Genomic DNA, 243,793 nt, shown 5'->3' with positions numbered 1-243,793 from the left:
AAGTGGGCGGCACGGTGGCAGTGGTTAGCATTGCTGCCTCACAGCGCCCGAGACCTGGGTTCAATTCCCGACTCAGGTGACAGACTGTGTGGAGTTTGCACATTCTCCCTGTGTCTGCGTGGGTTTCCTCCGGGTACTCCGGTTTCCTCCCACAGTCCAAAGATGTGCAGGTCAGGTGAATTGGCCACGCTAAATTGCCCGTAGTGTTAGGTAAGGGGTAAATGTAGGGGTATGGCTGGGTTGCGCTTCGGCGGGTCAGTGTGGACTTGTTGGGCCGAAGGGCCTGTTTCCACACTGTAAGTAATCTAATCTAATCTAAGTCATCACCTCCAAAAATTCAAATTCTATTAGAAACGATTCACCCTGACAAAGCTGTGCTGAGTAACCTTAATTAATCCTTGCTTTTTCAAGTGGAGATTGATTCTGTCTCTCAAATATTTATCCAATAATTTCCCTTCCACTGATGCTAGACTCGCTGCCTGTAGTTCTTTAGTTTAGCCCTACCACCCTTCTTGAATAATGGTACCACATAACTCATTGTTTTACAATATGGAGCAAAATTCTATTTGCCATCCTTACTACCTGCTGTAATGGTGTATTAACTTTGTGATTCATGCACGATGATATCCAGATCCCTCTGCACCTAAAAGATTAACACATGCTTCATGCATTGTACTGAGTATTTAGAGAGAAATTGCATTAAGTCAAATTCCGATAACTTCACACCTGGAATTTTGTTATCAGCAATTTCTGCTGGCATAATAGGATGCCCATGAGAAACCGAACTTCTTGACTAGTAACTCTGGATTAGCCACACCCTCACACTTGTCAGTTAATATGCCAAACAATTGAAGTAGAGTTGGGCCAGAGTGAAAACTCATGGATAAACTTGCTGTGATTACAAAGTCATCTCATGTCCTCTATGAAATTGCACCAAGAATTGTATAATATGATAAAACTGGACAGCTTTACCATGATTTTACCAGATTTCTTTTTAAAAATTGAACATTTAATGGTGAAAAGTGAATCAAGAAACATGTCAATGGTATGGTCTGCACCAATCTAGATGCCACTGAAAAGCTGCAGTTTCATGTGACTGAAGTACGAGAAGCTACTTTGCACATTTTAAGTCATTACCCATGCAATATGAGGCTACAAAGCCACCTGGATGACCGCCTGATTTTGGAGCATGGATGAGGAAATTAGACAAGATGTAGCAATGGAAGAAAAGGAAGATTATCTATCTGGAGAGTTTGATGAATGTTTGATCTGCTGTTTCTTTAGCTGAAGTGTGGGATCTTGTGTTGTAACATGAAAATATGTTTGACCACATCAATGACAGGGCAGACTCTAAAAATGACAGACCATAAGTAGTAACCTTTGGGTTTTTCCGGAGCTAACTTCAACATTTTTCAATGCTTTTTACTGTACAAGGGCAAGTTGTGAACAAATTGAAAAATGAAGACATTTTTCACGTTTAGAGTCATGGAGTCCGACAGCATGGTGACAGGCCCTGTGGCCCAAACTGGTCCATGCCGACCAGAATGTCTCTCCAAGCTAACCCATTTCCCTGCACTTGGCCCATATGCTTTTAAACCTTTCTTATCCATGTACTTGTCCAAATGCCTTGTAAATGTTGTTAATGTACCTGCCTCAACTACTTCCGCTGGCATATGTGTACCACCCTCTGTGTAAAAAAGTTGCCCCTCAGATTCCCTTTTATTCTTTATCCTAACCTAAAACTGATGCCCTCTAGTCCTTGATTCCCCAAGCTGGGATAAATGTGTCACTTTTTCATTTGTAGGTAGATCAGGTTACTTAAGAACTTCTCAGCTTTCCAAAATTTTGCTTGATGTGAATTTGTGGGCAAGCTCCCAGCAATTCTACACTCAACTTTACTGTAAATCACATTGCAAATTCAATACTAAAAGCAGGAGAGAGCCACAGTTCCAATGTAGTAGGGTAAAGAATACAAATGCATACATTCAGCCAAATAATGCTCATTTGTCAAGTATTTTAATATTCTCCAATTTACCGTTACAATATACATATGCTAAATGCAGATTGCTCCCGTGTCAACTTAGCAGATCAAAGTTGCAGTCTTGGCTCACATTGGTTTCAACTTCAGTTTATACAATGTGTATCTGAGACTCCCAATGGTTTGATGTTAGAAAATTTGGTGTGTTCACCTACTCAGTCATGGAAGGACTTCTTAAGCTTTGTTATTCATGCAAATGTTTCATAAGGAACCGAAATAACAATCACCTTGTATTTTAATTTTAACAAGAACTAATTCTACAGCCTTCCTTGCGTGAGGCAAGACTGTGTTCCTGATGCTATGACATGATAATAAAGCAAAATTGCAACAAGAACTCCAGATGTTGCAGAATGTACACCGTTGCAAGGCTCATTAAATCAAGAGAAAGCTAGTTCTTTCTGTAAAATGGAAAGCTCTTCCAATCCAGAAACAAATACTAAAAACTGCTCCATGACATGCCAGACCATTTGTGAATGCGCTGGTAAAAATTTAAATTTGAGGCAAAATTCAAAATAAATGCGGCTTAATGTTAATTGAGTGGCTGCAGACAACCAAAATGAGTGGACTTTCAGGGGAATGCATAATTAGTAGGGCTTTTCTTGATAATTGAGGGGAATAAAACTAAACTAAAATATGGTTCAGAATGTAACCTTATATATTACTGAAGGGTGTGGAAAGAATCAGGGCAGTAGTGCCAATGATTGAGTATTCATAACGGACAAAATCAAAGGAATAAATTAGATTGGCAAATACCTCCCCTTAATTCTCATTATTTTCAAAGTACCAGCAAAAAACACAACATGTTATACAAAGAATATGTTGGGAGTTTATAGAACATAAACCACAAACATGGCATCAACTGCTACAATACTAAACATCACAGGTGGCGAATTTCAAATACAATTTATTTTCCCCAAGCAATTTTTTTGGTATATATTTTTAACATAAAAATACATCTCAATAGTTTTGTATTTACTTATTTAATATAATTTTTATGTACACTATTTAAATGTGGGAGATGCACATAAGGCCCAGTTCAAATGACTGTTTATTATATTTGCTAACATATACCTTCATAATTAAAATCAGTTTTACTGATCTTCCAATTCAAAACCATAATTTATGATTCTACACATCTTGGAACAATGTATTTAACTATAGACAATTATGAGAATGATTGCCATTTAATGGTGATTTCCACCAGCATTTTTAGGTTTTTCTTCAAAAGGATGATAAACTTGTCTTACACGTGCTAAAGGACAAAATAGCTCATCCGCTGGTGGTAAGTCTTCCCACTTGGTCCACTCCCAACCTAGAATAAAGACAGGCTCGTGTGAAATTTATGTTCTAAACAGGTACTTAATTGGATGGGAAAGACTTGGTGAAAGGTATTATGAAAGCCCAAGTTGTATGGTTTTCAGATCTGATGCTGAAACAGTGAAACAACTGAAACAAGATTCTTTATGTCCACGAATAAGCAGAAACTTAAGTTTCAAATTCAAATATCGCAATCTCTACACCCATTTATACGAATCCAATCTGGCCAATGTGAGTAGAAAATCTCTATAGATTGAAAATAATGGAGCAATATTTGCAATTTAAGAGTTATCAAGTCTCCAGTGGAAAAATGTACGTGATTCCATACCCCAGTTGTTGGATGAGTCATTCCGAAACCATCTTGATCCCAAAGAGTCACTCAAGATAATCATTACTTGGTGAAACGAGTAACTGACAAGATATTGGCAAAATACTGCATTTGCAGTTGAACTGACAGAAGTTGCTGCTTCAAACAAAATCATATCACATCCTATTTCACCACACTTTTTGCTGCATAAAACCCCCATGGTGTGATGCAATAAAAACAAAGTAGAACAACATTTAGGGCAATATTGCATTTAACTGATCATACATTCACCTTTGGAGTCAGTTTTATATGCCTAAATCCAAGCAATGTGTTTGTGCAACACATAAAATATTGGAAAAACGAACATACCCATGCTTCCCAAATATTTTCCCACTGTGACCTAGCTCGAGGCTTGAGTGGTGGCGGTAGAGGAGAAGACCCATGAGAGAACGGAGACAGGAGTCAACGCCCCAAAGAATCAGCTTGTGACTCAACCCTCACTTTGAGAATACCCAGAATAAATGAAAATTGACATTCAATTGTGTTACCATCACTGAATCCTCACTATCAACATCCTCGGGGTTATCATTGACCAGAAACCTAGCTGGACTCACCATATCAACGTAGTGGCTACAACAGCAGATCAGACCCGAGGAATACTATAGTGAGTAACTCACCTGATTCCCCAAAGCCTACTAGGCAAAATTCAAGAGTATGATGGTGATAACTCCCCACTTGCCTGGTGCAGGTCCAACAACACTCAAAGAGCTTGACACCATCCAGAATAAAGCAAACTGCTTGACTGGCTTCACCTCCATAAGCATCCATACCCTCCATAAACAACACACTCAGTAGAGCAGTGTGTACCATCTACAAGATGCACTGCAGAAGTTCACCGAAGATCCTTACACTGCATCTTCCAAACCCATGACCACTTCCATCTATAAGATCAAGGGCAGTAGATACATGGGAACACCACCACTTACAAGTTCCCCTACAAACCATTCATAATCCTGACTTACAAATATATTGCCATTCCTTTACTGTTGCTGGGTCAAAGTTCTGGAATTCCCTCCATAAGGGCATTGTGGGTTTACCTACAGCACATGACAGCACCGTTTCAAGAGGGCAGTTCACCACCATCTTCTGAAGGCTAAATAGGGATGAGCAATAAATAGTGGCCCAGTCAGTGTTGTCCATGTCCCATGAGGATTTTCTCTTTAAAAAAATGAAGCATTCAACTCAACTCCAAGTTCCAGACAGATTCATGTGCAAATCAGTGTGGGAAGAATCAAATTAAATATATCTTTATATCAGTACCAAAATATTTTCACAGTTTAATTTAAACTGCTTCCTTTGGCGAGTTTACAAATGAATCATTACTGCACAGAACGATTAATACAATGGGAGAAAATACTCCAGCAAAGTTTTCTGCTTGTTCTAAATTATGACATGCTTTAGAAATATGTTGGCGATTCACTGTAATGTTATAAGTAGCTTTAAAATTAATACTGAGGCTAGAATTGCTGTAAAGATGTGTTCTGGAGAATTACTTTTATCTTGAAGTCAGAAGTTAATACAGCGTATCATTATTCTTTGGCAGTGCCTCACAACAGAGAATGATTTCATTATAAAGCAGGTCGTATTTTTTTAAATGAAAGAAATGATAATGAGAGGCGATAAGATGGTCCAAGGCTGTGATTGGATTTACAATCTTGCTTTCGTTACTTGTAAAAACTCAAAACTTAATATTACAAATTTACCTTCATTTTTCTGAGGTTCTAGGTTCTTTGGCTCTGAATCATAATCTGTATTGACTTCTCCTTGCATGAAAATTGTGACGTAGTGGTAATTTTCTTCTAATTTGATACAATTGACAACTGCAGCAAAGCACATATTCTTCATGTGAAGCCCTGTCTCTTCCAGAACTTCCCGCTTAGCACAGTCTTCCCAGCTTTCTCTATTAAAAAGTTTAAAAATAAGTCATGTTGATACAAATTCTCAAACTTTCCAAACTTACAAATACTTTTTTAAAAAAAGTTCTTGCATGGTATGAACAAAGAGGCCCCAGGAATAATTTCAAATTTTCATTTACATTGAAAGATTTGCAGCACAGATGGAGGCCAATCAGCCCACACACATTAATTTTCTTTTGGTCAAACTGCACTATAAACTGTACTCGTTTCCTCTCTTGCCCCTGTAAGTCAAGAAAAATTAAACTGAAAGATATAGCATGTTGGTGTTCCAATATTTGTATTGATAATAAAAGCAAAATACAGTGGAGATTTGAAATGAAAACAAAGTGTTGCAGAAGTCCATTGTTAACATTTGTGAAGAGAGAAACAGTTAATAGCTCAAGTCCCAAATGGGTCTTCTTTGGAAGCACAGAGCTTCCCCAACCCTTAAGTTTATTTGCATCTATGACATTCTTCAATTGGTATTCTACTACTAGGAAATGTACTGAGATCACTTCATAATAGCTCCTGGGTCATTCTTGAGCTGACTGACGAATTTACAGTGCCATAATTAGGCAATGAATTCTATCCTCCTTGCCTCCCCATTCTTAATTATTCATTGCTAAATAAAAAAAAGTATGAATGGTTAAATCATTAAGATGCACAGCAACAGTACACACAGAGTGTGCAAACTCCCACAATTCTGTAATCCCGAATATAAATAGCAAAAGGATAATAAAAGGATGCCTGGAAGGAGATCTCTTGTGGTACGAAATGAACATTTTGCATCTATCATCTCCAGAACTAGGATGTAGTTATAGAGGACAGAACAAAAAGAGGGGGCGATGACAAGGTTGGCAATACTCAATACCATTCCAGAGGGGGCACGTTGGGGTGCTAAGGGATGGTAAATTGAGGTGACTGTGTGGACACAATCTCCCTTGCATGTGATTGCTGCGAGGGAAGATGAGCAAACGGTTAAGACCAACCATCAGAGTTTCAATCACCGATTCCAACGAGGTGTAGACGCCGCATTTTTTTTGGATGCGCCTTAAGTCAGAATACAATAAAGTGTCAATCATTTCTGAAAAGGAAACTAATCACGATACCGACATGAAAATAAAAACGGTGCACCCCCTCACGCCGCACATCGCGCACTCGTTACAAAGCGATCAGGCATTAATCGGAGGAGACTTGTACCCGAACTCCAGGTGGCCCCCGGGCAGCTGGTAAGTACCTGCTCCGACCGAGCCTTTCCTTATCCCGAGCAGGACGCAGCCCGGCCGCTCCCGGCAAGTCACCACAACCCCCACTCCAACTGCCGGCCGGCGGAGCGGAGGACGTTCGGAGCCGGCCATTTCCAGTCAGCGTCGAAGCTACTTGACAACCGCCGCTGCCGGAACGCGCGAGGTGGGTTCGTGCGTGTGCGTCTGCGCCTACGCGCGCGCGGCCACCGAAGGCGCGGTGGCTGGGAAGGCGCGAGACTCAGCGTCGCTCGCGCGAATCGACCGTTCGGCCCAACGAGCCCCCTCCTAGCCACTCAATCCAATCACTGTGGTCTCCCAGACCTTGTCGAACTCAAGATCACTTTTTCTTTTTGTGTTGAATGCAACCCAGGATCTAATAAAATAAAATATGGAATGCGTTTTATTTGTGCTTTATAAAACTGTATATTTATAATTTGCATTTTGTCTGCTGGTCACCCCGTAGTGGTTGTAACCAGATCAGCCAGGTGGACTCAGTTCCCTACCAGGGTGCACTGGTTGGTAGATATAAACAGGAGTACCAGAAGTTCTGGTCACTCTGATAGCTGGCTCTGAGGGAACTGGATCAGTGTTGCTGACTCTCCATGTGTAAATGAAGGGTGACTTGCAGTTATTTCAGTGGCGATAAGGGAAGACACTTTCTGAGGGAAATTCACTTGCAGGCTTGGAAGTCTCCCAGGAGGAAGCACAGCCTGGGCTCATTCCCAGCTGAAAATAGTCCACTTCCCCAGGTGGGTTATCATTCTGACAGGGTCACAGCCTTGCCTACATCGTGCCCTTCAATGGCAGAACAACAGAACCTTTGCCCAACCAAATCTGGGAGACTTGCCAGGTTCAGAAGACTCCCAGGAGGGAGCACCACTTGAATTCACTCCCTTCAGAAAACTGGTCACTTCCCCAGTGAGAAATTGTCAAAACTGGATCATGATCTGGCCTGCAACAGGCCCCGACAGTGACCAGAAACCTCCACTTCTATCTAACTGGCCTGCTTCTGCATGTCTGGCATCATGTCATTACTTGGGAAGCTTGAATTGTTTCTTCCTACCATCAAAGACTCAGCCCAGTATGTGGAAAAAATGTGTTTTTTTTAAAAAAGTAATGACATTGGGGCAGAGGAAAAGCAATGAGTAATTCTCCTGAGAGCTTACGGACCTACAGCTCTTTTGGGTAATTCAAGCCTAACTTTCTGAGGCATCAGATTCTAAAACCTTTCAAGTGTTGATTGATTTAGCTAAGGAATACTACAACCCCGAGCCTCCTCTAATTCTGTGATGCTATTGGTTTTACATGGAAATTCGAGAACCAGGGGAAATCTGTATTGGGATTTTTGACCGTCTTATGATGACTGACAGAAACATATGACTTTGGTTTAACCTTTAATGTTATGCTGAGACACTGTTTGATCTGTGGGATTAATGATGCAACCATGCAAAATCACCTACTAGCTGAAGCCCAACAGTACTTCAAACAGGGACCACAACTACAAATTATCATTGGAAAATATGGCAAAAGGAGCATGTAAGTTGCAGGATATTCCAATGGAAGTGGACACCCTTGACAGACCGACTGAAGTTGGGGAACACCACTTCAGTGAAGGTAATTGCATAGCCTCACTCAGGACATATCCTGAACAGAAGGACTTTAGTTCAGTACCCAGCAAAACCCTAAAACAAAGTCAAACCTCGGCCAAACAGTTAAAATCTCTTTGGGATCCAGGTTGGCAAGTCATTATAGTTGCTGCCGGTATGTGGATCCGAGATAGCAAAGAACCCCATGTTGACTTTGAGGAAGTAAGGAGCAGGTTAGGCCGAGGAGGTCCAACAGATGTTATCTACCTGGAATTCAAGAAGGCCTTTGACAAGGTGCCACACAGGAGGCTACTGAGTTAGATAACGGCCCATGGTGTCAGAGGCTAGGTGTTAGCATAGATAGAAGCTTGGTTGTCTGGCAGAAAGCAGACAGTGTGGATAAAAGGGTCTTTCTCAGGATGGTAGCTGGTGACTATGGTGTTCCGCAATGCTCAGTGTTGGGACCGCAACTTTTCACTTTGTTCATTAACCATCTGGATGAAGGAACTGAGGGCATTCCAGTTATGTTTGCAGATGATACAAAGATAGGTAGAGGGACAGCACAGAGGAGGTGGGGAGACTGCAGAAGAATTTGGACAGGTTAGGAGAGTGGGCAAAGAAGTGACAGATGAAGTACTATATGGGAAAATGTGAGATCATGTGCTTTGGTAGTAAGAATACTCTATGTTCTAAATGGGGACTAAATTCAGAAGTCTGAAGTACAAAGAGACTTGGCTGTTCTAGTCCAAGATTCTCTCAAGGTAAACCTGCAAGTTGAGTCGGTAGTTAGGAAGGCAATCATGGCATTTGTTTTGAGAGGACTCAAATATAAATGTAGGGCTGTACTTCTGAGGTTCTATAAAGCTCTGGTCAGACCACATTTGGGGTATTGAGTGCAGTTTTGGGCTGAATATCCCAGGAAGGATATCCTGGCCCTGGGGAATGTTCAGAGGAGATTCATGAAAATGGTCCCTGGAATGCAAAGGGTGGCACGGTGGCACAGTGGTTAGCACTGCTGCCTCACAGCGCCAGGGACCTGGGTTCAATTCCCACCTCAGGCGACTGACTGTGTGGAGTTTGCACGTTCTCCCCGTGTCTGCGTGGGTTTCCTCCGGGTGCTCCGGTTTCCTCCCACAGTCCAAAGATGTGCGGGTCAGGTGAATTGGCCATGCTAAATTGCCCATAGTGTTAGGTAAGGGGTATATGTAGGGGTAGGGGTATGGGTGGGTTGCGCTTCGGCGGGTCGGTGTGGACTTGTTGGGCCGAAGGGCCTGTTTCCACACTGTAAGTAATCTAAAAAAACTTATGAGGAACGTTTTAGGACTCTAGGTTTATACTCAATGGTTTTAGAAGGATGAGAGGTGATCTAATTGAAACATATAGAATACAGAATGACTTGACAGAGTAGACGTTGGGAAGTTGTTTCCATTGGTAAGAGAGACTAGGACCTGAGGGCATAGCCTGAGAGTCAAGGGAAGACCTTTTAGAATGGAGATAAAGAGAAACTTCTTCAGCCAGAAGATGGTGAATTTATGGAATTCATTACCACAGGAGGCTGTGGAGGCCAGGTCATTGAATATATTTAAGAATGAGAGAGATAGATTCTTGAGTATGAAGGGGATCAAGGATTATGGGGAGAAAGTGGGAGAATAGAATTGAGAAACTTATCAGCCTTGATTGAATGGCCTAGTTTCTGCTCCTGTGTCTTATGACCCTAAATTGAGTAAGAGAACACATAGGCCAGTATCCAGGAGAGTGCACATCCTGGATAGTCCACCTGTATGTGTTTTGAAAAGTTAAATTGTTCAGAAAAATCAGAAGCAAACAAAATAAATGTCTGGTTAAATGGTAATTTTGCCTTAATGGAGGTTCATATTGATACAGCCATTTCAGCGATCACAGAACAAGTCTTTAACAAAATTTGATTTGGATTCCAACCTGTAAATTTGCACAAGACCTTGGCTAGAATGAGAAGCTATAACAAGGATCCTTCACGGATTAAGCGTACAACTTTGGTTCCGGTCTCTTATGAGAAACAGATGGTTCAGTTACCAATGATTGTAGTAAAAGGCTCGGGCCCAGGCTCAATCGTGCACAATTGGCTGAGTAAGATTTACCTAGATTTGCTCATCATTTTTCGAATAGAAAATGGCTGCCTGAGTATTTAGATACCCAGAGGATTTTCAGGCTGGTCGAGGGACTATCAAAAGAGCCAAGGCCACTTTGCATGTTGACCAGGAAGCCATTTCACAATTCTGCAAGACCTACCCAGTGCCATTTGCCTTTCTCACAAAAATAGAGGCAGAAATCAGAAGGCTGGAAAGTGAAGGAATCATCAAATCAGTCCAGTTTGCAGAATGGTCAGCACTACTTGATTGTGAAATCGCCTTTGTGGGGATTTTAAGCAAACACTGCCCACAGCTGGATCCCTTGCTTAGAGGATTTATACATAAATCTCGCAGGGAGGCTATCCTTCATGAAGCTGGACATCAGTCATGCATACTTGCAATTGTGGTTAGATGAGGATTCCCAGAAGTATGTTGTAATGAATACTCAGAAGGTTTTGTACCAACACATGAGGCTGTCATTTGGGATATCTTCAGCCTGTGCAATTTTTCAGTGGATGAAGGAGAACGTTTACCTACGTGTTGTGCTAATCACAGGCAAGACCAATAAGGAGCACTTAGAGAACTTGGACATAGTCCTTAGACATTTCTCCCAGGCGAGCGTATGCCTTGAAAGGGAAAGATGTGTGTTCCAGGCACTCCAAGTGACCTACTTGGGCTACAGAGTCAACAAGATTGGGTTACACTCGTTAGAAGACAAAGTGAGGGTGATCAAAATGCCCCACTATTCACATCAGTAGTGGAGCTGAGGACTTTCCTTGGGTTAGTGAACTGTTATGGAAAGTTCATAGATAACCTGGCTTCAATCCTGGCACCTGTGCATCAACTCTTAAAGGGTCAGCTTTGGGAATGGTTCCTGAGCCAAGTCATAATCTTTAGGGAAGTGAAGAAACAGCTATCTTCCTCTGGGTTGTTTGCACGCTGTGATCCAAAGCAAGGTCAGGTATTGACATGCAATGCCTCCCATAGGGTATTGGGGTAGCATTAGCTCATAGGTGGCCCAATAGGGAGAGGAAAGAGCAATAGTGTATGCATCCAAGACTTAGGTTAATATAGATCATAAATACGCCGAGATAGAGAAAGAAGGTTTGTCAGTCAAATTTGGAATCAGGAAGTTCCACCAATATCTTTTGTAATAATAACAGAGCACAAATGCCTGCTATGTCTACCTAAAGAAGACAAAGTTAAAAATTACACAACACCAGGTTATAGTCCAACAGGTTTAATTGGAAGCACACTAGCTTTCGGAGCGACGCTCCTTCATCAGGTCTTAGTGGAGGGCTCAATCCTAACGCACAGAATTTATAGCAAAAATTTACAGTGTGATGTAACTGAAATTATACATTGAAAATTTGATTGTCTGTTAAGTCTTTCATCTGTTAGAATACAGTGATAGTTTCACTTCTTTCATGTGTAAATCACAAAACCTTTTTTTTAAAAAGTAACATTCTCAGGTTAGTTGTTAACAACGGTGATAGCTAGACAATATGTTGAAGGTGTTGGCCCCCTGTGTTCTCTGTCTATGCCATTCATCCGTTGTCGTAGCCTTTGCCCGGAGGCAAAACCGAGCAAAGGCTACGACAATGGATGAATGGGCACTGCACAACAATCAACAGACAGGAGGGTTCCTTCCCAGTTGGGGAACTCTTCAGTGGTCCAGGACATTCAGGTCCAGACCTTCAGGTGACCATCTCCAAGGTGGACTACGGGACATGCAGCAGAGAAAAGTGGCCGAGCAGAGGCTGATAGCTAAGTTTGGTACCCATAAAGGGGGCCTCAACCGGGACCTTGGGTTCATGTCACATTACAGATGACCACCATTGCACTATATACACACACACAGATATTCCTACACACGTACACACAGGCATTCCTAAACACACATACACACGGACACACACCCTTACAGACACACACACATCCCACACTCTCACATGCACCCCCTCACAGACAATAGACAATAGGTGCAGGAGTAGGCCATTCAGCCCTTCGAGCCTGCATCGCTATTCAATATGATCATGGCTGATCATTCCTAATCAGTATCCGCTTCCTGCCTTATCTCCATAACCCTTGATTCCACTATCTTTGAGAGCTCTAGCCAACTCTTTGTTAAATGAATCCAGAGACTGGGCCTCCACTGCCCTCTGGGGCAGAGCATTCCACACAGCCACCACTCTCTGGGTGAAGAAGTTTCTCCTCATCTCTGTCCTAAATGGTCTATCCCGTATTTTTAAGCTGTATCCTCTGGTTCGACACTCACCCATCAGCGGAAACATGTTGCCTGCTGCCAGAGTGTCCAATCCTTTCATAATCTTATATGTCTCAATCATATTCCCTCTCAGTCTTCTAAACTCAAGGGTATACAAGCCCAGTCGCTCCAGTCTTTCAGTGTAAGGTAATCCCTCCATTCCAGGAATTGACCTTGTGAACCTACGCTGCACTCCCCCAATAGCCAGAATGTCTTTCCTCCAATTTGGAGACCAGAACTGCACACAGTACTCCAGGTGTGGTCTCATCAGGGCCCTGTACAGCTGCAGAAGCACCTCTTTGCTTCTATACTTAATCCCTTTTGTTATGAAGGCCAGCATGCTATTAGCCTTCTTCACTACCTGCTGTACCTGCATGCTTGCCTTCATTGACTGGTGTACAAGAACACCCAGATCTCTCAGTATTGCCCCTTTACCTAAGTTAATTCCATTGAAGTAGTAATCTGCCTTCCTGTTCTTGCCACCAAAGTGGATAACCATACATTTATCCACATTAAACTGCATCTGCCATGCATCTGCCCACTCACCTAACTTGTCCAGGTCACCCTGTAATCTCCTAACATCCTCATCACATTTCACCCTGCCACCCAGCTTTGTATTATCATCAAATTTGCTAATGTTATTGCTGATACCATCTTCTATATCATTAACATATATTGTAAAACTTAAGACACTCTGCACTCACCACACACACGTACACTTTCTCACACTCACAACCCCCAACCCAGACACACACACACACAGACCCACATGCACACATATATTTTGTGGGGTGACTTTGTACTTGCAGGGTTACATTGTACTTTGCTCAAAAACTGCATACATTCATGTAGAACTCTGAGCTCAAAAACTCCGTTATCTCACTTTTTAGATTAGAATCAATCTAAACATCATGGCATAGACAGAGAACACAGGGGACCAACACCTTCAATATATTGTCTAGCTATCCCCATTGTTAACAGCTAACCCGAGAATGCAATTTTTTAAAAAAAGGTGAAAGAAGTGAAACTATCACTGTATTCTACCAGATGAAAGGCTTAACAGACAATCAATTTTTCAATGTATAATTTCAGTTACATCACACTGTAAATTTTTGCTATAAATTCTGTGCGTTAGGATTGAGCCCTCCACTACCACCTGATGAACGAGTGTCACGCCGAAAGCTAGTGTGCTTCCAATTAAACCTGTTGGACTATAACCTGGGGTGTTGAGTGATTTTTAACTTTGTACATCCCAGTCCAGCACCGGTATCTCCAAATCATAAAGAAGGCAAAGCAGTGCTGCCCATAGCTTCAGGGCAAATTCAGCGGTGGGCTCTAATACTGAATGGGTATAAGTTGGAACACCATCTGGAAGACCAAGTGACAAATGTGGACACTTTCGGCCACCTCCTGCTAGCATATACACACTGGTAGTTCTGCCATTGGAAAAGTTTGTAATAGTTTTAAATTTTCTGGACATACTTCCAGTCACAGCTGGTAATATTAGACTTTGGATACAAAAAGATATGGTCCTGGCAAAACTGAAACAGTTGGTGGTGATGGGGAAACCAATGAGTTGTCACAACCAGAATTGAAATTTTTTTGGACCCAGAGAGACCAGATCACAGTAGAGGACGCGATATTATTATGAAGAGGAAGAGTGACTGTTCTGAGCAAAGGTCGTCAACAGATACTGGCTGAACCTCCACCAAGATCATCCAGGGGTTTCCAAAATGATGGTGTTAGTGAGAAGTCATGTCTGGTTACCAGAATTGGATGCAGACAAAGCCACTTTGATGAGGCAGTGCCCAGAGTTCCAACAAGGACAAAAGTTACTGCCAGCAGTTACACTACAGGCATGGGAATAGCTGGGCAAACCCTGGACTCAGTTACATGTCAACTATGCAGATCATTTCTTGGGCTCAAAGTTCTTAATCATTGTGGATGCTCAGTCTTAATGGTTGGACATGTACAAAGTTCATTCAAATATGGGGACAAAAACAGAAATACTGTGTGAATCCTTTGCAATACATGGATTACTGGAAGTGTTGGTCACAAATAACATGCCATCAATTAACAGCAGGGAATTTGAGTATTCCCTAAAGTTGAATGGTATTCATCATATAACGACAGCTCCATACCATCCATCATTCAATGGTCTGGCAGAAACAGCAGTCCAAACTTTGAAGGCAGTCTTAAAGAAACACCCTACAACTTCACTAGAAATCAAACTGTCCCAGTTCCTATTTGATTGTAGGACCACTGTCATGCAACTGCAGATAGCTCCAGCAGAGTTGCTAATAGGGAGAAGGCACTGACCAGGTTAAATATGATCTTCCTGGACCTGGAGGGAGGGTGAAATGGCATCAGAAATGCCAATGTCAGACACATGAGTCCAGTAAGCAAGACAGACAGATTACTTCAGTGAGCAGTTTGGTTTAGGAAACATGGGAATGGCCCTGCATGGGCAATAGGCATGGTGAATCCGAGGTTAGGTCTGGTGATGAATAAAGTTGGTGAAGTGGAATGGTCCTGAACAAGCATGTGAACTATATAAAAGCTGCAAAATCACAAACGGCACAGGAGCAAAATGTGTCCAGCTCGACTGCCTGAAGAGGAAAATTAATTTCTTCCGAGATGCTTCGGATGCAAGAGGCGAGCTACTGTGCAACCCGCATCAGAGGCAGAGGCAACCTGCTCTGGTGCTAAAACACTGCAGGAAAAGCTACAAAATAAAACAGCCTATGTCCTCACTCAGGCAGGGAGGGTTGTAGTAACTATAACAACGTCAGCCAGGTGAATGTCGTAGAATATGACTTCACTGATTTGGAATGTTTATCTGATCCAATCAGGGAGCCCTGGCTGACAGAATATATACAGGCGGGAGCCTGTGCCCCACAACCTGAGCCGCCTCCGAAATTTTAACTTTGTCCCGTTCAAGGACGTTAAAAGGTGTGTCCTATATCGACTGCTGCTGCACACCGTCCACCTCTTCTCCCTCATCCACCGCCCGGACACGCCCTGGCGTGCCCATTTGCCACCGGGCGGTGGGGATCCCCAGTGGAGGGCTCTCTACGCAGGAGTCCTCCCCCTTTCTCTCGGGGATCTGGGGTGGAGGGTGCTGCACGCAGCAGTCCCCTGCAACCGCAGATTGCGGTGGTTCACGGACTCCCAGCCCAACTGCTTGTTCTGTGGCGCTGTGGAGTCCGTGGACCATGTGTATGTTGGGTGTGGGCGTTTGCACTCCCTTTTTGATTTTCTGAAAAACCTTCTCCTCTGCTTTTGGTTGCACTTCAGTCCCACGCTCCTGATCTTCGGGCACCCGGTGCGGAGGAGGGAGGGCAGGTCTGAAGACCTCCTCGTGGGTCTGCTCCTGGGCCTGGCCAAACTGGCCATAAACAGGTCCAGGCAGCGGGCCGTGGAGGGGGTCGTTAGGGCCGACTGCCTGCCCCTCTTCCGCGGTTACGTTAGGGCCCGGGTGTCCTTGGAGAAGGAGCACGCGGTGTCCACCAACACCCTGGAGTTGTTCAGGGAGAGGTGGGCGCCGCAGGGAGTGGAGTGCATCATTTCCCCCTCCAACTCTATTTTGATTTAGTCCCTGCCCTCCCCTTCACTGTTTTGATCACACAGCATTGCCCTTTGATGGGAAGGGCACTGCTCGTCACAGGCCACTCGGGTGTAAAAGAGAAAAAAAAAAAAAAAAAAAAATATATACAGGCGGGAGCCTGTGCCCCACAACCTGAGCCGCCTCCGAAATTTTAACTTTGTCCCGTTCAAGGACGTTAAAAGGTGTGTCCTATATCGACTGCTGCTGCACACCGTCCACCTCTTCTCCCTCATCCACCGCCCGGACACGCCCTGGCGTGCCCATTTGCCACCGGGCGGTGGGGATCCCCAGTGGAGGGCTCTCTACGCAGGAGTCCTCCCCCTTTCTCTCGGGGATCTGGGGTGGAGGGTGCTGCACGCAGCAGTCCCCTGCAACCGCAGATTGCGGTGGTTCACGGACTCCCAGCCCAACTGCTTGTTCTGTGGCGCTGTGGAGTCCGTGGACCATGTGTATGTTGGGTGTGGGCGTTTGCACTCCCTTTTTGATTTTCTGAAAAACCTTCTCCTCTGCTTTTGGTTGCACTTCAGTCCCACGCTCCTGATCTTCGGGCACCCGGTGCGGAGGAGGGAGGGCAGGTCTGAAGACCTCCTCGTGGGTCTGCTCCTGGGCCTGGCCAAACTGGCCATAAACAGGTCCAGGCAGCGGGCCGTGGAGGGGGTCGTTAGGGCCGACTGCCTGCCCCTCTTCCGCGGTTACGTTAGGGCCCGGGTGTCCTTGGAGAAGGAGCACGCGGTGTCCACCAACACCCTGGAGTTGTTCAGGGAGAGGTGGGCGCCGCAGGGAGTGGAGTGCATCATTTCCCCCTCCAACTCTATTTTGATTTAGTCCCTGCCCTCCCCTTCACTGTTTTGATCACACAGCATTGCCCTTTCATGTGAAGGGCACTGCTCGTCACAGGCCACTCGGGTGTTTTCCTACTTTTCCTGGTGGTGGAAATTAAATAAAGATTTGTGCACTTTATGTCTCTCACTGTGTCTCACAGCTGCACACACACACACACACACCATGGGTGCTGGGAAAAAAATAAGCACTACCGCAGTTAGGCGGTAGTGTGGGGGTTAATTTAAAAAAAGAAAAAAAAAGAAAAAAAAAATATATACAGGAGTACAAAGTTAAAAATCACTTAACACCAGGTTATAGTCCAAAAGGTTTATTTGGAAGCTAGTGCTTTTGTATATCCCAGTCCAATACTGGCATCTTCAAATCAAATGCAGGAGTGTCATACATCCTGACACTCTTGGAGTTGACTCTGAAGAAGTTGGATCAGTGGCAAGGACTCTCCACCTTTAAAATAAAAGGTGACTTAGTGATGGGATACTGGCCTCTGGGGAGTCAACAGCCTAGAACAAAGTTAATTAAATACGCCAAACAACAGGAACTACAAATCTGAAGAAAATCTGGAGACTGAGACATCCTATTTCTGAAATGTCTAAACCTCTTTCTCTATTTGCCAGGCCTATTGATGACTTCCAGCATTTTCAGGTCACCAGCATCAGAACCATCCCAAAGTGGCACCAGGCCGAGCTGTCATTGTCATTGTCATTGAATCCCTCGCCTTGCCTCGGCCGCGGATTCTGATTGGTTGATTTGGGGCCCCAGGTCCTATTGGTCCCACGCCTGCGCATTCCCGACGTTGGAGATAGAGCTGACCATGGCGGCGGTGGGATGCTTCTTGTTTGCGGCTCGGCGAGGCTGCTGTTGCTGCCGCGGTGTTCGTGTCTGTCATCCCCGTGGAGGGGACACGGTGAGTCATGGGAAGTGAAAGTGGTGGATTAAAGGGAAGGAGGTGTTGATCTGTGGCTAGTTTGCCAGCTGATCGGCCCGGCCCGGAGCGGGAGGGGACGGTGAGCTGGGGAGGTCGGCGCTGGCGATTCAAACGGAGCTCGCGATCGTTCTGAAGAGGGTGCACGTGACAGCGCTGACCCTGCCCCAAGTGTCACCGTGACCCTCGGGGTTTCTGTGAGTGGCACGCGCAACCTTGTCCATCCCGTGTTCCCGCTTGCATTGCTACCCAGCCCAGCTGGTGCTCAGGTTCAGGTTTGCATGCTAGAAAGGTTTGCGGTGCTGACAGGCTTCCCAGAGCTGCTTGTGAAACTACAGTCAATGCCTCTCAGCCGGGGTGTGATTGCTTCACTCGTCTGCCCCAAATAAACTTGGCAAGTGGGTTTAAGCAAAGTGGCAATGACATTATTTACGATTTCAAAGTCCCGTAATTTACCCAAATTGACTATTCTGATATGCCAACTCTTAGCTTCCACCCTCTGAGCTTGAGTTTAGGCAAAATCTGATATCTGAACTTTCTCACTCCTTTGTTGATCAATCATAACCGTTTGCTGATGTGAATTGGCTTTTGTTTCACCACGAGCTTAATCATCTCAGTTTAGTGATGAAAATCCCTCAGTGGCCTTTCGATAATCTTACCCAGTGTACAACTCTTGAGAATTGTTCTTCTGAACTCATCTCTTCTGCATCCCCTATCTCCTCAATTGCTTTGCTGCACCATTACTGATTATTCCTTCGGTTGTGTAGGCCTGAAGATTTTGAATTCCTTTCCTAAACTTCTTACCTATTCAAGTCTCTTATCAAAGTTTTGATACGAATGAATATGTGAGAAATGTTTTCTCTTGTGGGGACGAATAACTGGAAGCCTGCAACATAATAGTCACTAAGAAATCCTATCATGAATTTATAAGAAACTACCTCACGTGGGATGGTGACAATGTGGCAGTCACAACTATATTGAATTATTGAAAAAAGTAGCACAAATGGTTGCAGGGAAAGTCAAACAAACATGAAGAGAGGATAGAATAGAATAAAATCCCTATAGTGTGGAAACAGGCCCTTCGGCCCAACAAATCCACACCCAGCCTCTGAAGAGCAACCCACCCAGACCCATTCCCCTACCCCATTATCCCACACTTACCCCTGACTAATGTACCTAACCCACACATCCTAGAACACTATGGGCAACTTAGCATGGCCAATTCACTTAACCTGCACATCTTTGAATCATGGGAGGAAACCCATGCAGACACTGGGAGAATATGCAAACTCCACACAGACAGTCGCCTGAGGCTGGACTCTAACCTGGGTGAGTGCTAACTGCTGAGCCACTGTGCTGCCCCAATAGAGAATTACAATGTAGATTTTGATGAGAAAAGATAGGAGTGGAGCATAAACACTGTTACAAACTGGGTGGGCCAAATGGATATCTTAAGTAAGGCAAAACAAAAAATTGTGGGTGCTGAAGATCTAAAGCAAAAACAAATTGCTGGAGAAACTTAGGCCTGAAAGAGTTTGAATATATTTTCCAGATATCAGAGCAAAATATTGTGACTATTAGAAATATGAAATCCAAAAATACTGGAACTACTTAGTCTGGCAGCATCTCTGGAGAAAAGTGGAGTGAGCAACCTAGATTGTGCATTCAGCACTAAATGAAGGCTGCTGAAGTCTAAGAAAGAAACTGGGAAAGATCCTGTGATCTCTGTGATGGGCTTGGTAGTTTATCATGGTACTTTAAATCTCCCCCTAGTCCCTCCTCCCTACCTTTTATCTCAGCCTGCTTGGCTCTCTCTCTCTTATTCCTGATGAAGGGCTTATGCTCGAAACGTCGAATTCTCTATTCCTGAGATGCTGCCTAACCTGCTGTGCTTTGACCAGCAACACATTTGCAGCACTTTAAATCTTGTGCCAAGTCATAGGGTTGGCTTTATGTGCAGTGGTGATGTTAGCAGGCAGGTAGGCAACTAATCAAGCTGAAGTATTCACATAGCAAATTGTGGATTTCTGCATACACCTGGACTTCTGAAGTTGTTTTCAGTTTAAATGGAATAATGATATGAACTTTGGATTTCACAATTATGACCAGAGTAAAGTTTAAAGAAAAATTTCAGGTTGGTCCCCAATCATCTGAACTCACATTTTGGCAAAACGTCATCACTCTGAAACTTGAAAGCTGCTTCACTCTCCACAGGTGCTACCAGACCTGAGTTTTCCTTGCATTAAAAAAAAATCAGTTCTAAATTCAAAACTTTGAATGAATTGCTATTCCTCAAAAGGTGTGCATGTAATATATCAATTTGTGATTTAACTTAACAGGAAAAATGACAACACCATATATTCCAAAGTTTTGTCTTCAAGATTTAATATTTTATATTTTTATTGTTACAAAGATGAAATTAGAGATTTATTTTTGCTGTCCAGTATTTGCTTGTATAATTCCAGTGCCATCCAGGATTAGGATTTATTTGCACATCAAAAGAATATCGCCAGGGTAGTTGAAAGATTGATAGATGGTCAACGTTTCCCTAGGTTATTAATGTTGAGTCCACTGCAGCCTTGTCAAAAGTGGTCTTCGATGTCCATCAGCTAGTTAATGATAGTACCTGATGAGGTTCTCTCTCTCTTTTTAAACTCTGAATAGCATGGCACATAATGGTGGCAGTTCTTCTTGCAAATGCTTTGTCTTGAAAGAACAACAGACGAGTTGTTAAATTTCTTTTTAATGCAAGTACTAGTTAGGCTAGACTGCTGCAATGACCTGCAAAGTCCTTTGGGCTTTTGGCTGTCCTCATTTAATGAAACATTGATCCAGTTATTAATATAATGCTGTCTTTATTCTTTTATGGGGTGTGGGAGCTGCAAGTAAGGCCGGCATTTGTTGCCCATCTGTCCATCTGTATAATTCCCTTTGATTTGAGTGGTTTGCTAGATGATTTCAGCAGGCAGTTAAGGATTAAGCACATTGCTGTGGGTCTCTGGCATTTTCCCTTTCCTAAAGAACTTTTTTGTGAATCAGATAGGTTTCCAGAGCATTCAGTAATTCTAATGGGCATTATTGAGACTATTTTTATATTTCACAATTATTGACTGAATTTTAAATTCCATGAGCTATCATAGAGTGACTTCAACCTGTCCCCCCAGAGCGTTAGCCTGGGCTTTTAGATTATTAGTTCCGTCTGCTACGACACCATCTCCCAATAATTTATCTTCAATTTGAATTTTTATTTTAAAATTTAATGCAAGTTATGATTGTTTGTTTTAAATTCTTTAGGTGTTTGGCAGGTCTTCTGGCTTACTTTCAGTCCATGGTATGCAAAACATTCAGCGACAGCAGAGAAACCTTTCCTTGCATGAGTACATAAGTATTGGATTGCTAAAGGATGCTGGCATCTCTGTACCCAGTGGGAAAGCTGTTTCTACACCAGATGAAGCATATTCTGCTGCCAAAGCAATTGGTATGATGGCAATGAAATTGAAATTGCTTTATTGCTTGTGAATTAAAACAATGAGAATTTTAGATTCATGTTTACCTCAAATGTGAATGAAGTCTGACAACAGCTGTAAGGTCAATATTGTGATGGAAAATGAATAATCTTGACAGGACTGTAGTTTGTGTTTTGGGGTGAGTTATCAGTAAATAACTGAAATTTAATGATAAATAAGCATTTCAGTTTGAGAAGATAGAGAAGTAAGAGAAGAAGACTATTACCTTAATCACAGCTTATCTTTGTTCCCAATCTTCCTATGATGCTTTCTTAACCTTTAGTTATCAGTTTTAGTGAAATCTAAATGCCAAAAATATTGGCATGCCCATTATCTGTAAAGATACTGCCTGACCTTTGTAGATCTTGCAATTTTCTTTTGATAAGGAATATCTGTTTCACAAGTTTCTTTATATGCTAAGTTCCAGATTACATCAAGTTTCTTTAAACTAGAGTGCAAGATAAACAATGTTATCATCAGACAAAAAAATGAAAAACTGCAGATGCTGGAAATCTGAAACAAAAACGGATTGTTGTAAAATCTCAGCAGGTCTGGCAGCATCTGTAGAGAGAAATCAAAGTTAACATTTTGGGCTCAGTGACCCTTAAGAACTGATGGTAGCTTGGAAAAAAACATTTTGTTAAACAGAAGATGGAGTGAGGGGAAGAGGAGAGAGTTAACAATAGATGAAGATAGAGCCCAAACAGAGCGAGAAACAATTAGACAGACAAAAGAGTGGTTAGAGTCATAGAGATGTACAGCATGGAAAAAGACTCTTTGGTCCATGCCGACCAGATATCCCAACCCAATCTAGTCCCACTTGCCAGCATCAGGCCCATATCCCTCCAAACCCTTCCTATTCATATACACATCCAGATGCCTTTTAAATGTTGCAATTGTACCAGCCTCCACCACATCCTCTGGCAGCTCATTCCACACACATACCACCCTCTGCGTGAAAAAGTTGCCCCTTAGGTCTCTTTTATATCTTTCCCCTCTCACCCTAAACCTATGCCCTCTAGTTCTGGACTCCTCGAGCCCAGGGAAAAGACCTTGTCTATTTATCCTATCCATGCCCCTCATGATTTTGTAAACCTCTATAAGGCCACCCCTCAGCCCCAGCCTGTTCAGCCTCTCCCTATACCTCAAATTCTCCAACCCTGACAACATCCTTGCAAATCCTTTCTGAACCCTTTCAAGTTTCACAACATCTTTCCGATAGGAAGGAGACCAGAATTGCACGCAATATTCCAACAGAGGCCTAACCAGTCTTGGGGCATGATTAGCTGCTAATGGGGACTATTTGTGGCTGACAATGTGTTTGTGTGGTAGACAAGGCCTGGTCTGTGGAGATGGAGGAAAGCAAGTGGAAGGGTGCTAACGTCCTAAAATTGTTGAACTCAATATTAAGTCCAAAAGGCTGCAGGTTTCCCAAGTGGAAAATGAGATATTGGTCTTCAAGCTTGTGCTGAGTTTTGCTGGAGCACTGCAGCCAGCCTGAGACAGAGATATTGGCCAGAAAACAAGGTAGTGTGAAGACATGGCGAGCAATTGGAGCATAAGTTTTCTGGGAATTGGTCACCAAATCTGCGCTTCATTTCCCTGATGTGGAGAAGATCACATAGACAGTGTTCTGCAAGATTACTTTGATGTGCTGTATTTCTGTGCCAAGCTTACTGAGGTGAATAAATAGCTAGTACCCTATTTTGCCAAGCAAATGGGCCAAAGGCCTTTGGATCTAAGACGTACTCTGTATACTTTAATATCCTGGAAAGGTAAAGTATCTCAGATTAAGTAAACCATTTCATGCTTTTACTACACACTGGCCACTTGAACAGTAGTTTCCAATAATAGGATGCTGCCATCAGTCCAAAACAATGCAATTAAACAACATAGTCTATGAATTTGAGTGCAGTGTGAGTGGCCTAACAGCTGTGCTAATAATCAATTTAATATAAATCAATCAAGCTTGTAACATAGTTCACTTTTTTCCATAGGAACAATATACTTTCATACGTAGGGATCTGTTCTATGCAAATAAAAGGCATATTTTTAAATCTTGCACTTCTTTTTGAACTGTGGAGTAGTTTGGAGAGTCTATAGTTCCCACTTTTTTTTTCTCAGTACCGTTTTCTCCCGTTGTATAAATTCCTGTGATAATTAGAAATTTAGCTTCCAAAGTTTGTCCTGATGAGCGGAAGAAGAAAATTTTTGGTGAACGTTTCTTTTCAGCAATATACAACAGTTTTCTTCTAACCCTTTTTTTATACATTATCAATGACTCCCAAACCAGAGGAAATGGAATTTCTCCACAAAAAGTTGAAATTCTTAACTTGATGTTCAAGCCAGTATTCTGCCCTTACCTAATATCTTGCCACCTCATTTTATGTTTACTGTTTGTGGAAGCCTGCTGGGCTAAAATTAGATGTGTAACATTTCAAGTGTAATCCATTGATTATAGAATGCTTTGGCATTTTTTTGAAGATGTGAGAAGTTATGATATGGATGAAAACTCTTGTCTGCTTTATTAGATTTTAGGTAAAATAGATCAGCTTTCTACTCCACAAGATGGTGACATCTTGAAAAATGTCTATATTACAGAGGAGGAAGTGCTGGATGTCCTGAAACACAACAGTGGATAAATCCCCAGGACCTGATCAGGTGTACCCTAGAACTCTGGGAAACGAGGGAAGTGATTGAAAGGTCCCCTTGCTGAGATATTTGTACCATCGATAGTCACAGGTGAGGTGCCAGAAGGCTGGAGGTTGGCTAACTTGGTGACACTATTTAAGAAGGGTGGTAAGGACAAGTCAGGGAACTATAGACCAGTGAGCCAGTGGAAAGCATAGGTTAAGGGTGAGAGGGGAAAGATATAAAAGAGACCTAAAGGGCAACCATTTCACGCAGAGGGTGATACGTATATTGAATGAGCTGCCAGAGGAAGTGGTAGAGGTTAGTATGATTCCAGCATTTAAGAGGCATCTGGTTGGGTATATGAATAGGAAGAGTTTGGAGGGATATAAACTGGCAGGTGGAACTCGATTTGGTTGGGATGTCTGGTCCGTATGGGCGAGTTGGACGGAGGGGTCTGTTTCTGTGCATGGCTTTATGCATGGGAAATCATGTCTCTCAAACTTGACTGAGTTTTTTGAAGAAATAACAAAGAGGATTGATGAGGGCAGAGAAGTAGATATGATCTATATGGACTTCAATAAGGTGTTTGACAAAGCTCCCCATGGAAGACTGGTTAGCAAGGTTAGATCTCATAGAATACATACAGAACTAGCAATTTGGATACAGAATTGGCTCAAAGGTAAAAGACAGAGGGTGGTGGTGGTTTGTTTTTTAGACTAGAGGCCTGTAACCAGTGGAGTGCCACAAGAATCGGTGCTGGGTCCATTACTTTTCTTCATTTATATGAATGATTTGGATGTGAGCATTAGAGGTATAGTTAGTAAGTTTGTAGATGACACCAAAATTGGAGGTGTAGTGGACAGTGAAGGTTACCTCCGATTACAACAGGATCTTGATCAGATGGGCCAATGGGCTGAGGAGTGGCAGTTGGAGTTTAATTCAGATAAATGTGAGGTGCTGCATTTTGGGAAAGCAAATCTTAGCAGGACGTATACACTTAATGGTAAAGTCCGAGGGAGTGTTGCTGAACAAAGAGACCTTGGAGTGCAGGTTCATAGCTCCTTGAAAGTGGGCTGTCAAGTATATAGGATAGTGAAGGAGGCATTTGGTATGCTTTCCTTTATTGGTCAGAGTGTTAAGTACAGAAGTTGGGAGGTCATATTGCAGCTGTACAGGACATTGGTTAGGCCACTGTTGGAATATTGTGTGCAATTCTGGTCTCCTTCCTATCAGAAAGATGTTGTGATATTTGAAAACGTTCAGTAAAGATTTACGAAGATCTTGCTAGGGTTGGAAGATTTGAGCTATAGGGAGAGGTTGAATAGGCTGGGGCTGTTTTCCCTGGAGCATTGGAGGCTGAGAGATGACTTTATAGAGATTTATAAAATCATGAGGGGCATGGATAGGATAAATAAACAAAGTTTTTTCCTTGGGGTCAGGGAGTCCAGGACCTGATCAGGTGTACCCTAGAACTCTGTGGGAAACAAGGGAAGTGATTGAAAGGTCCCCTTGCTGAGATATTTGTACCATCGATAGTCACAGGTGAGGTGCTAGAAGGCAGGAGGTTGGCTAACTTGGTGACACTGTTTAAGAAAGGTGGTAAGGACAAGCCAGGGAACTTTAGACCAGTGAGCCTGACATCTGTGGTGGACAAGTTGTTGGAGGGAATCCTGTATATTTGGAAAGGCAAGGAAAGGGAGTCCAGAAGTAGAGAGCATAGGTTAAGAGTGAGAGAGGAAAGATATAAAAGACCTAAGGGTCAACCTTTTCATGCAGAGGGTGATACGTATATTGAATAAGCTGCCAGAGGAAGTGGTGGAGGTTAGTGTGATTGCACCATTTAAGAGGCATCTGGTTGGGTATATGAATAGGAAGGGTTTGGAGGGATATAAGCTGGGTGCTAGCAGGTGGGACAAGATTGGGTTGGGATATCTGTCGGCATGGACGGGTTGGACCAAAGGATCTGTTTCCGTGCTGTACATCTCTATGATTCTGTGATTTGCAATGACCTCAGGCTGTGAAATATGCTGTGTTTTACAAATCCAACTGACCTGTATTATTTCCAACAGATTTCTGCTACTATGAAGTTATTTTTGTACACTTTTGAATATGCTAGGCTTATTATGAAGTTGAAATTTTATAATTTTGTGGATCTTTAAAATAAAAATTGACTTAAAGTGACAAGTAGAGGTTTTAGTGGGACTCTATCTGCAGTAATTCTCAATTTTGTGGCAAAATTTTGTTTTGATCACTCAAGATGCACAAGCAGTGCTCCCTCAAATATTCTTTTTGGTGCATGGATCTCAGAGGTCTGTGAGGCTGTGACCTCTGCAACTGAAAGTCAATGCGTTCACATGCCAACTGGCGTGGAACCTCCGAGCTGCTGTGCAGCCTAGAGGAACTATATATCAGATTCAATTTATAACTTCAGTCCTGCTATAGCTACTCAAATTAGGAGATCTGCTGTTCTGTATGTCATGACTAACTATGTAGCTTATATTGTGAGATCTCAGACTCTTCACAGGTGACTTCTCACCACCTGTGTTACTAAACATATGACAGTACTGCGATTGTCACACACCTTGCTGGTGTCTTGTTGCCTTTGTCCTACTTACTAGTTACAGTCATCAACATGCGATGTTCCCAGTCATGTTGAACTTGATGGGGTGTCACCCCTTCGTCCATATCATCTGATGCTATGGCCTCGCATTTAGTCTTACATGACTGTTTAGTCAAGAACCTGGAGTGTGCACACTAGTGGCCATAATCAGCTGCTTGGAATCATAAGTGGGATACTTGCTACCTCTAACCACTCTTTTCTTGATGTTAATGCATGGCTTGGCAGGGGATCAAGTGTAATAGGAGAAAATGAGGACTGCAGATGCTGGAGATCAGAGCTGAAAAATGTGTTGCTGGAAAAGCACAGCAGGTCAGGCAGCATCCAAAGATCAGGAGAATCGACGTTTCGGGCATGAGCCCTTCTTCAGGAGTGCGTAATAGACCATACAAATATTTCTCGTGTGAAATTTTAACTTCCTGGAGTTTTGTCAATCAATGTTATATAATGCAATTCTATGGCCATCACATTCTGAGGTGGGACTTGCACATTTACCTTCTGGCCCAGAGGTAGTGGCATTACTATTGGCCCACAAGACTCCAATCTGGAGTTTTATTTGATTTGTTTTCATAGATCAACCTTAGATACTTTGAATAATTATAATGGTATAATTATGATTTAATCTATGTAGCAATATAGTTTAAATTTTGGCATTTTGGGAGCCCACGTTTAGGTATTGCTTTTGACTAGAAATTATGAACAACTCCCAAGAAGCTCAGTTGGGGAAATTATTCTTGAAATAAGTTTTACTTGTGGGTGCAGGGTTATTTCTCTCCTGGCCTGCCTTTCATATGTGGCTTTCTGGGTTAGTTTAAGTAGTTACTACTTCAAATTTCATTTGTTCTTCGTTTGCAATGCATTGACATGAGGTGTAATTGTTATAGCTTGTTCAGTCTCTAATGGGCATATGGGTAGTTAATTCCAATGATTTGAGCCTAACTCACTGAGGGTTGCCAGCTCAATTGGTTGGATGTCTGGTTCAATTCCCACACCAGCTGAAGTTACCATGGAGATCTCTGTCTAAGCCTTCCTCTCCTCATGAGGCACCACCACTCTAATGAGAAAGCATCCCTATGGTCTTCTGGATCTATGGTGCCTTTTATTTATAAGCTTACTCACTGGCTTTAGTGTTTGCTGGCTTCTAAATATCTGTAAGTGTTTGAAAGAACAGCTTGTTCAGTTGATTCAGAGAAGGCTTCATTCCACATGGAATTGTGTGGCTATATTTTCAATTTGATTACTAGCCTGTCAGGTCTGAGAAAGTGATTAGCTGAAATTATTGCTTTATTTCCCAGATATAATGAGGTGTCGGTAGATTGGTCCATTGTTGTTGACATTTTGGAAGGTTATATTATGTTCTTCAGATGTTCAATGGTTAGAGTCTTCTGGGTTTTTAAACGTTTGACAGATGTCAGGTGAATAGATTGATTTGAAACAGATATGAAACTCTAGATTGAATATTCAGTTTAAGGATGCATGTTAATTCTCCTCTGGATGATGATAATGGATGGATTTTTAGTAGATTCTGACCCTGGTAAATTTTGGCCTGATAGAGATTTTGATGCTCAGTAGTCATTTGTTTCATAGCAAACTTTTTCCCCTTAAGGTTACAAAGAGATAAATAATGATCAGTTGGGTCAATGGGCTGAGGAGTTGCAGATGGAGTTTAATTTGGATAAATGTGAGCTATTGCATTTTGGTGAAACAGACAAGGGCAGGATTTATACAGTTAATCATACAGTTAATAGTGTTGTAGAAAAGAGATATCTAGAGGTTTAGGTTATTAATTCTTTGAAATTTGCATCACAGACAGACATGGTGGTTAAGAAGATGTTTAGCACAATTGTCATTTTTGCTCCGATCTTTGAGGAGGAGGAGTTGGGAAGTAAAGTTGAAATTGTACAGAATGTAGGCAAGGCCTCTTCTGGAGGACTCTGTGCAGTTCTTGTCACCCTGCTTTAGGGAGGATATTATTAAATTGGAGAGTGTTCAGAAAAGATTTACTGGAACGTTGCTGGAATTGGAGGACTTGAGTTATAAAAAAAACATAGGCTGGGACTTTTTTCACTGGAGCGTAGGAAGTTGAGGGGCAGCCTTAGAGGTTTATAAAATCACAATGAGTATAGATAAGGTGAATAGCAAGGGTCTTTTACCTAGGCTGTGGGATTTCAAAACTCCCTTTCTAAAGTGAGAGGAGAAAATTTTCAAAAGGATACGAGGGGCAACTTTTTTACGTAGAGTAATTCATGTGCAGACTGAACTCCAAGTGTAGTGGTGGATGCAGGTACAGTTACAACATTTAAAAGATATTTGGAAAAGTACATGAATAGGATAGGATTGGAAGGATATGGACTAAATGCAGGCAGATGGGTCTAGTTTCATTTGGGAAAATGGGTGCCATGGACAGGTTTGACTGACTGGTAACTGTTTGTATGTTGTATGACTCATGTAGACGTGACCTGTTAAGGTGCTAGCACATTTGGCAGAACAAATCGGAAGAGACTTTTGTAGGTGTCATGGCTGCACACCAAGCATGTCTAAAGGAGTTGTCTCAACTTGTAGCCTTGTTTTAATTGAATGTTTCAATTTAACAAGTAGAACAGTCTTGCTTTAAACAAGATTGAAAATGAGTTTATTTCATAATTAATTCTGAAAACTGCATAAGTTTAAAAATGACAAATTTATTAGCTAAAATACGTACGTTTTATCCTTAAAGCTATGTATAAAGATGAAAATTGTTAGTCTCAACAATTGATGTAGACTTGCTTGAACATTCTGTTTAAGTGAAATTGGTGAAAACTTGAACATGGATTCAGCAGCTGCATTGAATTTTGTAGTCACATAAATTAGAAATTGCCTTCATAGACTTTTCTTTTGTTCATGGGATGTGGGTTTTAATGGCCAGTCAGCATTTATTGCTGATTCCCAATTGCAGTTAAGAGTCAACAGCATTGCTGTGGAATTGGAACCATGTTTGGCCCAGACTAGGTAAGGATATTAGATTTCCTTCCCCAAAGGACATTAGTGAACCAAATGAGTTTTTATAACAATTGACAATGGTATGGTCATCACTATACTAACTTTTTATTGAATTTTATTAAATTTTGCCATCTGCCTTGGTGGAATTTCGAACCCGAAGCTTCATAACAACATTAGCCTGAGGTTGGTAATCCAGTGATATTACCATGATGTCACTAACTTCCAACAGGAGGACAATAGATCCTGCAATGAGTGGAGGCTCTTCTGTTTCTCTTTTACAATATTGTTAGTTGTCAGTAGCCTGGTTCAGCGCAGCAGTCCTGGATGCTGCTTCCATTCTCTCTCCAGTTGAGAAGTTCCATTCTCTCTTCAGTTGCTGTTTCAAGATATTTAGATGGATGTTGCCAGGGTTGGAGGATTTGAACTATGGGGAGAGATTGAATAGGCTGGGGCAGTTTTCCCTGGTGTGTCCGAGGCTGAGGGGTGACCTTATAGAGATTTATAAAATCATGAGGGGCATGGATAGGGTAAATAGGCAAAGACTTTTCCCTGGGGTCAGGGAATCCAGAATTAGAGGGCATAGATTTAGGGTGAAAGATATAAAAGAGACCTAAGGGGCAGCCTTTTCATGCAGAGGGTGATTATGAGTATGGAATGAGCTGCCAGAGGAAGTGTTGGAGGCTGGTACAATTACAACATTTAAAAGGCATCTGGATGTGTATAGGAATAGGAAGGGTTTGGAGGGATATGGGCCTGGTGCTGGCAGGTGGGACTAGATTGAGTTGGTATATCTGGTTGGTATGGATAAGTTGGACCGAAGGGTCTGTTTCCGTGCTGTACATCTCTGACTCTTGCCCTGTCCCGCCTCTGTATCATCTCTCATGTCCACTTTCTGCCCTTTCTTGCCACATAGCCTTCTCACAACAAAAAAGACCAATAACCCTGTGGCAGCTTTGATAGACTGCTATGCATCTGGACAAGGGTTAGCAATCTGGCATTGCCCCACACTTGTAATGTCACGGCACAACAATCATGAAGCCATGGTGCTCATGGCAAATGGGCAACATGGTTGACACTTGCTCATGCATACAACCTGATTCTCTCATCTGTCACAAAGCTGGTTCCTTTTTTCTAAAAGCTGTTCCTTTTCTCAAGGCTACTGTGTACTTGATCTTTTTCAGAGGGGTCGTAAATGGGCCGGCCTCTGATTTAGACTAGTTTGATATAAAGTTGAAAAGGATTTTGAGAGGCGTTTTGTTTATATGTAAACAGATGAGATTTGAGGCCAAAGTGATCATGTTTTAGAAGTGACGTGTATAATAGAAGGGGAGTGGTCAACTCTCTAGCTGGGCAGTTCAGCCCATAACTAGTTGGGAGTTCAACAGTAAGCTGTGTGGAAACTGCCTCCCCCCTTCTAACGTCAATCTGTAAACATCTGTTCCGTTTTTCCTTTACTGTGTTTTAAGGGAAATTGCTTAGTGGGACTGCTGCGTAGATTCGGAACAGCATAATTAAGTCTAGTTTGGATAGACTGAGTTCTGTAGGTGTTCTTTATTCTGTTCTTTGTGATTCATTGTGTAATTTTGTGAATAAATTTTTGTTTGATTTAAAATCTGGTAGTCAACCTCACCAACTTACTCTGGGTAATTTTCACTGTACATTTACTGAAATAAATTGTCAAGTTATGGTCTGGGCTGCTCGCTTAAGAATGTTTCGAGTGGCCTGGCCTAGTTCATAACACACCCTAGTTGCTGTGTAACCACCAGGCCACAGACATTACTTCTCCCTCGCTACATTTCTTCTAAGCAACCCTTAAGTCCCTGTCCCCATTGATTACTGCAACTGTTCCCCTCAGTTGAAGTGTCAATAACAAGGGCATGTAATTTTAAAGTGAAGGGCAGGAGGTTGAGAGGGGATTTGAAGAATATTTTCAGTGACCTGCTAAAGGTATTGTGCTGGCTGAATGACCACCACATGCCAACAAAAATTGGTTGCCCGCACTGTAATATCCGTCCTTCCAATCTACATCCACATCAATCACTGAATGTAAAATTTAATTCAGTACATGTTACTGTGATGCTTATGAGACAGAAGGTGACTCGGGTTTGTATGGCTTACACAGGACCAATGGAGGTTGCACTAATCGCGGTTTGCCTTCAGCCAGCACTAGCTTTTATAATATCGTTGCTGACAACTTCAATATTATTGATATGTCCAGATTCAATGTGTAAGCACCAATGGCACATAACTAATTGCCTTTAATGTGCATCTGACCCTAAGGCACCCTCTAACTGAATGCATATAGGCGATGCAATGACTGCAAATCTAATCTAGCTGCATGTTGCAAATGGCAGTTTCATGTTTTGGTAATTACAATGTTGTGATGTCCAGCCAGTGCATATCATGCGGTGTTGACCATCAAACTGACAGTTATTCTGCCCACTCTAGGTGCTGCTTCGGTCATTTACTAGTAGCATTTCACCTCGAGAGAAAGGAAAGTGAGGACTGGCAACATCAATTGCGCTGGATGCTGTCAGCACCAGACCCTGTCTGCTCACTAAGTACATTCCCAGGATCTTCATGTCCTCTATTACCTCGCAATACCATTCAACCCATTTAACACATTCCCCAATGTGGAGACCCACCACCTTGAACTTAATATTAAAGTGTCCTGCCTGCTCCCTGGACTCCAGTATAATGCCTTGCTGATGCCCACCTAAGGAGGCCATGGTGGTGGTCGCAGTTCATAACCTACCCATCCTTCCATAGCTTTCCTTGCCCTCCAAAGCTGTTCCAAATTCCCCCCGTTCAACTTGAGATATCCCCATCTCTGCCCTTATCCCCTGCAACTATAAGTGCCACTGCTTTACCCTCCCACCAACTTCGATTCCCCACCCCTTCTACCATTAGTCAATTGTAGACACGAATCAAACCCCATCCCTTCAGAAATATCGTTGGATTGACTTCTAGGAATGTATTCAACACTGAACTGCAACCGACTCTGATGGTAAGCCCAAGGATGACCCAATGCCCGGACTAATGATACGCAATTTTCCAGAAAGCTGTACAGACAGACCATATAACGTTGGCCAAATTGTCCTGGGACAGATCCACGGATTTTGAGCATCGCAAATGGGTGATTGGCTGCAATAGAACCAATAGACTGAATGTGGGTGTTGCCCATAACTGACGGTACTGGCACCCCAGATTGTGACTGCTTTCTTGACTGAGGACTAACCCGTACCTTTTTCTGCCACATTCATTTTGTGGAATGAATGTGCAGCATGTTTGCACTGTGCTATACAAAACATGAAGATGGCAATGTTCACTCCCACCACCTAGTAAAATCATTTCAAGCTTGGTAAGCAGCCTTCCTGTGTGAGTGCACCGAAAAAAACATGCTTAAGTCGAGCTGGCGCATGCAAAGCTGAGATGAAATCCTTCAGCTTAGGCTGAAGCACTAATGCGCTAATAGACATGCCAAGGTAAGGCAAAGCATGGATGGTGCAAGTAGGCAACAGGTGTAAAATGAGTGAGCATTAATACAGCAAAAAAGCAGCCTTGAGATGCAGCCTGGACCATTCTGTGAGCTAGATCCCTGTCCATATGTGTAAAGAGAAGCAGCTTTTTCAATGCTAGTTGCTGCTATGCACATCTACACCACTTGAGTGTTCTACAAGTGTATCAGGGAGGTGCCATGATGGTTGGTAGATGCTGGATGCCACTATCCATAGTTGATTTTCTCTGCAACTCCTGGTCATGGCTTGTGCCCCGATCAGTTGTCGCTCGGTGTCCCAGATGGTGCTTGTTCGGAGTACGTGCTGAATTGAATCTACCAGGTAAAGATTCTAGTTTTCTTGCTGAATTTTCCAGATATCAAGTTTGTTTGGTGAGTTTAGTAAGGTGGAAGGATGATTATTAATGAGGTGAGTTATAGTGTTAACAAGGTGTTTAACCAGCATAAATCCCTGTCAATTTTCATCTTGCTGCTGCTTAGTGAGAATCTTACCAGACCAATTGTGAAAAGCATAAAAGATAGACTGGAAATGATCTGATGTTGAACTGGGCCTCTCTGCACTTGTTGGCTGATTCTGTCTGCATCCTGTCATAGCCTACATTGCTCATACCTCTAGCTTATTCCATTCCGTTAGTTTGAAAGGCTGATTCTTTCTTTGCATAGTATGCTTGTGCCAAAAAGCTGCAAGTAAGTTATCTAGATGATTGACAAGTTCACACAGTAGTTCAGTCAACTTCATTCAAAATCCACTGCATCTATCACCTAGAATTTAATGTCATAGATGCACAACAATGAGGAAAACACTTTTCATTTTTCAGTAGTTTTGGAAATTAAATTTGCGGTAGGTTGGAACGGCAACTTTTAAAGAATGGAAACTTTAGCAGTTGTCACATTTCCCTGCATAACATCATTTTAACGATCAATCTGTTTAAAATACACTTAAAAATTGTGACCGGATTGACCTGTGGAAATTATTTTTTCATGAATCAGGGAAAGCTAAGCTAGCAGCTTTCAGAGCCTGTGATAATGACTCTTTGCTCCACACTCAGTGGGGTATAGGGGTATTTCTAAATTTAGTTCACAAGCTGAGAGTTGCTAACAAGGCCAGTATTTGTTGCTCAATTGTCATTGAATTTGGCAGATTCCTAGGCCATTTCAGAGGGCAGTTAAATGTTAACCATATTGCTGTCGGCCTAGAGTTAAATGTAGATGGATGGTTTCATCATAGGTTTTCTTACTCAAAGGACAGTGGTGAAACAGATTTGGTTTTCACAAGAATGAGTAATTTTGTGGTCACCATTACTGAAACTGGCTTTCAATTCTAGATTTTAATAATTGAACTTAATTTCCACCAGCTATTGTGGTGGGAGTTGTATTTGTATCCCCAGAACATTGGCCAGGGCTTATGACTTTAGAGTCTAGTGATATTGAAATGTAGGACATACGATTAGTATTCTTGGCTCTTGGAGCCTGCTGAAATTAAAACATAGGATTGTGGCTAATCTGGTCTTGTGTCCACTTTCCTGCCTGGACCTTATAAGCCTCGAGCCCCTTATCTACAATAAATCTAACACAGTCTTAAATAAATTTAATAACACAGTCTCCACTACCTTTTTGGGGAAGAGAATTCTAGGTACTAAAACCCCCCCAGAAGATTTCTGCTCATTTCAGTTTAAGAATAAGATTTCCCTTTTTAGTTTTGGTTCCCCTCACAAATGGAAACATCCAAAAGATATCACCCTATCCAGTCCCCTTGAGACCTTATATTTTGATAAGATCACATCTCATCTAAATTCCAATGGCTATGGGCCTAACCTGTTCAACCTTTTACATCCCATGATGATGAGTTGAGAAAATTGAACTACTTCTAAAGCAGGTTATTCAATTAAGGAGATTAAATCCTCGCACAGTGTCACAGATGTAATCTCACCAATATACACCTATATGAAAACTTCACTGATTTTGTGATGTTATGTCTGTGATTTACATCAATTATATCATTTATATTATAATTTGGATTTTGACCAAGAGAGTGATTTGGGGTTTGATATGTGCATGAGGCGTGATTTAATAATTAAAACTCTGTTTTTCTGTAACCTTCATTTTAAACTGGTGTATATCAGAATGGCTGGCTGTGGGCACTCCTGAAGCGAAAAGTTGAAGTTTGCTTGTATGTGAGAGTTTAGGATAAAAAAGAGCAAAGCATTGGTTTGCCTTTTGTTTAGAAGGATTAATAATTGTTTTGTTTCTAACTTGGGAAAACTCATAGAATTTAAAGCTTTGAGTCTCAGTTCACAGGAGACCTGACAGGTCAGATGTAAGAACTGTTTCTCCTGCAGGAAGCAGTTAATTCACAACAGTTAGGAAATAGGTTACCTCAGTGTAATTGTTTTGAAAATTCCAGACAAAGTGTTTGTTTGTTTGTTTAGAAGCAGTCATTCCTGTAATATTTTAAAACTTCTACATGGACTTCTGTGAATCATACTTAGCAGTGACTTCCAGAACCAGAACGGAGTGCTGCAATCTGTGTCAGCATGCTGGTCACTGTGAGCAAAATGTTGGAGTGGCTGCATGCACATGTAGCCTCAAGGGAACATCGCTTTGTACTCTGAAGAGGTTACTTGAAGCTAAGAAAGTTTAAACTTGGTTGAATTATCTCAAGGCTGACACAACTTTTTTTTTAAGTTAAACCTGTAGATGTAATAGAAAAGGGAGCTTACTTTGTAAAGTAATGGTGTTGAAAATAGAATGGTATTAAATTGAATAATATCTATGTAAATAACTTGGTTTGTTCTATTTTATCATTTATTATAAGAAGAACAAAACAGTGTCATTGCATGCTATGTTTCAATGAAAGACCATCAGGTTAAATTTTAGAAAAAGCACAATTTCATTGGATATTATATCAGACAGGAATTTGACTAGTCTGGTTGTAACCTCAGCTTGGGTCATAGCACTTTTTTTTTTCTTCTTTTTCTTTTATTCCTTTCATTTATATTTACAGCACCACTGCCACCATTGCTGAGAGCAATTTTTCCTCTGGCTCAACTTGGGAGCCAGTTTGGGGGGTGGGGAGTGTAGTTTTGGTGGAGGTTAGGGGATAGTGGTTTGAAGGTCATGCTGCATTGTTGGGAGAACTGTTTGTTGGTTGAGATTTGAAAGCAAGGTCTGACCTCCTTCCTCAGGTATACAAGGAAATAATCTATTACACTATTTTGAAGACCACTAAGGGAATTCTTCCCACTGTCCTGATCAATATAACTCTCAACCAATGTCAATAAAAATATATTATGTGAATATATTATATTATATTATTTTGGTATGTACAAACTGCTTAGTATGAAAGAAGTGACTATACTTCAATAAAACCTATTGAGATATAAAACCTTTTTGGATGTCCTGAGAGCATGAAAAGCTTTCTAACAATGTGATGTGCATGATGGTTTTTTTCATTATATGAGGTAGGCTTGCTAATTCATAATTGCCTGTTTCTCTTTACTGTTTTCCTATCTTTCAATATTATAAACAGCTGAGATTTGAATGCACATGTCTTGGATTGATGAATGTTTCAAGAATTGGAAGTTGATGTCGTCTTGGAAAGAAAATCCTGTCTTACTCAGTCGCCCCAACATTGAGCACAACTGGGGGAATTCGTCTTGTATGCTAGAGCTATGTTAATGCCATTTAAAGATTACCTTGAGAGAAGGTTGTTGTTTTGAATCTGAAGATTCCCTTTTGTGTTTACTATACACCATCAGCCCATGTTTACTGGCTGAGTTATTTTAAGAAATGCAGAAATTCTAGTTCGAACTCCCATTCTAGATAGCATCACTTTCCTCTCCATTTATGGGTTAAGGGATAAATAATTGAGCACAGAGGAACAATTCCCCTACTATTGAAATGCATGAACTAATTTAGTTATTTTCAGTGATGTTTGTAAATGGGGAAATATGGTGATAGGATAGTCCTTCTACTTTGGCAGAAACATTGCATTATCTACTATAGACTTCAAGTTATGTTTCATTTTCCTTTCACCTGTATGACTTGATTTTTTTTTCTGCTGTTTTTCTTGTTTAACGTAAGGTAGGAATCCAGTCAGCATTTGTTCAGTCATGATGCAGACAACAAATCCTCTGAGTTACAAGGTATTGATTTTAATTTAGGTTCTGCTAAACACTGCTTTGCTCTTTTTATTGTGATAAAATGTTTGGTAGGTGTATGACTAATGCCAACTGTTACCAAAATTATTTATGGAATACTATTTTTATTGGTAGGAAAACAAAACTGCTTACCCAAGAATCTTAAAATGCAAATTCTCCCGTTTTTCGGTTTTTTTTTGCCTTTTTCAGGTGGGTGTTCTTGAAGAAAAAATCCATGACACTATTTTGAATGGATTACCTGCATTTCAGTAGTGTATTTAAATTTATGTCACTGGCTGTAAGGCACCTTGGAAAGTCCTGAAGCTTTGATAGGTTCAGTGTAAATTGAAGTGTCGTATGATGCATTACTGTTGAAATAGTTCAGTAGCTCAATCAATTGAGAAAAAATGGATTATATCGCTCATTGGGTGTAGACTTAGACTCACCCAGTATGGAAACAGGCGCTTCAGCCTAACTCGTGTGTACCGGCCAGGTTTCCTAAACTGAGCTAATCCCATTTGCCTGCATCTGACCCATATCTCTCTAAACCTTTGTACCTGTACAAATGTCTTTTTAATATTGTAATTGTACCAGCCTCTACCACTTGCTCTGGCAACTTGTTCCATACATGCACCACCCTCTGTGTAATTTTGGATTCCCCTACCGTGGAGAAAATACATTGGCTATTCACCTTATCTATGCCCCTCATGATATTATAAACCTCTATAACGTCATCACTCAGCTTTCTATGCTCCAGGGAAAAAAGGTGCAGCCTAATCAGCCTCTCTTTATAAATCGAACCTTCCAGTCTCAGTAACATACTTGTAAATTTTTTTTGCACCCTTTCCAGTTTAACAATGTCCTTCCTAGAGCAGGGCTGCCAGAATTGTATGTAGAACTCCAATTGTGGCCTTACCAATCTCTTGTAGAGCCGTAACATGATGTCCCAGTTTCAGTACTTCATGCTCTGACCAATGAAAGCAAGGGTGCCAAAAGCCATTTCCTTCATCCTGTCTACCTGTGATGCCACTTTCAAGGAACTATGTACTTGCGCTCCTAGGTCTCTGTTCAATGAGACACTACCATTAACTGTGTAAGCCCTGCTGTTGTTTGTCTTACCTAAATGCAACATGAATTAAATTCCATCTGCTGTTTCTCAGCCCACCTCTTTATACTCCTGTACTGTCAAATATGTGATCTTTGTCAAATGTGCAATGTTTGTCTGCGGATACTGATTTTTGTTGTTACTTATTTTTTGGTACGGATAGGCGAATTTGGTATTTGTGATTGCGCGGATACAGAGAATTTATTGTATTTTCTCAATTTCCTGCTGACTATTATGCAACCTATAGTATAATCCCATCTAAGTGATCACCCCCTTTTTTTTTCTCGATTCTATCCATATAGCCCCACTGGACGATGCCTCAAAAATATCCTCTCTAAGTACTGCTCTGATTGTGCTGTAAATCAACAGTGATCTAGATAAGGTTTTGCCTTATTACTGATGTCACTTACCTGAGAAAGTTTAACATTCATCAAGGATAAAATCAACTGAATTTCTTGAATAGATTTCTTTCTTAGTTTGTCAGAAGTTTCAATGACATTTACAAAATTTTCATCTGTCTCCGTTTCCACGAATCAGTTGAGGTGTTCAAGCCTAAATGCAATTTAGTAATTTTGTCAAGTTCCCTCAAGTTGTATGTGACTAAACCCAAAACCATTATTTTATATTTGCATCAATCGATCTTTAACCTTGTAATTTATATAATTGCTCATTTTATTTACTTCATAAAGTTTACTTAATGGACTAATGTTTTAATATATAGGTAAGTACCCTTACGTCTTCAGTACTCTGATTTCATTTTGATTTTTGGAAAAGACATCTCAATGATTGTACCTTTTGTTCAGAGCAGTGTACAAATCTCCAGTCTCTATCACATTGGAATTTGAAAGAGTTAGGTAAGCAGTGCAAGATCATGGGAATGTGAATCGTAACACTTGCCAAAGTGTGTTTATCAAAACCTGGAAGTAGCATTGTAGCCCTAGTAAAACAAGAATCTAATATGTGGGAATGACGCTCTCTCTTTTGCAGGTGATATCCTGGTCATCATGTACACTGTGCTGTAGTGTTGTAAATAGATTAGATCTGACCTATACTTAATTTATTGCACTTTAGAGATCTCGGGAGTCTCAATCTGCTTTTGGAATACTGCATTCAATTCTGGTCTCCCAGTTATAGGAAAGATGTTGTTAAACTTGAAAAGATGCAGAAAAGATTTACAAGGATGTTGCTGGGGTTGGAGGGTTTGAGCTATATGGAGAGGCTGAATAGGCTGAGGGGTGGTCTTACAGACGTTTATAAAATTGAGGGGAATGGGTAGAGTGCATAGACAAGGTATTTTCCCCAGAGTGGGTGAGTCCAAAACTAGAGGGCATAGGTTTAAGTTGAGAGGGGAAAGATTTAAAAGGGATCCAAGAGGTAACTTTCACACAGCGGGTATTGGTAGTATGGAATGAGCTGTTAATGGAAGTGATAGAAGCTGGTTCAACAAAACATTTTTAAATGACATCTGGATGGATATATGAATAGGAAGGGTTTAGAAGGGTATGGGCCAAATGCTGGCAAATAGGAATGGATTTAATTAGGATATCTAGTTGGTATGGACAAGTTGGATAGAAGAGTCTGTTTCCATGCTGTGCAATTCTGACCATTTGGAGATTACAAATGGACTCTGTCTGCAGGGACATGACGTATCAGATTTCTAAGTAACATGAGGACACATACTCAGTCCTGATGACCACCTTCTGTGTGTAACTGCAGCAACCTGAGTGTAGATCCTCTGTGTGTGATCATCAAGTGTCATCACGTGTTGAGGATCTATCTGCCCTGATGTTGCAAAGAATGGGTCTGGCCACATTGTAGTGGAATGCCCTAATCAGGCCCATGCTGCAACATCTGTCCATCCTGGAGATATTTTAGAACATTCAAATATACAAAATTCCTACAGGAACAACAGGTATGGAATGACTGCTTCCGCTCACTACAGTATTTAGAACCAGTTTCAGAATAAGAGACGGATAATTTTTGGTAGAAATGAGGGTGATGTCTTTGGAATCCACCCCTCTATAGGGCAGTTGACACTCCATTGTTTAGTGTGTTCAGTACTGAGATCGATTTAAACTAAGAACATCAAAGATGATGGAAATTGTGTAGGAAAATTGTGTTTAAAGTCAAAAATCAAGCATGATGTAATTGATTAGCAGAGTGGAATCTACGTGCTGAATGTTCTACTTCTGCTCCTATTTCTTATGTTCCTAAAATGTGTTGTAACCACAAGCCTGTTTCTTATGTTTTAAAACGCATTGTAACCATAAGCACTAATCTGTATGTAAAGTCTTCAATGTTCTGCAAGTAAAGAAGCTGGTGGATCCTGTGAACGATTGTTTGGAAAGAACATGTACTGTACTGAATTTTCAATATTGGCATATATGAAACTACCTTGGAATTTTATACATTTTGAAAAGTGTTGGGGAAAAGAAAATTCACCAAAAATGTTGGGGAAAATATATCAATATCATAGTCATATAGCACAGAGGGAAACGATTGGTCCATAATGCCTTTGCCAGTTCATTGAAAGAACTATCTGATTAGTTGCAGTCCTTCCCCTATAGTCCAACCGTTTACTTACGTTTTGAAGTATCTAATCCCCTTTTAAAAGTTACCGTATATTATGAATAGTAGTAGATCTCATGTAAAAATCGACTGCCTATTTTGGCCAAACAAATCCGGAATTTTCCATATAACTCATGTAAAAGTCGATCCTAGTTCTTCACAGATAACTGATCAAACTTTGAGTCAGTGTGTCAGTCATTCAGTTCTGGCTTTCCAGTCTGCCAGTCATCCTGCTTCACTCCGGTCTGCTCCACTCACTGTCTTCAGAATTGCTGTAATTCATTTTTTTCTTTATTCATTTCGAGATCAGTTTTGTTTCTGCTAATGATACAGTATGAATTTTGACAGGCACAAATTTCAGCCAATCAAAAGTAGTATCCGTGTATTAGACGACTGCATAAATTTAACCTTAAAAAACAGTCCAAAGCATTTGACGAATAATCGAGTATATGTGGTACTATTGATAGGTTGTCATTACCACAGAATATAAAAGGAGTAAAGTTTACTTTCAGGGCTGCCTTGTCATTATTTACAAGTACAGGGTTTCTCCTTATTTCTAGAGTTGTTTAATGTAAATAACTGTATTTTTTAGTAAGCTACTGAAATATTTCTAATGAAAGGCATATGCCCGAAATGTTGTTTCTCCTGCACCTTTGATGCTGCCTGATCTGCTGTACTTTCCCAGCAACGCGCTCTTGACTCTGATCTCCAGCATCTGCAGCCCTCACTTTCTCCTGCTGAAATATTTTCCAAAGTTATGAAAACTGAGTTCTATAATGAAAGCAAATGTTAGAAATATACTAGATCCTGAATCGATGCTTTAAATTGTATAAAAATTTTCCAGCTGGATGCCTTTCATTGTTGAGTGCATTTGATTCAAGACCATTGTTCAGCTACCTAGAAAAGGAAAGACCCACTAATGTGGCAAGAACATAAGGTTTGGCATATCGTTTTAAGACATACTTAGAATTCTAAACTTTAAACGTGAGAATTTAATGTGATCAAAGCAATTGGTTTTAAAAAAGACTGGATGCTGGAAATCTGAAATAAAATCGGAATATGGTATAAATTCTAAGCAGGCCGAGGAACATCACTGTTTTAAGTAAAACAGTTACATTTTCAAACTAATGACCTTTCATCATCATGGAACTTAGTTTGCTTTTAATAGAACTCCTTTTATCTCACCATTTTAACAGCTGTTCTCATAAGCTGATCTTCGGACCAGATTGACCAGTGTCTGGGTAAATAGGGCACCCAACAGTTGTCATCATCTGAATCCCTGTTCAAAAAAATGTTAAAATAAAGACATCTTCAGCTTTGGCTTGGGCTACGATCAATGGATAGATTTATTCATTAAGCAGTGAGAGAAAATAGTCTCCATGTTAAGGAGCAGACTTTGAGGAATTACATACTCTGTAATCATCCCCCGAATTAGAAGAATTTTAATAAACTGTAATATGCTGCTGCTGCCATGTAAAAATGGACTAGAAGCATTAATCATAAGCTTTAGCCGGTAACATGCATTCAGAATCCTTTGAAGATGGACTGAACCAAAGGAAATTAATAAGTATTCTTCAATCAAGTAGAAATGCCAACAAAATATATACTTATTGAAACTCTCAGGGCACTTGTATTTGATTGAATGGCTCAGTGCTTTCTGGGAGAAACTTAGTTAGAAATATTTTGAGTGACTCTCAAAACAGCATATCATCTAAAAACAGTGCCAGTCTAATGACCACTTTCCAATTGCCAGTTATTTACCAGCACTTTGAACATAACGATTAAGGTTATCAGGATTGCAAACAAGGGTACTAAAGAAAGCACCATGTTTGGAAAATAAAAATAGTAAAAATTAAAACAGGAAAGGATGCAATTGTATGATTTGATTAGATTAGATTCCCTACAGCGTGGAAACAGGTCCTTCGGCCCAGCAAGTCCACACCGACCCTCCGAAGAGTAACCCACCCAAACCTATTTCCATCTGACTAATGCACCTAACAATGTGGGCAGTTTAGCATGACCAATTCACCTGACCTGCACATCTGAACTGTGGGAGGAAACTGGAGCACCCAGAGGAAACCCTCACAGACACTGGGAGAATATGCAAACTCCACACAGACAAGTCTCCCGAGGCTGGAATCGAGCACCAGTGCCTGGCACTGTGAGGCAGCAGTGCTAACCACTTAGCCACTGTGCTGCCCACTGTTAATGAAATGTACTGTGACTTTTAATTGACTTAATGATAATATGTCACTTAACTGTCAATGAGTGAAAAATTTGAAGTCCGTGTCTTAGCAGTATGCGCTTTGAACTTTTAGTGTTAACTGATATCCTAAACCAAGGATTCCCAATTTTATTGAAGATGATCAACTCATCAAATACTCTTGCCTGGTTTATTAATTTCTATACTCTTAAAGAGTTTGCTTTCATAAGGCAAGGCTTCCATAGAATGCTATAGAGTTTCTTGATCATAGGATCAGCTGAAAGATTTTAATTTTCTGAAACAGTGTAGCTATCCCTTGGCCATCACATCAGCACGTTATTCTTTTGAGCTCAACCTAACATCTGTTTTGACACAACTGAATGGAACTAAGAGCAGTTGTCTTCATGATCATGAAAATCTGGTGCTACTGATAAAGTTGAAGTTGAGAGGAAACACAAAAAGAGGTTTAAATGGTTATACGGTTTGGAGTTTGAGGTGCCAGATGAGCAGCAGCTAGCTTTGTCACATGGATGGATTTGCTTGGGAGAATCCTTTTGATGTGAGTTATGGACAAGGCGAAGCTAGTTGTTAGGGGTTTAAAAGGGATTGGGTGATTTAGAATTTATATTGCACTTTCCCAGAGCTGAGAAAGTAATCTTAATAACTGTTGCGGTTCTGTTCGCCAAGCTGGGAATTTGTGTTGCAGACGTTTCGTCCCCTGTCTAGGTGACATCCTCAGTGCTTGGGAGCCTCCTGTGAAGCGCTTCTGTGATATTTCCTCCGGCATTTATAGTAGTTTGTCTCTGTCGCTTCCGGTTGTCAGTTCCAGCTGTCCGTTGCAGTGGTTGGTATATTGGGTCCAGGTCGATTGTGCTTATTGATTTGAATCTGTGGATGAGTGCCATGCCTCTAGAAATTCCCTGGCTGTTCTCTGTTTGGCTTGTCCTATAATAGTAGTGTTGTCCCAGTCGAACTCCTGTTGCTTGTCATCTGCGTTTGTGGCTACTAAGGATAGCTGGTCGTGTGATTTCGTGGCTAGTTGATGTTCATGGATGCGGATCGTTAGCTGTCTTCCTGTTTGTCCTATGTAGCATTTTGTGCAGTCCTTGCATGGGATTTTGTAGACTACATTGGTTTTGCTCATGCTGGGTATTGGTCCTTTGTTCTGGTGACTTGTTGTCTGAGCGTGGCTGTTGGTTTGTGGCTGCAGTACACCAGAACTGCAAAAAGAGGAAGAAGGGCACCTATACTATGTATTTGCCAAAAACGGATACCCGCGCAATTTCATCAACAGATGCCTAAGAGAAAGACAACGGAACAAGGACGTGCCGCAATCCAAATGACTAGCCACACTACCATACATCAAAAGCATTTCCGAACTGGCAGCCAGACTACTGCGACCACTAGGACTCAGAACAGCACACAAACCAACAGCCACTCTCAGACAACAACTCACCAGAACAAAGGACCGATACCAAGCATGAGCAAAAACAATGTAGTGTACAAAATCCCATGCAAAGACTGCACAAAACGCTACATAGGACAAACAAACAGAAAGACAGCTAACGATCCGCATCCATGAACACCAACTAGCCACGAAATGACACGACCAGCTATCCTTAGTAGCCACACATGCAGATGACAAGCAACATGAATTCGACTGGGACAACACTACTATTATAGGACAAGCCAAACAGAACAGCCAGGGAATTCCTAGAAACATGGCACTCATCCACAGATTCAAATCAATAAGCACAATCGACCTGGACCCAATAGACCGACCACTGCAACGGACAGCTGGAACTGACAACTGGAAGCGGCAGAGACAAACCACTCTAAATGCCTGAGGAAATACCACAGAAGCGCTTCACAGGAGGCTCCCAAGCACTCAGGGTGTCAACACAAATTCCCAGCTCAGCGAACAGAACCACAACAACGAGCACCCGAGCTACAAATCTTCTCACAAACATTGAATCTTAATAACTGTTTTGGCCACATATTCATGAGAATATTTTTCTTGTAACAAGCTGCCTTTCTGCAAGGTGACACATGGGCTGGCTTCAGAAATACATTTGCTTGCAAAACATAGAACAGATGCAGAATGAGAACTGTATCTGTGACCTGAATGATGCTTTTGGGTGTGGTATTTTTCAATGACGTCTATTTTGCTGAAAGTGGGATGTATTCAATTAAAGCTGATATTTTATTGATATTCTAAACAAAAGCGTTCAGGCATCTTCATGATACATGTTGACATTTCCTTTTCCTTTTGTGACTGTACTGCAGAAGTTAGGAAATGTAGTCAGCTTTGTGGGGCTTTAAAATGTAGAAAATTCAATTGAACAGAGTAGAATTGGAATAACTTTAAATCTGTGATTTTTTTAAAAGATATTTTTATTAGAAATTTAATATTTTGACAGATTTACAAAAATAAACAGAACTTTCAAGCACAAACATTAATATAAAAATAGATCTTAAATATATAATCATCAAAATTCAAAGGAATGATACTAAAGAAGAAAGAAAAACAATGAAACTCAGTTAACTACTAATCTAATCCACAATTATCCAGAGTGTATAGTTGAGTCACTTACATCCTTCAAACAAGAGAAAATGTTCTCTAATACACTCATAACAGTATAATAAAAAGGAAACTATTTCCAAACAATAAGAACAAAAAAAAATAAAACCTGTTTGAATGGAGATCCTCCCCCTTGTTCTCAGGGGGCCTTACTTCCTTTCTAAAGGTCCACCATATCCTCTCCCAAACAGTGTCCCACCCTTGACCCGGGCGCTCCTTAATAGGATTTAGATATAATACCGAGCTAGAGTTAACAGTGAGCGCCCCACCCCCACCCCTCCCCACCCATACCTGAGTATATCTGATAGCATCAATGCCACGTACAAACACACACAACTATAAAATTACAACTCCAACAAATTACAGTTAAGTATAATAACATAAAATAGCAAGGGAAGACAACCCTGCTCCCAGAAGCAAAAGTAAAGTAGAGTAAAGTATCCATTTCTCCCCACGGAGTGTGGAAGAGGCAAGCCAACATAAATTGTCTCTTACGATTTATTTAAACGAGTCTAAAAGTTCCTTAGCCTCTTCTGGTGATCTAAAATTATACTCGGATCCTTCGTGGTTAAAGCATAACGTCGCTGGGTAGCGTAAGGTGTATTGAATATTTAAGTTCCTTAGACATTTCTTCACCTCATCAAACGCCTTCCTCCTTCGTGCCAAAGCCAGGGAGAAGTCCTGAAATAACATAATCTTGGATCCTTCATGAATCATAGCTTTAGGATCCTTTCCAAGCTTTCTGGAGGCGTCCAGGAGTATCTGCCTCTCCCTATAACTCTGCAGCCGGAACAGGACCGGGCGTGGGCGCTGGTTTGGGCCAGATCCGCGTACTGCGACCCGGTAGGCCCACTCCACCCTTACCCGGTCAGTTTCAGCCCCCAGGTTTAAAAGCTGGGGCAGCCATCGCTCCAGAAATACTACTAACTGTCCCTTCTCTTCTTGTTCAGGGAGGCCCAGAAGACGGATATTCTTTCTCCGATTTCTGTTGTCAATATCATCCATGTAGATTTCAAAGGCCCTGACTCTCTGCTCCAGAGCTCGCACCTGTTCTGCAGCTGTTTGTGCTGCAGCCTCGGAGGTCGTGGCCTTTAGCTCCGCCCCCTTCACTCGGCCCTGTAATTCCTCGAGATTCCTCGAGAGCCTCGCTGTGCTTTTGTAGCTTTTCTTCGAATGCATTCCATCTCTGTCTGGATTCTACAATGAAATTGACGAGTGTCATTTCCAGTCTGGCAATCATCTCTTCAAGGCCTGTTTTTACATCAGCTGCAGCCGGAGGAGGAGAGGAGGGTGGGGGAGGGGTCTTTGTTTTCTGAGAGCTGCGGGATCCCTTTGGTTTACTCATTATCCACTTAATATTAAACTGCTTAAATATAATAGTAAACAGCTAATTAAGGTTAGAAAATTTTTTTGGGTGGTTTGGTAAGTGTGGTGGGGGTGAGTAACTCACTTTACCCAGGTTTTGGGAAGAGCACTGTAAACTCAGACTTGCTGAGTCGCCGCCATCTTGGATCTCTAAATCTGTGATCTTAATGAATGTGTTACTGTCACTCTGGTTAATTTGAATTATGAAGATAGATAGTCTCATACTTAAAGAAGAGACAGACCAGTTATGTTTATGTCAGTTCACAGACTGTTCTTGCCCTCTCACCGTAAACTTATGCCCTCCAGCTCTGGACTCCTCCACCCCAGGGAAAAGATCTTGTCTATTTATCCTATCCATGCCCCTCATGATTTTATAAACCTCTGAGGTCATCCCTCAGTCACCAATGCTCCAGGGAAAACAGCCCGAGCCTATGCAGCCTCTCCCTATAGCTCGAATACTCGAACCCTGGCAACATCCTTTTAAATCTTTTATGAACCCTTTCAAGTTTCACAACATCCTTTCGATAGGAGGGGGGCATGTAATACAACTTTAAACAAAAATAGTACCCACAGACAAGAATTGTGTATTATCGATGTTGCTTTCAATTTAAGAAGATTTGAGAACCTGTTAATCATAAGTGCAAATGATGAGTATTACCTATGAAATTTACTTGAGCCCCTATAAATAGGCACAAATCTAAATTTGTTGGGGTTAGGAGGTGTATGCTTGTAATCTACAATTCGAAGTAGATATGATTACTTCACTAATCAGATTTTTGGATTTAAACACTTGGTGCTCATGTTTTTAAAGAACAAGTCAGCAAAAGTCCCCAAAACTCTGGAGAAAATTCATTCACACGGGGAAACATTCAGAGAAAAGTTGCAAGATACTAAACAATACATCAGCAGCACATGGAGGAGAGAAACAGCCTGTGATTGGAGGAACTGTGGAGTTGGATAAGTCAATGCTGAAGTTGAGATATTAGGAAAATATTTTGGAGGAAGTTATGAGAGAGGGAGTGGGAGGCAGGAGAATGATGTATGAAGGGATGTGGGGGAGGGATAATGAATGAACAAGGATGAAGCTGCAAAGGTGGAATTGATGAAAAAGGAGGAGACCACAAGAGGGGAAGCGGAAGTGTGAGGGAGTGTCGGGCAGGAGAGGTAAGGAGGAGGTTGCAAGTTGGAGACTGAGGTGGGAAGGTACTTGGGCGTTAGGATCAAGGAGCCTTCAGGATGGGGAAGTGGGTTGATATAGTTGATTTGGGACTTCGAGTTAACAAAATATTAAGATCAGCAATCGATAAAAGGTTTTTCTTCGCTGTGGATATTGGCAAATTTATGCAACAGCCTAGTAAGATCACAAAGCACTGTGAAGTGATTTTGGAGTTCAAATTAAAGGAAGAATGTTTCAACTTAAAAATAACGTAATACAAATTCTACTTTGCTGTTATTAAGAAATAAAAATAGAAAGTTTAAAATTGGGCTTGCCTCTTTCAAATACAAGAGATCACAGATACATTTGGTAGATGTATTTAGAGACTGAAGTGATTTTTTAAAAAAAATCCAGTCACAAATTAAGAGTATTCTGAGGTTTATAGCATATATCTATAGTGCATAAAAGTTCTGAAATTTTGTATGCCTTGATGTGTTTTGGCATAGCAAAGATGCTGTTGACACCAAATTGTATTTTTCTATCAATGTCTTTTGCTTTTAGAATGCGCAATTGAATTGAACTTTTACAGTGTAAGAATTAATGTGCTTCTATGAATGGCATCTTCAATATTAGGAGTTTTGCATTAATTTGGAAAATCAGTTTTATCAAACAGCACAGCAGGCAGCTAGTCTTTCAACACTGAGAGACTAATAAGCAGCAGAGGTGGAGGGTTTGAGATCTAAGGAGAGGCTGAATAGGTTGGGGCTTGGGAGGTTGAGGGATGGCCTTATAGAATCATGAGGGGCAGGGATAAGATACATAGACAAGATCTTTTCCCTGGGATGGAGGAGTCCAGAACTAGAGGGCATAGGTTTAGGGTGAGAGAGGAAAGACTTAAAAGGGACATAAGCTGCAACTTTTCATGCAGAAGATGGTTCATATATAGAATGAGCTGCAAGAGGATATGGTGGAGGCTAGTACAATTACAACATTTGAAAGGCATCTGGATGAGTATCTGAATAGGAAGGGTTCAGAGAGGTATGGGTAAATTGCTGGCAAATGGGACTAGATTAGGATAGAATATCTGTTCGGCATGGACAAGTTGAGCTGAAGGGTCTGTTTCCGTGCTGTACATCTCCATGACGCTAGCTAAAAGACCTGAGATACTCAGCAATTGTACAGTGAACAAATGAGTGGAGGATGGTTATATCTGAAAGTGTCAGTATTCTCTCCACAAGCCACCAAGCCTAAACCTTCTGGATATTTAAAAATCACCAACAGGTGCAGGAAATAATCAAGAAAGCTAATGGAATGCTGACCTTTATATCTAGACAACTGGAGTATGAGGATGCAGATGTTGTGCTGCGGTTATACAAAACCTTGGTGAGATACCACTTGGAGTATTGTGAGCAGGTCTAGGTACCATACCTTAAGAAAGAGAGATTGGCTTTGGAGGGAGTACAGTGTAGCTTTTCAAGAATGATACCTGGATTTCAGAAGTTATGTTATGAGGAGAGATTATACAATTTTAGGCCTGTTTTCTCTACAGTTTAGAAGTGATCTGATTAGGGTGATCAGATTGAAGTATTCAAGATATTAACAGAAAAAGACAAGATAGATAAAGATAACTATTTCCACTGGTTTGGGATCCTGGAACAAGGGAGCAATCTGAGGATTTGGACCCAACTATTCAGGAGAAATGTTAGGAAATACTTCCAGACCCAAACGGTGGTGAAAGTTTGGAACTTCCTTCCCCAAATGGCAATGTATGCTGATAATTTTAAATCTGAAACAGATCAATTTTCATCAAATGTATTAAGGGATATGTACTGACAACTTCTAGGATTGGCACTCCCTTATACATTCACTCCCATCAATGACTGTGTGCAATTTCCAAAATGTATTTCAACTACTCACCAAAACTACTTCAACAATGTCTCCTAAACCTGTGATTCTACCACCTAGAAAAATGTAGCAGCACGGAAGCAGCACCACCTATAATTTTCCCTCTGGGGAGATGCACCAGTTCAACTTCAAAAATGTTGCCTGCCTTCATCGCTGGGCCAAAATCTTGGAAGATCCCATGTGACAGCACTAGGGAAGTACCTTCATCTGATTAACCCTTTAAATTTTTGAACAGGTTATAACATTTATGATCATTCACTTCTGTGGAAATACTCATTCATCTAAGGAAAATTGTGGCTTGAGTTTCTGCTGTTGTTTCCCTCGCTGTCTTAGGACACATTGGCTTTAAGGATCCTTTTACTATTTTATATATTAGCCAAGTAAGCTATGACCTTCTCCTTTACTGTTATGTTAGCAGCACCCTCTTCTCTAGTGACGATGGATACAAAGTACTCACTTAGTATTTGTGCATTGCCCTGAACCTGTACAAGCAGATTTTTATGTCTATAACAGTTCCGCTCTTTGATTACTGTTTTACTGTTAATGTGCTTATTAAAAGCTTCATTTCCTGAAGCTACTAATCTCGACATATACTCTTTCTTTGTCATTCTAATTACAGTTTGTAAGTTCTCCTCTGTACTTCCTATGTTCGGTTTGGTTCGGTGTTAACCTTAAAATTGCTATTAGCCTTTGTTTTCTCTCTCATTTATACTGTCATTAGTTAGAATCTGTGGAAGTCTTTAATGCAGATGCTGAAGAAGCTGGGTTATTAAGCATCTTCATGACAGAGATAGACTTTTAATGAGTAAGGGAATCAAGGGTTCTGGGGAAAAGGTAGGAAAGTGCAGTTAAGCGTTAGCAGATCAGCCATGATCTCATTGAATGGTGGAGCAGACTCAATGGACTGAAGGCCTACACCTACTCCTGTGCCATAAGGTCATCCAGGGAGACTGAGTTTGGGTGCTCTTCCATTCTTTGTCATGGAAATGTTTTTACTTTTATCTAAATCATAGCCTCTTTGAAGACACAAATTGTTAAATTATAGAAACAGGAACGGGGGAGGTAATTGTGTCCTGCCAGCTAGTTGTTTCATTCAGTGAGATCATGGATGAAAACTAACTTAAGAGCCTTAATGCTGTTAATTAACAAAAAATGTACAGTTGCAGCATAACCTCTGTGTCCTGTTTTTAAGCAAAATTGCAATTGACTTTACTTTCCTGTCTGTATCAAGTACACCTCTTCAACTCTTCCTTTTTTTTTGTAAGTTCAATACCTGTATTTGTGTGTACATTTGTTGTTGTGTTTTTTGGTAATAAAACTCCACTTCCTTTTACTCAACCTTGCTATTGGCTGTTTTTCCTTTTTGATCCAGTTCGCTAAGTTTAATTGAATTATGTGCTTTTAAAAAGAAAAGAAAAAAATGATTTCTTGCAACTAACCAAGAGGTTTTAAAAGATAAGGGGAGTTGGTGTGACCCATCCTCACCCGGTTATAACTACATTAAGGAATCTGTCCACAAAGAGAGTTTATCAGGATTAGGATCATGCATTATAAAGAAGTTGTGGTTTGTGAGGTGATGTTGGATTGGTGCTTGGGTTTTGCAGTTTTCCAAGAAGAGGCATTAGATTACCTGATATCTCTGGAACTCCAGGTTGGTGCTGTTCATAGACTGTAATGACTGCTTGTTTCACTTATGTTGATGTATCCATTTGTATCCACGTCCTCCAGAAATAGTATAACTCTGTCTGTATTTTGTTTTAAAACTGTTAGGAAAGATCAGGCAAGCTTTTTACCCACTCTTGATGAATGATCGTTGTATGTTTTGATGTGTATTAGCACTCTCTGTTGAACATGCAAGTAGTTGATAAATACTGGCAAACTGCTGGAGGTCTGCACACTGTAATGTTTGTTCTGCACTACAGGTTCAAAGGATCTTGTTGTAAAAGCGCAAGTGTTGGCTGGTGGCAGAGGAAAAGGGATATTTGAAAATGGACTGAAAGGAGGAGTCAGAATTGTTTATTCGTAAGTATATTATAAGATAAACCATTTTTTAATCCCTCCCTGAAACACACGTTTTGGATGCTTATAAAATAATGTGTTTCTTCCTGCCATGAACACTGGAGGAATGATTGTACAAAATATATTTGATTGAAAACAATGAAGGCATGTCCAAGCCCATTTAAAGAATTTTGATTTCTGTAAAATCAGGAGTGGCCCAGTGCAACTGGAATATACTGATTGAGAGGCTGTGGTGTAACCAATGCATAATCTTCAAAGCAGTTTATTTCAAAATCTGTGTGCAGCTGATGATCTATCCAGACATTCATATAAAGTGATAATAATTACACTTAGGATATGCACTTACAATTGTATAATTTTAAATAAAGTCTGATGCTATTAGTTTGACTCAAACAATACTAAAATCTTGGCACTTTATTTGTCCTTTTTATTGAAATTAAGCACTATGCTGATAGCTTCATAAATTTAACAATTATAACTTGCCCCAATGTGATTGATTTCCTTGCTGCTATACGAACTACTTTATGTGTAGACATATTGAATACATAGTTCTATCACTCCTGACTTTGGTTGCATTGTTAATTCATAAACTTGCCTTTTACATTGATGCTATCTGTGTAATTACAGACCTTACTTATAATACCTTGGTTCACCATTGCTGTAAATTAAAATGACCATTCATAAGATTGACTATTGAAGTCTTTTGATAAGCAAAGTTCTCACTGCTTTCACCATTTTGAGTAGATTTGCAGCCACTAATTCCTATTGCTCGTATTAAACCAGATTGTTTGTGTGAGGGGAAATGGTAAATATGTTTATTACATAATAGCTAGTTACATTACATCTAAGGTACATGGTTGTCTCTTGTACAGGAATCATGGATTATGGGTAAAGGGCGGGAATATGGATGTGAGGAGTGTCAGATCTGCCTATTGAATGGTGGACGAGGCTCAAGAAGCTGAGTGGCCTACTCTTGTTCCTATTTCTTATGATTGTTCTATGATCTTGAGACATCACACTCAACTTAAGAATAAGTTCAATTTACAATTAGTAACATATTCTCTCACCATACTGGTAACAAGGACTGTACCAGAAACAGATGGGTTAAGACCCACTGGTTAGCTCCCCCAGGAATAATCCTTTATATCTTGATCAGCAGAACAAATCTTGTGATGTCAGCTAATCCCTTCAGATACTAACTGCCTTCTACAATGTGAAGCACCTTGATTCATTCCTCTTTACTCCAGCTTTTTAATCCAGTTGCAACACTGTTATTCTGAGAGTGCTGACTACCTTGTTGATCACAAATGTGAAAACTTTATAAAAACACATATATTAATGAATTACATTTACTTTGTCAGTTCAAGTTGGAACAACTTTTATTTATATTCAATCACTAATGCAGAAATTGTTTGGAAGTGCTTCCTAAGGCAAGGTATAAAAGAATGAAAAGGAATTACCTAAAACACAAACCAAATAATTTTGCCAAATGAGGTGCAAGGGAATTTAGGAAAATATTTCCAGAACATATTGCCTAATTGACTGAGGCATAACAAAGTGGAGTGAAGAAGGGTGAATAATTGAGCAAGAGTACAGAAATTCAGATCCTGCCATGAAGACTGCTAGAAATAGATTAAGTGGTCAAACTCCATTGTTAACTGTCCGTGGAAATGGGCTGTAGCCTTTGTCAAAAGTGAGGTCTGCAGATGCTGGAGATCAGAGCTGAAAATGTGTTGCTGGTTAAAGCACAGCAGGTCAGGCAGCATCCAAGGAACAGGAAATTCAACGTTTCGGGCCAGAGCCCTTCATCATTCCTGATGAAGGGCTCTGGCCCGAAACGTCAAATTTCTTGTTCCTTGGATGCTGCCTGACCTGCTGTGCTTTAACCAGCAACACATTTTCAGCTGTAGCCTTTGTCAACATGACAACAATTCAAAAGATAATCACTTACTATAATATCCTTTCGGACATCATCAGAGCACGAACAGCATATAAATGGAAATTATTTTCTAACATATGTTCCAGTTTGCACTCTGTTCCCCACCTCACTACTCCTGATCACCCAAACCAAATTCCCTTCTCTCTGCAGTCCAAACCTCAAACTACCCACAAGAAATGTCACACTGATTGTAATGGCAAGATACTCCATAAGAAGTCGGAGGCTGAGTCAGATTATTGGACCATATGCTTTCTAAGTCTGCATATTTAAAGACTTGTTTTTCCTGGTTAGATGGAATGTGTAGAATATACAATTTATAAAATGCCATTCAACCAAGCCAATGGCATTTGTGAGGCTCCAATACTAATTCTCTCTTTCTCCTCCACATGCCTTCTCCCTCAAAATATTTTAAATATCTTTAATAGTATTCCGTCTAAACACTATATGTCACCATGAAGTCTACTTTCAATTTTATTTACTTTACTTATCCATGGTGTCCCATTCTTGTTAATCTATTTTTCTACTCTACTAGAATATGTTTGTCTGAATTTTATTCAATCACTGCTTTAAATATTGGTGATTGTTGTTCAGCCTCTATCAATATCTTTCTCCGGTTTAACTCTTTAAGTCTATCCTCATTCCCTCATTATTGCTGTTTGTATACTGTTTATCCAGTATATGACATTCCTCTTCGAGGGATATAAATTGTGCAGTCATCTTAAACCTTCTGTGTTTATTACTTTCCAAATGTTTTCTTTTGCTGGCTTCTCATATCTGCTCCATTTTGTTTCCCAGCAACATTTCCTCTCATGTTTTTCAAATTAATTCATGGGATGTGGGCATTGCTGGCTAGGTCAGTATTTATTGCTCATCCCTAATTGTCCAGAGTGCGATTTAAGAGTCAACCACACTGCTGTGAATATTGGACATCTTGCATATGGTGTTGATTTTAGGGGTTCATGATCACAATTATCAAACATAGATAGTTGGTGGTTTGTAGCAATTTTCTGATAGTTTATTAATATTGTTAAGATGCAGCAGTTTAAATATGATACATCCATGTCAACAGTCTGCTTGTCCTCCATCTCAAATTGTTAGGGTTGTATACTTCTTTATCTAATTAACTAATGTATTAGTTTCATTAAGGTTGTGGGGGCAGCATCTTGCTCTCTAGCCAAGCTGTTAGGGATCTTTCTCTTCTACTTGTCCATCTCCCAGCTGAGGAAGCTCTTAGAGGACCATATGTCTGCCCCTGAGCATTTATTGCAATATCTTATTTCTAGGGCAAGAATTTTCTGAGTCAATCAATTGTCTAAATCCTACTGGACAGTAGCTACTCATAGATGATTTTTTTTTAATACTTGTGTAAGACCAGTTTCTAATGTGACACAGTTAAATGAGGTTTCTTGATACATGGGAAATAGCAAAAATGGAATGCTGAGTGAGCAGATGTTTGAAAGGAACCCCAATTTCCAACAATTGGGCTAGAAAAGAATCATAAAATTTCCATCGCCACCACCTATTTTCAGTTTGCTGCCATACTTTTGAGCAAGTAATAGTAGTACATTTGAAAAATTATAATCTAATGAAGCCTTGGTGTCATGAAGGGGAAATCATGCCTCATTAATTTATTAAGAGTTTTTTTGAGGAAGACCCAAATAGTGGCAAGAAAAGAACCAGTAGATGGATGATCTGATTGAGCACACTTTTTTTTTCTTCCACCCCCACCTAACTATTGACTCCTTTCTCAATCAAAAATCTAAGTCAGCCTTGAATATATTGAATAACTCAAACTCCATTGCTTTCAAAGGAAGATAATTCTACAGACTAACAGCCCTCTAAGCGAAAAAATAATCCCCTCGTCACAGTCTTAAGTGAGAAATGTTTGATTTTTAAACTGTGTTCCTAAGTTCTAGGCTTCCTTACAAGGGAAAATATCCTCTCATCATTCACTCTAAATCCTCTCAGGAAATTGTGTTTAAATAAAGTCATCTCTCATTCTTCTATGCTTTAATGACTAGCCCCAACCTCAAGTTAAGCTTAATCTCCGGAATCGATCATGTAAGCTAAATAGTTGAATGCCAAATAGGAAGCAGAATAAGAAAATGATAAGGGGAATGAAATAACTGCATAGAAGTGAGTATCCTGTCACTAAGTTACCCTTTATTTACACGTGCACAGTACACTGGCAGTAACCAGCTTGCTTGAAGTCAGGCCCTGAAATAAGGAGACTCTCTGAATCCTCTGTTTATATTCTGGATTAGAGTGGTGCTGGAAAAGCACAGCAGTTCAGGCAGCATCCGAGGAGCATCCTCTGTTTCCAGCATCTGCTGTCATTGTTTTTACCTCCTTTGTTTTTTTTTAAACAGGACCCAGGACTAATCCCTGTGGAACTCTGCTGGTCACAGGCCTTCCCTGTTTGTTCTTTTTTTTTGGTGTGTGTGTGTGCAGGTGTGAGACACAATGAGAGACACAAAGTGTACAAATCTTTATTTCAATCTCCAATACCAGGAAGATAGGAAAACACCCGGGTGGCCAGTGACAAGCAGTGCCCTTCACATCAAAGGGCAACGCTGTGTGATCAAAACAGTGAAGGGGAGGGCAGGGACTAAATTAAAATGGAGTTGGAGGGGGAGCCTCCTTTGTTTATATGTCAGCCAGGACTCCCTGATTGGCCCAGGTTAACAGCCCCAAACAAGACCTCAGTCAATAAGATTTACCTAGTTAAAATCACTAGAAAGGGACTACCATCTGCATCTGAGATTCCAAGTTCTGCTCTTTGCCTTCATGTAAATATCAAACCTCAGTTTCAGGTACATAAGGAGAAAAAAAATAGTGGCTTTATGTTCTGTATCTTTAAAAGTTAGCTTCTAATGGATTCAGTCTCATACTGAGTAGGTCTGATGATACCTCATTCATGTTTTCAGTTTCATTTTGTGAAATATTTCTGCAAGATTTGAAATAAAAAGTTCATTGGTTAACAACTTATTTGATTTTACAGTCCAGAGGAAGCCCGGGATATTTCTTCAAGAATGATTGGAAAGAAATTATTTACTAAACAGACAGGTGAGAAAGGAAGAATATGCAACCAAGTGTTCATTTGTGAGCGAAGGTACCCCAGAAGAGAGTATTACTTTGCAATAACACTGGAAAGAACATTTCAGGTGAGTAAAAAGACAAGATCAATGTGAAAAATTTGTTTTCCTGGGTGTGTAGTTCATTTTTGCGTACTGTTGATCAAACAAAAAAAACTCATTCTTGTTACATCCTTAAACTGTCATGACGAGTTCCTAAAATAAGTATCTTCGTAGAAACAGTTAAGTTTAAAGTCTTACGCATTTTGTTCATCATTGAAATATATTAGCATAGATTACGTAAAATTTATGCAATGCAAAATTTTTTTAAAAATGTCCATGTGACCCTTATTGGTAGTCTTAATTATATCAATATCCTCAAACAATAGGAATGGCAACACCTTGTATTTATATGGCACCTTTGCCATAGTAATGTGATCTAAGGTGTTTCAAAGGAGTGTAATTAGAATTGACTGAACCTTATAAGGAGCTTTTATACGCATGTCACTTAAAACTTAGTGAAAGGTGAAGATTTTAAGGAGCAGTGCAAAGGAGGAAGCAAAAGTCTGGGTGTTGTTATACATTAGCAGTCTCTTATTAAATCTATATTACTTTGATATTTGGATTGAAGAAGTATCCATCCTTCAAATAATACACTTGAGTCAAATTGAATCCCTATTTTACTAGGTGTACAGGTTGGGTGTGGGCCAAGATGTTTTTAAATGTTTTTTTTTGTAAATCCTTATTTAGGATGTATGTACCACATTTAATTTAGTATTTATTAATTACTGAACACAGGAAGAAATAGTAAAGCAAGACTCATACAACTTAGAAATAAGGGCTGGATCTAGAAAGATAAAAGTTTAAAAGTTATAAAAGAACACTGATCAGTCTCTGAATTGTTCATGAAGTGTAGATACTTTAACATTCTGGCTATTGCGGTCGATATTACTGGTTGTTGAATAGTCAATTTTGAAATTCTTGGCTTTGTAAGTTGGTTGAAACCCTCTTGATTGCTTTCAGCAGTGGCTGCTTGAGAAAGAGTATTTTTTTTTCTTGTTTTACTTGTTTTGTGTTTAAATGATTATTCTCAGGGTTATGACACTTCCAACATACTAGTCCACATTCTAGGATGCCATGCCACTTACATGGACAGACTAGCGCTGCAGTTGGTTTTTAACCCCTTTATCTTACATATTCCTGGAAGGACAACATTTTAATAATCTTCAAAAGGTGATTGCTGCTGAAAGCAGCAGCAGCAGCCCCCACAGTTATCTCTGCCTGTTACTTTTTCTATTCGTTTGAAGTTTCCTTGATACTCTACAGGCCTGACATTTTATGGGTTGCAGTCAGGACTTTGTCAGACATCAATTGAATTTGCATCTGCAATCTTTTTATTGCCAGAGCAGACTTAACTCCAAAATATGTTTTTTGAGAATAAAAATAAGCAATGTCCATGGTACATCAGGGTTCTAATCCATCATCGTGATACTATTTAGGAAAATTCATGTGCTATGAATCAAGATTGGAAAATTGGGATCCTGTCATTCAATCAGAAAAGTTTTATCTGTTGTCATAACCATTTTCAAAATTAAGATTTTAATGGCAGATTTTGAATGACTATAATCATTTCGTGTACTGTAAGTGAGGACATAGACATTAATTTCTCACTAAAATAATGAAGGGGAAAACTTGTAGGAAGTTTTCAGTTTATTGGTATGACAAGTGCCTGATGAGTCAGAGACAACATTTTTTAGCAGGGGATTGTAGTAGTCTGTAAGAGTGAGAGCATATGAAAGGTCAAAGAAGTGGGTAATGTTAGAATTTTTAAGTTTGTGCTAGCACAAACATAATGGGTCAAATGTTCAGTGGTTCTAAAGTCTTTGAGCTGGATTATTTTATTTTGTTGGGGAATTATGTATTTTATCCAGTTGCTTCTGTAACCATGTTGTTATATATATCAGTTTATGTATTTGATTTCACTGTTTAAAACTTAAATAACATGAAATGAGGAACTGGCAAGGGATCAATTCCTTGTGTGCTGGGTTCGAGTTCATATTTCAAGTCTGCAATAAGTGTGATTAGAAAACCCTGTTCATATTGGCATCATACAAGCTTGTGACTGCATTTCCTGCTCAGTCTCTTTGATTATTATGTTCCACTTGTTCTTTTCTAAAAGGTTGGTTGCAGTAGACCCCAGCATTGGATGCATTAAATTGGATTTTAAATATCATTCTTCAAAGTTTGTGAGAAGATTTGTAGCTTGGGTGCTCGTTGTTGTGGTTCTGTTCACCGAGCTGGGAATTTGTGTTGCAGACATTTTGTCCCCTGTCTAGGTGACATCTAGGATGTCACTTAGACGGGACGAAACGTCTGCAACACAAATTCCCAGCTCGGCAAACAGAACCACAACAAATATCGTTCTGCTATTATTACTGAAGCTTTCTGTATTGCTAAGGTTTTACTTTTTGTCCAGAGTTCAAAGAATGCCATTACAATCAGTGCGACATTTCTTGTGGGTAAGGGTAATTTGAGGTTTGGACTGCAGAGTGAGGGAATTTGGTTTGGGAGATCAGAGTAGGGAGGTAGGGAACAGGGTGTAAATTGGAGCATAGGTCGGAAAATAATTTCCATTTATATGCTGCTCATATTCTGAGGATTAGATTCCCTATGGTGTGGAAACAGGCCCTTTTGGCCCAACTAGTCCACACCGACCCTCTGAAGACTAACCCACTCAGACCCAATCCCCTCTGACTAATGCATCTAACACTATGGGCAATTGAGTATGGCCAATTCACCTGACCTGCAAATCTTTGGATTGTGGGAGGAAACTGGGGTACCCAGAGGAAACCCAAGCCGACATGGAGAATGTGCAAACTCCACACAAACAGTCGCCCGAGGCTGGAATCGAACCTGGGACCCTGGTGCTATGGGGCAGCAGTGCAACCACTAAGATACCATGCTGTTCGAAAGGATGTTATAGTAAGTGATTATCTTTTTGAATTGTAGTCATTGTTGTCATGTAGACAAAGGCCACAGCCTGTTCCCGCGAACAGTCAACACAAACCACCAGTTAATGACAGGATCTGAATTTCTGTTCTCTTTTTCAAATAATGCTAAAGGATCTTTTATGGTCAGCTGAATGGGAGCCTTAGTTTAATGTTGCAGCTGAGATTCAACACTGCTAACAATGCAACATTGAAATACTAGCCCAGCTGATGTGTTCAAATTCCTGAACTGGGATTTGAACCGACAGTTTTCCAATATGGAGTTCAAACTGTGACCATTGGGGTAAAGTAATGAGATGGGGGCCAGAAGAATATAATTTACAGGGCACAAGTCATGTTGAAAGAGATTGATCAGGTAAATTTAACAAGTGAGGATTCAAAATTTGAATCCTGGCTGTTGTCAGAAGCAACAAATATATGTAGGTTTTTATTAACAACAAAATGGCTTTTCAATTTACAATAACACAACAAAATGGCTGCAAGTTATGATTTGACTTTGTGAACCTGCCCTGCTGCTTTGCTGAATTAGCTGTAATAGAAGATAAGGCAAACAATGCAGTTTTCATAAAATGAATTATGAACCATTAATGACCACTCGAACTAACCTTGAACTGCTAGCATAAGATGACAATCTATGTAAAACAAGAACTGTTCCCCAGGAAATATCACTGGATTAGCCTGCTGTCGATCATGTTATCTTCTTACAGTTGATTGGTCTTTTCTTGTAATTAAGGCTTTACTGTCTTTTTAAAAAAACCTATTAAAACTGCTTTTTGTTCAATTATAACGGCTCAATTTTGCCATGGAGCACAGAAGCTTTAACCTCTGTTTCTGGACAGAATTGCGTCAGGCTGCCTTACTTTATTAAACAAATAACCTTGCTTTATACAGACCGCATTCCGTAGATTCTTTTGACCAATCTTGAAGCCGAGAGGTCCCGCTTGGGATCTCATATCTTCACAAGTGGAGATTTAGATTTGGTGCAGTGAAGTGTGTATTAGTTAGATTGAATTTGGGCTGAGTACTTTTGCTGAAAGAGAATATTTTTGTGTAAAATTTGATTCTTTTTCTAGAAAGATCTATACACAGGATGTGGGTATTGCTTGCAATGCCTGCGTTTACTGGACCTTCCTGATTGCCACCCCCTCCTATAGAGTTTCATAGTTGACTTCTTGAACTTTTGCAGTCTTTACATTATAGGTACACCCACAGTGCTGTTAGGTGTAGAATTCCAAGATTTCGAATCTGCAACTATGATCAAGCCACAATATATTTCCAAAATAGGATGGTGTGCAACCTGAAGGGAACCAGTAGATTGTGGTATTCTCAGGCACCTTATATCTTGATTCTTGCAGGCTAAAGAGGTTGTAGTTTTGAACAAAGCTATTGAAGAAACCTCAGTAAGTTACAACTTATGAATGTTACACATTGCAGACAAAGTGCACTAGTGATAGAGAGATTGAATATTTCAAGTGGTAGTTGGGAGGTGAAACAAGTGAGCTGTTTTTCTGGATGATGCCAAGCTTTTGATTGTTGGATCTGCACCCCTTCTTCAGTCAAGTGGAGAGTATTGACTGATACTTTATAGATGATGGGAAGTCATAGGCTGGGTTACTTTCTGTAGAATGCCCTGCCGTTGACTTGCTCTTGAGCCAACCGTGCCATTGGATCGCATTTTGCCAATTATCACTCAGAAGTGGCATTGTTGACACTGGGAGACCAAAATAAAGTTTAAGTTGGTGGAAGTTTTCCCACCATTTACCACTAGATAGCAGCACAGTACTTTAACCATGAAGTGTACAATTGGTGCTTGGAAATGTGAAGCAGTCTTCCTGCATGCATCATCCTGTGACATTACAAGCAACTTAACTCTTGATTACAGCAGTCATAAAGAGAGTCCACTAAAAGGGAGAAAAGATGATTAAAATTAAGATTGCTCTGGGGCTAATTCCAGGGTAATGCTATTTGAAGCTCTTTGTTCAGAGAGTAGTGACTTGTTTTCTGGTTCTGTTGAGGCAAATGTAAACAGTTTGATGTGATTAGAATTCGGTTGCCTGACCAAATTTTTCCTGACAAAAATTGCAGTTTGCACAACAGATTTTAGGATAACTTTGTTCTAGTTGGACTGTTAATTTGATGTTTAACATGTTCCTCACTAGTTGGCATGCTGTCTTCTACCCTCTGTTCCTTGTAAGAGTGAATAGTGCTCAAGTCAAGGTGGGTGGGAGAACCTTGAAAGAACATTAGGACATAGGAAATAGAAACAGGAGTAGGCCTTTAAGCCTCTAACATCTGCTGTCCCATTCATTTAGATCATGGCTGATTTTCTATCCCAACATCAGTTTCTGGCACTAATATCTGTATCCCTTAATGTCTTTATTATTGGAAGTCTATTAATCTGTAACTTGAATACATTCTATAACTGAGCTGTTACAGTTCTGAGAATTCAAAGATCACCCACTGTCTAAGTGAAGAAGGTTCTCCTCACTTCAGTATTAATAGGTTTACCTCTGACTTTGAGATTCTGTCCCCTGGTTCTAGACACCCCTACCCCTCACCCACCACCACTACCACCATTCTTTCTGTATCTCCTTGTCCATCCCTGTAAGAAGTTTTAGTATTTTAGTGAGATTTGGCTCTCATTCTTCGAAATTCAATAATAATTACCTTAATTCCTTAATTTCTCCTCATGAGACAATCTCAGGAATCAGTCTGTTGAATCTTTGTCAAACTCCCTCATGACAAAACTGTACACAATGCTCCAGGTGCAATCCCACCAGGTCTCTCTACAATTGAAGCAAGATCTCTTTGTATGTACTCGAACTTTCTTGCAATGAAGGCCAGCAAGCCATTTTCCTTCCTAGTTGCTTGCTGCACTTGCTGTCTACTTTCATTGACTGGTGTATAAGAACACCCACATTGCTTTGTACATCCACATTTCCTGATATGCCACAATTTAAATAATACTCGTCCTAGCTTTGATTTATGCCAATATGTACCCCCTGTCTGTTGGGCTTAAGTTTGCTCACCAAACTCTGATGAAAACCTTTATCAAAAAGCTTCTGAAAATCCAAATACACCATGTCTACTGGTTCTCCCTTATCTATCCTACTGGTTGTATCCTTAAAATATGTCCAGTGGATTTGTTAAGCATAGTTTGCCTTTCATAAACCCGTGATAGTTTCTAAATGTTCTGTTATCACGACTTTTACATTAGACTCTAAAATGTTCCCCAATACTGATGTTAGGTAGCTGGTGTTATTTGTTCCTATTTTTTAAATGTTACTTTACACTTGCTACCTCTAATCTGTAGGAACTGTTCAAGAGATATTTAAGAGTTTGGAAGGTGACCACCAATGGATCCAATAATTCCAGGTCCACTTCCTTTAGTATTTAGAGTCATAGAGATGTACAGCATGGAAACAGACCCTTCGGTCTCACCCGTCCATGCTGACCAGATATCCCAACACAATCTAGTCCCACCTGCCAGCACCCAGCCCATATCCCTCCAAACCCTTCCTATTCATATACCCATCCAAATGCCTCTTAAATGTTGCAATTGTACCAGCCTCCACCACTTCCTCTGGCAGCTCATTCCATACACGCACCACCCTCTGCATGAAAAAGTTGCCCCTAGGTGTCTTTTATATCTTTCCCTTCTCACCCACCTATGCCCTCTAGTTCTTGACTCCCTGACCCCAGGGAAAAGACTTTGTCTATTTATCCTATCTATGCCCCTCAAAATTTTGTAAACATCTATAAGGTCACCCCTCAGCCTCCGACGCTGCAGGGAAAACAGCCCCAGCCTGTTCAGCCTCTCCCTATAGCTCAAATCCCCCAACCCTGGCAACATCCTTGTAAATCTTTTCTGAACCCTTTCAAGTTTCACAATATCTTTCCGATAGGAAAGAGACCAGAATTGCACACAATATTCCAACAGTGGCCTAACCAATGTCCTGTACAGCGGCAACATGACCTCCCAACTTCTGTACTTAATACACTGACCAATAAAGGAAAGTATACCAAATGCTGCCTTCACTATCCTATCTACCTGCAACTCCACTTTCAAGGAGCTATGAACCTGCACTCCAAGGTCTCTTTGTTCAGCAACACTCCCTAGGACCTTACCATTAAGTGTATACGTCCTGCTAAGATTTGATTTCCAAAAATGCAGCACTCGCATTTATCTGAATTAAACTCTATCTGCCATTTCTCAGCCCATTGGCCCATCTGGCTGTAATCTGAGGTAACCCTCTTCACTGTTGGCTACACGTCCAATTTTGGTGTCATCAGCAAACTTACTAACTGTACCTCTTATGCTCTCATCCAAATCTATTTTGCTGAGTAGATTATCAGGCCTTATGACTTTTCAGTCTTTAAATCCATTAATTTTCCCAATACCATTTTCTTACTAATACTGATTGACTTTAATCCTGCTTGCTCACTAGACCTTGGTTCCCTAATATATCTGCACTTATCATTTAGTCTTTCCTTCCTCCCTCAGCTCTTCTCTAGCACACATTCCAATCTTTTTCTAACTGCCATCAGTTCTGAAGAAAGATCACTGGACCTGAAACATTAACTTAGCAGCATCTGTGGAGAAAAAGCAGAGTTTTTCCACTAATTTCTGATTTTGTTTGATTGCCAGCATCTGCAGTACTTTTTTTTAAATAGTCAAGAGACCCTGAATAAATTTAATCCATATTGCCAACGCTTGCTGTTTTTATGGTTTATCTTAAGAAGAAAGGTTTAGTTTGAGTCATCAGCAGTCCTATCCATTGCCCTCTTTAATGAAAAGAAGAAACTTAAAGTTAATTAAGTGTTTGTGAAAACAAATTTGGATCTTGATCTATTTTGATTGTTCACTCTTGAATTGAGTTGTGACAATACTTTGTACAGTCATTGGACCATAATTTGCTGGAGCAGGTCATCCAACAGGATCTGCCAGTTGTTCCAAACTAGGGGGCATATTTTCAAGATGAGTGGAGAGAGATTTAAAAAAAAAATCACGAGGGGCAAATTTTTTACACAAGATGATTTGCACATGGAACGAACTTCCCGAGGACGTGGTAGATGCAGGCACAGTTACAACATTTAAAAGACATTTAGATACGTACGTGAATAAGAAGGTTTTGGAGAGATATGGGCCAGGAGCATGCAGACAGGACTAATTTAGTTTGGGATTGTGTTCGGCATGGACTAATTGGCTCCATGACTATGACTAGATGTTAGACTTGCCATTACACATTGGGTTTTTTCACTTTTTTGCAAACTATTGAAAATGCAAGCTACTACTGGACGACTGGGAACAAAGAATGAACATGGCAAACAACACAGCATCGTGAGTCAAACAGCAAAACCAGAACTGAAAATTAGACGAGGCAAACTCAGTGTTAAAGAGAAGCAAAAACACAGATTGGTTGAATTCTGAAGCAGAAAAGAAAAAAGAAAGGAATATTTAAAAATAATCAGCTTCCTTGGCAGTGACAATTAGCTCTGAGTAATTTTGGTTGAGACTATTAATTTATAGTGTATTCTTGCTGGCACCCCCTGTTTAAAAAGTCATGGGCTGTGAAAGAAGTATTTTCAACAAAATGGCTGGCTAATTACTCTCCACTGATTTTTATGCATTCTTTTGTGTGTACAAATAGCACAAGGTACATCCGAAACCAAAGCATTATTATGCGTTCCATTTGAATAACCCACATAATCCATTATTGTCGCAATTGTTCCACTAAAACAACCACTAATTATACATGAATCTGGATAATCTTGTATGGAATAGAACTAATCCATAGTGTACTGCTGTATTCTTATGGTACTTTTATCTAAAAGATGATTTGAAATCTTGTCACTGCAGTTTAAGAATTCAAATTCACTTTTCTTTTCTAGAAATTAAAATGCTTGTGGCAGTAAAACTAATCAAGAAATTAATGGCTTGTGGCTATAAACCTAACAGATTCACAAATAACCTATAGAGAAGGAAAGCGCTTCACAGGAGGCTCCCAAGCACTGAGGATGTCACCTAGAAAGGGGACGAAACGTTTGCAACAAAAACTCCCAGCTCGGCGAACAGAACCACAACAATGAGCACCCAAGCTACAAATCTTCTCACAAACTTTGAAGAGAAGGAAATACCTTACAACATCGGAACAAAAGGAAGCCATTCAGCCCATTGTGTCCACTCTGCCATTCAGTGAAATCATGGCTGATCTGATAATTCTCAACTCCACTTTTCTGCCTTTTCCCTATACCCCTTGATTCCCTTACTGATTAAAAATCTGTCCATCTCAGCCTTGCCCCAGCTCTATCATTCTCTGTGGTAAAGGGGTTTACAGTTTCATTGAGAGAAGAAATTCCTCCTCATCTCTATTTCAAATGTGTGACCCTTTACTCTGAAGTTATTCCCTCTGGTCGTAGACTGTCCAACAAGAAGAAATAGCCTTTGTGCACCCTATCAAGACCCCAGATAATCTTGTATGTTTCAATAATGTCACTCTCTTCATCCTTCTCTATTCCAATGAGTACAGGCCCAATCTATTTAACCCCTCCTCATAAGACAGTCCCTCCATATCTGGTATCAGCGTAGTGAATCTCCTCTAGACTGCTTCAAATGTCAGTATATCTTTCCTGTTTGACTAGTGTCTTGTACAGTTTTAGCAATATCTCTACTTTTATATTCCATTCCCTTCTGAAATAAAGACTGACATTCTATTTGCCTTTCTTATTACCCACTGAACATGGATGTTAGTTGTTTTTGATTCATGATGGAGGATTTTTAAATCCTTCTGTTCAGTAACTTTCTGAAATTTTTTTCCATTTAAATACCATTAAGCTCCTGCATTCTTCCTGCCAAAGTGCAGAAGTTTGCATTTCGTCACACTGCATTTAGAATCAATAGAATCCATCTCCCAGGCTCGCTGTCAAGGAAAGGCCACCAGCATTCTCAAAGATCCATCCCACCCTGGTAATGCTTTTCTACCAATGGGGAGAAGGTACAAAAGCCTGAACACACACCAGCAGGCTTCAAAACAGTTTCTACCTTACTGTTGTTAGAACACTGAATGGACTCTCAAACTCTTAGTATTCACTTGTATTTGTGTTTTTGCTTTTGCCACTGTTTACCTATTATTTTCTTATCTATGCTACTTAACTGTGTAATCTGTCTGTATTTCTCGCAAGACAAAGCTTTTCACTGGGCCTTGGTACATGTGACAATAAGTTAAATTCAAATTCATTTTGTTACATTATATTCCATGTGCCAAGTTTTTGCCCTCTCGCTTGCCCGGTTTATCCCTCTGGAGACTCTTGTCCTCACTGCTCTGCTTCCCACCTTTGTTTTTTGTCATTCACAAAGCTGACTATAATACATTCAGTTTCCTCATCTAATTCGTTAATATATATTGTAAATAACTTTGACCTCCGTGTTGATCCCTAAAGTACAGCACGAGTTACAGATTGCCATTCTGAAAATATCCCTCTTATTTCCAACTTTCTATCTTCAATTAATTAGCCAATCCTCTCTCCGTGCTAATATACTACTTCAATGCCATGGATTCTTATCTTATTAAGTAGACGAATGGGTGGTACCTTATCAAATACCTTCTGAATATCCAAATCTATTACATTCACTTCTTCCTCTTCTTCTATCCGGCTTGTTTTTTTCTTAAAGAATTCTAGTAAATTTGTTCGGCATAATTTCTCCTACATGAAGCCATGCTGACTGTACTTGATCACTTCTGTATTTCCAAGTACTCTGCTATTACATCTTCCATAACATACTCCAGCATATTTCCAGTTACACACATTAGGCTAACTGGCCTATAGTTACCTGTTTTTGGTAACAATGAGACAATAACCACACCAACTGCAGTGGATCAAGACAACTGATCATTAGAGCAACTGGAAGTGGGCAATAAATGTGGGTCTTCACTGCTGCCCATGTCCCGATCTTCTCTTGAATGCTGCATAAAGGGAGTGAATAAATAAATCAATTTTGACCAGCAGTTAATTGCCAAACTCTTTGACTTTGGGGAAACCCGACACAATTGGCAGAATCTATGGAGAGAAAGCAGAGTCAACATTACAGATTCATTGACCCTTCTTCAGAATTCAATTCTGAAGGTTTACTCTGCTTTCTCTCCGCAGATGCTGCTAAACTTGAGTTTCTCCAGCTATTTGTTTTTGTTTCATATTTTCAACATTTGCAGTTCTTTATTTTTTTGTTTGACTTTGGATCATGCAGTGATGTATCTTGAGTGCTGCTTTGTGTCTAGCCCAAATGTACTTCTGTATTCTAAATCACTTCTAAAGTGATTGTTTGTGCAGTTGTTTTCACTTAGTGTTGATAATATCTTGTGTCAACTTTTTTTTCTCTTTTAGGGGCCAGTATTAATAGGCAGTTCAGAAGGCGGAGTTAATATTGAGGATGTAGCAGCTGAAAACCCTGAAGCAATTGTTAAGGAACCCATTGATATAATGGAAGGCATCAAAAAAGAGCAAGCTGTCAAGGTATTACACTGAGCTTCCAAATCTGAGAACTGAATTTATTTGAATTTTAGAACCATTAATTAGATGACAACACATTTCATTATACAGTGATCTTTCCAAAGAAAGACATTTCATTGGGAATTTCAAACTGTATATGTTGAGATAGATGCAAGCAGCTTCTCCTGCCACTGTTACCTATTACTTTGAAGTTTTATGGTGTAAATGGACTAGGTGCTTTGAAGGCCAGTCACTGTTTCCAATTTGCAAATGTTTGTGGTTTTGAGGTGCAATTTTGGATTAATATAATCAAATGTTTTTGAAATGTAGTCAGTATTATAATGATCTAAATTAGATTTATAAAAATCAGCCCAGTTTTAATGGTCTAATGTTGCTACTAAATCTCCAGGAACACTGTCAAGCAGAGTTGGTAACACAGCTCCAACAGTATCTTGAGTACTGCTGAGCTGCCAACAGCTCTCTACCCCATTTCAATTTGCTTGCCATTAGATCTCTCTCTCCTGAATTTCATTTGTCAGTAATCTGCCTCTGTAATAGGCACCTAACTCATTTACAGCTTACAAGGTAGAACATTCCAGAATTTGGATATTCTCCTTTACGGATAATTAACTAAGAAACCTAACAAACTGAAAATAATCTGAGCTTATATTTTGTTGGCAGGGCTGCAGAACGTAACAGCCCTCCACTGGTGGGTTACGGAATGCAGAGGAAGAGAGAGTGGGGAATGGATGGGGTGCTTTTTTTATGATCCTGTGAAATTATTTATTACTGATGTTGGCATCAAATTGCACCACCAGGTTAATGAAGAACTTGACATTGATGGTATTGTATTGGAGCAAAGAAACATGCTGTTCTGTTTCAAATGGCGGGGTGAATTTTTTTTATTAGTAATTTTAAATGTACCGTGTATACTTGAGTAATAGTCAAATTTTTTTGACAACTTTTTAAAGACTAGATTTATGGAGTCAACTATTATATGGATGCTATTTTTGAGGGGCTAAACTTCATGCCCGTCAAAATTCATACTGTGCCATTAGCAGACGGCCAACTGATCTCTAAACAAATAAAGAAAAGAAAACATTATAATAATTCTGAAAACCCGGACGGAGAACAATGGCCAGCGGACTGGAAGATTAGGACGGACCAAAACAACTGGCAGACTGGAAAGCTGGAGCAGGATGTGACGGCTGGCACACTGACTCATTAAATGTTGATTTGTTATCTGTGAAGAGCTAGCGTCGACTCTTATACAAGATACATGGAAAACTCCAGATTATTTGACCAAAAATAAGGGTTTGACATCTACATGAGATCAACTGTTAGTCGAGTATATACGTTATGTCCTCTCGTTATTAACTAACTACCAAAACAACTCCATTTTGAAAATTTTCTTTTGGCCACTTCTTCATACCCTTTCTGAGATCGTTACATCTTCTGTGATGTGCAATACTCAATTGCTGAGTGGAAGAATATCTCGCGTGTGCAGAAATTGCAAGAACCGATGCAAGGATAATCCTTTACAGCTCTTGGGTACAATGTCATCTCAATGTTGAGTATATTTCAAGAAAAGCCCTTGTATTTCTAATAGCTCCTTTTATAGCCCTGGACATTTTTAAAGTGCTTCACAGTCAGTGAAATAAGTTTTGAAGCGTAGTCTATGTTGTAATTTTGTAAACCATGTTGGTGGTTTTGTGCAGGGCAAGGTCTCATGAATGACACTAAAAGACCAGATATTCATTTTCTTCATCTAATGACCAAGGAATAAATGCTCATCATGACACCAAGAGAACATTCCTGCTATTCTTAAATTAATGCTGTGAAGATTTTTACATCTATGAGAGGATGGATAAGACTTGTTGTAACTTCATGGAAAGATGTCATCTCACAGGACTACGCTAAAATAGTTATGTGACAAAATCTCATATGAAATTTGAGCACGTGACTTTCTGGTTCAGAGGTAAATTTTATCTCCAAAGCAATTCAACAAACAATTTAGGACTATTTAGTTAGTTACTGTTCAGTCTGTTCAGAGGTGTTAGTTTCCACCTCTGGAGTAGATGGGACTTGAACCTGGGCCAAATGGCCCAGAGGTTCATTATACAACTGCACCACAAGAACCCTTTACAATGTTATAAAGTATCCTGTGCTTTTTCAGTATTTTCTGAATTGTTATTTTAGAACTTAAGCTTTCTGCCCTCAAATTTGAGTCATTTTAAAGTTTTTTAAAAAACTATACAGACCTAGATAGCTGTTCCATCTTTTGGCAAAAACTATTTTAAAATATTTATTATTTCAATGTTAGTTTCACTGTGAACATCATTTTTCCAGCTTGCACAGAAAATGGGGTTTCCGAATAATGTGATAGAAGATGCAGCAGAGAATATGATCAAATTGTATGAGCTGTTTATCAAATATGATGCCAGTATGCTTGAGATAAATCCCATGGTGGAAGATGCCTCTGGGATCGGTAATGTACAAATGCTTATTTCTATTTCAAATTTGCCTGATAATATTTTCTAATAGGATGTTTATGCCAAGAAGGCTTGGTTGGTCCTTTAAACTAGGTAAAAACAATGACTGCAGATGCTGGAAACTAGATTCTGAATTAGTGGTGCTGGAAGAGCACAGCAGTTTAGGTAGCATCCGAAGAGCAGTAAAATCGACATTTCGGGCAAAAGCCCTTCAGGAATACAGGCAGAGCGCCTGAAAGGTGGAGCGTTAAGTGAGAGGAGGGTGAGGGTGGGGAGAAAGTAGCATAGAATACAATAGGTGAGCGGGGGAGGGGATGAAGGTGATAGGTTGGGGGGGTAGAGGGTGGAGTGGATAGGTGAAAAAGAAGATAGGCAGGAAGGACAAGTCATGGGGACAGTGCTGAGCTGGGGTGAGGTGGGGGAAGGGGAAATGAGGAAACTGTTGAAGTCCACATTGATGCCCTGGAGTTGAAGTGTTCTGAGGCGGAAGATGAGGCGTTCTTCCTCCAGGCGTCTGGTGGTGAGGGAGCGATGGTGAAGGAGGCCCAGGACCTGCATGTCCTCGGCAGAGTGGGAGGGGGATTTGAAATGTTGGGCCACAGGGCGGTATGGTTAATTGGTGTGGGTATCCCAGAGATGTTCCCTAAAGCGCTCTGCTAGGAGGTGTCCAGTCTCCACAATGTAGAGGAGATCGCATCGGGAGCAACGGATACAATAAATGATATTGGTGGATGTGCAGGTAAAACTTTGGATGTGGAAGGCTCCTTTAGGGCTATGGATGGAGGTGAGGGAGGAGGTGTGGGCGCAGGTTTTGCAATTCCTGTGGTGGCAGGGGAAGGTGCCAGGATGGGAGGGTGGGTTGTAGGGGGGCGTGGACCTGACCAGGTAGTCACAGAGGGAACAGTCTTTGCGGAAGGCGGAAAGGGGTGGGGAGGGAAATATATCCCTGGTGGTGGGGTCTTTTTGGAGGTGGCTCAAATGTCAACGGATGATTTGGTTTATGGGAAGGTTGGTAGGTTGGAAAGTGAGTACCAGGGGCATTCTGTCCTTGTTACGGTTGGATGGGTGAGGTCTGAGGGCGGAGGTGCAGAATGTGAACGAGATGCGTTGGAGGGCATCTTTAACCACGTGGGAAGGGAAATTGCGGTCTCTAAAGAAGGAGGCCATCTAGTGTGTTCTGTGGTGGAACTTTAAACTGGTCCTTTAAACTGATTTATTTCTGAATTTTTCTCCAGTGTTTCTGTGAAAGAAATAGTGGAGCACTGTAAAAATTTGGAAAAGTTATGGCATGGCTTAGGAAACTTCGTTTTATGGAATTTTCCCATAGTGAAACTGTTCTCATGACGTAATAGTGCAAATTTGGAGGAAAAACTGGACCAATGTCATATTGACTGGATTTTCAAAGACTTAAAATAACATATATTTTAGGAGTTAGTGTGCTGAGGTTTTCTAAACATGTAATTAGATGGACAGTTACTCTGGTTAGTTCTGCATTTGTATTGCACACAGTCAGTAACTTCATCCGTTTAGAATGGATGAGCAGTAAAATGTTAGCCTCTAGCAAAGTGAAATCATGAGCCAAGAACCAATGCCTTTACAACCAAATTCAATAAAGTCTTTGTATCAATCATTTCTGCACATTTAACATGATCATCTATTAAAGAAGCTGTCAGAGATGTCTCTTGGTAGATTGGGAAACAATCTCCTGTAACTTGAATCTGTCTCAATAATTTATCCTTGATGGTAAATCGCAATTAATGATTCGTATCTTTTATTTTCATTAGCTGTGGACACATTTTATAGCAAAATATTCACAACACCATATGTAACCTTAGTTATTTTTGCAGTGTGCTTTATTTTTTGTGTGATCTTGATGTTTTAGAAAAACCAGTTGATTTAAATGCATTTTTTCAAATGCCTCGTTATCCTACAATACAGCGTGCATGTTTCCAAATGTCCCTTTTTTAAAAAAAAGTCAAAAAGGCCAAGTATCCTGGTTGCACCCACTGTTTCTACTTACTACAGTTCAAATAATATTGAAGAAAATATTATTGGATGCTAATGAGCACTGGTAATGACCATAAGTACACTCAACACATAACTGTCCCTTTAACTTGACAGGAAAATGATGGTAGTGTTTTCCCACTGCTTTCATCTGCATGAGAGCTAATGCTGCTCCCAGGATGCTCTTGCGTCATTGGACCTCATTAAAGTTTTATGGGTTGGCCTGACTAATTGGTTATCATTTGGCAGTTGACAACTCTACAATGCAAGCAATTATTAAATGTTGGCAACCACTTATTAAAATTACTTATCTATTAATAATGCATTTTTAGACACCGTTTTCTTTTGTTTGCAGTGTTGTGCATGGATGCAAAAATCAATTTTGATTCTAATGCTGCCTATCGACAGAAGGATATTTTTGCCCAGCAGGACTGGAGTCAAGAGGATGAACAAGACAAGCAAGCAGCTGATTTTGATCTCAATTATATTGGATTGGATGGAAACATTGGTTGTTTGGGTAAGAGATGAAGCTTGAATATATCACTGGTCAGTTAATAGGATCGAAGAAAAACCGTTCTCTCCAAATGATGTTTTAGAATCTATTTTATTATTATACCTATTTTATGTTTAAGTTTTTAATTCACCTTGTTTGTGCATGCAAATGATAAGTTTCCTTCAGCAATCTAATAGTATGTACCTGATCAATATTTAACTAAATCCAAATAAATGCAGTCTCAAATTGTGCATTTATAATTTTTCTTAACGGCTGCTGTTGATGGAGGACTTTGAGAGAAAGGAGAGAACCACCACTGATAAATCAGTTCCCTGATGAAAAGAGGAGTTGATTTAATAGCCCAGACGATGATAATAATTTCTCTCTGTAATTAAAGCACAAATCAAGCAAACTTGTGCAGTTACAGCTGGAAGTTGCTGTCCAAGATGCAGTACTGTCCATTAATTTCACAAAAATATTATTGTCATCATGGCTTATGCCATTCAAAAGCATTAAATGGTGTGATGTACCTGTAATTGTGTCGTAGATGTGAATCAAATTAGCCGCATAAATGTTAGGGCCTTGCTGTACCAGTTAAAACATACTTTTAGTAACATTGATAAGTGTTAGTTATTTTGAAATCACCTCTATTTAGCTGAAAGTTAAATCTTTAGATTTCAGTTTGTGATCTTTCTTTGTTCCATTTTGTAGTCTTTAGTCCAATCACTCTTTCTCTCCTAATCCCTTAACTGGATGATATAGATAGGTAATGACAAAAATGGATTAGAGAGCACTTGGATGAACTGTGAAAGTTATTAATCCCACTCTTGCACAAAAATAAATGGGAAATGTGGTTCATAAGAGAAGTTAGGGAAAGTATTAAATTATTAAAAAGGAAGAAGCAAACAAATCAGCTCAAACCTGAAGTTTGGAAGCAGTATTAAACTCCAACAAAAGCAGACAAAAGAACCGATTAAGAGGAGGAAAGTAGAGTACCAGAGTAAGCTTGCAGGAATCATACAAAATGATAGTAAAAGTTTCTAGGTATGGGAAAGGAAATACATCAGTCAAGATGAATATAGGTCCCCTGCAGTCAGAAACAAGGGAACTTATAAGTACCATGTGGTAGTCAGTGTAGAATAAGCAGGATAAATCAGATGAACACATGGTTGGAGAAATGGTGCAAGAGGGAGGGTTTCAGGTTACTGGGTTATCTGGACTGGTTATGGGGGAGGTGACACCAGAATCTGGGATGTATCTGTGACTGTGGTCAGGGAGTTTAAAGTAAGATGGCAGGGGGATGGGAACTTGCAAAGGGAGACAGATTTGAGGGAAATAAGGAAGAAAGCAAAAGACATTATGGCGAAATGAAAAAGATGATAGGCAGGAAATTCAAGGGCCAGAATTGAGCAGGCCCACAGTAAATGGGAGCAGGAAGAGGGGAGCTTGGACCAGGGGCCTGCTGGGAAAGTTGAGTCACTAATTTAAATCTTTAAAACCCTACCTTGAACATTGGAGCCCTCCATTTCTGTTTTCAGCAGCAGGAAGAGCAGGCGGTTGGACCAGGAGCCTGCCAGGAAAGATGAGACACTAATTTAAATATTTACATCCAACATCAGACAGCAGAAGTTTCTGAGAAAAGAAGGACGTTTTTCCCCCTCAGTTATATAAGTGAGTGTTTTCTAAACCTGAGACCCTACCCTTGTAGGGCCTCCCACCCATCCATCTCCTCTAACGTAAACACCAGGGACACATCAGGTATGCTTCTCTTTTTTTACTTTTCTGATAAGGGGGCTAGCAGGGATGGCAGTGTAGGGAGAGGAATGTTTATCCTGCATGATGTTTGAGGTGAGGGATGCTATTGGTGGCCCATCCAAGTACATCTGCAGGAAGTGCACCCAATTCCTGCTCCTCCAAGACTGGATGAACTTCAGATCATTTGGGAGGCAGAGTCTGTGATAGTCAAGAGATACAGGGAAGGAGTTACTCCAAGGCATGAAGAAAGCTGGGTAACTGTTAGAAGGGGGGTCCCCTGTGGTCGTTCCCCTGAAAAACAAGTATGTAGCTTTGGATAGTGTTGGGGAGGGGTGGGGGAGGGTTGATTTACCAGGGGCATGCATTGGGGTGCAGGTTTCTGGCTCAGAGTCTGTCCCTGTTGCACAGAAGGGAAGGGGGGAAAGGAGGAGAATGTTAGTCATTGGGGGACTCAATAATTAGAAGGTCAGGTAGAAGGTTTGTTGGGAATGCAAGATACTCACCAGTTGATGTGTTGCCTCCCAGGTGCCAGGATCTGTGATGTCTTGGATTGTGTTTTTGGGGTCCTGAAGGGAGAGGATGACCAGCCCCAAGTCACGGTCCACATGGGTACCAACATCATAGGTAGAAAGAGGGATAGGGATGTAAGGCAAGATTTCAGGGAGCTAGAGTGGAAGCTGAGAGCTAGAACAAAAGAGTTGTTATCTCTGGTTTGTTACCCTTGCCACATGATAGCGAGAAGAAAGTGAGGACTGCAGATCAGATTTGAAAAATGTGGTGCTGGAAAAACACGGCAGGCCAGACAGCATCCGAGGAGCAGGAGAATCGACGTTTCGGGCATAAGCCCTTCTTCTGAAATGTCGTCGTCTTATGCCCGAAATGTCGATTCTCCTGCTCCTCAGATGCTGCCTGGCCTGCTGTGTTTTTCCAGCACCGCATTTTTCAACACATGATAGCGAGGTGAAGAACAGGGAGAGAGATCAGCTAAACACGTGGCTGCAGAGATGGTGCAGGAGGGAGGGTTTCAGGTATTTGGATAATTGGGGCTCATTCTGGGGAAGGCGGGACCGCTACAAACAGGATGGTCTTCACTTGAACCAGAGGGGTACTAATATCCTGGGTGGGAAATTTGCTAGTGCTGTTTGGGTGGGTTTAAACTAGCTCAGCAGGAGGATGGGAACCTGTGGTATAATTCCACTGCACAGGAGGTTGTGAGTAGGGGGACATGGGCAGAATTTCACAGTCACAGGAGTGTGCTGGCAGTCAGCAAGCTGGTTTGAAGTCCGTCTACTTCAACATCAGGAGTATCCAGAGTAAGGTAGATTAGCTTGCAGCATGGATAGGTACTTGGGACTTCAATGTTGTGGCCATTTCAGAGACATGGGTAGAGCAGGGTCAGGAATGGATGTTGCAGGTTCCAGCGTTTAGATCTTTCATTAAGTTCAGGGAAGCTGGTAAAAGCGAGGGAGGCGTGGCTTTGTTAGTCAAGGACAGTATAAGGGTGGCTGGAAGAACTTTTGACGAGGATTCGTCTGCTGAGCTTAGAAACAGGAGAGGGGAGGTCACACTGCTGGGTGTTTTTTATAGGCCTCTGCAAAATTCCAGGGATGTGGAAGAGAGGATTGGCGAAACAATTCTGGGTAGGGGTGAAAGGAACAGGGTGGTCATTATGGAGTCTTAACTTCTTCAACATTGACTATAAATGCTATAATTTTAGTACGTCAGATGGATCAGTTTTTGTCCAGTGTATGCAAGAGGGTTTCCTGACGCAGTATGTCAAAGTGCCGACGAGGGGAGCCACACTGGATCTGGTACTTGGTAATGAACCAGGCCAGGTATTTGGCTTAGTGGTAGGTGAGCACTTTGGAGAGTGTGACCATAATTTAGTTTAGCGATGGAAAGGGTTAGTTACATGCTACAGAGCAAGAATTCTAGATGGAGGAAGGGCAATTGTAATGTGATTAGGCAAGACTTTTAGGCATAGCAAGGGATAGCAAAATGCAGGGGATGGGGACAATCGAAATGTGGAGCTGGTTTAAGGAACAGATATTGCGTGTCCTTGATAGGTATGTCCCTGTCAGGCAGGGAAGAAGTGATAAGGTAAGGGAACTGTGGTTTAATAAAGATAAATTGTATCTTTTGTTAAGCGGAAGAGCAAGGCTTATGTGACCTTGAGACGAGGTGGTTCAGATGAGGCGACGGAGAGTTACAAATTAGCTGGGAAGGATTTAAAGAGAGAGTTAACAAGAGCAAGGAGGGGACATGAGCAGTGTTTATCAGATAGAATAAAGGAGAACCCTAAAGCTTTCTATAGGTATATGAGGAATAAAAGGATGATGAAGTTAGGAATATGGCCAGTCAAAGACAGAAATGGGACCCTGTGGAAAGGTGCTAAACAAATATTTCTCATCTGTTATCTCTCAGGAAGAGGAGACTATTGTAGAGGAGGTGATTGAGATACAGGCTATTAGACTAGAAAGGATTTAGGTTAGTAAGGAGGAGGTGTTACCAATTCTAGAAGGTTTGAAAGTAGATAGGTCCCCTGGGCCAGATGGGATTTATCTAAGGATTCCTTGGGAAGCTAGAGAGGAGATGGCAGATCCTTTGGCCTTGATCTTTGAATCATCATTGTCTACAGGTTTAGTACCAGAGGACAGGAGGATTGCAAATGTTGTGCCCTGTTCAAGAAGGGTAATAGAGATGACAGAGGTAATTATAGACCAGTGAGCCTTATGTCTGTTGTAGGAAAAGGTTTGGAGAGGATTATAAGAGATAAGATTTCTACTCATCTAGTAAGCAACAATTTGATTGGAGATAGTCAACATGCTTTCATCAAGGGCAGGTTGTGTCTCTCACACCTCATTGCATTTTTGAGAAAGTGACCAAGCATGTAGATGAGGGTAGGGCAGTCGACGTGGTATACAGGGACTTCAGTAAAGCCTTTAAGGTTCCACATGGAATGCTTTCGGAGAAAACTTCGCAGTGATTTAACAGTTTGGCTTAGAAACTGGCTTTCTGTAAGAAGACAGCGAATGGTAGTTGATGGGAAATATTCAGATGGAGTCCGCTTACGAGTGCTGTGCCACAGATCTGTTTAGGGACCACTGCTGTTTGTCATTTTTATAAATGACTTGGATGCAGGCAGAGGTAGATGGATTAGTAAGTTTGCAGATGACACTAAAGTCAGTGGAGTAGTGGACAGTGTGGAAAAATGTTGCAGGGGGACTTGGATAAACTGCAGAATTGGGCTGAGAGGTGGCAAATGGAGTTCAGTGCAGATAAATGAGATGATTCACTTTGGGAAGAATAACAAGAAGGCTGAATTTGGGCCAATGGGAAGATTCTTCGTGTGGACATGTAGAGGGATCTTGGTGTCCATATACATAGATCCCTGAAAGTTGCCACCCAAGTTGATAGTGCTATTAAGAAAACATACAGTATGTTAGGTTTTATTGGTAGAGGAATTAAATTCCAGAGCTGTAATGTCATGCTGAGACTATACAAAATGCTAGTGCGGCCTCACTTGGAATATTGTGTACAGTTCTAGTCACCCCATTACGAGAAGATGTGGAAACATTGGAAAAAAGGTGCAGAGGAATTTACCAGGATGTTGTCTGGTCTGGAGGGAAGGTCTTATGAGGAAAGGCTGAGGGATTTGGGTCTGTTCTCATTGGAGAGAAGAAAGCTACGAGGGAATTTAATAGAGACATACAAGATGATCAGAGGATTAGATAGGGTGGACAGTGAGAGTCTTTTTCCTAGTAAGTTGACGTTGACTTGTGTGAGGGGGCATAGCTGCAAATTGAGGGGTGATAGATTTCAAAGCAGGTGTCAGAGGCAGGTTCTTTACTCCGAGAATGGTAAGGGCATGGAATGCCCTGCCTGTCAGTGTAGTTAACTCAGCCACATTAGGGGCATTTAAATAGTCCTATGGATGACATTGGGATAGTATGGGGGGGATGGGCTTAGATTAGTTCACAGGTTGGTGCAACATTGAGGGCTGAAGAGCCTGATCTGTGCTGTATTGTTCTATGTTCTCAGGATGCTGAAAAAGCAAGCCTTAAGGCAATTGTTGTGGACTAGGCCACACCACCTCAAAACATTTTCACGAAGGTAGCTCAGACCTTAACTTTTCTAGTTGTTTTGAGCAAGTGTAATATGGACATTCCAGGAGTGATGCAGCTGGTCAGAACCTCTCGTCTTTAAACAAAACAAAATTAATTTGCAAGATTACTGAATGAGAAACAAACAAGAGAACCGAATATAGAATAACTTGATCTATCCAAAAACCCAGCAGATTATCCCAATTTAATGATGCTGTTCCAAATTTCGGCAACAATCTCCATAAGCACCCTTGACAAAAAATGGTAAAATCAAACACAGGGACTTACAGAGAGAGAGATATCAGAGGGATTCAGCATGGAACACCTACCATGGAGCTGTTTCTTTTGGATTCCCAGCTAACAACTGATCAGCAGCTCTGAACAGCCAGACTGCTCAAAACCAAACCAAACCCAACCAGACCAGAGACAAGCTGATCTGGGAGAACTGGCCACTCACCTTTCACGATACGAGTGTTTTTTTTTAAATTTGAAAGCCTTTTTCCTGAGGCAGTATCTGGTAGCTCTAATCAAATTGGCCCTAAAACCCATTCAAACCTGACGCTCTGAAACCTCTGCATTTACGACACCACTGAAAAATCCCAAGTACAATCTAACCTTGTTAAAGGAGCAGCATCATCGCACCTCCCACTTAAAAATAATGAACCATCAATACCCAAAGATGGCTTCATTTTAACACCTAACAATCATAAGTTGTTAGTACATTACAATACCCAGATACTTTACATAGACTTTAGAGTGCATGTTTATAGTCAATTAGTGTATTTTACTCAGCCATTGAACGTCTTCGTTTCTCATCCAAGTCTCGATAATGCGTCAGCAATCACGTTTTCTCATCCTGCCACATGCACAATTTTTAAATTGAATGGCTGTAACAACAAGCTTCATTTAAACAGTCTGGAATTTCTCTACAATGGGTTATGATCAATGTATATGATTGTCTCAGATACATTACTGGTAACATAAACATTGAAATGTTGTTAACATCAACACCAAACTCAGTCTCCTCAACTGTTGAATACTTTTGCCGATGAATGTTCAATTTCCTGGAGAAAAAAAACTGATAAGTCTTTCCATCTGCTCGACATCTTCCTGTAAGAGCACAGCACCAACACCCAAATCGCTCGCATTGATAGCCATATTGAATGGCTTTGCATAATTAGATGTGGCAAATACTGGGGCAGTGATTAACAAGTTTCAGACTGTCAAATGCCTTCTGACGGTCCACTCTCCACTGCCTTTCTTTGGTAAGTGAGTGGAGCAGCCACACTGCTAAAATTTGGTACGAATTTCTGATAAAATCCACTCAATCCCAGGAACAGTAGTACTACACTTTTTGTCAAGGATATGGGAAACTCCCCAATTACCTTTTGTTTTTGCATCCATGGGGCTATTTGACCATGTCCAATAACGTGGTTCAGGAAGGTGACTTGGGCTTTGGCAAATTCAATTTTAGCCAGATTTTTCACCAAGCCTGCTTCCTGAAGTAGATTGAACAATTATCACCAAGTCATCTATATATGATACAATTTGGTAATCAAGAAATTATTGGTTAGTCTCTGAAATGTGGCTGGTGCATTTCTAATACCAAATGGCGTGACTTTAAACAGATACAGGATTGGCCTTTTGCCCGAAACAGCATCGATTTCGCTGCACTTTGGATGCTCTTCCAGCACCACTAATCCAGAATCTGGTTTCCAGCATCTGCAGTCATTGTTTTTACCTCATTGATTTAAACAGATACAGTCCATTCAGCATTACAAAATCCAAAATTGTCTTTGCTCTTTCTGCCACTATCCTTTTGAGCAAGTCTTACTTAGAAATATAAGTTGCTTGTCCCATCTTTTCAGAACAGTCTTCCAAATGCAGAATCTGATATGCATCAGTCTTTGCGATAGTTTGCACCTAACCGTTGGGTACCATCTGATTTTGGCACCATTACTATGGGTGAGCTCTGATCACTGTAATTCACTTCAATTATGTCGTCTTGGAGCATGTGTTCAATTTCCTTTTGAATCTGTGCCAACTTTAGAGGGTTATGCCTGTAAGGATGTTGCTTAGTTGGAACCAATATCTACATCATGCATAATTAGGTTGGTACTTCCCAGCTTATTTATACATTTCTTCCCCAAGCGATAGTAACAATTCTTCCATGTAATTTTGATTTTTCTCTGGAAGGTAACTCAATAATTTATCCCAATTTTTGAAAACTTCCTCATTTGTCTAATTTAATTTGAGGAATGTCCAATTCAGAATCCATTGAACTTGGTTCTTCACTCTACGTTGTAACCAGTAACACAGTCTCCTTTTGCTTTCCTTACCTATCAAAATACCTTCTGAGCATATTCACATGACACAGATTTCTATCTGTCTGGAGTCCTTATCAAATAGTTCACCTCACTCGATCTCTAACTCTTGCTTTTAAAGATTCACCTATCATTGGATGTAACACCAGCACTTAATTTCTGATAGCAAAATTGTGAGTTTTTAATTTCTTGTTTGCTTCTCGTTTCATTGTATGCTATGGTATTTTTAAATGCTGTCTAGATAAGTTAGATATGGTGGGGATTACTGAGATGTAACTGCAGGGTGACCAGGGATAAAGTTGAATATCTTGGGTTTTTCAGTTTTTAGAAAGCTTAGACAAAAAGGAAAAGGAGATGGAGTAGCACTGCTGATTTTTTTTAAAAAAGGAAAGTAATGTGATTGTGAGGAAGGTTATCAGCTCTGGTGAAGTACAATCTGTATGGGTTGAGTTTAGAAACAGTAAGGGGTAGAACAGTAGGGGTTTTACATTGACCCCCTCAAAAGTAGATAGATTAGATTACTTACAATGTGGAAACAGGCCCTTCAGCCCAACAAGTCCACACTGACCCACCGAAGTGCAGCCCACCCATTCCCCTACCTTTATCCCTTCACCTAACACTACGGGCAATTTAGCATGGCCAATTCACCTGACCTGCACATCTTTGGACAGTGGAAGGAAACTGGAGCACCCGGAGGAAACGCACACAGACGCGGGGAGAATGTGCAAACTCCACACAGTCAGTCGCCTGAGTCGGGAATTGAACCCGAGTCTCTGGCGCTGTGAGGCAGCAGTGCCACCCACTGCCACCGTGCTGCCCACGGCTGTACTGAGGATGTAATTAGAAGAGTGGTAAGGGGGAGCCAGTAGTTGTTTGTTTGCATTTCCAGAGGGCTTTTGATAAGATCCCACCTAAGAGATTGATGTGCAAAATTAAAGTGTATGGGATTGAGAACTGGTTGGCAGCCAGGAAATGGAGGAATAAGTGTACGTTTTTCCAAGTGGCAGCCAGTGACTGGTGAGGTGCCAAGTGATCAATCACTGCTTGGACTTGAGCTTTCACAATACATGTTATTGATTTGGATGAAGAAGCTGTGTATCAAATGTCCAAGTTTGCAGATAATACCAAAGTGGATGGAAAGGTATACTGCGAGGAGAATGACAGAAGCTTCAGGGTGATTTCAACAAGGTAAGTAAGTGAGCAAATACATGGCAAGTGCAGTATAAAAAACAATGCGTGAGGTTATCCACTTTGGTAGCTATATCAGGCTGGAAGATGATTATCTGAATGGTGATAGTTTGGAAATGGGAGGTGCAACTTGACCTGGGTGTCCTTGTACACCAGTCACAGAAAGTAAGCGTGCAGGTGCAGCAGCTGCTGAAGTAGATACATGGTATATTGGCCTTCATAGTGAGAGGATTTGAGTATAGGAGGAGGGATGTCTTGCTGTAGCTGTACAAGGTCTTGGTGAGATCACATATGAAGTATTCTGTGTAGTTTTGGTCTCCTGGTCTGAGAAAGGGTTTAATGGCTATTGAGGGAGTGCATAGGATGTTTACCAGACTAATTACTGGGATGCAGGACTGAATCAGCTAGGACTAAATTCACTTTCTTAGAAGAAAGAAGTGGGATCTCATAAATACTTTTAATGACTGGGGAGTCCACAGCCAGGGGCCATAGTCTAAGAAGAAAAGCTATTTAGGACTGAGATGAGCAATTTCTTCATCCAGAGACTGGTGAGCCTGTGGAAATCCATGCCACAAGAAATGGTTGAGACTAAAACATTGAATATTTTCAAGAAGGAGATGGATATGTTTCTTAAAGCTAAAGGAATGAACAGATATGGGGAGAAGGCAGGAACGTGTACTGAGTTGGATGATCAGCCTTGATTGTATTGAATAGCAGAGCAGGCTCAAAGGGCTGAATGACCTACTCCCGATTCTCTATATGTTTCTATTTCACTTCTACACCTGAATTGACATGGGGTTCTCTTTCCTATCTTACATTTCATAGTTCAGGCTATATGCCTTATTAATAAATCATCAACCTGGTTAAGAAGATAAAGATTTGCTTGCCCTGTTCATGCAGGTTGAAGATGCTTTTTGAACAGAGAAAGTGATGACTGCAGATGCTGGAGATCAGAGTCGAGAGTTTGGTGCTGGAAAAGCACAGAGGTCAGGCAGCATTCGTGGTGCAGGAGAATCAACGTTTCGGGCAAAAGCCCTTCATTGAGAATGAGGCTGTTTTTTGCGGACATTGGGAGAATGTGCAAACTACACACAGTGACGCTGGTTTCGAATCCAGACCCCTGGCACTTTGAGGCACCAATGTTAACTGCTGAGCCACCAGTCTCATTCCTGACTGGCTTTTTGCCCGAACCGTTGATTCTCCTGCTCCTCGGATGCTGCCTGACCTGCTGTGCTTTTCCAGTGTCTTTTGAATGCCCCACTAACAGCAAATTATCACTTTAACCCTATGGAAAGTCTGTGGGTAGATGTTAAGAATGACTGGCACCATATGCATATGTTGGACAATAATAAGGATCAGATTATGGCAGGTGACAGGCTGACTGAACGGGTAAGATGATACAGAAATTCAGGACAAAGCTTTTTGCCAGAGGTCAACAACTAAAAATAATGTACGTGCTAACCAATAAATAGAGGAATGCATTATTATTAGGAGAGCAGGGAAACACAAATTTGAGCAAAGTGTGCAACATGACGAATCTGAGGAAAGATCCATGGATTGACAAAATGAGGGATGTGGAAAGATCTGGAAGGCCAGAAAACACGTTATGAATTCTGAAGGTGGACTTGGAAGCAAACAGCCCTGGGAAAAGATTGCAAGCTTGCAAATGGAATTCTGGTCAGAGCAGGGCAGATCTATTTGCGATGGTCCAGAGTGAAGTAGGAGTGTGAGTAGAAGTTGGAGTTTGTTGAGAATAAAGGACTGTGGCATGGATTGGGAATATCACAAGAAGTGAAAACCCTTACAATTGTAAAGTTTGTGATTACAAATCCGCAGATAAGTTGGTAGCTGTGTCAAACCAAAATAGTTGAATAGTTGGAAATTAGGGGGCAAATAGCCTTTCAAACAGATAGCTACACACAGAAAAGTTGCCCCCTGACAGAATAGAAGACTAAAAGCAGACTAAAGGTCAGACTTTCAACAATATTTTTGTTGATCAGGATGTTACTGTAGGCTAAGTGATCTTGAAGTTCATCTTAGCTATTTTAGCAACATGCTTCTGGAATTTAAGTTAATTGAAGTGTTAATTTCATTCCAATATATTGGGCCAGGTTCTCAAATAAAGTTGATTTTGCTTCCAGGAAAGAAACATACCAGTTTAATTGCCCAATCAGGATTCTTACCTAGTTGTGCATTCAGACTAGACCTGATACTAGTTATGACATATTGGAACTGCATACAATGATGTAACATCCTACTTTTGAGGAAGTCTTGATGGCAAATAAAACATCAATGAAATTAAATCCAGAAAGAGTTCACACTCCAGTTTCTGTGCTCTTTTCTGAAGCAGCACATGACAATCTTCCAGATAGCTACTGAATACTGCAGGATTTATTGTATTCCTGATGGAAAATTTAAAAACAGTTAAAAATAACCTAACTGCTGAACATTAGTACCACTAGAAGCTGTAAGAGCTGGAGTAGACCATCGAACTCTTTGAGAGCCTAACCCATAACTCTAGATCATGGCTGATTATCAACCTCTATATCAGTGTTATCCCCACATCTCTTGATGTCATAAATAACTCGAAATCTTTTGATTTCTATTTTGAACTTACTTAATGACTGAGCTTCCACAGCCTTCTGAGGTATGAAATTATGAGTGAAGTAGTTCCACCTCATCTCAGCCATACAGATGTACAGCATGGAAACAGACCCTTCAGTTCAACACATCCATGCCGACCAGATATCCCAACCCAATCTCGTCCCACCTGCCAGCACCCGGCCCATATCCCTCCAAACCCTTCCTATTCATATACCCCTCCAAATGCCTCTTAAATGTTGTGATTGTATCAGCCTCCACCACATCCTCTGGCAGCTCACTCCATACACGTACAACCCTCTGTGTGAAAAAGTTGCCCCTTAAGTCTCTCTTATATCTTTCCCCCCTCACCCTAAACCTCTAGTTCTGGACTCCCCTACCCCTTTGTCTCCCCTACCCCAAATAGACTTTGTCTATTTATCCTATCCATGCCCCTCATAATTTTGTAAACTTCTATAAGGTCACCTCTCAGCCTCTGACGCTCCAGGGAAAACAGCCCCAGCCTGTTCACCGTCTCCACATAGCTCAAATCCTCCAACCCTGGCAACATCCTTGTAAATCTTTTCTGAACCCTTTCAAATTTCACAACACCTTTCCAATAGGAAAGAGACCAGAATTGCATGCAATATTCCAACAGTGGCCTAACCATTGTCCTGTACAGCCACAATATGACCTCCCAACTCCTGTACTCAATAAAGGAAAGTATACCAAATGCCTTCTTTCCTATCCTATCTACCTGCAATGTTTTGCCTTTTTCCTGAAACTGTGCACCCTGGTTTAAACCAGGGGGAAGCTCCTTTCTGCATTTAGTTTGAACACCCTTTAAACATTACTTGTAACTTTGACATCTCCTCTCATTCTTCTAAACCCGATAATACAGGCCAAGCGTCCTCATAGGACCCAGGAATCTGTCTAGCAAACCTGCATTGCATATATTGAGTTAGCCTTGCTAACTAACCTTAAAATCATATTAGTATGTTAGCATTAATCCCATGCACTTCCATCTTTTTCACTAACCTCGGTATGCGAGTTTATCTAAAGCCTACCAAAATCCAAATACATGATGTCCACTAGTTCCTGCCTTAACAACTCTGTCAGTAACATTGAAATAACTCCTGTTGGTTTGTTCAACATTATTTCCCCTTCATAAACCCATATTGGCTTTGTCTAGCTCAAAACTCTTTCTAAATATCCTGGAATCACATCCTTTATAACAGCTTCAGTCTAACAAGTCTGTTGTTTCCCCTTTTTCTTCTTTTCTGTTCTTAAACAATACATTGATGCAGAATTAGTAAAATTTTGAAAGATAATCACTAATCCATCTGCTGTCTCTTTCGATGCTCTAGTATGAAAATCATTTGGTCCCAATAATTTCTCTTGTCTTTTTTTTTTCACTAATTTCTTTCAGTTTCACGCACACTCTCGACCCTTTGATCTGAATTATTACATGGCAACTTCTTATGTTTTCCTCTGTGAAGGCAGTACAAATTATTTAGCTTGTCAGCCATTTCTGTTTCTTATTATAAAGTATCCTGTCTCTGCCCGTAATAGACCTATATTTTTTTTATTCATTCATTGGATGTGGGCTTTTCTGGCTGGGCCAGCACCTCTTATCCATTTCTAATCACATGGTAGCAGCAATGTACCATATACAGGTTGCATTGTAACGACACCAGGCTCCTCAGATAGCAGCTTTCAAACCCACAACCACCACCCCCTGGAAGGACAAAGGGCAGAAAGAAACATGGAAACACAACCACTTGCAAGTTCCCTTCTAAGATATTCACCATCCTGATTTGGAAATGTATCTCTGTTCCTTCAGTAATAGCATTGTGGATGGAACTACACCAGAAAAGCTACATCAGTTCAAGAGCAGTTCAGTCCCATCTTCTCAAGAGCAACAAGGAATGGGTAAAAGGTGCAGGCCCAATCAGTGAAGCCTACATTTCATGAATAATGTTTTGTAAAAATCTGTAGAAGCTTTTGCAATCTATTTCATGTTTCTTGCTATTTCACAAGTTTATTTTGATTTATTAAAAGTCTTAGTTATATTAGCAATGAGTATTTTATTTTTCAGTTAATGGTGCAGGGCTAGCTATGGCTACAATGGATATCATAAAGCTTCATGGAGGAAATCCTGCCAACTTTCTCGATGTAGGTGGTGGAGCAACAGCTCAGCAAGTAAATGAAGCCTTTAAACTTATAACCTCAAACAAAAATGTGAGTGGTGTTGAATTATGATTTTAATTGCTCTTCCATTCCTTTAGTCATCTATGATTTGGAGGGGCCAGTGTTGGACTGGAGTGTACAAAGTTAAAAATCACACAACAAGAGCTTTCAAAGCGCTGGTTCTTCATCAGGTGGTTCGCAAGCGAATGGTTCCACAAACACCTGTTGGTGTGTAACCTGGTGTTCTGTGATTTTTAACTTTAGTCATCTAAGCAGTTTTTTTTTCAGTCACTTTGCTCAGTGACTTTACACTGTCAGTACTCATAGTTTTGGATGCATGAGACTTATTTTATACACAGATTCCAGCAGGGAGTGGAATAAGAAATATTACGAAGGTCAAGCTGCTTTATAACTAGTTGCAGGTTTGTTCAAGTGCAGCAGACAGGAACAACTATGGGGTATGTTGTGAAATCTGCAACTTCAGTGTCAAAATGTTGGTGTTAGGCCAGATTACGCTGTGTGCTTTTTATGGTATAAATTGGTTCATTTTTAAAGTCTACTCAGCTTTCAACTTTATTAAGTAAAAGCTGGGTGCTCTGAGCAATTAGTTTTAAATACAATCTAATCTTTCTGATCGGAAATTTCAGATTTTATTGGATTGCATGTTAAGTGCAGCTCTCTTTTTTTTATATATAAAGAAAGGAGGAGAGAGCACCAATGTTGCAGTTCTCTGGATTGTATAAAAATGAGTGAGAGGATGAAGACATTCTTATCGGTTTTATCCATTACATAATAAGCATTCAGTACCTGAGAGCAGAAAGGTGTCAGGTTCCGTTTTCGATCTGTTAAGAGGAATGCAGAATCCGTCTGAGTTGGATTTCACATAACCGTCTGCAACCCATTCCCTCACATTTTAGGCAGGTACTCCAGTTTGATTTTGTAGATAACGTCAGACGTCCAGCATGCAGTAGCTGTAGCTGACGGAATTAAAGGATATGCATCAATTGAATAGGCATTATTTTGTCCACTATCCTGCCAGGTTGATTCTTCTAGTGATGTCACCGCTGGAATGGATATACCTCAGATTCTCTTTTTGCTATTGGTGTAATTGTATGCAGAGTAAGATTCCTCAATAAATATTTTTTTAAAAGCCTCTTTGCCCCAAGGGCAACACAGTTGCATCTGTTCTCAGTGTTGCAATATTTGTTGCTGAATGATGTGGCGATGCTGGTGTTGGACTGGGGTGGACAAAGTTAAAAGTCACACAATAACAGGTTATGGTCCAACAGGTTTATTCAGAAGTGCAAGCTTTTGGAGCACAGCTCCTTCATCGGGTAGTTTTTTTAATATACCAATAAAACCTTAAGTCATCTCTGAGCTATGACTTGAAAGAAATTCTGGGATTTACATAGCAGTCAATCAAAACCTACATTCCTCTTCTAAATAATTGAAGACTTAACAGGTGTGTTCAATACATTGCATCAGTTGTATGACAGTTTGATCTTCTACTATAAATTCTGTGTTCTATGATGCCCTGCTAACTACCTGATGAAGGAGCAGCACTCTGAAAGCTTGTACTTTGAAATAAACCTGTTGGACTATAATCTGGTGTTATGTGATTTTTTTTTACTTTGTTGCTGAAAGCATTGCTTTGCAAAAATTTACATACCCCGACAAATATATACATGGAAACCAGATGAATTTTTTCCCCATCTTTAACTGCATGCTAAAGGAATACTTATGGTTTTATCTTTCCATAAATCTTGGGGTAGTGACACTAAATTTTCCTGTTTGATCCTTGCATATACTAATAGTGAAAGTTCAACCAACATTATCAAAAACAGGGTATTATCTTCTGAAGTAGTCTCACTGGACTCAAAATGTTAACTTTGTTTCCTTCCCACAGATGCTGCCAGATCAGATGAGTTTCTCTAGCAATTACTGTTTTTTTTGTTTCAGATCTCCCTCATCCACAGTACTTTGTTTTATTTTAAGGAATTATCTTGATGTTTGTGGAATCTTGCTTTGCCAAATTAGTCGCCGGGTTTCTACATAGTGCAGCAGTGACCAAAATTCAAAAAGTGCTTCTCTAGGCTTTGATATTCAGATTTTCTCAGTTATGTCTCTAACCGGCAGTTATTTAAGAAAACTGCTCCATGCCTGTTTATACCACAAACTCTTCTGAAGAGATGATGTGATACAGAAAAGGCTCTGGCCCAAAGTATTTCATGTCCTTTTTCAATCTCCCTTTGTCCCCTTTCAAAATAGAACCCCAGTGTTCTTTGTAAACTTTGGTGTGGCTGCCTACATTATACCATATTCTTTTACTAAGAATCTGTGATTTTGACTTCCAATCTACGGCAATGATCATTTTATACCCAGATCTCAAATGCAGATCAGACGTTTTCATCATAACGTAACGAATAGGAGTAGGCTCCTTGGGCGATTGAACCCATTCTGCCATTCAGTGCAATCATGGCTAATTTTCTGCTTCAATACTACTTTCCAGCATTATCCCCTTAATATTTTTTATATGTAGAAATCTATCAATCTCAATGATGAACATAATCACCATCTGAGTCTCCACAATCCTCTGGAACAGAGAATCCCAAAGATTCGCCACTGAGTAAAGAAATTCCTCCTTATTTCAATCTTAAAATGGTGTACCCTTTACACCGAGACTGTCTCCTGTTTGCCAGTAAGGCAGATATCCTTCCAACATCCACCCTTTTGATCCCTGAAAGATGTATTTTATGCTTGAATGCAATCATTTCTTCTAAGCTTCAGGACACGGAATTATACATTACAAAATTTAGTTGAAATCTACACTAGCCCCACTTTCCAGCACTTGGCCCATAGTTATGATATTTCAAGTGCTCATCCAAGTACATGTTAAAGGTTGTGAGGTTTCCTGCTCTTAGGTATAAAATAACTGCACATGTTGGGATCAAAGGTAGACAAGCAGGAGGCTAGAAGAACCCAGCAAACCATGCAGCATCAGGAGGTGGAGAAGTCAGTGTTTCGGATATAACCCCACTTCAGCGCATTCTAGATCCCACCATCCTTTGTGTGCAAGATGCTCGAATACCCCATAAACTCCTGCGATCCAACTTAAAAGTGCGCCCCTTTTGTTATTAACCCTTCAACTAAAGGTAACCTCTTATCCATCCAGTCCACGCCCCTCATAATCCTACACATCTCTGTCAATTCCCTTCCCTGCTCCAAAGAAAAGAACCTGTGCTTATCCAGCATATCTTTATAGCTAAACTACTCTATCTGAGGCAACATCCTAATGCATCTCCTTTGCACCACCTCCGGTGCGAACACATCCTTCCTCTAGTGTGGTGACCAGGGCTAATACAGTACTCCAGCTGTGGCTTAGTCAAAGTTCTGTACGTCTGCAATTTTAACTTTCTGCTTGAATAATCTATGATGAAGGCAAATGTCCCATGCGTTGCTTTAACTACTCTACTAACCTCTCTGTCACTTTCAGGGATTTGTGGGCAAGTACCCCAAGAACCCTCTGTTCTTCTGAGCTTCTTAGTGTCCTATCATTGAGTTCTCCCTTGTCTTGTCACTTCTTCCAAAGTGAATCACCTCAGATTTATTAGGGTTAAATTCCATCTGACTAAACTGTTTATAAGCTTCCTGTAGCCTAATATCTTTTTCCTCCCTGTCAACCTCCCAGCCAATCTTTACATCATCTACAAACTTATTTATCATGCTCTCATACCTTTTCAACTACATTGTTTATATTTATTGCAAACAATACAAGACAAGCATTGATCTCTACAGTATACTGTATACTGACCTCCAGTCCACAAACTGCCTTTTACCACCACCCTTTGGTTGCAGCCACTGAACCAATTTTGGATGCAATTTGCCAGGTTATCCTGGATTCCAAGTGATTTTATCATATGTGACCTTGTCAGAGGCTTTGCTGAAATCCATATAAATGGCCATAATTGCACTACCCTTGTTGATGTGTGGTCATCTCAAAAAATTCAGTCAGATTTGTTAGGCATGGCCTTAGTCAAAGCCAAGCTGATTAACTGTGATCAAACCTTGCTCACTAAATGGAGATTACTTCTCTCATTCAGGATTTTCTCCAAAAGTTTTCCTAGCGCTGATTTGACACTCGCTGCCTGTAATTGTCTGGTTTATCCCTGCTATCTTTCTTGAAAGGTTGAACCACGTTGGCTGTCCTGCAGTCCTCTGCCATCTCTTCTGGGGCCAGAGAGGAATTAAAAATATGGATCGGAGCCCTGGTGATATTATCTGTCGCCTCCCACAGCAGCCTGGCTTCAGCTGATGTGGACCTGGAGATTTGTCCACAATTAAGCCAAAATCTCAATACTTGCTCACTCTTTGATATTAGTCTTCTCAAGAACCTCACAGTCCATCTTCCTGATTCCTCTATCTTAATCCTCCTCCTCCTGAGTAAAGACAGATGTCAAATACTTGTTTAACACTTTACCAGTGTCACTTGGCACTACACCCAGATTTCCCCGTTGGTCCTAATAGGCCTGACTCTTTCTCTGGTTATTGCCTTCTCCTTGATATGTGTAGAATATTTTGCAATGATCTCTAATCTTGCCTGCCAGTGCTTTTTCATGCCCCTCTTTGCTCTCCTCATTGCTTTCTGAAGCAATGTAGCCTCCCCCCCCCACACCCCAAACCTGGCCATTCTACTGCATCATAGCCTCCACTGATTTGCTCACATCTTTTCCTTTTTAAGTTCTGAATATTCCTAGACACCTAGGGTTCTCTGGTCTTGTTGCTCCTCTATTTCACCCTGAAGGGGACATGTTGGACCTGTGCTCGCTGCAGTTCCTCATTGAACACATGTGGATGCACTTACAAGAACCTAATTCTGGGGAGCTTAGCTGGGCAGTTGTTCGAGGTGGCAGTGGGAGAGCATTTTAGTGATAGTGCCCACAACACGATACTTATGTTTGTTATGAGAAAGGAAAATGATGGTCTGCCAAAAGGGGTTTTGGATTGAGCGGTTAGGCAGACCTTGTTAAAATAAGGCAGGATCTGGCCAAAGTAGGCTGGGAATAGCTACTTGAGGGTAAATCTTAGTTATAACTTAAGGATAAGGCATAGCAGATTTAAATCAGAGATGAGGATTTATAAATCTCAAAAGGTCCTGAATCTATGAACTTCACTACACCAGAGTGGATTTGGGGAAACTGAGTAAATTTAAGGAGGACATAGACAGATCTTTAACCAATAATAACTTGAAGGTTTATGGAGAGAGACAGTAAAGTGGAGTTGAGGTGAGATGAGATCAGACATGATTTTATTGAATAGCTATGCAGGCTGAAGGGACTGAATTGCTGCCTCCTGCTCCTAATTCTTATGTTTTGTGGAAAGCAAAACAGAAGCACCTTGTCATGAAGTATATTGAAATTAGCTTGTATCCTTTGAGGTACACATGTAATATGCTTGTAATATATTTTCTTTAGTCGTAGATTACATTCAATGCAGACACACCAGCAGCAGGACTGTTTTAAACTGCAACTCTCCTAAAAGTCTTAGCACCTGCTGATCTTCAGGCATTTGGAAGTCCGTAGAGAAGACGAGCATTAATTTTTCCTCACCAAATAGCCATTGAACTGACTGTTTCTCAACTGTGTTTACTGTTGGTTTTTGCGCCCTACAAAAAGACAGGCCATATTAGCATAGCTCTAACTTAGCAGCAGACTCGAAAACAAATGAGTGTGTAGTGCTGTTTTGTTGTAAGACACTATTTCACTTCGCTTACTGATAATATACTGGACATGAGGTGCTCGGTGTGAATGCTCATTCATTGAAGTTCTTTGATTTCTTTTTAAAAAAAAGAGGATATTCTACGTCCTCCTCAAAAAAGTGAAAACAGAAAAGTCTATTAACTGTACATCGTAATGCAGTATTTCATGGTTATTGTTTATCTTGATATATTTTTGATGGATTTTGCTTTTAGGAATCTATTTTATCTGGGTTATCAGTTAATTGTAGATAGGTTAAATCTATTGCAAAACTTTAGTTGAAGCACATTTTCGTAGCACTGAATCTGATTCTAATCCTTTAATCTTTCCATTATCTGCAGATTTTCTATTAAAATGTTTGAATCTTTATATTCTTTATTTGTTTACATAAAAAGCAATGTCCTAAATATATTTGAATAATGTACTAGGATAAGTCTGCTTTGCTGAGCCATCAAATACAATAATTCAATATTTGTACCGTGCATTAGGACTGAGGGAACAGATGGAACTGGATTATCAAAAATGGAAAAGGAATATCAGGCAAACAAACCAGATTTTCTTTTTAAAAGGAATTAATCATAAATGGAATAATCTATTAAACAACTATAATGATTTCCACTCCATGTCCTGATAATATATTAGCAAGATATGGGCAGAATTAAAAGGTAGACATCTATTTATGTAACTGTTTTTTTTACTCATAAACATACATTTTGAAACACAGGCTGTACATTTTGACAGTATCATGATATTCGATACTGTATCAAGGTTAAAATTAGTAAGATGCCCACACTCCAAATATCTTGTCAGAAATCCAGGTCAGAATCTGGCAGGGGGATGGGGACAGGGACATACCATATCTATGAAACAGGGATGCATCATGCAACAGCAAAGCAAGCAAGTCACAGTGAGTTTAGCTATGTTGTGTGTCAAAAGATTATGGCAAGGCTGGATGGTGTTTACTTTTAATGCAAGGAGAGTAATAGGTAAGACGGATGAGTTAATGGCATGGATTGACACATAATGTTGCCATCACAGATATGTGGTTGAGGGAAGAGCTGGACTGGTAATTCAACATTCTTGGGTACAGAATTTTTAGGCAAGACCAAAGAGTAAATAGGGTGGTGGTGTAGCACTTGTTATGAAGGAATCAGTTACTGCAGTAAGGATAAATATCTTGGAAAGGTTCTCAAATGAGGCTTTAAAAGTAGAACTTAGGAGTGTTAAGGGGGCACCTACTTTATAGGCTCCCAAAGGGACAGTGGGAAATAGAGGAGAAAATATGTTGACAGTTCACAGAAAGGTGTAAGAGTAAATTAGGGAATTTCAACTTTCCCAGCATAAATTAGGATTGTCATATTGGTTAAGGGTGTAGAGGTGGTGGATTCCTTGAAATGTATCCAGGGCAGTTTTTTGTATCAATATGCAGAAGGACCAACAAGAGATGGCGCAGTGCTGGATCTGGTTCTGGGAATAGAAGCTGGACAAATGTTTGAGGCAGTGGGAGAACTTTTAGGCAATAGGACCACAACACATTATAGTTCAAATTTGTTCTGGACAAAGAAAAAGATGGCCTGCAGAATTGGATTTGGGGAAGGAAGATTTTATTGAAATAAAGCAGGAATTAGTCATGGTAGAGTGGGAACAGTTCCTTGCAGATAAGACGACAGTGGAGGAATGGGGGACGTTCAGAAAGGAGATGGGGAGAAAACAGCTCCAACATCTACCTTTTAGAGGGAAATGTAGGATCAATATGTTCAGAGTATACTGGATGTCTAGAACAATTCAGGACTGGATAAAGAGGAAAGTTAGGACTTTTTGCAAGACCAAAGGGAGCAATTCAGCTGTGTCCCTAGGGGGAGGAATACAGGAAATACAAGAGGGAAATTAAGGAAACAAAACAAAAACCATGAAAAAGGACTTGTGAACAGAATTGGGGAGAATCTGAAGACATTTTGTAAATGGATTACAGGGAAGAGGTTAATCAAGAAAATAGTAGGGCCCATTGAGGAGGAAGGGGAAAACCATTGTGTGATGCCGCAGGATATTGGAAGAGTGTTGAATGAATACTTTTCTTTCCTTTTCACTCTGGATGAGGAGAACACAGGTGCAGAATTCAGAAGCGGGACTTTGAGGAAGTTGCACAGTATGGGGATGTATTGAATGCTCTCTTAGGCTTAAAAGCAAATGCCCTAGCCTGAATGAATTAAATCTCTGGTAGCTGTGGGAAGCAAGGCAGAAATTGCAGGGACTCTGACACAAATTTTTAATTTCTCACGGGTCACGGAAAGTGCCAGAGGCCTGCAGGATGGCCAACATGGTTTCACTTTTTAAGAAGGGTGAGAGAAATGAATAGGAAATTATAGACCGTTGAGTGTCTCATTAGTGGTGGGGCAGCTATTGACAAAAATTGTGAAACAGTGAATCAATACCCACTTGGAAAGGCATGGGCTAATTAAGGATAGTGAGCATGGCTTTATCAGAGGGAGGTCATACCTAACAAATTTGTTAGAATTTTTTGAAAATGTGATCAGGTGTGTGGATGAGGGCAATTCAGTTGATGCAGTTTATGGATTTTAGCAAAGCTTTTGACAAAGTCCCACATGAGAGACTGACTGAGAAGGTGAAAGCACATGGAATTTAGGGAAGTTTGGCAAGATGGGTCAGAAATTGGCTTAGTAATAGGACACCGGATAGTGGTGAAGGCTGTTTTAGTAACTGGAGGCTGATGCCTTGTGATGCACCATGAGGATCAGTAGTGGAATCCTTACTACTTGTGTACATATGTGATATAATTGAAAATGTAGCGGGAATGTTAGGTAAATTTGCAGGTGACTCTAAGATTGATGGCATGGTTAATCATGAAGACGATGCAGGAAGATATCGATGGTTTGGTCCGATGGGCAGACCAGATATCGATGGTCTGGCAGATGTTATTTAACGCTAAGTGCAAGGTGATGTACTTTGGAAGAAGAAATAAGATGAGGGAGTATTTAATGAATGGTTAGCTTAGAGGAACAGAGGCATCTCCGAGTTATTATTCACAGATCCCTGAAGTCATTAGAGCATATGAATAGAATACTTAAGGCTGCAAATAAGACAATTGCTTTAATCAGTTGTAGCATAAAATATAAGAGCAAGGAGATAACGTACAGAATGTTGGTCAGATCATAATTGGAGTATTGTTGCAGTTCTGGTCACCTCATTACAGAAAGGATGTGGTAGGAGTACAGGACATACAGAAGAGGTTCACCGGGATGTTGTCTGTGATGGAGAAATTGAGTTATCAGGAGAGATTACATAGGCTTGAATTGTTTTCTTTAGAGCAGAGGAGTCTGAGGGTGGACATGATTGAGGTGTATGAGATTGAGGGGTATGGACAGGGTGAATAGAAAGCAGCTGTTCCCCTTGGTTGAGGGACCAATTAGGAGAGGTGTAATTTTAGGGTAGGGGGCAGGAGATTGAGGAGATTTGGGAAAACAACTTTTTCACTCAGCAGGTGGTGGGAATCTGGAATGCACCGCCTGGGAATATAGTGGAGGCTACAAACCTTAACCTGTTTTTTTTTTTTAAAAATTGTTTGGATGAATAGTTCAAATATCATAACATTCAAGGATCTAGGGCAAGTGCAAGAAATTGGGATTCGCTCATATTACAAGTAGTTTTACTGGTGTAAACTTGTTTGGCTAAAGGACCTCTTCTGTGCTGTATGAATGACAGTTTTACTTATGATTACCTGTGGCTACTATTGTAAACTGCTCTATATTAATAATGTATTTGTGAGAGCTTTTTGTCACCTTGCTGCTGTGACTGTATCATATTTTGCAACATTTTCAGAAAGAAATCTGTTATTCTTGCAGGTAAAGCATTTTTTAATAAATGGTCATTGCTGGTGCTGTGAGCTTTCCTTTTTCCATAATGCTGGCAACATCTTTGACTATCTGCTGTCTGTTCTAATCTCTGAAGTGGCTTCTCGTGCATGTCTTTGGTGGTTTTGTACTTGAGGAGCTAAATAGATTCTGCTGATCTCCTGCAAGAAGATGATTAGATTAGATTAGACTTACAGTGTGGAAACAGGCCCTTCGGCCCAACAAGTCCACACCGACCCGCCGAAGCGAAACCCACCCATACCCCATCATTTACCCCTTACCTAACACTACGGGCAATTTAACATGGCCAATTCACCTGACCCGCACATCTTTGGACTGTGGGAGGAAACCGGAGCACCCGGAGGAAACCCACGCTGACACGGGGAGAACGTGCAAACTCCACACAGTCAGTCGCCTGAGTCGGGAATTGAACCCGGGTCTCAGGCGCTGTGAGGCAGCAGTGCTAACCACTGTGCCACCGTGCCGCCCATCTTTTAGGATCAATCGGTACTGCTTTCAGTTTTCTGCTTCACCCACTATCTGAAGGGTTTCTGTAAAGTCAGTTCTTCTTTTGACAAATAAATTTGACAAATCTCATGAACAATTCCAGTAACAATTCCATCTTTTAAGAATTCTGACTTTAAATCTCCAAACTCATATTTTTCCACTAATCTTAGAGATTGTAAATGAAATCAACCTTGGATTACCCTGGATGCTAATACTTCTATTAAATCTTACTTTTTCAAGAATTTTACTTATTCTTACATTAAGGTATTTTGCAAAGGCTTACAGAGCTTCATCAAAATTAACTGTTTTTACTTGTGATTCTAACTTAATATAAAGTTTGGAAGCAATTCTATATCTTGAGAATTGTTTTCTCCAGGATGCTCCATTCTATGTTCTATTTGGCCTATTTCTAAAACTTGGTATTATTTCTGCTGCCATGTCTTCCAAATATTTATTTATTCTTGCTTTGAAGGCAGTTAATTCTGCCATTTATCAATGCTGTTAGAGTGTACTTCTGTACTGAAGCTTTACTCGTGCTTTTGCAATCAAAATGGATTTCTGTGCAAGTAAAGTGGATGATTCCTACTTTAAAGTAAAATGGATGATTTTCACTTTTTTTTTGTGGCTTCTCCAGATGAATCCCTCTAATCACAGCCTTAATAAACACGTTCTGGTTCCTTATTGCTTTACTGTATGAATCCTGCTGCCTGCAACTTTATTAAATGATTCATATTCTCTTAATAGATTAACAAATGAGTCCTCATCTTTGTAGCTTTATAGGTTCTTTTAGTGGCTTTCCCCAGACAATGCTCACTATTTGAGGCATTATTTATAATTTCTATTGTTTCGTGCTTTTTTTCCCTGGGTGAAGTCTGTTATGTGCGGTTTCAATAAAAGCTTCCTATCTTTAATTGATTGTAAGTAATGGATCTGTCACCTTTTCTGCAGCTTCAATAGTCAAATATTTGAAGCAGATGGAAATTCTCAGCAGTAAGGGAGATGATCAGGTTTCCATTGTGCACTGTTTTAAGAGTTCAACACATCTAACATCTCAATATTTTATATTGCACTTAATACTAATACAAATGGTACTGTGGAAAAACATTTTGAGAAAACACATTTTACACTTCATCAATGGACTGAGTCAAGTTGGACATATTTTTGATCCCAACTTAGTGAAAATATTCAGCCACTCATTCAGGGTGGTCTTCTCACACTATTAGTTAGATTTGATGATTTGTGCCTCATGTGAACATTAGTATCACATGTTTTTTTTTTCCTTTTATAGTGTTTAAAATGTAAATTTATGTTTCCTTGAAATTGAAGCAGTTTGTGTTTGCAAACAAACAGATTGCTGGAAACCTTTAAAATAATGAAGGGATTTGATTTGATAGAGATGATGTTTCCATTTTTTGCAAGCAAAATTAGGATCCATAAATAAAGGTGGTCAGTAACAAATTCATTAAGGAATTTGGGAGAAACCTGTTTATCCAAAGAGTGGTTAAAGTATGAAATTTGTTACCACAAGGAGTCATTGACATGAGTAGCACAGATGAGTTTGGGGGACTACTAGGTAAACACTGGGAGCAAAGGAAAGGGAAAGAAATTATTACAGTTAGATGAAAATGAATTAGACACTGCTACATGATGTGTAAACTCCAGCACAGGTCATTTGGGCAGGATGGCTAGTTTCTGTGTAATGCATTCAGTGTAAAATTGTGAAATTCAGTTCTAGGCTGTGAAGGGCAAATGTTGACTGTTTGCTTCAAAACATTAAAATTTTATTTTGAATTTTGTTTTGAATGGCCAGTGGCAGGTTTGACGATAACATAATGAGCCAAATTTTTGATTTTGCTCTGGGTTTACATTTGGCATCATGGATTGCCCTGCTCGTTATAGAAACTGTTCTGTATTTATTTATGTTTATCTTACTTGAAATGAAAATTAGTCCCTACAATGAGTAAGTTCTATAAATCTGAATTTAAAATAAAATATGCTGCAAGCACTCGGGTCAAGCAGCGGAACTTAAATATCACAGAAAATGGCATGATTTATTTACACAATGTGGACAAGATGAATACAGCAATTACAGCTTGAAATTTAGTAAATTAGAATTGAATAATAGTCTCAAACAGGTCATCCTCACTTCTATTTTCAACTGTTTTTATAGAGATAGTTGTACAATTTTGCACTCCTAGTAAGAGATTGTGCCGTCTTGGGGAGTAAGTGTCCTTGCTTCTAATATGCTATATACAAGAAGACAAGCCTTGGTGTTGGAAGGTGTTGCCAATTCATGCTGTGTAATTGATCTTTCTAAGAAAAGTAGATAAGAACGTAGTTTTGATTGAATAATAGTGTTTTGCTGTTTTCTGAAGGCAGTTATATTGTTACTTTAAAAAGGACCCTTTTTTTTTCTAGGTACTTGCTGTTCTAGTAAATATATTTGGTGGCATCATGCGCTGTGATGTAATTGCTAAAGGTATCATTCTGGCTGTGGAGAACTTGGATTTGAAGATTCCAATAGTTGTGAGATTGCAAGGTGAGCATGGTGGCTTCCATCAGTTGAACAATGGAAAGGCTTTCCACTTAACTTCTCTCTAACTAGGAGAGCTGCACTGCACTGATGCATCAATGACTGACTACCATTAGAAGTTCATATAGTAAATGCACTCCCAGTATATTTAACTTTAATAATTTTTCCCCAACTCTGTGTCCCTCAGCCTTAATCATTGCTGGATGTTGCAGGTGGTAGTTCCTTTGCAGTTCGTAATTGCTGTTTAGTGGAGTGCTATGATCAACAGCAAATATTTGTGTTTATATAGTGCCTATAAGATAATGGAACATCCATTTCAAAGTGCTTCACCGGAGCAATATAAAGCAAAATTACTGGATGAGACAGGTACAGATGGCTAAAAGCTTTTTCAAAGAAGTAAACTTTTGAAATTCATGCTCAACATAAGCATCCAATGACGTGTATTACCCATCACTAACTGCTCCTGAGGAAGTAGAGACAAGCTACATTGCAGCCTATGTAGGTACACCCACAGTGCTGTTAGGTAGGAAGTTTTAGAATTTTGACTCATCACAGAGAAGGGCTGGTGATTCTCAGTTTCATGTCAGAATAGTATGTGACTTAGAGGGGAACTTAAAGATGATAGCCTCTACCACTCTTGCTTTTCACAGTGGTAGACATTGCTTTTATGAAAGATGTTATTGCAGGAGCCTGAGAGAGCTGCTGCAATTCATCTTGTAGGTAGAAACATTCTATGATCCCATCACAGGTGCAATCCTTCGGCTTGTCTCTGTCTTTTCTTTGCAAGAGCAACTTGGCTATTACCACTTTCCTTTTTTTTCCCCCTTTTTAAAACCATTGAACTTGGCTTCTGCACACTCTGAAGCTGTGAGATTGCCACATTTTGCATCATTTTGAAGTCCCCACACAATTGATTCCCACGTTTTGTCATTTGCGTATTTTGAAATTGTGCATACAAAAATCAAGTTATTTAAGATCAATCGAGAAAAACAGTGGGCTAATACTGGGGATCACCTCTATATACCACTTTGCTCTCCAAGAACCACCTGTTCACCACCACTCCCTTTCTTCTGTATCCAGTCCATTTTATATCTCTGCTGTCGATGTCATTTTTATTGCAGTGGTTTTAAATTGACTAAAAAGCCTGGTATGTGGAACTTTACCAAATATCTTTGGGAAATCCATGCACAACCATATCAGCTGTATTGTGCCCATCAACCTTTTCAATGATATCATCAAAAAATCGCAATCTAATTAGACATGGTGCACTCAGTGCTGTGCACCAGTGGTGAAGGCATTGAACATTTAAAGTGGTTGATGGGTATCAGTCAAGCAGGCTGTTTTGTCTTGGGTCATTGTGTTTTTGGAGAAATTAACACACTGAGGTGAACGTAAAATATTTCACCTGAGCAGAACTACAGAGTTTGTGTGTTATGTTTTTAATTCCTGTGAGACATTTTCTGCTTTCTAAGAATCCTTTTCATTGAAACATTTTGAATCTTGGAAGTTTACTGCTTTTCCCCCTTTACTCATTCTTTATTTTTGCCCATTAGTTCTATTGTTATTTCTGCATAATCTCAAATTATAGTTTTACTGCCTTCTGTAGGTTTGAACTTATTCCTCCTCCTCCCCTCACAAATCAAAAAAAATCATTTACTAATAGGTCACGCTACATTTGCCCAACTTACCCACTTTCTCCTGCAAAAGATTTACTGTCTCATCTTAAGCTGCAGTTTTTGACTGCTGCCCAACAACATCATGTCCAAATGACAGTTCAGTTTTTCATGTATGAGGTTGCAACATGTCAACAAAGTCAGCAACTAATAGCGCTCTCAAAAAATCACTTCTTACTTAGCGCTGGATTTTAAAAGAAAATTTCCCAAATTGCTCATCTGCCTTGGAAAAAGGCCTCACTTACCATCCCTTTTGTTCCACCTTAAGGGGAGGTGGGATGAAGCTGGGTATTTTGAATCCAAAATACAACATTGGCAACCACACAGGGGACACAGTGTTGAGGTCGGCTGGTTAACATTTTGAATCCAGTATGACTGTTCTTTATTGTTAGATCTTTAGCAGCTGTTTTTTATTTTACTGGAAGTATGTTGTACAGTTTTAAGACCTCAAGCTCTCACCTATATGCACCAGGCCAGTTCATCAGCGTATGCCTCCCCACATGATTCCAGTGGCCCTAATTGCTCACCACCTCTGGATGCCTCTGTGCATCTCCGCATGGACCCTATATCCCAAAGCAACCATTATGCCATTTACCTGTGCACGCTCTCCCTCCCCACCCCATGATCCCATATTGCCCATATGAAAATTCATACCGTCCAAATATCCCCAAACTTTCTCATTTCCACCCTCCACAATGCTAACTAACTTAATCTTCATGAATGATAGACCTAGCGCTTATGAAGAGATAAAACCAAATAAAGTTCGAACTATTTAGTACAGGTTGCACTACACAGACTTGATTTTAAGAACATCCTATATGAGCCCATTCGTAGCTTTTAATTTCCCATAGAGGTTGATTCGTATGTGGAATGAATTGGCAGAGGATGTGATAGCTGCAGGTACAAATACAACATTTAAATGATGTCTGCACAAGTACATGAAAAGGAAAGGTTTAAAAGATTATGGGCCAAATGCAAGCAAATGGAACTTGTTTAGTTTGGGAAACTTGGCATGGATGAGTTTTTCCATGCTGCATGACTCTACGACTGTATGATGGAGTGTTTAGTTTCTTGGAAAAGCAAGCAATTCCTCACATAACCCAATCAAAGATGGCTAATCCTTCAATAGGAGAAAGTGAGGTCTGCAGATGCTAGAGATCAGAGCTGAAAATGTGTTGCTGGAAAAGCGCAGCAGGTCAGGCAGCATTCAAAGAACAGGAAATTCGACGTTTCGGGCATAAGCCCTTCATCAGGAATGAAGAAAGTGTGTCCAGCAGGCTAAGATAAAAGGTAGGGAGGAGGGACTCAGACTCCTCCCTCCCCTTCCTAGACCTTTCCATTTCTATCTCGGGCGACCGAATCAACACAGACATCTACTTTAAACCGACTGACTCCCACAGCTACCTAGACTACACCTCCTCCCACCCTGCCCCCTGTAAAAACGCCATCCCATATTCCCAATTCCTTCGTCTCCGCCGCATCTGCTCCCAGGAAGACCAGTTCTAATACCGTACAGCCCAGATGGCTTCCTTCTTCAAGGACCGCAGATTCCCCCCAGACGTGATCGAGGATGCTCTCCACCACATCTCCTCCACTTCCCGCTCCTCCGCCCTTGAGCCCTGCCCCTCCAACTGCCACCAGGACAGAACCCCACTGGTTCTCACCTACCACCCCACCAACCTCCGTATACAGCATATCATCTGCCGTCATTTCTGCCACCTCCAAACGGACCCCACCACCAGGGATATATTTCCCTCCCCTCCCCTATCAGCGTTCCGCAAAGACCACTCCCTCCGTGACTCCCTCGTCAGGTCCACACCCCCCACCAACCCAACCTCCACTCCGGCACCTTCCCCTGCAACCGCAAGAAATGCAAAACTTGTGCCCACACCTCCTCCCTTACTTCTCTCCAAGGCCCCAAGGGATCCTTCCATATCCGCCACAAATTCACCTGCACCTCCACACACATCATCTATTGCATCCGCTGCACCCAATGTGGTCTCCTCTATATTGGGGAGACAGGCCGCCTACTTACAGAACGCTTCAGAGAACACCTCTGGGACACCCGGACCAACCAACCCAACCACCCCGTGGCTCAACACTTTAACTCCCCCTCCCGCTCCACCAAGGACATGCAGGTCCTTGGACTCTTCCATCACCAGAACATAACAACACGACGGTTGGAGGAAGAGCGCCTCATCTTCCGCCTGGGAACCCTCCAACCACAAGGGATGAACTCAGATTTCTCCAGTTTCCTCATTTCCCCCCCCCCCCCCCGAACTCAGCAGCGCCCTCCTAACCTGCAATCATCTTCCTGACCTCTCCGCTCCCACCCCACTCCGGCCTATCACCCTCACCTTGACCTCCTTCCACCTATCACATCTCCATCGCCCCTCCCCCAAGTCCCTCCTCCCTACCTTTTAACTTAGCCTGCTGGACACACTTTCCTCATTCGTGATGAAGGGCTTATGCCCAAAACGTCGAATTTCCTGTTCCTTGGATGCTGCCTGACCTGCTGCGCTTTTCCAGCAACACATTTTCAGCTCTAATCCTTCAATAGGCCTCTATAATCTATTTAAAGCTGTATCATTGCAAACTAAACTGCCGATGAGTCGGCCAACAATTTACAAAACACCCATGAGGAAATGTCAACAGGTAACTATTGAAATTGCTCGACCAGATGCTACACCACTTGACATGTTAGTCAAGGCAGTGTACGAGATGATGTTTTTATAACTTGGTGTAGCTAGGGTATTTTAAAAACCTCGGATCATGGACAATTAAACAGATCTTATCCACCCTTCTAAAGCATTTACATCTATTCCCATGCTGCATCCAAAATATAGTCTGTTTTAATGCAGTACTTAGTGGTCCTGCTGAGTTCTGGTTTCCCTCCTGTGTGAATTAGACCCCTTACCCCTACTGCAGAAAAACAGAATCTGTCAGAAATGGTATGACTTCCATGAACAGATCTCTACCATTTTTAAAAGTTTGCAGACATGAAAATCAAGCCATTCATGTCTATGTATGGGCACTTCCAGCATTCATTACAATGATCAGTATCTAGAGCTCTGAATCACCCGATCTTCCCACGTTGCTGGTCTGCCTGATAACCAGATCAATGTCTTCCTACTTATGGCTGCAGTCGCTGCCTTTAGATGTCACCTCTTGTATCAGCAAGCTATGGCTTTGTCCCACTTTGGAAGCTCATGAGCACAAAGTTTAGGATGGTGCTTTAATGCAGTGAATGCTTCACATGTAATGTCAAACCAATGCCAGGCTGCACTCCCACGGATATAAAATAAATCACAAGGCAGCATTTCAAGATAGAGCACGCAAATTTCATGAGGTACCTTGATTGTTATTGACTCATTAGCAAACTTAATTAAAATCAGATTATCTGGTCCTTAGCAGCTTGCGGTGTACAAATTGGCTGCTGTGTTCTCTCCATTACAACAGTGATCATAGTTCAAAATACTTTGGCTATTAAGTATTTTGGGATCCAGTGAAAAGCATAACAAAATTGCAAGTGTTTTTTTTTCTTGGAGGAAGCTCAGATGAGTTTGCTGAATTCTCAATGTCTGTTGTTTTACACCCACAGGTTCAAAAGTTGATGATGCTAAAGCACTGATTGCTGCCAGTAGTCTCAAGATCCTGGGTTGTGATGACTTGGATGAAGCTGCGAAAATGGTAAGCAGGAGGTTGCTTGGAAAGCTTGCATACCACACTCAGAAATTAGTGAAATGTATCCATTTTGGCAATAGTTTCGTTCTTGTGTAATGAAGAAAACCATGCAGTAGCTGTGCCATTTAAACTAATGGGGCTGGAATCACCTTCGAGCCAATACAGGAAATGAAAGTTGGCATTCTACAAATAACAGTGTAAAGTCTTCAATCATGTTAAACCTAATTTGCATAGAAGAAACATGCGTTATCGCAGAACTGACTGTACCTAAGCAATGTAAAGCTTGTCAGTAACAGATATTTCTAATCAATGTGCATTGGATTCTTCAATAACATGATATCCATGTCTAGCTTATTGTTATAGTAGATAAACATTGCTGTATCTGGTAAAACTACCTGTTGGAGGCAAACTCTCACCGATTTCCATGTGAGAATTGTTCTTTTTGATTCAAGTCATTTTGCCACTGTGCTTTTGCCTTACTCATTAGATGCTCATACTCTTTATTTGCTTCCAGGTTGTAAAACTTTCAGAAATTGTGTCATTGGCAAAGGAGGCTCAGGTGGATGTCAATTTCCAGCTGCCGATTTAAGACATGCTTTGAAGAAATGATTTTGTTTGATATTCACAGTTGTGATATACTCCTCTTTAAAATGGTTTTTTGTCCGTTTTCTTTTTTTTTGAAGAGACACTGTTACTCATGTTACAATACTGCACAAAATGTAATGTTGACCTGTTAGCATGGCGTTCACAGATATATTGTTAAATGTTGCTTCTCCAAATATCGAGGAAAAGGCAGGGTTTGGATGTAATCCAGCTTTTTTAAAATTATTACCTATCAATTATTTAATGTTTGAATGTATGTTGAGTGGCTGTTCAAATCCTCTTGAGCACTGATGTGTTCAGTTAATAGATCCTGTAGCAGATTGTATGACGAGTGATTAATTTCAATTTGTCTGATGATTTTTGTAACCTGGCTTTCAACAAAGAACTTCGTACTTTTCAGTTTGTTACACCACTAAGTATGTCTATGCTTTCATTTGAAAAGCACTGGATGTTTTATGGGAATGCATTTTACAGACCAGTTGCTAACTCATTAATTACGTTATTGGAATGGTCAATCCTCTAACCTTTGCACATTCCTCCACTGTAACACATGTTTCAATAGCAATTCGTAAAAGCATAACCAAGACCCTCCATTTCCATAAAGCAATTACTGCAAACTTGTGAAATAATTAACAAGTTAATCATATTGATAGAAGGGATCACAGTCCTTTCTACAACAAAGTTTTTTTGTTCAGAGGTGTTTGCTGCTATATTTTATTTGACACGGTAAACCACAAATCAAAAATTTAGCTCAATTAAAAGAAACACGCACATTAAATTCTACCCTTGTATATGTTGCAAGGTGATTCTGTAATATGTTTAAGCCTCATAGGCTGTAGTTGAAACATTTAAATATGTATATTGAAAATCTTGTTGTAGTCAGTAATAAAGTATACTTCACGTGAGAATTTGCTTCGCAAGTGGACTTTTTGATTTGCATTATTACTAACTTATTCAGACTGGAAATGTACAAAACATTTAATGTATACTTTATCTCAGACATTATATTTCAGAATAATATATGTTAAGAAATTGAAGGGAGGGAGGAACGCAAGAAAATTACAATCACTAGGCAAGTGGTACTGACAAACTGTTGGAGCTGCTGGTACTTTGTCTCCAGACTCTGATGGACTTAAAAGATGTTTCTAGTGAGAGAGTTCTAATAGCATTGGTTCTAATTTTCCAAAATGCCTTAGATTTGGGAAAGGTTCCATTGGAATGTAACTCCTTTAATCATAAACAGAAGGAGTTGGAAAGCTGGTATCTCAACGTTTTATACATTGTATAAAATGATTTGCATGAAAGGACTGAAGGTTTTTAACTTTCCTGATGAGACAAAGACAGGCAGAAAAGCTTTGAAGAGGACATAAGGAACCTATCAAGGGATATAGAAATGGTAACTGAGAATAATGTGGGAAAATGTGAAATTGTCCATTTTGAAAGGAAAGATAAAAAGAAGCTCATTATCTGAATAGTGAGAGAATCCGAAGTTCTGAGATGTACTGATTGTCCTACTTCATGAAGCACAACATGCATTGGCAGCAAGTGTTGATCACATTCTCTTCGTGTTTGCATGGTTTTCCTCTAGGTGCTCTGATTTCCTCCTGCAGACCAAAGATGTGCGAGTTAGGTGGATTGGCCATGCTAAATTGCCCGTAGTGTCCATCGATAGTCATGGGAAATGTAGGGTTGCATTTATAGGGTGGGAGGAGCACAGGTTTGGGTGGGATGCTCTTTAGTGGCTCAGTATGGATTTGATGGGCCGAATGGCCTGCTTCCACACTGTAGTGGTTCTGGGATTCTACATAAGGGTAAGTTCACAACTAATGGATCTAACCCTGCAATTCTGCCACATCTTGCCGTGAACATTAGGTCAGTACAGCATGTTATTAGGAAAGCTAATTGAATGCTGATGTTTACAGTGAGAGAAATTAGTATAAAAGTATGGAGGTTATGCTTCAATTGTACAGTGCATTAGTTCTGGAGTACTGTGTATCATATTGACCTGCTCATTTAAGGGAGGATGTCACATTGGAGTAGTTCAGAGAAGATTTATTAGAGTAACACCTGACTTGTCTTTTGAGGGCTAAGTTATACTTTCTGAAATTTAAATGGGTAAGAGGTGACTTGATTAGAGCGTAAGATCCTGAGGGGTCTTAACAGGGTGGATGTGAGAAAGTTCATAGAATCCCTACAGTACAGAGAGGGCTATTTGGCCCATTGAGTCTGCATTGGTCTTCTGAAGAGCACGGGATGAAAGAATATCAATGTTCGATAATGTGGAATAGTCAGATTTTATTGAATGGGGAGAAGTTTTGTGTGGCCTACTCCTCCTAATGTGTGTGTGTCTGTAACCATCCCTACCTCCTACGTTTCATCTAAAGCTCTACTGTGTGTATCCCATCCTACATCAAGCTGTGGTCATTTATCACTGCTTTCTCCAATGATTTGTACTTGCTCTCACTCACCCAATCCCTCAAATGTAAAACTTTCATCCTTGACTTTCAATATTTCCACATCTTTGCCCTTTCCCATCTCAATGCATCTTCCTGTTGACAGTTTCAAACTTTGATTATAACATTTTAGAAATTTTATATTACTGTATGAGAGCAATCTTAGTTTGGGGATTTTATCACATTATACATGTCATACCAATGCAAATTGTTAAACAATGCTGTTAGATCTTTCATGTTTATTCAAGGTGAGAGAAAGGATTCAAGTTTTTTAAATTTTCAGCATGATGGACCAAAAAAATGAAAGGTAAATGATCTGCTTTCTCCTCACTTATGTGACTTCTTTTGTGGCTTTCAGTCTTGTTTCTCATTGCAACAGCAATAACGACAAAGGAGAGTGAACCTCTGGGTGAACAGCAGGATAAATACCTGAGGAGCAGGGTCAGTTGGAATGAATGTGGAGCTGAACCTAGAGGTGTAGCTCCGGAGGTGACGTCACAACTTAAAAAGTGACAAAGGTTTGGCTGTTCAGGAACCTGGTTTGCAGACTGAGTGAGTTTTGTCTGGAGTGAGATACAATACTCACTTTTTTTGTAATGCAGTCTGCTAGGAATAGAGAGCCAGATTGAGAGACCGGAGTTTGGTGACTAATGGATTAGGTTCAGTAATCGGTTCATGGATTATTATCTATAATTGATCAGGTTAATTTACTCTAAGGTTCACAATAGCAAGAGGACACAGCCCCATGGAATGCTGCTCCTGCAATATGTGGGAAATCAGGGACACTTCCAGTGTCTATGAGGACTACATATGCAGGAAGTATGTTCAGCTGCAGTTCCTGATTTGCCACATGGAATGCCTGGAGCTGTGGATGAACTCAACATGGAGCATCCATATGGCTGAGAATGTCAGAGTTACCACATTTAGCAAGCTGATCGCTCCACCAGTAAGGGCAACTCAGAAGAGTTAGATACCACCAAGAGGAGGATTAAGCATGACTAGGCAGCATAGGAGGCCCCTTAGCCATTTCCCTCAAATAGGGCCATTGTTTGGATATTATTGGTGGTTTGGCCTCAGTGGAAAGCAGCAGTAGCCAGATCACTGACACCACGACTGACACTGCTGTACAACAGAGAGGCTTGAACTATAGGTGAGCAGTAGTGACAGGGAACTGTATAGTCAGGAGCACAATTGGGGTTTCTGTGGCCACAAGCAGGGCTCCAGGTTGGTGTGTTGCCTTTCTCCTGCCAGATTCAAGGATGTCTTTGAGTAGTCAGAGGATATTGTAAAGGGGGAGGATAAATGCCAGATTGGTACTAGCGAAATAGAGAGAGACGAGTGTTCCGGGAGGAAGTTGAAAAGCAGGACATCTAAAGTTGTAATGTTGAGATTACTTTAAGTGCTACAGGCTGGTATGGCTAGGAATAAGAAAACAGTACAGCTAAATAAGTGGCTAAAGAGCTGTTGAGGGAGGGTGGTATGTGGGATGTTTTCCAGAGCAGGTGGGACCTGTACAAAAACGACAGGTTTCATGTGAAGTGGAAGGGCACTAATATTTTGGGAGGGGTGTTTGCTAGTGCTACTCAGAGAACAGTTTAAATTAGATGGCAGGGGACAGGAACTAGTGGGGTAGGCCAGCAAGTAAAATGACCAAGGAAGAGTCTTAGGTTACTGCCAGAAAGACTAAGAGAAAGAGGAGATGGGGGAGGATACTGAGCACAGTGGTCCTGGCAGTCTGAAGTGTATTTGTTGTAATGTGAGGAGTATGAGAGGTAAGGCAAATAAACTTAGAATTTGGATTAATACATATGACTATGATATAGTAGCTATTATAGAGAGAGGAACAAGACTGGCAGCTCAACATTCCAGGATTTCAGGTGAGATAGAGTGGAATGTGAAAGAGGTGGGGGGAGCCCCGTGTTACTGATAAGGGAGAATATTACAGCTATACTAAGGGAGGACACCAAAGAAGGCTCATTCAGCGAGGCCATAAAGTAGAGGTCAGAAATAAGAAGGGTGGAATCACTTTGAGATTGTACTACAGGCCTCCCAGCAGCCAGCTGGTGATAGAGGAACAGATATGTAAACAGATTATGGAAGCGTGTTTAAAAAACAGGGTTGTTGTGGTGGGTGATTTTAACTCCCCCAATATTAACTGGGATTTGCTTAGTGCCAGAGGTTTGGATGAGGGCGAATGTTAGATTTGCCCAGGATGGTTTTTTGGAAACAATATGTAAATAGGCCAACTAGGGAAGGGCTGTGCGAGATCTGGTACTGGGGAATGAGCCCAACCTGCTGATTTGAAGTTTTAATGGGGAGGGGGGGGGGGGGGGTGGAGCATTTGGAAACAGTGGATAAGGATAAGAGTAGTCCATGGATGGAAGTACTAAACTAGAGAAAGGCTAACTATCACAATATTGGTTAGAGTTGAGGATTAGTATGTTCCTGTGAAAATGAAGGGTAAGGATGGTAAGATTTGGGAACCTTGGTTGACAAGAAATTGAGAGCTTAGACAAAAAGGAAACTGCAGACAAGGAGCCCTCAAAGAATACAATGACCGCAGGAAAGAGCTCAAACAAGAAAATTAGGAAAGCTAAACGGGGCCATAAAATGTCTTCGGTAAACAGGATTAAAGAAAATCCCAAGGCATTTTTTTACCACATGAGGTAGTGAGGGAAAGGGTAGTCCATGTACGAATAAAGGCAGGAACTTGCATGTGGAACCAGAGGAATTCAGTGAGGTTCTTAATGAGAACTTTGCATCTGTATTTACAAAGGAGAAGGACATGGTGGATGGTGAGTTTTGAGAGGGTTATGCTGATATTCTGGGGCATTCAGCATGAAAACGTGGTGGTATTGGTTGTTTTTAAAAAGCATCCCCAGGACCTGATGTGATCTATCCCAGAATGCTAAGGGAGGCAGAAAAGGAAATTTCTGGGATGTTGTATGAATTTTTTGTATCCTCTTTAGTCGCAGGAGAGGTGTCAGAGGACTCGGCAACAGCCAACGCTGTTCCTTTGTTTAAAACGACCGACAGGGATAATCTGAGAAATTATAGGCTTGTGAAACTTATTTCAGTGGTAGGGAAATTATTGAAGATGATTCTTAGGGAAAGGATTTACTCACATTTGGAACAGATATGGAATTATTAGTGATAAGCAACATGGCTTTATGCAGGGAAGGTCATGATTGAGAAACTTGATTGAGTTTGAGGAAGTGATGAAGATGATAGAGGGTAGGGCAGTAGATATTGTCTATGTGGACTTTAGCAAGACATATGACACAGTCTGTCATGGCAAGCTGAAACAAAATGTGAAGTCACGTGGGATCCATGATGAGCTGGTATGATGGATACAGATCTAACTGGCTTAGCCATAGGGAATAGCAATAGAAGGATGTTTTTCATATTGGAGATCTGTGGCTAATGGTGTTCCTTAGGGATGAATGCTGGGATCCCTGTTGTTTGTAATGGATAGATCTATCTATAACTGATTTGGAAGGGAATGGAGGTGGGCTGATTAGTAAGTTTGTGAATGACGCTACAATTGGGCGGGCTGCACGTGGTGAGGATTGCCAGGGGATACAGCAGGACATTGAATAGCTGGAGACTTGAGCAGAGAAGTAAGATATGGAGTTTGAAATAGACAAATACGAGGTGATGCATTTAGGAAGATCTAATACAGGTGGGAAGTATACAGTCAATGGCAGAACCCTTAGTAGCATCAACATACAGAGGGATCCAGACAAACAGATCCATAGTTCCCTCAAAGTGGCAACACAAGTGGACAAGATGGTCAAGAAAACATATAGCATGCTTGCCTTCATTGTTCAGGGTATAGCGTATAAAAATTGGCAAGTCATGTTGCGGCTGTACAGAATTTTAGTTAGACTACATTTGGAATAATGTATACAGTTCTGGTCATCACACCAGAAGAAGGAAGTGGAGAGGATACAGAAATGGTTTACCAGGATGTTGCCTGGTTTGGAGGTACTAGCAATGAGGAGAGATCAGACGAACTTGATTTGTTTTCACTTGAACGTCAGAGAAGGAGCAGCAACCTGATAGAAGTTTACAAAATTATGAGAGGCATCGATAGAAAGGATAGTCAAAGTCTTTTACTCATGTAGAAATGTCAATTACTAGGGGACATAGGTTTAAAGTAAAAGATGGGATGGCAAGTTTAAAGGAGATGGGAGAGGCAAGATTTGTTTTTCACAAAGGGTGCTTGGCGCCTGGATGCACTGCAAGAGGAATGGTGGAGGCAGGTACGATAGCAAAAGTCATCTTGACTGATATGAATAGGTAGGCAATAGTGGGATATGGACAGTGTAGAAGCAAAAGGTTTTTATTTCAGAAAGGCATCATGTCTTGGCGCAGTCCTGGTGGGTCAAAGGGCCTGCTTCTATGCTGTTCTGATCTTTGAGAGACGTTATCAAACAAAGAACAACACAACATTTTTTCTTTGCATCTGAATCTTCCTCTTGCTTCAACATTTGTCTCTTTTCTGTATCTCCCAAAACGTATGGCTATCGGGCACACTGTTTTAATGAGCTTAATTCTTATGTAAGATAATATCGATATGAAAATGGGTACACAAAACAAACACCGAGGATATGGTACAACATGCATATGAACATATAATGCTGTTTGTAAGTAAATGTGAGCAAACTTAATCTGCCTAATTCAAACCATTGTATAATCATGTATGCTGTTTTCTATCGTTTAAAAACATCCATCCTCCTGCAAGAAACAGAACATCAAAGGGAAAAGTTCTATTTGGCTGTGAAGCCATTAAGACAGTTCTGAGTCTTGAGGGTCTATCTGAATGTCAGCTCTCTGATTCTTCAAATTCCAAAGGTAATCAAGGCAGTGGTGGTTGGGGGGAATGAGTGGTAAAAGGCTCTCTGGCATTTCTGCTTTCCAAATAATCTATCAAATTTGACAAACCTTTTCGTACTTTGTATGGTATGATCTGTCTGTACTGCACCAAAAACAAAACTCTTCACTATACCTAGGTACGTGACAATAATAAATCAAACTAAAATCTTGTCATAATCTTGAACTCAACCACTTGCCTGCTCAATCTGCAAACCTTGTTCCAAGAATCTAAAGACAAATATCGTCCTACTCTTGTTTTGGATCCTTGGAAGAACCGAGAGCGTTTGGAGCAGGGAAACACCTGATAGGAATTTTACTGCGCTGGAGATTGGAGTTAACCTGTATGGTGTCAAAATGAGTAACAAAGGAAGTTCAGGCCTCACTTGAATGCAGCTAATAAACAAAACAGGTACCTGGCAGCAGTTTGGAAACAAAGTGCTGGAGAAACTCAGCAGGTCTGATGGCATCTGTACAGAGGGAAACAAGCCTAATGTTTGAACCCAATGACCCTGCTGAGTTGTATCAACATTTTCTATTCTTGTTATAGATTCTCATCATCGGCATGGCAGCAGTTTACTGATTTGTGAGAGACTGAGGTGGGAATGCAGTCGTTAAAGAGCTGGTGATGATTGCAGTATTTAAAAACTCTCCCAGGGTCCAGGAAAGCAACAAAAAAAGAACTGGGGCCTTTCTACGGAGTGGTAATCAGCCCTGCTCTTACGCACTTCAAGTTGCCATTAGAGTCGTATAACCCTGGATTGCAAACTCTCCCTTGAAACAGATCGATACATTATTAGCCCCTTTACAAGTTGGCCTGAAAATTTCATCAGGTGGCCCTTTGACGTGTTTAGGAGAGGGGAGTGTTGCTGAATAAAGAGACCTTGGAGCACTGGTTCATAGTTCCTTGAAAGTGGAGTCGGAGCTAGTGAAGATGATGTTTGGTATACTTTCCTTTATCGGTCAGGGCATCGAGTAAAGGAGTTGGGAAGTCATGTTGCATCTGTACAGGACATTAGTTAGGCTACTTTTGGAATATTGCGTGCAATTCTGGTATCCCTCCTGGCGAAAGGATGTTGTAAAACTTTAAAGGGTTCAGAAAAGATTTACGAGGAGGTTGCCAGGGTTGGAGGATTTGAACGACAGGGAGAGGCTGAATAAGCTGGGGCTGTTTTCCCTGGAACATCAGAGGCTGAGGGGTGAGGTTATAGAGGTTTATAAATCATGTGGGACATGGATTGGGTAAATAGACAAGGTCTGTTCCCTGGGGTGAGGGAGTCCAAAACCAGAAGGCATAGATTTAGGGTGAGGGGGGATAAAGTTAAAAGGGACTTATGGGGCAACCTTTTTCACGCAAATGGTGGTGCATGTGTGGAACGAGCTGTCAGAGGCTGGTACAATTACAATATTTAAATGACATGTAGATGGTACATGAATAGGGAAAATTTAGAGGGATATGGGCCAAGTTCTGCGAAATGGGACTAGATTAGCTTAGGTTATCTGGTTGGCACAGATGAGTTGACCAAAGGGTCTGTTTCCATTCTGTGCATTTCTATGACTCTATGACTATTCAGCCTCTCCTCATTAGAAAAGCCCTCCCTACCTGACATCTGCCTCATTAATCTTCTCCAGACTGCCTCCAATGCCTGTGTATCTTTCCTTAGGTATGGATCCAAAACCGTTCACAGTAATCCCGGGCGTTGTCTGACTAGTGCCTTGTGCAGATTTAGCAAGACCTCCCTATTTTCATATTCCATTCTCTTTAAAATAAGGGTCAACATTCCATTTGCCTTCCCAATTACCTGCTGAACTTGAATGCTAGCTTTCTGTGATTCAATTCACAAGGACCCCTAAATCCCTCTCTTTTGTAGCATTCTGCACTCCTCTATTTAAATAAAATTAAGCTCCTGTATTCCTCCTGCCAGTGCATAAGCTCATATTTTATCACATTATATTCTGTCTGCCAAGTTTTTGCCAAATCACTTAACCTGTGTATATCCCTCTGTACACTGTCATTCAACTTGATTTCCCACCTATTTTAGTGTCGTCTACAAACTTGCTGACAATATATTCACTTCCCTCATCCACATTATTTATGCATGTTGTAAATCATTATGATCCCAGCACTCGAACCTGTGGCACTCCAATTGTTAGAAGTTGACATCTTGCAAATTCTCTTCATTATCCCAACCCTGTCTTCACTTATTTAGCCAATGCTCCATCTATGCTAATGTACTACCCCAACCCCATGGGCTCTTGTCAAGTAGTCTTATGTGTGATACTTCATTGAATGCCTTTTGGAAGTCCAAATGTATTCGCAAGTTCCCCTTTTTTATCCTGCTTGTTACTGTCTCAAAAAACTAGAATAAATTTGGTAGGTATGTTTCCCCTGAACAAAGCCAATGCTGACGCTGCTTGATTTAATCATGTGTTTCTAAATGCTCTGCTATTGCATCCTTTATAACAGACTTTAACATTTCCCAATGACACATGTTAAGCTTACTGCCGTATAGTCACCTTTTTTATATCTCCTTCCCTTGTTGAATAAAAATGTTACATTGGTACTTTTCCAATCCCCGAAGACTTTTTCCAAATCTAAGGATTCTTAGAAAATTACTCACAGTGCATCCACAATCTCTAAGCTCCTCATTTTAAAATCAAGGAAGCATACAGTCAGGTCCAGGGGATTATCAGCCTTTGGCCCATTAGTTCATTGTGATTTTTTTATGCCTGTCAGGACAGACAAACCTTTAATCTTCTTATAGCATGGAGCTACTGACAACCAGGGTCTGAGCAAGGAGGACGAGAAAGATCAAGATTGACAGCTTAGCAAAATGAAATAAATTTAAGGAATGGAGTAAAGGATGAATTTGCACACTGTGGATAGGCGGCCATTAGCATGTAAAAGTTATTGGATGGGTTTGTAAAATGTTGTTTCTCTTTTCTCTCAAATCACTTAAATATAAGTGCAACATGACAGATTGCACACTTTGGGAAGAAACATCACAGTTCTAAAGCTAGTAAATCAGTTGTTTTTGTCACTGTTTTACATATTTTACTAATTAGAGAAAAACAGCACTTGTGTCCACCAGATTGTGATTTTTACCTTTATTGGTTGGTGATCAGTTGCTTTGCCTACCTCCTTTGAATGTAGATATGTTTACAGGACATGCCTGGGCAATTTCCCATATTGCCAGGTAATTGTCAGTGTTTGAGTCGAATCAAAGTGTGGCCGGAAATGTGGCAACTCTGGAAGACAACTCTTCAGTACAATTGCCAGAATGTTGTCAGAGTCCATGGCATTCACAGTGTCCAGTGCCTTCAGCCATTTCTTAGTATCACTTGGAAGATACTGAATTGGTTGAAGACCAGCATGTGTGATGTGGGTTACCTCGCGAGGAGGTCAAGATGGATCATCTGCTCAACACTTCTGGCTGAAAATTCTTGTGAATGGTTCAGCTTTACCTTTTGCACTAATGTGCTGCCCCCCCCACCGATGGCGCTGCTGCTACTGGCTTGCCTTTCTGCACTGTTCATTGAGCCAGTATTGACAGTGATGGTCGAATGTGGGAATGCTGGGCCATTTCAGACTGCACTTGTGTACAATTCAGTTGCTGCTGCTGACAACACCTCATGGATCAGGCAGCATCCGAGGAACAGGAGAATCAATGTGTTGGGACATAAGCTCCTCGGATTCCTAATGAAGGGCTTTTGCCCGAAACGTCGATTTTCCTGCTCCTCGGATGTTGCCTGACCTGCTGCGCTTTTCCAGCACCACATTCTCAACTCTGATCTCCAGCATCTGCAGTCTTCACTTTCTCCTAACATCTCATGGATGCCCAGACTTGAGCTGGTAAATCTGGGCAAGTGAAACAAGGTGTAATATCAATCTTCTAACTACATTCTGGACTATTTGGGAGGTACAAATGGTTGCATATGCCATTTGGCATTTCCTCAATTCTGGGGGAGTATCAGTGCAGACAGCATGAGACAGTAACGATGCCAGAGTGGAAGCTGATGTTGTTGATCTGCAAGTCAATGGAGTTTCTATAATGTCAATGATGAAATCATATTGCAGTTTGATGTCAGCAAGACCGGAGTTGGAGAAGCCCTAATGCAGCAAAAGCAATCGGTTGCACTTGTACCTGGTTCATTGCTGCAAACTAAATGAAGCTGTTTTCAGATTGAGAATAAGTGTGTGCTGTTGTCTTTGCTTGTGAGTATTTTGGAAGAGAAAATGGAGTCCAACCGCATTTTCCTCCAATTGCTTCCATTCAAACTCAGAGCAGGAGTAGGTCACTTCATCCTTCCAACCTGCTCTGTCATTCAATAAGATTATAACTGATCTGATTGTAACCTCAACTACACATTCCTGCCCACCCTTGATACCTTTTCACCCCTTTGTATATTAAAGGTCTATCTACCTTGACCTTAAAATGTGAAAATAATTTGCCTTGACTGCTCCTTGAGGATGAGCATTCCAGATCCTTCCAAGTGAAAATCATTTCTCCTATTTCTACTTTAAAAGGGCTATTCCTTATTTTTAAACAGTGGCCTCTAATTTTAGATTCTCCCATCAGAAGAAACATCTTTTCCACATCTCTTCTATTAGGTCCCTTCAGGATCTTGTATGTTTCAATCAAGTCATCTCTTAATCTTCTAAACTCTAGTGGGTACAAGCTACCCTGTCCATCCTTCCTTCTGGTCTCACCCACTCCAGGTATTAGTCCAGTAAGGTCTCCCTGGTTCCTCTTGCAATAAGCAACAGAATTCTATTAGTTTTCCTGATTACTTGCTGCGCCTGCATACTAACCTTTTGTTATTTATGCCTTTGGAATGCCAGATGCCTCTTCACCTCAGAACTATGCAATATCTCACCATTTAGATAGCATGTTTCATTTTTATTCTTCCTGCAGAAATGGACAGTTTCGTATTTGCTCACACCATTCTCTATTTGCTAGATGTTTGCCCAGTAAAAAGTGAGGTCTGCAGATACTGGAGATCAGAGCTGAAAATGTGTTGCTGGTTAAAGCACAGCAGGTCAGGCAGCATCCAAGGAACAGGAAATTCGGCTGAAAATGTTTGCCCACCTGAGTTGTAGCCTCCTTGTGTCTTCTTTCCTACCTAACTTAGTGTAATCACCTCTGCTCTCTTCATCCAAACCTTTGAAATAAATTGTACAGAGCTGAGGGCCCAGGATTAATCCCTGTGACACAACCAGAAACATAATCGACTTATGCACGTTCTCCAATTTTCTGTTAGCTGATGTTCTATCCATCTTAATATGTTAACTCCTACACCATGAGCTATTATTTTCCAGACTAACCTTTAATGTGGCACTTTATTAAATGCCTTCGAGAGAACCTCAGAATGGTGCACTCATTCCTTCCTGTTTATTCACATGTTCCTTCTTCAAACATCTTCAACCAATCATTTCAAAGTAATTTCCCTCTCTCATATCCATGTTGATATTGCATGATTACTCAGAATTTTTCGAAGTGTCAATGCAGTAACATTTTTAATAACAGCTTTCAATATTTCCCCTATGGCAGACTAACCTATAGGTTCCTGCTTTCTCTCTCCCTTCCTTTTCAAATAAAGCAGTTACATTAGTTACTTTCCAATCTAATTGAATCTTTCCTGAATCTAGAGAATTTTTAAAAATTAGCTCTATCTCACTAGCCACTTCTTTTAAGACCATAGGAGGAAAACCATCAGGTTTCAGGAACTTGGCAAACAGTAGTTCTAAAAGCTTGTTTGCTGAGTACCATTCTCTGTCAACTGCAATTTTTTTTTCAGTTCCTCCCTTCAAATTCTTGACTGAGAATTATGTATAGGATATTATTTATATCCTTTTAGTGACAAGTCACAAATATTGCAGCCACAAGATCAGGTCAGAGATTTGGAATCCTGCACTGGATAACTCATCTCCTGAATCCCCAAAGCCTGTTCGTCATCTCCAAGTCAGGATTGTGAAGGAATGCTCCCCACTTGCCTGGATGTGCGCAGCTCCAACAACACTCAAGAAGCTTGACACAATCCAGGACAAAGCAGGTGGTTTGACTGGCACCACATCCATATTAACGCTCAGCAGCAGCAATGTGTACCATCTCAAAATTGTATTCTGCACTCAGTTCTGTTACCCTGATGCACTTAGAGTTATGAAGATGCACAGCACAGACAAAGACCCTTCAATCCATGCTGACCAGATATCTTAAATAAATCTAGTTCCATTTGCCAGCATTTGACCCATGTCCCTCTAAGCCCTTCATTTCCGTGTGTTCATCCAGATGCCTTTTAAATGTTGTAATTGTATTCACCACCACCACTCCCTCTGGCAGCTCATTCCATACACGCACCAACCTCTGCATGAAAACGTTGCCCCTTGGGTCCCTTTTAAACCTTACCTCTCTCACCTTAAACCCATGCCCTCTAGTGTTGGACTCCCCTACCATGGGGAAAAGACCATGTCTATTTACAGTATCCATGACCCTCATGATTTTATAAACCTCTATAAGGTCACCCCTCAGCCTCCAACGCTCCAGCCCTAGCCTATTCGGCCTCTCCCTATAGCTCAAACCCTCCAACCCTGGTGACAGCAGCACTCATTATGAAAATGTTGAGGATTCTCAGACAGAGAATGAAATCTTTCAGATTCAATTCAAAGTATTAACTCAAGATGCCTTGGTAGTCGTCAACCTAGCAGAGACAACCTTGAAAATGAAGGATAAGCACTCTGCTCAAATCAAGCAAGCTATTGTGAGAAACGAAGCTCACTGTTCAATAATGTCAGTCCGAGTCAAATTCTGAAGCAGTCTTTATTCATACGGTCTTGCAAGCCGGGTGACCATAAAGTAGGCACATCGATCAGGAGGTTTAATTACAATTTATACTGTTCAGTTGAGTCACTTGGTACTCCCCTTTTACTTCATATCTGATAGTTGTATTGCTCTGTGCAGCTGCCAATCTAATTGACTTACCACAGCCCCAAATCTTTCCTTGAGGCCATCTGCACTCGCAAGAGGGCTATAGGTAAACACTTAGTCCAAGGGAGTCTGGTTTCCATTGTTAATTCACATTACTGCCCCTTGAGCGTCTGGTTCATTCTCTCAACCTTTCCTGATGAGGGTGGGTACCAAGGGGTGTAGAACTCCCAGGAGATTCCTAACCCCTTCATGACACCCTGGAGTACCTTGGAATGAAAGTGAGTTCCCTGATCCGAATCTATACACTCCACTATCCTGTATCTGGGAGCTATGCATTCAAGTATTATCTTGGGCACCCCATTTGCGGTGGCAGTGGCCAGAGGATATGCCTCCACCCATCCAGATAAATGATCAACTATTACCAACATATATCTCAGTTTTCCCAACCAAGGTAATTCAGTATAATCTACCTGGATGCTCTGGAATGGTCCTAGCCCAGGTTCTCTCCCTCCTGGGACTTGTTTCCTTAGCATCTTCTTGTTTACCTTCCTGCATATTATACATCCATCACATATCTGTTTGGTTATCGTATACATCCCTTTGCATCCATATTTCCTTAAGACTAAATCACACATTGCTTGCACTCCCCAGTGACTCCCCTGATGTAGGACAGCCATAATCTCTTGCATCATCATTTTATTCAACATCACCCTCCCGTCAGGTAACATCCAACGCTCAACCACTGTCTTAGTGGCCCCTAGATCTTTTAGTTCCTCCTCCTCCTTTGCAGTAAACAACGGGGTACCCTGAGGATCTGGAATTACAGGTATTAGGGAGTATATTGCAGCTCCTTGTGGATTCAGGGCCACTTCTTGAGCTACTTCATTGGCCAGTATATTTCCTCTTACTTCTGGATCATTCCCCTTTTGGTATCCATTTATATGAACTATCGCTATTTCCCTCGGGAATAACAGAGATTCTAGTACTCGTTCTATCTATTCCTCATGTGCCACTTCTTTCCCTCGACTATTTATTAGTCCTCTTTCTTGCCAAATTTTCTGAAGGTGTGCACCACTCCAAATGCATATTTGGAGTCTGTGTACACCATTCCTTCCTTGACTTCTAAGGTTCTGAGAGCTCTTTCTTGGGCGTAGAGTTCACAAGTTTGTGCTGACCAGCCATTAGGCAGTCTTTCAGCCTCGATAACGCTTCCCTCTATCCCGTCTACTGCAGCACATCCATTGTGCCTTTTACCCTCAATCACCTGAGATAAATAACCGAGCTCTCACAAGCAACGGAACGTCCCTTAGGTCCATCAGCACTTTCGTCTGATATTCAATGATATCAAGGCAGTCGTGTTCTGGATTACCAGGGGCCTCCCCTTCTCCCCGCCACAGGAATGTGCCGGATTTAAGCAACTATCTGTGACTAACACGCGGTCATCCTTCTTTATTAAAATTGCCTCATATTTCAAAATCCTAGAGTCTGAGCCATCATCCTGCTTTCTGATTTAGTATGGTCTGTACCTGATGTGGGGTGCTGACTATTCAGGCTCCCCCCCCACAGTAAGTTTCCGGTTCTCCTCTACCAATAAGGCTGTTGCTGTCCCTGCCCGCACACACTCTGGCCAGTAACGTAGCTTTCCATTAACAATGAATTAACGCTGTCACGTTTTAAATTAGCTATGAATCAACATGACAGGTCACTGAGAATGTGTGAAGGAATCCTGCCCATTAATATTGATTCAGGCTAATACAATTGATTTATTACAAATATTAATTATTAATTATATATTATATAAATAAAATAATCATTATCTGTAATTCAGGATGGAAACGCAACAAGTGACGAAAACATTTTAAAAACTGTACTCTACTGCTTTATCCTTCTTATTGCATCATTGCATCATTCTCGTCCCTTCAGTAGTTGATCTCCATGCCTTTATTTTCATTTTAAACTCATTTAACCACTTTATGCTTGCCTAACTTTAAAGCCTGTTTCTAACTATACATTTTGGAATCTTACTTGTAAATATATTTATACATTATAAATTCATTTATTCAGTATTTAATATTTAAAATGCAAAATGCATACAGTTCCCAACTTTGAAATTCACTATAATTACCTGGTTTTAGTCCTTTAATTTAAATCCAAAATTAGTTTTCTGAAGTAGTCCTGACCAGTCATTGCTCAATGACAATGCTATAGGTCGTGAAATAACCGGAGCTGCCTTAAAAGGATTTGTCTATTCAAGTTAAAAAAAAACTTCAAATGCATGAATAATGGCCGAATCCAAGGTCACCATAGGATTTTTTCAAACTGAAACTTCAATTGTCATTCAGGGAGGAGACTTTCTGAATAAAGCTACCGCTGGCACATCATAATTGCCAATGAAACACATCAATCTTAAAATTAAGTGGAAACAAGTGAGTCTAAAACCCACAAAAAAGGTAATGATATTGTTTTCCTCCGTATTAAGGAGGAAACACTTTAACTCCCCCTCCCACTCCGCTAAGGACATGCAGGTCCTTGGCCTCCTCCATCACCAGACCATGGCAACATGACGCCTGGAGGAAGAGCGCCTCATCTTCCGCCGAGGAACCCTCCAACCACAAGGGATGAATGCAGATTTCTCTAGCTTCCTCATTTCCCCTCCCCGCACCTTTTCTCAGTCCCAACCCTCGAACTCAGCATCACCTTCCTAACCTGCAATCTTCTTCCCGACCTCTCCGCCCCCATCTCCACTCCGGCCTATCACCCTCACCTTAACCTCTTTCCACCTATTGCATTCCCAACGCCCCTTCCCCCAGTCCCTCCTCCCTACCTTCTATCTTAGCCTGCTTGGCACACCCTCTTCATTCCTGAAGAAGGGCTTATGCCCAAAACATTGATTCTCCTGTTCCTTGGATGCTGCCTGACCTGCTGCGCTTTTTCAACAATACATTTTTCAGCTCTGATCTCCAGCATCTGCAGTCCTCACTTTCTCCGTATTAAGCTGATTTGAAATCGAGTAAGGTTGGCTTTTATGTAAGGATAAAGGAGATTAGTTAGAAACTGATAGTAAGGCAGTCATGACCTGTAAAAAGAACAGGAGCTAACATTTTATTTAATAATCACTGCAAAATTCTTAACCTTCAAAGAAATCATGTTAAATTTCCATAATAGAAATCAGATTCAAAAGAGTCCCAGATCTCCAGCTCCAGAGAACAAAGCACAAACATTCAATTACCTACAAACAAATGTGACAATAGACAATGGCCAATAGGTGCAGGAGTAGGCCATTCTGCCCTTCGAGCCAGCACCACCATTCAATATGATCATGGCTGATCATCCTTAATCAGTATTCTGTTCCTGCCTTATCTCCATAACCCTTGATTCCACTATCTTTGAGAGCTCTATCCAACACTTTCTTAAATGAATCCAGAGAATGGGTCTCCACTGCCCTCTGGGGCAGAGCATTCCACACAGCCACCACTCTCTGGGTGAAGAAGTTTCTCCTCATCTCTGTCCTAAATGGTCTACCCCATATTTTTAAGCTGTGTCCTCTGGTTCGGCACTCACCCATCAGCGGAAATATGTTTCCTGCCTCCAGAGTGTCCAATCCTTTAATAATCTTATATGTCTCAATCAGATCCCCTCTCAGTCTTCTAAACTCAAGGGTATACAAGCCCAGTTGCTCCAGTCTTTCAGCGTAAGGTAGTCCTGCCATTCCAGGAATTGACCTCATGAACCTACGCTACACTCCCTCAATAGCCAGAATGTCTTTCCTCAAATTCGGAGACCAGAACTGCACACAGTACTCCAGGTGTGGTCTCACCAGGCCCTGTACAGCTGCAGAAGCACCTCTTTGCTTCTATACTCAATCCATCTTGTTATGAAGGCCAGCATGCTATTAGCCTTCTTCACTACCTGCTGTACTTCATTTTTACCTTCATTGACTGGTGTACAAGAACACCCAGATCTCTTTGTACTGCCCCTTTACCTAAATTGATTCAATTTAGGTAGTAATCTGCCTTCCTGTTCTTGCCACCAAAGTAGATAACCATACATTTATCCACATTAAACTGCATCTGCCATGCATCTGACCACTCACCTAATCTGTCCAGGTCACCCTGTAATCTCCTAACATCCTCCTCACATTTCACCCTGCCACCCAGCTTAGTATCATCAGCAAATTTGCTAATGTTATTACTAACACCATCTTCTGTATTATTAACATATATTGTAAAAACCTGCGGTCCCGGCACTGATCCCTGCGGCACCCCACTGGTCACTGCCTGCCATTCCGAAATAGAGCTGTTTATCACTACTCTTTGTTTCCTGTCAGCCAACCAAGTTTCAATCCAAGTTAGTACCTTGCCCCCAGTACCATGCACCCTAATTTTGCTCACTAACCTCCCATGTGGGACTTTATCAAAAGCTTTCTGAAAGTCCAGGTACACTACATCCACTGGATCTCCCTCGTCCATCTTCAGAGTTACATCCTCAAAAAATTCCAGAAGATTAGTCAAGCATGATTTCCCCTTCATAAATCCATGCTGACTCTGTCCTATCCTGTTACTACTATCCAGATGTGCATTCAAACCGAATCACAAAGGGTTAAACTTTCTATTAGCTGTACAGCTCTTTTCTCTCTCTCACTAACACACACACACACACATACACACACACACACACACACACCATATGTCACAGACACTTTCTGAGCTTCCTGCAACAACTCCTCTCGAAGCTGCTCGCTCCACCCCTCTATCTTTTGAATCTTTTTCTGGATGTCTGGCCATGATTTAGTTACAATATGTACCCTCAGTAGCCCTTCAGCCACCAGCCCTTCTGACATGAAGCATCAGCTGATTCCTCCCGACTGAAAGGCTGTTGTCCGTTGACATATAAATACAGATATTTACAAACCCAGTCTTCGTCCGACCTGTACTTTGGCGAGAAGATGGTGGGACAAAGAATGGACTCCTTAGTCCATACAAAGCAACAATATTTAATCATCTTTTTCCTATCTTTTTCCCTTGTACAAGTATTATTTTTCCAATTCCACAACATCCTGCCCAAAGGACTTTCTGGAGGTATGTTGTCAGGGACCCCACCTCCATTTCCATTTCCTTTTTCCCTGGAAGCTTTTCCTTTACCCTCGGCAGAGCCCATATTGAGTTCCTTCGTTAGACCCTTATTAACTACTGGAACTCAATCCCATCCACAAGGCAGTACTTAAAAGTCAATTTTCTTACCTTGGTCCATGCACCGAGTTGCCTGGCTCAACGCCTCCCTGTGCCTATCATTCAGGTATTACCACTTAACTCTCTCCTGGTTCAGAATGACTCCCTGAAGATTCTGGTCAGTCTACCGGGAGAGGCACCCACCATTGAGAAACACAGGACCATTCAAAAAGGGAACAGGACACGTCTTCCCAGCCGTCGACGGTGCCTACTCCGTCAGTGATGACAGGATCCAGGATACGAACTCCCAATTGTGAGAAATGAAGCTCACTGTTCAATAATGTCAGTTCGAGTCAAATTCTGAAGCAGTCTTTGTTCATACGGTCTTGCAAGCCGGGTAACCATAATGTAGGCACATCGATCAGGAGGTGACATTACAATTTATACAGTTCAGTTGAGTCTCTCGGTACTTCCCCTTTTACTTCATATCTAATAGTTGTATTGCTCTGTGCAGCTGCTAATCTAATTGGCTTACCACATCTGTCGGTGGCCTGTTGTTTGATAGCTGGGTCTTATTACTTTTGCTGACGCAACACTGGGTCTTATTTGGTTATCTTGTTCATACTAACTCCCTATGTGAGTGACAATTGCAACTGTCATGTCAATACATCTGTCTCTACCAGTCAACTACCTCCCTTTTCGGTTAGTTATTTCTTGGTCTACACCCTCGTGATTCCGCCTTATGATTCTTGCAATGGCCTCTCACACTATATAACAGGATGCAACTCTCCTAGTACTACAGGAACTAGAGATGCAAGGTTTCCCTGAAAATATCAAGGATCTATCCATTGCTATCTTTTGTCATGGAGTCGCACAGCATGGAAAGATATCCTTTGGTCCAACCCATCCATGCTAACCAGATATCCTAAATTAATCTGGTCCCACTTGGTTCACATCCCTCTGAACCCTTCCTGTTCATATACCCATCCCGATGCCTGTTAAATTGTACTAGCCCTCATCGCTTCCTCTGGCAGCTCATTCCATACATGCACCACCCTCTATGAAAAAGTTGCTCCTTAGGTCCCTTTTAAATTTTTCCCATCTCACCTTAAACCTGTGCCCTCTATTTCCCGCCCCCCACCAGCACCACCCACCACCACCACCCAGGGAAAGGACCTTGTCTATTTTTTCTATCCATGCCCCTCATGATTTTACAAACCTCCATAGGTGACCCCTCAGCCTCTGACACTCAAAGGTAGTCTCAGGAAGGCAGGAGAAATGTTCTATTAGCCAAACATTATCAACGATATTAAAGGAGCAACAAGAGTGTTTTTCGTCATGTGGGGGAATCCAAAAGTAAAGGTATTATATCAGGGAATTAAAAAAAACCTCCAGATCTTTGGTGTAAAAACCAAGCCCAGGCCACCTGGTCTCATTTGTTGCACTTATTTATATATCACCTCATAGAGTCATAGAGATGTACAGCACGGAAACAGAGCCTTCGGTCCAACCTGTCCATGCTGACCAGATATCCCAATCCAATCTCATCCGATCTGCCAGCACCCAGCACATATCCCTCCAAACCCTTCCTATTCATATACCCATCATCCCTCTAAACTCCAAGTACAGGCTCAGAGTCCTCAACCACTCCTCATATGACAAGCCCTTCATCCCCAGGATCATTGTTACCAATTCCTCTGGACACCCTCCATTGCCAGCCCATCATTCCTTAGATACTGGTCTAAAACTGTTCAGATCATTCCAAATGCGTTTTCTTGTTTAAATTGGGTGACTGCAGGTTTGGAAAGGGCTGGTTGTATTGGTGTTGCTTCAGTGGTGGAGAAATCCTGTACTGTATAAAAATGTTAGGATCTCAGCAACTTAAGTGGAATAAACATTAATAAGAACTTGACTTAAATATTAAACATGATCTAAAAGACCCATTTGATATTTTAGATTCATGTGATCAGTGGATCCCAGCATTCTAAGTAGCTGGGTCACAACCCTTCCTAAGTCTTTAAGGAAACCATTTTGACCAAGCCTATCACTCCAAGTAGCCAGTCTAACAGACACTCGGAAGTTTATGCTTGCTCTTGACAGTAGGAAGCCATTAATCTGTATCATTGAATGTATAATATATTAAAAAAGACAATGATTTGGAGGAGCTGGTGTTGGACTGGAGGGTACAAAGTTAAAATCCCACAATGATATAAACTAATGGCAGTTTTCGGGGACACCTGAACATTGGGGTGACTACCCGTATGTGCTCACATAGCAACGCACATGCACACAGTTCCAGATCCTGTACAACATTGCATCTTCTGCAAATGTCCGCAGTGTGAACACATGCACAGAACAGGCCTTGAAACCAGACGTTGATGGGTCCAGAGGGGCTGCTGGTGGAGAAGGTAGAGTGATGGTTAGCTCTTTGTTAGCAAAAACAGCCAAAAATAATTCCTTTCACCTGCCTCCTCTGCAATCTTAAAATCAAATAAAATAATTTTTGGCTGTGGAAACATGTTTCAGTCTTTTGATATATCTTTTCTTAAAAGAAAGTTGCTCCTTAATAGCAATGATCACACATTGAATATAATCAATTGGCTGCCGGGTGCAGCATTTTCCCTTCAGTTTTATCCCACCTTGCTGACAGAGTTAGTGACTTGCCTTTAAAGTGAGTCTGGCTTTGATTTTTGCTGTTGGAAAAAGAGAGCTGAAAGAGGAGCTGTTCCGATTAATCTGCAGTTGTGATTGTGCAGGGAACTTGTAACACGTGGTTTAATTGTTAATGATTAACAAGGTGAATTTACTCCTGAAAATGGTATGGAGAGGAGGGAGCACACTTCTACTTATTCCTCATCAAAGCATCTCTGGTATAATCTTCACTTTAGGCACAACTGGTACTCGAGATGCAGATTGCCCTCAAGGTTGTATTGGTTATCAGAAGTTATTTTCTCAAGTGTCTGCTCAATGATGTCTGCATATTGCCAAAATCTTCCAATGGGTCAATGCAATTGGGCAACGTTTTAGAACTTAATGCAAATTTTTAGATCTTTAAGATCAGTAAGGGGGGGGGTGGTGTTTGCAAATATATTGGGAAGACTCAGTTGAAGAAAAGGAGCTAAATCCCCACTCATTCTTCTCTTTCACCTTTGCATTCCTCTTGTAATGAAAGGGAATGTTGATAAAGAAAGAAAATTCTTGTGCAAATGGCCGATTTCCTCAATGACAACTGTGCTCAGCAAGCATTTCTATATGTGCATCATCTGTCAGAAATAGTCACCATTGGCTGATGATCTAACGATTGCCTCATCTGTGACCTCAGCAAGCTTCCTCAAAGGTCAATTAACTTGTAGCCCTCTCGTTTGTTCCGTGAAATAGAGACCCATTCTTTCTTTGCTCTTAAGTTAATTGTAGATGTGAGGAACAGAGCTCACTCATTAATTAGCCTGAGACAAAGCCTTGGAAACAAGAACAATTTATTACAGCCTTGCAAGTACCGGACGCTTCTGCAATCAAGCAGAAATGCGTGCGAAAACAGAGCATGTCAGCAATCTTATTCATTTACATATTGCGGAATCACGCCTCCCTTTTTCCATCCTATCATAAGCCGATTACCTCACTTGTGTTTTTATCTCTAAGTTATTTTCTTATCTGGCCATCCTGCTGTCCTTGTATGTCTGCATTCTTTGTTCCTTGTTTGTTACAGCTTGTTCTTTTATCCAGTTTCTCTTATCATACTATAAGCTTTATTGTGAAATGCCCCTGCTGCTTCTTTTTGTGGTCAACTACAACACTTTAAAGTTATTTCCTAGCTTAAAACTATTTTCTTTTAAAGACCCTCTATATTCATTAAAGTCTTAGCCTTAAGTATGCTACATGCTACAAAAATTCCGTGACCGTTTGTATAATGTCCCACCCCCCGCAACACCCCACCCCCTTTCACCTGCAGAAACTACATTTCTAACCTCCCACATAGAGAATAGATCTCATCTGTTAACCCAGGAAAGGGAATGGGAATCGTTTGAATACTGGTATCTATAGTCAGGATGTTAGTCAGCTCAGACTGCATGAGAATGTTCTGGGAATCCATGGGGGGGGGGGAAAGCTGATTGTATTGCAGTAACAGTCCATTAGTCAGGAGGTAACACATTAGCACGGAGAGATGGTTTGGTTAGCTAACAAGATACATTAGGCATAAATGGGTCTTTGAGTTGGTAAGCAGTAGTCACCGAAAGCAGCACTGGGGCCTCGGCTATTTACGACTTAGATGAAAGGACCAAGTGTACGATAACTAAGTTGCTGATGGCTCAAAGCTAGGTGGGAAGGTAACTTGCACCCGTCAAATCATATTGCTACATATTAATGTTGACCCAAAAATCATATCATAACCATTTACATCTATTTATGCTGTTAATTCGTCCACTTCATTGTGAATATTATGTGCGTTCAGATATCGTACATTTAAACTTGCATTTTGACATTTTTACACATTCCTTTTGTAATTCAGCCCTATTTACTGCTCCCCTTTTGTCTGCCTTCCACCTCTGCTTTCTTCTTGTCTTTCATTTCATTTTTGTTTCCTGCACTCATCTATCCCCATTCAGAAGGGCTTTTGCCTGAAACGTCGATTTTCCTGCTCCTCGGATGCTGCCTGACCTGCTGTGTTTTTCCAGTACCACTCTAATCTAGACCCTATCCCCAGTCAGACTCTTGTCTCATTGTCACTGCAGTTTAAACTGTCCCCACAGTACTGCTGAACACTCCCGCAGGGATTCTGGTCCTGATCCAGCTGGTGTGTAACCCATTTGGTTTATACAAATCCCATCTTCCCCAGAATTGGTCCCAATGTCCGAAACAGAACACAAACCGGCCTGTGACATCTTTGAAAAATTGTTATTTCCACTGAATGGAATGTATAAGGAAACTTGTAGAGTGGCAATTAGCAATTTGAATACCAATCAAGTTAATTAGTTAAACACAATAATCCCAAAGCCTTGGAAGAAGCGGTTGCCCAATTCAGTTCTAGTTGCTCTGCACAGAGCACAATTAGTTGTAACTCTGACCTCACAAGGCAATCACATGATCACAACATAGTCCATTCTCAGACTATCAGAGGCACAGCAGCTTTATTACCTGTATAGGTACATGTTTATATTTAGTTACTTGAGCTGGCAGTCGGAATGTTATTTCTGGAAGACAGCTCCCAATCTGTAACAAGTGGATGCCTGAAACCCCTCCTGTTCTGCTCCCAGCTGGAGCTCTGCTCCTTGAATAGAAGCTTTTATTGTGATGCAGTTAACACAGTGTGCAATTATAGTCACGTCTGGGTAATTCAGCACAAGACCAATTAATTCCCACTTAGAAAGCACTTAAGACATCAAACAAATTAACCCAATTTATATGTTCTACTTATGTTTATTCCCAGGAGCAACTTTGAGCATCGGTAACAGTTAATGATCACTCTGTTAATCGCTGTGCACATTGCTACACATTAGTGTTTACTTAAATAGTCAGAGTGGAGCAGGTAGGTGGCTTTTTCATTTCCCGTATTTGTACTGTCATCCCTGATCCCTCTCCTCGAACTCCAATAAAATTTATTTTCTCTTTATCTTCCATACCAACAGCCATCACTTAGAGCAAATTGTACTCCACCATTTTTGCCGCCTCAGGTATGATACCACCACCAGAGGTTTCTTCCCCTCCCCTTTCTGCATGCACCAGGGTCATCCATGGGTTTCCAAAAGGAAAATGTTGGCATGAGTGGCCAGGATTGGCTGCCCGCATAGCTGTGTTGGTGGGATGGTGCCCAGAGTCACGTCATTGACTACAAGTTCAGGCTAAAGGCCTAGATTCCTCCATCAACATCAACCAACATGTCCTCTCCCAGCTGTTCAGTTAGTCAGGAGGACTTTGCAGGGTTGACTGACAGAGTCCTCACCATTGACTCCAGACCCCAAGAAGTCTCATGGAATCAGGTGCAACCCAGGCAAAGCACCATGCACTGATGCCAATCCCCCACACTCCACTTCCTTAGCTCCCCCTTTACCCAGATGCATGTTTTGACTGTTTCTTTGTTAAGTGGAATTTCCTCTAGCCCTCAACTTCCCACTACAAGTTGAATATAACTGATTCATTTTAATTCCTCTAACCATTTTAGTTTCAATGTTGGGGGGTGGGGTCGGGTGGGGTGGGGGTGGGGGGAGGGATTATTCTCGAAACCATTCATTGAGATAGAGTTAATAGTCACATGGACAAAAAGGTGGGTTGATTAGGAAGAATCAGCATGGATTCCTAAAGGGAAATTATTTATAACTGACTTGCTGGAGTTTTTTGAAGAAGTAACAAAAGGCACATTAAGGGTGATGCTGTTGATGTGGTGTATATGAACTTCTGGGAAGGTATTTTATACAGTGCCATTCAACAGACTTGCGAGGAATGTTATCAGTCCTGGAGTAAAAGGGTTAATAGCAACATTGGAACAGAGTGGAGGTCAATGAATATCTTTCAGGCTGAGTGGAGTTTCTTAGGGATCACTATCAAAATCTTTGTTTTGCTGATATATATTAATGATCCAGATCTTGGTGTGAAGAGACAATTTCCAAGTTTACAGATGACTTGCAAACATCGATAACTGAAGAGGATAGTGCAGAACTCAAAACATGTTAGTGTACTGGGCAGATGAATTTCAATTCAGAGAAGCATGAGGTAGTGCATTTCGGTCAGAAGAAAATTGAAAAACAATATAAAATAAGGGGTACAATTTTGAAGGAAATACAAAAGCAAAGTGACTTGGATGTGTATGTACACAGTTCATTGAAGCAGGACAGATGGAGAGGACAGTAGGTGAAGCATACAGTGTTCTTGGGGATTTAATAATAGGGGCATGAAGTTGTAATGTTGAACTTGTACAGGAATATTGTTAGACCTCAGTTGGAATATTATGTCCAGATATGGCTGCTACATTATAGAAAAAAATAAAAATCACACAACATTAGGTAATAGTCCAATATGTTTATTTGGAAGCATAGCTTTTGAAGTACTGCTATTTCATCATAACCTGATGAAGAAGCTGAGCTTCAAAAGCTAGTTGGACTATAAACTGGTATTGTGTAATTTTTAACTTTGTCCACCTCAGTCCACCACTGGCTCCTCTATATTATAGAAAGAGTGTGAAAGCATTGGAAAACATGCAAAAACGATTTACAGGAACGGTTCCAGGGATGAGAAACTGCGATTATGATGATAGGTTGAAGAAGTTGGGTCTGTTCTCCTTGAAGAGAGGATAGCTAAAAGGAAATTTGGCAGAGGTTGTTAAAATTGTGAGTGGGCTGGAGAGAGTAGATAGGGAGGATCTGTTCCCATGTGTAAAAGGAACACGGACAACAGATTTATAGTGATTTGCAAAAAAAAAAGAGAGATTCAAGAATTTATTTTATGTTAGCAAGTAATTATCGTATAGAATGCACTGCCTGGAAGTGTGGACATGGCAGGTTTTTATTGTGACATTCAAGAGAGCATTGGAGCAATATTGGAAAAAAATAATGTGCAAGTGTGTGGAGGAAAAGAAAGCGACTGGCACTAGATAATTAAGTACAGCAGATGGTCTCCTTCTTTACAGACCACAATTTCCCCTCCCACATGGTTCAAGATGCCCTCCAATACATCTCGTCCACATCCACCCCTCCGCCCTCAAACTCCACCCCTCCAATCAAAGAAAATTACTTTCAGAAAGATCCCATTTGGGCAGCACGGTGGTTCTGTGGCTAGCACAGCTGCCTCACAGCTCCCAGGACCCGAGTTTGATTCCAGTCTCGGGCGACTGTCTGCGTGGAGTTTGCACATTGTCTGTGTGGGTTTCCCCCCACAATCCAAGGATGTGCAGTTTACATGAGTTGGCCATGCTAAATTGCCCATACTGCAGGGATATGTAGGCTAGGTGCATTAGTCAGGGGTAAACGTAGGGGAATGGGTCTGTGTGGGTTACTGTTCGGAGGTTCGGTGTGGATTTGTTGGGCTGAAGGGCCTATTTCCACATTGTAGGGATTCTATGATTCTAAATATGCTTAAGGAATATGTAATTTTCTAATTTCAATCTTACATCCTCAAACACTTCCCCTCATTCGACTTTACACTAACTGCCATTTATTACTTCTCTGCCTTATTCAGGAGCCCTGGAGAAACATTACTGTCTAATACAATGCTGAACTTTTTTTAAAAAATCACAAATGAAATTTTCCTACTTGATCACAGCTATTAGCACATTTTGTTTGTTTGTTTCTTGACTACTTAGGAGGAATTTTCATTGACCAAAATAACTCAATTTATATTGTGGACAAGTCAATTTTATCAGTTGAAAATGATCCCAAAGCATGGACACATTTTTTAATGTTCGATAATACCCCGATCCCACCACCAACTTCCTTCCTAGATGCATAACAATTGCCGGTATCGCGTTTAAAGAACCTGTAATACTCCTCTTAAATTTAAAATAACATTTCCTTTCTTTAGTGCTTGAAACAGCATATTAGATCCGTTTCTCATTTTCACATTCAAATTCAGAAACAAGTGATGTCCAAGCTTGGTGGCTGACTTTGAGAGTGAAATAGGCATTAGTTTGGAGGGAGCTTCCAGAAGTTTCAGAAGTTAACATGTAATCCTAAAGGTGCTAAGGCCAAGTCTTTGAAAGCCAACCTGCTATAACATTCAATGATGATACATAGTATTTTTAAAATCATTGAAGGGATGTGGACATCATTGACTAGATATGTCACACGTCTAGCTACTTGATGAAGGAGCAGCGCTCCAAAAGCTAGTGCTTTCAAATAAACCAGTTGGACTATAACCTGGTGTTGTGTGATTTTTAACTTTCCTACCCCAGTCCAACACCGGCTCCTCCACATCATAGATACATAATAGGATTTGAACTCGGGTTCCTGAAGAAGGGCTTATGCCCGAAACATCGATTCTCCTGCTCCTTGGATGCTGCCTGACCTGCTGCACTTTTCCAGCAACACATTTTCAGTTCCCAATACATTAGCCTACCGTTCTGGATTACTAGCCGAGTGACATTTCTGCCTGCAGTACCGATCTTAAATTCCGAAAGCTGCTGCCTCTTGCTGTGCCGTAAGTATTCGTGTATGGCCATTTACAAAACAGTGAACTACTGAGGAAAGGCTGAGGCACTTGTCGCTGTTCTCATTGGAGAAAAGAAGGTTTAGGGGAGATTTGATAGAGGTGTACAAGATGATTAGGGGTTTAGATAGGGTTGACAGTGAGAACCTTTTTCCGCTAATGGAGTCAGCTGTTACTAGGGGACACAGCTTTAAATTAAGGGGTGGTAGGTATAGGACAGATGTTAGGGGTAGATTCTTTACTCAGCGGGTTGTGAGTTCATGGAATGCCCTGCCAGTAGCAGTGGTGGACTCTCCCTCTTTATGGTCATTTAAGCGGGCATTGGATAAGCATATGGAGGTTATTGGGCTAGTGTAGGTTAGGTAGGCTTCGGTCGGCGCAACATCGAGGGCCGAAGGGCCTGTACTGCGCTGTATTTTCCTATGTTCTATGTTCCTATTTATAATTCACCAGTTCATCTTCATAGGGAGGGTTTTGCCACCTGCCCCTTCACCAGTGTATTTGGAGGCAGAAAGGGGGTATTTACCTAAAATAACATTGGCAGTTAATCGACATCTTTACCTGCTTTAGGAGAATGTTGTTACCTGTTTAACACTGTGGTTACCATATGCTGGGCTCTTTGACCCTTCACGAATTTTGTCCTCTCTTACATCTCTGGCACATCAGCACTTTAATTCCACCACCCCCACCCCACTCTATCAAGGACATGCAGGTCCTGGGCCTCCTCCATCTCCAGTCCCTAACCACCCAACACCTGGAGGAAGGCCGCCTCATCTTCCGCCTCGGGACCCTCCAACCACACAGGATCCACCAGTTTCCTCACTCCCCCCCCCATCTTATCCCAGATCCAACCTTCCAACTCAGCACTGCCCTCATGACCTGTCCTTCCTGTCCATCTTCCTTTCCACCTATCCACTCCACCCTCCTCCCTGACCTAGCACCATTACCCCCACCTCCATCTACCTATTGTACTCTTAGCTACCTTCCACCCAGCCCCACCCCCTCCCACTAATCTCTCCACTCCCTCGGCTCACAAGCCGCATTCGCGATGAAGGGCTTTTGGCTGAAACATGGATTCTCCTGCTCCCCGGATCTGCCTGACCTGCTGCGCTTTTCTAGCACCACACTCTCGACTCTAATCTCCAGCATCTGCACTCCTCACTTTCGCCTCTGGCTTAACAGCAGTCTATGCATCTTCTTAGAGCCTGCTCCAATTTACTAGGCTGCTACAATTCTGAGTCCGAGCATCCTTAGTTTGCCCTTTTCCCAGAGTAAGGTTCTCTTGTGCTCTTCAGCTCTGGAATATGCTTTATTTACACTTGATGTGTTATGGATTACAGCTCTTTAATACAGTGTTTCCCTCCTGCTCCATTATATGTTTCCCTGTGGACAGCTGTCTTGTTGCACTCTAATCTGTTATTAAAAGATTGGTATTTATATCATTAGCACATTCATATATCTCATTATACTATGTCCTGACCCATCCTTCAGCTGTCCCTTATATTAGGTTGTTGGGTTAGGGTTCAATCAGTTCTCCTGACCAATTAATGGTTGCTTATATCCCTGGTGCCACAATATAGTGGACAAGGAAATGTCAGAACGAAGGAAGCCATCTGGCCTTGACATGATGTTGGACAAAAACGCGAGAAGCCTTGTATTTCTCACTTGAGTCTCTGGAGTGGATTTAAACCCACAGCCCTCTACCTCTGAGGCAAGAATGCTATCACTTGAACTACAGTTGACATTTCTGGAAGCCATAAAGGACATCGAGGGTGCCTTGTGTAAATCTGAAGACTTTCAGCATTAGTTACCTGTGAAACCTGGTGCTGGAGCTGCACAGAGTGAACTGTGCATTGAATGATGTGACACAAGATGTGAAAGTATGAGAGGAGGAATAAAATATCTTCTTCCTCCCTGTTTCTTCTTTATCTTGAAAGCTAGCACCGGCAATAAATCAAAAAGGAGCAATATCCATTCATCGAGAACTCAAGCACTCTCCAAATTTTCTCCTGCTGAGGACACAAGGCATTCATTAAACAGCTATGGTTTTAGTTTTAACCAAAGCTTGATTACTAACTTGGTTGAGTTTTCTTGAAGAAGATTGATGGAGGGAGAGCAATGGAGGTTGTTTAAATAGACTTCAGCAAGGCTTTCGACAAGGTTCCCCATGGTAGACTTGTCAGCAAGTTTAGATTACATGAAATCCTGGGAGAGGTGGCCATTTGGATACACAACAGGCTTGAAGATAGGACACAGGGAGTAGTGGGAGATGGTTGTTTCTCAGATCGCTTTTTGTCATTCATCAAATGATTTGGATGTGAATATAAGAGGAATGGTTAGTTAGTATGCAGCATGGATTTCGGTAAGCCTTTGGTAAGGTTCCACACGGTAGGCTGCTCTGGAATCCCCGGAGAGGTGGCCAATTGGATACACAACTGGCTTGGTGGTAGGACGCAGAGGGTAATAGTGGAAGGATGCTTGTCAGACTGGAGGCCTGTGACTAGTGCAGTGCCTCAGGGGTTGGTGCTATTTGTTATCTATATCAACGATTTGGATGAGAATGTACAAGGCCTGATTAGTAAGTTTGCTGATGACAGTAAAATAGGCGCTTTTGTGGAGAGTGAGGAAGGTTATCAGAAATTGCAGCAGGACCTTGGTCAGCTGGGGAAGTGGGCCAAGAAATGGCAAATGGAGTTTAATACAGATAAGTGTGAGGTCTTGCATTTTGAAAAGTCAAATCAAGGCAGGAGTTTCATGTTGAATGGTAGGGCCTTAAGGAGTGTAATGGTCAGAGGGACCTTGGAGTTCAGGTGCATGGTGCTCAGAAGGTAGAGTCACAGGTAGATAGGGCAGTGAAGAAGGCTTTTGGCACACTGGCCTTTCTCAGTCAGGGCACTGAGTATCGAAGTTGGGACATTGTAGATTAGATTAGATTACTGACAGTGTGGAAAGAGGCCCTTCAGCCCAACAAGTCCACACCGACCCACCGAAGCGCAACCCACCCATACCCCTACATTTACCCCTTATCTAACACTATGGGCAATTTAGCATGGCCAATTCACCTGACCCACACATCTTTGTGACTGTGGGAGGAAACTGGAGCACCCGGAGGAAACCCACGCAGACACAGGAAGAACATGCAAACTCCACACAGTCAGTCGCCTGAGTCGGGAATTGAACCCGGGTCTCTGGCGCTGTGAGGCAGCAGTGCTAACCACTGTGCCACCGTGCCGCCCATATTGCGGTTGTACAGGACATTGGTGAGGCTGCACATGGAGTACTGTGTTCAGTTTTGGTCACCTTGCTACAGTAAAAATGTTATTAAATTGGAAAATGTGCAGAAGAAATTTACACCAATGTTGCCAGGACTGGGTTATAGTTAAGACTTTTTTCTTTAGAGCGTAGGGGACTGGAGAGGCGGAGATCGTCTCGAAGTGTATAAGATCATGAGAGGCATGGGTAGGGTGAATGCACTCTCTTTTTCCCAGAGTTGGGGAATCAAGGACCAGAGGGCATCAGTTTAAGGTTGGAGAAGAATGACTAAAAGGGAACCTGACGGACAACGTTTTTACACAGAGGGTGGTACGCAAATGGGATGAGCTGCCAGTGGAAGTTGAGGCAGGTACATTAACAACATTTAAAAGGCACTTGGACAAATACATGGATAGGAAAGGGTTGGAAGGATATGGGCCAAGTGCAGGGAAATGGGGTTAGCGTGGACGGACATTTTGCTCAGCATGAACCAGTTGGGCCAAAGGGCCTGTCTCTGTGCTTTAGGACTATATGATGCTAAGACACCAAAATTGGTGGTGGACAGCGAAGAAGGTTATCTCGGAGCAGAACAGGATGGACTGATCAGATGGACTGATGGGCCGAAGAATGGAGATGGAGTTTAAGTTAGATAAATGTGTTGCATTTTGGTAAGGCAAATGAGGGCAAGATTTATACACTTAATAAGAACATAACAACCAGGAGCAGGAGTAGGCCATGTGGCCCTTCGAGCCTGCTCCACCATTCAATAAGATCATGGCTGATCTTTTCATGACCTCAGCTCCACTTGCCCACCCACTTACTGTATCCCTTAATTCCTTTACTGTTCAAAAGGTTATCAATATTATCTTTGAAAACATTTACTGAGGAAACCTCAACTACTTCACTGGGCAGGGAATTCCATAGATGTACAACCCTGTGGTTGAAGAGGTTCCTTCTCAATTCAGTCCTAACTCTGTTCCCTCTAACCCTGAGGCTATAGCCTCTTGTTCTAGTTTCACCTGCTAGTGGAAACATCCTCTCTATTTCTATCTTATCTATTCCCTTCACAATTTTATATGTTTCTGTAACATCTCCCCTCATTCTTCTGAATTCCAATGAATGTAATCCCAGTCTACTAAGTCTCTCCACATAAGCCAATCCCCTCAACTCCGAAATCAACCGAGTGAACCTCCTCTGCATCCCCTCCAGTGTCAGTACATCCTTTCTCAAGTAAGGAGACCAAAACTGTACACAGTACTCCAGGTATGGCCTCACCAGCACCTTATACAGTTGCAGCATAACATCCCTGTTTTTAAACTCAATTGCTTTCACAATGAAGGACAAAATTCCATTTGCCTTCTTAATTACCTGTCGTATCTGCGGAGCAACCCTCTGTGATTCACACACAAGGACCCTCAGGTCCAGCTGCACAGTAGCATGCTGCAACTTTTTACCATTCAAATAATAGTCCTTTTTATTGTTATTCCTAGAAAAATGGATGACCTCACATTTATTAACATTGATAGGGTTCTGGGGAGTGTTGCCTAACAAAGAGACCTTGGAGTGCAGGTTCAGCGTTCCTTAAAAGAGGAGTTGCAGGTGGACAGGATAGTGATGAAGGTGTTTGATGCTTGCCTTTATTGGTCACAGCATTGGGTCATCCTTGTCTTCTCTTTTACACCTCCTTTCCTCCCTTTGTCGTCTGCAAATTTGGCTAGCGTGCCTTTAGACTCCTCGTCTAAATGATCAAGTATAATATGAAGTGTTGTGGTCCCAACACAACCTCCTGTCAGACTCCTCATTGGCAAGATGCAGTCAGGAAGTGCTCAGTTTTGATTACATCAGTTGATTCTAACATTTCCCCCATGATTGACTTTTACAGCTAACGAGCCTGAAGCTCACCATGTTCTGCTGCCTCCCTTCGCAAGTAAATTGCTACTTTTCATTTTGGAGTCTATTGAATTGTGGAAAATGTTAGATCTGTGCATCTTGTACCTTGTCACCCTCACTTTTTAAAAAACACTTTAGTGAGGTTGTCCAAGTCCAGGGGTTTGTCATTTGCAACTCCCGTCACTACTTTTTTATATCCTGGCTCTGGTTTCTTAGTTAATGACTTTTCTATGTTCCTGTCTCTCTCCCAACCAATTGACTGACAAGTAATGTTTTAAAATATATTTTACGGGCTAAAAGGTCTGGTGATTTGAACTAAGCTGCTTGGGTGATCAAATCCCAGTGATTTGATTAAGTTGCAACAATAAAATGTGGGGAGTCCGGCTGACTGAGATGTGGCTGAAGCTTGATTTTATAGCTTCAAGCAATGACATATCAACTAACATTTGCATCCCAAAACCCATAAAATCTCTGGCATTTTGAGTTACACATACTGTCATGGGTGCAATTCTTACCCTGACCCTGAGAATTCATCTTTTAGAGTCTTGGAGTCAGAGCGATACAGCATGGAAACAGACCCTTTGGTCCAATTTATCCATGCCGACCAGATATCGTAGATAAATCTAGTCCCGTTTGTCAGCATTTGGTCGGTGTCCCACTAGACCCTTCCTATTCAGATGCCTTTTAAATGCTGTAATTGTGCCAACCTCCACCACTTTCTCTGCTAGCTCATTCCATACACGTACCACCCTCTAGAGTGTAACAGTTGCATCTGAGGCCCCTTTTAAATCTTTCCTTCTACCTTGAACCTACGTCCCTGCTTTTGGACTCTCCCTGCCCTGGGGAGGGGGGGCCTTGTCCGTTTACCCTGTCCATGCCCTTCATGATTTTGTGGACCTCAGTGGGGCCACCCCTTGGCCTCCAGCGCTCCAGGGAAAATAGCCCCAGTATAGTCAGCCTCTGGCTATAGCCTGGACTCTCCAACCATGGCACCATCCTTCTAAATCTTTTTTGAACCGTTCCTGTAGCAGGGAGACCAGAATTGGACACAGTATTCTGGAGGTGGCCTAGCCAGAGTCCCGTGCAGCTGCAGCATGACCTCCCAATTCCTGTATTCAATGCACTGACCATGAAAGGCACTCTCACATCTACCTGTGACTCCACTTTCAAGGAACTATGAGCCTGAGCTCCATGGTCTTTGTTCAGCAACTCTCCTGAAGACCTTCCCATTGGGTATACAAGTGCTAGCCAATTTGCACATTTATTGAAATTGGGCTCCATCTGCAGGCAGCATCCTGGTAAACCTTCTTTGCACCCTCTCCAAAGCCTCTATATCTTTCCTATAGTAGGGCGACTCGAATGAACACAATATTCCAAGTGTGGCCTCACCAGGGACTTGTAGAGCTGTAGCAAAACCTCACGGCTCTTAAACTTGATACCTCTGTTAATGAAAGCCAAAACACCATATGCTTTCTTAACAACCCTATCCACTTGGGTGGCCACTTTGAGGGATCTATGTACTTGCACACCCAGATCCCTCTGTTCCTCCATCCTGTCTTTAATCCTATATCCATTATTCGAGTTTGACCTTCCAAAATGCATCACTTCACATTTATCCAGGTTGAACTCCATCTGTCATTTCTCAGCCCAGCACTGTATCCTGTCTATGTCGCGCTGCAGCCTGCAGTAGCCCTCTATACAATTGACGACACCTCCAACCTTTATGTCATCTGCAAATTTACTAACCCACCCCTCAACCTCCTCATCCAAGTCATTTATAAAAACTACAAAGAGCAGAGGCCCAAGAACAGAGCCCTGCAGGACCCCACTCAACACTGTCCTCCAGGCAGAATATTTTCCATCTACAACTACTGTCAGCCAGCCAATTCTGAATCCAAATAGCTAAATCTCCCTGTATCCCATACATCCTGACTTTATGAATAAGCCTACCATGGGAAACCCTATCAAATGCCTTGCTGAAATTCATATACACCACATCCATTGCTCTACCATCGTTGACCTGGGGAAACACTGCCACCTAGGGGCTTTCTGCCAAAGTGTAATGAGGGTCCATTTATTGTCAGACTTCTTGATATGTCAGTGTGAATAAGTTGGGAGTGTTTTCCCTGGAGTGTTGGAGGCTGAGGGGTGACTTATAGAGATTTATAAAATCATGAAGGGCATAGATAGGATAAATAGACAAGGTCTTTTCACTGGGGTGGGGGAGTCCAGAACTAGAGGGCGTACGTTCAAGGTGAGAGGGGAAAGATATAAAAGGGACCTAAGGGGCAACATTTTCACGCAGAAGGTAGTACGTGTATGGAATGAGCTGCCAGATGAAGTGGTGGAGACTAGTACAATTGCAACATTTAAAAGGCATCTGGATGGGTATATGAATAGGAAGGGTTTAGAGGGATATGGGCCAAATGCTGGCAAATGGGATTTGATTAGGTTAGGATATCCAGTCAACATGGATGGGTTGGACCGAAGGATCTGTTTCCGTGCTGTACAGCATTATGATTTATTGTTGGGGGTGGCACAGTGGCTCAGTGGTTAGCACTGTTGCCTCACAGCACTAGGGACCCAGGTTCAATTCCAGCCTTGGAGAACCGTCTGTGTGGAGTTTGTACATTCCCCCCGTGTCTGTGTGTGTGCTCTGGTTTCCTCCTACAATCCAAAGATGTGCAGGTCAGGTGAATTGGCTGTGCTAAATTGCCCATAGTGTTTGGTGCATTACTTAGAGATAAATGTAGGGGAATGGGTCTGGGAGGTTTATTCTTCGGAGGGCTGGTGTGGACTTGGGCCGAATGGCCTGTTTCCACACTGTAGGGTAGGTAATCTAATCATACTTTATAGGAGTCATTGTCATGTTGTGGCTGTACAGGACATTGATTTGGCCACTTTAGGGATATTATTTTCAATTCTGATCTCCCTGTTATAGGAAGCATGTTAACTGGAAGGGGTTCAGAAAAGGTTCACAAAGATGTTGCTGGGGTTGGAGAGTTTGAGCTAGAGGGTGAGTCTGATTGGCTGGGGCTATCATCCCTGGAGCTTCGGAGGCTGAGAGGTGACCTTTTAGAGGTTTATAAACTCATGAGGGGCATGGATAGGGTAAATAGACAAAGTCTTTTTCTAAACAGTAGGGCAGTCCAAACCTAGAGGGCATAGGTTTAAGGTAAGAGTAACATTTAAAAGAGATCTAAGGGGCAACTTTTTTACGCAGAGGGTGGTATGTGTATGGAATGAGCTGCCAGAGGATGTGGTGGAGGCTGGTACAATTGCAACATTTAAGAGGCACCTAGATGGGTATATGAATAGGAAGGGTTTAGCGGGATATGGGCCAAATATGGCAAATGGGACCAGATTAATTTCGGACGTCTGGTCAGGGTGGGAAGGTTGGACGTAAAGGTGTGTTTCTGTGCTGACATCTCCGTGACTCTTTAACACTCAATGGTTCTAAAAACATTTCAAACTCCTGTCTGTGTGTGTGTGTGTCTGATGAATGTTGTATTAGTTTTTTCAGGGTTAGTAGACAGCAGAATTCTTTTCTTTCAATTTTGTAATCGACTCTTCCAATTTGCCTAGTGCTGCATTTTAATCAAAGTGTGATACAGCTGCAGACTTAAAAACATTTCTAATGTTTGTTGCAACTAACCACGACAGGTTTAAAAAGGGAGGAGCTGATCTGTTGCTTCTTACCTTGTTGTAACATCTTAAACGAGATGTAGTTTATTGCATGGCAGCAAGTAGGTACAAATTACATGGGTATGATAGACATTGTTACTGAGACCATCAGGGAGAACTTGATGTAATTTCTAACTACTTTGATACCCAATGCTTTTCTGTTCAAGCCCAACATGGCATCTTCTTAAGCAGTGTTCAATACAGTCCTCAGCATCAACCCTTTCAAATCTTCTTACAACTGATAGATTGAGTAGCATCTCCTTCCGTTCTGTGAGTTTTCTGTGAGCAAGCATTTTAGAATTTCTTTTCAATGCCATGATGCCTTAGAAATCCATAAGGCTGCTGCTTGAATCCTCAAGGACTTTCAGCTTATCACAGTGACTGAGACACACGGTTCAAACAAGTAAATTAAACATCTGCTTAACTATTGCATCACAAACCTAACCGCTTCCAGATACAGGGCTATCTATCAAATTTGACAGAGTGGAGCTTCTCGAACACAACACTACTCCAAACTTATCACTTTACATCTCCTCTGGGCTTGACATCATCAGAAACTGCCAAGTACCGTGACAACACATCACTTACCCTGAAATGATCAGCGGAGTAAATAACCTGATCTTTTATCCCACAGGTAGCCAGAGACCATCCCCTGGCCGGCGAAGGAAGGCACTTTCCATTTGAATATTAGTTATTTCAAAAGATGTCTTTTTGAAAAAGCAGAACATACCACCCTCTTCTGGTCTTAAGCAGTTACTCAGGATCAATGGTGTCAATTTTAAAGATACAGACCCCTTTAAGGGTGAAACAGAATGGCTTCAAAGTTGTCTGAGAGCCGGCAATGCGAATCGGACCTTGTATTTAAAAGTTAAGATTTTTTCTTCCACCAAAACCATTATGATTATAATGTGTGTTTGAAATGTTTCCTAACCTCTCTCCTGATTGGTGTATTTCTAATTCTATGAATATGTCCCTGAGCTATTTCCAACCAGTGGAAATAATTTATCTACATTGTCTTTTCCTGTTGACATTCTGAAGTTATTGATCAGATCACCCCATAGCCTTCTATATTCTAGCGACACAGGTTTAATTTGTATAATCTTTCCTCATAACATAATCTCAAGCCCAGGTATCATTCTTGTAAAACTATGTCGTACTCCCTCCAAGACAAATATATCTTTCTGAAGGTGTGGTGCCTAGATCTGCTCACAGTCCTCTGAGTAGGACATAACCAAAGATTTCCATCAGGCTGGTGGAATTTGAATTCAATTAATAAACCTGAAATCAGTCACATTAGTCACGGCTACGAGATCTTAAGTACCCACCGATTCCCTCGTGTTCTTTACCTATCGTTCTTACCTGGTCTAGCCTATACGTCAGGATGTTGCAGTCCTGTACAATTATAGGTCAAGGTGACTGACGGGCTCCTAGGTCATCTCATTTGGTTGTTTTGTGGAGCCTATGCCTGGGTGTCCTTGGAGAGGGAATGCACACTGTGCACTGGTCCCCTTCCAGCTTTTGGAAGTGGTTGGGTGCTGGAGAGGCTGGGACGCGTCATCTCCCTGCCCAATACTATTTTCATTTAGATCCAATCCTCTCAACCATCTTGTTTTCACCCCTTTTGGGAATTTCATGTTATTGTCAGTGTTTCCAATTTGATACTGGGTGATTTGATAATATGGTGGTGGGTTATTTTATTTCGAAAGAGCTGCATTCCTCCCCAGTGAGAAATCTGTTTCTTGACAAGGGAAGAATCCAGAAGGGAACGGTGGAAGCTGGTGTTTGTGCTTAACCACACCATAGATTTACAATAAAACCACTGCAAAATTTCTTTGAAAGTCTTCTGCTGCCTAATTCACCACTTGGCTATCAACCTATTAAACATGACTTGCTTCCACGCCGGTTCAGTGGGCTCTGAGATGGCTGAAAATTCAATCTGCGATTTGCCAACTGTGGTAGACATGGGGTAGGTACTGATGATTAGTCTGATTGATGGATTGTTTGTGTGATCTATCTGTGCCTCTACTTCACATCCACAAGTTTCTGAATGACGTTTCCCAATGTGTTCAATGCTTTCCCAAATAAATACCTCCTCCATTTTGATTGGTCCACAAGTGAGGAAACCTCAGGTGTTGGCACTCATATCTAACTTATTGGCGAGATTTCTAAAGTGTTTCTGTTTTCTTCCTGGGAGTGTCATGCTGCAAGTAGGCCTCAATAGGGAGGTTGTTTCAGGGTCTGGGATCAGACAGATGAATGAACCAATCTCGTGCTTTGCTCACATGATGTGGAGATCGTTCCACCAATCAGCGTACGTGATGCTGCCATGCAGGCCCAGATTTCCACAGGGCCTGATCCTGCTCAATGAGGCTGACCAGGTTATGTAACAGAAGCTGATTGGCTGGCCATTCACCCAATAACAGTAACAACTGCTGGCACTGGCTGTATGTAGGTGCTACACAAATGGAGCACCAAGATTCTAGGTACACGGATGAGATACTGGAGGGTGTGGCCATGGTGGTAGACAGGAGGAGGGATGCCACAGTTTTGCTTGTGATCAGGACACCATTTAGGATCACCTTCCAGAGAGAATGGGAGCAGAACTTCGGGTAAGACTCAGTGGTTAGCACAGCTGCCTCACAGTGCCAGGGACCACTGGGTTCGATTCCAGCCTCGGACGACTGTCTGTGTGGAGCTTGTACGTTCTCCACATGTCCGTGGGGAGCCCACAACCCAAAGATGTGCAGGTCAGGTAGACTGGCCAGAGTGTCCAGGGATGTGCAGGCTAGGTGGATTAGCCCTTGGGAAATGCAGGGTTACAGGGATAGCATGGGGAAATGTGTCTGGGTGGAATGCACTTCATAGAATGCAAGTCAGTGCGGACTTTTTGGGCCGAATGGCCCATTTCCACACAGTGGGTATTTGATGATTCCGTGATGAAGTGAATTTTGGAATTCAGCAACTAAGGATCTGGAAGTACAGCAGTGTCACAAAAAGTTTACGAGCCTCAAACGTCAAGGTCGGAGAATACATCTTCATAGGATTTCGTATCCCTCACATCACGAAGCCGTCACTCTGCTCAATGCATCGTTCCCACATCAGTCACCCAACAGCAGCCCTGGACACTCAGAACTAGGAAGCACACATCCAGGTGCTCCAGCTCACATCCTCTCACCTTCCAACCTCACACTCAGCTCCCACTGGCTCCACATATCATCTGACCCGAACACATTGCAACACCAATCACTGATTCAGGTCTTGGAAGAAAGTGGAAATGAACTGACTGGGAGGTGGGCTGTGTGGGTTATGTTGGCGATGGTGCCTAGACACCTGCATCTCCTGAGTCCCACAGTAAAGGAGATTGTGCTCAGGGTCATGTACACTCCTGTGATGGGATCCCTGGCACCCTGCACTGAACATCGAGGATGACAGCATGTCTCTGTCCCTCCCAGCTCAGCCCGTTCCTGTTAGCTGGTATGAATGTGTGATCACTGGCCCTCTTGTTTCCTCAGGCAGGGAGGAAGTGGTTGGGTGTGGGAGCCATGGTTTACGAAGGAAGTTGAATCTCTTGTCAAGAGGAAGCAGAAGGCCTATGTTAGGATGAGATGTGAAGGTTTGAGAGTTACAAGTTAGCCAGGAAAGACCTAAAGAGAGAATTAAGAAGAGCCAGGAGGGGACATGAGAAGTCATTGGCAGGTTGGATCAAGGAAAACCCTAAAGCTTTCTATAGGTATGCCAGGAATAAAAGAATGACTAGAGAAAGATTATGGCCAGTCAAGGACAGCAGTGGGAAGTTGTGCGTGGAGTCCAAAGAGATAGGGGAAGTGCTAAATGAATATTTTTCCTTACTATTCACACTGGAAAAAGACAATGTCGTTGAGGGGAATACTGAGATACAGGCGACTAGACTAGATGGGATTGAGGTTAACAATGGGGAGGTGGTAGCAATTCTGGATAGATAGGTCCTCTGGGCCAGATGGAATTTATCCTAAGATTCTCTGGGAAGCCAGGGAGGAGATTGCAGAGCCTTTGGCTTTCATTCTTATGTCGTCATTGTCTACAGGAATGATGCCAGAAAACTGGAGAATAGCAAATGTTGTTCCTTTGTTCAAGAAGGGGAGTAGAGACAACCCTGGTAATTATAGACCAGTGAGCCTTCCTTTGATTATGGGTAAACTATTGGAAAAGGTTATAAGAGATAGGATTTATAATCATCTAGAGAGGAATAATGAGATTAGGGATAGTCAACATAGTTTTGTGAAAGGTAGATCGTGCCTCACAAACCTTATTGAGTTCTTTGAGAAGGTGACCAAACAGGTGGATGAGGGTAAAGTGGTTGATGTGATGTATATAGATCTCAGTAAGGTGTTTGATAAGGTTCCCCACGGTAGGCTATTGCACAAAATGCAGAGGCATGGGATTGAGGGTGATTTAGCGGTTTGGATCAGAAGTTGGCTAGCTCAAAGAAGACAGAGGGTGATGGTTGATGGGAAATGTTCATCCTGGAGTTTAGTTACTAATGGTGTACTGAAAGGATCTGTTTTGGGGCCACTGCTGTTTGTCATTTTTATAAATTACCTAGATGAGGCCATAGAAGGATGCATTAGTAAATTTGCGGATGACACTAAGGTTGGTGGATTGTGAATAGTGCTGAGGGATGTTGTAGGTTATAGAGGGACATAGATAAGCTGCAGAGCTGGACTGAGAGGTGGCAAACGGAGTTCAATGTGGAAAAGTGTGAGGTGATTCACTTTGGAAGGAGCTACAGAAATAAAGAGTACTGGGCTAATGGTTAGATTCTTGGTATTGTAGGTGAGCAGAGAAATCTCGGTGTCCATGTATATAGATCCCTGAAAGTTGCCACCCATTTGATAGGTTGTTAAGAAGGCAGATGGTGTGTTAGGTTTCATTGGTAGAGGGATTGAGTTTCAGAGCCACGAGATCATACTGCAGCTGTACAAAACTCTGGTGCGGCTGCACTTGGAGTATTGTGTACAGTTCTGGTCACCACATTATAGGAAGGATGTGGAAGCATTGGAAAGGGTTCAGAGGAGATTTACTAGGATGTTGCCTGGTATGGAGGGAAGGTCTTATGAGGAAAGGCTGAAGGACCTGAGGCTGTTTTTGTTAGAGAGAAGATTGAGAGGTGACTGAATTGAGACATATAAGATAATCAGAGGGTTAGATAGAATGGACAGTGAGAACCTTTTTCCTTGGATGGTGATGGCTAGCACGAGGGAACACAACTTTAAATTGAGGGGTGCTGGATATAGGAGAGATGTCAGAGGTAGTTTCTTTACTCAGAGTAGTAGGGGCGTGGAACACACTGCCTGGAACATTAGTAGACTCACCAACTTTAAGGGCATTTAAATGGTCATTGGATAAACATATGGATGAAAGTGGAATACTGTAGGCTTGATGGGCTTCTCATTGGTTTCACAGGTTGGCGCAACATTGAGGGCCGAAGGACCTGTGCTGTGCTGTAACGTTCTATGTTCAATGTTCAAGGACACCATTATAAACTGGTCATTGACTTCTCCACCAAATTCCCTTTTGTGTGACAAATCAAAGAGCAGATGTTGTTGACACATTGACTGCCACATTCAGCGTGTCCTTGTGTTACTGTACACAATGCATCCTTCCGGGTAGTGCAGAAAATGGGGTGTCTGGCATATTTGTGCATGACCATACATTTAATGGTCTCACAGAACACACTGTTCACACTATGGAATCCATGTTAGTTAGGTATAAAGCAACTTGCCAAATGTTTTGGATAGCTATGTTAACTCTATGTTCTCTTAGCGAGTTTTGAGAAGATTTGAGAAGCTCAGGTTGAGGTTTTTGGATGTAGGTTTGCTCGCTGAGCTGAAAGGTTCATTTCCAGACGTGTCATTCCCTTACTAGGTAACATCTTCAGTGGACTTTATGCAAAGCAATGCTGAAACTTCCTGCTTCCTGCAGAGACTTGAGCAAACAGCTGCCAACCATCCAACCCAAACTCTGGGTCTGCTACGTGGATGACACCTTTGTCATCACTAAACGAAACAAGTTAGAGGAAACCTTCAAGACCATCAATACTGCCCTTATTGGCATAACATTCATGAAAGAGGAGGAAAACAACAGCAAACTGCCATTCCTAGATGTCACCGTAGAGTGAACAGCCAATGAGAAACTTCAAACCAGCGTCTACAGAAAAACAACACATACGGAACAAATATTGAACTACAGAAGCAATTATCCCAACACTCACAAATGAAGCTGCGTCAGAACATTATTTTAACGAGCCAACACACACTGTAGCTCAGAGGGGCTACGCAGAGCAGAGGAAAATCACCTATACTGTGTGTTCAAAAAGAACGGGTACCCAATGAACATTGTCCACTGAGTTCTCAGCAACAAACCCAAACAAGCAGACAAAACACACCCAGAATCCCTAGCCACCCTCCCCTACATCAAAGACATCTCGGAAATGACTGCCAGACTCCTCAGACCCCTTGGCATCATGGTAGCCCACAAATCCACCAACACACTAAAACAGCAGCTAGTGAACTTGAAAGACCCTATACAGACATAGAACAAAACTAACGTCATTTAAAAAATACCGTGCAAGGGCTGTAACAAGCAATATATTGGACAAACAGGCAGAAAACTAGCCACCAGGATACATGAACATCAACTAGCCACAAAAAGACATGACCCACTCTCACTAGTATCCATACACACTGATGAGGAAGGACACCACTTCGAGTAGGACAATGCATCCATCCTAGGAAAAGCTAAACAGAGACATACACAAGAATTCCTAGAAGCATGGCATCACAACCAGAACACTATCGACAAACACATCGAGTTAGACCCCATCCATCACCCCCAAGAAAAGGAACAGGAAGTGACTTCACCACAGGAAATAACATCACCAACCCAAAGAAACCCAAACATATAAATAGCAAGCAGGAAGTTTCAGCATTGCTTTGCATAAGGTTCACTGAAGATGTTACCTACACGTCTGGAAATGAACCTTTCGGCTCAGTGTTCTCTCCTCCAGATAATGGCCTACCCTCACTAGCAGCTCTCATGTTTGGAAGGTGGGTCCACTTGATTGTTCTGTACTAACGCTCATATCCCAATCCCGTCTGCAAAGTAAACTTTTAGGAAACAGGGTGAAAACGGTACAAGAGCACGATCGGTGAGCAGGCAGACAATTATCTCAACATGATCCACGGCAAAGTGTAAGATTGTCGTACGGCTTCATAGAAAGATGTAATGATATTGGGTCCAGCCTAGGTCAGACAGTCATAGAGTCTTAGAGATGTACAGCACGGAAACGCACCATTCAGTCCAGCCCGTCCATGCCGACCAGGTATCCCAACTCACTCTAGTCCCACCTGCCAGCACCTGGCCCATATCCCCCCAAACCCTTCCTATTCATTTACCCATCCAAATGCCTTTTAAATGTTGCAATTGTACCAGCCTCCACCACTTCCTCTGGCAGCTCATTCCATACATGCAGCACCTTCTGTGTGAAAACGTTGCCCCTTATGTCTCTTTTATATCTTTCCTCTCTCACCTAAACCTATGCCCTCTAGTTCTGGACTCCCCGACCCCAGGGAAAAAACTTTGCCTATTTACCCTATCCATGCCCCTCATAATTTTGTAAACCTCTATAAGGTCACCCCTCAGCCTCTGATGCTCCAGGGAAAACAGCCCCAGCCTGTTCAGCCTCTCTCTGTAGCTCAAATCCCCCAACCCTGGCAACATCCTTGTAAATCTTTTCTGAACCCTTTCAAGTTTCACAACATCTTTCCGATAGGAAGGAGACCAGAATTGCACGCAATATTCCAACAGTAGCCTAACCAATGTCCTGTACAGCCGCAACATGACCTTGCAACTCCTGTACTCAATACTCTGACCAATAAAGGAAAGCATACCAAACACCTTCTTCACTATCCTACCGCCCTGTGACTCATACGGCGTTGTAATGAATGACAGCCAAGTCCTGTGAAGCAATGGCTGACATGTCCATACTGCATATCATCAACCACTTGGCATCATGCAGGACCACCGGTCAGATACTGAATGTACAGGTAGTTCACCTTTAACACCATTGGTGCGTTCCATCGAAGCCGCGCTTAATAGAAAATCGCTGAATTGAAATAATGGAGCAGATGGGAAAAGTGGGCTTAGGGACAGATCAGTAATAAATATCATTCACGATCGCTCAGAAATCACTCAAAGGTATAACACAAAGCAAAGTCTGACTGAAGGTAGAAGTCATATTTATAAGCAAAACAAAAATAAATTTAACACAGGACATTAAAAAAAAATGAAAGAAAGCTGCTGCCTGTACAGCACCCCTCACAGAAAGCTGTTGTCTGTACAGGACCCATCACAGAAAGCTGCTACCTGTACAGTACCCCTCATAGAAAGCTGCTGTCTGTACAGTACCCCTCACAGAAAGCTGCTGTCTGTACAGTACCCCATCACAGAATGCTGCTGACTGTACAGTACCCATCACCAAAAGCTGCTGCCTGTACAGTACCCATCACAGAAAGCTGCTACCTGTACAGTACCCCTCACAGAAAGCTGCTGCCTGTACAGTACCTCTCATAGGAAGCTGCTGTCTGCACAATACCCCTCACAGAAAGCTGCTGTCTGTACAGTACCCCCTCACAGAAAGCTGCTGCCTGTACAGTACCCCTCACAGAAAGCTGCTGCCTGTACAGTACCTCTGACAGAAAGCTGCTGCCTGTACAGTACCCCATCACAGAAAACTGTTGCCCGTACAGTACCTCTCACAGAAAGCTGCTGTCTGTACTGTACCCCCTCACAGAAAGCTGCTGCCTGTACAGTACCTCTCACAGAAAGCTGCTGCCTGTACAGTACCCCTCACAGAAAGCTGCTGGCTGTACAGTACCCCATCACAGAAAACTGTTGCCCGTACAGTACCTCTCACAGAAAGCTGCTGTCTGTACTGTACCCCCTCACAGAATGCTGCTGCCTGTACAGTACCCCTCACAGAAAGCTGCTACCTGTACAGTACCCCTCACAGAAAGCTGCTGTCTGTACAGCACCTCTCATAGAAAGCTGCTGTCTGTACAGTACCCATCACAGAAAGCTGCTGCCTGTACAGTACCCCTCACAGAAAGCTGCTGTCTGTACAGCACCTCTCACAGAAAGCTGCTGTCTGTACAGTACCCCTCACAGAAAGCTGCTGTCTGAACAGCACCCCTCACAGAAAGCTGCTGTCTGTACAGTACACCATCACAGAAAGCTGCTGCCTGTACAGTACCCCTCACAGAAAGCTGCTGTCTGTACAGGACCCCTCACAGAAAGCTGCTGCCTGTACAGTACCCCTCACAGAAAGCTGCTGCCTGTACAGCACCCCTCACAGAAAGCTGTTGTCTGTACAGTACCCATCACAGAAAGCTGCTGCCTGTACAGTACCCCTCACAGAAAGTTGCTGCCTGTACAGCACCCATCACAGAAAGCTGTTGTCTGTACAGTACCCATCACAGAAAGCTGCTGCCTGTACAGTACCCCTCACAGAAAGCTGCTGTCTGTACAGGACCCATCACAGAAAGCTGCTGTCTGTACAGCACCGCTCACAGAAAGCTGTTGTCTGTACAGTACCCATCACAGAAAGCTGCTGTCTGTACAGTGCCCCCTCACAGAAAGCTGCTGTCTGTACAGTACCCCTCACAGAAAGCTGTTGTCTGTACAGTACCCATCACAGAAAGCTGCTGCCTGTACAGTACCCATCACAGAAAGCTATTGTCTGTACAGTATCCCTCACAGAAAGCTGCTGCCTGTACAGTACCTCTCACAGAAAGCTGCTGCCTGTACAGTACCCCTCACAGAAAGCTGCTGTCTGTACAGTACCAATCACAGAAAGCTGCTGCCTTACAGTACCCCTCACAGAAAGCTGCTGTCTGTACAGTACCTCTCATAGAAAGCTGCTGCCTGTACAGTACCCCTCACAGAACGCTGCTTTCTGTACAGTACCCCTCATGGAAAGCTGCTGTCTGTACATTACCCCTCACAGAAAGCTGCTGTCTGTACAGTGTCTCACACAGCAAGCTGCTGTCTGTACATTACCACTCACAGAAAGCTGCTGTCTGTACAGTACCCCTCATAGAAAGCTGCTGTCTGTACTGTACCCCTCATAGAAAGCTGCTGTCTGTACTGTACCCCTCACAGAAAGCTGCTGGCTATACAGTACCCCTCACAGAAAGCTGCTGTCTGTACAGTACCCCTCACAGAAGCTGCTGCCTGTACAGTACCTCTGACAGAAAGCTGCTGCCTGTACAGTACCCCTCACCGAAAGCTGCTGTCTGTGCAGTACCCCTCACAGAAAGCTGCTGTCTGTACAGTGCCCCCTCACAGAAAGCTGCTGTCTGCACAGTGCCCCCTCACAGAAAGCTGCTGCCTGTACAGTACCCATCACAGAAAGCTATTGTCTGTACAGTATCCCTCACAGAAAGCTGCTGCCTGTACAGTACCTCTCACAGAAAGCTGCTGCCTGTACAGCACCCCTCACAGAAAGCTGTTGTCTGTACAGTACCCATCACAGAAAGCTGCTGTCTGTACTGTACCCCCTCACATAAAGCTGCTGTCTGTACAGCACCCCTCACAGAAATCTGCTGTCTGTACAGTACCCCTCACTGAAAGCTGCTGCCTGTACAGTACCCCCTCACAGATAGCTGCTGTCTGTACAGTACCTCTCACAGAAAGCTGCTGTTTGTACAGTACCCCTCACAGAAAGCTGCTGTCTGTACAGTACCCCTCACAGAAAGCTGCTGTCTGTACAGTGCCCCCTAAAAGAAAGCTGCTGCCTGTACAGTACCCATCACAGAAAGCTATTGTCTGTACAGTATCCCTCACAGAAAGCTGCTGCCTGTACAGTACCTCTCACAGAAAGCTGCTGTCTGTACAGAACCCCTCACAGAAAGCAGCTGTCTGTACTGTACCCCTCACAGAAAGCTGCTGGCTATACAGTACCCCTTACAGAAAGCTGTTGTCTGTACAGTACCCCTCACAGAAGCTGCTGCCTGTACAGTACCTCTGACAGAAAGCTGCTGCCTGTACAGTACCCATCACAGAAAGCTGCTGCCTGCACAGTACCCCTCACAGAAAGCTGCTGCCTGTACAGCACCACTCACAGAAAGCTGTTGTCTGTACAGTACCCATCACAGAAAGCTGCTGCCTGTACAGTACCTCTCACAGAAAGCTGCTGCCTGTACAACACCCCTCACAGAAAGCTGTTGTCTGTACAGTACCCATCACAGAAAGCTGCTGCCTGTACAGTACCCCTCACCGAAAGCTGCTGTCTGTACAGTACCCATCACAGAAAGCTGCTGTCTGTACAGTGCCCCCTCACAGAAAGCTGCTGCCTGTACAGTACCCATCACAGAAAGCTATTGTCTGTACAGTATCCCTCACAGAAAGCTGCTGCCTGTACAGTACCTCTCACAGAAAGCTGCTGCCTGTACAGCACCCCTCACAGAAAGCTGTTGTCTGTACAGTACCCATCACAGAAAGCTGCTGTCTGTACTGTACCCCCTCACATAAAGCTGCTGTCTGTACAGCACTCCTCACAGAAATCTGCTGTCTGTACTGTACCCCCTCACATAAAGCTGCTGTCTGTACAGCACTCCTCACAGAAATCTGCTGTCTGTACAGTACCCGCTCACAGAAAGCTGCTGTCTGTACAGTCCCCCTCACAGAAAGCTGCTGTTTGTACAGTACCCCTCACAGAAAGCTGCTGTCTGTACAGTACCCCTCACAGAAAGCTGCTGCCTGTACAGTACCCCATCACAGAATGCTGCTGCCCGTACACTACCTCTCACAGAAAGCTGCTGTCTGTACAGTACCCCCTCACAGAAAGCTACTGCCTGTACAGTACCCCATCACAGAATGCTGCTGCCCGTACAGTACCTCTCACAGAAAGCTGCTGTCTGTACAGTACCCCCTCACAGAAAGCTACTGCCTGTACAGTACCTCTCACAGAAAGCTGCTGTCTGTACAGTACCCCCTCACAGAAAGCTACTGCCTGTAGAGTACCCCATCACAGAAAGCTGCTGCCTGTACAGTACCTCTCACAGAAAGCTGCTGTCTGTACAGTACCCCCTCACAGAAAGCTACTGCCTGTACAGTACCTCTCACAGAAAGCTGCTGTCTGTACAGTACCCCTCACAGAAAGCTGCTGCTGTACAGTACCTCTCACAGAAAGCTGCTGCCTGTACAGTACCCCTCACAGAAAGCTGTTGCCCGTACAGTACCCGCTCACAGAAAGCTGCTGCCTGTACAGTACCTCTCACAGAAAGCTGCTGTCTGTACATTACCCCTCACAGAAAGCTGCTGCCTGTACAGTACCTCTCACAGAAAGCTGCTGTCTGTACATTACCCCTCACAGAAAGCTGCTGTCTGTAAGTATCCCTCACCGAAAGCTGCTGTCTGTACAGTACCCATCACAGAAAGCTGCTGCCTGTACAGTACCCCTCACAGAAAGCTGCTGTCTGTACAGCACCTCTCACAGAAAGCTGCTGTCTGTACAGTACCCCTCACAGAAAGCTGCTGTCTGAACAGCACCCCTCACAGAAAGCTGCTGTCTGTACAGTACACCATCACAGAAAGCTGCTGCCTGTACAGTACCCCTCACAGAAAGCTGCTGCCTGTACAGCACCCCTCACAGAAAGCTGTTGTCTGTACAGTACCCATCACAGAAAGCTGCTGCCTGTACAGTACCCCTCACAGAAAGTTGCTGCCTGTACAGCACCCATCACAGAAAGCTGTTGTCTGTACAGTACCCATCACAGAAAGCTATTGTCTGTACAGTACCCCTCACAGAAAGCTGCTGTCTGTACAGGACCCATCACAGAAAGCTGCTGTCTGTACAGCACCGCTCACAGAAAGCTGTTGTCTGTACAGTACCCCTCACAGAAAGCTGCTGTCTGTACAGTGCCCCCTCACAGAAAGCTGCTGTCTGTACAGTACCCCTCACAGAAAGCTGTTGTCTGTACAGTACCCATCACAGAAAGCTGCTGCCTGTACAGTACCCATCACAGAAAGCTATTGTCTGTACAGTATCCCTCACAGAAAGCTGCTGCCTGTACAGTACCTCTCACAGAAAGCTGCTGCCTGTACAGTACCCCTCACAGAAAGCTGCTGTCTGTACAGTACCAATCACAGAAAGCTGCTGCCTTACAGTACCCCTCACAGAAAGCTGCTGTCTGTACAGTACCTCTCATAGAAAGCTGCTGCCTGTACAGTACCCCTCACAGAACGCTGCTTTCTGTACAGTACCCCTCATGGAAAGCTGCTGTCTGTACATTACCCCTCACAGAAAGCTGCTGTCTGTACAGTGTCTCACACAGCAAGCTGCTGTCTGTACATTACCACTCACAGAAAGCTGCTGTCTGTACAGTACCCCTCATAGAAAGCTGCTGTCTGTACTGTACCCCTCATAGAAAGCTGCTGTCTGTACTGTACCCCTCACAGAAAGCTGCTGGCTATACAGTACCCCTCACAGAAAGCTGCTGTCTGTACAGTACCCCTCACAGAAGCTGCTGCCTGTACAGTACCTCTGACAGAAAGCTGCTGCCTGTACAGTACCCCTCACCGAAAGCTGCTGTCTGTGCAGTACCCCTCACAGAAAGCTGCTGTCTGTACAGTGCCCCCTCACAGAAAGCTGCTGTCTGCACAGTGCCCCCTCACAGAAAGCTGCTGCCTGTACAGTACCCATCACAGAAAGCTATTGTCTGTACAGTATCCCTCACAGAAAGCTGCTGCCTGTACAGTACCTCTCACAGAAAGCTGCTGCCTGTACAGCACCCCTCACAGAAAGCTGTTGTCTGTACAGTACCCATCACAGAAAGCTGCTGTCTGTACTGTACCCCCTCACAGAAAGCTGCTGTCTGTACAGCACCCCTCACAGAAATCTGCTGTCTGTACAGTACCCCTCACTGAAAGCTGCTGCCTGTACAGTACCCCCTCACAGATAGCTGCTGTCTGTACAGTACCTCTCACAGAAAGCTGCTGTTTGTACAGTACCCCTCACAGAAAGCTGCTGTCTGTACAGTACCCCTCACAGAAAGCTGCTGTCTGTACAGTGCCCCCTAAAAGAAAGCTGCTGCCTGTACAGTACCCATCACAGAAAGCTATTGTCTGTACAGTATCCCTCACAGAAAGCTGCTGCCTGTACAGTACCTCTCACAGAAAGCTGCTGTCTGTACAGAACCCCTCACAGAAAGCAGCTGTCTGTACTGTACCCCTCACAGAAAGCTGCTGGCTATACAGTACCCCTTACAGAAAGCTGTTGTCTGTACAGTACCCCTCACAGAAGCTGCTGCCTGTACAGTACCTCTGACAGAAAGCTGCTGCCTGTACAGTACCCATCACAGAAAGCTGCTGCCTGCACAGTACCCCTCACAGAAAGCTGCTGCCTGTACAGCACCACTCACAGAAAGCTGTTGTCTGTACAGTACCCATCACAGAAAGCTGCTGCCTGTACAGTACCTCTCACAGAAAGCTGCTGCCTGTACAACACCCCTCACAGAAAGCTGTTGTCTGTACAGTACCCATCACAGAAAGCTGCTGCCTGTACAGTACCCCTCACCGAAAGCTGCTGTCTGTACAGTACCCATCACAGAAAGCTGCTGTCTGTACAGTGCCCCCTCACAGAAAGCTGCTGCCTGTACAGTACCCATCACAGAAAGCTATTGTCTGTACAGTATCCCTCACAGAAAGCTGCTGCCTGTACAGTACCTCTCACAGAAAGCTGCTGCCTGTACAGCACCCCTCACAGAAAGCTGTTGTCTGTACAGTACCCATCACAGAAAGCTGCTGTCTGTACTGTACCCCCTCACATAAAGCTGCTGTCTGTACAGCACTCCTCACAGAAATCTGCTGTCTGTACTGTACCCCCTCACATAAAGCTGCTGTCTGTACAGCACTCCTCACAGAAATCTGCTGTCTGTACAGTACCCGCTCACAGAAAGCTGCTGTCTGTACAGTCCCCCTCACAGAAAGCTGCTGTTTGTACAGTACCCCTCACAGAAAGCTGCTGTCTGTACAGTACCCCTCACAGAAAGCTGCTGCCTGTACAGTACCCCATCACAGAATGCTGCTGCCCGTACACTACCTCTCACAGAAAGCTGCTGTCTGTACAGTACCCCCTCACAGAAAGCTACTGCCTGTACAGTACCCCATCACAGAATGCTGCTGCCCGTACAGTACCTCTCACAGAAAGCTGCTGTCTGTACAGTACCCCCTCACAGAAAGCTACTGCCTGTACAGTACCTCTCACAGAAAGCTGCTGTCTGTACAGTACCCCCTCACAGAAAGCTACTGCCTGTAGAGTACCCCATCACAGAAAGCTGCTGCCTGTACAGTACCTCTCACAGAAAGCTGCTGTCTGTACAGTACCCCCTCACAGAAAGCTACTGCCTGTACAGTACCTCTCACAGAAAGCTGCTGTCTGTACAGTACCCCTCACAGAAAGCTGCTGCTGTACAGTACCTCTCACAGAAAGCTGCTGCCTGTACAGTACCCCTCACAGAAAGCTGTTGCCCGTACAGTACCCGCTCACAGAAAGCTGCTGCCTGTACAGTACCTCTCACAGAAAGCTGCTGTCTGTACATTACCCCTCACAGAAAGCTGCTGCCTGTACAGTACCTCTCACAGAAAGCTGCTGTCTGTACATTACCCCTCACAGAAAGCTGCTGTCTGTAAGTATCCCTCACCGAAAGCTGCTGTCTGTACAGTACCCCTCACCGAAAGCTGCTGCCTGTACAGTACCTCTCACAGAAAGCTGCTGCCTGTACAGTACCCCATCACAAAAAGCTGTTACCCGTACAGTACCTCTCACAGAAAGCTGCTGTCTGTACTGTACCCCCTCACATAAAGCTGCTGTCTGTAAGTATCCCTCACAGAAAGCTGCTGTCTGTACAGTACCCCTCACCGAAAGCTGCTGTCTGTACATTACCCCTCACAGAAAGCTGCTGCCTGTACAGTACCTCTCAAAGAAAGCTGCTGACTGTACATACCTCTTACAGAAAGCTGCTGCCTGTACAGTACCCCTCACAGAAAGCTGCTGTCTGAACAGTACCCCTCACAGAAAGCTGCTGCCTGTACAGTACCCCTCACAGAAAGCTGCTGTCTGTACATTACCCCTCACAGAAAGCTCTTGCCTGTACTGTACCCCTCACTGAAAGCTGCTGCCTGCACAATACCTCTCACAGAAAGCTGCTGTCTGTACAGCACCCCTCACAGAAGCTGCTGCCTGTCCACTACCCGCTCACAGAAAGCTGCTGCCTGTCCAGTACCTCTCACAGAAAGCTGCTACCTGTACAGTACCCCTCACAGAACGCTGTTGTGTGTACAGTACCCCCTCAAAGAAAGCTGCTGTCTGTACTGTACCCCCTCACAGAAAGCTGCTGCCTGTACAATACCTTTCATAGAAAGAAGCTGTCTGCACAATACCTCTCACAGAAAGCTGCTGTCTGTACAGTACCCCATCACAGAAAGCTGCCGTCTGTACAGTACCCCATCACAGAAAGCTGCTGCCCGTACAGTACCCCATCACAGAAAGCTGCTGTCTGTACAGTACCCCATCACATAAAGCTGCTGCCTGTACAGCACCACTCACAGAATGCTGCTGCCTGTACAGTACCCCTCACAGAAAGCTGCTACCTGTACAGTACCCCTCACAGAAAGCTGCTGCCTGTACAGTACCTCTCACAGAAAGCTGCTACCTGTACAGTACCCCTCACAGAAAGCTGCTGCTTTTACAGTACCCCTCACAGAAAGCTGCTGTCTGTACCGTACCCCCTCACCGAAAGCTGCTGTCTGTACATTACCCATCACAGAAAGCTGCTGCCTGTACAGTACCTCTGACAGAAAGCTGCTGCCTGTACAGTACCCATCACAGAAAGCTGCTGCCTGCACAGTACCCCTCACAGGAAGCTGCTGCCTTTACAGCACCCCTCACAGAAAGCTGTTGTCTGTACAGTACTCATCACAGAAAGCTGCTGCCTGTACAGTACCTCTCACAGAAAGCTGCTGCCTGTACAACACCCCTCACAGAAAGCTGTTGTCTGTACAGTACCCATCACAGAAAGCTGCTGCCTGTACAGTACCCCTCACCGAAAGCTGCTGTCTGTACAGTGCCCCCTCACAGAAAGCTGCTGCCTGTACAGTACCCATCACAGAAAGCTATTGTCTGTACAGTATCCCTCACAGAAAGCTGCTGCCTGTACAGTACCTCTCACAGAAAGCTGCTGCCTGTACAGCACCCCTCACAGAAAGCTGTTGTCTGTACAGTACCCATCACAGAAAGCTGCTGTCTGTACTGTACCCCCCACATAAAGCTGCTGTCTGTACAGCACCCCTCACAGAAATCTGCTGTCTGTACAGTACCCGCTCACAGAAAGCTGCTGTCTGTACAGTACCCCCTCACCGAAAGCTGCTGTCTGTACATTACCCATCACAGAAAGCTGCTACCTGTACAGTACCCCTCACAGAAAGCTGCTGCCTGTACAGTACCTCTCACAGAAAGCTGCTACCTGTACAGTACCCCTCACAGAAAGCTGCTGCCTGTACAGTACCCCTCACAGAAAGCTGCTGTCTGTACCGTACCCCCTCACCGAAAGCTGCTGTCTGTACATTACCCATCACAGAAAGCTGCTGCCTGTACAGTACCTCTGACAGAAAGCTGCTGCCTGTACAGTACCCATCACAGAAAGCTGCTGCCTGCACAGTACCCCTCACAGAAAGCTGCTGCCTGTACAGCACCCCTCACAGAAAGCTGTTGTCTGTACAGTACCCCTCACAGAAAGCTGCTGCCTGTACAGTACCTCTCACAGAAAGCTGCTGCCTGTACAACACCCCTCACAGAAAGCTGTTGTCTGTACAGTACCCATCACAGAAAGCTGCTGCCTGTACAGTATCCCTCACAGAAAGCTGCTGCCTGTACAGTACCTCTCACAGAAAGCTGCTGCCTGTACAGCACCCCTCACAGAAAGCTGTTGTCTGTACAGTACCCATCACAGAAAGCTGCTGTCTGTACTGTACCCCCCACATAAAGCTGCTGTCTGTACAGCACCCCTCTCAGAAATCTGCTGTCTGTACAGTACCCGCTCACAGAAAGCTGCTGTCTGTACAGTCCCCCTCACAGAAAGCTGCTGCCTGTACAGTACCCCTCACTGAAAGCTGCTGCCTGTACAGTACCCCCTCACAGATAGCTGCTGTCTGTACAGTACCTCTCACAGAAAGCTGCTGTTTGTACAGTACCCCTCACAGAAAGCTGCTGTCTGTACAGTACCCCTCACAGAAAGCTGCTGTCTGTACAGTGCCCCCTAAAAGAAAGCTGCTGCCTGTACAGTACCCATCACAGAAAGCTATTGTCTGTACAGTATCCCTCACAGAAAGCTGCTGCCTGTACAGTACCTCTCACAGAAAGCTGCTGTCTGTACAGAACCCCTCACAGAAAGCAGCTGTCTGTACTGTACCCCTCACAGAAAGCTGCTGGCTATACAGTACCCCTTACAGAAAGCTGTTGTCTGTACAGTACCCCTCACAGAAGCTGCTGCCTGTACAGTACCTCTGACAGAAAGCTGCTGCCTGTACAGTACCCATCACAGAAAGCTGCTGCCTGCACAGTACCCCTCACAGAAAGCTGTTGCCTGTACAGCACCCCTCACAGAAAGCTGTTGTCTGTACAGTACCCATCACAGAAAGCTGCTGCCTGTACAGTACCTCTCACAGAAAGCTGCTGCCTGTACAACACCCCTCACAGAAAGCTGTTGTCTGTACAGTACCCATCACAGAAAGCTGCTGCCTGTACAGTACCCCTCACCGAAAGCTGCTGTCTGTACAGTACCCATCACAGAAAGCTGCTGTCTGTACAGTGCCCCCTCACAGAAAGCTGCTGCCTGTACAGTACCCATCACAGAAAGCTATTGTCTGTACAGTATCCCTCACAGAAAGCTGCTGCCTGTACAGTACCTCTCACAGAAAGCTGCTGCCTGTACAGCACCCCTCACAGAAAGCTGTTGTCTGTACAGTACCCATCACAGAAAGCTGCTGTCTGTACTGTACCCCCTCACATAAAGCTGCTGTCTGTACAGCACCCCTCACAGAAATCTGCTGTCTGTACAGTACCCGCTCACAGAAAGCTGCTGTCTGTACAGTCCGCCTCACAGAAAGCTGCTGCCTGTACAGTACCCCTCACTGAAAGCTGCTGCCTGTACAGTACCCCCTCACAGATAGCTGCTGTCTGTACAGTACCTCTCACAGAAAGCTGCTGTTTGTACAGTACCCCTCACAGAAAGCTGCTGTCTGTACAGTACCCCTCACAGAAAGCTGCTGCCTGTACAGTACCCCATCACAGAATGCTGCTGCCCGTACACTACCTCTCACAGAAAGCTGCTGTCTGTACAGTACCCCCTCACAGAAAGCTACTGCCTGTACAGTACCCCATCACAGAATGCTGCTGCCCGTACAGTACCTCTCACAGAAAGCTGCTGTCTGTACAGTACCCATCACAGAAAGCTGCTGCCTGTACAGTACCTCTCACAGAAAGCTGCTGCCTGTACAGTACCCCTCACAGAAAGCTGTTGCCCGTACAGTACCCGCTCACAGAAAGCTGCTGCCTGTACAGTACCTCTCACAGAAAGCTGCTGTCTGTACAGTACCCCTCACAGAAAGCTGCTGCCTGTACAGTACCTCTCACAGAAAGCTGCTGTCTGTACATCACCCCTCACAGAAAGCTGCTGTCTGTAAGTATCCCTCACCGAAAGCTGCTGCCTGTACAGTACCCCTCACAGAAAGCTGCTGCCTGTACAGTACCTCTCACAGAAAGCTGCTGCCTGTACAGTACCCCATCACAAAAAGCTGTTACCCGTACAGTACCTCTCACAGAAAGCTGCTGTCTGTACTGTACCCCCTCACATAAAGCTGCTGTCAGTACAGCACCCCTCACAGAAAGCTGCTGCCTGTACAGCACCTCTCACAGAAAGCTGCTACCTGTACAGTACCCCTCACAGAAAGCTGCTGTCTGTAAGTATCCCTCACAGAAAGCTGCTGTCTGTACAGTACCCCTCACCGAAAGCTGCTGTCTGTACATTACCCCTCACAGAAAGCTGCTGCCTGTACAGTACCTCTCAAAGAAAGCTGCTGACTGTACATACCTCTTACAGAAAGCTGCTGCCTGTACAGTATCCCTCACAGAAAGCTGCTGTCTGAACAGTACCCCTCACAGAAAGCTGCTGCCTGTACAGTACCCCTCACAGAAAGCTGCTGTCTGTACATTACCCCTCACAGAAAGCTGCTGCCTGTACTGTACCCCTCACTGAAAGCTGCTGCCTGCACAATACCTCTCACAGAAAGCTGCTGTCTGTACAGCACCCCTCACAGAAGCTGCTGCCTGTCCACTACCCGCTCACAGAAAGCTGCTGCCTGTCCAGTACCTCTCACAGAAAGCTGCTACCTGTACAGTACCCATCACATAAAGCAGCTGTCTGTACAGTACCCCTCACAGAAAGCTGCTGTCTGTACATTACCCATCACAGAAAGCTGCTGCCTGTACAATACCTCTCATGGAAAGTTGCTGTCTGCACAATACCTCTCACAGAAAGCTGCTGTCTGTACAGTACCCCTCACAGAAAGCTGCTGCCTGTACAGTACCCCCCACAGATAGCTGCTGTCTGTACAGTACCCCTCACAGAAAGCTGCTGCCTGTACAGTACCCCTCACAGAAAACTGCTGCCTGTACAGTACCCCTCACAGAAAGCTGCTGTCTGTACAGTACCCCTCACAGAAAGCTGCTGCCTGTACAGTACCCCTCACGGAAAGCTGCTGCCTGTACAGTACCCCCCACAGATAGCTGCTGTCTGTACAGTACCCCTCACAGAAAGCTGCTGGCTGTACAGTACCCCTCACAGAAAGCTGCTGTCTGTACAGTACCCCTCACAGAAAGCTGCTGCCTGTACAGTACCCCTCACAGAAAACTGCTGCCTGTACAGTACCCTTCACAGAAAGCTGCTGTCTGTACAGTACCCCCACAGAAAACTGCTGCCTGTACAGTACCCCTCACAGAGACCTGCTCTGTCCATAGATGACATTGCGCAGAATGGAACATGCGAATCGATCCCTGTTGGAATTGCTCTAAAGCAATCAGAGATAAGTGCTCTCGAAAATACCGTTCCCTAATTCTTCAGCGACATTATCGCCAAATTGCGCTGCCGGAATGCGGTTGTCCCAGAACTACCTGTTTCATGCCAGACAACAGTTTCACTGATCGACTTCCGTGTACAATGGTAGGCACTCTATTATGCCTCCTTGTACATGTTTGGTGAAAAGGGATCTTTATTATTTAAAATGGGAGGTGTTGTATTATTGTGTGCATCCCAGTTGGACGGTGTACCTTTAAGACAGTTAGATGACAACATGACCAGTAACGTTTTGGTATTAAGATCCTTGCCTCACTTTAGCGGTGTGGTGTGTAGTGTTACAGTCATGTGGTACAACAATAGTTAGTAAAGGACCACGACTATATATGTCTGAGGTGTTAAAACAGTATAGATGATGTTGTTAATAAGCTCCAAGACATCTGTCTCGACAATAATCTAGTCTTTGTGATATATGTTAAATAGAAAGGTATATTGGGAATCACTCAGACCATATCGTGCAGACAGTAGGGTTTGAACCAAAAAACCACATTCTTCATCTCTCAAATCTGCACTTTTGATTGTCTGCTTTTGAAGTCAGTCTCTCTCAAGTATCTTCAACACATGTTGCTCTCCTAACTAGATCAAAATAATCCGTATCACATCACCCAAATGTTGAAGGTTAACTCAACTTGGTTCATTAATATTCACAGAAAGTGCTAGTGTCCAAGTGCCTCTGCTGTTATCAGTAGGATGTTCATCAGGTTCGACACAACTTAAGTTAGATCTCAGCACTGAATACTGAAAGAATTGCTGAAAACTGCTGAAATATTGATATCTTTTGGAGTGACTATTTCTGTAGCCTTGCTCTGAACCTGTTAAGTTTGACATTATTGTCATATGATCCTTACATGTCATATGATAGCGTACCAGTAGGTGGCAATCTTGTGCCACTTAGCCTTCATTCCAGCTGCAATGTGAATGATTCCTCCTTGTAAACATTCATACCTTCTCTAGAATAACAGAGACTCAAACCAAACATATTGTCTTCAAACTAGGCCACATTTCTTTATGCAGATCCTTTGATGCTTTTCACATTGTTGAAAAATGACAACACATCCCACATGTTTACATCTGGCCTGAAGAATTTTAATCACCTCTTCTGAATCATGAGTTGGCGTGTATTACGTGGAATAGAATCCATAATAAATAATGATATTAATACTGCCTTCTGTACCATCAAGTTAGTTCCATTATTTCTCACCAGATGTTCGAAGATATCTATTGGACCCAGGTTCTACATTTCTGCTTCTGTTGTTACCTTCTGTTCCAATCATTCCACCCAAAGCCTTATTCTTTATCCTGCAGAATGGATTAGATACAAAATAATACAAACTAAGCATCAAAATAATGGCATGCCTAGAACTTCTGTAGTGATTGTAATTCAATCAATTTAGGTATTTGATTAAGAAGGGAAACAAGCTGTCGCACAAAGACATTTCAGAGATTTGTCTCTGCTGTGTCAGGTTACAGACTAAGCAAAACCTAGTAAATCCTTCACCTCTCTGCTAGATTTCAGTTAACAGGAGCAACATAGACTGAGAGCAAAGAAATAATCAACCAATCAGTGAAAGATCAACTAATGTCCATCCAAATCTTCTCGACCCTCTCCTGACAATTAGGTATGAACTCTAAGACTACTAGATTAGATTAGATTCCCTACAGTGTGGAAACAGGCCCTTCGGCCCCACCAGTCCACACCAACCCTCCGAAGAGTGACCCACCCAGACCCATTTCCCCCTGAGCAATGCACCTAACACTGTGGGCAATTTCGCGTGGCCTATTCACCCTGACCTGCACATCCTTGGACTGTGGGAGGAAACCGGAGCGCCCGGAGGAAACCTACGCAAACATGGGGAGAATGTGCAAACTCCACACAGTCAAGAAATCTAGACAGAGGTTTGTATGTACTTCAGATCTCCAAGATAATTGCTGTGGATGCTGAAATGGTACTGGGTGTAACTTTCAAAATGTCTCGAGAAGTATCCACTATTATCTGTTTTATGCATGGGGTTACCTTCAAACCCAAATGGTGAAACGTGGATGAGAATAGCCATTTTTCTGGTCTAACTAGAAGAGTCTTGTTGTATAAACAATATGAAGTTTATTATATCATTGCAAAGAGTTACAGTTTATATGAATATGACCCACATAACCACAGAGGCCTTTCCAGAGCACACTAGCCCTAGGTCTGCCCCTTCCAGTCCCTCCTTTACTCTGACCAAGTCCCTATGACGTTGCTACATTCAATCAAGGATAAACCCTTTCAGACTCTTTCAGGCCCTGGTTCCTTTGTTCTGAAAAGAGATTGCAATTTTGAAATAGAGTCATAGAGATGTACAGCATGGAAACAGACCCTTCGGTCCAACCCGTCCATACCGACCAGATACCCCAACCCAATCTAGTCCCACCTGCCAGCACCCGACCCATATCCCTCCAAACCCTTCCTATTCATATACCCATCCAGATGCCTCTTAAATGTTGCAATTGTATCAGCCTCCATCACTTCCTCTGGCAGCTCATTCCATACATGTACCACCCTCTGTGTGAAAAAGTTGCCATGTAGGTCGCTATGACAAAAAGTAGAGGATCCAGCACTGATCCTTTTGGCACTCCACTGGTCACAGGCCTCCAGTCTGAAAAGCAGCCCTCCACCACCACCCTCTGTCTTCTACCTTTGAGCCAGTTCTGTATCCAAATGGCTAGTTCTCCCTGTATTCCATGAGATCTAACCTCGCTCACCAGTATCCCACGGGGAACCTTGCGAACGCCTTATTTCTTTCTTTATATTTTGCTTTCATCATAAAAATCAGCACCTGAATGATCAAGATCATCCAAGAGATCATTACACCATGACTCCGATTCCAGCACTGACCTGCTCTTAGACTTTGGTCAAGATTAGAATGGTGCTGGAAAAGCACAGCAGGTCAGGCAGCATCCGAGGAGCTGGAAAATCGATGATGAAGGATTTTTGCCCGAAGCGTTGATTTTCCCGTTCCCTGGACGCTGCCTGACCTGCTGTGCTTTTCCAGCACCACTCTAACCTTGACTCTGATCACCAGCATCTGCAGTCCTCACCTTCGCCTTGTTGCTCTTAGACTTTGAACAATAAGTGCTCCTGCAATTTTGCGAGGCATTTGCTCACGATGTTGACTGCACAAGCCATTATAAGGCAGCTTCTTCAGTACTTGAAGTCACGAATGGTGCTGAACATTGTGCGACCATCGATTATGACCTTAGAATATAGGGAGGGTCACTGGTGAAGCATCCACGTGCTGAAGGTATCACCACGAGGAACGTTTGCAGCGATGTCCTGGAGCTTCAAGCCTCCAGCAGCCAAAATCATCTTCTTTAGTGTTCGATAGGACCCCTACCAGAGGCGAGTTTGCCCTCGGATTTACATCGATTGGAAATTTACTTGGGCACTTCATGCGCCATTTAGTCTTGTGCTGCCTTCTGGGGAAGGTGGTCACCCTTATCTCACCAGGGGAAAAAAACAGGAATGATTCAAAATAAAATCTGGAGGCTCAAAAGCCCTTTGTTAAGTTTCTCCCCTCACTATTCCCTCCTTCCCTCCTGCAGCAGCACATCCTTAGCCTGTCAGCTCATGCAGTGCCTCTGATTTGTGAACATGCATACAGCATCCTGGAGCCTCTCCAGTGAAAGTAGGATTTAAAAATCTTTGGAGCGTCACTCTGACCCCCCCTGCAACTGGACGTAATTTCTGTTGCTTTAACTCACTGCATGCTTTTCCAAGCTATACAAGAGCTGCAATCAATGGGTGATTATTCTTCATTGTACAGTTGCAAAGGGGGGGCCATTAGTTTGGGATTGCCCATTTGGAGAAAACAGCATCAAATATGGTTAAAAACCTTCTCACCGTCTGATGATATTATGTGCAATTCTGGAGATGTTGAGTAGAATCACTGAAGGAAGTCAGTGACCCCTTCATGTCTAATGAGCACGCCCTTACACATTGCTGCAATTGAAGTAACCATCGTATGCCTCAAATGAACCCGTTTCCAAAACACTTGCAGTCAGCGCATTTCAGACTCGATGCACTCATTGTGTGAAAAAGCTTTCTGTCACATCACACTCACTTCTTTTTCTGTCACTTTAAATCTGTGCCCTCTCATTCTTGATTCTTTTACAAGCGGGATCAGGATCTCGCTATCTACCCTCTCCATCCACACCCTCAGCCTTACAACGCAATCGGTGTCTCCTGAATGCTCCTCCTCTGAAACCTATTTGATTCGGCCCACCTTATTTTCAATAATTAGGTTCCAATAGCGCAGCTTTTCTTGCTGTCAGAAACTCTCCTGAACACAATCCAGGAACACTTTCCCCTCGCTGCTCCTTTCCCCCACCTGTATCCCAGTCAATAGTTATATAATTGAAGTCCCCCATTGTAACTACCCCAGAAAGTTGACATTTCTCTGTAACTGCCCTGCAGATTTATGCCTCTACATTTTATGCATCAGTTGGTGGTCTTTAGACTACACTGAGCAATGTCAGTTTTACTTCTTCATGCTGGCCAAATTAACCCTGTCTTTGAAATCTCTGGGACATCCTCTTGCTCCAGCTATGCCCTCCTGAACCAATACCTCTATCTTTTTCCCTTTCTTTCTTTTCTGAGTTACCTGAATAGCTTATACACAGGAATATTTAATGCTCAGCCTTATCTCTCCTTGAGTTAGCCTCTGTTATTGCCACAACATCATATTTCCTCCCTCTCCAACCTTATTTCCTATACTCGGTGCATTCACATCCATTCGGTTTACCTCTATTTTGGACTTGTATGATGCTGGCACCAGCATAGTGAAGAGTAAGTGAAGTCAGAGTTATGGAGGAAAAGTGAGGTCCAAAATAGACGAAAGTGAGGACTGCAAATGCCGGAGATCAGAGTCAAGATTAAAGTGGTGCTGGAAAAGCACAGCAGGTCAGGCAGCATCCAAGGAGCAGGAAAATCGACATTTCAAGCAGAAGCCCTTAATCAGGAATGAAGGGCTTTTGCCCGAAACGTCGATTTTCCTGCTCCTCGGATGCTGCCTGACCTGCTGTGCTTTTCCAGCACCACTTTAATCTTGACTCTTATCTCCAACATCTGCAGTGTCCCCTTCTGCCTCAGATGGCACTTGTTCAGTCTGTACAGGCGTCATCTACCCCAGAGCCCAGGAATCTAAAACCTTCACTTTCAGCACCAGTAATCAGTGTGAACTCTTTCATAGTTACAGTGGTAAGGTTTTGTTGAATTTTCTTTTGACTAGTTTTTAAATATAATAAACTTTATTGCTATTCGTAGACCAAATTATCATGGACCAAATATGGTTTAGTTTCTCAAACTTCAGGCAACATTACTTGAGCAGAGGACACGCGTGACCCTTTAATTCATTCACCTTGTTCAGGATTTGCTACATGATCATTGAGCAGAGAAATCAGAACCGTCAGCAAATGGCCCTGGGTCATGCAAAATAACCTCCATCTCTCTCCCAAAATCGATGGGCACCATCTATGAGGCAGAACACTTCAGCACACAGTGATGGCACCACACCAAGAGCAAGAACACGTTAATCAGACTAATGCATAGGTCCTGGGCGGCACGGTGGCACAGTGGTTAGCACTGCTACCTCACAGCGCCAGAGACCCAGGTTCAATTCCCACCTCAGACTGTGTTGAGTTTGCACATTCTCCCCGTGTCTGCGTGGGTTTCCTCCGGGTGCTCCGGTTTCCTCCCACAGTCCAAAGATGAGCAGGTCAGGGTGAATTGGCCATGCTAAATTGCCTCGTAGTGTTAGCTGAAGGGGAATGGTGGGTCACTCTTCGGCGGGTCAGTGTGGACTATTTCCATACCGTAAGTAATCTAAATCTAAAATGGTCCCCTCCCCCACAGATGCAGGACAGTGACACCCCCTACAGTTCACTGTGGATAATGTGAGCTCGCCATGATCTCGATCTCCTTTAGGATGTGGACGGGCAATGCTATCAGAGTTTATTGTCGGTGAGTGACTACAACTGTTTAATCCCAGAACAATAATAATGCTGTTGATTACAGTTTATGCAGGTAATCAAAACTTTGAATATTAATGATGCATTTAAAGGTCTCCATTTTAAACAATTGAGAAATAAACTGTGCTTACCTAATGTTGAAGCGCACTTTTCTGGAAGGGAAGAATTCTGCCATTTCACATCGCAGTGAAGAGAAAGTTTAGGGACCCCTTTGTTATGCTGTGTCACTGAGAGGATGTAAACAGCCAGAATAGCTCAGGTCACTGGAGTTGATCATTGATAGACTTCCTACTGGATTTCCAGCGAGTGCCACTATACCCATTATGACTGTTGGACAATGCTGACAGTCGGAAACTAGTGACTCATTTGCATTTAGAATAGATAGCAGCAGTAAAATACACAGGATGGATTACATCAGAAAAAATGAAAATATCATTAATCCAAATGGGTTGCATTCCTTTCTCAAAAGGAATTTCTGACACCATTTGATACCTGCTAAATCGTTCAATTGTTTGCTGTCCCCCTCAGAATGCGATGCGTGTAGGTAATTCCACTTTTAGATGGCCTACAGAGAACCAATGACATGAACACACAATGATATTTGAACTAAAACCATTCGCCTCTCTTACTTCAGTGATTGATGGAAGCATCAGTGGCGAGGCCAATATTTATTGCCTATCCTTGGCTGCTGTGGACAAGTTGGTGATGAGCTGTCATCTTAAACTGCTGCTGTGCTTGGGCTATAGGAGAGCACGCACAATGCTGTCTAGGGAGGGAGTTGCAGGATGTCAACCCAGCGACTCTGGGCGAATAGCAATATAGCTTCAGGTCCTGATGGTGGGTTTGGATGAGAACTTGCAGTTGGTGGTGTTCCCATGCATCTGCTGCTCTTGACTTTCAAGGTGGTGGAGGTTGTAGGTTTGGAAGGTGGTATCGCAGGAGCTGTGGCAAATTTCTGCAGTGCATCTTGTAGGTGGTGTAGACTGCTGCTAATGAGCTTTGATGGTGGAGGGAGTGGATGTTAACAGTGGTGGATGGAGTGCCAGTTAAGCAAGCTGTTTTGTCTTGGATTGTATTAAGTTTCTTGAATCTTGTTGGAGCTGTATTCATCCAGGCAATGGACAATATCCAATCATGGGCAAACATATGATGACAGTAGACCATTCCACCCCTTGAGGTCTCAGTAGACCCCTATTCCAGCATTCAGTAAGGTCATGGCTGATCTGATTGTAACCTCAAATCCGCATTCCCACTTGTAGATGGTGGGAGTCAGGAGGTGACTTACTTGCTGCAGGATTCCTGGTCTCTGACATGCTCTTCCAGCCATAGTATTCATCTGGCTGATCCAGTTCATTTTCACATCAGTGGTGACCCCCAGGATGTTGAGAGTGGAGAATTCGATGATGGAAATGCCATTGAATGTCAAGGGTGATGGTTGGATTTTCTGTTTTTGGAAATGGACCTTGCATGGCAATTATAGGATGTGAATGTTGTCTGCTACTTATCAGTCCGAGCTTGGACCTTGTTCAGGTTTTGTGCATTTGGAGGCACGAATGGTGCTGAACATTGATGAGGAGAACAATCAATATTTCCACATCTGGCCTAACGATGGAGGAAAGGTCATTGATGAAGCTGCTGGAGATGGTTGGACCTGGGCACTACCCTGAAGCTGCTGGAACTGAGGTGACTGACCTCCGATAACCCGAAGAAATTCTGGAGGAGGGACCTCGGACCTGAAGCATTAAATCTGATTTCTCTGTGGATGCTGCCAGACCTGCTGTGTTTTTTCCAGCAGTCTCTGTTTTTGTTTCTGACTTCTGGCGTTTGCAGGTCTTTGATCTTTGTTGTTCCAGGTTTCCTTGTGCCAGGAATGACTCCAAACAGTGGGAGCATTTTCCCTGGGATTCCTATCGAAGCTAGTTTTACTGGGACCCCTTGATGATTCACTTGGTTGGGTGTTGCCTTGATGTCAGACTCAGTCGCTCTCACTGGCAAAATATTAAGGGTATTGTATGCACATACAGCCCTTCCAAGTACCTCATATCTGCCAATATTTGGATTATAACTTTGACTAACACCAAGGACAAAGCACCGCTGACCATCAAGATGAGCTGTCTGGCTGTGTGACTGCGCGAGATTGACAAGCAAGGTGTGGATGCAGGTAGACACTGAGTGAGCAAGTGTTTTAATAGAGCAAGCAAGCAGCCCTGAGATATAGCCTGGTATATTCCATAAACTGGGTGCCCGTCGCTGTGTGCTACATGTTCGTACTGCAGTATTCCAACGCCAATGGCTGGTATGCCCTGCGATGCAAGTCTGTACTTACAGAGAGCACTGCCACTGCATTAAAGGTGTGCCATGACGGCTGTGAGGGATTGGCAGATGGTGAGATGGTGGATGCCAATGGAAGTGGCTGGTGTTAATGGAGCGTGGCCCTGAGCTGCAGTTTTGTTGTGCTCCATATGGAGGGAATCCAGAGCTGGAGCGAGTTGAGTTCACCAGGTACCTGCTCTGGTTTCTCGTGTTGAGTTTTTTTGACACTGAGCTTGTGTGGAGAGGTTGGTATGGTAAGAAAGCTGAAGGATATGAGGTTAGTTGTGCTGGGCTTTTACCAAGTTGCAATCCCTCAGGGAATGGCAGCTGCCCCGTGCCTGGTGAGAATCTAGCCTTGCCACTTGTGAAAAAGAGGCAGCAAGTTGCTCCTGACATCAAGATTGGCCTCACCAGATGTTGCATCTGCTTCTGTCACACATCACTCAGACCTCTGTAACACCCCAGCTCTGGTGTAGCTACTCAAATGGGGAACGTGTCTAACAGCTGCTTTTCCTGTAGCGTGTGCCTCTGTTTCTTGGAGGGCGCGTCCTTGGTCAAGATTTTATTACAGAGGATAATGTCGAGCACATGGTTCAAAATCCAGCCATTCAGTCCTTCCAGTTGTTGCTGCTGCTTCCACTGCACACACGCGTCCTCCCATCAATCCGTCTCTATCTTCACCAGCATAACCTTCACTTTGTTGTTCCCTCATAAACATATCCATCACCATCCCCCACAACCCTGTGAATAACTTTATCACGTTTACCACAAACACTCCCTGAGGCAGTGTGTTTCCCATTCCCACTGTTCCCTCTGGTCAAAGTGGTTTCCTCTGAATTCCCTATTGGATCCTTGGTGCCCACCTTATGTTGATGGTCACTAGTCCTGCCCTTCACCACCAGAGGAAATATTCCCACCCTAGCCACTCTGTCAAACCTTTTGTCAGTTTGAAGACCTCCGTTAGCGTATCCATCAGGCTTCTCTTTTTCCTATAGAAAAGAAACCAAAGCAATTATTCCTTATCCGATAGATATGACCATATATTTCAGTCACCATTCTTAAAAGACTTTATTTTTCACCTTCTCTATTAACTCCATATTGTCCTCAGATTATGGTGACCAGAATTGTAGCTGGTACTCTCCAGTGTTTAGAACTGTAGCTGGTACGCGACTGTGTTTAGAACTGTAGCTGGTACAATTCTGTGATTAGAGCTGTACCTGCTACATCTCTGTGTTTAGAACTCTAGATGGTACACTCTTGTGTTTAGAACTGTAGCTGGTACACTACTGTGTTTAGAACTCTAGATGGTATGCTAATGTGTTTAGAACTGTAGCTGGTACACCACAATGTTTAGAACCATAGCTGGTACACTCCTGCATTTAGAACTGTAGCTGGTAGGCTACTGTGTTTAGAACTGTAGCTGGTACGCTCCAGTGTTAATATCTGTAGCTGGCACACTCCTGTGTTTATGTAAGTAGTTGGTATGCTCCTGTGTTCAGAACTGTAGTTGGTACACTACTGTGTTTATATCTGTAGGTGGTGCGCTCCTGTGTTTAGAACTTAGCTGGTACGCTGCTGTGATTAGAACTGTAGCTGGTGCACTCCTGTGTTTATATAAGTAGCTGGTATGCTCCTGTGTTCAGAACTGTAGACTAGTAGACTTCTGTGTTTAGAACTGTAGCTTGAATACTACTGTGTTTAGAACTGTAGCTGGTACAAGCCCGTGTTTAGAACTGTAGATGGTACACTCCTGTGTTTAGAACTGTAGCTGGTATGCTACCTGTTTAGAAGTGTAGCTGGTACACTACAGTGTTTAGAACTGTAGCTGGTACGCTCCTGTGTTTAGAACTTTAGCTGGTACGCTACTGTGTTTAGAACTTTAGCTGGTACGCTACTGTGTTTAGAACTGTAGCCGGTACACTAGTGTGTTTAGACCTATAGCTGGTACACTACAGTGTTTAGAACGGTCGCTGGTACGCTAATTGTTTAGAACTGTAGCTGGTACGCTACTGTGTTTAGAACTGCAGCTGGTACACTCCTGTGTTTATTTTAGTAGCTGGTACGTTCCTGTGTTTAGAACTGTAGCTGGTACATTACTGTGTTTAGAATGGTAGCTGGTACACTACAGTGTTTAGAAGTGTAGCTTGTACACTCCTGTGTTTAGAACTGTAGCTGGTACGCTTCTGAGTTTAGAACTGTAGCTAGTACGGTCCTGTGTTTAGAACTGTAGCTGGTACACTACAGTGTTTAGAACGTTAGCTGGTATGCTCATGTGTTTAGAACTGTAGCTGGTACACTAATGTGTTTAGAACTGTAGCTGATACATTCCAGTGTTTAGAAACGTAGCTGGTATGGTCCTGTGTTTAGAACCGTAGCTGATACGCTCCTGTGTTTAGAACTGTAGCTGGTACGCTCCTGTGTTTAGAACTGTAGCTGGTATGCTCCTGTGTTTAGAACGGTAGCTGGTACACTCCTGTATTTAGAGCTGTAGCTGGTACACTGCTGTGTTTAGAATGGTAGCTGGTACACTACTGTGTTTAGAACTGTAGCTGATACGCTCCTGTGTTTAGAACTGTAGCTGGTACACTCCTGTGTTTATTTTAGTAGCTGGTACGTTCCTGTGTTTAGAACTGTAGCTGGTACATTACTGTGTTTAGAATGGTAGCTGGTACACTACAGTGTTTAGAACTGTAGCTGGTACGCTCCTGTGTTTAGAACTGTAGCTGGTATGCTACTGTGTTTAGAACTGTAGCTGGTATGCTACTGTGTTTAGAACTGTAGCTGGTACACTACAGTGTTTAGAACTGTAGCTGGTACGCTCCTGTGTTTAGAACTGTAGCTGGTATGCTACTGTGTTTAGAACTGTAGCTGGTACGCTACTGTGTTTAGAACTGTAGCTGGTACACTACAGTGTTTAGAACTGTAGCTGGTACGCTCCTGTGTTTAGAACTGCAGCTGGTACACTCCTGTTTTTATTTTAGTATCTGGTACATTCCTGTGTTTAGAACTGTAGCTTGTACACTCCTGTGTTTATTTCAGTAGCTGGTATGTTCCTGTGTTTAGAACTGTAGATGGTACACTAATGTGTTTAGAACTGTAGCTGGTACACTCCTGTGTTTATTTCAGCAGCTGGTATGTTCCTGTGTTTAGAACTGTAGCTGGTACATTACTGTGTTTAGAACGGTAGCTGTTACACTACAGTGTTTAGAACTGTAGCTGTTACACTACAGAGTTTAGAACTGTTGCTGGTACGCTTCTGTGTTTAGAACTGTAGCTAGTACGCTCCTGTGTTTAGAACTGTAGCTGGTACACTACAGTGTTTAGAACGTTAGCTGGTATGCTCATGTGTTTAGAACTGTAGCTGGTACGCTCCTGTGTTTAGAACTGTAGCTGATACATTCCAGTGTTTAGAAACGTAGCTGGTATGGTCCTGTGTTTAGAACCGTAGCTGATACACTCCTGTGTTTAGAACTGTAGCTGGTACGCTCCTGTGTTTAGAACTGTAGCTGGTATGCTCCTGTGTTTAGAACTGTAGCTGGTACACTCCTGTGTTTATTTTAGTAGCTGGTACGTTCCTGTGTTTAGAACTGTAGCTGGTACATTACTGTGTTTAGAATGGTAGCTGGTACACTACAGTGTTTAGAAGTGTAGCTTGTACACTCCTGTGTTTAGAACTGTAGCTGGTATGCTCCTGCGTTTAGAACTGTAGACGGTACACTAATGTGTTTAGAACTGTAGCTGGTACACTACAGTGTTTAGAACTGTAGCTGGTACGCTCCTGTGTTTAGAACTGTAGCTGGTATGCTACTGTGTTTAGAACTGTAGCTGGTACACTACAGTGTTTAGAACTGTAGCTGGTACGCTCCTGTGTTTAGAACTGTAGCTGGTATGCTACTGTGTTTAGAACTGTAGCTGGTACGCTACTGTGTTTAGAACTGTAGCTGGTACACTACAGTGTTTAGAACTGTAGCTGGTACGCTCCTGTGTTTAGAACTGTAGCTGGTATGCTACTGTGTTTAGAACTGTAGCTGGTACGCTACTGTGTTTAGAACTGCAGCTGGTACACTCCTGTTTTTATTTTAGTATCTGGTACATTCCTGTGTTTAGAACTGTAGCTGGTACACTACCGTGATTAGAACTGTAGCTTGTACACTCCTGTGTTTATTTCAGTAGCTGGTATGTTCCTGTGTTTAGAACTGTAGATGGTACACTAATGTGTTTAGAACTGTAGCTGGTACACTCCTGTGTTTATTTCAGCAGCTGGTATGTTCCTGTGTTTAGAACTGTAGCTGGTACATTACTGTGTTTAGAACGGTAGCTGTTACACTACAGTGTTTAGAACTGTAGCTGTTACACTACAGAGTTTAGAACTGTTGCTGGTACGCTTCTGTGTTTAGAACTGTAGCTAGTACGCTCCTGTGTTTAGAACTGTAGCTGGTACACTACAGTGTTTAGAACGTTAGCTGGTATGCTCATGTGTTTAGAACTGTAGCTGGTACGCTCCTGTGTTTAGAACTGTAGCTGATACATTCCAGTGTTTAGAAACGTAGCTGGTATGGTCCTGTGTTTAGAACCGTAGCTGATACACTCCTGTGTTTAGAACTGTAGCTGGTACGCTCCTGTGTTTAGAACTGTAGCTGGTATGCTCCTGTGTTTAGAACGGTAGCTGGTACACTCCTGTATTTAGAGCTGTAGCTGGTACACTGCTGTGTTTAGGATGGTAGCTGGTACACTACTGTGTTTAGAACTGTAGCTGATACGCTCCTGTGTTTAGAACTGTAGCTGGTACACTCCTGTGTTTAGAACTGTAGCCGGTACACTACTGTGTTTAGAACTGTAGCTGGTACACTACAGTGTTTAGAAGTGTAGCTGGTACACTCCAGTGTTTGGAAGTGTAACTGTTACACTCCAGTGTTTAGAACAGTAGATGGTACGCTCCTGCATTTAGAACTGTAGCTGGTATGCTACTGTGTTTAGAACTGCAGCTGGTACACTCCTGTGTTTAGAACTGTAGCTGGTACGTTCCTGTGTTTAGAACTGTAGCTGGTACACTACAGTGTTTAGAACGTTAGCTGGTACACTACAGTGTTTAGAACGTTGGCTGGTACATTACTGTGTTTAGAACAGTAGATGGTACGCTCCTGCATTTAGAACTGTAGCTGGTATGCTACTGTGTTTAGAACTGCAGCTGGTACACTCCTGTGTTTAGAACTGTAGCTGGTACGTTCCAGTGTTTAGAAACGTAGCTGGTATGGTCCTGTGTTTAGAACCGTAGCTGATACGCTCCTGTGTTTAGAACTGTAGCTGGTACGCTCCTGTGTTTAGAACTGTAGCTGGTATGCTCCTGTGTTTAGAACGGTAGCTGGTACACTCCTGTATTTAGAGCTGTAGCTGGTACACTGCTGTGTTTAGAATGGTAGCTGGTACACTACTGTGTTTAGAACTGTAGCTGATACGCTCCTGTGTTTAGAACTGTAGCTGGTACACTCCTGTGTTTATTTTAGTAGCTGGTACGTTCCTGTGTTTAGAACTGTAGCTGGTACATTACTGTGTTTAGAATGGTAGCTGGTACACTACAGTGTTTAGAACTGTAGCTGGTACGCTCCTGTGTTTAGAACTGTAGCTGGTATGCTACTGTGTTTAGAACTGTAGCTGGTATGCTACTGTGTTTAGAACTGTAGCTGGTACACTACAGTGTTTAGAACTGTAGCTGGTACGCTCCTGTGTTTAGAACTGTAGCTGGTATGCTACTGTGTTTAGAACTGTAGCTGGTACGCTACTGTGTTTAGAACTGTAGCTGGTACACTACAGTGTTTAGAACTGTAGCTGGTACGCTCCTGTGTTTAGAACTGTAGCTGGTATGCTACTGTGTTTAGAACTGTAGCTGGTACGCTACTGTGTTTAGAACTGCAGCTGGTACACTCCTGTTTTTATTTTAGTATGTGGTACATTCCTGTGTTTAGAACTGTAGCTGGTACACTACCGTGTTTAGAACTGTAGCTTGTACACTCCTGTGTTTATTTCAGTAGCTGGTATGTTCCTGTGTTTAGAACTGTAGATGGTACACTAATGTGTTTAGAACTGTAGCTGGTACACTCCTGTGTTTATTTCAGCAGCTGGTATGTTCCTGTGTTTAGAACTGTAGCTGGTACATTACTGTGTTTAGAACGGTAGCTGTTACACTACAGTGTTTAGAACTGTAGCTGTTACACTACAGAGTTTAGAACTGTTGCTGGTACGCTTCTGTGTTTAGAACTGTAGCTAGTACGCTCCTGTGTTTAGAACTGTAGCTGGTACACTACAGTGTTTAGAACGTTAGCTGGTATGCTCATGTGTTTAGAACTGTAGCTGGTACGCTCCTGTGTTTAGAACTGTAGCTGATACATTCCAGTGTTTAGAAACGTAGCTGGTATGGTCCTGTGTTTAGAACCGTAGCTGATACACTCCTGTGTTTAGAACTGTAGCTGGTACGCTACTGTGTTTAGAACTGTAGCTGGTATGCTCCTGTGTTTAGAACGGTAGCTGGTACACTCCTGTATTTAGAGCTGTAGCTGGTACACTGCTGTGTTTAGAATGGTAGCTGGTACACTACTGTGTTTAGAACTGTAGCTGATACGCTCCTGTGTTTAGAACTGTAGCTGGTACACTCCTGTGTTTAGAACTGTAGCCGGTACACTACTGTGTTTAGAACTTTAGCCGGTACACTACAGTGTTTAGAACGTTGGCTGGTATGCTCATATGTTTAGAACTGTAGCCGGTACACTACTGTGTTTAGAACTGTAGCTGGTACACTACAGTGTTTAGAAGTGTAGCTTGTACGCTCCTGTGTTTAGAACTGTAGCTGATACATTCCAGTGTTTCGAACCGTAGCTGATACACTACAATGTTTAGAACTGTAGCTGGTACGCTCCTGTGTTTAGAACTGTAGCTGGTACGCTCATGAGTTTAGAACTGTAGCTGGAACACTACCGTGTTTAGGACTGTAGCTGGTACAAGCCTGTGTTTAGAACTGTAGCTGGTACACTACAGTGTTTTGAACAGTACCTGGTACACTGCTGTGTTTAGAACTGTAGCTGGTACACTACAGTGTTTTGAACAGTACCTGGTACACTTCTGTGTTTAGAACTGTAGCTGGTACCATATAGTGTTTAGAACTGTAGCTGGTGCATTACAGTGTTTAGAACGGTAGCTGGTACGCTCCTGCGTTTAGAACTGTAGCTGGTACGCTCTTGTGATTAGAGCTGTACCTGGTACGCTACTGTGTTTAGAACTGTAGCTGGTACGCTACTGTGTTTAGAACTGTAACTGGTACACTACTGTGTTTAGATCTGTAGCTGGTACGCTCCTGTGTTTAGAACTGCAGCTGGTACATTCCAGTGTTTAGAACTGTAGCTGGTATGGTCCTGTGTTTAGAACTGTAGCTGGTACAAGCCCGTGTTTAGAACTGTAGCTGGTATGCTCCTGCATTTAGAACTGTAGATGGTACACTAATGTGTTTAGAACTGTAGCTGGTACACTACAGTGTTTAGAACTGTCGCTGGTACACTACAGTGTTTATTTCAGTAGCTGGTATGTTCCTGTGTTTAGAACTGTAGCTGGTACATTACTGTGTTTAGAACAGTAGCTGGTACACTGCAGTGTTTAGAAGGTTAGCTGGTACGCTCCCGTGTTTAGAACTGTAGCTGGTAGACTACAGTGTTTAGAATTGTAGTTTGTACACTCCTGTGTTTAGAACTGTAGCTGGTATGCTCCTGCGTTTAGAACGGTAGATGGTACACTAATGTATTTAGAGCTGTAGCTGGTACACTACAGTGTTTAGAACTGTCGTCGGTACACTCCTGTGTTTATTTCAGTAGCTGGTATGTTCCTGTGTTTAGAACTGTAGCTGGTACATTACTGTGTTTAGAACGGTAGCTGGTACAGTACAGTGTTTTGAACTGTAGCTGGTACACTAGTGTTTAGAACTGTAGCTTGTGTGCTCATGTGTTTAAAACTGTAGCTGGTATGCTCCTGTGTTTAGAACTGTAGCTGGTACATTCCAGTGTTTAGAACTGTAGCTGGTATGGTCCTGCGTTTAGAACTGTAGCTGGTACATTACTGTGTTTAGAACGGTAGCTGGTACATTACAGTGTCTAAAAGTGTAGCTTGTACACTCCTGTGTTTAGAACTGTTGCGGATACGCTCCTGTGTTTAGAACTGTAGCTGGTACACTACAGTGTTTAGAACTGTAACTGGTATGCTCCTGCGTTTAGAACTGTAGATGGCAAACTAATGTGTTTAGAACTGTAGCTGGTAGACTACAGTGTTTAGAATTGTAGTTTGTACACTCCTGTGTTTAGAACTGTTGCTGGTACGCAACTGTGTTTAGAACGGTAGCTGGTATGTTACTGTGTTTAGAACGGTAGCTGGTACGCTCCTGTGTTTAGAACGGTAGCTGGTACGCTACTTTGTTTAGAACTGTAGCTGGTACACTACCGTGTTTAGAACTGTAGCTGGTATGCTCCTGAGTTTAGAATTGTAGCTGGTACATTCCAGTGTTTAGAACTGTAGCTGGTATGGTCCTGTGTTTAGAACTGTAGCTGGTACGCTACTGTGTTTAGAACTGTAGATGGTACAGTCCTGTGTTGAGAACTTTAGCTGGTACGCTCCTGTGTTTAGAATGGTAGCTGGTACGCTACTGTGTTTAGAACTGTAGCTGGTACGCTCCTGTGTTTAGAACTGTAGCTGGTACACTACCGTGTTTAGAACTGTAGCTGGTATGCTCATGTGTTTAGAGCTGTAGCTGGTACACTACTGTGTTTAGAAATGTAAATGTTACACACCAGTGTTTAGAACTGTAGCTGGTAAATTCCAGCGTTTAGAACTGTAGCTGGTACGCTCCTGTGTTTAGAACTGTAGCTGGTGTGCTGCTGTGTTTAGAAATGTAGATGATACACTCCTGTGTTTAGATCTGTAGCTGGTACACTCCTGTGTTTAGATCTGTAGCTTGTATGCTTCTGTGTTTAGAACTGTAGCTGGTACATTCCAGTGTTTAGAACTGTAGCTGGTACACTCCTGTGTTTAGAACTGTAGCTGGTACACTACTGTGTTTGTATCTGTAGCTGTTGCGCTCCTGTGTTTAGAACTTCAGCCGGTAGACTAGTGTGTTTAGAACGTTAGATGGTATGCTGATGTGTTTAGAACTGACGCTGGTACGCTCCTCCGTTTAGAACTGCAGCCGGTAGACTAGTGTGTTTAGACCAGTAGCTGGTACGCTCCTGTGTTTAGAACTGTAGCTGGTACACTACAGTGTTTGGAAGCGTAACTGTTACACTCCAGTGTTTAGAACAGTAGATGGTACGCTCCTGCATTTAGAACTGTAGCTGGTACACTCCTGTGTTTAGAACTGAAGCTGGTACACTCCTGTGTTTAGAACTGTAGCTGGTACCCTCCTGTGTTTAGAACAGTAGCTGGTACACTACTGTATTTAGAGCTGTAGCTGGTACACTACTGTGTTTAGAATGGTAGCTGGTACGCTACTGTGTTTAGAACGGTAGCTGGTACGCTCCTGTGTTTAGAACTGTAGCTGGTGCATTCCAGTGTTTAGAACTGTAGCTGGTATGGTCCTGTGTTTATATCTGTAGCTGGTGCGCTGCTGTGTTTAGAAATGTAGATGATACACTCCTGTGTTTAGATCTGTAGCTGGTACACTCCTGTGTTTAGACCTGTAGCTGGTACACTACTGTGTTTGTATCTGTAGCTGTTGCGCTCCTGTGTTTAGAACTTCAGCCGGTAGACTAGTGTGTTTAGAACTGTAGCTGGTATGCTGATGTGTTTAGAACTGACGCTGGTACGCTCCTGCGTTTAGAACTGCAGCCGGTAGACTAGTGTGTTTAGACCAGTAGCTGGTACGCTAATGTGTTTAGAACTGTAGCTGGAACACTACAGTGTTTGGAAGCGTAACTGTTACACTCCAGTGTTTAGAACAGTAGATGGTACGCTCCTGCATTTAGAACTGTAGCTGGTACATTACTGTGTTTAGGACTGTAGCTGATACACTGCAGTGTTTAGAAGTGTAGCTTGTGCACTCCTGCGTTTAGAACTGTAGCTGGTATGATGATGTGTTTAGAACTGACGCTGGTACGCTCCTGCATTTAGAACTGCAGCCGGTACACAAGTGTGTTTAGACCAGTAGCTGGTACACTCCTGTGTTTAGAACTGTAGCTGGTACGCTACAGTGTTTAGAACGGTCGCTGGTACGCTAATGTGTTTAGAACTGTAGCTGGAACACTACAGTGTTTGGAAGTGTAACCATTACACTCCAGAGTTTAGAACAGTAGATGGTACGCTCCTGCATTTAGAACTGTAGATGGTACACTAATGTGTTTAGAACTGTAGCTGGTACACTACAGTGTTTAGAACTGTCGCCGGTACACTCCTGCGTTTATTTCAGTAGCTGGTATGTTCCTGTGTTTAGAACTGTAGCAGGTACATTACTGTGCATAGAATGGTAGCTGGTACACTACGGTATTTAGAACGGTAGCTGGTACACTACAGAGTTTAGAACTGTAACTGGTACGCTTCTGTGTTTAGAACGGTAGCTGGTACACTCCTGCGTTTATATCTGTAGCTGGTGCGCTGCTGTGTTTAGAAATGTAAATGGTACAGTCCTGTGTTTAGAACTTTAGCTGGTACGCCCCTGTTTTTAGAGCTGTAGCTGGTACACTACAGTGTTTAGAACTGTCGCCGGTACACTCCTGTGTTTATTTCAGTAGCTGGTATGTTCCTGTGTTTAGAATGGTAGCTGGTACATTACTGTGTTTAGAACGGTAGCTGGTACACTACAGTGTTTTGAACTGTAGCTTGTGTGCTCATATGTTTAAAACTGTAGCTGGTATGCTCCTGTGTTTAGAACTGTAGCTGGTACATTCCAGTGTTTAGAACTGTAGCTGGTATGTTCCTGTGTTTAGAACAGTAGCTGGTACATTACTGTGTTTAGAACGGTAGCTGGTACACTACAGTGTTTTGAACTGTAGCTGGTACACTACAGTGTTTTGAACTGTAGCTTGTGTGCTCATGTGTTTAAAACTGTAGCTTGTATGCTCCTGTGTTTAGAACTGTAGCTGGTACATTCCAGTGTTTAGAACTGTAGCTGGTATGGTCCTGTGTTTAGAACTGTAGCTGGAACACTGCTGTGTTTAGGACTGTAGCTGGAACACTCCTGTGTTTAGAACTGTAGCTGGTACGCTCCTGTGTTTAGAACTGTAGCTGGTACACTACAGTGTTTAGAGCTGTAGCTGGTGCACTCCTGTGTTTAGAACTGTCGCCGGTACACTCCTGTGTTTAGAACTGTATCTGGTACGCTACTGTGTTTAGAACGGTAGCTGGTACGCTCCTGTGTTTAGAACTGTAGCTGCTCTGCTACTGTGTTTAGAACGGTAGCTGGTACACGCCTGTGTTTAGAACTGTCGCCGGTACACTCCTGTGTTTAGAACTGTATCTGGTACGCTGCTGTGTTTAGAACTGTAGCTGCTCTGCTACTGTGTTTAGAACGGTAGCTGGTACACGCCTGTGTTTAGAACTGTCGCTGGTACGCTACTTTGTTTAGAACTGTAGCTGGAACGCTTCTGTGTTTAGAGCTGTAGCTGGTACACTACTGTGTTTAGAACGGTAGCCGGTACGCTACTGTGTTTAGAACTATAGCTGGTACACTCCTGTGATTAGAACGGTAGCTGGTACACTACTGTGTTTAGAGCTGTATCTGGTACACTCCTGTGTTTAGAACTGTCGCCGGTACACTCCTGTGTTTAGAACTGTATCTGGTACACTACTGTGTTTAGAACTGTAGCTGGTACACTACTGTGTTTAGAACGGTAGCCGGTACGCTCCTGTGTTTAGAACTGCAGCTGGTACTCTGCTGAGTTTAGTACTGCAGCTGGTACACTGCTGTGTTTAGAACTGCAGCTGGTAAGCTCCTGTGTTTAGAACGGTAGCTGGTACACTACCGTGTTTCGAACTGTTGCTGGTATGCTCATGTATTTAGAAGTGTAGCTGATACACTCCTGTGTTTGTATCTGTAGCTGATGTGCTAATGTGTTTAGAACTGTAGCTGTTGCGCTCCTGTGTTTAGAACTTTAGCCGGTAGACTAGTGTGTTTAGAACGTTAGCTGGTATGCTGATGTGTTTAGAACTGACGCTAGTACGCTCCTGCATTTAGAACTGCAGCCGGTAGACTAGTGTGTTTAGACCAGTAGCTGGTACGCTCCTGTGTTCAGAACTGTAGCTGGTACACTACAGTGTTTAGAACGGTCACTGGTACGCTAATGTGTTTAGAACAGTAGATGGTACACTACAGTGTTTGGAAGTGTAACTGTTACACTCCAGTGTTTAGAACAGTAGATGGTACGCTCCTGCATTTAGAACTGTAGCTGGTATGCTACTGTGTTTAGAACTGCAGCTGGTACACTCCTGTGTTTAGAACTGTAGCTGGTACGTTCCTGTGTTTAGAACTGTAGCTGGTACATTACTGTGTTTAGAACGGTAGCTGGTACATTACTGTGTTTAGAACTGTAGCTTGTGTGCTCATGTGTTTAAAACTGTAGCTGGTATGCTCCTGTGTTTAGAACTGTAGCTGGTACATTCCAGTGTTTAGAACTGTAGCTGGTATGGTCCTGTGTTTAGAACTGTAGCTGGAACACTCCTGTGTTTAGGACTGTAGCTGGAACACTCCTGTGTTTAGAACTGTAGCTGGTACGCTCCTGTGTTTAGAACTGTAGCTGGTACACTCCTGTGTTTAGAACTGTCGCCGGTACACTACTGTGTTTAGAGCTGTAGCTGGTACGCTCCTGTGTTTAGAACGGTAGCTGGTACACTACTGTGTTTAGAGCTGTATCTGGTACACTCCTGTGTTCAGAACTGTCGCCGGTACACTCCTGTGTTTAGAACTGTATCTGGTACGCTACTGTGTTTAGAACTGTCGCTGGTACGCTACTGTGTTTAGAACTGTATCTGGTACGCTACTGTGTTTAGAACTGTAGCTGGTACACTACTGTGTTTAGAAGTGCAGCTGGTACTCTGCTGAGTTTAGTACTGTAGCTGGTACAATGCTGTGTTTAGAACTGCAGCAGGTAAGCTCCTGTGTTTAGAACGGTAGCTGGTACACTCCTGTGTTTAGAACTGTAACTGGTACACTACCGTGTTTCGAACTGTTGCTGGTATGCTCATGTATTTAGAAGTGTAGCTGGTACACTCCTGTGTTTGTATCTGTAGCTGGTGTGCTAATGTGTTTAGAACTGTAGCTGTTGCGCTCCTGTGTTTAGAACTTTAGCCGGTAGACTAGTGTGTTTAGAACGTTGGCTGGTATGCTGATGTGTTTAGAACTGACGCTGGTACGCTCCTGCGTTTAGAACTGCAGCCGGTAGACTCGTGTGTTTAGACCAGTAGCTGGTACGCTCCTGTGTTTAGAACTGTAGCTGGTACACTACAGTGTTTAGAACGGTCACTGGTACGCTAATGTGTTTAGAACAGTAGATGGTACACTACAGTGTTTGGAAGTGTAACTGTTACACTCCAGTGTTTAGAACAGTAGATGGTACGCTCCTGCATTTAGAACTGTAGCTGGTATGCTACTGTGTTTAGAACTGCAGCTGGTACACTCCTGTGTTTAGAACTGTATCTGGTACACTACTGTGTTTAGAACTGTAGCTGGTACACTACTGTGTTTAGAACGGTAGCCGGTACGCTCCTGTGTTTAGAACTGCAGCTGGTACTCTGCTGAGTTTAGTACTGCAGCTGGTACACTGCTGTGTTTAGAACTGCAGCTGGTAAGCTCCTGTGTTTAGAACGGTAGCTGGTACACTACCGTGTTTCGAACTGTTGCTGGTATGCTCATGTATTTAGAAGTGTAGCTGATACACTCCTGTGTTTGTATCTGTAGCTGATGTGCTAATGTGTTTAGAACTGTAGCTGTTGCGCTCCTGTGTTTAGAACTTTAGCCGGTAGACTAGTGTGTTTAGAACGTTAGCTGGTATGCTGATGTGTTTAGAACTGACGCTAGTACGCTCCTGCATTTAGAACTGCAGCCGGTAGACTAGTGTGTTTAGACCAGTAGCTGGTACGCTCCTGTGTTCAGAACTGTAGCTGGTACACTACAGTGTTTAGAACGGTCACTGGTACGCTAATGTGTTTAGAACAGTAGATGGTACGCTCCTGCATTTAGAACTGTAGCTGGTATGCTACTGTGTTTAGAACTGCAGCTGGTACACTCCTGTGTTTAGAACTGTAGCTGGTACGTTCCTGTGTTTAGAACTGTAGCTGGTACATTACTGTGTTTAGAACGGTAGCTGGTACATTACTGTGTTTAGAACTGTAGCTTGTGTGCTCATGTGTTTAAAACTGTAGCTGGTATGCTCCTGTGTTTAGAACTGTAGCTGGTACATTCCAGTGTTTAGAACTGTAGCTGGTATGGTCCTGTGTTTAGAACTGTAGCTGGAACACTCCTGTGTTTAGGACTGTAGCTGGAACACTCCTGTGTTTAGAACTGTAGCTGGTACGCTCCTGTGTTTAGAACTGTAGCTGGTACACTCCTGTGTTTAGAACTGTCGCCGGTACACTACTGTGTTTAGAGCTGTAGCTGGTACGCTCCTGTGTTTAGAACGGTAGCTGGTACACTACTGTGTTTAGAGCTGTATCTGGTACACTCCTGTGTTCAGAACTGTCGCCGGTACACTCCTGTGTTTAGAACTGTATCTGGTACGCTACTGTGTTTAGAACTGTCGCTGGTACGCTACTGTGTTTAGAACTGTATCTGGTACGCTACTGTGTTTAGAACTGTAGCTGGTACACTACTGTGTTTAGAAGTGCAGCTGGTACTCTGCTGAGTTTAGTACTGTAGCTGGTACAATGCTGTGTTTAGAACTGCAGCAGGTAAGCTCCTGTGTTTAGAACGGTAGCTGGTACACTCCTGTGTTTAGAACTGTAACTGGTACACTACCGTGTTTCGAACTGTTGCTGGTATGCTCATGTATTTAGAAGTGTAGCTGGTACACTCCTGTGTTTGTATCTGTAGCTGGTGTGCTAATGTGTTTAGAACTGTAGCTGTTGCGCTCCTGTGTTTAGAACTTTAGCCGGTAGACTAGTGTGTTTAGAACGTTGGCTGGTATGCTGATGTGTTTAGAACTGACGCTGGTACGCTCCTGCGTTTAGAACTGCAGCCGGTAGACTCGTGTGTTTAGACCAGTAGCTGGTACGCTCCTGTGTTTAGAACTGTAGCTGGTACACTACAGTGTTTAGAACGGTCACTGGTACGCTAATGTGTTTAGAACTGTAGCTGGTACACTCCAGTGTTTGGAAGTGTAACTGTTACACTCCAGTGTTTAGAACAGTAGATGGTACGCTCCTGCATTTAGAACTGTAGCTGGTATGCTACTGTGTTTAGAACTGCAGCTGGTACACTCCTGTGTTTAGAACTGTAGCTGGTACGTTCCTGTGTTTAGAACTGTAGCTGGTACATTACTGTGTTTAGAACGGTAGCTGGTACACTACAGTGTTTAGAACTGTAGCTTGAGTGCTCATGTGTTTAAAACTGTAGCTGGTACATTCCAGTGTTTAGAACTGTAGCTGGTATGGTCCTGTGTTTAGAACTGTAGCTGGAACACTCCTGTGTTTAGGACTGTAACTGGAACACTCCTGTGTTTAGAACTGTAGCTGGTATGGTCCTGTGTTTAGAACTGTAGCTGGAACACTCCTGTGTTTAGGACTGTAGCTGGAACACTCCTGTGTTTAGAACTGTAGCTGGTACGCTCCTGTGTTTAGAACTGTAGCTGGTACACTACAGTGTTTAGAACGGTCACTGGTACGCTAATGTGTTTAGAACTGTAGCTGGTACACTACAGTGTTTGGAAGTGTAACTGTTACACTCCAGTTTTTAGAACAGTAGATGGTACACTCCTGCATTTAGAACTGTAGCTGGTATGCTACTGTGTTTAGAACTGCAGCTGGTACACTCCTGTGTTTAGAACTGTAGCTGGTACGTTGCTGTGTTTAGAACTGTAGCTGGTACATTACCGTGTTTAGAACGGTAGCTGGTACACTACAGTGTTTAGAAGTGTAGCTTGTACACTCCTGTGTTTATTTCAGTAGCTGGTATGTTCCTGTGTTTAGAACTGTAGCTGGTACACTACTGTGTTTAGAACGGTAGCTGGTACACTGCAGAGTTTAGAACTGTAGCTGGTACGCTTCTGTGTTTAGAACTGCAGCTGGTACGCTCCTGTGTTTAGAACTGCAGCTGGTACATTCCAGTGTTTAGAGCTGTAGCTGGTATGGTCCTGTGTTTAGAACTGTATCTGGTGCACTGCTGTGTTTGGAAATGTAGATGATATTCTGCTGTGTTTAGAGCTGTAGCTGGTACACTCCTGTGTTTAGATCGGTAGCTGGTACACTACTGTGTTTAGAACTGTAGCTGGTACGCTACTGTGTTTACAACTGTAGCTGGTGCGCGACTGTGTTTAGAACTGTAGCTGGTACACTCCTGTGTTTAGAACTGCAGCTGGTACTCTGCTGAGTTTAGAACTGTAGCTGGTACAATGCTGAGTTTAGAACTGTAGCTGGCAAGCTCCTGTGTTTAGAACGGTAGCTGGTACACTACCGTGTTTAGAACTGTTGCTAGTATGCCCATGTATTTAGATCTGTAGCTGGTACACTACTGTGTTTGTATCTGTAGCTGTTGCGCTCCTGTGTTTAGAACTTTAGCCGGTAGACTAGTGTGTTTAGAACGTTAGCTGGTATGCTGATGTGTTTAGAACTGACGCTGGTACGCTCCTGCATTTAGAACTGCAGCCGGTAGACTAGTGTGTTTAGACCTGTAACTGGTACGCTCCTGTGTTTAGAACTGTAGCTGGAACACTACAGTGTTTAGTACAGTCACTGGTATGCTAATGTGTTTAGAACTGTAGCTGGCACTCTACAGTGTTTGGAAGTGTAACTGTTACACTCCAGTGTTTAGAACAGTAGATGGTACGCTCCTGCATTTAGAACTGTAGCTGGTATGCTACTGTGTTTAGAACTGCAGCTGGTATGCTGCTGTGTTTAGAACTGTAGATGGTACACTAATGTGTTTAGAACTGTAGCTGGTACACTCCTGCGTTTAGAACTGCAGCTGGTATGCTGCTGTGTTTAGAACTGTAGATGGTACACTAATGTGTTTAGAACTGTAGCTGGTACACTAAAGTGTTTAGAACTGTCGCCGGTACACTCCTGTGTTTATTTCAGTAGCTGGTATGTTCCTGTGTTTAGAACGGTAGCTGGTACACTACAGAGTTTAGAACTATAGCTGGTACGCTTCTGTGTTTAGAACTGTAGCTGGTACACTACAGTGTTTAGAACGGTCACTGGTACGCTAATGTGTTTACAACTGTAGCTGGTGCTCTACAGTGTTTGGAAGTGTAACTGTTACACTCCAGTGTTTAGAACAGTAGATGGTACGCTCCTGCATTTAGAACTGTAGCTGGTACACACCTGCGTTTAGAACTGTAGTTGGTATGCTACTGTGTTTAGAACTGCAGCTGGTACACTCCTGTGTTTATTTCAGTAGCTGGTACGTTCCTGTGTTTAGAACTGTAGCTGGTACATTACTGTGTATAGAACTGTAGCTGGTACACTACTGTGTTCAGAAGTGTAGCTGGTGCACTCCTGTGTTTATATAAGTAGCTGGTATATTCCTGTGTTCAGAACTGCAGACTAGTAGACTTCTGTGTTTAGAACTGTAGCTTGAACACTACTGTGTTTAGAACTGTAGATGGTAGACTGCTGTGTTTAGAACTGTAGCTGGTACACTCCTGTGTTTAGAACTGAAGCTGGTACGCTCCTGCGTTTAGAACTGTAGCTGGTACGCTCCTGTGTTCAGACCTGTATCAGGTACGCTACTGTGTTTAGAACGTAGCTGGAACACTGCAGTGTATAGAACGGTACACTCCTGTGTTTAAACTGTAGCTGGTATGCTACTGTGTTTAGAACTGTATCAGGTACGCTACTGTGTTTTGAACTGATAGCTGGTACACTCCTGTGTTTTGAACTGATAGCTGGTACACTCCTGTGTTTAGAACTGTAGCTGGTACACCCCTGTGCCGACGGACTCGCGACCCCCGCGGCTGTCGGGAATGACAACGGCTCTTTCGTCGCCACAACCATTTCCGCCCCTTCGGCTGCCGTCGCCGTAGCCACTTCCGCCCCCATTGACATCACTAACCTGCATGATCGCAACGCCTCAGGTGTCTCCGCCCTCACGCCAACTTTCGTCACCACGCATAACCCCGCCCCGGCGCCGAATTTCGTCACCACGCGTAACCCCGCCCCCACGCTTAACCCCGCCCCCACACCAAGCTTCGTCACCACATCTAACCCCGCCCCTACGCCGATCTCTGCCCTGCCCCTAACCCCGCCCCCACTCCCAGCTCCAGTCCCACACCAGGTCCTAGCTCCCAACCTTGCCGGACCTTCACCATCCCTCCAGACCTCCCCCTCTCTGAGGATGAAAGATCAGTCCTCAGCAGGGGCCTCACCTTCATTCCCCTACGCCCTCGGATTAATGAGTTCAACACGCGGCGAGATTTTGAGCAATTCTTCCGCCGCCTTTGACTCCGTGCCTACTTTCACAACCAAGACTCCCGCCCACCCTCTGATGACCCCTTCTCCCGCCTCCAACACATCCCATCCACCTGGACACCCCGTGCTGGCCTCTTACCCGCCCTCGATCTATTTATTGCCAACTGCCGCCGCGACATTAACCGACTCGACCTGTCCACCCCTCTCACCCACTCCAACCTCTCACCCTCAGAACGTGCAGCCCTCCACTCCCTCCGCTCCAATCCCAACCTCACCATCAAACCGGCAGACAAGGGAGGCGTGGTAGTAGTTTGGCGCACTGACCTTTATACCGCTGAGGCCAAACGCCAGCTCGCGGACGCCTCCTCCTATTGCCCCCTTGACCATGACCCCACCTCCCACCACCAAACCATCATCTCCCAGACCATCCATAACCTCATCACCTCAGGGGATCTCCCATCCACCGCCTCCAACCTCATAGACCCACAACTCCGCACCGCCCGTTTCTACCTCCTGCCCAAAATCCACAAACCTGACTGCCCCGGCCGACCCATTGTCTCAGCCTGCTCCTGCCCCACCGAACTCATCTCTGCGTATCTCGACACGGTCCTGTCCCCTTTAGTCCAAGAACTCCCCACCCACGTTTGGGACACCACCCACGCCCTCCACCTCCTCCAGGACTTTCGCTTCCCCGGTCCTCAACGCGTTATTTTCACGATGGACATCCAGTCCCTGTACACCTCCATCCCCCATCATGAAGGACTCAAAGCCCTCCGCTTCTTCCTTTCCCGCCGCACCAACCAGTACCCTTCCACTGACACCCTCCTTCGACTGACTGAACTGGTCCTCACCCTGAACAAATTCTCTTTCCAATCCTCCCACTTCCTCCAAACTAAAGGAGTTGCCATGGGCACCCGCATGGGCCCCAGCTATGCCTGTCTCTTTGTAGGATATGTGGAACAGTCCATCTTCCGCGACTACACTGGCACCACCCCCCACCTTTTCCTCCGCTACATCGATGACTGTATCGGCGCTGCCTCGTGCTCCCACGAGGAGGTTGAACAGTTCATCAACTTTACCAACACCTTCCATCCCGACCTCAAATTCACCTGGACTGTCTCAGACTCCTCCCTCCCCTTCCTAGACCTTTCCATTACTATCTCGGGCAACCGACTCAACACAGACATCTTCTATAAACCGACTGACTCCCACAGCTATCTGGACTACACCTCCTCTCACCCTGCCCCCTGTAAAAACGCCATCCCATATTCCCAATTCCTTCGTCTCCGCCGCATCTGCTCCCAGGAGAACCACTTCCAATACTGTATAGCCCAGATGGCCTCCTTCTTCAAGGACCGCAGATTCCCCCCCCAGACGTGATCGACGATGCCCTCCACCGCATCTCCTCCACTTCCCGCTCCTCCGCCCTTGAGCCCCGCCCCTCCAACCGCCACCAAGACAGAACCCCACTGGTTCTCACCTACCACCCCACCAACCTCCGTATACAGCGTATCATCCGCCGTCATTTCTGCCAACTCCAAACGGACCCCACCACCAGGGATATATTTCCCTCCCCTCCCCTATCAGTATTCCACAAAGACCACTCCCTTCGTGACTCCCTCGTCAGGTCCACACCCCCCACCAACCCAACCTCCACTCCCGGCACCTTCCCCTGCAACCGCAGGAAATGCAAAACTTGCACCCACACCTCCCCCCTTACTTCTCTCCAAGGCCCCAAGGGATCCTTCCATATCCGCCACAAATTCACCTGCACCTCCACACACATCATCTATTGCACCCACTGCACCCGATGTGGCCTCCTCTATATTGGGGAGACAGGCCGCTTACTTGCAGAACGCTTCAGGGAACACCTCTGGGACGCCCGAACCAAGCAACCCAACCACCCTGTGGCTCAACACTTTAACTCTCCCTCCCACTCCACCAAGGACATGCAGGTCCTTGGACTCCTCCATCGCCAGAACATAACAACACGACGGTTGGAGGAAGAGCGCCTCATCTTCCGCCTGGGAACCCTCCAGCCACGAGGGATGAACTCGGATTTCTCCAGTTTCCTCATTTCCCCTCCCCCCACCTTGTCTCAGTCGATTCCCTTGGACTCAGCACCGCCCTCCTAACCTGCAATCCTCTTCCTGACCTCTCCGCCCCCACCCCACTCCGGCCTATCACCCTCACCTTGACCTCCTTCCACCTATCACAGCTCCATCGCCCCTCCCCCAAGTCCCTCCCCCCTACCTTTTATCTGAGCCTGCCTGGAACCCTCTCCTCATTCCTGATGAAGGGCTCTGGCCCGAAACGTCGAATTTCCTGTTCCTTGGATGCTGCCTGACCTGCTGTGCTTTAACCAGCAACACATTTTCAGCTCTGATCTCCAGCATCTGCAGACCTCACTTTTTACACCCCTGTGTTTAGAATAGTAGCCGGTACACTCCTGTGTTTAGAACTGTAGCTGGTACGCTACTGTGTTTATATCTGTAGCTGGTGCGCTCCTGTGTTCACAACTGTAGACCAGTACACTGCTGTGTTTAGAATGGTAGCTGAAAACTACAGTGTTTAGAACTGTAGCTGGTACACTCCTGTGTTTAGAACTGTAGCTGGTATGCCCTTGTGATTAGAGCTGTACCTGGTACACTCCTGTGTTTAGAACTGTATCAGGTACGCTACTGTGTTTAGAACTGTAGCTGGTACACTCCTGTGTTTAGAACTGTAGCTGGCATGCTACTATGTTTAGAACTGTATCAGGTACGTTACTGTGTTTAGAACTGTAGCTGGTACTCCCCTGTGTTTAGAACTGTAGCTGGTACTCCCCTGTGTTTAGAACAGTATCTGGTATGCTAATGTGTTTTAAACTGTAGCTGTTACACTCTTGTGATTAGAGCTGTAGCTGGTATGCTACTGTGTTTAGAACTGTATCAGGTATGCTGCTGTGTTCAGAACTATAGCTGGTACACTCCTGTGTTTATGTAAGTAACTGGTATGTTCCTGTGTTTAGAACTGTAGATGGTACATTACTGTGTTTATATCTGTAGCTGGTGCGCTCCTTTGTTTAGAACTGTAGATGTTACACTACTATGTTTAGAACTGTATCAGGTATGCTGCTGAGTTTAGAAGTGTAGCTGGTACACTACTGTGTTCTATATCTGTAGCTGGTGCGCGCCTGTGTTTAGAACTGTAGCTGGAACACTTCTGTGTTCAGAGCTGTAGCTGGTACACTCTTATGTTTAGAACTGTAGACAAATACACTACTCTGTTTTAGATTAGATTAGATTAGATTACTTACAGTGTGGAAACAGGCCCTTCGGCCCAACAAGTCCACACCGACCCGCCGAAGCGCAACCCACCCATACCCCTACATTTACCCCTTACCTAACCCTACGGGCAATTTAGCATGGCCAATTCACCTGACCCGCACATCTTTGGACTGTGGGAGGAAACCGGAGCACCCGGAGGAAACCCACGCAGACACGGGGAGAACGTGCAAACTCCACACAGTCTGACGCCTGAGTCGGAAATTGAACCCGGGTCTCAGGCGCTGTGAGGCAGCAGTGCTAACCACTGAGCCACTGTGCCGAACTGTAGCTGATACATGATAATGTTTAGAACGGTAGCTGGTACACTAATGTGTTTAGAACTGTAGCTGGTACGCTCCTGCGATTAGAACTGTAGCCGCTACACTACTGTGTTTAGAGCTGAAGCTGGTACACTACTGTAATTAGAGCTGGTATGCTACTATATTTAGAACTGTATCAGGTACGCTGCTGTATTTAGAAGTGTAGCTGGTACACTCCTGTGTTTATTTCACTAGATGGTATGATCCTGTGTTTAGAACGTTAGCTGGTACACTAGTGTGTTTAGAACTGTAGCTGGTACGTCCCTGTGTTTAGAACTGTAGCTGGTACGCTCCTGTGTTTGTAACTGTAGCTGGTACGCTACTATGTTTAGAACTGTATCAGGTATGCTGCTGTGTTTAGAAGTGTAACTGGTACACTCCTGTGTTTATATCTGTAACTGGTGCGCTCTTGTGTATAGAACTGTAGCTGGAACACTACTGTGTTTAGAACTGTAGCTGGTACACTACAATGTTTAGAACTATAGCTGGTACACTCCTGCATTTAGAAGTGTAACTGGTACACTCACGTGTTTAGAAGTGTAGGTGGTACGCTCCTGTGATTAGAACTGTAGCTGGTACACTCCTGTGACTAGAGCTGTACCTGGTACGCTACTGTGTTTAGAACTGTATCAGGTACGCTGCTGTGTTTAGAAGTGTCGCTGGTACACTCCTGTGTTTATATAAGTAGCGGGTATGCTCCTGTGTTCAGAACTGTAGCTGGTACATTACTATATTTATATCTATAGCTGGTGTGCTCCTGTGTTCAGAACTGTAGCTGGAACACTACTGTGTTCAGAACTGTAGCTGGTACACTCCTGTGTTTATATAAGTAGCTGGTACGCTCCTGTGTTCAGAACGGTAGCTGGAACACTACTGTGTTTAGAACTGTAGCTGGTACGCTCCGTGTGATTAGAGCTGTACCTGGTAGGCTACTGTGTATAGAACTGTATCAGGTACGCTGCTGTGTTTAGAAGTGTCGCTGGTACACTCCTGTGTTTATATAAGTAGCTGGTATGCTAATGTGTTTAGAACTGTAGATGGTACACTCCTGTGTTTAGAACTGTAGCTGGTACACTCCTGTGTTTAGTACTGTAGCTGGTACGCTCCTGTGTTTGGAACTGTAGCTGGTACACTCCTGTGTTTAGAACTGTATCAGGTACGCTCCTGTGTTTAGAACTGTAGCTGGTATGCTAATGTGTTTAGAACTGTAGCTGGAACATGACTGCGTTCAGAACTATAGACAAATACACTACTCTGTTTAGAACTGTAGCTGATACACTACAATGTTTAGAACTAAAGCTGGTACGCTCCTGCATTTAGAACTGTAGCTGGTACACTCATGTGTTTTGAACTGTAGCTGGTACACTCCTGTGATTAGAGCTGTACCTGGTACGCTACCGTGTTTAGAACTGTATCAGGTACGCTGCTGTCTTTAGAAGTGTAGCTGGTATACTCCTGTGTTTATATAAGTAGCTGGTGTGCTCCTGTGTTTAGAACTGTAGCTGGTACGTTCCTGTGTTCAGACTTGTAGCTAGTACGCTCCTGTGTTTAGAACAGTATCAGGTACGCTGCTGTGTTTAGAAGTGTAGCTGCTACACTCCTGTGTTTAGAACTGTAGCTGATGTGCTCCTGTGATTAGATCTGTACCTGGTACGCTACTGTGTTTAGAACTGTATCAGGTACGCTGCTGTATTTAGAAGTTTAGCTGGTATACTCCTGTGTTTACATATGTAGCTGGTGTGCTCCTGTGTTTAGAACTGTAGCTGGTACGCTCCTGTGATTAGAGCTGTACCTGGTACGCTACTATGTTTAGAACTGTATCAGGTACGCTGCTGTGTTTAGAACTGTAGCTGATGTGCTCCTGTGATTAGATCTGTACCTGGTACGCTACTGTGTTTAGAACTGTATCAGGTACGCTGCTGTATTTAGAAGTTTAGCTGGTATACTCCTGTGTTTACATATGTAGCTGGTGTGCTCCTGTGTTTAGAACTGTAGCTGGTACGCTCCTGTGATTAGAGCTGTACCTGGTACGCTACTATGTTTAGAACTGTATCAGGTACGCTGCTGTGTTTAGAACTGTAGCTGATACATGATAGTGTTTAGAACGGTAGCTGGTACGCTCATGTGTTTAGAACATAGAACATAGAACATAGAACAATACAGCACAGATCAGGCCCTTCGGCCCACGATGTTGTGCCGAACATCTATCCTAGATTAAGCACCCATCCATGTACCTATCCAATTGCCGCTTAAAGGTCGCCAATGATTCTGACTCTACCACTCCCACAGGCAGCGCATTCCATGCCCCCACCACTCTCTGGGTAAAGAACCCACCCCTGACATCTCCCCTATAACTTCCACCCTTCACCTTAAATTTATGTCCCCTTGTAACACTCTGTTGTACCCGGGGAAAAAGTTTCTGACTGTCTACTCTATCTATTCCTCTGATCATCTTATAAACCTCTATCAAGTCACCCCTCATCCTTCGCCGTTCCAACGAGAAAAGGCCGAGAACTCTCAACCTATCCTCGTACGACCTATTCTCCATTCCAGGCAACATCCTGGTAAATCTTCTCTGCACCCTCTCCAAAGCTTCCACATCTTTCCTAAAGTGAGGCGACCAGAACTGCACACACTACTCCAAATGTGGCCTAACCAAAGTCCTGTACAGCTGCAACATCACTTCACGACTCTTGAATTCAATCCCTCTGCTAATGAATGTTAATACACCATAGGCCTTCTTACAAGCTCTATCCACCTGAATGGCAACTTTCAAAGATCTATGTACATAGACCCCAAGATCCCTCTGTTCCTCCACCTGACTAAGAACCCTACCGTTAACCCTGTATTCCGCATTCTTATTTGTTCTTCCAAAATGGACAACCTCACACTTGGCAGGGTTGAACTCCATCTGCCACTCCTCAGCCCAGCTCTGCATCATATCTAAGTCCCTTTGCAGCTGACAACAGCCCTCCTCACTGTCCACAACTCCACCAATCTTCGTATCATCTGCAAATTTACTGACCCACCCTTCGACTCCCTCATCCAAGTCATTAATAAAAATTACAAACAGCAGAGGACCCAGAACTGATCCCTGCGGAACTCCACTTGTAACTGGGCTCCAAGCTGAATATTTACCATCTACCACCACTCTCTGACTTCGACCGGTTAGCCAGTTTTCTGTCCAATTGGCCAAATTTCCCTCTATCCCATGCCTCCTGACTTTCCGCATAAGCCTACCATGGGGAAACCTTATCAATTGCCTTACTAAAATCCATGTACACTACATCCACTGCTCTACCCTCATCCACATGCTTGGTCACCTCCTCAAAGAATTCAATAAGACTTGTAAGGCAAGACCTACCCTTCACAAATCTGTGCTGCTGTCCCTAATCAAGCAATGTCTTTTCAGATACTCATAAATCCTATCCCTCAGTACCCTTTCCATTACTTTGCCTACCACAGAAGTAAGACTAACTGGCCTGTAATTCCCGGGGTTATCCCTATTCCCTTTTTTGAACAGGGGCACAACATTCGCTACTCTCCAGTCCCCTGGTACCACCCCTGTTGACAGTGAAGACGAAAAGATCATTGCCAACGGTACTGCAATTTCCTCTCTTGCTTCCCACATAATCCTAGGATATATCCCGTCAGGCCCGGGGGACTTGTCTATCCTCAAGTTGCTCAAAATGTCCAACACATCTTCCTTCCTAACAAGTATCTCTTCTAGCTTACCAGTCCGTTTCACACTCCTCTTCAACAATACGGTCCCTCTCGTTCGTAAATACTGAAGAAAAGTACTCATTCAAGACCTCTCCTATCTCTTCCGACTCAATACACAATCTCCCACTACTGTCCTTGGTCGGACCTACCCTCGTTCTCATCATTCTCATGTTTCTCACATATGCATAAAATGCCTTGGGGTTATCCTTGATCCTATCCGCCAAGGATTTTTCATGCCCTCTCTTAGCTCTCCTAATCCCTTTCTTCAGGTCCCTTCTGGCTATCCTGTATCCCTCCACTGCTCTGTCTGAACCCTGTTTCCTCAACCTTATGTAAGCCTCCTTCTTCCTCTTTACTAGACATTCAACCTCCTTCGTCAACCAAGGCTCCCTCACACGACCATTTCTTTCCTGCCTGATAGGTACATACATATCAAGGACACGTCGTATCTGTTCCTTGAAAAAGTTCCACATTTCCACCACATCCTTCCCTGACAGCCTATGCTCCCAACTTATGCTCCTCAAATCCTGTCTTACAGCATCGTAATTTCCCTTCCCCCAATTGTAAAATCTACCCTGTTGTGCGCACCTATCTCTCTCCATAACCAAAGTGAAAGTCACAGAATTGTGGTCACCATCACCAAAATGTTCACCCGCTAACAAGCCCATCACTTGTCCCGGTTCATTACCGAGTACCAAATCCAATATGGCCTCCCCTCTGGTTGGACAATCTACATACTGAGTTAGAAAAGCTTCCTGGACACACTGCACAAACACCGCCCCATCCAATCTACTTGATCTAAAGAGCTTTCAATCAATATTTGGGAAGTTGAAGTCGCCCATGACTATGACCCTGTGGCTTCTGCACCCTGTTTAGAACTGCTGCTGGTACGCTCCTGTGATTAGAACTGTAGCTGGTATGCTACTGTGTTTAGAACTGTAGATGGTACACTCCTGTGTTTAGAGCTGTACCTGGTACACTACTGTGTTAAGAACTGTAGCTGGTATGCTACTGTGTTTAGAACTGTAGCTGGTACACTCCTGTGTTTCGGACTGTAGCTGGTACACTCCTGTGTTTAGAACTGTAGCTGGTACACTCCAGTGTTTAGAACTGTAGCTGGTACACTCCAGTGTTTAGAACTGTAGCTGGTGAGCTCCTGTGTTTAAAATTGTAGCTGGTACACAACTGTATTTAGAACGGTAGCAGGTACACTACTGTGTTTAGAACTGTAGCTGGTACATTCCAGTGTTTAGAACTGCAGCTGGTACACTACTGTATTTAGAACTGTATCTGGTATGCAACTGCATTTAGAACTGTAGCTGGTACAGTCCTGTGTTTAGAACTGTAGCTGATACACTACTGTGTTTATATCTGTAGATGGTGTGTGCTCCTGTGTTTAGAACGGTAACTGGAACATGACTGTGTTTAGAACTGTAGTTGGTACACTACACTGTTTAGAACTGTAGCTGGTACACTACTGTGTTTAGAACGGTAGCTGGTATGCACCTGTGTTTAGAACTGTAGATGATACACTCCTATGTTTAGAACTGTAGCTGGTACACTACTGTGTTTAGAACTGTAGCTGGTACACTACTGTGTTTAGAACTGTAGCTGGTACGCTCCTGTGATTGGGGCTGTACCTGGTATTCTACTGTGTTTAGAACTGTATCAGGTACGCTGCTGTGTTTAGAACTGTAGCTGGTACACTACTGTGTTTAGAACTGTAGCTGGTACACTCCTGTGTTTAGAACTGTAGCTGGTACGCACCTGTGTTCAGAACTGTAGCTGGTACACTACTGTGTTTAGAACTGTAGCTGGTATGCACCTGTGTTTAGAACTGTAGCTGGTACAATCCTGTGTTTAGAACTTTAGCTGGTACGCTACTGTGTTTAGAATTGTAGCTGGTATGGACCTGTGTTCAGAACTGTAGCTGGTACACTACTGTGTTTAGAACTGTAGCTGGTACGCTACTGTGTTTAGAATTGTAGCTGGTATGGACCTGTGTTTAGAACTGTAGCTGGTACGCTACTGTGTTTAGAATTGTAGCTGGTACACCCCTGTGTTTAGAACTGTAGCTGGTACGCTACTGTGTTTAGAATTGTAGCTGGTATGGACCTGTGTTTAGAACTGTAGCTGGTACGCTACTGTGTTTAGAACTGTAGCTGGTACACCCCTGTGTTTAGAACTGTAGCTGGTACACCCCTGTGTTTAGAACTGTAGCTGGTACACCCCTGTGTTTAGAACTGTAGCTGGTACGCTACTGTGTTTAGAATTGTAGCTGGTATGGACCTGTGTTCAGAACTGTAGCTGGTACACTACTGTGTTTAGAACTGTAGCTGGTACGCTACTGTGTTTAGAACTGTAGCTGGTACACACCTGTGTTTAGAACTGTAGCTGGTACGCTTCTATGTTTAGAACTGTAGCTAATACGCTCCTTTGTTTAGAACTGTAGCTGGTATGCTGATGTGTTTAGAACTGTAGCTGGAACACAACTGTGTTTAGGACTGTAGCTGGTACAAGCCTGTGTTTAGAACTGTAGCTGGTACACTACTGTGTTTAGAACTGTAGATGGTGCACTCCTGTGTTTAGAACTGTAGCTGGTATGCTACCTGTTTAGAACTGCAGCTGGTACGCTACTGTGTTTAGAACTGTAGCTGGTACACTCCTGTGTTTAGAACTGCAGCTGGTACGCTACTGTGTTTAGAACTGTAGCTGGTACACTCCTGTGTTTAGAACTGTAGCTGGTACGCTTCTGTGTTTAGAACTGTAGCCAGTACGTTCCTTTGCTTAGAACTGTATCTGGTATGCTCCTGTGTTTAGAACTGTAGCTTGTCCGCTCCTGTGATTAGAGCTGTACCTGGTACGCTACCGTGTTTAGAACTGTAGCTGATATGACTCTGCATTTAGAGCTGTAGCTGGTACGCTCCTGTGTTTAGAACTGTAGCTGGTCCGCTCCTGTGATTATATGTGTCGCTGGTGTGCTCCTGTGTTTAGAACTGTAGATGGTGCACTCCTGTGTTTAGAACTGAAGACTAGTACACTACTGTGTTTAGAACTGTAGCTGGTATGCTTATGTGTTTAGAACTGTAGCTGGTACACTACAGTGTTTCGAACTGTAGCTGGTACACTCCTGTGTTTAGAACTGTAGCTGGAACACTATTGTGTTTAGAGCTGTAGCTTGCACACTCCTGTGTTCAGAACTGTAGATTATACACTACTGTGTTTAGAACGGTAGCTGGTACACTCCTGTGATTTAGCCAAGGTTTAATTCAGGTTTCGCATAACATGCCTAGTTTACAATTCTACCTCTCTCGAGACAAACCCTGTTGGTGAGTTTGCTTTTCACTCAAATGGCTTTGGTAACCAATGGTGTTATTATTTCTCCTTCTAAATGCCTTGACTCCTCTGCTCCACTGAGACTTGTATTTGCCAAGTTAGACGCAGCCTCTGTCTCTTTTCCCACCACAATGTGTTGTCTTTCAGCACTTACCAGTGTGGAAGTGCATTTTCCAATTATGTATTCATTTTGCAAGTTTATTAATGCCTTGCTCTTTGTTTCAGTCCTCCTCAGTCCTGACTATCCCCCAATTTTATGTGCACATAATTTAGAATGTATGTTTTGGATTGTGAAGTCCAAACTGCGTGTAGAAATGGTGAATGATAATAATCCCATCACTGATCCTTTTGTAACTGCAGTTCCTATTTTCTATCACTGTGAAGAACTATGCTCTGTCTCTAATTTATATGCCTCTCCTTTCTTATTAATTTATTAAGGTCTGACACTGCCCCAGTAGGACTGCCTTCACTGGTTTGTCCCAATGCTGACAATGACCATTAGATTTTCCACTTGACTTTCCAAATTTCTCTAAATCCTTTTTGAGATATCATTTTCCCTGACAGCAGTGAGGTCGGACACTTTTCAGAACTCTCATTTGCAGCTGCCGAGGATGTTGCCCGTCCCTCAATTGTAGAATTTCCTGTCACAGTTGCATTTTTATTCTGCTCTTCCCCACCTCGGACAGAATTCTAATTAGTCTCCCAGGGAGTCTGCACGCTGTTGGAGGGATATGGACCAGGAGCAGGTTGGTGGGTGTGGTTTACTTTGGGGTTATGTTCAGCATGGACTGGTTGGACGGAAAGGTCTGTTTCTGTGCTGTATGACTCAGTGACTCTATGATTGTATCTGTTCGACGTGGACCAGTACCTGTGGGTCCTCCTTGTCAAACTGTCCCAAGTTCCTTCTTTCCATCTCTCTGACTGTCACAGTATCCCCTTCCTGAACAAGTGCTTTCCTTGACAGTGTGACTGTTCTCAAGATAATAAGAGCAAAAGACCCCCTACCTTGCAGGGGTCCCGGACCAACTCCAAAGTACCCACATCCACAAAACATGGCCACCATACCCAACTCCTAAATGATTGATTTTCTCATTTATTAACAGCTACATTAGATGGACAGACTTTGTTTATAAAAAAGGGAACAAAGTACTGTTTATTCAGCAAAAGGAAATAAAAATACATTGTTCGCTAACCAATTACCAGGCTTATAGTTTATCCCAGTTTATCTGAGTCCAATCACTGCTATGGGAACATCTGAAACAGAAACTGGTTTATTTACCACAGTTCTTTAAATCTAATCCTTAGCCAATCTTAGTATATTTATTTTTATAGGCAATTAACTGTCGGTGTGCATTAAGGGTTTTTTAAAACAATGTTCCTTTATTAATGCCCTAATTTACACAAAGCATTAAAGCACAGAATAAATTAGTGCTACCAACAAGTTCACACCTCTGTTAATCTCATGTGGCATTTCACAGCCTGCTGGAATGCTGCAGTACTGCCGAAGTCAGTTAACCCAGGGTATCTGTGTTGGCCTGTTAAAAGGACCATGCAAGAAGAGCCCACTACCCTGCTCTTTCCCCATTGTCCCAGCTTCCTTTCCAGAACTCCTCTCAACTCCCATTTGAAAGTTAATGTTGAATTTCCCTCCAGCCCCCTCAGGCAGTGTGTTCCAGACTGCAAGAGCAGGCTGCATAATATTATTTCTTTTCACATTGCCTTTGGGTCTTCTGCCAATTACCTTTAATACCGTGTCGTCTGGTGACTGATCCTCCAGCCACTGGAGACACTTTTTGATTCTTATCAGAGCCATTCCGAATTTTCTGTAAAACCTCTCCTTAACCTCTTCGGTTCCAAGGAGAGCAACTTCATTTTCTCCCGGCTGTCCATTGATCTGAAGCCCTGCAACCCTGGTACCATTTTAATACATCCCTTCTGCTCCCTCAATAAGGCCTTTACATTCTTCCAAAAGCAAGAATTAAACATGATGTTCCAGTTGGGATCGAGCTAAATGGGTTGTACAGAGTTTTCGCATCACTTCCTTGTTTCGGTATTTGGTGGGCCTGAAATGAGGTCGCGGCGGGCTACTTCAGTTGGTGCCCGGCAAACTTGTCAGGAGCATGCAGCGTGGCAGGGAGAAAGGAAGAACAAAGAGCAAAGAAAATTTACAGCCCAGAAACAGGCCCTCTGGCTCTCTAAGTCTGAGCCAACCCAGATCTACTCTCTAAACCTATCACCCAATCCCTAAGCATCTGTATCCCTCTGCTCCCTACCTACTCCCCACCTACCTGCCTCTACCACCTCTGCTGGCAACGTGTTCCAAACACCCACCACCCTCTGTGTGAAGTACTTTCCATGTGTAAACTTTCCACCTCTCACCTTGTACACATGATCTCTCGTTATTGAATCCCTCACCCTGGGAAAAAGCTTGTCTCTATCCACCCTGTCTATACCCTTCATGATTTTGGAAACTTCAATCAGGTTCCCCCCTCAATCTCCTTCTTTCTAATGAAAATAAACCTAACCTACTCAACCTTTCTTCATAGCTAGCACCTTCCATACCAGGCAAACTTCTCTGCACCCTCTCCAAAGTGTCCACATCCTTTTGGTAATGTGGTGACCAGAACTGTACACAATGAAGACTGCAGAAGCTGAAGATCAGAGTCAAGAGTGTGGTGCTGGAAAAGCACAGCCGGTCAAGCAGCATCCGAGGAGCAGGAGAATCGACATTTGGAGCATAAGGTCTTCGTCAGGAAAGGGGTGGGGAGGGTGGGTGCCCAAGGGAGCTGAGAGATAAATGGGAGAGGGATGGAGCTGGGGAGAAAGTAGCTAGGAATGTGATAGGTAGATGAAGGTGAAGGGGTGATGGTGATAGGTTGGAGCAGAGGGTGGAGCGGATAGATGGGAAGGAAGATGGATAGAACATAGAACATAGAACATAGAAAAATACAGCGCAGTACAGGCCCTTCGGCCCTCGATGTTGCGCCGATCCAAGCCCACCTAACTTACACTAGCCCACTTTCCTCCATATGCCTATCCAATGCCCGTTTAAATGCCCATAAAGAGGGAGAGTCCACCACTGCTACTGGCAGGGCATTCCATGAACTCACGACTCACTGAGTAAAGAATCTACCCCTAACATCAGTACTATACCTACCACCCCTTAATTTAAAGCTATGCCCCCTCATAATATCTGACTCCAGATAGGTAGGACAGTTCAAGAGGGTGGTGCCGAGTTGGAGGATTAGATCTGGGATAATTTTGGGGGAAGCAGAGATGAGGAAACTGGTGAAACTGGTGACGTTGATCTCATGTGGTTGGAGAATCCCAAGGTGGAAGTTGAAGCGTTCTTCCTCCAGGTGTTGGGAGGCTTGGATTTGGCAGTGGAGGAGGCCCAGGTCTTGCATGTCCTTTTTGGAGTGGGAGGGGAAGTTGAAGTGTTTGACCATAGGGTGGTGGGGTTGTTGGGTGCGTGTGTCCCAGAGATGTTCCCTGAACCATTCCGTGAGCTGGCGTCCTGTCTCCCCAATGTAGAAGAGACCACATTGAGAGCAATGAATGCAGGTGATGAGGTGTTTTGAGGTGCAGGAAATCTCTGCTGGGCGTGGAAGGATCCATTGGGCCCTAGCTATGCCTGTTTCTTTGTCAGGTACGTGGAACAGTCCATCTTCCGCAGCTGCACCGGCACCACCCCCCACCTTTTCCTCCAGTACATCGATGATTGAATCAGCGTCACCTCGTGCTTCCATGAGGAAGTTGAACAGTTCATCAACTTCACTAACACCTTCCTCAAGTTCACCTGACCATCTTGGATACCTTCTACCCCTTCCTTGACCTCTCCATCTCCTTTTCCGGCGACCACCTCAGCATGTACATCTATTTCAAACCCACTGACTCCCACAGCTACCCGGACTACACCTCTTCCCAACCTGCAAAAATGTCACCCCTTATTCCCAATTCCTCCGCCTCTGTCGCATCTGCTCCCAGGATGACCAATTCCTCCACACAATACATCAGATGACCTCCTTTCAAGGAACGCAATTTCCCCTTTCCACGTGGTCGACAATTCCTTCTGGTGCATCTCCTCCACTTCCTGCATCTCCGCCCTGGAACCCCACCACTCCCAAAGCAACAAGGACAGAACCCCACCCTGGGTCCTCACCTTCCACCCCACCAACCTCCGGATACATCACGTCATCCTCTGCCATTTCTGCCACCTACAAATCCATCCCACCGTTAGAAATATATTTCCCTGCCCACCCTTTTTAGCATTCCGCAGAGACCATTCCCTCTGCGACTCCCTCATTAGGTCCACGACCCCCCTCAATCACCCTCCACTCCCAGCACCTTCCTTGCAAGAGGTGTAAAACCCGTGCCCACACCTCACCCCACACCTCCCCCCACACCTTTCCCCACACCTCCCCCTTCACTTCTATCCAAGGCCTCAAAGGTTCCTTTCACATCCGGAAGAGATTTTCCTGCATTTCCAGTTCATCCACTGCATCCGTTGCTCTCAATATGTTCTCCTCTACATTGGGGAGACAACTCGCGGAACATTTCAGGGAACATCTCTGTGACAAATGTAGCAAACAACCCCACTGCCCTGTGGCTGGCCACTTCAATTCCCCCTTCCACTCTGCCAAGGACATTCAAGTCCTGGGCCTCCTTCACCACCAAATCCTAGCCACCTGACTTCTGGAGGAAGAACGCCTTGTCTTCCACCTTGGGATCCTCCAACCACATGGGATCAATGTCAATTTTACCAGTTTCCTCATCTCTGCTCCCCCTCACCTTATCCCAGATCCAACCCTTCAATTTGCAGCACTCTCTTGAACTGTCCTACCTATCCATCTTCCTTCCCATCTACCCTCCTCTCTGACCTATCACCATCACCTCCCACCTCCATCAACCTATCACATTCCTAGCTACCTTGACCCCAGACCCAGCCCCTTCCCATTTATCTCTCAACCCCTTGCCCCCCACCCACCCACTTTCTTTGATGAAGACTTATGCCCGAAACGTCAACTCTCCTGCTCCTCGGATGCTGCTTGTCTGGCTGTGCTCTTCCAGTGCTACACTTTTTGACTCACGCAGTGTTGCAGGTCAGTATCAGTGCAGCCTGTATTGGCATTCTTCATTGACGTCAATGCCAAGAGCTGTAGGGCCTGCACATGGTAGCTTTCAGCACAAGGCAAAATAGACAATGTACTGAAAGCAGCAACTGATGATGATGTCAGCAGCACAAAGTGCTAATGACTCTGTAGTATTGATCCTAATGTTTCCAGGTACCATTGCCTACAGGATGCTGAGGGGATGAATCTGTGCTTGTCCTCTGTAAGAGAGAAGGCTAAATGTTAGTGACACTGTCTGCCAAAGCTGATTCATTGGAGATATGGAGAGGCTTGTGTGTGGTTGGCATGATTAGAAGAGGAATTCTGGAATTAGGATAGTATAGGTGATTGGTGTGGGAGTGTATGTGTGTGCGTGCGCATGAGCGTATGTGTACATGAGCGTATGTGTACATGAGTGTTTGTGTACAAGTGTGTGCGAGCGTGAGTGTGTGCATGTGCAACGGTGATGTGTGTGTGTGTGTGTATGTGGTGTGCTAGCTATCAGATGTGATTCACAGATGTGTTCACCTTGACCACCTCGAAGAGGTTATAATGAGTTTTGTGGTTTGTTGCCAGGCTCCTGGTCACACTCTACCCATTATTAACAAGCATGGTATTTTGATTTTGGCTTTTGCAAGAGACTACTTTTAGAGTGAATAACTTGCATAAAACCTGCAGCCCTGCCTCAGGCCATTCAACCAATTACTCGATGCCAGTGTTTGTACTCCATATTAACTTGCCAACTCTGAAGTATGTTTTCCTACTGGCTGACGCATCTATTCCCATCATGCATGTATCAAACCTCCCCTTAATTGCCTTGGTGCTGTTTACTTTGTCCATTTCAAGTTGCAGCACATTCCACTTTCTTATCACTCTGAGTGAAGCAATTTCTCTTAAATTCAGTATTTTTCCAGTTAGGGGGTCTCCACTTTTTGTGTCTTTGTGTGAACTTCTCATGAATGGAGACAACTTCTCCACATCCATCGGATTAAACCCCTCCACATCTACTCAATCAGGCCTGTTTGTTTTCCAGGGAAAACATGCCGCAGTCTCGTCAGTACTTTAACAAACACGTTGACTTGGATGTCATTTACCCTGCCCTTAGAAAAAGAACAGGAAATGACATCAGCATAGGAAATGGCATCACCATAGGACATCGGCACAGGAAATGGCATCACCGACCCAAGGAAACCTAAACATATCAATAGAAAGTGGGCTATACCACCAATACTTCATCTGGAGGCTCACTGAAGGTGTTACCTAGTATGGTGACGAAATGTCTGAAAATGAACCTTCCAGCACAGCAAACCTACATCCACCACTTCTTGACTGTTGCAATCTCGGAAACCTGGTAGAAGCTATGCAGATGTTGTCTGCATTTTCTCCAGTACATCTCCATCCCCAGTAAATTCCTTTCACGGTTGTCTGAGATTCACTCCAAAAGGGCAGCGGCTGAGAGAGCCACAAGTGATGTCCTGTCAGTCATCCAAACCCTGAGTTCAAAGGCCATGCCCAAACCTACTGTACTATCATGGCAATATTTGCAGAGATCAAGTTTTACAACAGTTGTCAGAAAGTGTTGATACTTCCTCAACAACAAAGAAAGTTTGTTTAAAATTAAAACTGTCAACTCATGAGAAGTTTGTAAATTGTGTTAAGATGTGGGGTGGGGATATTCAATGCTAACTTTAATGTGCGGAGTTCTCCAGGCATTGGATCCAGCCACTTGCAGTATGAAACTTGATTTAGCTTGACAAAAGTTATTTTCAACAAAATGTCTAACTTCCCAGGAGGCTATTTGAAGGACTACCATCCATTCCAAAATGATGCACTCTTGGCACCGTGACAGATGATTGACAAATTGAGTTTAGCATGGCAAACAGTAAGGTTATGGTCTGTGCTGAAAATAGCTGATACTGATGGATGGATCGTTCTCATTATTTAAAGTGCAACAGGAAGCTAAAATGTGGATGTATTTGATAAGTAAATGTTGAGCGTGTCATTGTACGCCATGTCAGCATCTGCCAACGTCAGCATGATGTTAGGGAACATATAAAGATCCATAAATATAAGGAGATTACACCAACACTCTATAAGACCCTGGTAAAATCATGTTGGAAGCATAGTGTCAATGTTTTATTACCGTAATTATTACAAACAGGGCTGAGTCATCTTGTATGTGCTCATAAAACAGTTTTTGGCAGCAGCTATTAATGAATAAATCTAGTCTCAGCACAGCTGTAAGTTGTGAATTTTCCTTATTCTCAGTATATAGAACAATTTCCCTCATTGCTCAACTAAGTCAAAGAGCCAGCTTAACTGCTAAATACTTTGATGTTTGATCGATAGTTTTAATTATTCTGCACAGGAGGTTGCTTGACTAAAATGGCTTGGACTCTCAATCTTAGCTGAGCCATTGGGTTTGATGGGTTGGACCATTGTGGGATCAAGACCCCCCTCTCCCCTCTCCCCCCCACCCCCACACCCCTACCCCCACCCCCTCACACACACCCCGCCTTGATTGACTTGAAGTCACCATCATGGCAGCAGGACTGTGAGAACGCTGCACTCTAGGGGGGGGTTCTGTCTTATGAGAAGACCTCAAATTGAGCCCCTATTTACCCTGTCAGGCAGACATAAGGGATCCATGACTGTGTTAGATGAAGAGCAAAGGAACTTGCCCTGGAATATTGGCCACTCGTTTACCCCTCAACCAACATTGCAATGCCACAGTGATTAGCCATTGTCACATGGGAACCAATTGCCTGCCAGGTATCCTACTCTCCATCTTCGAAGGGATTTAATTGGCTGGAAAATGCTTCAAGGCATCCAATGTTCAGGAAATGTGCCGTATGAATGGAAGGGCACAAGTGATTGAAATAAAAGATCCTTCTCAGAAACTGATTGGTGTCTCTGGGCAGCAGACAAAATCTCTCAGCACTGCTGCAGTGGCTAACATAGTTCTTATCAGTAGTTGCCCATCCTGAGGCAACCAAGGCCACGTGTAAATTGAGATTCACCCCATGCCTCTGCCCCTACCTCCTTTGGGGTATGTTTAGCTGTGTTGCCACAAGGTAGAAACGGCAATTGTGAAGCAAGGTACTGCAGGATGTGGCCATTTATCCAGACACACATTTTACCACCATTTCATTCCTGATGAAGGGCTTATGCCTGAAACGTCGACTCTCCTGCTCCTCAGATGCTGCCTGACCGGCTGTGCTTTTCCAGCAGCACACTCTTCGACTCTGATCTCTAGCATCTGCGGTCCTCACTTTCTGCTATCCGTCTTTGAGAAAGCCAGGCAATGTTATGTCAAAAAGGTTAATTGAGTTATTCAGCTTTTAGCATTATCTAAGCTATCTACAATTTTGTGAACGTACTCCAGATGATCGTGTGCCCACGTGACTAGACGCAACAAGGTTACTTCAGCCGTCTCGACAGGATACCAGTCATGATTTAAAAAACACATGGGGGCAAACGTTCTACACAGAGGGTAGTTCACATGTGGAGTGAACTTCCTGGGGAAGTGGTGAATGTGAGCACAATTACAACGTTTAAAAGATGTTTAGATAAGTACATGAATAGGAAAGGTTTGGAGGGATATGGACCAAACGGAGGCAGGTGGGACTGGTTTAGTTTGGAATCATGTTCGGCATAGACTGGTTGGACCCACGGGTCTGTTTCCTGCTGCGTGACTCTGTGGCTCAATGGTTCTGTGAACGAGGGAGGAGTTTGGATCCTCACTTCCCTCTATACAGAACAACCTCGGTTATCCGAACATCAATTATTGGAATTTCAGATTATACTAACAAGATCTCAACGTAAAAACGTCACATCAAAGAGGTGTTACTGGTGTGATGCTAGTGTCTTTGGTTTGCAATGATTAACAGTATATTGTGATTACCTGTCCTGAAGAACATGTGAAAATGCTGTCAAAAACGAGGAAGCACAAGCACCTCAAGCAACAGCGAGTGGGTATTTTTTACGTAAAGTGTTAGTTACACTGCCCTTCGCAAAAGTAAGTAATGGGCCATTCATGAAGAAAATGGCAGAGGTAGTAAATACATGAGAGAGGCAGTGCTTCTGTCTTTCTATCACGACACTGAGTTCAGATGAAACTGACAAATGCTCTTGTGATTTTAGAAGCCATTTGGAACCTTGTTGAATGCTGTGATTTCCATGTTTTTGTGATGGTGAGGATTTATCCTTCTCCGTTTAACCGGACTTGTACAATTTGCTCCTTGCAGCCTGGAATAATGCTCTAGTATTACTTCCTGCTGTTAAGATAATTCTGAACAAAACTTTAAAAACCTGCAATTTGCAGAACTCAAAGAATAGTTTGTTTAAATAGCAGACTCATCAAAATGATAGATTTAAACACCCTCTCTGGTAGAGCACAGTGTTAGATCCTCTAATCTCTTCCAGAAATATATAGTGTTTAAGGAATATTTGAGGATTTGGCCTCCACCTCAATGAATTTTATTTACACACAAAATGATTTTATTATTAAAGTATCATGAATTTTTAAGCAATATCCAATGTTTGTACACATTTTATCGATTGAATGAATAAAAACTCTGTAAACATGTTTTTTTTACATTTTATGTTCAGCATGGTTTCCTTTGTTTATGATCACATCACTTATCAGAACAATCAGTTATCTGAAAAATCAGTTACCAGAACAATCAGTTATCCGAAAAATCAGTTATCCGAACAGTCAGTTATCCAAACAAAATACTCATTGCCTATCTTGTATGGATAAGCGTGGTTGTTCTGTATTCAACTACCCAGTGCCCTTGAAAGGACTGACCCATTTCAAATTGTCACCAACACAGTTCAGCTTTCATGAACTCTTCTCCAGTCTTTCCCTCCACATTAGAAAGTAGCATTGAGCTATCACAACCATAAAAAGCTTTGACAGTAGCATTTGCTGTAAAGGTACAAGATCATGTGATATACTACAAACTGAATGTGGCCACATTCTGTTAGATTGACTTGTGAGGTTTTATCATGTGAAAACTCTTGAACAATTGCTTTTCTCTATAGATCCATATTTGGAAGTATTTTATTACACCACTCGCAATCCTATTCATGTTAAGCTGGTTTTGCAATTATTAACATATTGCTGAATGTGGAGCACTTAAATATTACAGGATTTCCTTTCTTCTATGCCTATCTGTGATATACTTTTACGATGCCACCATATGATTTTCCTAGATGGACAAATGTTTTATTAACATCAGAAAGCAAAATTCATAGAATAGACTTGCCCTTGTTCCCAAAACATAATGACTTCAGTGAGCCTAAGAGGCCATTTTTTGTCCTAAGTTTAATTATCTTCTAAATGAGCGCAAATAATTTAGTCCTTTATAAGCCACTCTCTACAGTACCTTTTTTCCCATAAAACTGTAGGATGAGTTGATTTGTGATATGTCATATTACGTGAGAGTAGTTATAGAATTCTGACCATGTGGAAACTGGCCCTTCGGCCCAACAAGTCCACACTGACCCATTCCCCTACATTTACCCCTAACTGATGCACCTGACCTACACACACCAAACACTATGGGGCAATTTAGCACGGCCAATTCACCTAACCTGCACATCTTTGGATTGTGGGAGGAAACCCGCACAGGGAAAGGGAAACCATGTAAACTGTACAGAGACAGTTGCCTGAGGCTGGAATCAAACCCAGGTCTCTGGTCCTGTGAGATAGCAGTGCTAACCATTGTGCCACTCCAATGTAATGAGTCACTACTGATGAGTTGTGCAAATGAGTAGATTTGTTTTATTGTTCAAAATATATCAACTGACTTAATGGGCTGAGGAGTGGCAGATGGAGTTTAATTTGGGTAGATTGCAAAATGCAAAATGTATTGCATTTTGATAACACAAACCAGGTCAGGACTTATACAATTAATGGTAGTGTTGTAGAACAAGAGACCTGGGGGTCCAGATACATAATTCCTTGAAGGTTATCATTACATGTAGACAGGTTTGAGCACCCTTGCCTTCATTGCTCCCACCTTTGTGTACAGCAGTTTGAGATTATACAGAACATTGGTGAGACCTCTTCTGGAGCACTGTGTGCAGTTCTAGTCGCCCAGTTATAGGAAGGATATTATCAAACTGGAGAGGATTCAGAAAAGATTTACCAGAATGTCGAAAAGCCTCTATTCCCTTTACAAATCTGGCATTGCCTTCATAAGCCCACCCTTTCTGACCTCGTTGAGGACATTTCACAGCTTGAATGCTTTCCCCCTCCATTTCATTCCAACATTGCTGGTACAGCCGTAGTGGTCAACTATACTAAACAGGTCACCTCTGGCTCCACTTCTAAAAACCCCTTCAGAACTTATCGCTTCAAGCTCATAAGAAATTGGGGCAGGAGTAGATCATTCGACTGATCAACATCTGATAACATCATGGCTAATCTGGTTATGGCCTTAACTCCACTTTCTTGCCTATCCCCCCCGATAGCCCTTCAGTACCATGTCCAGCAAAACCTGTCTAACTTAGCCTTGAGTTTATTCAATGATTCAGCCTCCACTGCTCCATGGGGAAGAGAATTCCACGGCCTAGCGGCCCTCTGACAGAAGACATTCCTGCTCCTCAGCCAGAGGATGGTGAATGTGTGGAACGCATTGCCACAGACGGCTGTGGAGGCCAAGTCATTGAGTGTCGATAAGACAGAGAAGGATAGGTTCTTGATCAGTAAGAGGATCAAAGGCCATGGGGAAGAGACAGGAGAGTGGGGTTGAGAAATATATCAGCCATGACCGAATGTTGGAACAGATTCAATGGGCCGAATTCTGCTCCCGTATCTTATGGTCTTATTGTAGTGTTATGGCCTTGTCCCTGTCTTAAGTGAAGACCTCTTATTTTTTAAACACTGCTGCCTCGTTCTATGAGGAAAGCAACAACCTTTCAGCATTTACCCCGTCAAGAGCTTTCAGAATCTTACACTTTAATAAAATCATTTCTTGTTCTTCTACAAAAAGACCTGATCATGCGCGGAGTCTCCAATGACTTTGCTTCAAATTCTGACCTGTTGTTCAATTAACTTGTCTGGGGATGCTGGGGTCACAAATGTTGGTTTGTTGTTAAGGAGTGTGACTTGCTGTTGTCCTGATCCCCTCAGAATAACTCAGTGACAGCGTGTCCCAGTCAGTGTGTAATAGGGTAATAGGGCTGGGAATGGTGCTGTGGAAGTATCACTAGACTAGTAATCCTTCATCCCTCATTAATGATCTAGGGACACAGCAAAGAATATCATTTGAATTCAATTTTTAAAAAGTTTGGAAGGAAAAATGAGCCTGTAACCACCGTCATAAAGATCCATCTGGTTCACGAATGTCCTTTAGGAGAGGAACTCTGCCATCCTTAGCTGGTCTGGACTACGTGTGAGTTAAGACTCTCATCAGTATAGTTGACCCATAACTGCCCTCTGGGCAATAAATGGTCAGCAATGCTCACATCCCACAAACAAATAAAGTATAAACTATTGATCAATCGCATGCTGAATAATGCACCTTGTTGATTCTTTAAATTGTTGTTTGATGCATGTGCTCCTGAACAAGGGGCTAAGGTTTCAATAGGTAGACTAATAATGAATCGAACAGTCAGGCAGCATCCGAGCAGCAGGAGAGTCGATATTTCGGGCACACGCCCTTCATCAGGAATGCAGCTTAGGCCTGAAACGTCAATCCTCCTGCTCCTCAGATGTTGCCTGACTGACTGTGCTTTTCCAGCATCACACTCTTCAACTCTGATCTCCAGCATCTGCAGCCCTCACCCTCTGCTCATTGATTATAACCTCACTGCGAAAGCTCTGCCAAAGATGCCTCCTTTGAAGAAGTTCTCCTCCTCCCTGTACAAGGTTCTCAGTGAGTTTCTCTCTCTCTCTCTCTCACTGCACCTCCCCAGGTCACCTCCTCAGGCCTGAAGCTCTTCAGCCACGTCCTGAGGCAGACTCGCTATCACAGCCACATCCCCTTCCTCAGCGCCTGCTGAGTCTCATTCCTGATGAAGGGCTTATGCCCAAAACATCGATCCTACTGCTCCTTGGGCGCTGCCTGACCTGTTGCGCTTTTCCAGCACCACACTCTCGACTCTGATCTCCAGCATCTGCACTCCTCACTTTCTCCTGACCAATAATGAGTGTGCTGCTGTATAAATTAAAGTATCACATGGCCTTAAAAAAGAAACCGAAAGCCAGTCAGTGGCTGGACTGCAGTTACCACCAAAGAGAGACAACATCAGCTGTGAAAGAAGGAAAGGACAAGTTAATCACTCAAAAGATAAAGCTTTCATTCAGAAGCTGGTAAGGAGCACTGCAAAGGCAGCCATCTTTAGAAAATGTGCAAAGGTCTTTCCCAAAGAGGTTCTGTAGGAAGCAAGAGACACCTCCAGGAAATAAAGTTAGATATCCCTAAAGGAACATGGAATAACTTTTTGTGAACTGACATGAAGGAAGGGGAAGGAAGTGGAAAAGAGAGGTCACATCTCCCACAATGATCATTGCCATCACCAACACTAGGCTTCATGAGGTAGAGCTGCAGAGAAAGTGAAAGAGCCAGAAAAGAAATTTGCCCCAGGATTGCAGAATCAGGAAGGCCTCAGGATTTATTCAAGCAGAAAATGAGCAAATTAAAATAAACTGAGTGAGAAGGTCAAGCCGGACAAGGAAGCACAGGAAACAGTTAAGATTTAAAATGACCCGAATTCAGATTTATGAACGTTGTAAGTTTGATCGCTAAGTTGGAAGATTTTTTTTCTCTCAGACATTCTGGGTAACATCATCAGTGAGCCTCTGTTCAAGAGCCGGTGTACTGTCCCACTTTCTAATTATGTGCCTTGGCCTGTAGAGGTGGGTGTTATCACTTCTTAGTGTGGCTAGAGTCTCTGGGGGCGTTGTGTTTTCTTGTTTGTGTCAGTGGGATCACTAATATCAGGATTCTTGGCAGAAGCAGTTATGCAGAGGTTGGATCGAGCAGCCCTCCCCACAATCCAGCCCAAGCGTTGGGTCGGGAATGTGGATGACACTCTTGTCATCACGAAACGCAACAAATCTGAAAACACCCGCAAACACATAAACAACATCCTTACTGGTATAAAGTCCACCAAAGAAGAAGAGAACAATAACAGACTCCCCTTCCTAGACGTCACAGTGGAACGGACAGCCAATGGAGAGCTACAGACCAGTGTCTACAGAAAAACCATACACACAGAGCAGATACTCAACTACAGGAGCAATCATCCTAACACCCACAAATAGAGCTGCATCAGGACATTATTTAAATGAGCCAACAACACACTACAGTACCAGAGACTACGAGATGCCAAAGAAAAGCATCTATACAACATATTCAAGAACAATGGGTACCTGATAAGCACAGTCCGCCAATTCTTACACCCCAAACCTAAACACTCCCAGCGACTCTAGCCACACTACCATCCATCAAAGACATCTCAGAGATGACGACCAGACTACTCCGGCCCCTAGCCATCATGGTAGCTCACAAACTTAACAACACACTGAAACAACTCTTGATGAATCTAAAGGACCCTGTACCAACAACTAATAGAACAAACCTCATATGCAAAATACCCTGCAAGGACTGCAACAAACATTATATTGGACAGCCTGGCAGAAAACTAGCTACTAGGATACATGAGCACCAACTCGCCACCAAAAGGCATGACCAACTATCACTGGTATCCATACTCACAGACAAAGAAGGACACCAATTCGACTGGGACAATACAACCATCCTGGGACAGGCTAAACAAAGACAGGCAGGGGAATCCTAGAGGTCTGGCATGCAAATCAGAGCTCCATCAATAAATACATCGATTTGAACCCCATTTACCAACCTCTGAGAAAAAGAGCTGGAAATGATATTACCCACCTTAACAGACCAAGCCACATAAGTAGAAAGTGGGACAGAGCACCAGCACTTCACTGGAGGCTCACTGACGGCGTTACCTAGCATGGTGCCAAAACGTCTGAGAACAAATCCAGCTCAGTGAGCAAATTTACAACCTCAACCACAACCTGAGCTACAAACCTTCACAAAAAAATCACAAACAGATTCATAAAGGCTACAGCCTAAGAACTTTATTTAAAAATGTATGTAGCAGCAAGTGCTTGGTGTTTTAGACTATAAGGGGTGGAAAAATATCTACTTCATCCTGGAACTATGAGGGAAAACTGCATCTTGACTGCAGAAGGCAGGGAAATCTGGGAAAAGCTGGATCTGCAGTAGGCAGAACAAGGAGATACAGGATTACAAACATGGAGATTGTAAAAATCTGGAGAGCAGTAAATTGCTACAGAACTGCCAGTATTACTATTTAAAGCGCTGTTGAAGAAGTATTATTGAAATACAAAGTTGGCAAGACTGGCGAATACAGAAACTATTGCAATATTGCTGTGGTAGGGAGACCAGCAAACCTGACACACATTTGGTATAAACCACATTGGTGAACATCAGCTGATTTACAGTAATATTGAAATTAAATTAAAGACACAACCCACTCTCTCTAGTTTGTATACACACAGACAAAGAAGGACACCACTTTGGCTGGGACAACACACACACCCTAGGACAGGTGAAACAAAGACACACATGAGAATTCTTAGAGGCATGGCATTCTAACCAGAACTCCATCGATAAACGCATCGACCAATCTACCTTCCCTTGAAAAAAAAACCGGAATGACATCACCCACTTTAAGGAACCAAGACCTATAAACAGAGAGGTGGGACGTACCACCAGCGCTTCACCGGAGACGCTCACTGATGATGTCATCTAGTCATGGTGACAAAATGTCTGAAAACAAACCCTCCAGCTCAGCAAGCTAACTTACATTCATAACATTTAAATTATTCTGACTTGAAATACCTTTAAGGTAGCAAGATTAATTAGCACTGTAAGAATAAATAGAAAATGATACAATACTTCCTAGCAGATTCCAGGTCAGAGATGGACAACACAGACTATGAGATTGAACTTCATGGATGTGACAATTCATAGGATGCAGCATTGCTTCAAGATGTAAATGGAATGACTGTCAAGTGTATAGATATGCTGAGGTGTACATAAATTAGTTGAAATAATTGATACCCCTCACTTTTGAGCCAGTCTGCCTCTTTGGACCTTACCTTCATTAAGACATCAGAAGAAACCCTCTTATTCTTAAAGAACAGCTGGTCCAGAAACAAACTCTGCTCAACCAACCAGTAGATGATGTCATTGGGTTTCCTGGACTCACAAAGAAGGAAGATTCTGTTGAGTTTAACAGACAATGGCAGAATGGAAGAGTTTCTAACAGCCAGGAAGAAACAATAGCCAACAAGGCAAAAAAAAAGCTCAACCAATTTGACAAAAACCAGAGAGAGAGACCAAGCCTGTGCTACCATTCACCAGAGTTACATTGAAGGCCAGTCAGATCAAAATCCAGCAAACTGGTTGAGAACTCATACTTTGGGCACTGGTAGCATTTTATAATCAGGACAGTTAACAAAAGTTTCCCTTTGGAAGATGTATTAGAAAGAATGCATCAGGAGCACATAAGCATTACCTGGTGTATAGTCAGGGTTCTGTTTGGTGACTAGAGATTGCAGATCTCCTATTTATTTGTGAAATTTGTGATAATACTGAATTGGCAGTAGCTAAAACATTTCTGTTATGCCATCTGTAATCAATCAATTATCTGAAAAGTTCTCCTCAGAGAAGAGAAGATTAAGCAGAGATTTAATAGAGGTGATCCAAATTATGAAGGACTATGATGGAATAAATAATACTCCTTATAGCTATTGTCACAGGTCCAATGTTTTAGAGGTACAGCTTTTTAGTTTTAGAAAGTGAATTTTAAATATAAGTTTCAGAAAACTCCTGGTAAACACATAAAGGTTGCTAAACTCTACAGACTTAAGACAATTAAAATTCTAAAGCTAATTTCTGTTTACTGTATAGAGCGCTACCAAAAAAAGTGGAAGTTATAACTGAAGGCATGATATTTTCTGTTATTTCAGTAAAAGCAGTAAGTTGTCATATGGGGCTTCCAGTACTGGGGAAAATTGTGGAATTAGGGGAATTACTTATTTGCATTTCTACCTGGGAAGAGGCCACATCTGTTACTTGCTGTGGAGATGGATGGAACGCAGTGAGATTCTTTCCACTGGAATTTATTTTTGTGAATTCATTGAGGCATGACTGGTAATGTTTAGAAAAGCAGCGCAGAGACGGTCAGTTTTGAATCTCGCGCAGCTTGTAACTCCTTGGAAGTCGAGAGATAGAGCCAGACCTCCATCTGAAGTCGAATAAATGCTTGACCCATCATCCATCTTGCAGCCTGTGATTTGGAGCTGGTCTTCAGTATAAGGCAAAGTTGGACAGGGGCAAAAGCAGGTGGAAGTTCCTGTAATACTGAGTGAAAGGCTGAAAGATAATTGGCCTGCAGTTGAACTTTTGCTATTAATTAACTTGGTTGCTCTTTGAAACCAAAGGGTGTTTTTGATGTCTTGAACCGTTGCCCAGGAGTCGCAGGGAAGCTGTGGCTGAAGCTGTGGAATCTAAGGTTAGGAGAAATTGGGGGCTTCTTAGCTGAAAGCCAATTGAGATCCCCCCATGAAATTCTGTACCTTGGCAGATAGATAGAACACTGAAGAGGAATTGGGATGAATTTCACCCATCCTAGGAAGAGTGAACCAATCTTAAAGATCTTGTCAGATAAGGGAACTCTCGAGAGGAATTGAAAAATAGAAATGAGTTTATGGCCTATTTTTCTAGATTAACTGTTTAGAGTCATAGTGTCATACAACATGGAAATAGACCCTTCACTCAAACTCATCCATGCTGACCAAGCGTCCCAAATTGAAGCAGTCCCATATGCTTGTGTTTGGCCCATATTACTCCAAACATTTCCTCCTCATGTACTTATCCAAATCTCTTTTCAATGTTGTAACTGTATCTGCATCTCCCATTTCCTCTAGCAGTTCAATCCACATTCGCACCACTCCCTGTGTGAAAACACTGCCCCTCAGGTCCCTTTTCAATCTTTCTCCTCTCATCTTAAAAACATTCCCCCAAGTTTGGAACGCTCCCACCCTAGGGAAAAGACCTTTGCTGGATGTGTAATAAAGATTATTTTTGCTAACGAAAATATGAAATCTTGTGGTATAAACCTGATGGTTAATTATGAGATATTCAGATTTGTTCTTTAACCACTTAAAACACCCTAACAGCATGTAAAATTAGAGTGAAACTGTTTCCAGGCAGTAGAAGCATTGATAGCCCTAGATCAATGATTGAAAGAAATCGGTAGGAGAATCGAGAATAGACGAGAAAAAAATATATCTGGGCGGTGAATTCTTGTGATCTAGAATGCACCATCTGCAAGAAAGGGGGAAGCCAAGTCAGTAATAATTTTCAAAAATTATTGATAAATAATTGAAATGAGAATATCGTCAGAGTGGGGTAGTGGCACCAATTGGAAAGTCCTTTCAAAGAAACAGTAGATGTGATGGGCTAAATGGTGTTCTGTGCTGATTCATTTTATGATCAAATGCATTATGCAAATGCTTGCTGAATTCATTAATATTCCAGCCAGACAGACTGAAGTGGGAAAGACACGGAACAATTGTCTGTTTCAAAGCTGGGACAGCATTGCAGTGAGATTGTGGATTATTTGTGTTTTACATTTGGTGCTGCTTTTAAAGTCTGAAATGTTTTGGAATGTGGCTGTATAGCTTTGGTGGTTTGGAAGTTAGCACGCTGCAGCACAGTGGCTCAGTGGTTAGCACTGCTGCTTCACAACACCAAGGACCCAGGATCGATCCCAGTCTCGGGTGACTGTCTCTGTGGAGTGTGCACATTCCCCCTGTGTCTGTGTGCATTGCCTCTGAGTGGTCCAGTTTCCTCCCACAATCCAAAGTTGTGTAGGTTAGTTGAATTGGCCCATAGTGTTCAGGGATGTGTAGGTAAGGGGCATTTGTCAGGAGTAAATGTAGGGGAGTAGGTCTGGGTGGGTTACTCTTCGGAGGGTTGGTGTAGACTTATTGGGCCGAAGGGCCTGTTTCCACATTGTAGGGAATCTATAAAAAATAAATTACTCTGATTTGGGGGTGAAATAATCATGCACTGTGATTCCTGTTACAGTTACCAGGCCTTGTTGAAATTTTAACTCCAAATCCTTTTATTTGCTATGACAGCTGACAGTACTATCGACCAACTTTGTGTATCTCATAAAATCTGGCACATTGCTTCAGAATCTCGTTCACTATTATTTAAGTTACTTGACAGTGCCCTTGTAGCCACTGGGAGGAGGCCAGCCAGGTGTACCTCCCAGAATATGAGTTCTCTGATTGGGGCTGTTAATCTGGGTCCAATCAGGGAGCCTTGGCTGACAGATATAAACAGGAGGGTCAGGGGTTCTGTTCACTCAGTGATTCAGAGAGTCTCCTTAAAAAATATAAAAATGAGCTGGAGATTCAGAAGGGAAACAAAAAATAAACATGATTGTCAGACATCCTGTTCAGTTCAAGAGCTGGCCCTGACGGGGCTGCGTCAGTGTCAAAGACACCCCATCTGTAAATAAAGGAGGACTTGGTGATGGGATAACAGCCTCGGTGACAATATTTCAGCCTCATTCTTCTTTTAATGGCGACCCTGTGTTTTTAAACAGTGATCACACAGGCCGGTATCCAGGAGAACGCACACCTTGGAAAGTCCACCTGCATCTGGTTTGAAACAGTTAAATTGCTTTGCAGCATCCAAGTCAAAACAAATCAAAGTAAATGTCTGGTTAAATGGTCACTCAGTTCTAATGGAGATCAATACTGGTGTGACTGTATCAGTAATCACAGAACCAGTCTTGAACATACTTCACTCCAGACACCAAACCTTAAGTTAGTGTAAGACCTTAGCTAGACTGAGAACCTATATTGGGTAGCTTTTACAAATTAAGAGTATAACTTTGGTTCTGGTCTCTTATAAGAAGCAGCTGGTTCAGTTACCACTGATTGTAGTAAAAGGCAAGCTTGGTTGAGAAAGACTCACCTGGATTGGCTCATCATATTTCAATAAGGAAATGGCTGCCTGAGTGAAGTCCTAATTCAATTCACGGAAGATTCTCAGGAAGGTCTAGAGGCTATCAGTGGAGCCAAGGCCACCTTGCGTCTTGACCAGGAGGCGATTCCGCGATTCTGCAAGGCCCACCCAGTGCCGTTTACCTTACGGGTAAAAGCAGAGGCAGAAATCAGGAGGGCGTAAGGTGAAGCAATCATCAAACCAGTCCAGTTTGCAGGATGGGCATAAGTACCCAATCTTTCACATAGAGGCTTTATACACAAGGCTGGTGGTGGTGGTGGTGGTGGTGGGGGTGGTGGTGGGGGGGGATGGGGATGGGTGTGTCCTTCATGAAGTTAGAAACAATTCACACCTCCCTGCAATTGTGGTTAGATGAGGATGCCCAGAAGTATGCCACAATTAATACCCATAAAGCTTTATACCAATATATGAGACTGCCATTTGGAGTATCATCAGCCTGTGCCATTATTCAGTGGATGATGGAGAACATTTTACAAGGTTTACCCCAGGTCACCATTTATCTGGATGGCGCGCTAGGGACAGGGAAGACCTATAAAGAGCACTTAGAGAAACTTGGACATAGTCCTTTGGGATTTCTCCAAGGTGCATTTACACCTTAGAAGGAAAAATGTGTGTTCCAGGCACCCCAAGTGAACTATTTCAGCTACAAGACCCATCGGAAGATAACGTGAAAGCGGTCAAAGGTGCCTCAGCTCCCATGTCAGTACCAGAGTTTAGGTCTTTCCTTAGATTGGTGAATTATTATGGAAAGTTCAGATGTAACCTGGCCTCCATTCTGCACCCTTACATCTGCTATTGAAAAAGGGTCAGCTTTGAGCGATGTCTCGTAGCCGAGACAAAAATGAAGAAGAAGCTATCATTGTCTAAGGTGTTGTCATGCGATGATCCCAAGCGAGATCTGGTGCTGCCATGCGATGCCTCCCTGTACAGTCTCAGGACAGTGTTGGCACACTGATCGCCCAGTGGAGAAGAATGCCCGATATCTTGTGCTTCCTGAACTTTGGCTGATGCAGAGAGCACATACACGCACATACACGCACGTACACGCACGTACACGCACATACACGCACATACATGCACGTACACACACATACACACACATACATGCACATACACACACACACGCACACACACGCACATACACGCACATACACACGCACATACACGCATATACACACACATACACGCATATACACGCATATACACGCATATACACGTGCATACACGCAGATGGAGAAGGAAGGTTTGGCAGTCAGCTCTGGTGTGAGAAAGTTCCACCATTACCTTTACAGATGTAGCTTTGTAATAACAGACCACAAACCCCTGTTGGTGGACTCTAATACTGAATCCGTATAAATACAAGTCGGAACGCCTTCCAGGAGGCCAAGTAGCAAATGCAGATGCATTGAGTTGCCCCCTGCTGGCAGATACACCATGTAGTACTGCCACCGGAAGAATCCGGAATGGTTTAAAACTTTTTGGACACACGTCTTCAGTCACAGCTGACAATATCAGACTTTGGACACAGAAAGATCCAGTCCTGGCAAAACTGAAACAGCTGATGGTGATGGGGGAAACCAAGGGGCAGTCACAACCAGAATTGAAACTGTTTTGGGCCCTGAGACACCAGATCATTGTAGAGGGTGACATTTTGTTGTAGGGAGCAAGAGTGATTGAGGTCGTTGCCTGATATTGGCTGAACCCCACCAGGGTCATCCAGGGGTATCCAACATGAAGGTGTTGGTGCAATCGTCATGTCTGGTGGCCAGGATTGGATGCAGACTGAGCCGTGTTGGTGGGGCAGTGCCAATAAGGACAAAGATTACCACCAGCGGCTGCCCCACGTTCGTGGGAGTTGCAGGGTAAACTGTGGACTCGGTTACACATCGACAATGCAGGTCCTTTGATGGGCTCAATGTCCATCTTGGACCCCCACTCAAAGTGGCTGGACATGTATTGAGTTCGTTTGTCAAACGCAGTGATGATGAGAGAAAGCTGCACACATCTTTTACAATACACAGACTCCGGGAAGTGTTGGTCACAGTTAATGGGCCATCGGTTACCAGCAGGGAATTTGAATAATTTGCTGGAGTCGAAGAGGATTTGACATTTAAGGACAGCTCCATACCATCCACCATCCAATGGTCTGGTGGAAAAAGCTGTCCAAACTTTGAAGGCAGGCCCAAAGAAACAGCCACAGCTTCACTAGAAACCAAACTGTCCTGGTTCCAACCCTCATGCAGCTACAAAGACAGCTCCAGCAGGGTTGCTGATGGGAAGAAATCTCTGCACCAGGTTAAATCTGATCATCCTGGACTTGGGTGGGAAGGATGAAACAGCATCTGGAATGTCAATGCTGGATACAGGACTCCTTTAAGGGAGAGAGGCAGCCTACTTCAGGGGACAAGGTTTGGTGTCGAAACGACAGGAATAACTGAGAGGTTTTCTGCACGGAATTTTGCAACTTAAGTTCGGGACAGGTGAGGGCACAACCCCTAGCAGTGTTGCAATTAAAATCTGGGAGGAGCAACAATGCTGGAATTGCAGGGACATAGGCATCCTGAAAGCTGCTGGGAATCATTGCAGAGATCAGGAATGGCAAGGTCACAATGGGATGTGAAAACAAGGACGGAGGGATCTTGAACTGGGAGCATTGTCAGTCATTGGAGCTGATGCATGAGATTTGGATAAGCACAAGTTTACAAAGTGGAATATGGAAGACCAGACCTGAATGAGTTGGAATGGCCAAGTCTGAAGACAGCAAAGGCATCGATTTGGAGTTAGTGGCAGCTGAACGGAAGCTGCTGAGGTGAAAAGGTCGGGTCTTGATGATGGAGAAGGAAGGGTGGTCTGAAACACATCATGATATAGACAACGCTGAGGTTGCTAATAGTTTGGATTCAGCATCGAATAGTTGCCAGGAAGTTGGTGGATAGAAATAGTGGACAGGTATTCATGGCAGGGAAACAGGCACCAGCTTTCATTGTTCAATGTTCAGTTGAAGGGAATCGCTACTCAACCAATACTGGGCAACGAATCTAGCAGTGTGGAGGCAGTGGTGAATGCTGGGGATTGTCTCACATTGAAGTAAGTCAAATCTGTGTGGTAAAGCTCGATTTTAACTGTGGGCACATTCTAAATGTATTAAAATCATATCCTGAGGAAGGCTTTTTATTCCCTCCATTTTCTCTGTAGGGTTATATCTCACAGCACATGTGGGATATACCTTTAAGAGGCATGCTCATGACATTGTTGGTGTTGACCTCTCAGGAGAGCTGTTGTGGTGCAGCGGTAATGCTTTGGGTTAGAAGGTCTGTGTTTGATTCCCACTTGCCCTGGATATGTGTGATGTGTTGTTTAAAGCTGTTTGTAATGCTCTCAGTGTCTGTCTGACTCTGTACTCTTTTAATGTGAAGCATGCTACAATACATCAGTGTTGCATAGCCTGAAACCCATATACACAAATGCCTGTGAGTGGGTGTATGTGTGTGAATGTCAGGAACTGTACAAGATTTCATTGAAAGCTTCAGCGACCTCTGGGCTGAATCTTATTTTTTTTGGCTAAGTTTGAGTTGAGTTGATTTTTTTGGAGACACAAGGATTACCAAGCTTTCTCATTTTAGCCTACCAAATTAGCTGCCTGCCCCAGCTCTCAGGTGCCGATTCCAGTCCCATCCTCCCACGCAGCGTACCCAGAACAAATCAGCCCACAGCAGATGTTTGCTGGAAGACTGAAATCTCTTGCATCTGCTCCACCTTTAGTTGCTGGATCTGCTCATTGAAGGCCAGAATCGGAACATGTCAGCGAAGGGGAGCCATGATTCCCCAGCAGGGACCTGCTCCAAGGCCTGGTGCCAAGGAGACAACTCCTCTTCCCAAAGGAGAGGCAGAGGAAGCAATGTCACTAGCCCTGGGCAACCTGGTTACCATCTAGGTCTGTGCCATCTTTATGGACATGAGAAATGGCCAACAGTGCCTTCAAAAGTTGAATGGCCTTCTCTGTTGCGTCAATGTAAATGTCACATTTTGCTACTTCATACTCTGTCTTTGCAACTGCACCCGCTCTCACCATGCCACTTCCAGTATTACCTGTAATGTCTTCCCTCACCCACTCCAAACCCCTACACCACGAACCCTGCATGCCATCTGCGCTGTCTAATCACTGATCCGGGACATGTCTCCGTCCTTCTGCCAACTGCACTAACAGCAGTGCCACCCACTTTCAACTCAGTCGAGGCAGGGAGAGCCCATGGGAATGCCTGACGTTATCTAACAGGCCCTGTTCAGATGGGTTTCTCTTCAAGCTCATGCAAATTGCAATCCACGCTATCTCATTCTGTTCTGCAACTAATGCAGAAAATCACCTATAATGTCTGCAAAAAGGGGTCAGTGAACTCTTTCTCTATACCTCTTCCCAACTGGCAGTCTTTCAGAGAGCTAAATATCTGAATAATTAGCTTAATTAATATATGAATCGTGGCCATTATGAATAGATTTCCTTTTAGAGTGCCTAGCTATCCCTGAAGCTCTCTTTGTGAGATCTCCTCTTCAACATTGCATTGTACATCTCATCTATCTCGCTGTAATGAAATGGATTTATAAAAGGGTGAGTCTGACTCCTCCCCGGGAAGTGGACTTTAATAAATGTAACTCACCGCACACTGTGACCCAATGTGCTGGAGGTGGATTGCGCTATTTGTAAATTAAATTCTTTGTTAAAATACTGTGCCATCGTGCAGACTTTGCTGTCTGAAAAGCATCTTGCAAATATAGGTTTGCTCTAGGAATGGCAGAGAGTAGCTAACATAAACTCTGATCATCACTAAATCCATAATTTTAATTACTGTGCAGAAGCCAAAATAATATGCTTTAAATTATCATCACTCACTTGCACTTACATTGTGCAGCTAAGAGTAAATAAAAACCACAAAGTGCTTATCTTTGATGCGTAATCCGGCAATCCATGAATATTGTAAACTCAGTTTTGGTCTCCGTGCCTGAGAAACGGTGCTTAGGCTATGGAGGTTGTGTAATGATGGTTTACCAGAGCGATTCCTGAGAGGGCAGGACTGCTGTATGAGGAGAGGTCTGTCAGAAATTTTGAAAAATGAGGGGGATCGCATAGAAACCTATAAAATTCACATAGGACTGGACAGGATAAACACGTGAAGGATGTTCCTCGTGACTGGGAAATCTCGAACCAAGGGTCATAGTGTAAGGATACTGGGCAGACTATTTAGGACTCAGATGAGGAGACGTTTATTTTCCCTGACAGTGGCGAGTCTATAGACCTTCCTGCCACAGAAAGTAGTTGAGGCCAAAGCATTGAACGCTTTCATGAAGACATTAGATTTAGCTCTGAGGGCTAAACGGATCAAAGGGCACAGGGAGAAAGCAGGGACAGTTGGTTGCTCAGCAACAATCATATTGAATAGGCGCGAAGGGCCGAATGGCTTACTGCTGTTCCTGTTTCACATGTTTCTATCCAGGAAATATGACCATCTGATACCACCTATATTAAAATTCCATTGCTCATTCTACGTTTGGTTCCACACAGGTTGGGCTTGTTATGAGGTTTTCAATTAGTTACTCCAAGCAGTTCAATGGTTAAGCAATTCAATTCAATTAGTTGGGGGGAAAGCGAGAGAGTGGAGTCCATACTCCCTTTAGTATGAGGGTGCTGGCTCTGCAGCTGAGAAGGTGTGTGAAGGCCAGTGGTTCTCTATCATTGAGACTCAGGAAAAAGTCCCAGGAAATCTTTATCGTTTGTTGCAGTTAGGACTCAGTAGACATTACAGGAGTCAGTAGATGCAGCTAAACATTGCAATTGGAAGTCTTCAGACGTCCTGAGAGCCGGAGGGCTCATAATAAGCCTGTAAATAACTAACAGCTCAGTGCAGCAGTGAGTGAGTTTAAAGAAGCCCGCAAGATGTATTTGCTTAGTGCAGCTGAGAAATCTTGGAACTCAGGGAATCCAGGGTCAGTATTACTTGGCTGAAATGAACTGTCCACCAACAAGCTGGGGTTGTGTTTGTAGGTGCTGGAAGGCGATTTCAAGAAACAAGGGGAGTGTATTACCAGGAAAGGGGGATGAGGTATAGGATGTCAGTATGGCTGTCTGTTGCAGAGTGACTTTTGAGGGGATTCTGAAGCTGGCTAGAAGAATTGTTATCTCTCATAATGTCTTCATAAGATTCGATGACTCACTATTATTAATGTCTGGCAACTGGCTGGGCTTTGTCGGTGAGCTCGCTGACAAATCTGTGAGTGCGCATTTGCCATTTCTGTGCTCTGCTGCAGGACGGATCATAGTTTGTCTGATGCCTATATGTACCTCAGTTAGTTTTGGATGTTATAATATAAATTGCATACATTTGGTAGATTGTATGACTATTCAAATTATGTAAAGTTTTGTTCTGTTTGTTCCAAGTTGTAGAATCTTTATTTCTTTAATAGGTAGCTGGATCTCACCTTTTGTCTAGTTAAAGAAACATTTGCTGATCTCTCGCCAGATTGTAATTGAATGTGGTAGTCTGGCCCACAACAGCAGAAGAGAATTAAAAAGGACAGCCAACCAAAGAAAGGGATAGTAAAAAAAAATAGAGTTTTACAAAAAAGGACAAGCTTTAGGGGTGATTTTCGATGAGAAGAAAGCATTAAGAAAGTTTTGCATTTCTTTCATGTCCATAGGTCTTCGCAAAGGACTTTACAACCAACCTTTGTACGATAGTCAGACTTGTAATGTGTTAAATGTCCACCCAAAGGTCCCACATGAAGAATAGTTAGTGACCAGATAATTTCTTTTAGTTTTGTGATGTTGAGTGAGCGAGGGAGATCACTTAACCCCTTCCCCGGCAACTTTTTTGGGAGAAAACGTTTCATTTTCAGACAAAATTTTTTATTGCTTTTTTTTTAAATAGTATTTTTAATGCTGATTATGGAAGTAACTAATCTGACGAGCTTGCACTCTCATCTGATGTATCCAAGCTTCTAATAGTGTGTGCCCAAAAGCCGTGCGGCGACGTTTCTTGCAATGCTTGAGGCGGAAGAGACACAGCTACCAGACGTATGAGTCACCAAGCATACTCATTTCTAGCTGAGAAGGGCCCAGAAATGCCGAGAATTGACGTATAAACTCATCGTGTGGCTGTTTTTGAAATTATATGTTTTGGACGAGTTTACTCCTCGCACTCTAAAAAAGACAAATTGGGTGAAAGCAAGTTAGCTCATTTTTGCCGGGTAAGGGGTTAATGGTAAGTCCTGGGGAGTGTTGCTGAACAAAGAGACCTTGGAGTGCAGGTTCATAGCTCCTTGAAAGTGGAGTTGCAGGTAGATAGGATAGTGAAGAAGGCATTTGGTAAGCTTTCCTTTATTGGTCATTAAATATAGGAGTTGGGCTGTACAGGACATTGGTTAGGCCACTTTTGGAATATTGCGTGCAATTCTGGTCTCCTTCCTATTGGAAGGATGTTGTGAAACTTGAAAGGTTTCAGAAAAGATTTCCAAGGATGTTGCCAGGGTTGGAGGGTGTGAACTATAGGGAGAGGCTGAACAGGCTGGAGCTGTTTTCCCTGCAGCGTCGGAGGCTGAGGGGTGACCTTATAGAGGTTTATAAAATCATGAGGGGCATGGATAGGATAAATAGACAAGGTATTTTCCCTGGGGTGGGAGAGTCCAAACCTAGAGAGCATAAGTTTAGGGTGAGAGGGGAAAGATTTAAAAGGGGCAACTTTTTCACACATAAGGTGGAGCGTATCTGGAATGAGCTGCCAGAGGAAGTGGCTGGGGCTGGTACAATTGCAACACTCGAAAGGCATCTGGATGGACACATAAATAGTAATGGTTTAGAGGGATATGGGCCAATTGCTGGCAAATGGGATTAGATTAACTTATGACATCTGATCGGCATGGATGAGTTGGATCAAAGAATCTGTTTCCTCTCTTTGGCTCTAAATATAGGCCACCAGGGAGAATTTCCCTGCTGGTTGAAGTATTGCCATGGGATCTCTCATGCCCATTCAAAAAGGCGAATGGGGCGTCAGTTTGATATCTCATCCAAAAGACCAAGTTTCCAACAATGTATCATTCTGTCAGTGTTGTACCTGGAGTATCAGCTTGTTACTTATTCTCAAGTTCAGGAGTGGGATTTCAACACACAGTCTTCTGACTTGGAAGTGAGTGTTCTACCAACTGAGCCACAGATGTTGGTAGAGAAAGAGGGATATACATCCCAAAATACAGGGATTAAAGAGCTGAAGGCAGGTGGTGATGGACCACATCTTGGGAAAGGATAATGATATACACTCGCCACAGAGGCTGGTCAAGGACTTAGACCTCTCCAGGTTCCCCTTGATGGAGGGACAGGAGGGTTTTGGAGGAGGTTGCAGAGATAATGAGAGCTGAGGCCATGCACAAGAATAAGTTTTCAACGTAGGTCAATGAGAACAGGAAGAATGGAAAATGAGACATGGTGTGGGGTAGAAGGGAAACAAGGGCAGAAACTATTTCCAGCACTTGTTTTATTTCAGGTTTCCAGTAACCCCAGTGTTTTGATTTTGTGTTAGCGTTTACATAGCTGTGACTTATCTTTCAGCAATCACCACCTTGAAGACCAATGAGAGCGGGGACCAGGGGGCTGCCGGGAAGGTAAATTAATCCTTTAATAACTTACCTCATGAATAGGTGGAGCACATGCTGAGCAGGAGCAGACACAGGACTGCTGTGTCAGTGAGGTAATATATTTGGGCAGTTGCTTAACCCGAAACATTACTTAGGTTGTGTCTCTCCCAACCATCCTCCTCCTCGAACCAAAAAAAAGTTTCTGTGCACTGATTCGGTAGGGTTACTAGTTTTTAAAAAAAATAGTCTGTTGGGAATTCAGAACAGTGGGAATGGATGTTAGGGTAGTTGCATGCTCCTCCTGTAGAATGTGGGAGGTAAGGGTCACTATCAGTGTCCTCTGCTGACTACATCTGCGGGAAGTGCACCCATCTCCAGATCGTTGGAAACCGCGTTCGGGAACTGGAGCTGGTGCTGGATGAACTTTGGATCATTCGGGAGGTGGAGGGGGTAATTAAGAGGAGTTACAGGGAGGTAGTCACACCTCTGGAACAGGAAAAAGGTAGATGAGTTACCGTCATGGGATGGAAAGGGAACAGGAAGACAGTGCAGGGATCCCTGTGGCTGTTCCCATCAATAATGAGTTTGCTGTTTTGGATACTGTAATGGGGGATGACTTACCAGGGGTAAGCCATAGGATACAGGTCTCTGTGGCTCAGAAGGGAAGGGGGGAGAATAGAAAAGCGCTAGTAGTAGAAGACTGAATAGTTAGAGGAACGGACAGGAGATTCTGTGATCGCGAACGGGATTCCTGGATGGTATGTTGACTCCCAAGTGCCTGGTTCAGGGATGTCTCTGATCAAGTCTACAAGATCCTGAAGGGGGAGGGTGAGCAGCCAGAAGTTGTGGTGGTTATAAGCATCAATGACATAGCTAGGAAAAGGGATAAGGATCGATATAGTGATTTCAGGGAGTTAGATTGGAAGCTAAAAAACAGGACGAGCAGAGTAGTAATCTCAGGCTTACTACCGGTGCCACTTGCCAATGAGGCGAGGAACAGGGAGCAAGTGCAGCTCAACATGTAACTACAGAGCTGGTGCAAGAGGGAGGGCTTCAGATACATGGATCATTGGAGTACCTTCTGGGGAAGGTGGGAACTGTACATGAAGGATGGGTTGCACTTAAACTGGAGGGGCACCAATATCTTGGGTGGGAGATTTGCTAGAGCACTTCAGGAGGGTTTGAACTGGTTCGGCAGGGGAATGGGAATCAGAGAGGAGGATAGTTCTCGAATAGGCAGAAATGGAATGCAAAGAGCCTGTCAGGAAGGATACACAGTTGATAGGGCAAAGGGATGGGTTAAAATGTGTCTGTTACAATGCAAGGAGTGTCAGGAATAAGAGTGATAAGCTTAGAGCACGGATCAGTACTTGGAACTACGATGGTGTGGCCATAACGGAGACAATGGGACCGGAATGGTTGCTGGATGTTCCAGGGTTTAGATCTTTTAAAAAGAACATGGGTAGGGGGTAAGGGAGGTCGGGGAGTAGCATTGTTAATCAGAGAGTACATCACAGCTGCAGAAAAGAAGGTTGTTGAGGAGGGTTTGTCTACTGAGTCAGTATGGGGGGAGGTCAGTAACAGGAAAGGAGCCATCACTTTATTGGGTGTTTTCTATTGACCCCCCCAAAAGCAGCAGAGAGATGGAAAACAGATTGAACAGCAGATCTTGGAATGGTGCAGATGCAACAGAATTGTTGTTATGGGTGACTTCAATTTCCCCAATATTGATTGGAACCTCCTTAGTGCAGATGGTCTGGATGGAGCCAATTTTGTTAGGTGTGTCCAGGAAGGATTCCTGTCACAATATATAGATAGGCCGACTAGGAAGGAGGCCATATTGGATTTGTTGCCAGGCAACGAGCTAGGCCAGGTGTCAGATCTCTTGGCGGGAGTGTATTTTGGTGACAGTGACCACAACTGCCTCACCATTACCATAGCCATGGAGAGAGGTAGGAACAGAAAGTATGGGAAGGTATTTAACTGGGGGCGGGGAAATTATACTGCTGTTAACCAGGAGTTGTTGGGTATAATCTGGGAACAATCTTCTACGGAAATGCACAACAGAAATGTGGAGGCTGTTTAAGGAGTACTTGTTGCGAGTGTTGAATATCTTTGTCCAAATGAGACAGGCAAGGAATGGTAAGGTGAAGGAGCCTTGGATGACTAGAGCAGAGGAGCTTCTCATCAAAAGGAAGAAAGAAGCTGACCTACGGTTGAGGAAGCAAGGATCTGGCACAGCTTTAAAGGATTACAGGGTAGCTAGGAAAGAACTTAATAATGGACCGAGGAGAGCTAGGAAAGGGCATGAAAAACTCTCCGACTCCTGACTGAACACATTTCCACGTTGAGCAACTTCAATGTTAACCCGTTCACTTTCTCCCTATAAAATATGTTGCTAAGGGAACCAGTAGAGGGTTTGGTTCTGCATTCCCTGTCTTTTTATGGTATATATGGAATATTTCTTGTTCGAGTCCTCCTTTAGTCCCCTTCTACTGGGCACACTGATAACTATATCAGTGCTGTTTCCTGTTCTCCATGAACTGGAACACTTCATTAACTCTGATTCCATTTTAAGGTCTATATCTTTCGCTCCTCAACATGTCTCTCTAAGCATCCAGGGATAAGCGATTGAGTTATATTCACTTTAAACTTAAACGACTCCCACACTACCTGTACTGCACTTCCTTACTTCCTGTTTTCAATTAAGGCTATATTCTGCCAAGTTTCCCTGTTTCTATTGCTTCTGATGATCTTCCTTCAATGCCTTCTGATACATTCCTCGTACTTCAACAAAGATCTGAGGACCACACCATCGATAGGGCCCTTCACTACACTTGTTCCATTGACACATTTTAGTTGTCATGCCTCCTGCATCCCTCTCAGAACCATGATGGGTTTTCCCTTGTCATTGCATTCCACTCCTCTATGTTATTGGATTGTCCTCCACCATTTCAGATCCCACTACCGTGTAGCCGCTACTAAACACACCTTCCCCTAACTTCTCCTCTCTCAGCATTTCAAAAAGATCTTTCCCTCCATGACACCCTGGTCCAAACACACCCAATATCCCCCTCCTTCTCATGGTACCATTCTACATCAGTGTATGCAATACAACACCTGGCCTTTTACCTTCTCCTTTGTCACCTGACAAGATTCCCAATACTCCTTCTGGGTGAAGCAACAATTTACATGCACTCCCTTTCATCTGATTGACCTGATTTGCTGGTCATGATATGGTGTTCCCTACAGTAGAGGGGGAAAACAGGTTGGGTGATTCTTTGCAGAACACCTCCATTTAGTCCACAAGTGTGACCCCAGTTATCGTTTGCCTGCAATTTTAACCCTCCTGTCCACTCCCTCTCTGACCTGTCTGTACTTGACTTCCTGCATTTTTACAATGAAACTTCCAGCCTTCTGTTGAACATTCCCGGACCAAACATTGAGTTCAATGGTTTTGATTATAACTGTATCTCCAGTGTTTGTTGGTTTTATTTTCATACAGCAGCAATGGCATGTGATGCTGCATTTTCCAATGTACACCACATATAGCTGCATTTCTTGATCATCTCCATTCCCCATTCACCATATGTCACTTTGCACCATTCTCTTCTTTTTGTCATTTGATCTATCCTTTCTTCCTCTCTCTGTCAACGAACATCCTTTTCGTTCTAAATAAAAACTGAAAGAACCGCAGATGCTGTAAGTCAGAAACAAGAACAGAAGTTGCTGGAAAAGCTCAGCAGGTCTGGGAACAATCTGTAAAGTTAACTGGTGGAGGTCCATCAGTTCTGAGGAAGGGTCACCAGACCTGAAACGTTAACTTTGATTTCTCTTCACAGATGCTGCCAGATCTGCCGAGCTTTTCCAGCAACTTCTGTTTTTGGTCCTTTTCGTTCTATCCTTTTGTCCCACCCCTCTATCATTTCTCAGTCTCTGTTCACTTAAAATCTCTCAAACCTCAAGTTTGTGTGTTCCAATTCTGGTGAGAGGTCATTGACCCTAAACATTACCTTTCTGTTGGCTGTATTTTTATGAGGCCATACCCTGTGTGTTATTGCAATCCTTAGCTCGTTTTGTAAGTCCCATCATTTCAAATGCACAGGAACACAAGCACAAATGATTGATCAAGAAAAGCAGTGTAAGCTACATCTAACTGACCACTGGAAATGACAATTGCTGGAGATCACAGCAGGTCAGGCAGCATCCATGGAGAGAGAGCGAACTAATGTTTCCAGTCTAGATGGCTCTTCATCAGAGCTGGCGTGAAGTGTGGGGAGGACTGCGTTTATGCTATAGTTCGGGGGTGGGGTGATGGTGGTGGGGTAGTGGGTGCAGGGCGCTGATGGAGAAAAGATGTTAATCGTTTACATGAAGTGATCAGAGTGTGGGAATGGTAGAACAGTGGTTGTTGCCTAGCTTGAAGGGAGAGTAAGTGGGATGGGGAGAGAAGGGCATGATAACATGATAACTATCAGTACAGATTCCAGCATCTGCAGTGATTTGTTCCTACTCTAACTGTGAGCAGTTTTATTGCCCCAGTTTCTGAGGATTACAGTATCATTGTGCAACAGTAAAGGTCACTGAACCGATCAAATGTAATGTGTCCTCATTTATAACACTTCAGAAGTGCTTTAGTAACTACGTGGTTGGAGGTTGTTAAAAATGGTTAATAAAAACAAGTTCCTCTTTGTTTTCTGCTTGTATGCCTGTAAAATTATTATTGACTAAGGTCTCATAATATGGAAAAGATTGACATATATGAGGTTGTAAGTATTGTACACAAAGCCAGCCAGTTTGTTAGTGATCAAGATGGAGAGGTAGAACAGGTTCTATGTCATGCATATAAAACCCACCGTTGAAAACATAACGCCTTAAGTACTTGGAACATGGTCTATCTCTGTAAAGCTATAACTATTGTCATAAAAGAACACTGGAGAGCTCTCACTTTTTCATGGAGATGTCAATAGTTTTGTTGTTTTCTGGACTTATATAAAAGATTGAATAGTTTACATTAAATTCCATTGTTTTTCTGTGGAAAAGTTTCAATCTTTAGTAATAACAGCACTTGTACAACCCAAGGTTCAAGCCATGGATAAGGTCAGGATAAGGTCTTTGAGCTGAGCTTAAGAGCTAGATCTCTGTCATGCTGACCCCGGAGTGGGGTCAGCTTTTGAGACCGTCAAGAGAAGGTTGGAAATGGATTGGGGGGATAGCAGGCCTGAGAGATATTGGTGGCCTTGTAGTGAGAGATAAAGAGGAGCAAGACGTCTTGTAGGGAAGGGTACAAGAGTGATGTAGAAAGGTGGGGAAGTGTCCAGGTGTCTGATCAGGATGGATTGCCTTGGTAAAAACATTACATCTAATTGGTAAGTGAAAACGCACTCACCTCCTGGATCTGGCAGTGGCCTGGTTTAGCTGCTAGGTTTCGCTAGACGTCTAAAGTCAACTCTATAATCTTAAAATAATGAAGAGGTTCACATAGAAACATTGAAAATAGGTGCAGGAGTAGGCCATTCAGCCCTTTGAGCCTGCACCGCCGTTCAGCATAATGATGGCCGATCATGCAATCTCAGTATGCCTCTCCCACTTTCTCTCCATACCCTTTGATCCCTTTAGCCGCACAAGCCACATCCAGTTCCCTCCTTCTTGAATATACCTAATGGCCTGTCCCCCAAGCTTCCTGTGGGAGACAATTCCACAGGTCTACGCTCCCATTATAATTATAAAGTGCCAACCCAGCACCTGGAATCGGTTTGGTTACCCAGCCTCTGTCTTGTCTTAGTTAGCACCAATCGTAAATGGACTCAAGGCAGCTTTGGATGGGATTCAGAATTTCAATGCTTTAGTTTCTTACTCGACCCAAACCTTTCTGTTACCCGAAGGTAAATCTCTCGCCTGTATTAGGCCCCATGTGTGGCTACTTAGCCTGAAAAGCACACCTATTTCTCCCAATAGGCTTGCTCACTGCACCCAGTAAGAGCTGCATAGAAACAGAAGTACACCATGCTGATCTTAAACCTGTTCCAGTTTCCATCAGTTCATTCACGCAGTTCATACATATGCCTTAATGCCCTTTTTTATTGAAAGAGCTTTTGACCTCAGTCTTGCAAAAAAAAACCATTCAGATGATCCCCAGCGCCACAGGGCTTTGGACAAGATCATCACAGCACTAGCATTTGTAAAGAAAACTGTTCCTGGTTTACCTCCGGAATGGTTTAGCTTTTATTTTCAAATTGTAACCCCCTTTGATTTCTCCTTCAAGGGAAATAGTTTCTCAATATCTACTCTATTAATGCCCTTTCGCCATTTTAAACACCAATTAGTTCACCACCAACTTTCTAAACTCAGGAGAATACATCTTACCCATCCTTTGATTCCTGGTGTCGGTTCTGGTGAATCTGCAATGTCATCTCTGTGTGGCCAGGACTGTATAACCTCCAATAGACAACATCTTTCTCCAGGTTACTGAGGAATGCTTCTCTACAACAGCAGCTTCATTCCCACCTTTTGTATTCTGGCCACCCTTGAGATAAAGACCAACACATATCAGTTCTGAGGAAACGTTAACTTTGATTTCTCTCTGAAGAAGCTGCCAGACCTGCTGAGTTTTTCCAACAATTTCTGATTCTGCCAACAAATATCAGACCTTTCCTTTTCACTGATGTCCCAGCATGTACTTGGGCACCCTATGTTTCTTTGCTCTTCCACACTACCTTGTTTCTCTTCATTTACTTAGAAACTACTCCAGTTTGTGCTAGGAGAAAGTGAGGACTGCAGATGCTGGAGACCAGAGTTGAAAAATGTGGTGCTGGAAAAATACAGCAGGCCAGGCAGCATCCGAGGAGCAGGAGAATAATTATGCCCGCAACGTCAATTCTCCTGCTCCTCGGATGCTGCCTGGCCTGCTGTATTTTTCCAGCACCACATTTTTCTACTCCAGTTTGTGCGTCTCAGATCCATTTGCTATGGTTTTGCCCACTCATTGAATCTACGTTTCTTTGCAACCACATTACTTATTGCGACTGCTAACGTCATCATCTGGAAACTTAGAGAGTAAGGCTCTCTAAACTATAATCCATGTCAGTAATGTATCTGGTAGAAAGCTGTAGCTACAGTATTGATGGCTTGGACCAGCACCTTTATCTCTGCTTACTGTCAGACAATTACCAAAATATCTCAGTCAACAGCTGATAGCATCTGAGGAGTAGGAAAGTCAACATTTCAGGTTAAAACCCTTCCTCAGGACTGGAGAGAAGGGGAGGGAGCCCAGAAATATATAGAGGGAGGGGGCTGGGCTGGGGTAAGGGTTGCTGGGATGATAATAGGTGGATACTGGTCGGGGGTTGTTGTGAGTGGTCAGTAGAAAGAGGATAGGTGAGTAGTAAGATGGACAGGTCAGGTCAGGGAGGTGAGATGTGGGATAAGGCTGGGGGAGGAGGGAGTTTGAAGCTGGTGAAGTCAATGTTGTGGTCATTGGGCATTGAGCTTCCCAGGTGAAATATAAGGTGGTGTTCCTCCAGTTTCCATTTGGCATCACTGTGACAGTGGAGGGGGCAAGGATGGAGATGTCACCAGGGGAGTGGGAGGGGGAATTAAAATGGTTGGCAACTGAAAGATCGGATTGGTTGATGGGTGCAGAGCTCTGGACACCAAAATGTCTCCCGGTTTGATCTACATTTAATTTGGTCTCTACTGGATGAATTTTAACACAATATGATAAAAACATGCAATTTTCATGCCTATTTATTTTCATAGCCTCAGCTTAGTCGAGTGCAATGTGTGGCCTCTAATTTGCGGGGGGTCGTGGACCCAGCCCATGTCCTAGACAGCTGCGTTTACAATCGATGTTCCCAGCTGCAGAAACGTGAACTCTGAGTTTCAGAGCTCGAGGAAGGGCTGGAGAGCCAGTGATGTATCTGCGAGGCTGAGGGTTAACGTGGAGAGCACATTTACAGAGGTGTTCCCGCTGCAGCATAAGGGGTTGGAGGAATAGAGGGAATGGGTGACCACCAGGAGACACAGGCAGGTGGTGCATGAATCCCCTTCGGTCCTACTTACAACTCAGTTTTCCATTTTGGAAGTCGATGAGGACATTGGTTCCCCATAGGAGTGAACTCACAGCCAAACTGCTGACACTGTGGGTACAGGAGGGGAGGAAGAAGAATTTGAGGAGTGGTAATGATCGGAGATTAATTTGAGGAGCAGATGAATGTTTCTGTGGTCAGTCAACATGCCTTCAGGATGGCCTGGTGCCTTCCTGGTGCTAAGCTGAGGGGTGTCACAGAACGGCTGCAGGGCATTGTTCTAGGGGAGGCTGAACAGCCAGAGGTCATGGTCCATGGTGGCACTGATGACTGGAATGGCATGCAGTCGTGCAATCAGAAGTTAAGGAGCTAGGTAGGAGGTTCGTAAGCAGCACCTCACATACATTAATCTCCAGATTACCCCCCCCCAGTACCATGTGCAAGGGAGTACCGAACCGAGAGGATATGCCAGATGAATGCCGCCGCTGGCAAGATGGCGGGTGAAGGGAGGGTTTTTGGTTGCTGGGATACCGGAACTGGGGAAGATGGTACTAATACAAACCTGAAGAGAGCTGGCACTGACTTCCTCGTGGGGTGTTTTGCTGGTGCTGTAGGTAGGGCTTTAAATTAACTTGGCAGTGGAGTGGGAACCAAGGGAGGAGAATAGAGGAGGATGCCAGGGTTCACAAAATACTTGAGGGTAGAGCTGGCCCTAGGATCGCAAGCTAATTGGAGAAAGGAGAAAGAAATGAAGTCCAAAACAGAGTTAATGTGCATGTATGTGAATGCACAGAGTATAGTAAATAAGGCGGGGGAGTTATGATGCAGATTGCCTTGTGGAAATGTGATGTTGTGACAATAACCCAGAGCTGGGAAGGTCCAGACTGGGCGTAAACATTTCTGGGGATAAGCTGTTGCATTAAGTTGGATAAGGAAGAAAGGAGTGATAGAAATATTTGCTCATGAGGGCATTGCAGTACTGGAGAAAGAGGATATCCCATAAGGTTTCAAGGACAGAGTCAATTTGGTTAGAGTCAAAAAATAAGGTTACATTGCTCAATCTGGCCTATGGAGGTAGGGTGGGCTGCAGATGCTGGAAAGTCAGAGTCGACAAAGTGTGGATCTGCAAAAAGCATAGCAGGTCAAGCAGCATCGGAGGAGCAGGAGAGTCAGGACCTTTCACACATCACCAACTAGTGATGTTGAGATATAGACAAACATGTCTGCAGGAAAATGACAGAGAAATGTCTGTCATATAGAGTATTTACAATTGGGGACTTCAAATACTCAAATACAGACAGGGATACTGGGAAGGAAGGGTGAGGAGCAAGTGTTCTTAGAATGATGTTCACGTGAGTTGCTACAGTGGGATTGTGTGTCTATTCCAACAAGAAAGCACACACTGTTGGATTTACTCCCTGGAAATGAGGTGAGCCAAGTGGATCAGATGTTAGTGGAGTAACAGTTGGGAGACGGAGATATTATATCATCATGTTAAGGTTGGAGAATGATATGCAGCAGCAGGACATGGGTATGCGCATGTACATACCATTGAATTAGCACAGTAAGTGGAGGAGGGATCAATTAATAATGCATACAAAGTCTCTGCACTTTTTCATAGGGGAATAGAGGAAGTGCTGTTAAACTTGTACAGTACACTCATTTGACCTACGTTGGAGTATTTTGTACAGTTATGGGCACCACTACATGAAAAATGTGAATGCATTGGAAATAATGCAGAAGAATCGTTCCAGGAATGCTAAAGGTCAGCAACGAGGAGAGATTGAAGATGTTGGGACTGTGCTCCATGGAAACAAGAAGGCTGAGAGGAGATTTGATCGAGATTTTCAAAAGCATGAGCAGGTTGGACAAAGGGAGAAGCAGTTCCTGCTCATGAAAGGAACAAAAATGAGAGTGTAGAGATTTAAAGTGATGTGCAAAAGACGCAAGAGAAATTTTATTTTTCTCTCAGTGAGTAGTTAGGGTATGGAATGCACTGCCTGGAAACGTGGCTTATTTGAGGCATTACAGATGGTGTGGGGTGGTTGTTTGGATAGAAATAGTGCGTGAGAGTATGGGGAGAAAAGAGGAGATTAATAAAGTTCACAAGAAGAGCCGGTGCAGTCCCGATGGGCAGATTGGTCTCATTCGGGCACCATAACAATTCTGTCATTTTGTGGGACCCTCGGAGAGGAATCCTGGAGACTGGAAATCCTGTTGTCTTTTCAATGATCATTGTTAGATTTATATGAAACCCTTTATTGTTCCGTCCTTTGACATTTTTAGATTGTCTTGAACAGCTGGTTATTTTTCCTTTGAAAAATGAATATGAAATATTTATTTAGTACATTTTCTATTTCCTTTTTCTTCAGTGTTGGATGTCTTCAATAGATCCCAATTCTATTTCACTATTCTTCTTCTCTTAATATATTTATGAAAAATGTCCTGCTCACTTTGGTAACTGTTGCAATTCTTCTCTTTGGCACTGATTTTCATGTTCTTTGTATGCCTGTCACTTTTCATAGTTCCCTCAGTCTGCTGCATTTCTACATCTCGGTTTGAGTAGGTGCCTTCGTTTAGCTTGGTACTGTTATGTGCTTCATAGATTGACCCTGGCTGCTTTACTCTATGAGTAGAACATGGCCTTTTAGAGCATGTGCTGAGGATGCAGGAGTTCTCCTCAGGAGTTCTCATCCGCTTCCTGTGCCATTTGCCATGGATTGCTTGATTGCCTTCTAGGAGATAGAGAGACGATATTGAGCTGGTAAGGCTAAGAGGGTTTGAAGTCATCGTTGTGCATATTGTGATTTTAGTGGTTGCTGACATTGAGTTGACATGAGTGTGCGAGGTGTACTCAAGAGGCTCAATGGTATTTAGTTCTGGTCATAGAGTCCTAGAGATGTACAGCACAGAAACAGACCCTTGGTCCAACCCAACTATGCCGACCAGATATCCCAATCCAATCCAGTCCCATTTGCCAGCACTTGGCCCATATCCTCTAAACCCTTCCTATTCATATACCCATCCAGTAGTCTTTTAAATGTCGTAATTGTACCAGCCTTCACCACTTCCTCTGGCAGCTCATCCCATACAGGCACCACCCTCTACGTGAGAAAAGTTGTCCATTAGGTCCCTTTTAAATTTTTCCCCTCTCACCCTAAACCTATGCCCTCTAGCCTTGGACTCCCCCATCCCAGGAAAAAAAAACTTTGTCAATTTATCCTTTCCATGCCCCTCATGATTTTATGAACCTCTATAAGGTCACCCCTCAGCCTCCGATGCTCCAGGGAAAACAGCCTCTCTCTAAAGCTCAAATTCTGGCAACATCCTTGTAAATCTTTTCTGAACCCTTTCAAGTTTCACAACATCCTTCTGATAGGAAGGAAACCAGAACTGCATGCAATATTCCAACAGTGGCCTAACCAATGCCCTGTACAGCTACAATATGACCTCCCAACTCCCGTACTCACCATCTTGGAATCCACCATCTCTCCTTTTTTTTGAAGGTTAGGCAAGCTGGGCCTTTGTTTAGTTCCAGTGGCCCCTTCTGTGGAGAAGGCTGGTGGGCTACCTGCAGCTGTCTGACTCTCCCTGGTGCTCTGTGTTCCCTGCTTCAGGCAGGGAGGGAAAGACAAGGTGTTTGAGTGAGATAACTGGCACATGCTGAGTGCATTAATGATCAGCATTCATTGAGGGCTACTGTGTAGGACAGGTATGAAATTACACTAAGCTGAGGTTGACAGCAAGGGCTGGAAGGGTCAAATGAAGATGTGTGAGGAGGTGCCTAGAGACTGTCACTCTCACCTCATCTCTGGAACCAAGGCTGTAATGAGGTCAGGAGCTGAGTGGCTCTGGCAGAACCCAATGGGGCGTCACTGAGCAGGTTATTGCTGAGCAGGTGCTGCTTGACAGCACAGTTGATGGAACTGTCCATCAGTTTAGTGGTGATCGAGAGTAGACGGATAGGGCAGTAACTGACCACTTA

The 243,793-nt window shown here is 42.9% G+C and overlaps 2 protein-coding genes across 3 annotated transcripts; one reads left to right on the top strand and one right to left on the bottom strand.

Moving 5' to 3' along the window:
• Nucleotides 1-1,999: 1,999 nt before the first annotated feature.
• nudt15 (nudix (nucleoside diphosphate linked moiety X)-type motif 15) lies at nucleotides 2,000-7,009 on the bottom strand. Its single transcript, XM_060832923.1, has 3 exons — nucleotides 6,818-7,009; nucleotides 5,426-5,622; nucleotides 2,000-3,350 (listed from the first exon to the last, which is right to left on the bottom strand). Exons 1-3 carry the CDS (start codon nucleotides 6,973-6,975, stop codon nucleotides 3,223-3,225), a joined length of 483 nt encoding a protein of 160 aa, XP_060688906.1. The 5' UTR covers nucleotides 6,976-7,009; the 3' UTR covers nucleotides 2,000-3,222.
• Nucleotides 7,010-18,073: 11,064 nt separating this feature from the next.
• On the top strand, nucleotides 18,074-107,524 carry LOC132820682 (succinate--CoA ligase [ADP-forming] subunit beta, mitochondrial). 2 transcript variants are annotated; one of them, XM_060832921.1, is made up of 11 exons: nucleotides 18,074-18,175; nucleotides 21,488-21,671; nucleotides 52,391-52,490; nucleotides 57,428-57,590; nucleotides 68,891-69,019; nucleotides 71,345-71,483; nucleotides 73,847-74,008; nucleotides 88,033-88,175; nucleotides 100,672-100,792; nucleotides 106,061-106,149; nucleotides 106,658-107,524. In XM_060832921.1, exons 1-11 carry the CDS (start codon nucleotides 18,083-18,085, stop codon nucleotides 106,730-106,732), a joined length of 1,398 nt encoding a protein of 465 aa, XP_060688904.1. In that variant the 5' UTR covers nucleotides 18,074-18,082; the 3' UTR covers nucleotides 106,733-107,524. The 2 variants fall into 2 exon arrangements, with proteins under 2 accessions (XP_060688904.1, XP_060688905.1); XM_060832922.1 differs by lacking the exon at nucleotides 21,488-21,671.
• The last annotated feature ends 136,269 nt before the right edge of the window (nucleotides 107,525-243,793 follow it).

This window comes from Hemiscyllium ocellatum, chromosome 12 (genome assembly GCF_020745735.1).
Source record: "Hemiscyllium ocellatum isolate sHemOce1 chromosome 12, sHemOce1.pat.X.cur, whole genome shotgun sequence".
Classification (NCBI taxonomy): domain Eukaryota; kingdom Metazoa; phylum Chordata; class Chondrichthyes; order Orectolobiformes; family Hemiscylliidae; genus Hemiscyllium; species Hemiscyllium ocellatum.
This window is presented reverse-complemented; position numbering and strand designations above follow the sequence as displayed.

What these genes read in the sequence shown, in the direction of transcription:
- nudt15 (XM_060832923.1), bottom strand. Translation starts at nt 6,975, where the DNA reads ATGGCCGGCTCCGAACGTCCTCCGCTCCGCCGGCCGGCAGTTGGAGTG. An exon ending in GGGGGCCACCTGGAGTTCGG is followed by an intron (nt 5,623 to 6,817) that starts GTACAAGTCTCC and finishes ACTTTTTAATAG; the next exon opens with AGAAAGCTGGGAAGACTGTG. An exon ending in AGAACCTCAGAAAAATGAAG is followed by an intron (nt 3,351 to 5,425) that starts GTAAATTTGTAA and finishes TCTTTATTCTAG; the next exon opens with GTTGGGAGTGGACCAAGTGG.
- LOC132820682 (XM_060832921.1), top strand. Translation starts at nt 18,083, where the DNA reads ATGGCGGCGGTGGGATGCTTCTTGTTTGCGGCTCGGCGAGGCTGCTGT. An exon ending in GGAAGATGCCTCTGGGATCG is followed by an intron (nt 71,484 to 73,846) that starts GTAATGTACAAA and finishes TTTTGTTTGCAG; the next exon opens with TGTTGTGCATGGATGCAAAA. An exon ending in TGGAAACATTGGTTGTTTGG is followed by an intron (nt 74,009 to 88,032) that starts GTAAGAGATGAA and finishes TTTATTTTTCAG; the next exon opens with TTAATGGTGCAGGGCTAGCT.